The 274,186-nt window shown below is 35.7% G+C and overlaps 1 protein-coding gene across 1 annotated transcript; it reads left to right on the forward strand.

The window, feature by feature from the left end:
• Positions 1–33,513: 33,513 nt before the first annotated feature.
• Positions 33,514–203,574, forward strand: LOC122185056 (ERC protein 2-like). Its single transcript, XM_042880534.1, has 6 exons — positions 33,514–33,606; positions 57,873–57,899; positions 59,058–59,218; positions 127,480–127,627; positions 139,025–139,159; positions 203,415–203,574. Exons 1-6 carry the CDS (start codon positions 33,514–33,516, stop codon positions 203,493–203,495), a joined length of 645 nt encoding a protein of 214 aa, XP_042736468.1. The 3' UTR covers positions 203,496–203,574.
• Positions 203,575–274,186: the final 70,612 nt, after the last annotated feature.

The raw sequence follows: 274,186 nt of genomic DNA on the forward strand, positions 1-274,186 counted from the left end.
TTCTTTTCTTTTCTTTTCTTTTCTTTTCTTTTCTTTTCTTTTCTTTTTTTTCTTTTTTCGTGTGTGTGTGTGTGATGGCATTTATGCCAGTTCCTGAAATTACCTTTTATTACTGCAATTCATTATGATTCTTACTTAATAGAATGCTTCCTCACTGTTTTTGTTTTAATGCTCTGTTGTTTAAACGTGTCAGAGAAATATCAGTCAGTCAATCTCTATTAATTCATGCAATAATATAGCTTTTTAAATGGTGAAGATGCAGAAAAGGTGCAAATCCTGCTTACTCTATACTGTATTCACCTGTGTGAATAGGCTGTTGAAAAAAATTGGGCGTATGGTCTTTCATGGTTTTTTGAAAGGTGAACATTTAAAATAGCCAATTAATTCTTGTGAAAAGTTGACTATAATAAGATACATAACTGCTTTTGTTCTGTAATGAAAATAAGATGACATACTTTGTGTAGGGGCCTAATGAACTTTCCTCTCAATAGTAAAGACTCATTTTTCACGCTTCATGAGAGCAATATCATATCAAAAGTTTAAGTACTTGTAGAATCTGCTTCAAATTCCTTCAGTGAGCCCAGAAGTTGAATATAAAAATACTGAAATTTTAAGCAGACTAAAAAAAAAAAAAAAGTTGAAAAAAGTGACTAATTATTTTTAGCTCATTACTGAAAGTAATAAAATTTGAAGGATCTGACAAAGTAATTTCTTGCATGTAATTTTTTTTTTTAATTTAATAACCCAGTTGATTTCTGTGTATGCCTGTGTCTGACTATCTAAAATAAAATGCAGTATCTGTCCATCCATTTCTGTTATGCAGAATAATGCATGCATGGTTGCACCATAAAATTATAATATTCACGTTACATGTTTGTGACAAAGTGCTACGGTGTTTCTGTAGGAAATTTGTTGTTTACATACAGAACTGTTTCTTTACTTTTAAAGTATTTGATTACTGTAACAATTAGCGAAATTATTAGTGATTACTTATTTTTATCAATTTGATAAAAATAATATACAACACAGTCACAATGCTGACAGAAAAAACACCTTAAATTTAGTGTGCTAATTTGAAACTCAGGATTGCACTTCCTATGCCTACTCTGCACACAGGAGCATTATCACACAGATAGAGAGATCAACTGCTCCGCTGCTGAAAGGTGCCCACAATACCAATTACTCTTCCTTATAAAAACAAAAGGTATTCTCCCAAGAAAACAGTGCCAGGAGAAAACTGGGGACAAAAATGGAAAAAGGATAGAGAGGAGAACATCTAGAAGTGGAGATTTTCTAATGTATGTGATAACCGTATGATTAAGAATGATCCAAGCCCTTCTCTCACACTTAGTCTGCAAAATAGGCAAAGGAATCTGCCCTGCTGGGTTTGGGAGCAGTGTCTTGCAAGTAAACTATGTTTGGGATCTTTGTAAGTAACTCTATTCCTTTATTCTGGTAATGTCAGATTAATTGTATTTTGTTCTCTGCTCTTTGTCAGCATCACAAGGGTTTTCTTTAAGGGAAAGGTCCTTTTCAATAATGTTTGATGTTCTTGCTGTCCAACAAATATGGAATGCTTTAAGCACCAGTGAAAGCATAAGAATTGAAAATATTTCTGCAACTTATTATTTATTTCCCTAGCACATTATTATGCAAGACTTAACAGAATATAATTTATATGTTTATCAGGTTTCATTTTAGTTATGAGGTATGCAGTTGACAATTACTTCAGTACATTTTGGAGCTGCTGTGTGACAGGAATTTTGTGTCACAGTTGAACATTTGACACTTTTGCATTGGTGACATTATCGTTTTTGATAATGTCACCAATGCAAAATTTTATATCATTTTTGCCTAATTATATACTTTCATCATTCAAAGTCCAGTGGGGCAACAAAAAGTTATTAAAAAAAAAAAAAAAGTAAAAAGAGAGGCTTTTCTATCTATTCTATATTGCTTCTGTCTTGGAATGAAGCTTGTTTGGAGGCACGTGGGCAAAACGTTGGGCTGCTGCTAACTGTTCTTGTATGCTAAAGTGAAGAAAAGAAATGCTAGAGGCAGAAAGGTGGATGTTCTGCATGTTTATGAAATGATGGACCCAAGGCCATCAAATAAGAGAGTGATACATTGAAAGAAACAGGAAGAGTCAGCATAAGATAAGCCAAAGGTCATTATTAAGCGGGAAGATATACGAGGGTAGAAAAGAAACTGTTGCCCTCACCCAAACAGTAAAATTGAAATACTCTATGGATATTACCTTGAAATGATGTCTGTATTAAGAAACTCCGGAATCTTCACAGAATTCAGGGCTGGAGCATGTAATTGTTATCCCAAACAGAACATTTGAAGAGCAAGGCCAGTAAGTTTTGTAGGAGTCTCATGGTCTTTCTGTTGACATACTTTGTTAACTAAATATTTATTCTGAATAAGAATCTTACAGTGAGGTTAAAATGTAAAATCCTTCTCTTATTATCCTCATGCTTAAATGATATGTTACATGCAAAACTCCTAAGTTTCTTCCCACTATTTTCATTTTTCTGTTATATTAAAGCCAGACCTGTTCTTTATTTATACAAAAAATTCTAGCCATTGCAAAGAATGTGAATCTTGTAATAGCTGTAGTTTATATTGATTCTTTCTAAAACATGCACGTTCAATTTTGATTTGCATTTCTTCCCTTGCTTGCTTGCATAGTCTATTGTCTGAAATTAAGAAGATAATTACATCCACATCTTCGATGAGTAATAAGATAGTTGGAGGTCTTTCAGTTCTAAATGCCCTGAGTTTCTGTAAAATTCTCTTATAAAAAAAATGTTATCTGAATTTTCTATGTTTAGTGTGCACTGCATTAAACTACTTGTTTTTTCCTTGCCTGCTCTTTCAAGATGCCAATTAGGAATAATGGGAAGCAAGGGGTAGGCTAAGCATTGCAGTGCATTGTTGTTTTTCCATCTGTCTGTGATTATTCCAGTCAAGAGTTTAAAGCACTTGATGCCTGATCATGCTCCCATTGAAGTTTGATTGGGTTTTTGCCATTAGGTTTGATGGGAGTAAGATTGGACTCTGCAGTGTTGTATTCATTTAGTTTGTTCTTGTCTGTGAAACTGCCACCCATCCATGCATGTGTTTGCCAGGTTTGTGCCATTTTCACCAATAAGCTTGTTCTTCTGATGTTTCAGGTTAAGTATTAATGATGGGGAAAGAAAAAAAGGATTACTGGATAAAAAGTCAGATAAAAGAAACCTCATACTTTATCACTTTGTCTTCTTTAGACAGCACCACTTACAATAAATTTCTTCCTTTTAGATTATTAGTATTAAACTGTGTTTCAAACATCTGGTGACACAGTGCCACAGATTACAATGTGTACATATATTTCTGTACATACGCATGGATGAAGTGTATATGTACGGAGAAAGAGATCATATTTGGAAGACTTAAAGTGATTCAAGTAATTGACTGTTTTGTTTTTTTTTTTTAAGGTGAAAAGCCCGACCCTCAAAGTATGGTCATGTTGATAAGTAAAACACCCAAACATTCTGTTTAATAACTAGCCTCCCTTTCAGGATGAAGCCTTGTTAAGATAGAATTTAAAAGTAATTTTAGACTGCAGGGAGCTTCGAGTTCCTTTTTATGAGGCTTATGTAGAAAAATGTTATCTGACAGAAATACCCATAATCCTTTTTAATGAAAACTAAACTCCAAGACTGAAAATGAGAGCTCTTGCAATGACTTAAGTTATTGTCATCCTTTTTTTTTTTTCTTTGTTTTTTTAAATATTGATTCTGAAGGCTCATGAGGCTGAAGAGGAGGCACGGATGAATCCAGAATTTGCAGACAGAATGAAACAGCTTGACAAGGAGGCATCATACTATAGAGAAGAATGTGGCAAAGCTCAGGCTGAGGTTGACAGACTTCTAGAAATTCTCAAGGAAGTAGAGAATGAGAAGAATGACAAAGATAAGAAAATTGCTGAGTTAGAAAGGTAATTCTTGTATTATTTGTCTACCACTGAGTGGCATTTTTATTTACTTGGTCTCCACTACCAATGAGAGAAGTTGATGATAGAATGTGCAGGTTTTTCTAATAACAGAATTTTGTGATATCTTGTAAAACTGTATGAGAAATGAAAAAGATTTTGATACTTGAAAATCACATCTGTCTGCTGGTTTTGGAATGATTTAAAGTTGTCACTATTTTGTAGTCTTCATAAAAGGAACGTATATAGGAAATTTACAGTGACAGTCATCCTGGAAAACCATGTTAGGGGAACAGCCTTTTCTTTCTAGTAATGGGTAAATCAAAGCTGTCCACACAAATGTTTCTTCAGTGTGAAAAGAATTGCTAGTTCTCAGACGTACTAAAAAGCATTGGTAAGTATTTCTGCTCCTGGCTGTTCATATTTCTCAGTGGCTCTGTGGTCATTTTTTTTCTCTTGTTGACCAGGTGTTTGTTTTCTTATTTCTGGGACAGTTATACGGTCATTCCTTAGTGTTGGCAGGAGAGTTCAGAGCTCAATTTGTCTTGCGCATTTGGAATTAAATAACTGTTGGAAGATTCTCACATAGAATAACTGGCAAGTTATTTGACTGACGAGAAATTTCTGTGTCTCTGATTTCTTGTTCCTTTTCTGTACCCTTTCTTGTTCCCTTTTCTTAGACACTGTTAGGTAAATGAAAGAAGAATTTGCATATTTTTGAACATTTTACTGATTAACTAGTTGTCAGTCTAGTGATTAGATAGGAAGAACAGGGCTTCTTGATGCAAAATAGGAGATTTAAGGAATCTCATGATTATTGCTGTTGTTCCAGTCAGGGACATAGCATAACTCTTGTCATGTTAGAGAGAATTGTCATGATACCTGGAAAGATCTGTTGGAAATATTGTTTACCTTGGGGGAAAGATAACAGCCAGCTTGGAAAGGAAGCTGCATAGAATATCTCTTACTGATGATGACTTATCAGCCTTCACAGTTCTGTTGCCAGAACTCATCTTTCTCTACAGAATTTGGCAGAGATTTGTTGTAATAATAATAAAAAGAATGGAATACAACTATTAATCAATTTGTCATGAGAATTAAGACCTCAAATTTAAGGTGAAGATTTGTGCTTGAAATGTAGCTGATTGTTTACATGATGATGGCTTTAGTTAGCACTTACCTCTCTCACCATATCAGGAGGGGTTTTAGAATGCTCCAGTATTTGCATGGATTTTAATTTGTAAAGTATATGATGGAGAAAGCTATTAAAGAGGAATTGTCACTTATGCACAATGAACGAGTTGTGCCTAAATTCTCCAATATCCTAAAACACCATATTAGAAAAATATAACACAATTAATGAACCTATGTGGGCATGAAATTTCTGATTATTTCATTCACTGCTGCATGTACTTGTAGGGGCAGTTGCACAGCTAGATTTCTAACATAGTGAGACCAAGTGGGAGCAAGCTGGTGGAGATGGATAGTGTATTCTTTACAGGAGCAGTAACTGATACCCACACTGGGCTCTAAAACATTCTGAATTATTATGTGACACTAGATGCAATAGTAGGCATGCTAAACTTTATTCCAAGAAAATAATCTTAAGAGATTTATTAAGTAGCAATCACATATTTGCTAAATGGTTGAATATTAAAGTGGTAGTTGAGATTAAATAATAAACATAATGAAGCAATGAAATTTATGATCTATTTTTTTAGTAAATATTATTATTATTATTATTATTATTATTATTATTATTATGAAAGAGATAAAGAATCCATGGCAATTCATGCTTTTATCTGAATTAAATTTAGAATTATCCACTGATTAAAAAGAAACATGGGGACTACTATTACTATGGCTTTGTTAGCGTGCCACCTCTTACTGTCTGAGAAACCTGAAATGGGTTCTGTAACTTCTCTCTTTCTTCGATAGCACTTTCAACAGTGGCATTTTGGGATGCAAGTTTTGTATTATAGATCAGGGTCAATACTGAACTACTTTTTTACAGAGAAATTTGGTGCCACTGAGTAAGCACATACTTTCTCAAGAGGTTATGCAGCATCTGGAATATGATCAAGAAGTTAAGCTTTGCTATGAACCTTTAAGTGCTTCTCTAATGCTTACAATAAGATATCTTTGATATGACGAGCCAAAGAAGGAAGTATATTGTTATATTTTATGCTTTAAGATTTCCTTGTGAGTTCTATTAATTGGAAATCACTTTCTCATTTGATTTAAATTATAGAACAGCTTCCAAGATTAATTCTAAATTCTTAGACTATATATTATTGTAAAACAGAAAAATGATGAACATAGAAATTATTTATTGTTGATTGCAACAACAGAAGTTAAATCTTTATTGCTACTTTCCAGTGTGTGTGTAAGCACAAAATGGTTGACTGGTACAGCAAGCCTAGCAAACTGCCACCAGTATAGAGGTGTAATAGGGAAATATTTTTCGATAGTGGGCATAACTGCTTGTAGAAATCAGGGTCACTTGAGTTTCTCTACAGTTTAAATTCTGTTCCCTCCCTCTTCCTCAGTTTTGATGAAATATTGGCTGAAGATCTAACTCTATATATAGCCGTGCCACCTGTTGGCATCCCTAGAAAGGGAACTTTGATGCTAAATTCCCATTGTAGGGGGCTAGGTAGAGTGTAAATTACTATAACATTTTATTAAGTGTGCTACTATTTTTTCTGCTTGTACCGACTACATGCTTGGCTCATTATTGAAGGGAAAAGGCGGAGCCAGAGCTCAGTTTACTCCCTTCATGGGAATAAGGTATTGTGAAAATGACTGCCACTTGAACAGAAGCATATTTTAAAAATGTTCACTTCTCCTTGTCATGCTGTTTTTTAATTCAAATAACTCGTGTGTTGCTAGTTTTTTCTCTTTCTCTGTTTTCATTCTCAGGAACATCTTCAACATTTCTCCTAATTTCATATGCAAGACTTGTCTGGTGTTCTGTAGGAAAATTAATTTTCTTCTGTAACATATTTGTTGATTGATGGCTTGCTGGAATCCATGTTCACTACTATGCTACATCTTTAGATTTCAACATAATTGCAACATAATTTATTGATATTTATAAACATAAACTCCCAAGAGAACTGTAATCTAGAGTACTTCAAATGATATCTTCTCAATATTTGATGTATCCGCTCATAAATTCATTAGCATTATGGCCTGCTCATAAATTCAGTTCATCTGAAAAATAGAAATATGTTTCTGATGATGTTATCATTTGCAAATAGGAATGAAAACAAGATCAATTACTTTTAAACAGAAAAGTTGAACATGTATGAGTGTCAAATACTGAAAAGCAAAAATATCTTCTTCAATATGTGGGGAATTAAATTTATAATGCTATTTGTCAAGTGAACATTATTAATAATACTGAAGAAGATTTTATCCTTATGGTAATTCTCTTGGTTTTAACGTGACTTTTGAACTCAGAAGCTATCACACTTCTGAGTTCCATCACTTAAGATTCATGATTCATGCTGTTCTTCATATGTACGAGCTTGTTGGTCTGTTTTCCCAACTACTACGTATATACAAACATATTTTGTGTTTTCATAACTTACCATTACTATGTAGAACCTTGCTCCAACAATAGCCACTTCCTTGATATCTTCTATTACATCTTTCATCATTTATTTGTTTATAATGAGACTAAATTAAAATAAAATGCAGTATATTATGGATTAATGTACTTTTAGTAAACTTAGCATGTTGTCTTTCTTTGGTTTCATTTATTAAGGAAATGTGGTATATTTTTTTTGCATAGTGTAAATAAAACCAAGCAAGATAGTGATTAACTTAAATGTTAATGCAAAGGGTCTAGCCAAAACAAGATAACTGCAGCTGAGAAGGAACAGTCGAGATGGAATGTGTGTATTGTTTAATGCTTTATTAGCAGTGGTAGAATGAAAGGAATTATTGTTTATGACATGTACTGGGGAGTTTAAATAAGGAAATGAATTTAAGTGAAATGTAATAGTATAATATGCCTGACTGAAGTTATGACCAGTAAAATTGCTCACTGTAAAATAAGGATAATACTTGATGCAGTTTAGGAAGAGAAAGATTGAATGAATTTGCTTCTGGCAGTGTTGTCATGAGCCATCTAAATAATGAAGCAGACATCTAAACAATGAGGTGTAAATCCTGGTATGCCAGAGCAAATGTTTGCAATAATGATAGGAAAGTATTAATGTCATTGAGCACTAGCAAGACCCCATATGGAAGACTGCTGAATACCTGCCATCAGTCACATTCCGGAAGGTTGAATTCAAACTGGAAACAGGTGCAGCTGAGGGCTCATGGGATAGTTAGGCGAATGGAGTGCTCGTGTCACAGGGGGTCTAAACTCAAATGTTGTTTCTGTAGCAAAACAAAGGTTCAGTAAGGATGTGTGCTCTCTACAAATAAATACGAAGGGGTAAAAGTTGCAGTGATAAAGGAATGATTTAAATAAAAGAAGAGTAAAATTCATTGAAAATAAAGAATCCATTAATAAGTTTAGAATTGAAAAAGAATGAAGGGAAAACACATCTTCTAATTCTCAGAGGAAGGAAGGCTCTGAAACAGCTTTCTAAATAAATCAAAGGGAATGAGAAACCTAACTGGTTTTAAGGTGCAACTTGATACATGTATGAATCAGATTATAATATATGGCCTGCAACTACACACATGATTTCAGTCCTCTGAACCAGCATATTTATGATAGTCTTGTGCTCTTGCAAGAGTAGCATGCTGTTAGCAAGCTGTGTGCATGACATGTCTCTGTTAACTTTACCTTATTTAACATTCCACAGATATCTATGCAAAGTAGATATCTATGCAAATGTGCTACTTATATTAAATGTAATTTCTTTGGGGACGAGAATAATAACTGAGTGCTCTGAGAATGCAAGAAATGCAGGTATCTCCTCTGGGCCTGCATTGTGCCCAGTCTAAAGGATTGGGAGAAAACAAAACAATGTTCTATGGGCACATGGATGAAAAACAACTGAAGAGGCTGCCTTTGCTCATAGAACACAATGCTGTAAATAAAATTCCAGGCTGTTCTCTGGACTTTATTTTTAAAAAGCATCGTATGGGATGATAAATTCTGTGTAGAAAAGTAATGTGTGAGGAAGGAAAGAACTGGATTAATAATTGCTTTCTCAAACAGGATCATATTTAAGCACACCTTGCTTACAATTGCTTTGAGTACCCTTACCAGAAAGGCCAGACACCTATCAAACAGCAACACTCAGTGCAGGATGCAGTGGTCTTTTAGTTTTAGTCATCTGTGGAGCAGTGACAGAGCTTGGGCAGCCATCATCTCAGGTCACTTTTTAGGTACTGCACTTTGTGACCTCAATAAGATCTTTGAAGAAGCTGCCAGATTGTTTCGCTGTTATGTCTTTTATAAGTAGATGTGATGAATGTAGGTCATCAAACTCCTCTTGGCTCAAAAAAGGCTTCATGATGTATGATGAAACGTTTACCAATGAACAGCTCATTTGTTTGCTACATGATGGTGCATGTATACATTAGGGTGGTTATAAATACAGATATTTGTGGACTGTGTTTGACAGTCCAGAAATGACAAGGTGCCATTTGCTTTAAAATATCTGTTGTGCTGAGTATACAGCAAGCATGTGCTGTACAGAAAATTTATTTTACTTTTCTTTTTGCTTTCCTTTTCCTTTCCTTTTTTTACTTTTTTTTTTTCTTTTAAATAAAATCTGCTAATATAACATCTTGTTATATTTTTAAAGAACTAATGTGTTCCTCCCTATATTCTCTTTTGCTGTCTCTCTCCCTATCTGTTTTTCTCCAAACTGCTGCTTTCATCCCTACTCCAACCAGCTTGACTTCCAGGTCAGTATTTTCTGCTCTCCTATTTGATTGCTCCTTCCACAACCAAGGTTTTCATTGATGCTCAGTTTATTTGGTCATTTTGATACCACATTAGTAACCTTTGTTTGAATTTTTTGTTTTTCATGCTTTGCACTGTTATGAAGTTTTTGGTCATTCCACATCTAGATCAGAAACTTCACAGTAAATGAATGCTTTTGCCAAAAGCTTGTAAGAAAAATGCGTTTATTAACAACATATCCAATTTGTATGTTGTGTAAAGAGTTTTTTCTTCTTCTACTTTTATTATTTTTATTTAGGAGTTCAACATTGGGAGTAACTTTTTGATAGGTAACCTAACAAGAAATAATTGATTAATAACAATACTATGCAGAGAGAGATATGCTTATAATTAGAGACATATTTTACTGTCATCACTTAAACTATTAAACTATTATTGCAAACATCATATGAGAGTTTGGAGTGGTTTGGCTGCTGATTCAGAAACATTTAGCTATTTGTTTTGGCCAGATTCTGAATGAGTACATAATTGCGATGAATGTGTGTATATGTGAACATTTTGTATACTGTTTTTATATGCCTCATGTTCTTGTCAGATACAAGCTTTATTTTCTTCAGTGTTCTAGATAAGTTTCATTAGCATTTGTGCTCCTGCACTATTTTTGAGGAATTTTAAAGAATTTGGTAATGTTCTCAAGTCCTGAACAGGTCATCTTCTCCTGTGAAGTCTTTCTGTTGAGTTCAGTCTTGTCTGCTTTACCACTCCTTTCCCACATTATGCAGAGTTCTTCCACAATGCAGTGCACCCCTGAAATGTTGCTCACTAATTTAAACAGTACTTCAAGAGCTGTCATGAGATCTTGAGAAATTGAGATCTGATCTATTAAAAATGATTTTTTAAAATATCAAAATATGATTTGTTTTCCAATTTGAGAGAAGATGAATGTTGTTTAAGGGATTTTTGTGATTAATTATTTCTACCAGACAAAATTGCTGGTTCTGCAGAGACAACTATTACTACTGATGCTTTTGGAGGCAAAATAGGTGCCACACTGAAGCAATGTCATAATGATCTGAGTACTAAGAAAGCTTAAAACCAGGCTTCAAACATTTGAAATAATGAGCATATCAAACAATGAATCAGAGGCTGAATATATTTTTATTTCCTTAGCTGCAATCTAAAGAATGAAAATATTTTGTTGTTGCTGCTACTGTACATAGCATAGGTTCTTAACGATAAATGTTAATGGTCTGATTTTGTTTATTAATATCAAAATATGACATGGCTAAGGTATACATAAGTCTTGTTTTCTTTACTGAAGTTGCTCTCCTTGAGGACAAACAAACCTGATTTTCAATCATTTTTGAAGTAGGAGGTGTGTACTTTTTCACAGATCAGTTGGATTAGAGTATGAGTAAGGATGTATGCTGCAAAGACCTTCCAGGTAGATCTCAGGTACCATCTCAGGTTCTGCATTTGGTGCTACAATTCCACACATTGTGTTGCCATGCAGCACATTTGTCTGGAATCTTGGCAAATCTCCAACATGTCTTTATAATGTGTTTAGATCTGAAGTTTACAGATCTTTTATGGAAATACATACATTTTGCATCGTTCTCTGTTTGTATAGAAGTGGAGCTCAGCAGTTAGGAGTTTCTATATCTTGATTTCAAAACCGAGTACGGTCCATGTTTCCCAATTCAGACACATCAGAAAAGATTCTGATGTGAATGTTTTTGAACCATACGGCCAAAGATGGCTCATAATTAAAACACTGATGAGACTATTTTTCGTGGTGTGCTTTTGTGCGTATTGCAATGACAACTTACTTTCTTACTGGAAAGTTCTGTTTCTGAAATTTGAGTCCTATCTATTGCAATAATGAATAGGATGAACACTTTATTGTGCTTCACTACAAGAGCACTTTAACATGTTTGAATAAACCTTATTGCACCTAAATTATAAAAATACTGAAACAGTTTTTCAGCATCTTTATTTCTGCCAGAAAACAATTAGATGAATTTACTCTAGTTCTGGCTATGATGAAGGTGCTGGCTAAATGACTACTATGGCACTTCTGTCAGTACATATTCAAAACTTTATTGAAAATCTCCCTATCCCAAAGGAGTTTAAAGAAAGTTATTATGTTAGGCAGTTGACATTATGATTGATTTCACCTGAATTCAATGATTGGTATGCAGAAACCTTTGTTCAGCACTGGGAGGTGCAATTTTTGTTATATTTTATTGACTTAAAAAAACAACTGACCTTGCTGAAGCAAATCCTGCCAATTTCCATCCCTGTAGTCATTCATTCGTGCTAGTATATGATTAAAATTTACTTCAGTATTGCAGTGAAGTCTTAAACTGTTGCAGCTTGAAACACTGTTAAGGTCAAAACTCAATAGATTTATTAATCTCTTTAATTTATGATAATCAGTATATTCTTAACTGTCATTTTATTAATGATTGGAAAGGTTAGAAAAATGCTGTAGCTCTTTTATTACTTGATGAGCTATTGATACTGCTGGCAAAGAAGATAAAATACATTGACGTAAAATAATGTATGTATTTTAATATAAAAATCTACTTATGCTATAAGAGAATCTCAACACAAAAATCAATCAAATGACTTTTTTTTTCATTTAGTTTACAGCAAGTTGTGTACTCCTCTCACTTTTCTGCCTGTAGATAAACAGGAGATGGTATTGTGCTGGAAATTTTCCCACTGGCTTCTAATATTGGCCTTCTGTGGAAAACTGAAGCTCCATTAGATGTGCAAGGCAAGGTTTAACAGAGCTTTAAATTTAACTTACAAGCCTTCTGCAGTTTTGTCAAATGTCAGTTTGATGATTCCAAGGGCAGAACTATATGTTGTTCACAGATAATTTCCCTGGAGAAATTGAGATAATGTACCAATGAAAACTGAGAGAATCTGTGATACATAGTACTCTTCTGAGAGTGGTTATTCTAAGTGAGAAACATAACTGTTATGTTGGAAACTGGCAGATTGGTGTCATGTCTTTGTTTTAGTCTGTTTGCTTCATATACAGAATCAACATTTCCATACTGTTTGCATTTTAACATTTAAGCACATTGAAAGAAATTAAAATTTGATAAGAGATATTTATGTTTATCTGATTATGTTCTTGAATTTCTGTGTGCTTGCATTTAATTTTATTTAAGAAATAGTAGTGTAGAACTTTTAAATAATTGGAATTCCTTCTTTTAAAAGAACAGAGTAAACAATCATAGGCTATGAAATAAGATTAGTTGATAGAGTTGAAGAAAGTTAATAAGACTGCACACTAGTTTTGGCAAGGAGGAAGATCCACAGCAGGTATTTATTTACTTTTTGAATAAATCAGCCACACACCACTGCCACGGGAAGCTCAGTGGCTGCCTGGATGCAATGCTATAAGGATTCCCTGTGTGGAACAGAGGGATGTGATGTATGTGAAGAATCATGTGAGATAATACGACTTACCCTCAAAAAGCTGTCACTGGAAAGAGACGGGGTGCTAAATTTAAGAATAGGGCTGTTAATGGAGCCTCCTATTCTAGTCACAGTTTGCTTCCATAATGCAAGAGCAATGTTAATGGGCAGTATATGAGTGGATAGAAATGCTCTGAATGGAATTACAACAAGGGGAAGTTATTACTAACTTCAAAACAAGTAATCATATAATGGAATTCTGAAGACTTGACTGCAAAAGCACAGAAAGATTGGATGATAAAGTCTAAATGGACCCTGAGAACTGCTAGGTTGAGCCAGGAGTTGCAGTGAAAAGATTTGATTTAGAAGGAAATTGCAGCAGAGGAGGTTTGATTCTGATTGCTGTCAAGCTCAACATGCTGTGGAGGGTTTGCATAAAATAAATAAACATTGCCTGATGAGGCAGTGGGAATACTGAAAAACATCAAACATCAGAGAGCAAACTATTTTCAGTTACTGGTTACAGCTATAACTGATGATATCAATTATTAAAATAGCTGAGTAAGCAATTAAAAAATTTAAATCAGATCAAATATTCTTCTTATCTAGTGTCCTGTCATCAGGTTTTTCTTTTATTTTTTAAAGAACATAAGAAGCAACTGCAGATATCCTTGATAGACAAGAGATGTGTGGCAGATGAGTTTTCTGGTACAGATTTCACACATGTTCGTTTCAAGTGTCATGCACTAAGAATGTGCTGAGAGAGACAGTAGTGCAGTGCATGGCTTTGAGGTTTCAGTGGTTGCAGAGTAGATGTGTGTTGAAACAAAGTGATACGAACTATAGTTCAGAAACAGGATTTCAGTAGGTCTTTTTCATTCATGCATGATTCTCATGTGAGTATTTCTAATATCTCTCCAGTGGTTTGCAGGCAACTTTCTTAAACAGAGATTTTGGAAATATTTCTAGATTGGATGTTAGGTAAACCTTTCCTCCCACGTGTTTTGCCTTTGAGGTGGGAAATGTTTCAGTGACTTCTGTGTCACTTGCTTTACTTCTAGCAGGCAGAATTGGTTGTGTCACAGCAGCCATATGTTCTCATGGTACTTTAGAAGGCAAAGTAATTGTTAAACTGAAGCACTGCAATAATAATCTATGGGTTAGAAATCTTAAGACAGCACACAAACATTTGAAATCATGAAATTTTAAGAAGAGGCCTATAGATTTGCTGAGGGCTGCAGATTTGCTCCTTTGAAACTGAAATAGTGTGTAGTACACTGGTAAATGGAGCTAAGAATATAATGAAAACATTATACATGCTAAAATTTATTTACCTTGCTAACTGGCAATTCTGGGCATTATAGAATTTTTGCATTCAATCTGAGAATTAGCGATGTACGAACCAAATCATTTGGAGAGTTTTAAGTAATTGCTTGTTTTGGATGATCTTTAAAATTCATTGTTTTTGTTGGTCATTTTGTTTTTACTCCTTTATATGAATACACAAAGTGCATGGCTTCTCAGTTCTCCTGGGGGTAGGAGTATTAGCAGCAGCATGAAATTTGCCATAATCTCAGCTTGAGGTGAATGATAGAAAGAAGACCAAACATTCTTCTTCAGTAAGAGAAGACAAAATTAATGTGTATTAATGTGTGATTGCCTTGTCTCTGAGGTGTGTAGCAGAACAGGATTCTTTGGTATTGAAAAAATATACTCAGTTTGGCCAAAGTTAATCAGAGAGTATTGTCTTTCTGCTTGACATGTTGCTTGTGTCAAAGTGATTAACTTCTGCAAGGCTGAAATGATTATTTTGGCATTATTTTTAGTTTTTTTTTTTATCATCAAGACAATTTTTAACAAAAAGAAAGTAAGGAAGGTGTATGGGAACTGTTGAGTCATGGCCTGAACTACTGATTGATCACCTGAGGCGAGGACTGGGTCAGCTGTGGGAGCACAGGTGAAGGCAGTTTACCTCCTACACCCCGTGTAAGGGTTGACTGCTACTGGGGAAGGATCTTTCTGGAGATTGTTCCTTTTTGGAGTTTTCCACTGTGAGCCTGAATCTTCTGATATAGGTAATCATTTCTTCCTTGTTTCTTTTTCACCACAATAATCTTTCCAACTTCAACACCTGTAAAGTACCATCCTAACCGTGCTTCTCTTCCAACTGTACAGAAGGTTAAGCATAAGGGAAAAAAAATTGAAGATGTTTTATATACTAGTAAGCATCTGGATTGTACAATCTGAATTTAAAAAAAAGACTTGAAAATTTTTGTAAATGCAAATTTCAACACAGGGAAGCATTGATTTTTTTTAATTTATTTTATTAGCAGATGATACATCTTAAGGTGATTAAAAAAGTTCTTTGGAAAAAAAAGTCAGTTATTTGGAGCAAGTTATGTTTTCTTAGTCATATCAAAACTTCATCCTCTCCTGAATATGTTTTCTTATCATGATGGTACCTGTTTTCCCCAGACAAATCCATCTATGGGGTCTAAGTGAATAAACAGAGCCCTTGCATACTTATGCTAGGAATGTGACTGTCAGAAAATCTCTTGATGCCTCTTGTGATCTTTACTGTCTGCTAGATGCCTTTTTTTTTTTTTTTTTTTAATAGATCAGTAGTAGTAAATAAATAAATTTGCATTCCAGGAAAATACCAGAAACACTACTTAATAGTGCTCATTACATTAGTGGTAGTTCTGTCTTTCAGTTAAGTTGAATCTGAGTTTTAAGGAGTTTTCATGACACTAATTCCCATACTAAATTGTTTTAGTCTATACTTACTAATCAAATAGGAATCTATGTAGTCTCAATTTTTTAAGACAGTAAGAACTGAACTCTTGGAAATGGGCTCTGCTGAGCCTTACTGAGGTAATGTACGAGTAGTTCTGAATGGTTGTTCACGTAGGCAGGATTTACAGCATTGGGTCTTTTGCGTGCTGCTGAGTCCCAGAATGCCTTGTAGTGTGATAACCTACAATTTGTCATACATGAATCCTTTGTGAAGGTCTGGCATATAGGAAGAAGGTTAAATGTGTGCTGTTAAAAAAAGAATATAGTATTTTCAAGTATTGATGCTAAGATACTTTCTAATGCACACCTAGAACAATAGGTGAAAATGTCTATTTGAAATGTGTTTATTGTATTACATTTCAAACCAGATTTTTCAGACTTCGGTATTTGGAATAAATTACTTTGACTAAAGTGCTATTTTTGTAAAAAAAAATTTACGAAACTTTTTCATTTCTGTAGAAAATATTCTACTATTTCCTTGCCAAATTTATTGTATTCTGTGATTTTTTTTTCATTTTTCTTTCATTAAAATTATAAAGAAGAAAAGCGCTGTTAATATAATATTCTATTTATGTATTATACTAGTTAATTGAATATTTTGTTGTAAAATTAAGACTGAGGTGCACATATTCCTGGCATGCTGGAGAATTTTTTGGTTGACTTTCAGACAACTGGTCCCATTGTAATGCTGTTTAACGTTATGACAGTTATTACAGAGATGGGTTGCTTCAGAAAATGTTATAGACTTTGCTCTTAGGGGTATTTCACGTGTCTGCATTTTTTGGATGCTTTAGGAAAAAAAAAGCCTTTATGAAATAGAGTAAAGGCTATACTGAGCATGTAACACTTGGTTTTGGCTGACATTACGTACTTTTTTGGCCAAGGTATCCAGGTGGTTAATTAAAGCTGGGAATTTAATGAAATAGCGTGACTTTCTATAGTCAAGAGAGATGAAAGCATTTGACTGTAGATGACAGTTATGCACTACTGTGAAATGAGGTCTGAAAGATACTTGCATACGGGCAGAAACTAAATGTTAATATTTGTTTTACAGAGCTGGAATAAAATAATTAAATAAACTGTAGTCTGACCTGTGAGATCATTTTGTATCTTGTTCCACAAGAACCAGACCCCCCCCCCCCCAAAAAAAAAGGATGTGGTTAAATGTAGTCATTACAATTACTGAAAAAAATATGTTTGACCTGGAAAATACTGCAATCTAGTGAACAAGAAACATCTCCTGAAAATTTTTATAATGGCCAAAGAAATATATACTCTAGATTATTCTTATTAATTTATAAGCAGACAGATTTAAATCTTTTACACTAGAATTTTTGTTGCCAAACTCTCAGATTTAGTGGCCATTTATTTGTATGTATATTTACTCCCAATTTTGCTTGTCAATTTATCTAGTTTCCATTAATAGCCAGGGTAAACTTTTTTGGTAGAGTTAGAGTTGTGTATTTCTATAATGTTCCTACACTGTATTTAAAAAAAAAAAAAAAAAAAAAAAAAAGAAAATGTGTTAAACTCATGACTCTCCTAAGGATGCCTTTCTCTGCATCCCTTTGCCATGAAGCAAAGCATCTATGTTGGGATGCTCCATTCCTGAAATTGTCCAAAGCCAGGTTGGGCAGGCTTTGGGAAACCTGATCCTTATCCTAGAGGACAGTGTTGGAACTAAGTGATTTTTAAGGTGACTCTTGCAATTCAAACCAATCTGTGATCTGAGCGGTGGGAGTCCATTTTCTCACCATTCATTTTAGCTCATCCACCAGGAGGGGATTTCCTAGAATTGTCGCTGCGTGACAGCAGTGAAATACAACCAAGCAGAAAAGAAAGCAGGAGCTAAGAGATGAATGAGTATCTACTGAATCAGCTGCTATACTTGAGAAGTACCGTAACATGAATTCAAGTTTATAAAAAAAACTTATCAGTTAATTGTTTGGAAATTAAGATCATTTCTGTTCTTGGTCTGAGTTTGGTTTACTTGAATGCTTTTCAGTTGGCAGGCTGGAGGGCTGGGCTCGGGTGAACCTGATGAGGTTCAACACGGCAAAGTGCAAGGTTTTGCATTTGGGCCGGAAGAACCCCCGGCACCTGTACAGGCTGGGAGGAGCGGTCCTTGAGAGCAGCTCGGCAGAGAAGGACCTGGGGGTCCTGATGGACGAGAGACTGAATATGAGCCAGCAGTGCGCTCTGGCAGCTCGAAAGGCAAATGGGATCCTGGGCTCCATCAGGAGAGGGGTGGCCAGCAGGGACAGGGAGGTGATTGTCCCTCTCTACTCGGCTCTTGTGAGGCCCCATCTGGAGTACTGTGTCCAGGTGTGGAGCCCTCAGTACAAGAAAGACATTGAGATTTTGGAAAGGGTCCAGAGGAGGGCGACTAAGAGGATCAGGGGGCTGGAGCACCTCCCCTATGGGGACAGGCTGAGGGAGTTGGGCTTGTTCAGCCTGGAGAAGAGAAGGCTGCGGGGTGACCTCATTGCAGCCTATCAATACCTGAAGGGAACCTACACCCAGGAGGGGAGTAAACTCTTCAAAAGGGCTGATAACAGCAGGACTAGGGGAAATGGTTTTAAGTTGAAGGAGGGAAGATTTAGGTTGGATGTTAGGGGGAAGTTCTTTACTAGGAGAGTGGTTAGGCCCTGGAACGGGCTGCCCAGGGAGGTTGTGGATGCCCCGTCCTTGGACGTGTTTAAGGCCAGGTTGGACGGGGTCCTGGGCAACCTGATCTGAATGTGTATGTTTGGTGGCCCTGCTAGGCAGGGGGGTTGGAACTACATGATCTTTGGGGTCCCTTCCAACCCGGGTGATTCTGTGATTCTGTGATTCTGTGAATCACTCATTTGATATTTTTCCCATCATATCTGAACATTGACATTCTTGCTGTATCTAGACTGTTCTGTGTCTGAAATCCTGGGCATTTAAAAGTGTATTGAAAATACAATCTTAAGCCTTTTGAAACTCTGGAGTTTCTGTCCATGCACTGTGCAGATGCTGCACACCTGTGGAGAATGTTCCCTTGTATGTACAGTGAGCTCATCACAAAACATTTCATTGCTTATGTTTTTTTTTTTTCCTGAGTATATGTTCCATAAAGTGAGGGCACTGCACTGCGTTCTGTCTTCCATGTGCCAGTCCTACAAACTCTGTAAAGCCATCTGAAAGCAATGCAATTGAAATCTAGAGGGAAATGCGTTGTCTTAATTCTGTGTTGAACTCCTCCTATACCCTTATGGGAGATGTAAGAGAAAATTACAGAACTAGGCTTTTAAACTGTAACATTTATTTAGTTTCCATGTGCACATGATCAGTTGAGGAAGAAAGAATATGATATGGCTTTCATTTATTTTCTGCTCTTTGGGGTTTTGCATATCACAGGCACCAGGTGCTTTTCTTTGAAGATTCACAATGTTCATGTTTTGCTATGGCATTAGAAACTGAAATAGGAAGTTGAGAGAGGGAAAGGCGATGAAAGAAACTGTTGGCATAGGCATAAAATTCAACTTCTTGCAGAGATGAAATAGGAATTTATCATTGATTCAGCAATAGATTGGAAATTGTTTTGTATTGTAAGAGCACAATCATACTAACAGCAAAAGTTTCTGCCAAACATCGTGTATATATAAAGTTCTGAAGAAGACATTTGTTCTATTATTCACTTTATTTTTCTGCTGATTAGGTCTATATTTACAATTATTCTTCATGGACTCTTCTAGCTAGGAAGAAGGTTGTTTCCTAAGAGTCTTGTTATCTGGCTAAGAATATGTCTCAGGGAAAGAGTCTCAGGTGTATAGCTTGTAGCATAGATAACTATTTATGCTAATTATCTTTTTGTGTCATAGAATCATAGAATGGCCAGGGTTACTTTTGGATACTTTTAAAATCAAATAGAAACATTTGAAGTATTAGTTAATTTAGTAGCACTGTACTGTGCTCAGAAAAGTTCAGTATTTTTCCCCCCAGGTTTGTGCTGAAACTTTCAAAAAATGAAATGACTTGGGAAATTGAAGGGTGCACGTGTAGCTTTATATTCACTATATATGAATGTCTTATGCTGTGTGGTCCTGTTCTATATTTTGTTAATTTCTCTGTTAATAATTATGAGTTTGTTAAACCATCTTCTTCCATTCTGGAGATCTCAGAGAAAAGCAGCACTTCTGTGTTCTCTGTTCTTCTGTGTTGGAAATTCTTTGCTATGAAATCAAATTCCATAGAGTATTTTCACACATGTATGTTTCAGTCACATTTTGTAGCTTAAGTTGCCACAAGTAGACAAGTAATGAAAAGTACATTTTTGTATTTAAGTGGGGGAGAAACTGTATTATTCTGGGCTTCTGCATGTAAAGGTATGGAGGCCATATTCCAGGTTTTCTGGAATTTTCTTGGCAGAAAAAAATTGATTTTCAGATTATTTCTCCGCAGACTGCATCCCGTGTTGAGGTCATATAAGAATCAATTTCACAGATGTTTCACAAAGCTCAATTTGGTTTCAGCATCCCTGATCATAAAGAATTATGATGATTCCCATAGCAGTTCTTGATTGAAATTTATTAAACCATTTAAGGTAGCAAAGATTTTTGTTATTTGAATCAATTGTACCTGCTTTTATTTATTTATTTATTTTTCCTCCATAAGGAGCTTGAAGATACTGGTACTTTGGTACCATGGCAATATTTACTAATTAAACATTCATCATAAATTTTAAAGTTTAAATAATTATTGAAAGAACCAGCAGTAGGACAAAGAAACAAGTGATAAACTAAACATAAAATGGCCTTGCTTCTTTAGCATAATGAAAGCAATGGAAGAAATATATCCTATAACTTTGTTTTTCACTGAAAGCTCTAACATGGAAGCAACAGAAATGTTTTCAGTGGTCCTTCTGGGTGTTGAATAATATTCTCTTAATTTGCCAAAATAGGATTAGTGAGTAGATCTCATTAGGAATTTGCACATGACTTTATTTTTAAAAAGATAAAAGAGAACAAATTCCTCAAAGTCAAGGAAAGTTGAGAAAATAATTTAAGAATCCAAGCAGGTAGAAAATATTACTGCAAGGATATTTTTCCAGTTCCTGCCAGGCAGGATTGGCTTGTCCTCTTTCTTAAAAAGATTTATGCCACATACTACAGTCGGAAAAGCTTTTCGTGGATTAATGAATAAGACCCAGAGAAAAATATAATTGAACTTCTAAGTAAATTAACAAAATATTTTTTTTACTTGAGAACAATTTTAACAGAAAATATGTGATGGTGATAAAGTTTGTTTCATTTTCACAAGAAGTTATTTATAAACTCGTTAATCTTATGTTATTAGACTTCAAATTACTAAAAAACAATTTTAAAAAGGATTGTTTTGTAATATTCCTCTGCTGCAACAGTTTTTCAGAAAGCACCTCTGTGTATTTGTGTGCAAATGATGAGAAAGGAATGATGTAGGTGACAGTAATTGCTTTACTGCTATATGCTCTGATGACATCAAAGCTGTTTCATTTTCATTATGACAGACTGGGAACAAGGTAAAGTTTGTTTAAATCTGACACTAGGAATACACCCATAAGTTGATGAAGTAATGCCCTGTGTCATAGTCTTAAGTTGGTTTATAGTGGAAAAAATGTCATTGCAGTCATCAGTAGTAATGCATATGTACATACAATTCTTAGACACATGAAGGACCAAAACAAGAAGGTTGCCAATCTGAAGCACAATCAGCAACTGGAGAAAAAAAAGAATGCACAGCTGTTGGAAGAAGTTCGTAGACGAGAGGACAATATGACAGACAACTCTCAACATTTACAAGTGAGTTTTTAATCTATTAATTATTTCTATTCTTTAATTGTGTTTTAGAATCTTAAAAGAAAGTGTCCTTCTGTTTCTTCCTGGGTATCTAACAATTCTTTCTGCAAAGAACTTTTTGTTTCCTTCTCTCCTACCAGAGGATACACTAATGACCAGTTGTACCCATGAAATAGTTAGCGTTTAGGGTAAGGAAAAAAGAGAATAGCACTTGAAACCTTCTCCTCACAAGAATTATATTTTTCTTACTTTATAGGCAAGAAAGCAAGTCATTCTAGCTTGTTTTGAGGAGACACAAAAAATAGAAGGATAATTATGCTTTCTGTATTTTACAAACCGTGACATGCTGGCTGGTTACGTTATGGTGTGGTTATGAGTCTTCAGGATGTTTGTATATCAAATAGTAGCACGCTCTGAATTTTATTTATTTTTATAGGGTGAACATTTACATACCCAGGTGATTAAGTCTGCAAAATACAGACTTGTTTTTCCAAGAGCATTGAACTGTACAACAAATTCTACGTTGTTTTGCTGTGTGGAGATTCAAAGCAAAAACTTTTGAGACCCATGATCTCCTTCCTGTTTTCAGTTACTAGATGTGGCTCTTCACATTAAATTCAAATGTCTGCAATTCTGTATCAGCAAGGCTATCATCATCTACTTGTGTACTCAGATCATTTAACAAATGGGATTTGATCTGACTAACTATGCATGTGTAGTGGGGTAAAAAGGTGAGTATAGACCATTGGAGAGGGCAGTGGTGAACTGAGAATCTTCACATAAAATTACTCCTATCTTATGCACTTCAAGTGAACATAGAAAAGCCCTGGAAATAGTATGGATGTCTTGACTGACAAACCCCTTTTTATTACATTACCTCATCAGCAACTTTTTTTAAAAATTTTTTTACAATATCCTTTTTTCACGTTTTTGAAACTTGCTCTAGGAGGATTTCTACACTTTGTAAGTTATTAGAATTTAGGTATTCAAACTGAACAATAATTAGCTGATGTGGTTTAAGTGATGCATTACTTACTAGGGAATGTATATTGAAGACCACAAAATGAGTTTGATGCTTTACTCAAAAACTGCTGAGAGCTAACAATAAAAACATATGAAGAGAAGTACTGAGTTCTGTCAAAAACAGCAATGTCTCTGTACCATTTGTTTATAGGTAAGTCTAATATGCAGTGCAATATATCATTTTTGGCTTGATCTGGTTAATATAATGGGTTTCTGGAAAATTTCTAATAGATGGAATTTGACCCTCACATGCTTCCTGCAGTACTGTATTTCTCATGTGTTCCTGTATGCAAAACTTGTGGAGAAATTAACACTACACCTTTCTGCAGGCTTGTGTTGGTGAAACTGTAGTGATAGAATCAAGTTCAGGAAATAATGCATTATTATACTATGCATTGGTGTAATGTTTTCATACTTTGTAATCTTAGTCCTACATACTGGTGCATTACAATGCATTCTACTACACGTGATTTAATAATAAAACCTTGTGAATTATTTGGACTGATAAATTATATCAAAATGAAATTTCAGTGTTGAGCAGCTACTTGTAATTAGTGTGGATCAGCAGTGAGAATATCTTTAGAGTTTTATCTTTTTATTAATATTTTGCAAATCAGTCAGAGCAGTGTGATCACTAGAGGATAAAAGTCCTATGGTTTTTGATGTAACTGCTAAACTTGAAGTATTCAAGTCATGAAATATGGGAAGGAGTCTACCAAATAGAAGCAGCGTGGCTGCAGTCTAAATTTACAAAGAAAAAGCTTGTGTATTACATAGCTTCCCTGTGCCACTCGCTTTCTTTTGACCACTAACAACAGTTTATGAAAGACAGTTACCTAAGAACTCTCATATCTCTGTTACTATGCCTTAAAATGTTAATGTTTTAATATTGTGTGCTCTAACTTACTATTTTCAGTAATGTAAGCGTATATTTGCTGTGTTTTCTGAGCTGCTGTAAAAGTGAGGAGGGGAGGACTCCAGCTGCTACTGCCTATCAGTAGGTGCTTTGCATTCCCCAGCTTGTCCTCCAGTAGCTGTAAGAAGGAGCAGGGGGAAATGAGCTCAAGTCAATTAGCCCTGGTATACAAAGGAATTTTTCATAAGTTGTTTTCTTGGACTTTTTTAAAAGCAAATGACAGACCTCTTTTATGTTGTTAAAGGAGTATCTCTTGAAATATTTAAAAAGTATTTTTTAAAATACAGATTTGTGTTTTTAAAATAATTGACGAAAGGCACAATTGGACTTCATTATGATTTTGATTGGTGTATGGAGCTTGTCATTTCAGGGCAGTTTTGACGTGAGCCTTCTGTATCTGGTCACAATAAAACTAGTTAAAATATTTGGCATAAGGTAGAGGTTTTCTCCTAACACAGGTAGAAACAAGTGCCTGGTTGCCAGGATGGAACACATCTGCTTTCTGCAGATTTGTTTATTTAGCTATGTTTGTGAGTGTTCAACCTTTTAATGCATGTGTTCCAAAAGATATATATAATGCAGTATGTGATAGGTGCATTTGTTTTCTTTCTAAACAAGGATGCAGTGCTTTCCTCAGAATAAAAACTAAAATCAAATAATTTCATAGTGATGTGAACATACACAGAACTCAAATCAGGATGTCAGAGTTGACTAGGTAAATAATCTGACAGAATAGAGTACTTGATCACTCTTGATATTAAATCTCAGTTTATAAATAATATATACAGTTAAATTAAAAAAAAAAACTAACAATAATGATCTAAGAATTTAAGTGAGGTAAGATTTGTGCGGAGATGCATTGTATGAGTTCTGTGGTATTCTTTGAAAAATAATATTAGTTTTTGGGAGTACAATCCTTCTGCTAATCAAACATAAAATCAGCTGATATTTTAATAAATACTGAATATTTAGCAAAGCATAGGCATCTGGCCACATCTTATTCTGCTTCTAGTACCTTCTACCAGTGTTTATTGGCACATATAACACATTACATATGTCTACAGTGTAGTTATTACATCTGTGAATGATGTATTGAGCCATTAGAGTTTAGTATACTCTAAATTTCTCTGGCCTGGTCTAATGCTTGTATTCCCTATTGGTTAAGTGTGATAAGCTCAGCTGACCATTGAAGACCGATTAAGCTCGTCAAATTACATTTACTGCTGCCAAATCTCAATCCCTGTTACTGAAGTACTGGAAGAGGTATAAGAAAGCGTGGACTGTTCAGGGAGTTATTTGGGTCAAAGTGAAATGATCAGTTGAAGTGCCATCCATTTTGCATAGCTCAGCTAGGGGCCAAAGCTCTACACATTCAGCTGTCCACTTGCTTTCAGGTAGGTGTGAAGAATTTGAGAAGTCTCTGTTTTCTTTGAAGTTTCAATAGAATATATTGGTTCCCGAGGCTTATGGCATTGTGTATATTTAAGATACATTATGCTTTCTTTTCAGGGAAAAGCATTTCAAAGCTGCTTCATATTCTAGCATCAGCCCATGCAGAATAAGTTTAAGTCTCAGATCACCACATCTCTGAGCACTCTAAAGCTGCTGCTGTGATGGAGAGTGCTCTGGGATGCCTGGGGAGGGAATTGACTTTGGTCTCCCTCATCTATCAGCTATAATTGTGAGTGATGTTTCAGGTGTGGTTTTGGGGGTTTATTTGGATCTCTTTAAAATTGAAAACATCAGGAAGCCAAACTTGAGATTAATTCTTGGGAATGAAGAATAGTTGTGAGGTTTTCAGCTTTTTCCTTCCACAAATCAAGGGCAGACCTGTGGAAGTCTTGCCAGACGTGATGGTCATATATTACATAAAGCACCGCTGCGGGAGAGCTGGGCCTTGAGCACTTTATCATGAAGCTTTTTGAGAACTGTGTATCTAACATGCCTTCATTTTTTTCTCTTTTTTTTTGTCTATCTCAGAATGATAAGCGTTCCTTGTGAAATGCAGAGCTATGTAACATGGGGGTAAGGTGTCATAAAGTTGTACACAACCTCCCAAACAAATCCCTTTGAAGGAGCTTGAAATGTTGTAGATGTGAGGCTCACCTGCTTTACTGAAACATTTTTTCCTGATTCTTGTATATAAAATGTTAATTCTAAGAATGCTGTTAACAGAATGAGAAAGAAAACAATTCGGTAAGATAAATAACTTGAGAGGTTTGGGATTTGATTTAGATCTTAAAACCTGCAATATTAGCAAAGCCAAAAGCAGCACAAAATAGTGCTGCCTTATGTCTCATCAAATAGCCTCAAAGGAAACAAAGTGTATTCTTTGGTCTGATTATACTTTTCATAAATGTTTCAATTTAATAAGAGAATTGAGTGTTATGGAATCCTATCTATATGAAGTACCATGAAACAGGTTGTGTACACATGTACATTTTTTGTCTAACTCTTTTAGACTGAGTCCAGCAATTGATCCTTTGTTTGTTGGTGGACATACTGAGATGTGAGGCAAGACTTATAGCTCTTCAATAAACAAGAAATTTAGTCTTAGGTGATGCATAAAGCATGATTGGAAAAGAGCCTTACCAAAGGAGATAGAAAATTTGGACAACAGATATCACTGCTGATTTTTTCCTTATGAGTATTCGTGGTATTGTATTCAAAATAGCTCCCTAGAGATTTCACATGCCTTCATTGGATTTGTCTCTTTTTCGTTCTGTTCTTCAGCGTACAGTTTTCATCTCCATAGATGATATAGTTTTAGAAATGTAAAATACATTGAGGACATTACATACTGCCATATGCTGTATCTGTGTTTCATAAAATAGAATAGAAGCATGGCTTAAATGAGTGGCATATATGACATTCATTTATGTTTGTATTTTTTTCCTCATAATGACACATCTCCTACTGTGTTGTCTCAAAGACTTTAGGATATTAATAAGAAGAGGATGCTATGAAGTGAGATGAACTCTTTCAAATAAAAATGAACGGAGTGGTGTAATCTCTTCAGAGACAGAGGAAGCAGTTGTGACATACAGACAGACATTAGTGTGTGTAGGTGACATGTACAGGAGGCAGGAGAGAATTCATTTTGTAAACACACAGCTTTATATGTATTAGTGCTGAAGTACATATGTAGTGAGAACGCCCAACAGTTTAAGAGGTTAAAATCATGAGCTATTGAATTAAAAGTGAATTCTGGTTTGAGTACGCGTTCAAAGTTGGGCCTAACGCTGGAAAGCTTTAGTAGCTCTATGTATTTAGAGGATTCTGTATGTTTCCATCTTCAGGAGACATCTAATTGTTGTGGGGAAAGAAGGAGATAAGATTGAGATTCTTTTTTTCCTTTTTCATCATTCTTTTGTGTTCTCTACAGTCTGTAAGTGTGTATAATCGTTATGAGTAGAGCTGCTGTCTACTCATACAGCTGCAAGCAGAGGGTAAAGGGGAAATAAGCGACTCCTCTGAATTTTCCTTTTTCTGCATTATTGGCAATTTATGTCTTAGAACATACACATGAGATACCATATAGGCTTGTAGAGCCTTGTTCAGAGGAAGGAGAAATGACCTGTGAAGGTCCCTCCTCTTGCTAAGATACCTACAGTCTGATAATTTATTGTAATTCTTTTTTTTTTTTTTGTTCTGGCTATTGGACATCTATACAGTTATATTCTAATAGTTGCTTGAAAACCAAAATATGTTCCTATATGTCTCTGTTTTCAAATTTTAGGCTTCCTGGGGACTTTAAATTTTCTTTTTGAACAATTGGGTTGAAACTTAATTTGTAAAATAAATATTAAAATTAGCATCAAATATCAAATAGATTCATCCATATGAAATAAGAGTTATGTACTAGCAAACAGAGAGAATTTAGCACAGTGGATTAAAATTGCATGCATTAGTGATATGTTCATGGGTACTTCCTTTCATATTTCTCTGCTTCTTTAGTTATAGCTGGATTTTGCCAAGATAGAGAGTGTAACTAATAACTAAAACCTCAAAAATGCTCAGTCTTCAGCAAAATGCATAGCTTATAAATTTCACACAGTTCAGGGATTATATTTTTCTTGTGCTTATCTAGCAGAAGTCAGGAATTGCAACAAAATTGTAAGCAGAAATGTTCATGTAGCTGAATATACATTTTTTTAATAGATGTTCTGAAAAATTAATTTCACAACTATTTTTTAATTGTGCTGTATTGATAATCAATTTATAAGAAATCTTTGAGCTGAGATTAGCTAGGGGGTAGTAGAAAAAACAAATATATGTAATGACGTAGTGCAATTTATTAAAAAATGAGAATTTACATTAGAATTGCATACTAACATCAGACTAATTTGCACACACATAAGACTATTGAAGACAGAGAGAGTGTACTTATATTTAGATTTCTAAGACAACATAAATGTAAATTAATATTCTAAACATGGGTGGACTGTTAGGAATTCTCTTTTCTTGGCCTGTGAAAGTTCCAAAAGTTGTGGATAAATTCCATATGTGTTGCAGAAATGTGCGTTGAACTTTAGCCAGTAGTTTAAGATTATGTTGAAGAAAATATTTCTAAAAGGTTTCAGATGAAGACAAGTATTTGAAAGTCCACACAGGGCAGGAGGGTTGATCGGTAGGTCTGAGGATCAATACCAGAAGTGTTTTTTTCTTTGGGGAGTTACTTTGGCATTTGTTTTCATTGTGCAGTGTAATCCTCAGAAGCCAAAACTACTCTTGTTATTAAATCTCCCAGTAGACAATCTCTGAAAATCTCCTGTGAAGATCAGTTTCTACTAGAGTCACAGTCTCTTAAGTCTTTTCTTCTTTGCTGTAATTGGTAGGCTGACAGAAGTATTCTGTGCTATGTTCTTTTAACCATCTATAATATAAAAATGTTCAGTAGGTAAAACATTATCAGTGCCACTTCGATATGTAATGGTCATGTCCCCACATTTGTCTACAGTATTGCATTGTACATTTATTAACAAAATAGCATTAATTCCATTTTTTTAAAAACTTCCCCCATTTACTATTTGTGGGTTTTTAACCAAGTACACAGTATTTCAGAACATTATTTATGTTTACTAATGCAACCTTTGCGCTGTTACAGGGGCATCAATGCGTCCCATATCCAAAGTCTGAATGCTGATATTTTTTTTAAATCTTTTTCAGTTTTTACAGTTAAGTCAGAAATATTTTCCAGCGTTGTTTAAGTAACATTTATACAATGACTTGAGCACCCAGAATAGAACCTGGACATCTTGATTTGCAAACAAAGTTAGATTTGATTGTTATAATATATCTAGAACCTTGTGAAACACAATTATGGATATGTATTCAATGTTTAGATTAAATAACATGCTGCTATGCACTTTAATACATTGCTTGTTATTTGGAGAGGGAGTGTGTGAAGAAGCACTGGAAGAAAAGAAACTGTGTTGGAAAAAAACAAAATTGCAACAATAGGAAACAGGAAAAATTTAATGTGATACAACCTCCCCCCACCTCTTCAATGTTTATGTAATAACTCACACATGTGGGACTCCTGTGGTCTCCAGGGGGCAATCACATTCAACATGCATCAAAAGAAACAGTTCAGTTAAACCAACTCTCCCTACCCAGCAATAATTACCACAAGTTTACACTGAGATATAGTTGCAAAAGGTTAGTCAGTAGGGCATCTGCAAATCAAGTCATATGTCAACTCTACATCAATAACCTCATTATAATAGATGTTAGTATTTCAGCACATGACTGTCCAATATAGCAATCCATGTATAGTTCATTTTTAACTTTAACATTGACTTATAGCTTGTCTAATATTTTACTAACTTATGTATTTAAACACCCTACATTACATAAATTATAATCAATGACAAAAACAATGATTTAGATTGAAATTCTGCAAAGTGAAATTGCAATAAAATGTCTGACCCTATTTGTATAGCTGTCTTCAATGTAAGATTAATATAGGAGGGTTTAACACTGTAGTATAAAAACAGCATAATGAAAATTTGTATGAGTGTAGATTTTCCAATTTAAGCATTGCTTAAAATATTACCTATACTGATTAATTTTCATTTTTCCCAAATGAAAGAAAAATATATCCAGATATTTTGTTGTATTTGTAGCTTATCCATAGGTTATAGTATTTTTTATTAAAAGTCTAAAATCCTGGGTGCAAAATAAGTGTGTTCCAGCTAGTTTCATACTTCTGCTTGAGGTAAGCCTGAATAGAATTATTTTCACTGATTGCTAATAAGCCAGATTTATACCAATTATCTCTCATTAAAAGTGGTCTGTAATAGCCTTTTATGCTATTACTTACAGACTACTTATTGTTACAGATTAGAAAGTGGATGAAGCTGAAGATGCTTCTGTACATAATCTTGTCTAGAACTGTTCTAACATAGAAAAGGCTTTTTTTGGAGCGTTTACTGTAAAAGCATATTTGCTTTGGGAATCTTTCATGAAATAAACAACTAGGGAAGGAGTCTTTTCCACATGCAGAAAATCAAGCAGATTCCATACCCCATTTCCATACCCCAACCCACCATTTTTGGGATCAAAATCAAATCTCACTTTTACTCTTTTCAGTTCTTTTTTTTTTTTTAAAGATAGAATCTACCTGGCAAAATTAATTATGCTGAAATACATAAGCCTGGGAAAAAAGGACTTGATTTTCAGATCAAGTGCTGGAACATCAGATCTTAGAATTAAAGATTTTGATTTTTTAAATTAAATATTTTACCTTTAAGTTAGCCAATGACAACAGCAGATTAAATTCAATTGGCCATCTACTGAAATTTGTGGTCACTTAGAGCAAAACCATATACATATACTTACTTTACCGTGGAATTATGTGAGAAATTGTTAGTACTTCAGGTTCCTAGCTGTTTTGCAATGCATGTGAGGTAAAATAGTGCTCACAGACTGCCGGAGAGTACTAAATTGTGACTTAAGGCAAAGGTGAAATTCTTCAGTTAAGGAACTACCTTAAGAAAATACCTTCTACATTACTTGCTCCATTAATAGATCTTACAGTATTTTACACAAGTTTTGCAATTATGTTTAAAGAAAACGTAAGAAGGAATAAAAAGTTTTATGCAAACTTTTTATGTCCTTAATGCTGTGTGTTTACTAATGAATTGTTACTGATTGAGGTATTTCGTGCAAATGAATGTAATGTAGTTTTTGGTCCAGTGAGAGCTTAGTAGTATCTCTCACCAGAGGATCAGTCTTTAGCCTGTGAAAGATGAAGCATACTGTATTAATGAATTTGGAGGAACAAGGGAGTTTTGCTGATCCCCTTCTCTGTGGATGGACTATAATGGCTAGATATGAAGAAAAAGAAGAGCACTGCCATTTGTGTCTCAGTTTTCTTTTAAAATGGATTCCGTTTTTTTTTTTTTTTTTTAACCTGGATTATCAAGATAAGCAGCTAATTGAACAATAAACAAGACTGGAGTGCAGTACATTAAGTTTTATAGAAGACTGATATTTATCTGTTCTTTCAAGTTACAGTTAGTGTCCTTACTGCCCTAACAAGCGTTTCTTTGATCCTCTACTTTTTATATTTTTGTATTTTTCCATTTCTCTCTCTCTCCCCTTTTTTTTCTTTTTTTTCTTTATTTAAGTGGAGGTGGGATAGAGTATTGAGTCTGTTCAATTTTCTGCATCTGAAAAAGACTCCTTTCCTAGGAATATCTTGTAGTAAACCTCACAGGTTAAAGATATTGTAGGTATCCCAATGTTTTCACTAAATAAATGTATCAACAGAAATTGAGTTGTTCTGTGACACCTATCATAATTGTTGATAGGAAAAAGCTTAATTGAAAATATTGCTATGATGTAGATGAACTGTAGAAATGTTGACTTTGAATCACTTAAAAAAGCAAACAAACAGAAAAAACAAACACCAGAATTAGGTACAGACAACAGAACTTGTATTTCAAAAAGAATGGAGAATTTACCATGACCATGTGGGAATGAGCAACCCAGCCAAATTCTTAAAGATCCCAACTTGCAGTCTCCTAAAAAACCATATTTTGAACAGTTCTTTATATTTCCATGGATATTTTAATGTCATTAATTACAAATACTTTTACAAATGCATTTTTTCTTTAGTGGGGTGAGATTTTTTTTAAGCTGTTATTTTATATCAGTCATTTCTTTTCAGACTTGCATATTGGCGTATTGAAAGAAGCATTTTACACCTACTTTATCATATGGAGGAACAACTATATCTATCTAGAAGCTATGGCATAGATAAAAGCCAGGTGTATGTGATTCCACCCCCTTGCCCCCCTTGAAAAAAAAAAAAACAAACTTAAAAGGGTTGTTATAACAGTGTGAACAGTGTGTCACATGAATGCTACAGTCCCTTCATTTTGAATAAAGAATTTCATGTTTTCCTGCATATGGGATGAATTCCTGGCTGTAGTAAAGTTAATGGGAATTTTGCCACCGTTTTGTCAGACAAAGATTTCTTACATGAAGAGAAAAATAATTAAAAAACCCACAACCTTGTGCAGACAAAAATAAACTTGAAAGGTCATTACGAAAGCAGATCTCAAGCACAAAAGGAAATTGTCCATTGTCATTCATCATTTACATCTGATCTGTTGATGGGAATTGTAATTTGTGAGAAAGTCCTTCCACAATCAAGTGCAGAGTTTGTCAAGATTGGCTTTTCTGTCTGGGTGTTCTTTTATGAGAGCATTTGGCTGCCAAGTCCTAGCAGATATCATTACTTCTGTTCGTACAGATATTAGAAAAGACTGCTAGATGACTGCTATCTGGTTCTCATGTTTTCAACACAGGCATTGATCCTGTATGCATGATGACTTTGTTCACTCACTTTTTTTTTTTTTTTTTAACAAAGCTGATAAATGCTAAAATAATTAACAGGGTAACTTGTATTTTAAATGCTATTCCTGCCCCCCCCATATAAAATAATCATACCATCTGAAACCTCACCAATTAGCTTCCTACCTAAGAAGGCTTTGCTAGGAATATTTATAGACTATAGATATATATATAGACTATAGATTTATAGTGTAAAACATGAGCAGACTAGTCTACCTGGAAAAGAAACATCTCCTCATGTTGCTTGGCCTGGCACCATGGGACTGTTAGCATGGGGCTGGCTAGAGATGGGGACCCAGAGCCTGAGGCAATGATACCAATTGGGTGCTGTCAAGGACTGTGCCCTCAGGGCCATGATAGAAGCCCTCCAAAACCAGCTGTGTTCTTCCATGTCATGGAGGTCTGGGGTCAGCAGGCACTGACTGTGAAATGAGTTATTTGTACAGGATGTCAGTGAGTTGTTATGGGGAACAGGGTGGTGGCGTGTGGCCTTGGAGCCAGCTCAGCATCATAAGAGAGACACAACTCTAAGGAGAACTGTTGCTGTTTGAGGCTGCCCTTGAAAATTCCCCCGTTGATCCTGTTCCCAACTGAGAAGGCTCCCTGAGGAGTCCGCAGCTGAGCAGAGGGTCAGCTGTGGCAAGGCCAGATCCCAAGGTCATCAGGGTGATCTGGTACACCTGTTACTTCAGGGATCAAGAGGAGAACAGGGCCCTCGAGCATTAGCTCTGCCCTCATGAGGAGGCATAGGCTCAGAGGATCTCAACAAGTCAGTGGAGCTGGGTGCTGGTGGCATGGTCCATCCACTGTTCTGGACATGGCTGGTGATGAACCAGGTTCAGGGGCCACAATGGATCCCAGCCAAGAGAAACGGGAGATGGAGGCAGGACTGGGGATGATGGGCTGCCAAGTACACCCAAGGTGATGAGTTCCTGACAGGTTAGGGCCTACTTCCATCTAGGGGACAGGGATGGAGACAGGGAACCTAAAACATAGTTGTGGCAGAGTTACAGCATGTAATGCAAATAGTTGACCATACTGTTGGTTTGACCAAGTTATTTCATGCAGAAAAACCTTAAAACAAACAAAAAAGTAGGGATCCTTCATTCTCTAAGAAGTGCTTAAAAACAAAAAGAACTTTCTGGAGTCTATGTATATTTTTATCTCTATCTCCACACAGTACTATAGCTAGACAGCACCTACCAGAAATTCCATGTATCACCGAAGTACTTCTAATTTGAACTCGAAGACAAAATAAAAGCTTCAAGATCACAACAGAGAATGTGAGCTTTATAGGCATCGTGAAGGCTATTTAAGGAAAATTTTATTGCACAGAGGAAATGGGTAGCACCTATCAAAAACTGCTTTAGGAAGACCAAATGGAAAGCAGTGTAGTTAAACAGCAGGATAAAGGAAGCTGTCAAAAGAAAAAAAAAAAAAAGAAAAGCATGCTTCAAAAAACTGAAGTTTCTCCAGTTGAGGAAAATAGAATCATAAAACCTGGAAGTGAGATTTGAAAAGCACAAATAGGCAGACTGTGAAATGCTTGAAACACAATAAGAAGTAAGTAAGTCATGAAACGCATTCAAACTAGTAATTTCCAATGTGTCAGAAGCCGGAAGCCTGCCAGAGAACCTATAGAGCCAAAGATAATCAAGACATATAAAGCCTGCTTTCAGAAAATAAGGTTGTGAGGTCAAAGTGGAAGAAATTTCTCTGGTATTCATAGAAAAGCAGCTCAGGGAGTTTCTGCTTGTAGAATCGTTTTTTAAAAGGCAAACTATTGGAAGATGTATCTTTTATATGGCGAGGTGACAGTAATGGAGATTACACAATTACTGACACTAAAAATACCATCATTATAAGATCAATGAATCAGAGACAGTTCATGTTGAAAGGGACCTCAAAAGGTCATCAAGTTCAATCTCTTGTTCAAACATAGCAAGTCTGTGGTCATTCTAAAGTTCTTCAAAATTTGTGAGTTTGTGAATCTTGTATATAATTTCCTTACAGTTTCCTTTTTATCAGAGGACTGGGCACTGTCTACTGTGATAGCTGTTTTCAAAAAGGTTGTAGGTAAGTTTTGGAAAATTACTTGTACCTATGATGATTAGACAGATGAAGAGAAATTGTTATAAGAACAATAAAATTAGTAGGCAAAATACAGTATGTTAGCAACAAAGCTTTTCTGAAATGAAGTCATTCTTCATGAGTTCATAAGTCATGGCATCTTTCAAAAATACCGTAAGAATCAGTGTCCATAACAGATCTAGAAGGGAATGAATAATTGCAGGACAAACTTTCTGATAAAAAATATCTGAGATTCCTGATATAATTTCTGATAAATAATTTCTGATAAAAAATAATTCTGAGAATATACTGCAGCAAAGATGCAGTCTGGCTGTGAAGAAGGAGAATTTGATACTGAGTTGTTCTTGTGATTAAAGTGATATGAAATTGCTCTGTTTAATAGAAGGTTTCAAACATAAAAGACAGTAAATCCTAGCATTGTTTACACAGTGGTGGACTCTGAGCTGGCAGATAAAGTTGAAGAAAATGGCTTGTTGCTATAATGCACAGTTTTGTGAAAAATTTGGAATAAGAATAAAAAACGACATAGAATCTTGAGAGTTATGAAGAAAGGAATAGTAGTATGACTGAAATAATGACACTAGATTATGTGCAGTGTTTCACCTAATAGAAAAAATGATGTAGAATAGAAAGGTACAGAAACGCACAATCAGAGGTATGGAATATCCTTTATATGAGCAGTATTAAAATAGACTAGGGACTCTTTACAGGATAAAGAGATTGATGGATTCATGAGTGCTGTGAAGAAGGTGAAAAGAAAGTGAGTAGACGGTCTGTTGTCTAGCTCAAAGTGAGGAATAGGGCACCTGCTGAAAACTGTAGGAGGTGGGCTCAGGCCAAAACAATGTATCTTCATTTTCTGCTGCTTTGTCTGTTGAGTTGCCAGGTAATCCAGTTGATACCAAGTTTTTAAATGGGTAAGAAAGTTTGCCTGAAAACTCAATGAATTGCAAAATACAAATATGCCACCTTAGATTGAGGAACTCACTGATCCTGTAAATTGATGGAGTCAATAGCATGTTTTGAAGGAGTACCACTGGATGCTTGACTGTTTTCCTTAAATATCTACTATTAGAGAAAGAACGTTAGATTGGATGAAGCAGGATGGTTGTTTTCATGTTAATGTTTGCAACCAGTCTCTGTTTTGATTTGACAAATTGCTCCCTAGCAAGTGGATTGTGCTCAGCTCTTAAATACACAAAAATGCATTTCATTTGATGTGGCTTCCACTTTAGTCACACTTAAACAGTAACAATAGTAGCAAGAAAAATACAAAACAAACAAATATGTAATCAAGTGCTTGGAGAAAAAATGGTCTTGACTGAATTAGATGTACCACATAATTTTTATCTGCTCTAGTGCCCTTTGGAGTATGCTCAGAGTTTCTTTATTCAAGCTGTAATTTAGGACTGCTTTTCCATTCTTTACTTCTAAGTTCTTGTAATTTTTTTAAATTCTGTTGGGACAGAAAATGCACGGTATTATTTATTCTTCCATTTGTTGACTCTCGGGTCAACTAAGTGGATGTGAAATTCAGTTTGAAGCTGTCAGCTGGTAGGTGATTAGAACTGTTTCAGAATACTGAAAAGCAGATTTGGTAGTGTAGATTTTTCTCTCTATTGAATTCTTATTTTGCATTGAGGCCAATGATCACAGTGTTTCGGGCTCAGGGTTTTGATAAAACCTTCTGGTTGAAGATGTCACTCAGTGACAAAAGGAAATTGAAACCTGGGACAAAAGTAGAACGTCTCCAAAATTTTCTATAGGTGATTCTGAGACAAGGAAATGAAATTTGTAAGAAAAATGAGAAACGGGGTGCAATTGAATGTCATCTTCTCTGAGACCAAGAAGTATTGCTCTGACAGTGTCTCCTGACAAATGCAAATGAAACTATATAGTAGAAAAAAGAAAAGCTGTAAGAGTACTTAAAAAATAATAATTATAAAGAAAAAAAAAAAAAAAAAAAAGAAAGGGAGGAAACATGAAGAAGAAAAATCATTTCACAGAGTAAGAAATCCAGTAAGACTGAAGCTATGTAATCCTGTTATTAAATGCAGTACTGATGGCAAAAAGCTTAAGTGTTAGAGGGACGAGTGCAGTGAAAAAGCTTACATAGAACAGAAAAGAACATTTTGGCAAACTCAGTCTGATTTATGATGATAGGAGGAACTCTGTGGGTTTGCATGGTTTTGACCCTAAACCTGCAAAAATATGTTGGATTTGGCAAAATTTCACTTGGAGTTTTTGGCTTCCTTTAAGCCCAGAAGTCAAAGCAACATTTGGGATGTGAACCAAAGCCAAGGAAAAGGTTTGGATCAACTGTACATCCCATAACAGCCAAGTTTCACACAATTCTAATTATCATAATGGTTTTCCCTTTTCTTTGTTTCTTTACGCTTTTTGCCAGAGCAGCTTTTCTATTTCTGACTGTTAATGGATAGGAGCCTATATATTTAGTAAAGTCTTTATATTGCATGTGTATAAGTACACGAGAAATGAGTGCTTAAAGGTCTTCTCTTATTTTTTTGAATTACAGCAGAATTTGAACAAAAAATTATAGGTACAGTCTGAAATGGTGAGGCATTTTTTTGTCCGTTTTTGAGATATTTTATATTGTATCATTTGTGGAAATGATAATGTTAGCTATTAGCCTTTCCTTGTATATTTCAGAATATGAAATGACATAACACGGCATCCAAAGCACTAAACAGTTTAAGAAAAGGATATAGTTCAGCTCTTTTTTACTACTTATTAACAGGTATCTTAGATTCTGGTAATGCAAATACTGTTTTCCATGAAGACAGCTGTGTCTGTACAGTAAATGGTTCATGTTCCTCACCTCATTTGGATCTCATGAAACTGAGGGATACAATATGTTCAAGTGGCTGGTCTGAGAAAGAGACTTAAATCCATAGACTTTGTACGCATATCAAACAGTATACATGTGGTAAATGGTAAACATACCATATGGGATTTGGGAAGTTAAGACTATCAAGTTCGTCTCCCATTATTTTTTTCTTACATTGTATGGTCAAATCAAAAACATATTATTCTTCACATTATCAAGAGGCCATGTTTGTGGCCCCATTTACAAACCTGATTATACTTTAAGCTTATCTTTGGCCTAAAAATTTTCCTGGTTACACTCACACTGTCATTTAAAAATATATAGAAAAAGGGAGGGGAAGAAAAGGTAAGGGATGGGGTTGTTTTTGCATTATAGAGGTTTGAAAACTTTGTCTATCCTTAGCCAAATATTACAGCCGAGTTTAAGGTTCATCTTGAAGAATTAGTGTTCCAGAAGTTTATTATATGTATTGGTTAAGATATTACATGGAACAATTTTTGCAGTTCTGACAATATCACAACTATTTATGTAGTTTCATGAAAGTTTTATTTTTTAGGTTGGGTTTATAGACTGGACTAAATTAGTATCCTTAGCTAAGCTGTGAAGTGTTTATCTGAAATTTATGAGCTTAGTATCTTTGTTTCCAATCCCATGATGAAAATCTTCTAGTCATACCCTGAAATTGAAATTTGTAATGCTATATTGAAGAAACATGAATTTGCATGAGGTTTATAATTCATCTTTGAGATCTATTCAGGAGCAATTGTTTGCCTTTTCTTCGTTAAAAAGAGTGGAAAAGCAGGGCTCACAGTAGATTATGGAGATGGGCTACTAGGGAAGGAACTAGAAAATGAAGATCCTTGAAAACCTTAAAATCACAAGTGGAGAGGAGGAAACATAGATTGTGTGACTCTATGAATGCTACATAACCAGCCACATTTCTCATTTCCTAATTGTTTTGAAAGCAAGAACTGTATAAACTGAGTGCATTGGAATGCAGTGCTTCAGCTCTTATTTTTTCCCCTTCCCATGGTAAGTCAATAGCTGAAACAGATTAGAGAGAGAGACTGTTTCATGCTCCATGTGTCTCTTCTGTGGTTGAACTTTCTCTGTACGTTAGTGTAGCTGTTTTTTCTTGGATTTCATGTATGCTGTCAATTGTTGAAATATATTTGGACTGTCTGCAAGGTTTTTTCTTCCTTTTTTTTTTCTTTCCAGTAAGTTTCTTCTGTAACTATGAGTAAAAAAGGCTGGAAGTATGTTTCATTTGCTATTTCTCTGTTAAGTTTTCTGAATGGAGACCTTATACATTTTTCAGCAAGAGGTCTGTGTGGAGTTCATAAGCAGTAGTGATTCAGCTCGGTAATGTTAGTAACATGTGGAATATGTCATTATTTCTTTTCATAACAGTGCTTCAGGTTTTTCTTCTGGACAAGTCACCCTTATGCTACAGAATGTGGGGGGAAAAAATGAAATTGCACTTCTATTTCATGTCCTTTTCAGCATCCCCTTCTCCAGGGATAGGCAGCCAAAAGAAGGTTCTACATCTCAAGTCCTTATGTCCTTCTGACACTAACGTGTCAAAGGCTTCTTTACTCTCAGATGAGTACTTTTAACAGTTTTGTCCAGTGAAAAGAAAGTCAGTGAGGCATCTCACTGAAAACAAAATAGTAAAGAAGAATCATATACTCCATGTTGTAATTTTGAGGGAACTGAGATAAAAGATTCTAAAGAGCTATGGAATAATAGAAATATATGGGTTGCATACGAAATGAGAGACTATCAACATTGTAATTATTTTTAACTTACAGAAATACCTACTGTAAACACTGAAAATACCTTACATATTAGGGCACCAACAGAAATCTGTAGCTTTTTGATAATGGAATTCACTCTGTCCAGTGCATGTGGCTGACAAATTTAACAACCATTAGAAGAATCAGGAAGGACATCAGGAATCAAGATTTCATACTTCATGCAAACTGATATCATTTTTTGAGATAGTAATGAAGGAATTTGGAAGCTGTTATGTATCCTTCTACTCATTGTACCTAGTAGTTAAAACTGCAGTATTAGGTTAGAAATGAGATACACGTTTGGCTGTAGAGTGGACAAGACCGTATGTCAGAGCTGATTTGATTCCTTACTGTTACAGCCTGTTGAACAACAGCTTTATTGATGGGGACCACAAAGCTCATACCTTGGAAAATCAAAAGAAAGAAGGTAGAAGTAAGGCTTGTGGGATTGTTTACCAAATAGGAAATGATTCTATCTCTAAGGGGTCTATGAGTGAGTCTGAGTTAGCCATGGAATTGACATATAAATAAATCTCGTGATTTTAGCTGGTTCTTTCCTTCCTTAGCCAGGGATTCAGATTTCCCAGCTGTGTCCCTACTGAAAAGCACCGTTATCAGGTCTGTAATGAAACTGTATCACGGGAACTTTATTTGACCTATCCAGTAGATATGTGGCTCAAGAGTAACTGTCTGCCAACACATTTTGCATGCAGTCAGAACGTGGCGTACACTAAAAAGATAAGCAGGTATAAGTCTTAACAAGTATCTGTTAAAAAAAAAAAAAAAAAAGAGGAAAACTTAAACAAGGAATCTCATATAACTAAAGAACTAAGCATCTGCTGCCCTCAGCAAGTATTAATTTAGACTTGAACTTTAACTGAAATTGATCCAAAACTCATTAGAATGAAAGAACAGATGCTTTCTTTGATCCTTGAGATATGCAGAGCAGAAATAAAATTTTTAATATCTGGAAAACATGGGGTTAACAGGAAAATTGATCTGGTCATAGAGAACAGTTAACAGATCTATCACCTTGAATATTTTGTGTTACCACACAAGGAGGAAGGAGTAATAGGCTTGATAAAATGATTAGGTGGAATGGAATGTTTAAGAAAGGTAGAATTAATGTTTTAATGAAGTTTAGGGAAAAAATTGTTCCCAAAGTGACTGGGAAAGGTGAGCAAGTTATTTCTGTTGGACAATAAAATTGCTGGTGGAAGAAGTGAAATTATTAGGCAAAAGCTGAAAATGTGAAAAGGAGCTGGAATACTTAGTGAATGAAGCATTTGGGTTGTAAAAGTAATAATGATGCATATGCTACTGCCATGTCTCAGAAATTCAAGAGTCTTTCAACACATGAATAATACTTAAATAAGTAAGGAGGATGTGTTCTAACTGCTGTGTGGGGATATAGGGTCAATTGCTCAATTACTTAGTAATAGAAGACTAAAATAAATCTGAGATCCTGGTTCACATCCTTTTGAATACTACCAGCTACTTCTGTACTTTAAATCACTACAGAAAAAACGTCATAAAATCTATGTGTTAGTATCTGAAACTGTGGGATAAAGATTAAAAATATTATACTTGGATCCTGGTAAGAGTCCATGACACATTTATTCTGTATAGAGGGTTTTTTGCGGTTTTGTGTACGTGTTTTTCTTGTTTATTTTTATTTTAGAGCTGAAGAAAAGCTTTAAGCTTTTGCACCTAGAGAATAATTTGTATGAGCTTGATTTTTTTTTATTTTTTTTTCTTTTCCCCCATCATTCTACAAAAGCATTTCCTCAACATGGAAGTAACTTCAGGATATAAGTCACTTTTTCCTTGTAAAAGTGTAGAACAAATTCTAGGCATGAAGGCCCATTATCCAGCCGCCTGGTCCCATGCTTTCTGTGGAAAAAATCCAAAATAGCAACTAAAATATCTTTATTTCATGACCCATCTCAACTGTGATTCGGTGACTTTAGAGACAAATGGTTTCTTGAGATTTTCATATGATTTTTTATATTATCCTTGCACTTCATTAAGTCACTGTGAATATAATGATGTAGTATTTATACATTTTCAACTATAGTGTTGTCAAGGAAAGATGTATATGTGTCGTACAGCATGTTGTGATTTACAGTATGGCACTTTTATATACATTACTGTACATCAGCAGACCAAAAGTATCTGTCAGTTCTTATCTATCTACTCACAGCTGTATTTAAGCAACTAATACACATTTCTCTAAACAAATTGATTTATAGACAAAGTTGGCCACTGGGAAGTATAGTCTTCCTGAAGGGTAGGAAACATGCCATTCTTCAGTCTAGTGGTGAGACCATAAACTTCCGGCTCCTGTCATGTCTTTTGGTGTTCAGTAATAGCCATTTTGCTCTCCATAATACTTGCAAGTCCTTTTAATTTATAATATATTTTGCTCTTTCCTAAATATTTATTTTATTTTCATGAAACAGCCAAGTGCTTTTAAGTACAGTTTTTTTCTAGTTACTATCATTAACTCTTTGATAGACTTTCTTGATTTTAGACAGTAGCATAGAGGAATCCAACTTTCACTTCTTTTTCTGTTTTGGAATCCCTAGCTGATTAAGAACTATAGTTGTCTGGCCAAGAGTGATTTCTTCACTATGTCAAAGAATAACTGAGAATTTTCTTCCTAACATCAATATTTCAGCATATCTGTAAGCACTTTTCAGCTGATATTTTCTTTTATTTGGTTCCATGTAAGGATATATGTTACATTACTAATGTTCTGATGCTGAATTAGTGAAACCTGTGTGACATATCTCTGTGGTTTTTAGATTTTTGCCCAGAATGAATATTAGGCTGTGAGCCACACACAGCACTGGCTTTAATTAAAGTGTTTGCAGTTTTGTGATTGATCTGTAAAGCTGGGGAATAAGTTACATAACTACATCACAGCTGCCCCCTGGAAGTAGTATCATAATAATTATGCCTTCCTGATGAATTGAGAATGAGTTGGTGGCAGCAGCATTTGATCTCCGTTTATGAATATTTAAGATATGGGAGCAATTTGCTGGGGATCGACTCTTTTCAGTGGCATATATAGAACAGAAGCAACAGAACAAGGAGTAGGCACAAAACTGGATCACAGGAAATTTCATACTAATATAAGAAAGAACTTCTTTACCATGAGAGCAATGGAGCATTGGAATAGGCTCCCCTGAGAGGTTGTGGAATCTCCTTCTCTGGGTATACTCCAGGCCAACTTGGACACCTATTTGTGCGACCTGCTGTAGGGAACATGCTTAGCAGGTGGTTGGACTCGATAATCTGTAGAGGTCCCCTCCAACACCTACAGTTCTGTGATTCTGTGATTTTCAAATAATGAATCTTTCAGCCTTGGCATCAGTCCTTTTGTTCTTTCATACAACTGAAGTGTGTTAATATACGTGATGTAAGAACTCATACACAGGATCAGATAAAAGGTCCACCTACTCCATTCTTTTTTGGCTCAATTAGCAAAAAGTTGAAGTGGAAAATAGAAAAGAATTAGAATTAGAAATTAGAATTAGAAAAAATAAAGACAAGTAAGCTATTTTTTCTTTAATATACACTATCGAAGACATGTTGGCACTCATTTTGGAGATAAGAAGAAGCCCAGAACATCTTAACATCTTATATTAAAAATTTTCTGTGGTTTTTAACCTATGTCCTAACCATGTCCTCAGATGCCCTTATGTCTGTGACAAATAATGAGTAATCTCAGTTCACCTCTATAGCATTTATGGTCCCCCACTACTTTTTCAGTAATACATTTTACAAGATGAAAGTTCTGCTGAAAGTCTTCCCTTTATCACTACAGATAGTTTTTACGAAGCTCGTCTGTCTTAAGTTGGTTCTTTTGAAATCATTCTTAGCAAGTCTCGAATGTTTTGTCTAACAATTCTGTGCATTTTATGCTAGGAAAGTAAGATGCATATTTTTTTCTAAATATTATAAGTAAAAAAATCATAGATAAATAGGACTGGAAAGAATGTGAAGTTATCTACTATTGTATCAGTAGTACTGATCAATTATATCACTGATATTTCTCAGAACTTGGTCTAGTTTGGTCTTAGTGACCTTTGTAATTGCCCTGTTCATGAATCATTATCCATAGTATATAGTTGTAAAAGTAACGCTTCTTATTTATTTCCATGGAAACTACAACAAAGAGCACAGTAACACTCTTTGATAGAGCAGATTCTCAGCTGCTAAACACTATTTTTCAATATAGTCACCACCATTAGTTATATATTTTCACAAGCAATTAACAGGAGCCTGCATATCACACTCATAAAAGTCTGTATAACTTTCCAGAATGTAGCTTGTCTTTCACATCACTGCCACCACTGCTGAAATGCACCACCCATCACCTCACTGTGTCAACATCCACTGTTTGGTTCATAAACATTCAGCAAACATAGATCAATGTCAGTGTGTGCAATTTTTTTCTGCATGGAGGAATTCAAATTCCATGTCAGATGCCATTATGTCAGACTGCCCATTGGCTATTATCTGTCACACAGCAACAAAATGCAATAGGATATTGGTGGGAAGGTTCAACCTCTACTGCCATGCCACCAACATCTGCTTCTAATGTTGTGGGCCAACATAATAAAATAGGAGGCATTATTTTCAGAGCAGCCCTTGAAATTGAAAGATCGCTAATATTCTAACTCACATTTTCTCTAATTTCAGTTATTTCTTGTCTTATCTACTTTCGACACAACAAAGTGATTTCCTCCTCCTGCATGCGTTACCCTGTGTCTGAAACTAAATGTTACGTTCTCTATTTTCTCACAGTTTCAGGTTGATAGGCTGTAGCTTTTAAAATCTTAACACAGAGGTTATGTTTTCTATTTTCCTTATTGTCTTTGTTGTTTTCCTTCGTAACCTTTCCAGTTTGTTCACATCTCTGTGTTGATAAAATTGGATCCAGTTCTCCTGCTGACATTTTATCAGTGCCAAAGAAAATAGAAGGATTACTCTTATGTATACATCTTTCTATAGTATGTTTTTTGCAACAACATGACACTGTTGACTTGTCACCTTAATGTTTTGATCCTTCTCGTTAGTAGAAAAAGATAACTTCTTAACCAATTATGTCTCTTCCTGGATTTATGGAGTTGATTAATTCTTTATGACCTTGCTTCTGTCCTTGTTTATGTATCATAATTTTTTCCCAGTCCTGTTCTCAAGTTTGGCAAGATGTCTTGAAATTACGTTTTTGCTTTGCATTCTAATGTCATCTACAAATATTTGAGGTTATTAGGAAAATAATTGAATATCACTTGGCCCTGAAAAATCCCATTTTTAAGACATCATAGTTGATTAGCAGTGAACTGTTGGTGGCCCTGTACAATCTCCTAACAAGATTGTTATCTGTATTTTGCAACTTACCCTTTAATCGTACTTTTCTTTAACTTATGTGACTTGAGATTTTTTTTTACCAAATATGGCTGCTACTTTGGTTCTTCATCAAAACCAATTATTCTGTCATAAGAAAAAAATGACTAATCTGACATATCAATGTGGATTTCCAAAGTTTATTCTAAATGTTTATAACCAGCCTTAAGCAGGTTGCTTGTTCCAGAAAGTCTTGGAATCTGAAATATTGTCATGACTGCGTTTTTTGTTATCAGATCTAATCTCCAAGAATTCTCAAAAACTGTTCTGTTTTCAGCAGTGCTGACATTTCGTCAGCCATTTTTATTCATATGACAGAATTCACTATCTCGCTAGTTTGGGGGATTGGAGCTTCATGATCTTGAAGGTCTCTTCCAACTTAAGCCATTCTGTGATTCTATGAATATTAAAACATCCCAGTATTGTTACCTGTTTCTTTTTCCTCCCCATGAACAGTGAGATTTTCTTCTTTTCTTCCTTTTCCCTTAGTGGTACCTGTACTAGCTATTTGGTCACTGCTACCGTCAGATAAAGAGTGATGCAAAAGAGCAGCAGCCTTTTGGTCATCTTGGAATAATCATTCAGTGAATTTATAGATGTGAGAAACAGAAAAAGCCTAATTTACTGGGCTTAGAGTTTAGCCTCGCTCTCCATTTAGCTTTAATCATTTTTTTTGTATTTGAGTTTATTATTTGTTACATACTTTCCAAAAAGTGTTGCGAATGACAGTGATAATGCTGTCTCATTTGATAGAAAATGTGTAAATATTAAGAGTCAATAGAATAGCAGAGAATCCATTTCACAATTGTGATAGTTAAGGATCCCAGTGGGGTTTGATATCTACCAGCATCCAGTAACTTTAGCACAGACAGGTGGTAAAGGATGAGGGAAATGGAGTTGTAGCCTCAGGCAGATACTCAGCTCATGCAGCTGTTTCATGCATTCTGGCAACATGACTCAGTTAAAATCAAATAACATTCCTTACGCCAATATTTCTTACCTGCATATGAAACCAGTTGTCCTTCATTTTGCAAAAACATGATAATTCAAAGGGCATTAAAAATGTACTGTTTCTCACACAGAATTTATATCTTGCAGCTGCAAGCTAATCCAAGTGAAATGGAGTAGAGTTTCATTTTATCAGCCAATCATAACTTTAAACTGTTTTTACAATTCATCGTACAGTTTTTAAAGCCAGATTTAAGTCTGTATATGAAAAATAGTCTACTTGATGTATGAAACCATAGATTAGTCAATATGTATTTAAAGATGTAGTTCAGTAACAACAGAAAAATGACTTCAGAGAGTTTAGGGACTAAACTCTGAATTATACACTTGCATTCCAAGTGCTAGGCCGTCAGTACAGTCAGGATAATGTATGCAAAGTGTAACTGAACAATATAGTTAATTTGTTGAAAGAATCTCAGATTCTGGTACTACTTTTCAGCTGTTATGTTTAGATTAATTAGTCTGCCTCATATCCTACCTTCTTAGTAGCCTTTTTATTTCTGAGAGCAGTTATGCACCAGACAGAGTAGACTTGTGTCTGGGTAAAGCTGAATCTTAGTTGGGATCACAGAAGAAAATACACAAATGTTTCCATGTGGCGAGGTGCGCAGTGTAAAGATGCTAGGAGGCTGTTTTTGCCCCCTCAAAGCATCCTTCTGAGAATTTGATTGCATCTTTATTTAATCTCCCTGTAAGAATCACTGTCATTAATAAAGTAAAAATTTCAACATTTAAAATGTACATGCTCAGCATTTATATTCCTGTCATATGTCAGTGCTCAGTCTAATTCTCAGACTATGGCACAGATCCAGGACTACATTGTATAGCTAGACGAGCATTTCATTCTTCATGTTCCCTATCTGAAAGTGTCAGAAGAACTGATTTGGCCTCTTTACCTAAATCACCTATGCAGCAGGTTCAGACAGAATTTTTGTTGGGTCAGGACTGAATTTTAACAGGAAGTTTTCTTAGGATTAGAAAAACTTCTGTTGCCAATAATTTTTATTTTTTCTCTCACACAGAATATTTAAGAAAAGAGTTTTGATTCTTATTCAGTAATCTTTTTATTCTACAAAGCCTTAGCCAAAGTAATTCTACTATGTGAAAAGGGCTTCACATATCATACATGGTTTTGATATTTCAGGAATTAGTCACATGTTTGTACATTAAAAGTCATCACAGTGACTGAGCTGATGACTGTCACAATCTCCATTTACAGAGCTTATTTAAAAATACTCCAACCTGCATGTACTATTTTGATAACAAACTCAAAGTACAACTGAGAAAAGACAGCTTCTCAAAATAAGAGCGATCGAGTTTTATGCCAGTTTCATTTTTAAAAATTCTGTTTAATATACCATCAGTTAATTAATATAAATTGATGCCAGTTATGATATTTGTCTACTTTTGCTGTCATCAAACTGCTAAACACATTAATATTCAGCACTTTTGTATAACCGTTTCCCATTTCTGTTCTCTTTTTTTAAAGAATAACTTCCTACTAAAGCAATATTTTCTGGAAAAAGTCAAGAATACTTAAATTCCCTAAAACAGGTTTTACAAGTTAAAAATTCTGCAATAATTATTCTTCAGGCTCCATGGATTTAAGCTATCAAAGTTTACTGTTTTGTGAAAAATATGTTTTACTTTGTTTGGACGTGCTTGTCATAAGTTTCTCAGTATATCATTATCCTATAAAACCTCCCACTGGCAGTGTCTGGAAGAAAAAAAATATAGTGTAAACTGTAGAGGACCTAATGGCAGCTTCCTGCCAACTTTCTTTCTTAAATCAACAGTGTTTGTTTTTGTTTTTGCTTTCATGAAAATATGTCACAATCTGATCTTTCATATAAGTTTGCTAGTTTTGTTTGTCAGCCTAGTAGAGCATGTATCCACATCTTCCACTTTTCTCTATTTTTACTCTTTTTTCATTCCATGATATCTGTTTTTCTGGTCATACCACCAATGAGTGTTTGCACACATAAATTACACACCTAAAACCACTCATCACCCCAAAATTTACTGCTTCTAATATCTTTCTCATGAACAGTTGTGTTTATTTCTGAGCAGGCTTCTCTATTAAAGACAGAAATGCCCTTAGTTTTGGTTCAGTTCTTTGTTATTTCAAAACTCTTATTTTAGATATTACAGTATATTGGGTACCATGCGGGCTTCTGACTAGAAGCCTGTACTGGGAAGATTAGCATGCTTTCGATTTACAAATACAACTCTGAGGAGAAATAATAGTGGGTTGATATCTGTATTAATGATACTCTTTCTGTGCTGCTGAACTCAATGGCAATGAGTGGAGGCAGAATATATCCTCCCAACAGAGGATACAATGGGCTTTTCTTTTTTGCTTTGAAACCCGATTTGGAAAAGGAGGGGGGAGCAGAGGCAGGCAGGGAGGTTGTTGTACTTAAAGATAAGGAACTTGAATCTTCTTTGCTACGTACAGGAAACTTACTCAGTTTGGGGAATGTTTTATCTTCTGGGCCTCTTTTTGGCGTAACTATGAACTCAACTAGAGTAAAGGAGAGACAGATACTACTGATGCTATCTTGGAAAAGTAGATATTCTTTTTTTCTTTTAAAAAATTATTTAACGTTCTTTGCCAGTGTTTTTTTTTTTTTTTTTTTTTTTAAATGTGAAATTTGTTTGCTTATATAGTATTACAGGAGAAAAGTAGATTAATAGTTATTATTTATTACCATATGTTACTATGGACTTTTAATAGTTGAAGCTATTTTTTAATGGCTAATTTTCCCTTTTCTTGAGGGTAGGATGTCGTATAACATTGCATGAAGTGCCATGAGATGCATCTTGAATGAAAGATTATTCATAATGCAGTAACCAGTTATTCAACCTTTATGACACTAAATTTGTCTGGATGACTCCGAGTTTGTATCATGAGAAGTCACTGTCATGGGAAGACATGTTAACAGTTCAGTAGATACAGCAAGGAAGTTTGGATTACCAGGATCATACTATGAATGTTTAGGGTTTTTTGTTGTTGTTGTTGGCCAAATCCTCTATAAATAGAAAGGCTATATTTCTTTTCTGTTCTTTTATAGAAATCCTTTTTAATATTACAGTATCACACAAATTTACTCAACAGATGTTGTATTATAAGCCATTGCTTTTGATCTTATATCATGAACAGTAGGTTTTTAAGTAAGTGGTATCAGCACAAAAAAAGACCCAGACTGAAAAAAACAATTAACAACAGAATTGTTGATCTAGAGTTTTAAATAACAATTTTATTTACTGATCTCAAATGGAGTTTTTAAATAGGGGAAAAAAAGACCCAAAACCTTGTTTTGCATGTCTAGCTCTCTTCCTAGATTAGAAAATATATTCAAAGTACTTCAGTATTCACTTATCTTGTCTAGTTTTTTGAGTTTTGTTTTTGTTAGCTCAAGGAAAAAGGATGAAGACTTCTTTTTTTTTTTTTCCTTCCGATCTCAAATCTCTATTCTTCTCAGTATTCCTTATCCAATACCAATCAAGATCATGAAAAAACAAAAACAAAAACAAGAACTTACAATTACAAATGCCTGCAGTTATCTAAGCTGTGTAGCTGAAATGGGTGAGAATTGTTGAAATCTTCTACAGTCTCTGTGAGGATTTTGCTATGTAGAGGTGTTTCCTGTGGAATTCATCTTAGTGAGGGGAAGGAATTTAGATTTCCTTCATGTGCATATGTGTGTGCTCACTGAAGTTATTTTGAAGGTCTTTATGTATTCACCAAGAAACTGGAGAAATTAGATATTTGGGAATGGAAATTGGTGGTCTTCCAGGCAATATAGGATCTAAAAGTGCAAAATCCTTTAATAAATAAACCTCGATTCAGACTGGAATGTCTTGGCTTGATCTTAAAGGTGATATTACGAAGGACTTTTAGCTGTTGACTACCCTCAGAGATAATTATCTGCACATTCCAATCTTATTCTGCCATCAGCAGTGCCTGAGGTCTAAATGAAGAAAATGTTATTTCCCTAGAAGTATATTATATTTAGACTATCTTCTTTCCCAAGCACTTCAAATAATTTTTACATCTGTCTGGAAATATGAAGAATAAAAAAACAAAATAACTATATAATCTGCTTCTTAGAGTGCTGTATACTTAACACAGGGGTCATAATTCTAACCGTAAATCTAACAGGCAGTTTTCTAACTATGGCATTGTGTGTTATTGAGCACATTTACATTATTGGTGTTTTTATTTTCATTATGCCGTGGAAAAAAGTAATACATTTTTCTTTCCTATGCATTTTAGAGGTGAGATCTCTTGAAACATGCCAGTAGAACATCGAGTGTTTTACTCATAATACAGCCCAGATACTCAAGAAGTTTAATCTTCTATAATCTACTATAAAATGTACTGGAGCTAATTTGGCAGATTGAATAGCCCATCCAAAACAGTGTTGAAGAATTGTGTTTAAATATCATACACTCATAAAATCATCAAGATTGAGAAAAGACCTCTAAGATCATCTAATCCAACAGTCCACCTGTCACCAATATTGCCCACTGAAAATGTCCCTGTGTACTACATCTACCCTTTTCTTAAGACCTGCAGTGATGATTACTCCAACACTTTCCTGGGCACCCTGTTCCAATTCCTGACCACTCTTTTTACTAGCATGCAGTCTGAACCTCCCCTGGTGCAATTTGAGGCCATTCCCTCTTGTCCTATTGCTAGCTACCTGGGAGAAGAAGCCAACTTCCAGTTGAATTTTGACATTTACAATGGACATTTTTGGACATTTTTTGGTCTATCAGGACTATCTTGCTGCCCTTATCAAAGTTCTCTTCCTGACCGTTTTCTTCTTCCATCTCTGTAAACATAGTGAGCCATTCCTACGTAATTTCATTACTGAATGCTCTATGTGTGTGTAATTGTCTGTCGGCAACTTTGCTCTGCAGTGCTACATGTGTTTTTACGTGTGTGAATCCATTCAGTTGCTGCATAGTTTCCCCCTGAGCTCGTGTGTCTGCAGCATTGTGCAGGCATCTATGGGCTCTGTGAATGCCTGCTTGGCTTCTCCCCAGTGCTGGCAGCCCTGCTGTCAGATGTAACAAGCTGTGCAGCCACCCTCACATCTGACTCCCTTTTTGCACAGGTATTATTTCCTGAGGCTGCTACTGCTTTGAGTTTGGCATCCTCCTCCAGTGCTGCTTTTTCCTCCCATAGGGAATTTCTCTCTAGAGTGTTGATTGAGGCAAGGCACAGAGATCTGTGGCTCATTTATCCAGTAAACTTGTTACTATGCAGTAGGTGAGGGGGTAGTGTGAACAGGGAGCTTCTACTTGGGTGAGATTTCTCTTTAGTGCTTTGAAAATCTGTCATGCTCAATATAAACTGCTTTCATGGAGGAATTCCTTCTGACAAATTCTGGGTCGATATTTTTGCTCCATCATATAATCATTCCTAGCTTATCATGTGTTAATAATGGAGTCCAGTTGCCAGATACTTTGTTGTTCTCTTCAGGCTTCCTCACACTGTTCTTTTGTCTGTCCTATCCTGGACAGACTCATAAACACTTTAATTTTGATCCTATTGGCTGTTTTCTTCCTGAACTTATCTTTTAGACACGTTTTTTTTTTTTTTTTTTTTTTTTTTTTTTAGTGATTGTTTTTTAGAAAGATCACTTTCTATGGAATTGTTTTCCCTAAAGAGAAAGTACCAGAAATGACTCAAAATAGTCTTTATTGTATCTCTATTTTATCTACAATACATCTTTAATGTATCTCCTTTAACATGTAGACAAAGGACCCCTGTTGGTAAACTTACATCGTTTATTTGCATATCACATCTGAAATAATTAGTGAATTTTCTGCAGTCCTGCCCATGTGTTCTCCTGCACTTCTCCTATGAGTATAGATAAATTTCAATAAGGTTGTAACTAAACTACTGATTGCTGAGTTTTTCTTGATAAGACTGGTTTTCAAATGGGTACACCAGAGCTAGAACTTGTCTCTTTGATGTATATCCATACTATGACTTTGCTTACAGTTATTTATGTAGGGAATATTGCATTATATACAATAGCAATCACTTTACTTTAGTTTTTAAGCATGTAGCATATCCAAGTCACTGTGACCTTTGTAGATGTGCCAAGCCTATAAAATATTGCATAAATAAGTTTATAGTAAAAATGCCATAGAATTAAGTAAACAGGAAAAGATTATCTGCATTAAAAGAAGAGTGCAGATGCAGCTTCCTTGGGCATTCAGTACTCGCATGAACTCTGCATTCAATGTCACTGTAGTAAAGGCAGTATCAAATTTCCTTGGTACAGAAGCTGCCCTCAGCAATTGCTCGATTCATTTTATTTCTCTTGCTGCATATTAACATTATTTAGCTTGTACTAAAACTAGATAGGAAACCTTACTTTCTGAGATTTTTCATGCAAAATTATCCAAGCATTTTTATACCATAACATTCTCACTTTAACTCTTGGTTGCTTTTTTACAATGTGTAAGCACTTTGTAGTGTGTGGAGAAACTCTCTTATGTACATGAACTGTTTGCAGCAAGACTTTACGCATACCACACGAATCCCCGCTGCCTTTGGAAATGCTATAAGGGAGAAGCATTTCTAACTCTAATAATAGATTGCGATTATGGATTAAAAGCAGGGGGGAAGTAGCTTTGTGCAGTGTAACCTAACAAGTGTGCTAAGAATCAATTTTTGGCAAGAAAACTCCCAGTTTGCCCTCTCTCCCTGAAGTTGACCTGGTGGATGAAATAGTAGATGTGTGTATGATTCTAGGCATGCCTTCTCCAAAGATCAACATTTGTACACACTTTAGTCACCTTTTATACGCAGTGCTATTGACATTAACCAGAGAGTCCAGTCTGACAGCGCTGTACTTTAACACCAGCTAAAGAGTTGCTCTGCTCTACTTGCATGCTTTATCTGAAGAGACTCAACACTGAAATCACACAGTGTAATTGTTTTCAGCCTACAAGAGTTCTCTTCCACATACAGTATCATGTGGGACAACTGAGTGTCCTACTGAAATCAACATATCTTCAATAGCTAATTCAATTACTACTCTATATTTGTTAATGCTTCTGGAAACACTAGGTTGAGCTCTGTAATTTATCAATACATACCATCTAAATCTGCTTCCATTTGCACAACTATAAAGTGTTGTTAATACTACTTTTGTTATTAGGTTTGTATGATGTCAAACAAGTGTAAGTTTGAGCAGAACTGAGGCCACCAGCCACTTAAAAATAATCATAGACTTTCTCAAATGAAGTTCAGTGAGAAAGAGAGGAAACCAGTAAAATATGGTAATAAAATAATTCATTTTCTAATTAAATTAAAAAAAAAGATAATTTTTTTGTAAGAAGTAAAGTTGTGCAGTTGCTTAGATATCTGGTCTTATTTCCATTACAGAGTATGTGTGGATGACTTCTAAGGTTGAATGAGGCCAATGGTGAGTTAGGCTTTGTCAGCATGAGTTCACCTTCAGCACAGAATGTTTGTTAATTGATTCATGCAACACTTAGAATACTGTATCTTTACTGACATAGTGTGAGGTTTATTTATTATTTTAATTTATACAGCATTGCAGAATCAGATTGTTACAGAAATTACTTCATCATATAATTCTATTTTGCTGCTAATGAAGAATATTCTGCTACTTTGACCATCCCTTTAAGTTTTGCTGAAGGTCATATTCACATCTTGCAACTGTGGTTGCACTTGAAGAGGTTTCCATGTGTCTAGAAACGACACTAAAACAGAGTTTATATTTTTTTATTTGGTTTAAACAATATACATGCCATTTTATATACACGCTCATGCAAGGGCTGCTCCAAAATCCACGCCCTCTCTTTTATTATGTTGGCTCACAATGTCAGAGGCAGACATTGCTGGTATGGCACTGGAGGTGGACCCTTCCAACCAGTATTCCATTAAATGTTGTTCCCTTGTGACAGATGGCAGCAGAGGGGCAATGTGACAAAATGGTGTCTCTCATGGAACTGTGTATGAAGAAAAGTTGTAGAATTCAATTCATCTGCGTGGAAAAAAAAAAACGCCCGTTGTCATTCATTGATTCTTGCTGAACATTTATGGAAACCAAACAGATGTGAGCACAGTGAGGTGGTGGGTGATGCATTTAAGCAGTGGTGGCAGTGGGTCACCCACCTCAGCTGGAGTAGATTTTTATGAACAGGGTATGCAAGCTCTTGTTCATTGCTGGTGAAAATTCTGGTGAAAATGAAGAGCTAATCGTGGTGTCTGTGTTGAAAAAGAGTGTTTTGTAGCTGAGAATTTGCTCTATCAAATATCTGCTGTAGTTTCCCTGGAAATAAATAAGAGGCATTGCTTTCAGGGTGACCTATGTTTGTTATATATATGTTTATATATATATATATATATATATATATATATATATATATATATATATAAACACATACAAATCTTGTTGCTTTTGGTTGTTTTGGTTTGGCTTATGTATGATTATTATTTTACTTATCTGATTATTACCAGTATTTCAAAATTACTTAAGCTTGTTTTCTGATTACAGATGAAATTGCTATCTTAACTGGAAGACCAGACAATGAATGCAATAAATATATTCCTGTGGCCCTATCTTTTATTGAACTATTGAGTTGAGATTAAAAAGTGATGGGAATTCTTACTGACAGTTTCAAGAAAGTTAATAATTTCAAGCCTTTTCTCTGATCTATCTTGCAGAATCTTAACATCAATATGATAAAGACTGGTACACGATTAATCCCCCTTTTTATGATATATACATTTCTTTTAACCTATGGGGATATTTTAAATGCTGGAATGTTTTATGTAGGGATGGAAATATATTTCTCTCATATCAATGAACATAGTTGGTATCCATAACAAGTCTAGATGAATTTGTCCTATATCTATACTGTCTCTTCCTTGTCTGAATAAAAGCCTTGTATATTATTAACATAGGATTTAGCAGGAGGATAGAAGTATTTTGAATCCTGCTTTATGTAGTAATCTCAAAAAAGTTTTGGTTTCAAATACTGCAGCATGGCATCCAACTCGAAAATTGTGCTATTTTGTTCCTATGGAGATTGCAAATCATTTCATCCATTTCATGAGATTTTCTCTATCAGCACTTCTGGTAATTTGTGTCATACTCTCGCTACATTGCTAGTTGATATCATTGGACTCTTGTCATAAAACAAAATGAAACAAAACAACAGAAACACAAAAATGAGCTATTATCTTGGATGTAATAAATCTCCTTGCTTTCCTGTCAAATGCTTCACTGACATGTTTATTTTAATCTGTATGTGTATCCTAGAATATGGTTGCTTTTTCCAATATCCAGAATTGTGAGACACAATTTATGACTAATTTCTTGATTTGAAAAGGCTTGGGATCATCACTCTCCATATGTACGTTGCTTTTGTTAGACCTGTTTTCTGAATTTAAAAGTTGTGATGGAAGTAGTCTTGAGATGAGGAATTTGGCTATGGATGACAAATGGGAATGGAAGTAATTGGAGGGAAGCATGACAGAGAAGTTATTTCCATGTCTTGCAAAGCTCAGTATGGCACTTTACTCCACCTGTTCCCTTCTGGGAAGAGCATCTTTGAAATGGAACGAGTTAGGCTGTTGTACACTGGTAAAGACTCGTATTAGGAGGAGAAAGAAACAAGATATTTGCAAACCATATTGCAGGTCAACATGACTTATGCTGGACCTGTGTGTCTTCAATTGAACTGGCCAAAAGGTAGAGTGGTTCTGTGCATGACCAGCAGCCATTAGTGTAAAAAGCTGAAGTCTCCTGCCTGAGTCAGAAGTGTGTACAAATCCACATTTTCGTATGTTTTCCCTTATCACTGTGACTGTGTTATCTATGTCCTTGTAGTCCAGTGACAGACTGTGTTTGTATGAAAGCCACAAAGAGGAACCTTAAGGAATTAGTCTTTTTTTTTTTTTTTTTTTTCCAGTCTCATGCTTAATCATAGGGAGGAAAAAAGAAAAAGTTGTCATCATTAAATTAATCTTTACAGAACTGGAGATAAATTTATATAGTGTGTGACTTTGAAGAAAAAATTGTAAAAAGCATTTCCTTAGCAAATGGAAAAAAAAGGACATTTAAAAACAACTGTGTGGATTTTTACACTTTTTTGTTATAAAAATGTGGCTCGTATTTGTATTGAATGAATGGAATAATTTACTACGCTTTTTATTATTATCCATAACGTTTAATATTCTTGTATTAAACAAAAGTGAAGAAGCTGGAACTAAACAGTAGGAGTTATCACTTTGAATTTTACCATGCAAAATTAATAAATAATCAGTGTCTACTAATATGAGATTGGGTTTAAATTAAGTTGGTGTGGGGTTTACTTATAGTTCCTGATATTTGAATTCAGTAAGGGAAATCCTGAATTTACAGTTATTTATATTATAATTATTTATAACTAATATCATTATTAAAAATGAAGTGCCCACCATTTAAAGATAGTGATACTAATAATACTAACCTTGATTGCTGGAGAGCTGCCAGCTTGTCATCATTCTGCAGAAATATATTGTATTTAAACAGAGAAAACATGCTGTTGTCGCTCCCTCTCCTTATTCCCACAAACTGGAACAGTATTATGTTAGCATGAGTTGTGCTGAGCCGGATCCAATCTGGAATTAAGAATGCTCCAGGGCATTTTTAATAATCTGTCACTCATTTGAACTTTAACCTTTTTTAATTCACAGAATCTGGTAATGCAGATGTATACTTCAGCAGCATACATTTCTTTTTCTTTCTTTATCTTAGTGTGAAACTGATGTTGGTGTGTGAGGACAGGACTTGGAAATGTGATGTGGTACAAGTAGAAAGCGTTCATTTAAAATAGATTCAAAATTTAAAAAGAATTGCAATAGTTTGGTTTCCTGGTTTTCTGCCATTCTGAAATGTAAAGTTAAGTTCTGGTACTAATTTTATTAACATTCTTGAAGTACTGCCATCAGTTAGCCTTTCTGAAAGCCATAACAGCAGCCTTGCAGAGCTCAGTGAGCAGCAGGGCTGAGGTGTTGCAGGCAGTGCCAGCTGCCATAGACAGACCTGGGCCAGCACTGACACGGCTGACACAGGGACAGTGCAGCACTGGGAGGCACTGAAGGGCTGCTTGGATTTCCAGATACTGTACTGATACACAACAGTGAAATTGAGACACTTTTCTGTGTAAATAAATCTTAAAGACACCATTGTGTTAATTTTTTTTGAGATGCTGTGTACCTGTATGCTCTTGAAAGAAACGTTTTGCTGTAGGTGCGAAAGTTAAAACTTTGCTCTAGTAGTACTGGACTTGCCTCCGTTCCATACAGTAGGACTAGGAGATTGTAAATCAACATTTTGATTTTAATCTCGAAGGTGATATAGTTACATTCTTTTAATCATTCTAACACTGATATCAAATAAGAGAATAGTGCTTATATTAAGAATTTGGAGACAAAAACTGAAAATTTGAATATGAAAACTTCTTGGGTCAAATTTAAAAAGTGAAGGAAGAACTGGCTGGCAAATGTTGTGCTGGAAGTATAAATGAAAATATAAATTTCCAATCTGCATATGTTAATGATTTGTGGTTTGAAGAAATGTTCATATTCAGATTTTCAGTTTTATTTTCTCAAACTTTGACCTCTTTTTTTTCTAATAATACATAAGTATGTGATTGATATACCTTAACAAATCTACAGTTTTGTTGGCTTTTTTTTTTTTTTCTGAAGCCTTTAATTTCCTTAGATGGTTTAAAATATGGACGTCTATTTTAGTACAGTCTTGCTCCTTCTCAGACTCCGTGGCTTGGTTTGTACTCCTTGCGCTTATTTACAGAAGTGTTTCTTTACTGTTTGAATCGGAGGTTGAACATCAGTAATTCCAGTGCTATGGACAATTCTGATACTGCCTTAATGAAATACAACATCTTAAACCCTGGAGGGTATCAGATGCATCCTTGAATTGTATTGATACTTATTATAATGTTTATAAGGATGTAGATGTAGCTGGTATAGAAGAGGTAAGTAATTTATGTATGATATTCAAACAGTGTGAGTCCTACTCACTGTAATTTGGTAGACACTGGGTTATTAATTTTGCTTTATTGAACTTGTCATGTGGTAGGCAAGCAAAGCAATGAGTGTTTAGCTTGAACAAAAAAAGTGGTTCATAATCACTAATTGCACTCTACTAGAATTTAGATAACTGCAAACAACAATTAAACATGAACTTTGGGGGAAACATCTTACTTTCTCTGTAAGCAAACTGATAATATGATCACAGCTGAATTTTTTCTGCCTTCAGAGAGGAGTCATGTGTAATCTTTGTTATTTAAATAACACGATAGACTATAGCGTGCACTTTTTTACCTTTAAATTTTATTTTCTGGAAGCAGGAAGTTTTTCTGAATTCCTGCAAGTAATTTACCCTAAATCCAATTGACATTTACCAATGCAAATGCTAACATTTACCTTACATTTTTTTTATTCCATACTTCAGAGATTCTTGGTTGTCTTGGGAAGAGTAGCCTGGTGGGTATGATAACAATGTGAATATGAACAACAATGCATGCTACTGCCCTCCTTATGACAAGAATCAGAATAATTTGGGTTACCAGGGGGACCAATGGAGGCAATGCATTCTAAAACTCTGCTCAAAGCAGGGACAACTTTAGAGCTGGATCCAATTCCCTAAGTTTGTTCAGTCCAACTCTGAAAATACCCAATGTGTGGAGAATCTACAGCTTCTCTGAACAACTTTTTGCTGAAAGGATATAGACAGTCATGAAGAGTTTTATGTTAAAATACATAACTATTATCTGAATCTAAAATTTCTTGTGATGAATTATCACCTCCCTGAACTACAATAATATAAATGATGCAGAAAATATTTGTAAATTGTGTCTGTATGTGACAGTGGCCCAGGTTAAATACATTGCTGGCAGTATGTGTTAGTGCTGATTTGTATAAATCTTACATGTTACAAGATTCAAGATGCAAGATTGATACAAGATTCATAGAAACACTACTTTTTTTTTTTTTTTTAATTATGTTCTGTTTGTTTTTCAAACAGGAATGGATATGAACAGCCACTTAGTTAAAGTAATTCCTTTTGTGTGTGAACATATTCTTTACTTATTATGAAGAATATGGAGCTTAAAAAATTCTCTTTCTTTTAGGTAGAAGAACTGATGAATGCATTGGAAAAGACAAGACAAGAACTAGATTCTACCAAAGCCCGTCTTGCCTCGACACAGCAGTCTTTGGCTGAGAAGGAAGCACATCTGGCTAACCTGAGAATAGAGCGGAGAAAGCAACTTGAAGAAATTCTAGAAATGAAGTAAGTACATTGCTTTCTCAAATTTCTAGGAAAGCTAATTTTTTTTTTTCTAAAAGATTGTTTTTCTCCCTGTTTAAACCTATAATCTTCTAATAGCAGGACTGAAGTATCTTTGAAAATACAAAAAATAGAGTGTTCATTTTGCTTATTACATTACATTCATTACATTACTGAACAGTTAACACGATAAGAATTTTTGAATGCTACCTTTTGATACATGCAATTAAAATATCATTGCACTGTAACTTCCATAGGAATATTTAAGGCCCCGTCTTTCATTGAGAAATGTATATTGGAGTTTTCTTAGTATCATGCAAGGAAAGGGGTTCGTCAACTTTGTGGATGGTGCAAAAATGATTGGATTGAATTAGTTAAAAAAAAAACAAACACAAAACAAACACCTATCAGTGTACACATAATCGCAATATATAAGCATACCAAACTGACCTTTAATTAAATTTGTCTTCCTATGTGTGATAAGGGAAAATGTCTTTAATAAGGCTTTAGCATGATCCTTAAAGTTAGCATTTGCAGAAAAGAAGTGAAGTTGTTGTGGCTCAGAAAACCCAGTAAGCATATAGTTAGCAGTCAACAAATAAAACTCACTGTTCTAATTCCCAAACTGTTTTGTTGGGGAGAAAAACAAAAACAAAAACAAAAACATTTGAAATACATGTAGCTTTATCTAGGTAGTTGTCGCTATCCTGACATTTCAAAGGAAGGTAAATCATCAGAAAAAAAAATCTTAATAATGCTTTAAAAAAGACAAGGTGGCAGATGGCCACATATGCTTCCTGCAGTTGTATAAAAGCAGATTTTAAGAATGGCTGCCATCTAATATACGTATGGAAACACTAATCTTACAATGACTGCTTCCATGAAATCAAAAGAACTTCTGCTTTTTATTTTAATGAGGTGTATATAAATTGGTAATATGTGTGATTTATAGTATTATGTGATATATTGAATATATACACATTTTGGGGTTATTGAGTTTTTTAATGTACATATTAGTTCACCTATGATAACCTAGACATTCACAACAGGCATTCTTCATGCAGACATCTATTTTCTGTATAGAGCTTTGATCTGTTTCTTTGAGAACAAAACAAAATATATAAAATCGTATTACATGATATTAAGAACAGAGAGCACGAATTGTGAGAGTGAGTGACACTATCAGATGATAATGAGTAAAATTTTCACACAATAATTTCTATTTATTGTTTCTTTGTTTTACCTCTTAGACAACATTAGAACTGAATCTAGGAAGAAGCAAAAACTGAACGTTTATTCATTTTTTGAGCTCTATGTTTGAGAAGAGCTACATAAATTCAATTAAACACAACATTGTCTAATTAAATATGTGTGAACCTTAATTTTACTTAGGTCTACCAGATTATTTAACTTAATAAAATACACAAAACAACATAACTTAGATTGTATATGTATTAGTAAAGTCTTTATAAAATAATTCAAATATTTCATTGCAGTACTTTTTTAATTTTTGAAATTGCTGCCTGAATAAGTGCTCAATGAACAAACTTTATAAAACTGCTATAATACATTGTACTACATAAGGTCTTAAATTATTCTTTTGAACATGATACTCTCAAGAACAGATTGCAGATGCTAGCTAAGACCTAGAAACCCGCTGACTGAATAATTACAATTTTGTTTTGTAGTAACTTAGTACAGTAGAGTTTCTTCATCTAGCTTCTCTCTGATACTTTAAGCTAATTAATTAATTGGAAGAATTGACTGTAAATTCTATTTATCACTTAATTATTTGATATGGAGTGATTATGGTTTCTTGGCTGCTAGTTTCCAGTTAAATAGGCATGAACTGTTTTTAAAAGCATTCATGATGATTTCCTATGCTTATATTATGTTCAAGTTCCAAACATAACTCTGCATTCTGTGTCCATCTGGCTGACATTGCCAAGATCCATCTTAATTTACAGACTACAATCGGTTGTCAGTTTTATGTAATTTCTCCAGTTGTCATTACATGCCCCCATATAAATTCAGTTATTTAAGGAAGTTTAGAGTAAAACTGGATAGGAGCTTAATCTTGTTCATTATCTGCCTAGTCTTTTTGAACTTGGAACTAGATAAGTACTATTTAAGGAAAAGTAGTTGGATGGAAGGAGATAAATATGAAGTTACTCTTATCTTGATGCCAGTATGTAAAAATCTGAGATTTATTCTTGTGAGTTCCAAAGTGCTAAAATTTGGAGGAGGTTTTTCATGTACTTTCACTTTCTAAATGTGAGACTTTTTTTTTTTTTTTCCAAATGTCTATAAAAATATTAGTATATTAGTTCTGGAGGAAATATTTTTGTTATGGTCGTATTTTTGGGACAGTGTATAACTCATACTGACATTAATGGAAGTTATGGATTCATGTTAACAGCAAAACACACCATGTGTTCAAATCCATCACAATGCCTAATTGTCTTAATGTTTTATGCTCTTTCTGAGCATAACAAAATCAATGAGCTTATTAATAATTACTGAGAGTGTTTTAAAAAAGACTTCTGCATTATATAGTGTGACAAAAGCCATTTTGAAACATTTTTAAAAAATGTTTCACATTCATAGAAGGTTTCAATTGGCTTGAAATTAGAAATTGACAGTTAAAAAGATATCTTTGTTTTTGTTTTGTGAAAGTTTGCAGTAAGGAGTGAAAACTACTGAGAACTTCTGGAGGATTTCTTAGAAATGCTCATTCATTTGTTTTTTACATTAATTTGATGACCTTTCAGTGACTTAGTTACATTTAACATTCTTGGCAGTTAGCAGTCCATGACTAGGACATTAATTTACAAAAAACTGAACTTCATGTTTTGACTTGAAGACTGACTATTGAATTCTCAACCTTTGAGATCCATGTTAATTACTGTGAATTTCCTTTAGTAGTCAACTCAGTACACTGAAGTTTCTGGATAAAATTCTTGCCAAGAATTTGTGAAGTGGGGTAATTTCATTGCCTTTAATGGAGTTCATGCCATCACCTGTGGGTATTACTAAACCAGTTTCGCTGGAAGTGACTTTGCCCTATAATTCACATTGAATTTTCAGAAGAAAAAATACATGTTTTCTCTAATGTGGAATAAATCATATTACTCCAGTAAGGAAGCATTAAAGATCTAATAAAATAACCAGCTACTAGTCCTTTAATTCAGTACCAAAAATAGATCATTGCTGTGCTGTGATTAAAAAAAAAAATAAAAAAAAAAAATTAGATTTTTCAGTAGATTTTCTTAGTGACAGCATAAAATTAAACATCCCTTCCTTTGTTTAAGAATGTTCCCCATTTTTTCACTGAAAATAATAAATGAGTATTGCTTATCTCTGTTTTTCAGTATGTTTACTTTATTCATTTAACAGCACCTGTGTATAGTCAAGCATGAAATATTTGTGGGAAGAAAGGGATAAAATTTTTTTTCCACCAAGCATTCAGTCCTACCAGCTGCCACCCTTTGTGGGAGTGCTGTATGCGTACTTCAATTTTACCTCCTGGATTGGTCATTCAGCTGATTTGCCACAAAAGGACAGGGCAGCTGCATTTACCACTAAAATTATTAAATTTATGAGGAGAGGCTGAAGGAGCTGGGAATGTTCAGCCTGGAGAAGAGGAGGCTCAGGGGAGACCTTATTGCTCTCTATAACTTCCTGAAGGGAGGTTGTAGTGAGCTGGGGGTCGGCCTCTTCTCTCGTGTCATTAGTGATAGGACCAGGGGGAATGGTTTCAAGCTACGGCAGGGGAGATTCAGGCTGGACATGAGGAAGTATTACTTTTCAGAAAGGGTGGTCAGGCACTGGAATGGACTGCCCAGGGAGGTGGTGGAATCACCGACCCTGGGGGTGTTCAAGGAAAGACTGGATGTTGTGTTGAGGGACATGGTTTAGTAGGAGCTATTGGGAATAGGTGAACGGTTGGACTGGGTGATCTTTTAGGTCTTTTCCAACCTTAGTGATTCTATGATTCTATGATTCTATGATTCTAAATGCCAGTCTTGAATGCAAGACCATGGTTGGGATTTGTTTGTTTCAACAAGTTGTGCAGGAGCAGTTTCACAGAGCAAGAAAGTGATTTGTTGCTGGAAACTGCAGGGAAGTGAACCAGTGTGAGTTTGTTGGCTACTTTGCCAGACTTGTCCTCTTCCCCCCTTTTAGTGGATTAAATCCAGGCATGGATGCATAAAAATAGCCACAGGTGGACTTTTCTGGATATTGCAGAGATGTAGAGGGACCTAGAATGAATTCTAGAAGCCAAGGACTACAGCGCAAGGAGAAGGCTTTATGATATGTAGAACTAGATGGTCACAATTTGTAGGGAATTCAAAATATTTCATGGAATATTAGTGGCAGAGTATAAGGAAACTTAAAATTCATCTGGCTTTCCCCAGACATACCCCCATATTTCCATCAATAAATTTTACTCAAGTAGAAGTTGGGGATTTCATGTCTGTATAGTAGCTTAGCAGGAGCTGCATGGCTGGTGCATGTTTGGAGAACACAGACATTTTTCCAACACCTGGGTAAATCGGATCGTGTCCCTGCTTTCATTCTTCTGTTACTTTTTCCATCCATCACTATGCAGACTGGTGCTTGGGAAGGGAAAGGAACTCAACATATTTTTGCCTAGTTACATCCTACCTACTCCACCCCTAGAGTTTCTGTTACCCACAGCACAGTGGTTTCTTTCTCACCACTGTGGCTACAAGGCTACAGCTGTGGTCAAAATTTCATCTGAAATCTCTCTGTGAGCAGCAAATCCAATGCATCTGGAATATTTCAGAGTAATTTTGTATGCAGCTCACCTGTTCAGTGAATGCATAGGCCAGAAGCATGAAACTCATTGGCTGGAAAATCCTTGGTGAAAGTCTAAGGCCTTTACTTGCATGTAGTCATTAAGTTGTTTTCCTTTTTTGGGGGGATCTTCCAAACACAGCGAGGATGAAGAAAACAATGCTGTAAAAAGGGAGAAACTGGCGAGGTGATTGAAGTTTGCAAATACGCTTTGAAATTTCTTGGAGCTCACTCTTTAAAACCACTTAAAATGTTATCTTCCCTACGGCCACTCTCTGCTTCCTGTGCTAATAGTTATACAGTGGTTTTATTTTGTGTTGTTTTCTTTTTTCTTTCTTGAAAAAAAAAAAAGCAAAAAAGCAAGGAATTAGATGATTCTTGCCTAGGCTAGGAATCAAGGTGTTATTAAAAAAAAAAAAATGTAGGCAAAATATAGTTTATACTTGTTTTATAAATGCTGTTGTATTAAAAGATTGTCCGAAAAAGAGGCAGCACCTATCTTGAACATAGTTCTCAGCTAAATAAATAGTGATGGATACAGGAAAATAAAGGATAGTCTTTGAATTGAGTATTAAGCAAATACAGCAGTCAGAATTCTTAGACTATTAATAAGATATTATTTTGGAAGTAGTATCATTACATTTTTTACTTTGCCAGCTCTGCTATAACCTATGATTGAAGGGTAGCTATGATAATTTCTCCCATAAGAACTCTTTAAAATAGCATATTTTTACTTGACAGCTCAGACAATAGGCTAGTGGAGAAAAAATATATTTCAGAAAATACTATTTTTCTTAATTTTTTTTTTAAAGATTATGAGACAACTTACTATCAATTCACTGAACATATTTATGCATTACTAAAGTTGAAACAAGGCTAAATAAAAAATTGTATCATTTTGAATGTAGAACACTAGACTGCTTTTTAGTAACTGGTGGACTGCTTCCATTTAATTGTAGGATTCATGCTGAGAGTGTACAGAGTCGTAGCCCAAGTTAAATACAAACAAAACAGCAGGATGTTGATACAACTGTGACTTCCATAGGAAGTAGTTAGAATGGTAATATGGTCTCCTAACCTGGGTGAAAAGTCTCTTGTGACTGCTTTTGCCCCACAGACCTGTAACACAGCATGCTGTCACTAACATTTTTGACACCAACTTGCAAACACCACAAAGATTAGAGAAACCCAAATGAAGGCTTTGTTCTGTGGAACAGAAGCTTTCTTGACTAAAATGAGGAGATGTTTTTCTTTTGTAAACAATGAAGGGGCACAAAGCAATAAAATGTTTGTGAGAATGGAATGAGTGAGCTGTTTACTTGGCAAAGCTTCTCCTACTTAAAGAGTGTCACCAAACTTCTGTTCACTTGACAGTGGTATGTTCAGACTGAATTATAATATATTTTTTATTTTGTAAGACAAGAGTCTTGAAATGTTACTAGCCTGGAAAGAAAGTGTTATTTCTTCATTTTTTTTCCTTATGATCATATTCTACTTTTAAAATAGATTTTCACCTGCTGTTGAAGTTCAGTTTGTTTTTCTTGTCACATAAGAATTTTGGTTTTCAATTAGTACTGTTCTCAGGAAACCACAGAAATTTAAGCTTTTGTCTCTGTAGCTGAAAAAGTGACCCTCTAGGTTCCTATGATCTGTATGGTTTTGAGGCATTTGTTAACCAGAAATAGACTTTGATGGTAGTTGTGCCCCAGTAACCTAGTAGTGCACTTTTATTTCTGTTTGTTGCCATTAGTTCTCTACCCACTCTGGTACCTTACCTGAGGACAAGAAAAGCAGTGTGAAGGCTGGGATAGGTGCTTCAGCAAACATTTTCAGTTGGAAGGTCCACAATGCTTCCTGCGGTTTTCTTGCTTTAGTGCTTTCCCAGAACTTGAATGGTAGAAAGATCAAGGGGATCCTGCAGCTGCTTTATGAGAAGAAACTTCAGGACCCTTCACTCTCGGGAGGGGAATGCAGGTATGGGGTGTGTTTGAAGTTTGCAGAATCACAAAGGAGGCATAGGCTGACTGTGGAACTTTGCCAGATCCTCCAGAATAGGGAATATCAGGCTGTTGTTGCAGTTAATCAGTGATTGATTCAGAGGAGAGAGAAGATGTGCTTTACAGGGTCATTGTTTGGGGACCTTTGGGAACTTGCTTCCCTAAAAGGCAGATGGCATCAACTGGTTCAGAAAAGGGTTAGACAAATTCATGGACAGGAAGAGGTCCATAAATGGCTTCTTCCTTATACTCTTTGGCTGTTGTTCTTGAACTATGTTCCTAAAATTTATTTTCTCTCTGAAGTATAAGTTCTTTCCTTGCACATTGCTCCCTTACACTGGAACACAATGGTTGTAGTTCATAACAGATGATTTTAGAATCATTTTTTGAGAACCTGTTCAATTAGTTCAACTAATTCACTTTGGAAATAATAAAGATCACATTTTGCATAACCTTTAGCTTCTGTTGATCTACGGAGAATAAGTGAATTTACAAGACAATACAGTGGATGAAATAATTGTGTTAAAGAGCAGGTGGTTACACTCTCTAGGGAATGGACCTCTCAGAAAGCAGATGGGATTCACAGTGATTCAGGCTTACAGGTGCTATTGCGAACAGGACTTTCAGGTGCATAGTTTTTCTTTTGTAATGCAAATAGCCATTTGAAGATACAATCGCAATATAAAGAATGATGTTTGCTTCTCTGTTTCCTTTTTTTCCTTTTTTTTTTAGTCAGCATCTTTAAACTGCAATACATCTCTGTCTTTGAATTTATAAATGTGCTAGCATTTAAAATGCAACAATTTAATCCATGATATATCTTGATTCATAGCATTCTAAATTCATGTGATGTAGACTAGTGTTCAGAGAGGAACAGTGATAAGAATGGCATATAAAAGATAAAAGGAAATAGGAATTTGTTTTCAGTGCAACAGGACAATGGTAAGAGGAAGAGGGCTGTAGAAACCAAGATAATGAAAGTTCAGGTCTGGACTTAGAAAATCCTGGTCAGTAAGAATACTTAGCATTTTTATCTGAAGTTAAACTGAAGTTAACTTACTAGTGAATTTATCTGTGTTAACTTTTTAGATGAGGAAAATGTTACTATGCAGTCTACCAAAAGAATTGCACTTCTTTTCAGGTTTCTATTCCACAACTTCTTTTTCAGGGTGTGTATGTTGTGGGGTTTTTTTTTGTTGTTTGTGGGTTTTTTTGTTGTTTTTGTTTGTTTGTTTGTTTGTTTAATGTAAGAAAATGTAAACAACAAAATCATTTTACCAGAAGGTCAGTACTGTAGAAAAGAACTATATTCTGTAATTATTGAAATTGACAAACATATATATACGGTTTATTTTAACATCATATTTAAAGTGCTTTTAGTATGTAAAAAGTTGCTAATGATAAAAGTGATGAAATGGGATGGTATTTGTTTTAAAGTTCAGCCAACATGGGAATGTGAAGGCTTCAAACTCTGTTAAATATACTGAAAAGAACAGGTGGCTCAAAAGACAGCAAAGAAGAAACTTAACTGAAAGTTAAAAAGCAAGGAGAAATTAGGCTTCTGTTCATGGATATATATATATATTTTCAAAGCTGACTGAATTACGCTCTTGTCTACTGAAACCCTGTTACTGTAATTCCCACTGGCCTCTGTGACTTCGCAGGCAGTGCTGATCAACTGCAGGCTCCCAGACTCATAACCTCAGCCAAACGAATATGGTTCAAGCAGTTGTTTCTGCATTTTAGACTTCAAAATATGATGGGTGGGTCAGTTTTTCCTTTTTTTTTTTTTTTTTTTTTTTTTTCCAGTGGCAAACCTTGCATAATTGAGACCCACAAAATTCAGTTCAATGCTAGGATTTATAACCTGAGGGTCTCCTGATGTGGCAATGCTGAATTAATGTGAAATCAGATATATGAACACAGAGAACCAAAAAAAATTAGAAGTTTGCATTATTAGACTGAATTACTGGACTACTGTTTACTACTACATATAAATATAAAATGTGCTTTAAATTGTTTATGATGGTGTTTTCTGTTAAAAGGAAAAGCTTTGATAAATTCAGAAGAGAAAACAGTCAGAAAGCAATCAAGCAGAACAGCTTTCTTAATGACAGCTAAGAAAAGCCTCCCTTGCCTTCTCATTGCTCCTTATGTGCTACAAAGTAAATTCACTGCTGCCTCCCTCTTGTGCTTCTTTGTTCCTTCACCTTCCCCATACCCCCAGCAAAACAAATACTTCTTTGTGTGACGTGGAAAATAAATTCTATTTCCTATTGCTTTGTTTCCTCTCATTGGTTCTCTAGTGCCTAGTAAGATAGAGGATGTGTTATCCTTCTCATGTCTGAGGCATGCTATTTAGTATGTCATGCTTAGTGTGAGATTGTGGCAGCCTTTTTTACTGATGTCAGGACATCAGTAAGATTTACATTTTTATCTAACTGATATAATGAAACCTGCAAGAATTTATTGTCATAGTCATAGAATCGTTAAGGTTGGACAAGACCTCTAATATCATCCAGCCCAACCATCCCTCTACCACTAATACTGCTACTTAACCACGTCCCTCAGTACAGCGGCTTCAGGGATGGTGACTCCAGCACCCTCTTGGGCAGCCTGTGCCAGTGCCTCAACTGGTCAGAGTTTCTGTCTTTTGGGGAAGGAAATGTGCTCATACTGGTCTTAAAATCAGTTAGAGAATTTTACATGACTTTTTCTACTGATGTTTATGCCTGCCACTGAACTGTGTATAGCTTACCAATATAGATTATAAGCTAATAATAAATTTAATAACATGGTACCAGGCATAATAGCCTCCAGGCCATTAAGCATTACTGTAACCTACCAGATAATAAAAATAACATGTATCGTATGTAATACCAACACTGTCTAAGCAGCATGAATCTAGAAATATAGTTGTAAAAAGAGGATTTCCAAGCATAATTGCTGAAATATGGTGTATGGGCACACAAAAATGTGCTATAACACTGAATTTCTTATGAACAACACCTCTCCTTTCAGTGCTGCACTGCTGTTAGAGAAGGCTGCTAGATCATGACAGTGATGGCAGTGCAAATGAGGATGAACTCATCTTGAATTTTTTCTGATTATGAATAAACATAGATATGTCCACATTATTGTGCAGTGTGCCAAAATACATTAGGAAAGAGAAGCATTATTTAAGAAGTTATATAAGAAGGTACATATATAAGTCTGTGCTATGTCTTATAGTCAAACTGATGTGTTCAGGATAAACATCACCTTAAAAGGACACTTTGGCTTGCTTCCTTAGTGCAATGTGGCTTCGACAGACTAGATAAACTTTTCAAGGGGAAACAAAAGCTTGATGACAGCACAAATTTATGCAAATGCTGCTATTGGAAAAATTTTTCAGTTGTTGGTAAATATTACTGTTGCATTTGTGGAGGAGCTTATGTAATTCTGAAAAAAGTTCCATGCTTATTATGTTGCATTTTAGTACATAAAGGTGTACAGAGAAGTGAAAGTGAAAGACTATATTTTTTCTGATATGATTCTGAATGTCCCTAAAAACATCTATCTTTAATTTTGTAAACATGTATACACTGAGGGGAAATGTGATTCACTGGCTTATATTAGAAATAGAAATGTACTTTTTTTTTTTTTTTTTTTTTTTTTGTTTGGAAAATTTTCTTTTATTGATTAAAATAAAAAAAAAAATTTTTTTTTTTTTTTTTTTTTTTTTTTTTGTGGTTAAACTGTTCCCAGTTACTAACCACTACTACCTCAAACATGTAGTTTATCTTTTTTTGCATTTGATTCTGACCAAAATTAGGCCACATTGGTCTCTGAGGATTGCTGTATTCCTAATAGTATTTTAGTTACTAGTGATTCTTCTTTTTTGCTTTCCAACTCATCTTGCATTCTTTCAAAGACTTAGATGGTTCTCCTAGGTTGGAGGGAGATGTAGATTGATCTAACAGAGACAGTCATTGAATTTACTACTTTGTTATTCTGTTTTTGAGCTATCTTTCAAGTTAGTAAGCGCAGAAAGGGACTAAAGAGAAAATTTTGAAGGTAGAGCTCATAGGACACTTAGAATAATTTATCACCTCTGTTTGAAACACAGAATCAAAGCTAGCATAGACACTTTCAAATTCACATTATGTACATTGTAGATACAAATTATTGAAATAAATTTTAATTCCAGCTAAATCCATGTTCCTAAGAATGTAATTTTACTTTTGTGTACTGCCTTTTATGTCCTTAGGCCTGAGGAGTTTTGAAGAAGATGCAGTCAGGTGCGAGCATAGCACTTCATTGCATCAGTCAGCGAGTACTAGTGAGGGGATTTCAGGGTGGTTATATTTAACTGTCTGCATGTTCTGGCAAATTGGGTCTCAAATGCATTAGGAAGGAGTGATGCAGTAAAAAGAGAGACTGGAGCTTTCAAAACCCATCACTCTCAAAGAGTCAAACCATGGGCCTTCCTCATCACTTGCTTAGGGGACTAACAGTGTTTGATAACTATAACCCCAGGTCTCTCATGACTATCCTGAGAAATTGATCTCTTTTTAGTTTCCTGTGTGGTCTGTAAACGAAAAGTAAGTGGTTTGTGTCTGTGGGGTTAGAGCAGGAGCTGGGCTCGGGGCTATTGTGAGATTCAGTAGCAACGAAGTAGAGATTATTGCGTAACACTTAAAGAACAGAAACCCAAGAAGTGTGGTTGATCCTCATCTGACATCTGGCAACCTGATACCCTCTTCACAGAGAGGAAGATACTCTGACATTCGTGAGCTTAAACAAAAGAACTTATATCTATTTAAGAATACTTAAATTTTCAGATGTGTGGAGAGAAATGTGACTACTTTCCAGTTTTGTTTTGGATGCCCACATCCTCTGCTTCTTGATTATTTTGTCAAAAAACTGGAATAAAGCTGTTGAAGCAAAACTAGAGGCTTTTAAGGCTATGTATACGTGAGCAGCACTGCACTACCCACCACTGCCCCTCCCACCAGATCCCTTCTTAAAAAAAAAAAAAATCACAAAAAACAACACCTAAAAAAATAATAAAAAAAAAAACCAGCACAAAAAAACAAGGGAACCAGACAGGATGAAAACTGTTTACAGTATTTTCACATAATATAGTGTAATGAAATATAACTTGTATGTTTTGTTTTTTTTTCTTAGAAAGATCTCCCTTCAACACTTCAATGCAGTGATGTTTTGTTTAGTCTAATGTAGTTTTTTGTTAGTATCTAGCCTAAAAGTGAATCTAATTAACAGATGAAATTAGGAAATCCCTACTGTAATTTAGCAACTAAATGAACGGAGGATATCAGTGTATGACAAGCAACTTCCACTTGAGGCTAATGTAACTATTACCTCATTAGGACTGCAACTTTACACTCTTCAAATAAAAGCTTTATTGAATTTAAAATATGTATTTGACAATCAAAAGCTTGAAATCCACTTTATGAAATTATGCTCCTTTATTGGTACTGACTGGCTTTATAAATGTTTATCTTAATTATGCTTTATTGTGATTAAAAAAGATTGCAGATACTCTGCCATTTCTGTAAAGCAAGCTGTTGGAGGCTTTTTTGTTAAAGGTGGGGGTAGGGTACAAAGAATAGCCCAGCTCCTGCGAGGAGGCCCCTCACAGGCCATATGAATCCACTTACATGTAAATTGCTTGTCTCTATGAATTAAGGTGAAGGTTATGAAAGAACTGCATTTCTGTGTTTATTGTAGGATTTTTGACAGTCTCTTTCCTCTTTCAAGTAAATTTGGCTTAAGTCCACAGTCAGTACAGTTTTAAGTAAACTCCTCTTTTGTTACATTAACAAGGTTATAACATCACTGAGGCAGATTTCCAGCTGCATGGATTGAGGCCTAAGCATGCAGACTGAAGGGATAATTAAAACCTTAGGGTGAGTGAGTTAAACTACCAAGTAAAATTGGATAAAAGGCTAATTGTCCATAGCAACATAATACGTGTTTCTAAATACCTGTGAAATAAAGATAAATATTTGTGGTCTTTCAATTCCTTTTTGAATGCTCAGACTCAGATTATATAACAAAAAATCAACGATAAGTAAATAGGAACTCATGGAATTCTGAAACTTCCCTTATTTTGTTTTATTTTAGCTATTAATTGGAAAACAAAATAATTTGAAGACTTCGATAATTATCTAGCTTTCTTAACAAAACAGGAAGCATTTTTGTGTAGGAAGTACAAGCCTCACTGTGTGATACAGGATGACGGAATGGACTGGTCGGCGCTTTGTCAGAATTTGTCATATCTCTTTTTCTTTCCTCCTTTTCTTCATTATTAAGAATGGAGTTGCATACCTTTGGTGACCTTCAAGAAGATGACATAGACTCAGGCAAGATGATACATTACTGCAAAGTTAAAAAAACAAAATGGGTTGTAATGGCAGCTTGTACTGAACTAAATGAATTGTGAAGGCCCATTTGTTATTCATTAAGAGAAGCAGAGCAGATTACTGTTCAGCCTTCATAGGGAGCCTTTAAACTTAAGGTCATTTTACACTAGTACCTTTGTGGCATGGACAGCATTTAATACATTTTTAACAGCTTTTACATTTCCATGGTTTGCAGCAGTGCTTGTTGAATCATTTCTGTAATGAACGTGTTTTAAAGTAGTTTAGAGTTACTTTGGGGTAACTCTAAAAACAGGAAAAAAAAAGAAATAATTGGGTTGATGAAGTGACTTTATATACTAAAGAACTAAGCATGCAGAACGTACTGCCATAAAGTAACGCATGCTGATTCCCACTGCTGGAGAAGTACATCCCTGGGGAACTGTGCTGGCACTTTTTTCTTGCTTTATTTTTCAACTTAACTAGAAGTATAGTTGTTATTCACAGTGCTCATTCCATTGGGGGAAGGCAGGTCTGAGGATAGAAATTTAAGAATATTTTGTTTGGGCTATTTCTCTTGAGTTGCTCAGGAGTCTGAAGGAGAACATTCAGCATTTTGGCATGTTTTGGAAAATGTGCGTGTTATCTGTCTATTGTAACTGTTGATGTGGGCATCTAAGGAACTCAACGTAAAACAAACGTGGAGTGGAGGGTAGAGGTATGCTAATCAGAATAAGTGTTGATCAGTTTCCTCTCAAATGGTTCAGTGGTGCTGTGGAAAGTCAAAGCAGAAAGGTAGGTACCAATATAAAGCAATCTGAGAACAATTTGTTCAAAAGTGTTGAACAAATCTAAAGTTCTATTAGCTTGAAGTATGATTTATAACTCTAAAGAAAAGTATAATAACCCCAGTTAAAGGAGGTAATCATTTCATGAGCTCACATTTTGTCTCTGACTACAGTTATTCCTTTGCTACTTGTAAGATTGTTGTTGTCTTAACTGTCAAAATCCATACGAGTGACTTAATTTTTTGTTCAGAAAATATTAGAACACAAATGATGTTTCCAGATTTGTTTAAAATAAATTAATAAAATGCTAATTTAAATGTTACTTCTCCCAGCAGACAGCCCAACCCAAATTTCCTTTTTCTTATTTAGCAGATTAATAGCACTTGTGTACTTCATTGATGATGGCGTTCACTAGATTTTTCTATTGATTTTACTGTTTTGTGAGGATAATTTTTGACCAAATGCATGTGAACTAACAACCAGCATATGAAGAAGGAAAAAATGACTGACAGAACTACTTTTGAGATTTTGAAATAATGTGTATTTTAAACCAAAAAGGTCATAAATCAGCAAGCTTTAAATAACATTGTAAATGCAAAAATGACTATTTCTGTTTAGGTTCATAAAGAGAGTAAAATCTAGGAGACTCTGTGAACTCTAAAATCTTGTTGCTGTTTAGACAGTGTTATTTCAATTAAGTTTTAAATGCTCAATTGCACCGGTATTACTGACCTTTCACTCAGTAGAAATATTTGTCTTCTTTTAAGTTTGCACCGGCTTCCATCATGGGATCACTTCTGGTTTGTGAACTAAAGCTGTTTTAATGAAAACTATTTTAATCTCTCTAAGTTTTTTAAAGTTCTTCATAGAAGTAAAAATACAGACTATTAATACGTGTTCATAATATATGTATAGAGTCTTTTTGTTTTGTCAGAAAATGAGCCTCAACGCTTTTACTGTCATAGATTTTGGAATATGTAGTTTAAGGGATTGTTATCATCCCAATCAAAGCAGTAACCTGAGAAAGGCATAGTGCCACTGTATTCATTTGTAGAACTCACTAATGAGACCATAAAAAATTCTGTGAGGACTACGCACAGTTACCATAGGAATTCTGAGCTGAGGTATAGTAGCATAAGTTTATTTGTTTGTTTGTTTTCTTTCAATTTGAGGACATATAATTAATAATAGCCATTTTACATTGCCTGAAAGTGGTGTAACTTATTTGTCACAAGAATAAAATAATAAAACATGCTAGTAAGAGGAGAGTTCCAATAGCAGGGTTATCTTTGTTGTGTATCTATATATAGGTAATTAAGATACTCAGTTGGCCTTTTAACATAGAGCCTCCCCTAAAGTTAAGGATCATATTCTCCCCAGTTTTAATCCTGTTTCCATTGCAATACTGAGTCCAACATCCCTTGGATTGTTGTAGGTTAGGCATCTTGTTAAGAATTTCACACAGATTTTGTAGTAACTGTAATCAATGAAACACACAGTAGCCAGAGTAATACCTGTGTGCCTCCAGAATGCTCTTTGTTTTGTGTGAGTGTAGGAGGGTCCCTGTGACTGAATGCCTATTGAGACTTTTTTGGAATAATTTCAGATGTTTGTTCTGCCATTAGAAAAGGATGCATTTAGTCACATGCTGGATTCAAGCAGGAGCTCCAGATTTGGAGAGGTTGAAAAAGAATCTTTTATATAAGAATGAAATGTTAGTATTCCAAAAATCCTCTGAACACCAGGGTTGTTCAAAGTACTTATGCACTGTATATCCCATCTGGGCAATCGTTACATCTCTGGAGCCACATAGCAGAAATGCTCAGCATCTTCAAATGCATGATTTTTTTCATTTTGATAATATTTAGCTTGCAGTCTTCATGGGGCAGAAGATTAAGATGATCCTTCAAGGGGAAGGATCTGCTTTGGTGTAAAAAATGCTTAAGTGTGCTTTGGTACAGAAGAGAAATGGTGTGACAGGATTTGTGAGAAACTGCTAATGGTTAGAGCTGTTCACTAAGCCTCCTTCCATCCAGGCCAGGTGAAAATAAGTGCTCAAATTTCTGTGTAGTTAATCAAATTTGACTAAGTTGATAGTAAGTGTTACTGAGAATAAATTGGAAGTTTTATTGCAAGAGTAGACAAATGATCATCCATGGAGAAAATGTTGCAGTGGATATTTTCTCTTGTATCATTCTGACATCAGAAATCAAGTAGGAGTTTTCATTAAAGAGTTTCTGTTGAAAAAAACCTGATTTGGAGAATCCTTTATTGTTGTAAACCAGGCGAAACTATCAGAGGAGGAAAGTCTTTTTCAGTAATATTACTTTAAATAGTTAACCTTCAGACACTGACAGGGTAAGAACATTGACAATGTAAATGAACACTGATTAACTAACAGAAAAAAAAAGATTCACTTTTGGGCTTGACTTCTTGCCTAATAAAGGAATGAACTGATACCTGTACCCAGTGGTTATTTTGGGCATTGGCCACCCTGGTTTTAATGTCTTTGAACAGTAAACAGCACATTTCTCAGGTGGGAAAAACAGGGATGTTTGTCCACATAGGAAGTTTTCAACTGAAATTCCTCTCAAAGCAAATGTAAATGCCAGCACAATTCTCTTGATGTGATCTAATCCCAGTCCTCCATCACTTGTAATGAAACCAGATGAATCACAAAGCAGTCACGTTAGGCTCTCGAAAAGGGCAGGCACAGATAATATACAGTGTACTGGCGGTCTCTTGTTTGTGTAGGCAAGAGTTTACAGCAGTTCAAGCAGCAAGGTAAAAAAGAGCAGATTGCAGATTCCTACTTGCCAGATGTGTGAACTGCTTGGGAGAATTCCTCTGGTTCTCTAAATGAATGACTCAGTAGTAAGACAGAATCAGAGTTTAAATGAACTGCACAGTAATGTACTATATATTCCTTCTGAAATGGTAATGTACTAAGCTTTGTAGGCAGTTGTTAGTAATATCCAAGGTCAATTGTTCAAGGTCAAGTCTAGAAAATGGAAGAGATCATATGACTTTTACTTTTGAAATTAAGCTACAGAAGAGGGACAAGCTTTGGCAAAGCAGTATTCTCCATTTGAGAATACAATATCTGTTGTCTGACATGTTATATAACCTATAATTTCTTCTGTTGGAAGATCAGAGGTATGGCTATGGAATTTTAAGGCAATGGGGGATTTAAGCTGTCTTCCACTCAGTGATTTTGTCAATATGACTGGGCTTGGAGTCACAGCTCGGACATTATGTGGTAAGCAAGACATGTTTTCTTAAAGAAAATAATAGGTGATACCAATTGTGGTTAGTAACCAGTATGTTAGTGACATGTGCTGAATAAACATATGGCCAATAACTATGAAGTTAAAATTTTACTTTCAGAAGTCTTTTTATCTCCACGAGTAGAAATGAGTGAATGGACCTTCAAGATTTTTTAAGAGAAAAGAACAAGATGACAGATTTCAGTGGAAAAAAGCTCCTGGTTAAATGAAGTGAGCTGCAAGGAGCAACAGTCATGCCACAGTTGGGCAGAGACAGATGTGCAGATGAATAACCAAAATTAGTAGCAGGCACCCTTAAAGAGCTGATTAATCTGCCAGTGGAGAGTCTGTCTCTTCTCTAGCCACTAGTACATCAGCTCATAAAAAATACAAATGAGCCCAATAGCAGCAAGAGCCTTAAGATCTGCTTCCTCATTAGTGAAACTTCAGAGAAGCATTTCCTATGGCTCCATATCTTTTTCTACCTTCTAAGAAGTTGTTAATGGGAATGTGTAGACTGAGTGGGAAGTGGAGAGGGTGTCAGAGGGAAGAGTGGTAGAATGAATACATAATAGGAAGAGTCTTTCTTCAATTACTTCTGCAAGCACAGTATTTAAACATTTTAATGGAGAAAATATATTAAAATGCTTGGTAAATGAAGAACTACCGATGTGGTTTTATTTATTCACTTTGTAGCCCATCAGGAGCAACAGTGATACTGGATTGTATGGAGTATTCCTTTCCTTCTTAGCTATAAAATGTTTAGTAGCAAATTCTCCGGTTTTGTGCAATAGGGCCAATATGGGGAAAAATGATCCAAAGCTGGACTGCCAGACAGTACAGCGTAAGTTAATGCACTCTGTGGTGTTTGAGTAATGTTGAAGGATAAAAATGTTGCAAATTTGTGGTGGGGAAAATGCCATTTCAGAGCAGAGAACATCAAGACAGTGTAGAATGAGCAAGGGGAAAAAAAGTAAAAGGAAGTTCAGCCTTAGAAAAAATCTGCTTCATGTAGTTGTGGAAGTTCCACGAGAACCGAAATGAACAGGAAAGCAGAGAAGAGGTTGTTGGTCAAGAGGTACACTAGAGGCTGTTCAATTGTAATGATAACTTCAGCTGATAATGTTCATCAGGGTGGTGGAGGGTGAGTTTCAATCCTCTGAAGAATTCAGCACTCTAGCACTACAGGAACAGAGGATGTAAACAATTTAATTCCCTCTGTCTTCCTTCTGAAATTGCCCAGTGAAAGGTAGGAGTTTGCTTCAAGCACTCTCTCACAATTTATCTTCTCTTTGACCTTCTGTTTGGGTATGCTGCCTAATATATAGCAATTACCTCAAGGGCCATTAGTAGCCAACTTTTGGGAACATGCAGCTAGTTGTAAGACTGTTTTTTTCTTTTTTAATTGCAATAACAATTATTACATGCACTATGATGGAAAAAGCAGAATTTTAAATCAGGTTGCACATTTGTTTATTGATTATAAATTTATGCTTGACTCTTTCTCTAATGCTGCATAATAGATTGTGATGATCTTATTCCTCTACAGTGTAATCTTCTTTATTTCAGGGTCATCAGACTGCTACATTATTGTCCAAATTGATTTGGGTGTTTCTTTCTCTCCTCCCTACATTTTTTAATGACCAATTCTGGCCTACCAGCAGCTCTTACAAGGCATTCATATTTCTTTTCCAAAGTGATATATTCTGCCCCTTCACAAATTCATTGGCTAAATATTTATCCACACTGAAAGAAACGGCCTCTGTGCATGAAAGATCCAGACAACAACAGTTACAGAGAGCAACAATGAATTTTTGAAGGTATTGCAGTGATGTATTGACTTGTTAACCTGTATGCTCCACCTCAGAATTTTGTTCAGGAAGTTTTGCAAGGTCCATTTGTCTGTCTCTCTGGGTATATCTGTGTTTCTATTATATATACGTATAAACACACGTAGAGTTTCCATTAATTGGTGACATTAAAGGTCCATTAAACCCTACTCTGCTGCCTCATAAGTTCAAGAAGTATTGCTTTTAAAACAGTTTTTAACCGGATGGAGTCAAAAAAATCATGTACTTCTAAAATCAAAGACTTTCTAAGTCAGTAATATTATTCTTTGGTAGTGTTGTTCATCAATCTAAATTTATTCTCAGGCTTTAAGCATTTCCTACAGGTCTGTATTTACTAGTTGACATATCTATGCTACACAGATTGTGTGTCAAGAGATTCTGAGCCTTACTTCCCTTCAGGGAACCTCAGAGACTACAGATTGCATTAGCTATTTAGAATAAAAGTAGTGTATAACTTCAGAAACGTTAACATCACGTGTAGAATTATTGAAGTTGTTGCTATTTAAGGGTTAAAAGTATTTATGTTTCCTTACCTGTCTTCTCACAACAAGTTTGTCAGCTGCCAGTTTCATAAAGAGTTTGTTTAAGCTTGACACAGTGGGAATGGCCTGCACTTTCTCATTCATCTGCCGTATTTGCATAACCTTGCAGAGCTAATGGCTGCCATTGTGACAAATTAAGCTGGTTTCCGATGTCTTTAATGGATGAAGTCCTCTGGACAGGGTATACTTGATTTTAATTTGTGAATAGTGTTTCCCGAGTGATGGAAATAATACACGCATTTTATTCCATTGACATCTGACTTGTGCTAAAAAACAAATATACAAGAAGAATACTTGACAAACATAAAATGAACCATATTTTGTAACTATATAAAAATAGAATACACAGGTCATTAATGTTTAATACAAGAAAAAAAATAAAATGCATTATGCTTCAGTTGTTGCCAAATACTTGAAGACTGGTTTTGAGAGTAGTTATCCTGTTTAAGTTTTGATTGCCTTAGAGTAGAATTTTATTCAGTTCTTATTTCCTTCGTGACTTTTTCTAATTCTGTCATTTATACACAGTGCACTTCAAGTGTAGAGGCATTACGTGTGAGTTACCTGAGAGCTGCTGCAATCACATATTGGATTTGTAAATCTGTGTTAATGGAGGCAAAATATCTGAGTTGAAAATGTGTGTAAATATTACCAATGCTTGAAAATGTTGCAATTTGAAATGAAGGTCGTATTTATAAACAATCTGTGGGAACTGAGAAGCTTTGTATCTGAGTCAACATCACCTACCTATTTACACAGTACTTGTTTGATAATTCTTAAATGAACAGTAATGATGGATTCTTCAAGCATTCCAGGATGGTAGAGGTTGTGCTTCTGCAGTGTTTGCCCTTATCAGAAATGCAAGGCATAAAGCTGCTTCCTCTTATGTAAGTGAGACTTTTTTCTAAAGTTCTTTTCTTGGTGTGAGAATTAGGTGGTACATTTATTTTACTCTACTTCAGGCTGTAGACTGTAGCTTGCTGAAATCAATATTGCTTAGGAGGTTTGAGTTGCATTCAATCCCAGAAGACATGACAAAAACAGTCCTAAGTGTGATAGAATCAGTGGGATTATGCATATGTCAGTGGCAACAACCACTGGCAGAGCTCACATAGAGCCTGGGCTCCACCAGGCAGGCTACAGAATGTGAACTACACTGCTTATGCATTTCCCTAGGAGTCCCTAATATGCCTAGTATTTGGGGGCGCAAATATGGGTCTCTAATCACCTCACTGGCATTTAGATAAACAAGACTTTTAACTGTGAAGTAATACATAGCGTATGTGATGCTTGTGTTAGAACTGCTTTGTAAATGGAATGTTGTATTTAGCCACATACTATAGCTAAGTGGGAAGGAATTGAATGATTCCTGGCTACCAGACTTTTACTCAATTCAGTAGACCACACATACACTGCATGTGATTTTTTTTTTTTTTTTTTTAGTACGTCAGATCCCTGGCAGTGTTCCTAAATTCAGTATATTTTGTATGCACAAGCTTATAAGCTAACTGTTCTTTGTAAGCAAATCTGAAAATTCTGTTTCTTCCAAATAAGTCTTAGGCACGAGATCTCTCTGTGGGCTGCAGAGTAAAACAATGCTATTTGTGTGATACGACATAACAACAAAATATTAAACAGGAGCTTAATTCTCCCCATCCTACTTTGGACCATGACAGTGGGCCTCCTGCTGGGAAATACAATGATCTATTATTAAAATGACAGCCCCACCTAGAGAGACAACAGCTCAATTCAGAGAGCCCAAAGCGCCGCACCGCCACCACCAGCAATTGAGATCAGCTGGTGCACTAGCACAAGCCCTTGATTTAAACATCTGGTGGCAGGACTTTCTCAGTGGAGGTCCATTGACTGTGGAATTCTCTTACACAGATACATACATGATTTAACAAAGCCGAAGGTTCTTTATCCTCAGGGTACAGTGCAAAGCTGTTTCCTTTCCCAGGCAGAAGTGTTTGCTGATGGTCCCACTGGCATCCAGTACCGCATTAAGAAAACTGTTTTTGAGGAATATAGCCAGCGGTGCCAGAGGATGAGCTGTTCAGCGGTAATAATTAGTGCTCTTCACCAGCTCTCTGCAACTGGTAGAATTCTTGAGGGAGGGGAGTGTTAGAAACATATCTCATTCATCCAGAGGAATGCATCATTTTTAGCTGTTACCTCACAGATTTGGAGAGGTGCACACAGCTGAGGATTAGGAAGTCAGAATGTAGGTTGTGTATGTTCTGCTGTTCTCCATCCGGAATCTGTGTTCTATTGCTCAGATTCCCATGGATCTTCTCCATGGGAGAATTAATCTCCTGAAAATGCAAATGTTGCCGGTGTAATTCTGCAATGCTTTTTCCTGCCTTTATCACTCACAAAATACTTATGTGCTGAAGAAAACATTTTAGAAATGATTGCTGTAAATAAAATGACTAGCATCCTAGAAGCAGTAAGATCTCAGTGCCAAAGAGAAGAGAGTGTACTAATGTATCTTGCACACATAGCCTGGCAACATACCTTTCTCGGGGACCGAAGGTGAGGAGGGCTGTTACTGTTCTCCCAGGTTGCTACTGACACTAATATTCTTTTGTCCAGTGTGTCCAGAAAGCTCCTTTTAGAATCAACAAAAATCTGCAAGCTATATGTGTGCAACATCAATTTGGTAATTGTATAAGTATTTTAAATGACTAGCTACCAAGTTAAACAAATTATGACCTAATTCACAGGGCAGTTTATTTACAGCATGTTGGGAAATTAAGAGCACACAGTGGAAATATTATTCAACACAGCTATGCAAATTAAGCAAACGGATCAGGGAAGGAGGAACTAATAGATATCCATGGGGCCATGATGTAATGCAGTATCAGAAGTGTAATGTAGATAGCAGTAAAATTTCTTCTCCTTGCCCCTAATTCTTCTATTTTGCAAAGGAAACATAAGAAGGAAATTAATGTGAAGAAGGTAAAAATTGTGCACTGGATGTTCACCCCTTTTCAACTGTGCTGTATCTGCTTATCTATATGATGAAACTTCATTGTGAAACATATGATAAGGAGATCCTGCTGCTCTTAAAATGTATGTAAAATTGGGTGTAGTTTCAGTCTGGAAAGCTGCACTACATTAGCTTTCACCATGAAAATGAAACAGGAAAAGCTGAAGTGATGAAAATTAGAAATTATTTCTGTGCTATTTTCTCTGTGCTGTTAAACATTTTTAGTAGTTCAGTGCTGTAAGATGTGTAGTGACTTAAGGTTTTCTTTTCTAGTTTCACACATGCATTTTAACAGAGAAATTGACACTGTACTAGAACAAGCTTTGGTCTAAAGGCTCTAACAACAGATGCAACTTTTTTCTCTCTCAGCTGTTTATGAATGGTAATGACAGAATCCAGGGCACCAGTGCATTTACATACAACATCACTGAAATAATGATTAAATTTAATTTCTATTACTTTCAGCAAGTATTTTTTTAAACCATATTTTCAGCTGCAGACAACATGTAATTTTACGTTTAGATCCTGTAATGATTTTGTTTTTCACAAATTCTGTGAAGATAATTTGCACACATGCTTAGTAAAAAACCAATGCTTGTTTGTACAGAAGGAAATAAATATGTTTACATATGTCAGTCTAGAGGGAAGTATGCCATCGAAAATACTGCAGACTATGTGTTGTTTCTGTTTGTGGAAGATAAGCATTTAAAATACGAAGGAAATTTTCTCCCCCAGAGAGATCATAGCCTTCATTTGATCATTTAAAATTTATTTTACATTTATCCTGAATTGAACTTAACTGCACATTACTTTTCATTCTTGTCACCTTTTTGTTTTCAACGTATGCTTTTGAATGAAAGAATCCAGAGCAGAACAGAATAAACTTGAAGACACTCGTATACATATTATATTGAAGGAGGACATTTATTTCGTACTCTATGTAAAAAGTTGATTGTTTTGAGTAATTAGGATAATACTATATTCATTTTTTGGATTAAAGAAATTCAGGCTTAAATAAGTTGATAGAATTTTACTGGCTTCCACGAGTAGACCTTATTGAATATTTGCAAATAAAAGACAAATTCAAATGGGGAAAGACCAAAACATTCTCAAAGTCATATTAGCAAACTTGACTCATATTCACTTTTACATAAAATAAACACCAACCTTCACCACCTTCCCTTAGGCATAGTTAAAGAGTACTGGAATGTTGTTCCAAAATGGCACGTGTCTTTGCAGTTCTAATATCATCATTATCCAATAGATGCTATACCACAAGTGGGAAAACAAAAATGTATTCCAGAGCCTTTTCTGCTCTCTCCATGTGCGGTAAAAAGTTTCCATGCACCACATGTCTCTTTACTATATCTATATGGTGTCTGCCAAAATAAATATTTTATTCCATTTATTTTTAGTTGGTATTGCACAGGTCCTCCTTAGATTGAACAGCCAAAGGTCAAATAAGTTGAGATGAACTGTAGTTTTAAAATAGTTGTGCTGCTCTTAATTATATGTATAGAGCTTTTAGATATATACACATATACGTACTTACATATATAGATACACATACATACTTGATTAAAAACTGAGGATGTTTGCTCAGCAGAGAGAAGCAAAACCATCATTATCTGATTGTACATGGAATCCAGTGGCTGCTAATCAAACCCGGGGCTGCATCTGGTTAAGCATACTTGGCACAGACTTGTTACAATTAGAGGTTTTGCCATGTCAAGGGAATCTTTCACTCAAAGCAGCGACCCATATTGTACTGAACAAACACATGAGTTTTTAATTGAGAACAATAGCTTAACAAACCACTTCCCAGGACCACTGAAAGAAAAGTATGCGCCTGTGGCAATTCTGGCACTGAATTGTGTTTATTTGAATCCATTTATTCCAAGCCAGGGTTCAATATACCAAGTAAATTAAAAAAAAAATTAAAAGTCAACATGGAAAACAAAGTTAAAGTGAGAAAAACATAGTATGCTGAAATATAATGCCAATTGCAGGTTCTTAGTTTTATGCTTGTGCCCTTTCTGCTCCTTCATAACTTTCAGATGAGAAGATCTACAGTTATTTGGTCTCACAGTGTATGCATTTTACTATGTAACATAGCTATGAGGTATGTATTTATATTACGAAGGGAACACTGAATATAACTTTTGTTACACAGAATTTATTCTACATCTGTATTTCACAGTAATGCTGTGAAAGTTAGGTGTTGTATGCACTAACTAGCCGGGGCCCCAAGATTGTAACTTTAGTAGCTTTAGTATGATCTTCCAACTTCATAAGAATATCTAAAATCTGATGGTGCAGGTTAGACTTGGGTAAATGACTGAAAAAGAAGAGCTAAAACTTGATGTAACATTCATTACACTGAGATGAGGATATTTTGAGCACGGTTCCTGGTTTTCTTCAGGTTTCTCAATATTTTGAAGTTACAGTTTGTTAATAATTGTTGTGTCTGGGTTTTTTTTCCATAGAAAAATGCTATCATCTGCTTTAGGTACAGTTGGGTTCCTGAAGAAGGAAGCACCTTATTAAGGTTCTAATCCTAATTTTTTTCTCTTTGTCCTCTTGGTATTTGAGCTTGTATTCAGACCTTCAAATCTGGTCTGGACTGTCAACATACTGATTTAGATTCTGATTCAGGACTGGAATGAACTGACTTCTTGTCAGCTAGAGACACAGAGACACAAGGTGGAAGCAGAAAGGAGAGTGAAAGGGATGGTGTAGATGTGGAAAGGCCCATCCTTTAGTTATTGTGAGTGTGGTTTGGTTTAATTGTGTGTGTTCAGCTTGGAAACAGCAAATGGTGCATTCAGTGTGTATCACAGAAATGCAGTAAACAGTGCTATGTAAAACATGGAAAGCTTGCAAGTAAGCACAGCGAGTCTATAAATAATAATGGAGCACAGTCTTCAAGACAAGTGTTATGGGAATGCAGCGCTAAGTTGCTAAAGAAGGATGGATACATAGAGTGAAGTATATGTAGTAGTTTGATTTGATGACTGTTAGACATCATGCTTAGCAAGTCCTGCCAGGAGAGAGCAATATATAGTAGAAGTGTGATATGGTAAAACTTGTTATAAGCAGAAATGTGAGGTAATTTTACCTGGAAGCAGTATGGCACGATCTTTTACAGTTTTTTATCAGGCTTGGATTTTGTTTTGGGATGCAGTAGATGCAGCTTTAGAATAGCTATTAGCAGATTGGGAATTTTCTTAAATATGAATGCTGTATAAATTCATCTTTATGGTGTCTTTTTTTTTTTTATTGAAAGCATAGTTTTTCTGGCAATATTTGGTATCAGATATTGTGTTGCCATTCTATTTTTATCACATTTCTGTCCTGCTACAGTTAACTTTTTATAGAAGTAAGTGCAATATTTTACAAGCAGCTGATCTGATGGAAATGTAGTTGTTCATACTTCAGCATTTTTGCAGCAGTGGGGTCCAGCACTGGACAGATTGCAGTGCATTCAGGGCTACTATGGTGTTACTTTGGTTAAAACGAGTCTAAAATATTTTCCCATTCAAAGAAATTTCCACTGCTTTCTTATCACAATCAGCATCTTTCAGGTTTTGTATCACAAATGTGTTTTCACTAATTATTTTTACCAAGATTATGTAAATTGTGTTATTTGATAAATTTAATGCCAAATCAAACAGAATCTACTACAAATAGTGTTGCTTAAACTCTCTGCTGGGTGATTGGCAGTAGAAGGTGCTTGTGCTAGAGAATGGTTTTTGTTTGCCATCTGGGCATGAGACCTCAGTAAAGAATAAACTAATAAGCACAATTCTTGGCTGGGTGATTGAAATTTCCACTGTTCTTTCTTTCTCTTTCTTTTTTTTTTTCAAATATTATCACTAATAAGATTGAAGCAAGAATTCACTCAAGTAAGACAAACTTTGTTTTATCCTGCTGCTCACATTCTATCATAGTAAGTTACAACGCGATCTTATTGATTTCCTGAGGACTTATGTCAGCACTGGGAATCTCCCCCTGTTTATAGCATAGTTTTTGGTTTGTTTTTTTTAAGTACTATTTCTTTATACCTTTCTCCCAGAATTAATTCGAACTTGTTGACAGCCCAACCTTATATTAACCAGTTAATTGAACTGAGATATTATGATGATAAAAACTAATAAGTTGGGGGTAGAGAAGGTGGTTTTTTTTTTGTTCTTTTTTTTTTGTTTGTTTGTTTTTGAAATGGCTTACTAGAGTATTTTTTAAAATTAGTTTTTATTTGGTCTATATTTCTTAAGTTGAACTAAAAATTCAGTAGTCAGTAAGACTTGCATTAAACTTCTGTACTATGATCTTCACTGTTGGAATAAGAATGTTGGTATGTTTTCCATGACTCATTTAACTTCCATGAATGTCTTAGCCTCCATTCAGACGCGCTGTTGGGGCTGCGGCCACATGTGATTACGAAGTTAACCTCCTCTGCTACAAAATAGCATGTGTCTACTTTTCTAGAAGGCGCTCCTCTCCTTCAATCTGTTGATATTTGTGTTTGCTTCCAGCCCTCCTTATGTCAAAGTGATCACAGTGATGTTAAATTCTTTAATAATGCTTAATGATTTTTCTATACCAGATCATTTTGATAGGAGCAGATTTGCAATTACATATGTGGTTTTAATGTGAAATCTGAGGGAGAGACAATGTTCTCTCATGATCACATGAGGGGAGATAAGTATTAGAATGGTCAAAGCTTGGCACTTCCATTTTGCAGGATCTTCAGATGAAGCATTGGAACAGGCTGGCCAGTGGAGTAGCTATCTCTGGAGGTATTTAGAAGGCAAGTGAACATGGCACTAATGTGCATGGTTTAGTGACAGAAATCAGTAAGTCAGTCTGACAGATGGGCTGGATGATCTTGACTATTCTAGATGATTCTGTGATTCTAAGTGAAGGTGGTGGTAAAGTTAGAGGGAAGTAGGGATTCATCTGTAATATGCAAGTCAAAGAGAAGGAACTGATTGTTGAGTTTTAAGTGATGTATTTGCATAAATGCTTTGAACCAAATTGAGGGTTAAAGTCTGCACTGAAAGCCAAATTTGCAGTATGCATAATATAGTTATAAAGGTTAAAGTGAGAGAAATCAGGAGCAGGAGAGTTACTCTAATTTATAAACACTGCAAGATTCTGTAGAAGTGAGAATGTGTAGAGGATGGAATCCAATCTTAAATAGGCAATAATAAGAAGCAGTAATTCCTTGGACACTGTTCAGAAAAGTAGCAGCTGGAGGGCTTCTCTGGTTAATTAATCTTGTATAACTTCCTAAGCTACAATGAAGATACAAGCCCACAGGGTGTAGGAATTCTTATTCTTAAAGTTTAATCTTTTTTTACTGATGTCATATATGCTCACTCTTGATTTGTAGCAAATTTTTAAAAAGTAAATGCTGTCATTCTATTATTTGTTATATTTTGCATAACATCTTTTAACACTGTGTTGAGATAGACAACTGATGCACAGAAAATAAATTCATTTTTAAAGGAGCTTCTTCATTGCTCTTCTCTACTGAAATCAAGTTCCTCTGATATCTCATTAACCGTTACGTTTCTTTATCAAACAGAAATGGAAGGAAACCCTAGGTATTCTTAATAGCTAACATCTGGATTATAGGAGAGGCTAAATACTTGAACATTTGCAATCTGGTTTGGAGTAGCAGCTGTCTTTCAGTTTGGATGGATATTGGTACACAAAAAATCACTCATGCGGTGACTGGAAATAAAAAGTTTAATCTAGGGAAACAATTTCTTTACTTGAATCATCACTACCCATTTTAGAAGTTATAGAATAAAGTGTTTAATATCATAAAAATAAAAAACCCAGAGAATCAACATTAGGAATGGCTTTATGGTCTGTTCTCGTATAATACTGAACACCTTTCAGCAGAAGATATTCCTGGAAATTTTGTTCTTATTAACATATACTTTATGCATTCCAATATTCTATGATTCATGAACCGATCTCTTTGCTTAATTAATTTGTTCTGAGTAATGCTTTAAATCAGGATATCTTCTGGCATTGTAGATGCTAAATATTTTTATACTGTTTGCTGCTAATGTGGTGTGGATTTGAACTAATTTACCCATATGGGTGGTGTTTCAGTGATAACACAGGGGCTTGTGCTGTAACCAATTTTCCTGTGTCGTACTTGACTGAAACTGTCATAGTACTGTTTCACTGGCTTCTAAACTTCCTTCTATATATGATATATATATATATCATATATATATCGTATATTTCTAAAATATACTTATTTATATGTTCAAAAAACACACACAAGAGTAACTGTTCTTATTCCCATAATCTCTGTGAATTAAACAAGTATTAGATTTTTCATGACTGTCATTTAGTAGTTGAAGATGAGCTTGACTCTTTGGGATAAGCCAAGAAGTAAACTACAGATTTCAGGGAAGGTAACACTGCATCACCTGAAAACCCTTCCATTCAAAAAAATAAAAAAAAAATAAATCCAGATAGAGCAGCAGTACTGAGTAGTTTTGTGTACTAAAAGTTGTAACGTATAATTTCAGTTTACTTGTTGCTAATTTGAAATATGTAACAGACCAGTTGAAACACCAGCCAAATTATAAAAAGAATGGAGTTGAATGCGTACTTTCTTGAATTGATGGATGTTTATTCTTGTGAATTTTGAAATGCTAAAGACAGGTGAAGTGAAAGTGGGCAAGCCTCCATGTTTTTAGAAAAGTATAGATTTCAGAAATATCTAAGAATATATATATATATATCTAAGAATAGATACAGTAAGTAGCTAACGCCAAAAGTATATTCAGCTTGAAAAATATTATTTTTAAATAGGAAGTTATTCTTTCTAAAAAGCTGATTATGGTCCTGTCTTTAAGGGCATTTATAAGATGCTCAGATTTTGTGGAGATGAGGATGATTTCAGAAAAGCATGAAATTTGTACCTTGGTGATTATCTCCTTTTGTAGCTGTGTTTAAACTATGTAGTTATATATTCAGTCGGCAGCACAGCTTTCTTCTCTAGGTTGCTACTTCATAGGTCACTAAGAACTACATTTTTCTGATACTACTTTTGAACATCACACTTTGCTGAAGTCAGGGGAAGTTTTGTCTTTGATTAAAGAGAAGAGGTGGTCACTAGTAATTTTTGGCAGCATTATTGTATGAATTGTAATTAATTCTAATTCTGAAAAAGGTTGGTTTCAAAATGTCTATTAAGAGAAATACCATCAACAAAATTTGCAGAATGGAGATTATTTTTACTTTTATTCAGGGAGTATGGTGTCTCCTAGCAAAATTGCAGTACCTGTCAGTTAGATAATATATGGTGACATGTAAGGAATATATTCATTGTAATCATGTTACTTCAGTATGCACAGATGAGCTCTTCTTTGGGCTGTTGATAGAGGGTCATTCATCACATCTTCTAATGGAAGTCACATGTTATGGAAATGTACTTTAGCTAGTCCTATCTAGGAGAAATAAATATATATTGGGAGGTGCAGTTATCATTTGAAGATAATAGGACATAAAGGAGCTTTCAGTCATTCTGGAAAGAGTTGTGGGCTTTGCTGTGGTTCAGAGAATGTATTTTGTAGAATCCTTTCAGCTACATTAATAACAATTCATCTGAACTTGGCAAAGGGAGAACTGGAAAAGGAATGGCTGTCCTAGTGATATGTATACGTTAGAATCACTGATATCCATTTTAATGCAGTCATTTAGCTGTACATCTTAAAGGACAGTAGATCTTATAAAGCAAAGGATTAATCAACATACAAAGATGAAATTGTGGAGGAAGGGCATGCATCTAATATTTGTACGTAATGCACAACATTAAAGCACAAAATTTTATTTTAAAAAAAGATTTCAACTCTCTTATGACTTATTCCAAAGTACGTTTTCTATATAGAAAAACCAACCAACAAAAAAAACCAAAAACAAACAAACAAAAAACAACAACAAAAAAAAAACAACAAAAAAAAAACAACCAAAGAAATCTTGGTAAAAATCTTAAATGCATGTAAGCATATACTTTAAAATGCTTCTTGTATCCTGATGTCTTTTTGTGAGCTGAATTAGTTTTAAAATGGGATGTTTTTAAGTTGAGAAAATATATATTTATATTGCATTTAGAAATATCTTTCACACTGCATGGTTAGATGACCCAGAATGTGAGACTTAGTGGAACATAGCTGGAGGTTATGGTTAAACTCAGTTTTATTATAGCCATTTTATACACTGTTAGGACAATTTAATTAGCTAATAAGCAAAGGAAGTTATTTCAACCCTCATCTGTTAAGAGGTTGAAAGAATCAGATGGTCCATATGGCTGCATTTAAGCTTCCTGTTGTGTATTTTTTTTCACAGTTCAGATATCTTCTTCGTATTAATCTGGGGGATCAAATAAGCCAGACATGACTTAACTGGCACCAACAACAAAGACAAACGCCTTGTAGCTGTGAGACCTCATGAAAGCCAGACTTTAGTCTCTTTGACCTTTTTAATACCATTTACACATCTACAGAGTCTATTAGTGACATTTTTCTTAAGGTGGAATTACTCACCTTTAAGCATAGTATAAGTGAAGAGACAAAAATTAGGTATTTCTTATGGCCAAGTAGATGAACAGCAATAACATATAGTTCTTATTGCACGCATAATGCTTACATGATATTGAAGTAAATAAGGTATTTTAGCATATGTTTGGTTCCTACTTCTTTTGGAATTTTGCTTAAGATAACTTGCTATAATGGATAAGTAGCTGTATAAACGTTTTACATTCAGGAAATTACTCATTACATGTAATTTTCATTTTTGAGAAGAGATTGAGGTCTATCCTAAAACAATACAAATAATAGGAGTACCGCACAGTTTGAATTCCAGCTCATTTAGTAGTCTAAATAATCACTGTTCAAGTTAGGAATAAGTTCCTAAAAGAAAATGCAACCAATAAACCTGTAGATTTGCTACATGAAGTTGTGTACATTGACATCTGTTCACTGGAAGAACAAATAGTCTTGCAGTTAGTTTATAGCTTGGCACACTACTAAAATTCAGTTGTCTACCTTTTTGAATAAATATTTATGAATGGTGCCCTGCACAGCTTCATTGTGAATTAAGAAATATTGGCAGATGAACTGATGTAAATCTTCAGAGGACCAGAGACAAACATTTCTTTTGATCTTTGTCTTTCCTAAAGCCCTGTAAAAATGACCAGAGCCTGATAGCATAGACCTGTCTCATAGAACGTCCTGTACGATGCACAATGCTTCTGCTGAAAGGCACAGTTAAAGACTGAGCAAAACAGAAGAAGCTCTCTGCTTCACATTTTTATTCAATTTTTTAAATTGCTTTGTGAAAATGTATTTCTGGAAGTTAATTTATTATTTGGAAATTTTTTTGATGATCCATAAAATTTCAGTGTACTTCTGCAGACAACATGCTTTTTCAATGTTCCTTTATAATATTTTAGAAAATTTTGGAAGAGTAAGTGAAGTAGCACATTTTGCCTTTCCTGCACGTACATAAATCAGAGGCTTTTCTTTAAAATCTGTGAAAAGTTGTTTGAGAGATGGTGTTTATCTGTGCTTGGTATTTAGGAAATCAACATTTCTGTTCTGGCATTCTGACTGCAAAGCTTTCATGTTTGCAGCATAGCTTCTGGTTATAGTGTGACCACAGAAGATTGGCAGAAAAAGCCAAGCTGCATGTAGTCAACTCAAGGAGAAATAGAGTAATGCTCCTGAATTCTGTTACAGTTTTGTATGAGAAAGGCATATCTTGTTACATCTATTGAACACTGTGCAGATGAATTTTGTTATCTGATCCTTGCCTATTACTCCATTTATTAAGATGTAATTTTTCTGAACAAAACCATGGGAATTGTTGCTTCCAATGTTGAAGTACCATTGACTGACATGTCTTAGTGATCTCAAGGGTAATCCTTAATTGCAGCACTGTAATAATACAGGATGGAGGTCAAATGGAGTGATGACCTGCAATTTTTCAGCAGCAGAAGGCCAGTACAAGCTTGCTGCAAGGGAAAATGAGGTTGTAAAGTGCAAGCAAATTCAGCGACAGGCGGGAATCAAAATGATTCTGCTGTATTGCATGCTTTACTTGGTGTGCAACCACATTTTCCTAATCAAATAAGCTTCCACATCCATAGCTATATAATTATTTTTCAGTTTGCTCAGTGATGGGAGAAAGGGGTTATTTTCTTCTCAAAACAAGCAAGAATTTAATTTCACACATTTTGCTCACAGTAGCAGAAATAAAGGTAACCCCTAGGTTCTCACACTGTCAGGAAAGAAAGGATACTGACTTCATTATGGTTGAACAGTGTGGTTGAATTCACATTCTTCACCTGCCAGGAAAATGTTGTAACCTGTTGGCTGGCAATCAGCCTCTCCTAGAACCTAGTACGTTTGTGTACTTCAGGGAATAAAAAAGAAGTATCACTCAATGTTTATAGGATGCTTGTGGAAACCTGGGTCTCAGAGCTTGTTCCAGTGGTTTAAAACAAAAAACTAAAGCACTTAACCTTGGTCTTGCAGTTATTCTAATTGCTTTAATCCACCATAATGTCCTCTTTTTTTAAAAAAAAAATCTTGATCAAGATTCAGGCAGTTTTTGTTCAAGTTCCTAATGCAGGGTAAGAAAAACAGAGGAATATTGAGTTTTGTTTGTGATATACATATTATCATCACGTAGATGGTATTAAATGTGTTGTTTTTATCAGTTTTTGTTACTGAACTGCACCTCTGTATCGAGCTCTGTCTTTAACTTAAAAATGGAATGTAGTTTCATTCTGGAAACCTCCCTCCCTGATGAGTCTGCATGTATGTGCAAACCTGCATCCTCAAATGCATAACAGATTGGAGTTTCCGGGTTCTTTTCTCAACTTTTGACTGAGCAAAAAACATACTGTATGGAGTATCATGATCTGCCTTATAGTTCAACACAGAGCCATAACTGCAATCTTAAGAATATCAACAGATATTCAGGCTTGACATATGTATGGTTTAGGTCGATGGTATGTTGTGTGTTTGTGGGGGAAAGCATGAGGTTGTAATTAAGGTTTTACATTGTGCTGTGTGGAAAGATTAATGTGTTTGTCTGTAATGTGTTTCTTCATCACTTGGAGACAGGGGAAGTTCGTAATGATGATGACAAGCCTGTCATTGAAAATATGCTGTTTGGGCACTGCTATGAAATTAAGTATTGTCCCATAATTTGTCATATCCTGGGATTGCCCTCTGAGAAGAACATGTTTTTTCTTTTTTTCTTTTAACATGGAATTTTTATTAAGAAACTTGACACTAAAGAAAAGGAAGACTGGTAATTCTGTTCTTTCATTTTTGAACTGAAATTTATAATAGAATATTCATTTTACAATTGCAAGGGTAAATGATGACCTAGCAGATGTTTGATCAGAAACTGTCCCCTATTTCCCAAGTTTCAGATGTTAAAATCTGTAAACAATGTTCAGGGTGTTTTTTTTTTTTTAATCATAAGCCCTGTAGTTTAGGTTATTAAAGATGATTTGCAGTATGTGTATATCATTCTAATCAACGGCTGCGCAAAGGGGCAGTGCTCTGGGAAGCAGAATGGAAAAAATAGGGAAATACGCAAGGCATGTAATGACTGAAGTTGGAATACCACTGCTGTTCGGTTTAAATGTCTGGAACAAACTTATACACAATAATTAATTGAGAGCCGATAGTGGTGTAGTGATGTCTACTAAAAAGAAATTTTGTAGCCATTATATAGAGTTATTTAAAATTTGTTTGGGAATTAGTGTTGAGAAGAAGGATTTAGGATTTAAGAATGTAGGAATCTTGAAAAATGAAAGAGGAGGAATCATAGGATGAGGAAATTCTTGGTGAATTGTGTGGAAAATGGAAATAACTGTTATATAGCTGGACCAGTGAGGAAATACTGAAGGAAAGAGAGTACTGAGATGCTGGAAAAGGATTGGTGGGTACTAACACCAGCAATGTTCTGATAGAAGTGCTTACTTTCATGAAGAATATCTTCAAACCAATTATGTTCACAATGGTGATACTTATAGATAATGATCTTTTTTCCATCATTCAGCATTCTTTCTGGGTTATAACAAATGCTCTGGACCAATGCAATGGTACTTTATCAGCTGAGTGTGTATATGTTGGAGATGTTTCACTACAAACTTAGAACATACTGCTAGTCTTTTTGCCATCAAAAAAGACCCTGAAGTAGGGTCACTCTTTTTTTTTTGTTTGTTTGTTGCTTTTTTTAAAAGTGTCATATTTCTTTTTAAATATTTCATGTGTGGTCTGTGAGTTTCTAAAAGAACTGCTGCATTGTCACAACCAAACTCTTTATCCTGTGGAGAAATCACTTATGATCCAAGTTTCTGGAACTAGCTGAACCACGTGTATTGGCTGGACAAAAGAAAGTTGTTGAGCTGTTCAGGAGAGCTTTATCCTAGCTCAAGTTCATGAGACAAGTGTAAAGCAGAAACTAGAAAGACTTCTGCTTCTGCCCCTACTGCTCTGTACCTCCTTGTTTGATTTCTACATGCTACTGTTCCTGCATTGGCTCCTAACATCTTGATAGTCTCCTTATGTTGTGCATATTGTACACTCTGGAGATGAACATGTCTGGTTTTATAAGCATGTTTCTTTTCAGACGGGAGCAAAGGGAATTCCTTACATGCTGCACTCAGATTGAGCTGCTCTTCCTTCTCAGCATTACAGAGTTACAAGTATGAGAGCACAGAACAGTTAGGTGTGATGCACTGATTTGACCACTATGAATAGGATAGATATTAATATTTCTCATAAACTCTCTATTTTCAATAATATTGTGGTGCTGGAAGTTGTCATGAATATCATTAGATTTTTAATACCAATGATCATGCATTCTCCAATTTATCTATTATATTTTTAATTTGACATTGTTTTTGGCAATTTTGAAGTATTTAAAATTCTCTGCTATTGGGAAGGAGAATTTATATGGCACTGTGCAGCAGGATAGGTGCCTGGGTAAGCCAGTGATGAGGAAAAAAATTCTTCACTAACAATCAATTACGAAAAGCTATATGTATATGAATGTGGCAGTGAGAGCACTGAGTAGAAATAATTTAGCAATAAATTTCTGTGTTTAATTATAGACAGATTCAGACCAGATTTTCTCTTTCCAGGCATGCCTATCATGGGAGAGATGTCACTGAGCAGGCTTTAGAAAATAAATAAATGTACAAGTAAGAAAGTGAAGTTTCTCATGCATTTTGCTGAATTGGGAACTGAACAAAGTTTTAATATACCAGACCTCTCTCAGAGTAAGAAATATTGCAATAAGTTATAAACTTAGTTCAGCTCTGAATTATGCATTGTGTACTTAGGCTGTACTAGACCTATAGTATGTTTATCTGTTGACCTCCACTAAGATTTAGGGTCTATTTTGACTTAATAACTTGCTTTATTTTGTTTGACATATATTTTATGTCTTGCATGTGCATGGATATATAAGATACACAATCGTGGGTGAGGGTCTTGAGAGAAAGTGCAGCACTATAAGTACTAATAATAGTGGTTGTGACATTAAAACAAAACAAAAAAAAACACACACACACAAAAATCCTACCACATCTCTGCATCTCTGGTTGTTTTCTTTTTTGGTGTCTTGACACTCCTTAACTGATCTAGAAGTCTTCATAAATGGTAACAAGCACAAACTGAAGGAGCTATCACATAACTTTTATTATATTTTATTTGACAAATCCAAAACGTTAAAAATATAAGAAAGCTGTTGCCACATCACACTGACTTGCAGCTATCGTGCTCAGTAAAAAAAAAACCTTTATCAAAAGTGTACTGTTAGTTGGCATCCTGTGCTATAACTCTATTTTTGTTTCCAGTATCAAAAATGAAATTAGTGAACATATCTGTGTAGTACATGATGTGTTCTCCAGTCCAGATATGAGTTTAAATTGTACTTACTGGAGCTTTTAGAAACATACATGATTTACAAATCAAAAGGATTTTGACAGTTTGATCTTTGCTGTTAAACAGAGAAAGATTAAAGCTGAGCTGATGTCCTGTGTCTATAAATTCTTTTTAACTTCTACATTTTGTGTGTCTTTTACCTTTTCCACATTTCGTTTTTACCTTTATGTTTATACAGAAAGTCAAGGCTAGCTGATGTTGCTACAGCCCCCTTCTGTTCCAACGCGCTTCTGAAACTAATTGTTGCTTTATTGAGATGTGTATAAAAAGATTAAAATAATAATAATAAAAAAAAAACCTCTGAACTTTTTGTGGAGGAAATGTAATTCTTTATATTTACTTTTGTAAGTTTTATATATGTTTTAAGTGAGATGCTGGCGATCCTCTTAGACTTGTCAAAAAAAAAACCAAAAAAAAACCAAAAAACCAACAACAAAAGAACCCTACCATGAAACATAATACAAAACCAGATCAAGGAACCAAACCAACCGAAGGCAACTTTCAGTTCAACAGAATTCATAGAAAAAATAGGAATTGCATTGCCTTGCTTTGTTCCTGCCTTTCGGTAACAGTGCTCTGCCCCATAGTGCTAAAAGGAGCGCTGTGTGGTGGAGCTGTTTGTAAAGTCGGTGTGGGTGTGCTTTGGCTGCTCAGCTTGTTTCAAAATCTGGCTACTTCCCCATCTGTGCTACAGATTATCAGCCCTGAAAGTAGGGCTCTCCTTGTAAGCAACAACTAGAGGTGTGTTTTGTATATGAGGTTCCATCCAAGTAAGTGCATGGCTGTCAAAAGTCTATATCATAAAATAATTTGTTCTATAGAATAAATACCATTCTGTAACAAGGCTTCTCCATTGGGGTAGAAGTGGCTGTGTTAGCTAACAGAAAGGATTTTGAGTAGCTCTTTGCAATTGGGGTATCTGTGGTGTGTGTTTTTTTCTTTTGTTTCTCTCCTTTTAAGATAAATGGCGTGATTATGAATAATTCAGGCCAGGATTTTCCTGTGTAACTTCATTATATGGATACTGGCACAGAATCATTTCTGTCTTAAAGATTGAAGTGAGTGATTTTTACAAATGGTAGCTCAATTTCAATGGAAGGTTGTTTGAAAGGTTAGCCAGGCTGTAATGTTTTTTGGGTGTATACATTCCATGCAATGATATGCCCCGTCAGAAGTGCTGTTATTGAGGATGATCTTCCTATTCCTTCAGAGTAATACATGTTGGAATTCTAGGAACAGCTTAACTGCAGCAATGCATCACTATCTGAAACAATTAACCTTGTCAAGTCTTGTTAGCTGGGATGCAGCACTGTGCTGGTTTGGCCACAGTCCTCCTACTTTGCAGTTACTTAACTTGTGTTAGGTCATGGCTGTGTACAAGCCCTCTGAGCCAGCAAACATCATATGAAACAAGATAGACTTTGCTGCCACTGTTGCCCTTGACTAATTTTTCAGCTGCATTACATGCTGGTTTTGATCTTACAAATTCCACCTTTATTTTAGAATGTTTATATATTGTCTGACGTAGCTTTAAAAGGCTAAGGAAAAGGCATATCTGGAGAACAAATTGTTAAAACGCTATTTGTGGAGTCTTTGCAATGGAAGTATCATTTATCTTCCTAGGCAGTAATTTCAGGATCAAACAGAGGGTGGTGTTCCAAGCAATGTAATATGATTGTTCCTAGCTTAAAAGCTAGACAATGTATCTTTTTAAAAATTATTATGTATTGATGACTGAAAATGAAATCTTGACAAACTGCAGAGAAAATAACGTCCTCCTTGAGTAACGCCTTGAGAAAATTATGATCTCCTAGTACAAATTCAGTCTTGCAGTTTAAGCATAAAAAAAACACCTCCGCTCCCCCCCCCCCCTTTTTTTTTTTTTTTTTAAATTTCTGGGGAAAAATAAACAGATGATCAAAATAAATCAGTGAAATATGAAATAGAAACCATTGGCTTGTTTAAATGCATAGCCATCTCTATGTTATTATTATTACATTACATTGTTATTATTGTTATTATTGTTATTATTATTACAGTTTCTGTTGGTCTAAAGTCACTCTTTTTTTTCCCTATTTTGTTTTTCTGATATCACAAATTTTCTTGATTTTACACTTCACTCAAGAAATATTTATTCTATATTCAGTGGAACCAAACTGTGGTCCACTCCTGCCAATGTTTAAGTATTGCTTAATTTTCAGAATGCAAATACTTCCGTTGACTTTTGTTAAGTACATATGTAACCACTTGCAGAGTCAAAGTTATGGATGTTCACAAATGAGAAATGTAAACATCATTGTTTCCATGTGTAACACAGCAAATGATGCTTTATGCAGTTCTTAGGAGAAGGCCAAAGTTCAGAGTTATTTCATGATACTAATAGAGGAAGCTTTGAATTCTGTCAAAGATGATGTTATAAATGTTGAGAGTGATAGACTATAGACTTCAAAGTTTTTTAAGAAGAAAGGTCTTTTGCTAGGTGAACAGAGACATTGTTTGTTGATGATATACACATGCACAGCAAGGAATAATAAATCCACATAGAGAAGCAGCCATAAAACAATTTTACTATTACAGTTGGTGTTCTGGGTCAGATTAATCCCTGTTTTTTATTTTTTTTCCTTCCTGGTAAATCTGTAGAATGGCACTGGGGATTAACTTATCCATTAAAAAAACATCCGTTCTCTAACTGTAACTCCCCAAATCCTTCACATTTTTTTTCATATCAGAATATAGCTGAATGTTGTATATCTGTGTCTGTATATATATGTGCATATGCTGATTTTAAGTGTCTTTTGACAAAAGTTACCATAACATACCATTGATCATTCTGTGTATGCCAGATGTTATAAAAATAAAATGTTAAGCCAGAACTCTAAACAATGAAGATCTTTCACTTTGGATATTTTTTTATCCCTTGAAATCTAAAAGCGTTACATTACAATCAGTCTTACTGCATAGGGTTTTGTGAAAGCCAGATTTCCTAAGTTCTTTAAGCAAAATTAATCTTCACTAGTTACATAATGTTTTGTGTTAAGGACTAGTATTTCTGGTCTTGCTGTATTAGGTGCAAGTACTGACTTCTAATAGGAAGATGACATCTGTGAGGTAAAAGTTTCAGGCCTGTTAATTGCAGTGTACAAACGTAGATTAATTATTGTTCAAATTCTTAAGTTTACTTAGTCTACTTGTGGAAATTTTTACTAAAGATATTTTAGACATAGGAGGAGGAATTAAGGTATATTTCTTCAGCAAAAAAAAGTATACTATCTCTAATTGATGACATTTTTTCCAATTGCTGTGACACCTAAGTATCATGATAACATCAGTGCAGTTACTTTTGCAACACACCTAATGTGATTCCTATTTTGTAGATTAGAAATGATACATAAAGAGATAAGCCAGATTTAAATAACTGTGTGCATATCTAAGCAATCAGCAGCTCAGTATAATTTTATAAAATGACTGGGTTGAGGATGGAAAACTTTCATGTCATGTTCTAAAAATATTATCAGCACTAGCTTTCGTAATTCGTACCTTGGCTCCACTATCCAGGAGCAAGTTCTTGTGTGAGATCTATCACTAGAGGTAAAAGGGAGATTTATGAACCAGGTAACCTATTCTTTCCTTCAAAGAAGAAGCCTCTTACCCACCCAGAGTCTCAGGACGTTTAGTAGTAGAGCTGAAGACACAGTGTAGTACTGAGTTGAAAGCTTCTGATTTTCTAGCGCCCTACTTTGTGAACAGCTGACGCACTATTATGTAACTTGTCCGAAGTCATTTGTAGAAACTTGGACAGAGGCAAGAGGCAGGTGATTGGCCTCATGGCTGATGTTCTAACTGTAATAGACAATACTGGATGTGTTGAGACTAGAGCAGTTAGTACTGGATTTGTGAATGTGAAACTACGTTCTGGAGAAATTTATAAGAAAGCCAGAAACAGGAAGGAGATGAAAGATGCGTGACAATTTTTGGTCCTTCTGACCGCAGAGACGTTAACTCTCTTTTACTGTGTATGTCACTTGTTCAGCTTTCTCTGAAAGCTCTGCCCTGCTTGCAGTTAGCAAAGATCCATTATCTCATCTCCAGTATTCCATGTCTGCAATATAAGAGCTGGTGAGTTATCTTCTTGTTTTTATCATCTAACTTCAAATATCTGTTGACAATAATTATTTCTCTGATAGCCTGGATTATTTTGCTTGTGTAGGCAGTGACATAGAACATAGAAGATGCAATATCATAAAAGCAGCAGTATCAGAATTGAGAGATGTGATGTGTCATCTGTGGAAGTATTTTTATGATTACCACATGGCTTCAGTGGCATTGATGCAACATTTTTTTTTTGTGGTACGTTAAGATTAATAATGAAACTGCATTAAGCATTCCTTCACACAGGACTGTTTTAACATACATACACAAAGTGGCTAAAAGTTAGTGGAGAGTATAATCTGTCTATAAAGAGCTTGGAGTCTAGTGCAATTCTTAGCAATTAGCAGGCCAGATAGTCACATCTGTGTTCTAAAAGCTGGAAGCTGCAGGTGAATACTGTATACAACTTCTATGAATTAAAATTATTTCTAACTTTATGCCAGAATTATCTGTGATATAAAATAGTAGTGAGTAATGTATAAATAAACAATAATACGACAATAAACTTTTAGAAAGTGAAGCTGTTAACAGGAGGAAAATACAAATTGAACAAATTTCTTAAAAATCTGCAGTTATGAAACAAACAAAGCCAGCTAATGCTTAATTGGGAGAATATTAAGGTAGAGGGTTTTTTTTTTTTTTTTTTTTTTTTTTTTTTCTCTTATTTCACATAAATTTCTCGTTCTCTGGCTGTGTTTTGCAAAGTTCAGCAGTTGAGCATGACTTAAGAAACAGTAAAGTTCCCTTAGGAACACTTTGGGGATTAGAGACATACTGTAGTAGAAAATGTAAACATGATAGAGCAAAGAGCAAGGTCAAGCAGAGCACTGTCTGTTAGCAGAAGATCTTAAAATTGATTCACTGCTTCTCTATAAATTGTCTGTGCAGAGCAGTAATGATCTCTGACATATAGACTGGATAATCATTCGCACAGGAAAGTTTTGCATAAACTACAGTTGCTTGAAGAGAATTGCAAGATGACACTTTCAAATAAGCAACTGTGTTATTCCAGTTGAGAATTAATGGTCAGTGTAAAGGCTTGCTAGACTTAAAAACTATATCAAGGTGAAATGAATTACTGTAACTGAAGAAGTTTCTAAATTTACTGGGATTATGGATTTATGTTGTGCTTTTAAGAAAGACTTACAGTGAAGCCCAGGTGAAAAGTAGTGCAGTATAATTGATCTAAGGTAGCAATAAATCCCAAACTCCTTGAACTCAACTTTTGGCTCCAACATCAAAAGCTACCATTTATTATTAATATAAAATTGGTTTGCTTTAGGTACATTGATTTTTAGTGCACAGCCAGGCATCATCAATGTCAAATTTGTGTTTCTGCCACCTCTTTGAAATTGTTACTCCTGTGACTTTATTTTGGAATGATACCTGGGATAGTCTCTCTCCAGGTTTTTTTAACTGGTAGTGGGTCTACCACTGACAGATGGCTCTGACGGGTGTGTGGTTTTGTTACTCTGAATTAACTTTCACCATAGAAAAGGCAGAAATGCCTTTTGTGCCTTCTGATGTGAAGTTTGCTACTGGACATGTGAATTTTCAAAAGTATGCTTTACTTAACATGCTACATTATTCCATTTTCCAGGTCTGATCTCTTTAAAATTCAAGTAAATCTATTGAAGATACCCTATCATGGGATTGTGTGTTAGTACTAAAAGTAATAAGCAGAAGACTACATGTTTGAGAACACTGTGGAGATATTATTATTTATTATACTCTTGAATTTTATTTATCCTCATGTCCTACCTGTTACTATTCCCTGTATAGCGTGTCTCCTCCTCCCTTCTGTTTGCTTTTACCATTCTTTCACAATGCTGTCTACAGTACCAAGTGGATTAAAACAGAAACCTGTCCTTTCCAGGGATCTGTCAACATCTACAAAGCTTTGAAATACTTACTTTATGTTAGTGAGAGAGAAGTCAAACACTAATGTACTTTTTAGTCCAGGAATGGAATTGAAGTATCAGAATGCAAAAAAAGATTGATAGTTGTTCTTATCTGCAGATTAAGTAAGGTTCTGGAGAACATGAAGAATGTTACAGAATATTTGTGACGCTTTACCAACCCCTATAAATACAAACTGATGGAGACTTAAGGGAGAATCCTACAAATACTATGAAATACAAACTTCACTGTGCCTGGCCAGCAAGGCATTTATGCAGGTGTTTAGCTGTAAGCGTGTGGATAGTTCTGCTGAACCCAAATCCAATTTGCTTATGAGAAAGCATGTGTTGAAATGCTTTAGTGAGCAGGAGCAGAGTACTCTATAGCTTGCAGGACTCAGCGCTTTTATTTAAGGAAAATGTTTTTATAAGGACTCTATAGACTTGAATTATAATCACTAGTGGTGATTACAGCTTTGTTCATTTTTCTACAGGTTTTAACTCAATGAACTATTGGGGTCATTTTTTCCTTTTATGACTTGTGCTTACATGTGTAACTTTTATTATATTTCTCACTTTTGTGTAATAATTTATCTCCAGTAATTGAAAAATGTTATAATAATATATGACATAATAGTTAAAGGATAACAAATAGATAAATTTCATTTGCTAATTTTAACTGATACTCTAGTTCAAATATTTCAAATATATTACATATTAAGACAAAATTTTATCAGAAATTCTCGAATAGAGAATTGATGGAAATTCAGAATAGTGGACAAAATTCTGGTAGCCAAGTCATGGCAGTGAAAAACCACTGACTGGACAGAACATTTCTCAAGTGCTCTATATGGCACATCCTGAGAGAGATTCTGATGTAGAGATCTGAACTTTGAGAAACAGGCCTATCTAGAGCAATGAATGAAGTTCAAGTATTTGCAGTTTTTCATATTAATTATTTTGTCTCTTCTGTGTAGTGCATCATTAGTGCACAGAATAGCAGGGCTACTGTTACTATGCTTTTACTTTATTGATGAAGGAATAAAAATTCATTTCTTATAAACAGTTTTTAGATGGTCTTCATCGCTCTAATATTTGGTGACTTCAGGAATTACTATGCAAGGTGTTGTGGACACTGTGTGAACACTGTTTTCTTGTATCTTCAATATTCATTTTGTACCTTGAAGTTAATCTTATAATACTGAAGAAACTGTTTTGCACTTTCTTTTAAACTATCTTCTATTCTGAGGTGAGGTTACAGCTTTCAGACAGTCATGCTAATGAGGCCACTGTGAATAAAGCAGTTGTCTGGGAAACAAAAAAGTTAAACACTGTGATTCCTGATTTGTAGGTTTACCTTTTATTATTACTATTAATTTTAAAATGATTTTGGTAAAGTCAATTTCGTCTTTCATTGCTATTTTTCCTTTTCTTTGTAAAACATACTGAGATAAGTCAAAGGAGACCTGGGTGCTAATTTAGAGAATATTTTCAGAACTCTGTTTAGCCTCCTTGAAAAATAAACATTTGAATTGGATCTGCCTTCATTTAACTTTTGTAATAGTGATGCCATTCTATTTATTTATTTATTTATTTATTTGCTTTATTGCAAACTGCTTGCTATTATTAAAATAGATTATGCCATATGTGCTTTATTACTATATTATAGCATTATACATATTTAACTCATAGCACAGAGTCCATAGATTAGGAAGAAGGTAGTGTGTGCAAAGTAGATGTGATGATTTAGTATCCTTGGATCTAAACAACAGTTTTTAGTCATTCAGTTAAATGCAGCTATTTTGCTACATCATGGTGAAAGGTACACTCAGCACTGCCATCTTGGATGAGATCAGTGAGATGGAATTATTTTGGATGATTTTTCATTGCAGATTGACCAGTTGAGCATGTGCTATGGAATTATGATTTTACTGTATAATATGATGTGTTTTGACAAAATTATGTTGTATTCATGTTTTTAGGGAAAGAATTTGGAGAATAGAAGTATATTTAGATGAAGAAAATGCCTGATGTTTGTTTTCATTCATCCTAGTCTTACTTTTCCCTGTTATGTACATGCTGTTATGTCTGAGTCATGCAATCCGTCCCATTGGCACTAAGTAAAGAGAATTGGATTCAATTTTACTACTCCCTAAAATAAAAGGACTTGGTAGCTCCTGAATTCATTTTTCTCTGTACTTCAGTTCCCTGCCATTATAAGTCATTTTATATGTTTATTGTACGTGTCAAATTATTCAAACTGTTATTTCTAGATTGTTTTATTTAAGATTTATTTTTTAAATCGACAAATACAGATTCAGTGAGCGTGCTTCTGTGTGGACCAGAGTTGACGCCCTGTGTCTACCTGGATTAAATCAGAGATGAGTATTTAAAAGGGATATCTCTCAGACTTGATCTATTGCTTGAATACAGTAGTAATCTCACAGCTGAACCATATACTAACAAATATTTAGCAAATTTCTGCTCTCTTTTCCTCCAGAGTGTAGGTAAAAATAGTGTAATAATATATTGAATAATAACAGACTTCTATACTACTACTTTTTTTTTTTTTTTTTTTTTTTTTTTAAACTATATTACTACTTTTGTGATTCAGTATCTTTTAACCACTTATATGCTAAGATAAGAGCTGGTAGACAAGTGTGCAAAAGCATTATGTGATACATAGTGCAAGTGTCTTTTAAGCAGTCATAAAATCAATCTTCTCATCATGGATCATTCCAAACATTCAGTTACAAAATCTTTAATTCATTTTTGTTGATGTTGTGGACAAAATGTAGTATTGCTGTATTATTTATTTTATATCATAATGTGCACCTTCACATTAAGTGCAATGCTTCCATCTTAAAACTGCAGTGTATTCAGAGTAGCACCACTGAAAGTTGAGATTTTACTAAACTGAGAGTAAGGTGTACTTTAGTGCTTCAGTATCTTAGCACTGATAAAAATGTGGAGATATAATAACATCCATTTGTCTTTCTCTGCAGATTTAGGGCATAATATAAAAACACAAAGCTTTGTTATTATTTTATTTTCATTACACAGTTTAGTAATGGCTTAAAAAAGAATCACTCCAAGTACTATGGTTTTTTTTTTTTTTTTTTTTTTTTTTTTTTTTTTTTTTTTTTAAACCATTATTTAAGGAAACTCCATAAGTGAAGCCAAGGGATAGAGAAAACCACAGCATCACTTCACCATTCATGAAGTCAGATGGAAATTTTGCCAGGAAGTTAATGTGTTCATCAAATAGTCATGAATAGGAAATCATACCCTCTTCAGGCACCCGCAGAAAAAGATGGTTTTTATACCATAGCCTCAAGAACTGTTTCACATCAAGAAGAACGTTTTTTTTTTCTGCACAAGAGAACAATTAATGCTCTTTTTCCTTCCCTTACCCATATTCCTCTTTCCTGCCTCCCCCCACCACACACTCACACTTCCATAGGGAAGACACTTGCAGCAGTCTCAATGCTGCCCAGCGCAAAGGAAGTGTAAGGAGGAATCTTTCAAGCAGGCAGGTGCCAAGCCATTTAAGACTTTGTAGATCAAATGTAAGGCTTTGACTCTCACCCAGAAATTGGCAGGCAGCCAGCACAGGTCATGGAGTATTGGTGTTGAGTTCTCTGTCTAAAATATATGACTTACTGAATGGATTTCTGCCCTTTGCATTAGCACAGATTTCCCCTTCAGTCAGCCCAAAAGTTGCTTTGTGTTGAGCATGTTGCAGGAATTAGCCCAAGAGGAAGCTTTGGACTAAATAAATTACTAATTTTTTTCACCCTATATGATGCTAGTCATCCCAGTGTACATGATATGCAAATCAGAACACAGTTATGCTTTTGGCCATTGGCATGTGGCTCCGTTTTGAGCCGCCTTTTCTTTATTACTGTGCTAACTGGAAACCTTCCACTCTTCCTTTAATAAGTTGTATCTCAGCTGTTTGTGGCCATTTTACTCTGTGATGCTACATGACTGTCCATGAATAATATTGACTAGATGTAGTAAAATTTCCATGAGCTCATTTTTTTAATCATTATTTACAAAAATATTAAAGAAAAAAATGTATTTTCTTGGCTTAAAAGAGGGGTTTTGCTGCAGTGTATATTTGGGAAATTGCTAGTTGAATCTTCTGTTCATCTTGTCTTTGCATAGGTAATTCACTACATCAGTATTTGATGTAAATTTAAGTTAATATTGTCCATTTGGTATTTCACCTCTCGCTGTACCCCATACGCTGGGTAGAAAGCAGTCCCCATGTAGTGCTCTGGAGATCCCCACCAGCCCCCAAACTATCCTCCCACTTTAGAGCTCTGTCACTTCAAATTTATGCAACCTATGCTGCTTTCACTGTACTGAAGATTTTTCTTATGGTTTTGAGGGAGAACAGGTCTGCTTTGTGAGCTTCCCACCCTATCTCCTTTTAACCTCTCAAATCTCTTTGCCTAGTTTCAAGTTTCATTACAAATGCTTTGACCAGCTCTACTTGTAACCACTTCTAGACTTTTGGATTCCAGTTATTATATTCACTTGGGAATAAGAGCTTGATGTGCTATAAATTTACTTTTCCTTTACAAGAAACAGAATGTAGTTCTTTGGAAGTTAATCTATTGTCCCCATTTGTCTGATAACCTTTGGGTGTTTTTTCTTTAAGAAAGTGAGTGAAAGCATATTTCAGTGTTCTTGTAAGAAAGTATGTACTTTAGTATCAAAAGCCAAAGTGTAGGGATTTACTGTATTTTAATGTATTCCTATAGGCAAGGAATTCTAAGATGTAGCTCTTAGAAATTTTTAGGCATAGGAGAACTCATTTAAGAAAAACACAATGCAAGTTCTCTTTTAACTTTTATCTTTTACAATAGGAAAATGTATTTCTTTTCTCTTTAAGTGTGTTACTTTTCATAATCCTCCATAAGTGTCAGTAATTTAGATAATTGAAAACATATAATAAACTTTAGACATACATAGTTCTTAAATTAACTACTGACTGCATTTAAAGACAAAAGTACTTATAGCAAAAAATGTTTTTATCCCAAGTCATTTTTGCTTCTAATTATACTACAAGAAAAAAAAAGATTTTACAGTTAGCAAAGTTAAAATCTTCTCTTCTGATTAGTCTTTCATCTTCAGTTTTGAGAAGATGAACTACCATGTTTATCATTCTTGTTTTGACCTTAACCTTTTTTTTTAATGAAAGAGACTTAAAATGTCCCAGCTGGCATATCTCCCACTGTTGTGAAGAAAGAAGAAGAAAGAAAACTTTGAGTAGTTCTTCCTGTGCAGTAGCTGTAGCAGGATGACTGAAAACTAATAAAGTATTGAAGTCAGTAATACCATTAGTTGTAGATGGAGTTTGAGAGTTGAAATGTATGCAGAAACTGTGCAGTGAAAAATAATGTCAGAAAGCATATAAGCAGTTGTACAAAGACATTAAAGCACGCTCCTTCATTTTTAAATTTATTTCACATCAGTAAATATGAGCATGACCTTGTTTAATATAAGCTAGTCTGACTGAGTGCAAGGTTTGTATACCAGACCAGTAAGTTTGAACAAGGATTATCCTTGAGATTTTCATCAAATTAGACAAAATATCTAAGGTGTCTTTACGTAAACTTTAGTACCTCACATATAAAAGCACCCTTGTATTACAGATGAGAATTGGGTCTGTCAATATATTTCCATATCAGTAGAAAAAGGGCATCACTTCACCAAAGGCAGTGGGTTCTAATTTGGTTAAAAAGTTTTGCAGTACAGAGTTTATTTTTGTTTTTTTTTTTAAACCAGTTAATCCAATTGTGTTTTTACAAGTCTACCTTGTAAGTATATGTAAATAAGATATTTATGTTACAATCCAAATCAGATGCCTGTACTCTACGTTGTCTGAAAGAGCGCCTCTAAGTGGTGAGCACCTTGCTCTAGATCGCTTCTAGATTGGTCTGGGAGCCAGTGTAAGGCTATGCAGATGATGATAGTATTTGGTCAGGGCTGAAGATGAGAAATAATTCAGTATGTTGGGTCTTATTTTTGTGAAGAACATTCTGTTCTGTTATTCAGAGTTGGATTGATATGCTCTTACTTTTTAATAGTTGCTTTAATTATTGCATGTGAGTGTAAAAAACATTTCTCTTTGGAACAAAATGTACACTAGATTCTACTAGTAAGGTTTGGAGAAATGAGGTTTTGGAATGCTTTTTAGCATTTCCTCGTATAGGAGATCTTAATATCTTACCTGTAGTTGTACACACTAAAAATATATAAAATCTAAGTGCACTGCTGATTGTTATGTGCTGAGATAGATTATCTGCATACAAATAATCTTCTCTTGACTCCAGGAATAAAATTATCCCAGCTTTATAGTGAAGGTGACTGCTAGATAGAACAGGAGAGTTTTTTGTAAAGCCATACTTAAGAAATGTAAAAAATATATAAGCTTGTGTATTGATTATCGTGTTGATGCAACATGCAGTCTACTCAGTTTACCTAGGATTCCTGAGCGGTTCCACTGCACTTTGTTTGATGTCGGTATTTCAGCTGTTCAGCTCTAAAATCTCAGCTCTTGTGCCTGTTAACTCAAAGCCTAAATATAGGAATGTTTTCTTTTAATAGAAGCAAAGTCCTTTAATTTATGTGGCATGTGCTATAGCTTGTGTTCTGTCATGTCAATGACATGGAAGGAGCCATGACTTCTGTCGGTCTTGCTGCATTAGCTTGCTAAACCTATTTTAACCTGCTATAGAACTGTAGCAAAAGTTCAAACAGCTATGGGTAGGAGATTTTTACCAAAACTATTTTATTCAAGGCTTGAACCTTAACTAGGTTATTATTCTTATTAAACTAGTCAAACGTTAACACAGTGAGAGTGACAAACGTGTCCTCCATGAGATATCTGCAGTAATTACAGGTTAACTTGAAATATTCCAAAAACTGTTCTGCTTTATAAGAAGGTCATTGAGTAGTATTCTTTTGAAAGCCAGCATCTTCTAAATAAGAAAAAATTATTTAGATGACATATAATGATATAAAAGCTATTTACTTGAAAGCTATCAATGTCCTGTCAGCTTCAGAGTTTCTCAGATACTGTTAAAGTAATATCGCTTATTCAAGCATAAGATGCTTATTATACATCCCAATTTATTTTTGCTCTTTGTGATGCTATTGTGCATACAGAATAGATAATGGTAAAATGATGTTTAAAAGTTTGATGGTGGTGGCATTATGTAATAGTCACTTTTCAACACAGTTATAGTGTTTCAATTTACAAATTTTACATGCTAAAAAAAAAACAGTCTAGCAAGCTGCAAACTTTTAAAGACTTTAAATCTGCCAAATTATAGCCACTTATTTTTGCCTGACATATTTTCAGCTTAGATCCACATAGGGGCTGCCAAACTTGTTTCTTTTCATTACCTGTTCTATGTCTGGCTCGAAGTTTAGATTTTAGAAAATGGAAAAAAGCTGTTTGTGAAATCACAAGGCTCTTGAGCTCTTAGTTTCCTCTTAGTATCAACGTTTATTTATTTAGGTTTGGGCTGGGTTTCAAAAGATTGAAATTGGAAACAGAGAAGGTGACTCTGAATAGCATTTATCTGTATGTAAGCGAACATTCAATGTACATTTAATTTAAAAAATTGCTGTTTCCTACAAGAGGGAGATATTTTTCACATTGTTAAAACATTTTTAGAGGTCACTAGGTGGTCATGTCACCAGCAGGGAGTTTTTGTTTGGCAGGCTGCATTAGCAGTTAGTAACAAATGCCTCCCATGATTCTGTGTTCAAAAGGAGCTGCTTTGCAAGTAACAAATACTTACAACCTGAGAACTGAAGTATAAAAAGTAGTGACAGGGGAAAATGTTTGGAAATGTAAAACAGCATCTTTAGTGGCCAAATTGGAGTGTTTAGGGAGTTGAAGATTACATATCTACTTTATACTTGAGCTTAGAGTTTACAGAAGCAATAATATTTTCACTACTGCAGTTGTGAGTCTCATCATTTCAAGTTAGTGAAGAAGTGTAAATTTGTAACTTGCAGATGTCCTTGGTTTGGATTGTGACTAACATTTTCGGTATATTTTTTTTATCAGGTCTATCATACTTCTTTTAATTTTTGTTCCCTGGTGCAGTGTTTGTATATTTCAGAAATGCCCATAAATATTTTTACTTAATTTTACATGGAGTTGGAATATTATAAGAAGAGGCAATAAAACTGAGCAACACCAAATGTATTTGGCCAGATATTACACTGTGTGAGAAGGGAACCCATATTTGACTGTTTTTAACTCAGAGCATTTTTTCTTTATTACTTGAGATATGGTCTCTAAATATTTGCTAGTGAAAATAAGATGGTAATAGTAGTATTTGCAAGGTAAAAATATTTCGAGTTGGACTGAAAACACGTTTGTTATAAATGTAATAGTTTTAGTTTATGAACAGAAATAATTATTCGCTGTAACAGTGACTTCTTCCTCTAACTTTAGAGTTCACTTTTTCCTTAAGAATGTAATAGTAAAGTCTAGATATACCAGTGTATAGTTAGGCTCATGTCATCCCACTATGCTTAAGAAAATGGAGGGAAAGGACTATAGGAGAAGATGCCTTTAGTTATGCTAATGTGAAGCAACTCTTGACTTTCTTCCTAATGCACGGATTCATACCTAAGCTCCCACTCAGACATCCATCGCATTCCATTCCCAGTATCTCCACAGTCTGTACCTTTTGTGCAGTCAGATGCATAGAATAACTGCATTGTTAGAAAGGCCCCATTTTTCACTTGAACTATGCGTGTCCAGAGTGAGGCCTTCTTTGTAGGTGAAAATCTGTGTTGGAAATACAGCCTGTCCAATTTTGTTTCAAATGAGGTATACTTTCACTAGTGAGTCTTCAAGGGATAGACAAAGCCAGAACCAGGATGAACTAGACACATGAGATGAGGTCTTTCTCTTTGGCACCTCAAAAGATTTTGTTCCTTCAAACAGACTTTGCACTTTCCAATGGGAGACTCTTGTCCATGAACAGTCCTGAAGGTGTGAGAACCAAGAATAGCTCTGAACTAAAGCAGGATGAAGTGTGTGTAATCTCATCAACTCACCTTTATACTTAGCTGCTATATGAAAGAATCTTTAGAATATAATTTAGAAGGAAGCTGCTGTGCCCTCTGATCCTATGACCTTGTAAAAACCAGGCCTGTAATCTGGATGAGTTGAAGAATAATGTGCACCAGCTGTACAGTCTAGATGTAGCACTGGGAACCAAGACTCTGACAAAAAAAGGCGTTTGGAAAGACACATTAGTCCAATTAATACCACATGGTGACCTTATGAGGACTCCTTGGGGTCCCTTTTTGGAATTAGACCTGGACCGTATCTAGCAGCTGGATTTTGTTTACACTTGAGGTTTGCTGTGGTTTGGTCAGCTATACTTTTGCTTGTCTGTATTGAATAGGAAAAGATCAGGCCTGGAATTCTCAATATATCTATTTTATTATACTCACATTCTGTTAATTTTTCTGGGATTCCAGGCAGGAGCAACATGAAACTTAATCTTTACCTCAAACTCTGGTGTACTAGGTTAGCTCAATATTAGTATGGTTATGACTAGAGAAGATGGTAGAAGAACATTATCTCAGGCCTGTGGGCCACTGTTATATCAAGCAATGAGCAAAGGATTTCTGTTTCTCATATGTGAGTTTTATCTGGTTGCCCTAAGGCCTGCCAGCAAGCTCCTTTATTTCCTGTGTTATTATGGGCATTCTGCTTGGTTGACCTCCTCTGACTCTTGAGAGCTATGGTTATGTTTATCTTCATTATCATATAATCATGCAATACCTGGAAGTTGTGACCTTATTCTGGGTAATGGTACAATCTACAAGTAATGAGATTTGCTTAAAATATTTTTGTTAGTAAGATTTCCTAAATATGGTCCTAGTGGATTGAAATAAGCAGAATTTGCTAGGTCCAAGAGTTCCACACCATTTGTAGAATTCTCACCATTTTAGTTTCTGTGCGAAGGGGAACTGCATTTCCCCATCAAAAAAATGTGAAAGTTTTTGGATGACTTCATTTTTCATTATTTAGTAGGTTAAAGGAGTTACAGCTCTTGTAAAAATGCATAGGTTTGTATTATCACATGTACAGTAAGAAATAATTTGTTATTTGGTGTTTTCCTGTTTCTGTGTTTAAGTACAGACTCCGAGTAGTTCACCATCAAGCTTGCTAAAAATTGATCTATGAGGTGGTAAGTATTGGTTAAGGCTATTTCTTCTTTAGGTAGCTGACATACATTTGTTCTCTCCTGTCCTGTAGCAGCTAAGGTTTCACTGCTGGAATAAATTATTTTAGTGTTAGATCCATCTTTAGAAAATGAAAGCAACAGCCTTTTAGGCAGAAAATTTTATCAACACCTTTGACATATCACCAGTGAGGTGCTGTAATCATTTTTAGAAATCCTTTCTTTGCTGACTTGGAAAAAGTCATCGTTGCTGAAACTGTTCTGTCACTTGAGAAACTAAGGCCTCTCTCGACATGGGCTCAATAATGAATGCAAGCCTATGCTTTGGTCCTGTGAGGAATTTAAGCTGTTTCCTGAAAGGAGGTTGGGGCACAGTTGAGGTTTTGTCTGTCTCAAGTCTGAGGATTGTTCACTCTTAGGTGCAGTGTTGGATTCTGGGAACTGTTCTCAGCTGACACTGATGGGACTTCCATGTACTTGGTTGACTGTACTATGGCTACCTGATATTTAGTTACCATATAATGGCATAAACTTAATCATGAGGTACACAAAGCAAACTGCACAAAGGCACTCTGCCAGGTAGGTTCTATGTTTGTCCAATTTGTGTATCTTTGTATCAGCTGTCTGATACTGGAACTGGAGATGCTGGGGTACGTGGGGCAGAGATTCAGGCTAGCCAGGTTCCTGGCTTAGCAACAGCCTGGCTGGCACCACTGCAGGATGCAGAAGTGGTGGAATTACATGGAAGTGGCAGCAGTACACACTAAAAAGGGAGGCAGGCAGCAACAGCCCAGGGGTGTGAATAGGAGGAACATCAAGGTGAATCATGCAAAATGATTTACTTTTTAAGAGACATTACTTTTTAAGAGACTTTTAGCTGCAGAAAGGTTAACATACATTGCAATAGAATGTAAAGGCTTCAAAATATTACCGTTCATTTAGTATTACAGGCTGTCTGATACTGGAACTGGAGATGCTGGGGTACATGGGGCAGAGATTCAGGCTAGCCAGCTTCCTGGCTTAGCAACAGCCTGGCTGGCACCAGCCAGAATGTAAAGGCTTCAAAACATTACTCTTCATTTAGTATTACAGGCCTAACAAAAATTCACAGGCTAAAAGCATAGGATTTTGTTATTACTTGTAGTTATTCTACTTGTTTAAATAAAAATAGAAAGTGTCAATTAGCAGTTCCTCTTTTTGTTATAAAGTGCATGTATCTGATACACTGTATTAATTGTGGAGTAGAACAAATAATTTTCCCTTTAAAATACAAATGGTTGAGACAGTGACTTCTTAGAAAACATAAGAAATTAATTATTTATGAGATATTGCCAGCATATGTGAATTTAAATTCCCATACTCTACTACACTTTACTTCTTGCTTATGTAGTCAGCATTGATATGTTACGTTCCTTGTTTTTCAGCTCTCTTGCTTTAAGCTAGTCTGCTTCCTGTGATTGTGAACTGAATATGTCAGCCTTTATAAACATCATATGCACTCTGTTCCTTCCAAACAAATGTAGCTGTTAGTAATTGTTCATTACAAAGTAACTTCCACTAATGTTCAGAAGCATGGAAGTAATTTGAGGAGAAATATACTTTGTTCTTTTCTTCTTAAATAATACGAATCTCTGCCTTAAGGATAAGCTTAAGTCAACGTTAAGTATGGAATCATGAGCAGTATTTAATTTTAAACATGAACAGACCAGCCAAAACAATTATGTCTTTCCCAGGTTTTTACTGCTTGAATATGGTTTTTAATGTTTTCAATGTTGTAGTTTTTCTTATTTTTTAAAATCTTTATTTCTTCTTTAATGAGAACATACATTCCTATTGTTAAATTAAGGTAATTGGTGCAGTAATAGCCTATATAGATTTCTCTTTCTGGAGTAATGATGTCAGATAGCTTTTTAGCACCTGGCAGTGACCTGAAGTTTTGAATGTTTAATCTTTTATTCCAGAGAAGATAAATAACGTGTTCCGATTCTTTCAGCACTTCATTGTCAAGTTTTTGCTTTTTCTTTTCTTTTCTTTTTTTTTTAATTTGTGTAAATAACGCTCTAATCAGCTGGTATAGATCTATTACACTTGAAATAGTTCCTGGAATAATTCAAGTTTTTGTTGTTTTTAAGATTGTGCACTTTCTTTTGTCCTGAGTAATACTTTCAACATCATAACTACCTGCAGAGTTCATTTGTACTGATTAACCAGTACATTTGCACAACGTTAAAAAAGAATCCTAGAGCTATTTTTGTGTGCAGTCATCTAAACATTGATTTGGTTAGTTCTGGGTTCTTTGAACTGCTGATGCACTATTATCTCCTACTGCCTGTACAGAATCTCTGCTCATTGCAGAAATTAACAGCTTTTGTTTCATTTCTCACAGCGATAGTCCTTGCTTCTACCAGCACTCCTCTTTCTACTGCTGGTTCATCTTGTAATGGACTGTATTATCTGTATGAGTCACAAGGCCACCCAGATAGCAATTTAAGAGTATTTTCCATAGCAACTACTTGGGGTCTTTCTCTCATGATTCTTTCCAGATGTGCTGTTGATTCAGGTAATACTCAAAATCCTGCTTAGGAACATCTCATTTTACTGTTGTCTTGGAGTATAGAGCTCATCCAAGGTTATAATAAGTATATAATTTTGCACATAGTTGAAAAAAATCAGCTATGGATTTGCAGAGGACTCAGTAAGTCCTCTATTTCATTCTAAGCAAATTTTTGATGTTCAAATTGACTGACTATTATTTTCAAGAAGCTCCACTGATTTTTGTTGTACTTACTCTCCACACATTAAGTTTTGGAAGTTACAGTTTTTGTCCATGCTGTAGACAATTTGAAAACCTTTGCTAATTTAAATGTTCTGACGAACATACCCCTTGTCAAGTTATCACTAGGGATTGTGTGAATTTTTTATCTGAACTGACATTTTCCAGTTTTTAGTGTTGAAATGTAATCAGCAATGAATGTCAGCTTTGAAAAAGAAAACTGAAAATTGAAAATATTTGGATTCTGCGTGATGCTTTTACGTTGTGCTACCAAATCCTAATCCTTCTTTTTTGTTTTTCTTGACTTTTTAAGAGAGTTCTTAAAATGAAGTAAAACTATAAACATCTCTTTACCCAGTGTTCTGCAAAAGAGTTGCGTATTTTTCTAATATACAGACATTGAAATGCTGAAAAATATCATCTAGATATTATTTTGATGTTTTATGTTTCAAAGTATTATTAGTTTGTTGATGGCTTTTCAGATCACTTCTTTATTTCCTAAAGCACTACCTTAAAACAAACTTTGCACACTGAACTCATATTTTATTAAAAGTCTTCTGTATCCTCCTGGTTAGATGCAGAGTGAATTGGGTTATTTGGACCTGGCAAATCTTGCAGCTACAGTGAGGTAGGACAGAAGCAACTCCTATTGTTTTCTAGAATATAAAATCAGAAAGAATTAGGAGAAAAATGCTACATTCTTCAATATGGAGAAAATATGTGAAAATATACACAAAATCAGTATACACACTCCTGTTACTTCATTGTCACTTTGAAGAGTACAGACAACATGTATGTGTCTAATTGATGGGCAAAATGTGTGCCATTTGTATGGATCTTGAATCCCATGGTTGATGGAGACATGACTGAATCACTTCAGCCGGAAGTGTCTGACAGTCTAATGTCTTGTGACAAAGCTATAACTTGGAGATAATTTTGCCTTGAGTCAATTTTTTTACTTTGTCCCTTACAGCTCCTCAAGGATGAGCGAAAGGTAATTAAGTTTTGGGCTTGGGAGGTGGAGGGAACCTAGCTTTGAGATAATTAATAATAATAAAAACAACTAGAAATGTCTCATCATAAAATTATATTTTGCTCTCTACATAGTATCAGAAATCAAATATGACTAATTGTTCCTGCAAAAGTGCTTCTTTTTCAGCTAACTCAATGACTGAGTGTCAGCAAACTCTATTCCTACTGGTATCTGGAAGTATTTTTTTGTCCCTTGTTACTCTACCCTACCTGCTGTCTAATGCAACTTCTTCCATGCCTCACCTTACAGGCTTGGTTGCTTCTTCAGAAGAGCTCTAGTATCCCTCTGTCCAAGAAGATTCTCCTCAATCATGGATCTTTAACACAACTCCAAGAGTACCCAAATAGAATAGATACCTTCTGACATACATCTAGCTGACCTAGGGAGAGGTCTAAGGAAAGTCAAATAGTTAAACACAGAATTTGGTAAGAAAGGAGAAGCAGTTAGCCTGCCCAAGTAATATACTATGAATATATATACTATTAGTGACATATAGAGTATTTTACTCCTTTTACCGACTGTAATAATTTAAAAAAGTATAATGAAACAACTTCTTAGTAATTGAGTAGTTGTATGGATTAAATCACTTTATTATACACTTATGAAGTAAATTTGAACTAACTCGATCTTACCTCAAAAGAAGACTAATTTTTTTGCCCCAGTAGAATTCCTTCAGTTTGGAAGACTGTATAAAATATTATTTCGGAACATTATTTTGTCAGGCTAAGTTTTGTTATGGAACTGTCCTAAAATATTCAACTACAGCTGTTCTGTTGCATTGACTGTTATCGCTACTCAAACATCTGTCTTGCTGGGCAGTATACCTTCACTCTGATACTCTTCCATGAAATACCTTATGCATCTTGCATCTTCTCTGAGAAAGTCAGTATGTACTGTCTTCACTGAAAGTCAACAGAAATCAGCTTAGAGCTCCATAACTGTACATGTGCGTCCTTGGTCTGCAACAAATTTTGAAATAGTTAACCCACCAAAGAAGATCAATGAAAAAACTTCTTTATGCAAAGTTGAATCATATGATGGTCTTCACGCTCCTGGCAATGCTTATGAATTGCTCCATTAGCAAGGAAGTCGTGTAATTAAATAATGTCATGTGGTATCCTATCTCTGTCGTTCCCAATCTTTTAAGATACTAATTAGAGAAATATTTTTGTGCTATTGTCTAATTCTGTTCTTCCTTCAGCAATATGTTGGGCCTGTTCTAGGCTTCCGCTGTTACTGATATTTTTCTATTTTAAAGTTATTGTTCTCATATGCTATACTTTCAGCTTGCAATATTTTGTTTAAAAGGAATTTTTTTTTGTTTTCCACTGAAGTAATATCCTTGAGGCAGTTTGAATAAATATTTTCCTATGAAGGGTTTTTAGGCCTTTAGATTTCATACTCCTAAAGGAATGATGTCCTATTAGGTTTCAAATAAGTAATATAATATTTAATTATATTAGTTACCTCTTTCTAATTTTTGACTAAAAAGTGTTTACAACAATTATTAGTGATATTATTGAAATACTTGGTTTTCTGTTGCTTGATCAGAAATGCAAATCCAGTGGATTCCGTTATAACAAAGCATTCAGAAATATAGCAGTAAGTAATTTATGCCAGCATGTTAATAATAGTAATGATGATTCAGACTCCACAGATCTAAATTAAAATAATTAAAATATTAAACGTCAGCCTGATGGTGGAAGGATAGATTTCAATATTCTCAGGAATTTCTTACTCTAAGCCTAACGTATAAAATTGTATTCTGAGATACTTTTATGGCTACAGGAAATTATACAACACTGTTTAAATGATCTCTGACACAGTATTTTTTCATGTGAGCATTTAAACTAGTCTCTCAATTAGTTATCAAATACAAATTATGCACTGCCATAAGAATGCATTTTGTTAATCTTACATATTCAGTTTTCTTTCTTTTTTCTTTGAATTGCATTCCAATATTTCTATATGTTGTTTCAGAAGAAGATTAATTGCTCCTTCTATGATTTACTTTAAATTTTAAGTGCTTGACATTCAATTTTATGAGTTTTGTTATATATTCTTCTAAGGGAGGCATGTAACATGGAAATGAGAAGGAGGATCTTAAGTCACTTCAAAATCAGAGAAATCTTTTCCTACCGAGTTCCAATGGGAAGTAATGAACCAGAAGATTTTAGTGTCTTTAAATTTGCGGAAGAATTGTTTTGTTGAAAGAATGCTCCACTTGTTATCTAGCGTAACCAAAATTTAATTTCTGATAAATGTCTATTCAGAATATTTTCTCAATTCAAAATTAAGAACAGAATATGCTTAACTAAGGTGTTTTTTTCTCTCCACCTGAATTTAGCATCTTTGTGACTCAAATATTTTAAATTCTTTGCAATTATATTAAAGTAATAGTAGCTTTTAATAATATTTTCAAACCTTAAATATTTGCTAGTTCTAAAATGTTAACGGGCTCTATAATCTAGAGATCAAACCATTCATCCTGTGAAGTACTTTTATCTTTGTCTTCTATAAACACAAAAACCAGCGTTGAAGGATGAGAAGGCTGACAATGACAGATTACCTGTAGTTTTGTTTTCCTGTTTAACTTATGTGGACCCTGTGCAGCACTGTGTTCTTCTGTAACACAATCCCATGCATCCAGAATGCCATTGTTCTTGTTCTTTGTAATCCACACCTCTCCACTGTATTGCAATGTGGCATAAAACAAGCAGACTTATTTTAATTATATTTTGCTTATGTTCCTTTGGAGAATCATATTAACCCAAGTGAGTTTAAGAGACAATTCTATTAAAAAGCTGCAAAACCCAGAAATAATTGTCATCATTAAACATTTTCAGCTGTATTTTGAATTTGTTGAATTCTTTTTTCCCCTCTATATTTCTCACGCAGTCTGAAGTGTGCTGTTTCTCCTTACACGTGAGCAGCGCTTTCTGCTTGAATGAAATGATAATGCAGTGGTTTCATACGATCTATGAAACCAAAGTAATTGGTTTAACCAGTGTGTCTCTTTTCTGAGTGGGTGTTTTACTTATCTGTCATTTCCAAAGCATAGACTTCAGAAGTTCAATGTTATGGGGCTTGAAAAAGTTCAGAGAATTCAAATGGCAGTTGAGTGCCTGCCTCTTACTGGAAAATCAGTACTGAAAGATGGATACCAAGTTCCTTCTTTGCCTTTAAAGTCATTCTAAACATACACCTTTGCAGATGATTTTTTGTTTGCTTAATAGAAAAGGTATATACACACATTAGCAGTTAGTGATAAGCAGAAGAGAAAGAATTTTAAATTTTCAATCAGAAGACAAAGCTGTTACGATTACTGGGGGATGTAGTGATGGGAGTACTAATGGGAATAATGAAACATGGAGGAGGAAAACTAGAGAGAAAAAGGGGAAAATGAATAAGAATGTTGCATTTTCAGTAAATTTATTTGTGATTATTTGGAATCAAGTCTGTTATTTTCCTTATTTTCACTTGCTCTGAGATTTCGTATGAAGGAGAACTCCTTCATGCTTGTTCTTCTTGATTATTGCCCAATGAAGTTATGCAGCTAAGGGCTGCAAGGATTAGAGACAGAAACTGTCCAGTGTCTTACACCTCACAGATGCCTCCAAGAGAAGGAGATGATGAGATGGCAAATTCAAGGTTTGATAGTCAGATAATATGAAGAAAAGTGTTTGGTGGGTTGGACTGGGAAACTAGGAGTGTTAAGAGTAGAACCCATCTGTTTCTATCCCATAGTTAATGGAGCAGTCCTCTGCTGCTTGCTGTGATTGAGCTGTGGGGTATCTGTCCCCTCTACTTGCCACAAGGGTACTGGGACAATCTGAAGGACAGTTTCGTGGTAGTTTTCCTACTGGAAATATTTCAAAAGGATTTGTTCTTTGAAAAGAGCGCAAAAGCTGTTTATCCCAAAGAACTTAACTATGAATTATGCCTTTTCCAAAATGTATTTGGCCATGACATTTTATGATATGTTATGATATGATATGAGATATGATTTCAGGAAAATTACCTACGGTCTGTAGTGACTGAGTTTAAATGTTTCATACAATTCTGTTATTAAATATGTAGATTTTAAATGTCTTGCTTGTGGCCAGTATGTTTTGTTTCTAAAGAAAAAGCTTCAAAATACTAATAATGTTCTGAAGTTTATTTTCTAAGTTGCATCCACATCCATAATGGATTAACAGCATGTTTTAACAGACCATTTATTTGCTTTAGGAGTGACAGAGAGAAGCTGTTTCAAACAGGATCTCTCATCACTATCTATCTCTAGTCACCTCCTACTGAACCTAAGGTTGAATACTGGGGGTCATGAGGGAAAGAAAACAATAATTAAAGGGAAAAAGTTGATTGAGCTGTTTTTTTTCTACTTCAATATGATTAGCCTGTGAGAAGCTGCCTGAGTACTCTACTGTGTATCATTAGTTCAAACAATTCTGACTTGAGGTAACTTTAATGGTGACTTTTTCAGTTGCATCTCTGTATTTTTGAAGAACGATTTAAGTAGAAAAGGCAGTAAAAGTTCTTGTTAGAAGATCTTGTTCCTATAAATGCAGGAATTCAGTTAGATTACTATTGGACAGTTCCTAAGAACTACTCCACCTCCAAACAAGTTGTCATGAGTTCCTTTATTAAAGCTTAGAATATTATTCTTAGACTAACAGAGGTGGGGAGTAAAGTAGGAGTGTTTACAGAATTCACTTCTAAATTGACTGTGATAAGTGGCAATGCAATGTATTATGATTAGAGGTTTCTGGGAGACCCTTTAAGAAGGTTAACTGCAAGGCAGCTCTCAAAAGAAAGCATTTATCTTAGTGACCATCCTTCAGTGTTTTATACTACTGAGAATTTTTTTGTGGGTGGCTAGAACCATTTTTTTGTGTTTTATTGGCTATATCTTGAATACCTCCTACAAGCTGAATGGCAGTTTAGGGTTATTAAATCTGTTCTTAGTACATTCTTTTATCCATAGTTAATCTTGACTAAATATATGCTAGTGAACAACCTTATTTTTTTTCTCAATTGTTGCCCATATTTGTTAAAGAAATTGTTCCATTTGACATTTGTTTAGGCTGCACTTTGATAAAATACTGTATACAATATACTTTTTCAGTTTGGCGCTCAACGGAGTCTTTCATGGATTTATTTCTTCTTACATTATCTTATCTTCCCTTATAGCATGCTGAGGCTTCCTTTTCATATTTTTTTCACTCCTAGACAGATGCTTTCACAACTGCATACTCTGTATTGCTAGAGATCTATGAGATTGCAGTTTTCAGGTGTTTGGTTACATTTATAATTGAGCTGCTTTGTTATCATCTGCTTCCTTCAGCTCTGTATATGTTAATTCAAATTAAACTTTCACATGCCTAGCAGTCACTTTACAAAATGTTTTATATGGTTTGTTTTTATTTTATTGAAAAGTTTTGTCTTGTATCAGATAAACAGGTGGTAAATCCTCCAAGAAAAGGCAGTTTTGTACGCTTTCACTGAGGAATGGCATGAGGATGCAGTATGAAGTTATTTTTATTTGTAACTGGTATTTTTCACAAAAACTTGATCATTTTGAAGTTTTGTAGTGTTCTTAAAATGGATGTAGAAATTTAAATGTAAAAGGTCTGTCTTTCTAGTCATAGGAAAGCTTGCAGGTACATGGTGTAAGCAGATAAAACATGGACATTAACTAAAAGGAATAGTGTCTTAAATGAGGCACAGCATAAATCCACTTAAACCATTGAACTGTTGAATAATCAGGTTACTGGTAAGATAATGTTCTGGGGCAAGATCAACAATACCTGAATTGTTTCTAACAAACTTTTGCTCACACTTCCCCATCAGTTTCTTCCATTGCTTAATAGTATTAATAGTTACCTGTCATTGTCATTAGATGTTGGCTCTCATTCTACATGGTGTGGACATGGAAAAAATGTTCTATTTCACCCTGACGTAGCATTTTGTGTTCTCTTTATCGTGTTATAGCTCATAGACAATTTATTTTATTTCTGTCAATGTTTTCTTGTCAATTGTTTCTGAGTGTTTTTGTTGCTGTTCCCTGAACAGTCTTCACCTTTTTCTTGAATGTTATCCAGATTCAATATTTCAGCTGAGATTCTCCTAAAGTCACACAGATCAAAAGACTCACTTCTGTCTTGCAGTCTGTTTCTGTTTATACTTTCCAGTATGATGTTTGCCTTTTTCACAACAGATCATTAATAAGGAGTTACTCCTTAGTTTTACATACTGCTTCTTTGTTTTGTCATGACCTTTTAATTCTTGTCTTCTTGGCACTTCAAGGTCCTCCCAGTCTCAAATCTCTGTGAAATTCAAAAGGAAAATTTTCTAGTCCATCATCCATGTAGTTAATGAAAAAAATAGAGTGGGATTTCAGATAGTATGGGCTGTATTCCTGCTTGCTTGAGCTATTGGCTATTTCCTCTTCACTTTTATGTTTTAGTACAAAGCGGCATGACATATATTAATATATTTGTGCAACTTTCTTGGTACTTCTCACTGGAATCTTTAGTACATAAAGCCCAGGTCTCACTGCTGCAAATGTGACCATCAAGAGACTGCTATATTCACATTTTGTGAAGAAGACTAACTTGTGTTTGCTGTGAAGTAGAATACAATCTGGCTTTGCCAGCTGAGAAGTTTCATTCCTAGAGTTCAGCTTTTCTAAGGAAGAACCGCCTCTTTCTTTCCTGTTGTGAACACCCATTTATAGTGGAGCATATTTAGATGAGGAATACTGGTAACTGTTTTATGTAAGTCAAAAGAAAATGTAAGGATTACTTATCAGTGTGGAGCAAATGCTGTTTGATTTAACATGTATTTTATAAAACTGAGAGTTTACCTAATTTTACCATGTTCAATTGGAGTGATTTTTCTTGGTATTAGAAGTACTACCCTGGTATTTGTATAACAGATTAGTTTGCCAGAAGGGAGATGAAAAACTGTGAATAGCAAAAAGGATTACTCTTTATAAATATTACTGTTAAAGAATGTCATTTAATTCTGTGCTTTAATAAATTATTCTAAAATGTATTTTATTACCATAATTTATTAAACAATAAGGAGACATTTTGGCTGGAAATACTGATAACATCTCTATAGTACCATATTGGGATAGTCATTTTATTTTTCTGACACTCTAGATAATTAGGAATTATAAATTATGCTTACACTCTTAAACATGCTAGCTGGAGAGTGTAAGAGACTGTGTGTTGTTTTTGGTGCCAGTTCAGCTCCTGATTTTCAAAACTCCTGGCACAGAAATGAATGCTGATTTTCAATTTCTAGAAGTAAAATGGATGTGTATGACTCACCTGAGAGATTTAGGTGAAGACCTTGCCACCTGCTTGCATGTCTGAGTGAAACTTACTTCATGATTGTTATTGAGAATGTTGTTTTTACCTGCTGTTTTGCTGGCATCTTAGCCTTGCTCCTAGAGGTCAGGTAATCACGTTTCTTGCAAAAACAGTAATATTGATTTTTAGCAGAATCACTGGGTAGCTAAAGTAAATTTCTTCTGTTCCTCAGATTTGATTTTTCCGTAGGGAATTTCAAGGATAAGAATAGGTAGCTTTCACAGGCATGGATAGACCTGTGTGTGGTATCTAATAAAAGATATATGACAACGTAGAGCTTCAGGTCTGTCCACACAGGCTACTGCATAAATTCTTGCGCCTCTTGATTTACTTTGTCCATTCCAGTGAGGCACTGTATTTTTTCAACCTATATCTTCCTTAGAGGAACTATAACTTTGGCGGTATTCTAGGCCATACACAAGTAAAAGAGGCTGCCTCGGTTTTTTTAGATGCTCTGTCAGAACCTGTACCTCTATTTTGCATGTTAATAATGCAAAGCATTGGGTTTTCCTTCTGTATTAAAGTTAATTACTGAGGTTGTAGACAACCTTGTAGCCTATATATTGGTAGAGCATAACATTTCAGTACTACTTTGCTGAACTCTTGTTAACCCAGATGCCTGGTAAAATGCCTCTGGTTTATATATTTGAGATTATTACTGTTCAAATTATCCATGTTTATAAACACAGATAATGTGCCAACATGCTCCAGGAGAATGTCTGTGCAGGCAGGTGCAGATAGATGCAAGCTCCCTCTGCCTGTGATCTGAACATACTGTATGTGAGCCAGTCTGGAAACTACTAGCCTGCTATGTGGCACTATGCCCAAGCTAAAATGCTGTGTGTCTTAGGTAAATGAGGCTTTACAGCTTCTGAACTGAAGCTGACTTGCATTCAGGAGGCTTCAAAATCATAGACTGTGTGTTTGCATTCACCTGCCCATCTATATGGATGTATTCATCATTCCATATTGCAGTTGAAGGACTTCATTACAAATCCCCATCCTTGTGTTCTTATACAGTTTTCACTAAACATTTTTAGATTTAAGACCTCGTAACTTCACTTACATTTGTTATAAAGATTAAAAAACAAAATGACCAATAGCATGAAATATTGGTTGCTGATTCAACTGTATGTGCTGGGGGTTGGATTCTGGTCTTTGGCTGTCTTGGTAGTGCATTACAGTAGAGCCATATGGCAGCAGATATTTCACGTGATTGTAAACCATCATTTTCTGGAAGTGTTTAGTATTTATTGGAATTGTTTGTTGTGACTATGCAATACTTTACCAATAGCTGTGTACTGAAGGAATTGTTGTGTCAACCACATGGCAGTTGAGTAAAAAAAAATTGTTAGGTTTCAATAAAATACTGTCTTACAAAAATATTATAATATCTTCAGATTGGCTTTCATAACCCCTCTGTACCTTCAGCTGAAAAAGAGGACATTTATAGTTTCCAAAATCTTGTGTCCTTGAGGGTTGCAGAATTTTCAAAGTGAATTGCCTGCTCTTCTCCCCCATGAGAGTTTTCCCCCCCGTCTGCTACTTTAAAATGGGACTGGTGTTTCAGAAGGCTTTGCATAGTGTTGCACAGATACACTGTCATGACTACAAGGACCATATGGCTATTTTGACTGTCAATACAAAAAAGATGGAATCCTATTATCAAATATTGAAATGGTACCTGATGTCGGTATTCCTCACTGTCTTTCTCACTGTCAGATTTTTGTTTTCAAAGTCAGTTTTTAAGTACTATAAACTTGGAAGAGGTGAAAATTCAGTACGCTTCCATTTAAATTCAAGCTTTTTTAGAAATTTTATTCTGTGTATGACTTTTGACAGCTGGACTAAAATTTGTGTTAGAGAATCAAATAACATTATATATCCCTAGAAACCATTTTGGTGGGAAGAATTTAGCATGAAATATGCCTATGAGAATTAATGCATGGAATTAACCTAAGCATAAATGAAAAACATTGAATTTCTGAGTTGTTTACTTATTTGCATCCTGAATGAGTTTGATTTGTGATGGTGATGTCAGTATACATCTTCAGATATTAATCAGGTGTATCTTAAAACTGTTAATTATAACTAATTATAATTAATTTGGAATAAACCAATTTATATTTTGCTATTTAGCAGAGGGTGCCTACTTTACAGCAATGATTACCATGAATGAAAGATTAGGACCATATCCTGCTTATTTTAATTTCAGACGGAGAAAATCTTTGTTTTATGTACCCTGAAAACAAAGAGAACAAACCTAAAAGCTGAGTCATTGTTATTCATGATTTTAATAAACACTGCTGTCAGATAAAAGTAGAAGAACTAACCTAACCTTATTTAATTTAGAAGAGTATTTTATGCAATAAAGCAATCTGCTGTTTCTTTGGCTTTAAAGTCACAGCATTCCTGTTGCCAACCCTTTCTGTCAGAAATGTTCAGTTATCACCCCCAGCACTCCCAAAAGAACCTGCTTGGGGAGGCTGGGCACATTTCTAAAACAGAAAAACAGAGACTTGTATATAAAAGAGCAGAAAGAAAAAAAGTTGAATTTGTGTTACATTTTTCTTTCCATTTAAGACAGATACTAAGAAGAGGCTGTATTTAGATTTTCTATGTTGCATATATTCCCTACTTTCTGCAGTCTGAGAAAAATGATTTAATAGAGTAGTGGATCTGCTTTCTTTTATTTCAGTGCATTAAGAAGTTAAGATTTTAATGAAAGCTTTATTGAATTGACAAGTTATTTGAGCACAAAACATGAAAAATGTTGACAGTCTGGTATGAATTACTGTACAGCATCCTTTATGCATTATTTTGAGATCTATAGAAAGTAAAATACCTACATCTAACCCTACAGATACGTGACTCCTTAATGTATTTTTTTTCTTAATATCTGCTATTCAAAATGAGATCTTTTTATTTAAATTAAGACTGCTGAAGACTTATGGCATCCTCTTTTAAACATCCTTTAACCATGATTAGAGTAAAGAAGACAGAATAATAAATGACACTATTTAAGAGTATGAATAAAATGCAACTGTTTATCTAGAATTGATCCACATCTCCTAACTTTGAAAGTAAAATAAATGCATTGTTTTCCTTTGACTCCATCAGAAATATTGTCCTTTAAATATTTACATTAATACATTAGGAATTTTGAAATAAAAGTGAAATAGCTTTCTTGACATTGTTACTGGCAAGCAGAACGATTGCAAGAATTCCAAACTTTTAGCTCACCTTGGATATATGAAGTTCATGAGCCATATTCTTACATTTATTAGCAGTTGGAACCTAAGGTTAATTTATGGCTCATTTAACCATGTTTATTTTGTAATGATTGATCTTATGTAGTTCTCAAAAAAGGCATAGGCCATAACATATTCCAAAACTTATCAAGTATTATGTTCTCTTTCTTAGCTGATAAGTCATAGTCTGTCATCGAATGCACTGCAGAAAGTGAATATTTCATTTATTTAAGAAAACAAGGGACAGATTATGATATTACCAACATGAGCATTTCAGAGCATAAGAAATAATAAGATCTGTGCTTCCAAATGATGTTGTAGAACTTACTTTTCTCATGTGTCTTCACAAGCTACAGTGTGACCTTCCTGGCTTCTATGTAATTCTGTATGTCTCTGAGTGCTGTAATAGTAATAAATTCATAGGAAAACATCTGTGAAAATGTGTGGAAGATGTTCAGAGATTTTTCTACTGAGGCTTACAGGCTCCCAAATAAACAAGACAACTTAAATTTTGTATCACTTTGCTATTATGATTCAATCGTTCCAATTGGAATAGTTCACAACAGATTTATCTAGAATATTATCGAATTCAGGTAAGTAAATTTAAAACAAAGCAAATCCCGAAGATTTTTTTAGATCAAAGCAATTGAAATAATTATTATTAGATGTCATGTCAGAATAAATAGAAACCCACTGAGATAAATGTGTTAAGAAGTATTTAAATTATGAAAAAATGAATAAAGATAATTTATTTTTGCTGATAATTTATTTTATTATTTGATTGTACTTAACATTATTAATTCTACAAGGAGTTTTCAGAAATTATTTGACTATTTTCTTGTGGTTAAAAGGAGCATTTCATGTAGCATTTTTATTCTGTTTTATGGAGAATGTAACAATTGTTATTTTATTTTATCAGACAGGAAGCATTGCTTGCTGCAATTAGTGAAAAGGATGCAAACATTGCCTTGCTTGAACTGTCAGCTTCAAAGAAAAAGAAGACACAAGAGGAAGTAATGGCTCTTAAAAGAGAGAAGGACAGATTAGTACATCAGTTAAAGCAGCAGGTGGGGAGAAATTCATTTTCATACTTTTATGACAACAGAGAAGTGCCATTATTTTCATTTGTACTGTTTTCTTCTGACACTGTATTGAAAGTTCTCAAACCAGGTCTGATATGTGACAGCAATTGTGATAAGTAGGAGATGTGAAATGTGAATGTTTCTGTGTTGCTCAAGATCTATCCCCTCTGTTGACACATTCTAACCTTTTTGCTGTTTCGTTTTTTCTTATCTGTTGTTGAATTATTGTTATGTGTTTATTTTTCAGAAGGCGCCAGGCTTTCTGCAAGGTTATCTGGAAATCATGATTATTCTTAAAATGCTCAAATGAGGTTTTTTGTTTGTTTGTTTGTTTGTTTGTTTAAACCATTAAGATATTATTGAGATACACTCAAAACTTTCAGAACTTTGTTCTGCCAGAGTATGGCAACAGCAGAAAAGGATTGCCAGAGAGACATTGTGTGTGTGATAACTTCAGCTAGAACTGCAATCAAATACTTCAAATACCTCCATTATTTATAGTGATAAAGATCTTCACTAATGCTATTTAACTAGATTAAATTAATGCCAAAATAATCTCTTTTATCTCAGACACTGAAAAAAAAAAAAAAAAAAGGAAAGAGACACTAGGAATAGGAATGTAGTTTAACTGGGTCACCACTTTATTACACTTCAGAATTATCTGATAGTAGGAGTTGTAGAGATCATTCATGCTTCCTTAATCCCTTTAGAGAGAAGCACTGTTAAGCCCCACAGGTTTCACATGTGCATCCAAGAGCAAGGCTTTTAAGTGCTACTTGTCCTTGTTATGATTGTTCTGTGGGAAAAAATGACAGATTTCATATTGCATGATATCTCCACTGTACTTCTCAGTTTCTCTGAGAGATGCCATTTCCTAATCTGTTTCTGAAGCACTTTTATCAAAGAGCTAGAACCTCAGTGAATGACCAACTGCAGCACTTCTTCTGTTCTGATTTTCTGGCCTTTTAGCAGTTCAAGCAGAGTGTAAATGATAAGGATTTTGATGTAATTTGTAACTCTTCTCACTGAAAAATGAAAAGCATAATCTTAAAAATGAAGTATGTTGCCTCCGTAGGAGAATGAGAATATGTGTTATTTACTTTAAATATGAAACTACAGGCATACACACATGAAAGACCAAAATATTATTGTGCTGATAAATTGAGCAGGCTTGTCATAGGTTGTGGCTGCATGAGTTGAAGAATGATTTGTCATTTCTAGGCTGAAAGAAATGCATTGATTGTGACTTCTTTTTACAGGTTTCATCAGAATACGTTTTGATAACCTCAGAAACTTTTTTGTATTGCAGTTGTCCACCTAAATTGCTGCTAGTGATACTGATCTCTGTGATGCAAACAACTTTGCATAAAATGTGCACATTTAATTGCAATGATTTAAGTACAATTTAGCAGCTGCAATCTTTCAGTAAAGCATCTATTGCTTAGTGTTTTAAATATATAGAAGTATAGTATGCATCCCCAGCAAAACAGAGTCGCTGGAATTGTTTTGATTCATATACCAAGTGCTGTATTTGGAGAGCCACAGAACTTTTTGGTAGGTTTAAAAGATCTCTCAGTAATACAGTATTAAACAAGATCACCACATGGGCTTGGCTGAGTGATTACACAGTGTTTATAATCACCCTGGCCAAGATTCCTTTGGAGAATATTGAGACAGCTATTTTTAGAGAAATGTGTATAGTGATGCAATCCCTCATGAAACAATTAGCTTAAAGCCCATTTTTAGAACATCTCAAGAGATTTTTGTAGGAGCATAATGCACTGCTGTGTTATTGATTCATTCTGAACTTGGATACTGTAAGGAAATTTCCCAGTTGCCTCTTTTCACTTTTGGGATATAGAGCCAAAAATGTAAGTGGAGTTTGCCAAAATGCAAGGTCTTCTAACTCCTTGAAAGCATTTTATTTTTCTTCCCAAAACATGAAACTAGAAACCAGTCCAGCATTTGCAGGACTGCAGGTGTACAGAATACTCTGGCCAGAGGCAAAGTTGGTGTTTGGCAGAGTTCTCCAGTCTATTAGTTCATGACTATATTTCATCACATGAACATATTGCTAATGAAACAAAAACGGTGAGAAACAAACAAGGAATTTAAAAAATCTGTATAACCACAGTTTCTCAACAAATTCCTTCTGTATGCAATGCATCGGAGTATTTCTGACTAATTAACTTAAAAATATTTCAAAGAAAGCTTTCAAGAGCAAAGGAGGGAAATGGAATTGAAGCCAGCATGTTGTATTACGTATATTGTTCTGGTTAAGAACATACATATATTGTTCTGGTTAAGAACATTAGGAATAGAGCTAATGTGATATTGTGGTAGTGACATCAAGCACTTAGGAAATTGCAAGTTATATTTTCCCTTTTAGATAAATTGGTTCATATTCCTACATACCATCACTGTATTAGAATTTTTATTTTATCTATTTTTATTGTGTACCACTAGAAGAAATGTAGTGATTTCAGTGTAGGCTAGATTTTTGTATAAGATACAAACTTAGAAAGGGGAGAGCTGGATTTGCCCAGGGAGGCTGTGGAGTTCCCTTCTCTCGACATATCCAAGAACTTGTGCCTGGATGTTTTCCTGTGCAACCTGCTGTAGAGAACCTGCTTTAGCAGGGCGTTAGATTAGATGATCCCTGGAGGTCCCTTCCAACCCCTATGACTCTGTGATTCTGTAGAATTGCAAAAATTACAATGAAATGAACTTTTCTGACATTTAGGTATCAGTATTACAAACCATGTAATTGCAGTTTCAAAAGTTCAGCTTTGATACTAAAGTTTCTTTGATACTAAAGTTTGTTACTAAAGTTTCTAAAGTTCTGGTGCTTAAAAATTATGGGGAAGTGTCTTTACAATCGTTTCCTGTTTTAATACACAAATAAATGAAAAAAAGCCTGAAGTAAAAACAAAACAAGCAACAAGCCACCAAGAACTCTATCTTCTCGTGCTGTTTGTCTGCTTTTAGTGGGACCTGGCCTGAGATGTCCTCAGGCAGCTGCTGTTGCAGAGCTTTAATTATGCTTTTTAACCCACTTCTTTGTGTCTGCGTTCTTACATACTTCTGTGTAATTACTAGGTTTAGTAGTAGAACTCAGACAAATACTTTTAGCATGACTTTAGCCTATACATTACTTCGTATGCTGTATTATTACAAGATATTTCCTGTGCTTCAAGCCATACTTTTAATTCACAGAACTTAAAAAGGCTTCAAATACATTAACTCTAAATGCAGGGACCACAACAGAGAAGGCAGAGGGACCGTGTTCAAATCAGCACAACTTCAATCACAAGTGCAAGGAAAGTAGAAATTTACTCTTAGTACTCCAGATAAATGTCTGCTTGGCACTTGAAACTGCTGCCTCTTCTCATGCTGCCAAGCATCTGATATCCCAGCTGGTGTTTGTGAGAAGGCTATTATCCTTCAGCTCATGAAAAGAGAGGCTTACTATGAGCCCTGACTTCTTACAGCATAAGTCACTTAAATCCTGTAATCTTGCAAAGCATCAGGTCTAATGGCTGTTAATATCATTTAAATAGTACTGTAATTAATAATAAATTTGAAATATATGTGGAGCTTTTATGCTCACAGTAAACACTAAATTATCAGATCCAGGCTTTGTCAAGATATATATTGAAAACTGCTTTACATCTATTATTTTTTCTTAATTGTAAACAGAGAGTTCGCATCTTAGTTACTTCTAGGCAGATAAATAGATGGGATTTTTAGCTTTTTGTCTTTTCATGACTATTCATTTCTTTTATGCTACTCAGGCTTCATTTAGTCTAATACTTTATCTAGTATCCTTTATGTATCACATTACTTTACTTCACAGTGTGATACCATCAGAAAAATAATTAAAATTGTTAATCTTCCAACCTTCCCTGGCATCGCTTTTTGTAAAACCTAATTTTTTTTTAGAGTTGGTTTTTTTATTTTTTTTTAACCTTTTCTCCAGTTCCCAGTATTTTTTTTTTTCTTTATTTCAGATACAGTATATTTTTAAATTTCTCTGATAACATTGCTGCACAAGAGTCAGAGCATCTAATTTGGCCAGCTTTTGTTGTTGTGTTTCATCTGGCAGGAAGGCTGGATTTCCTGAAAGCTTGGAAAATTTTTTTTGTACTGTGAAATTAGAGAGTGCAGACAAGGTCTGAAGAACAAGTGTTCTGGCTACACATACTTCACAGATGATGAGAACTGTAAGATTTTCACATTAAACATCACACGACTTAGATTTAATACATAACTAGATGTAGATAGAAGAAAGTTTAAAAAAACAAGAAGTGCTTTCCTACCATAAGAACATTAGTGTGTTCCTAACTTCATATGCAACAGTCATATCATGAATGAGGACAAAAAAAATAGAAAAAATCTTAAGAAGTGGCCACATTTTTCTCCAGTAAACCATAACACGCACTTTTAACCTGCATGCATCCTGTCTCTAATGCTTTCCACAAGTCACACAATATAACAGGAAAATAAATACCATTTGAAATTTTAAGAGGGAAAAAAATTAAGAGGAGAAGAAAATAGCAAAATACAAAGTAGAAAATAGAGAAAAAAAAAAAAAAAAAAAAAAAAAAGGACAAATATAATTAAGAATAAGGGTGTAAGGATATTACAGAGATGTTATAAAAGACAATGCCTAATTAAAACTCTCCGTAAAGCATAGCTCCACCCCATAGTGATGCATTCTAATACCAGTACGGTTATGATTATGGTAGTTTTCTAGCATCTGGAATTCTGAGTTACAACACTGTAATGTTCTTCATTATCCTTTTGTTGCTGATGTGTGCTTGCAAACATATTCTTTGTAACTTACATTTTTTCTGTTGGCATTTTCTTAGTGTATAAGAACTCACGGCATAAGCAAAAAAAGAAAACCAAAAACAATCTTGAATTTAATACTATCAGATATTTGTAACAATTGAAGACAATTGAAGAAGTATAACTTATTTTATGTATAATTAACATTATGTTGCTAGCATTGTGATGTTAGAAATGTTCTGAAATTAGTGTAATGTAGCAACAAGCCCTGGAATATTCATATAAATGGAAGTCCACTTCTTACATGGGGCTCTATATTGGCAAAATGTCCCTGAAAGCAATAGCCAATTAGCAGATCTTTTAATTTGTGGAACACATAAGTCCTCTGTAGGAAACATAGTGGGCAGATTTGCAGTTTAACTTACTATGAAATCTCATAAGCAGGAAATTGTTATTTTTGATCTTTGAAAAACGCTTGATGAGACTGAAGAGATGACTTAAGTGGAAACTTTCTGAAGAGTACAGTAATAGTAATTAAAAAAAAAGTTGACTTAATCGGGCTGTAGAAATACAGGCTTTAAATGGCATCAAATTTTAATTTTCGTTGTAATTCCTGACGGTTTAATTGTTCTTCAGTGTAGACAGTGTAACTTGATTGTTTTCAGAAGTTCTAATGATGATTACTTAGAAACTCAGCAGTTGTTTCTGAAAATCCCTCTGTAGCTTCTTTTCAACAATACTTCCTCTATTACACAACTGTATCAGTCCAAATTTGGAATATTTTTGATTATTTTAATGAAGAATGTGCAAAAATACTATTCTGTCATAAAAAATAATTTTATGTGGACAGCAATTACATAAGTGACTAATTTAGCGAACATTTTGTTAACCCTCAGCTAATAGATTTCAGGCCTGAAGCACTGGATTCAGACTGAAAGAACAATTGCATTTGGTCATGCTTTCCTGTAATCCAAGTTAATTCCACTGGGTTTATATAAGTTCTGGATAAACTAGGTGAAATATTTAGTCTTATATGTACTGGTTTTTTGATTCTTACATTTCGGATTTCCAAAAATAAAATAGAAAAATATATTGGTGTTTTCTGAAGTTGTATTAAGGGGAAAAGCTCAAATTAAATTGTTTATCAGCAAAAATAGAATGAAACATGTAAAAATGTACATGTCAGAATGCTTTGTGGAAGTATAATTTTCAAATAGTGACATTACAGGAAACAGAGGTTTCAGAATGTTGAAGATGGCAAAGGCCATTGCAGAATCAATGCTTGAACTCAATTATCTTGTTTTTAATTTCATGCTTTAATAATTACATAGTAGGATCTTCCCAGGATAATTTGTAGACCTTATATATGTCCCCTTCTTGTATTACATGGGGAAAAAATTTCTGTATTGAAAATGAATATTCGAGAAATGTTTCAAATTCCATTTAGTGAAGGGAGATTGAGTAGAAAATCCAAAGAAAAGTGAAAGCTATTGAATGGCATTACAACTATATCCCAGAGCAACAAATATTACTATTTTTCCTCATTTGAACCTCATTCGCGAGAGTTTCATTGTTAACTTTATCCAGATGACACATCAAAGCATAGTTGCCTATTGCCACCTTGCTAAAATATTTTTTTAAAAGATGGTTTTAATATTATATTTTTACAGTTACAGATTGTTGTTAAGCTATTGAGTCTGTTGCCAGTCAATCAAAGTCTTTCATTTTACTTCTGTAGATCCTTACTTAAACTCTACAGAATTTTAGAAGGACAAGAAATATCTGTCAGTTTTTGTACAGAGCTTGATCATAAATTTCTTGGTAAGAGGGTTAGAAATTCAATTACACATACCATTCATGACCTTGACAGCTTAGCAAATAGTGATACTGAATGATCAATGACAACTGTTTTGAGCCCCACAGGTTAATATACCTGTGCACCTACATTTAAGCTCCTTCTAATTCCTCTATCATTCCTTTTTTTTTTTTTTTTTTTTCCAAAATATATGCAGCATTTATTGAACATAGAAATAAATTTAAAGCAAGCAAACAAACAAACAAAACCAACAACCCACACAAAACAAAACAAATTAAAAAAAACAAAACCCTGAAGACATTATTCAGGCTAACTCTAATAAGGGTATACATTGCCTGTAGGAGATGCAGTTTATATTGCTGCATTTTACAAGTTTACTTTTATTTTCATTCCTTATATAAATCCTAATTAAAACTGGTTCCTTCTCGGGTGTGGGCCTGATGTTCACCTGGCATTTTCAAAAAAAAAAAGCTAATGATAATTCTGCTGTTAGAGATGTGCCTTTTCAGCATGTGATAAATGGTCAAAACAGGAAATTAAAAGTTGTAGCTTATCTATTTTAGTTTATCATTAACTTCAGGTAATGTTCCAAAACCAAACTGACACATGCTGAAAATGGCAGGGGAAAAAATAATTATGTTCCTTGCCTTTTAATTATTTTTGTATATGTGTTTTTATTATTATTTCTTAGATGTGTTCCATACAGGAAATGCATTCTAAACTGCTAGAGTTCACAGATCAAACCTGGCATACTAATTTATGTTAAATTAGTTCAGATTCGCATCAAAGACAGAATTTAGGATTTTATTGTCAACATCTGTGTTAGAATGCAGTGCACATCCTTCAGCAGTGTAAAATGAAATGAAATAAGGGAGAGGTTTGGAAACCTCAGTCTCAAGAAAATGCTTGAAACTGCTGAGAGCCAGTCTATCTGAAATCAGATGGTCACCTGTTCAGTATTTCTCTGCAAGTTTGTGTATCACAGTGCTTCTAATTTCAGAAAATCCAACCTATGCTACTACTCATCATTCTTTCAACCTCAAGAGAAACTGGTTTTAGTATCTAGGAAAGAACTAAAATTGTGAAATCGCCTAAGCAGTTGTGGGTCTGAAGTCTTTGCTATATTTCACTGGTAAAGAAATAATTCATACGTACATAAATTAGTTTATAAAAATGTGTGTGTATACATAAGCACACATAAAAACATAATATTTAGAAACCTAAAGCAATATGTTAATATGCTGGACAATAGAACAAACTAAATGTGTATCTCTGAATTGTGATTACAGCGTGATCACTGAGATTGTTGAGGAAGACATTCAATTAAAAAAAAACAAAAAAAAAGCCCTTGAATTCCAAGAGGTCATTTCTATTCATGCTGCTGACTTAAACTTAATTCTTTGTTTGTATTGAAAGCAGCCCATATCTCCAATACAGATTGCAAAACAAATTTGCTGTCTTTTAGAGGAAAAATTGTAATGAGCACAAGAGAAGATGTGGTGTGCAGTGAAGTTCTGAGAAGAATGAGCTCCACTGTAGGAAACTGATAGGCATGAACTTATGTTGATTTGGCCATTTGTGATACACTCAGAGCAATTAGATTAGAAAATATTTACTATGGAAAGAAGGGTCAATGATTATCAAAAATGAAAACAAATAATGAAACTATTGGGAGATAGCCAAAATTTTGCAAATAAATATTCTCCAATATTCTGTTTGATAAAGTAATTGACGAAGGGGTTTCAGGAAATTTTAGTCATGCTCTGTATCAAAGGATTTGTAAATAAGAATGTAAGAAAGAATGATTTCTTAATTCACAGAATATGACATAATTTGCAGTGATACGTATGGAAAGTACACAACACGTTGTGGTATAATTCGTGTAGAATAACAAATGGTGCAGATGAGATTTGACACAGCTTGAATGTGTGTACAGTTTTTATGAATTGCAAATTCCAAGTCTGAGTTTCCAAACAACCCTGAAAAGTCATATTAAGGAATCTGTTTCAAAAGTAATGTAAGAAAAAATCTGCTTTATCTTTGAACTTGAAATTTTCAAGTATGCTGAAGATGATGCAGGAAATCACAGCATTATCAAGTAAGCAGGTGGTACATTTCCCCATCAGTCAGCACTGCAGTGATGATCTAATATGTTGATATAGGACTGTGATCAGGAGCAGTTACTGTCTGTCTGATGAGCCAATGTCCTAAAACACATAGTGAATAAAACCCCCTTTCTATGTGCTGGTGTTTGTGCTTATATGTATGCGTAGGGGTGTGAAGCCCTGCGGTCCTGAATGAGTTCCAGTGTAGTTAATTAATTTCTTCCTCAAATAAAAATATACCTGACATTTCATCGCCTACTAACCATTAAAAGAATTAGCAAGGGAAGCAGATGGAAGTAATGGCACAGAGTTTTACTTAGAAGGACATGAAAGGGATTTTATTGTTACTCTTAATTTTCTGGATGCCTTCAGTTTTGTTCCTTCCCAGAAATCCTCCTCATCATCCCTAGAAATCCCAGTTGGAAAAGCTTGAAATCATATCATATTTTTTGCTGTTTAAGTAATAGGTAGCATATCTGGAAAACACAGTTTACTTTTGAAGTACTCTTTGTCTGCAGCCAAAGTAAAAAGAAACAGAATCTGAAAGTCATACCAGTTACCATTGTGAAGTACTAACAAATAGAAAGAAAAAGCTATGAAGAAAAACATAGATTTAGCATCATTTTAAGAAACAATTAACAATAAAAAGTCATGTAAATGTATGCACAGTATATGAGTGTATGAGTTGAAAGCAAAATCAACTTTTCATTTTTCATTTTTTCATTTTGTATTTGGTAAGCATTTTGCCTTCAGAGCAGAACAACTAAAGGAAGCCTGCTGCAGCATTAACGCTTTCTTTGTGGATGCTTTACTGCAATCTGGCATCCAAAAGGAGGAAACATTAGAAGTGGTTTATTTATATTTCAGCACCAAATTAGAAAGATGACATCATTCATTTACAGTTCTTATCCCATGACACATCTAATCCCCAACACCTCATTACAAGGGACACTTTTAGGATTGCATATATCATCTTGTTTAACTTTTGCATTCTTTTATGGGATACAGTTGAAAGGTAGGAAATTTAGGGCTGTTCATTGATAAGAAAGTAAACTGATAAAATCTCAGGAGCTTCCCCAAAGAGGCAGAATATTACAGTGTTTACAATAAGTGGGTTATTATTTATTAATTCTCTGTCTTTTCCACTATTGTTCAAAAGGACTTCCTCTTTAAATATTAAGTCAAACAAATTAATGGTGTTTCAGGTTGAGTTGGCCTTGTGGCAAAATCAGCAAATTCACGACTAAAATTCTACAGGTCAATGCTTTTGTCTTCTTAATTAGGATGAAAAAAATGGAATTATCCCAGCTGTGCAGAAAATAGTGTTTAAAAGTGTGAAATGATACCCCACAGAGTCTGTGCAATTCCTGTTCAAAGGAATCTACCTCTTGACTTATGGATGAAATCTATATTGTAAGAGGCAGGGAAGATGCCCGCAGCAAAGGAGCTGCAGTGATGGTTAGAAAGCAATGAACACTGGTTCAAACATACCCATATCCAAACTGTCAGTGTTCCTCTGGCTTGTTATTGTGTCTGCAATAACATGAACTGACTGCTACTGCCCTCCCGAAATCTGTTTATTACTGTTCCCCAATGGTCATCATGTGCATGTAATGAGAAGCATTACAATATTTCAAAACAAAATTAGTTGCAAAGAGGACATTTTAGGATTTTGTGTGATCCCAGTGGCTCATGGTTTTCTTCTCATTACATTTTTTTTGTAGTGCAAATATGTTGTAGTAAGAATATTTGGTTTTCTCTTCTTGCTTTTTTATTTTTCTCTTTTGTTTGTTTGTTTTGTTTGTTTGTTTTTCAAAATCTCTTTTCTACTTCAGCAAAACTAATTGAATTCAAGGAACTTAATTGAAATCTCAGTTTTTACATTTTCTATTAAAGTATATTTACCAGTGAAGTTTTCCTAGCAGAAATTTTGGTATAGGATTGTTCTCGTAGGAGAATGTATTTACCTGAATTCTTGAAGACTAGTTACAAAATATTGGATATAAGCTGCTAGTTATCTCATGGACATTACCAGTTGGAATCCAATTAGGCCTGTTAGCCTAGGAATATACACAAATTAATGAGTGGTGTTTAAAATCACCTGTTCAATTTGGGAATGATCAGTTTGAGCAAAATCTTGGGGTAATGTGCTTTTCAGTGTCCCTCTGTATGTGTCCTGCCACCGTGGGGCACAAGTGGAACTGTGAATTTTTGCAATTGACTTCATACTCCTAAATTTAATGTCAATAGAAAACTGTCTATTTCCAGTGTATTGTTTGTGCACGACTCACTCAAGTGGTTTCCATGTAGAGAATTATTGAAACATAGTAATAAACTGGAAAATAGGCAACTCTTCTAAAATAGTAAATTTAGAAAACTTCAGTGTCTTCATTGACACCTGTTGAACATAACATCCTGAATCATGTCCTTTTCTGATTTCTTTGTGTTATTCTGTGTAAGTGAAAACTGAGACAGTTATATTCACATGCTTTGTTATCTTTCTCTATTTGTTTCCTTTTGTTTCTGAGCCAGCAATCCTGACTTCTATTGTTAGATCCTTGCAGCTACCACCAAAAAAAAAGAGTGAACAAAGAGCTAGGATCTTGCCAAACACTGCTAATTAATAAGTTCCAGCATGTATTAAATTTTTTCATTGTCCCTCTTAAACAGACACAAAATAGAATGAAACTAATGGCAGATAACTATGATGATGACCATCACCACTACCACCATCATCACCACCATCACCATCACCGATCTCCTGGGAGGCCACAACACTCCAACCACAGACCCTCTCCAGATCAGGTCAGTCCCTTCTTTTCTATGCTTCACTTCTGTAATTTTGCAGTTTTGATATCTCAAGGTGAAACAAATATTCCACAAATAAAACAAGCAATATTAGTGATGTGTTCTTTGAACAGAAACTAGTAGGTGTGGCATTTGTTTCCAACTCAAAAGAATCTCAGTGTTATGTCTGGGATCTTATATTTCTCTATCCTTTTAAAAACATTTCACAGATACTTTTTCAGCATTTCAGAATTGAACTTGTTAATTACAAAGGCCTACTTAAATTGATTTCAAAAATATGCAATTTTTGGAGTTTTTGGGAGCTTATTTAAAGTAAATGGAGAAATAATTAGTACTTTAAAACTTATACAGTATTTCCATTTGGTATCTTGTAAACCACTAGTTCTAAGCTGTTCATGAAAATATTTTTTCATTATTTAAACAATAAAGCTATAAAATAACAGGTATAGATTAAAGGGAAGAGACACATTTTTCACTAGGCACAATAAACAGAATTCCAGAATGTTGTATTGAAAAACTGCTCACGAATCACTCTTTTACTATTAGTCTTCAAGTCCTCTGTTTCAAGACTGTCCTAATAAGATGGTCTCAAAAGATTTATTAATTGAACATGCTAGCTTTGAAATTTTTACATATAGAAAAAATAATATTCCTAAGTCCAACACTGGCTTGATTTTGTGAATTTCAATATTTATTTATAAATAAACACAAATTTTGTAAATCAGAACATTTATTTTGGAAATACATAACTCATTTGATTTTGTTGATATTTTGTAATGTTAATAATTTGAATGTTAAGGGAAAAGTAAAGCACAATTATTAAAATAAATTCATTATCATAGTTTTAAAATGATAATATTTATACAATATTTGTTTGGAATTAAGAGGTAACAATATTTAGTGGTTGATTAGGATTACTGCACTGTCCTTTATAATAGTTCAGTGTTGTTCTTCAGATAATGCTGCAGTTCCTTTGATAGGAAGAAATTTGCTAAGTGTCTAATGTGCAGGCTCAGTACTTTTTGTTTGAGACATCTGAGTGAAGGAGCTGCTTTGACCAAAAATTTTGTTGTTTTGATATTTTTAAAACAGTAAATAGCAGAGCTCTTCTTTCTGGAAAGCTTTAAGACCAGATCCACCAAAAATAACGCATCTGCTTAACTTTCATATTTATATATGGAAAACAACACTTTAGTATTATTACAGTTATTACCTATGGTAGGATAGTTAATAGATTTAATAACATGTTGTCATTATAAAGTATTGAAAGTAATGAAATTTCTTTGTTATTTATTTATCCCAGTGCATTATTTATTTGCTTTGCTCTGTAGGCTTTCCTAATCATCACCTGATTGGTAATTTCTGTCTTAAGTCTGAAATAAATAATTTGAAATTCAGTAAAAAAAAATTCATTTAGAAGGGAGACTTCACCTGTACTGAGGCCATATAATGGAAAAAAAAAAGGAATCTGTATTTCAAACAGTATGAAGCAATGATGGAATGGTGGTCTGTAGTGAAGTTACATCTAATTCTGGGTAATGCTGGAGGAGAAGCAGGAAGTAATTATTCTGCTCTCTCGAGCACTGGTGAGACTTCATCTGAAAAGCTGTATACAGTTTTGAACACCATGCTTTAAGAAAGATAGACAAATTGGAAACGGACAAAAGGAGAGCAGTAAGAATGATAGGAGTTTTAGAAAACATGACCTATGAGGAAAGCTTAAAGAACTGGATTTGTTTAGTCTAGAAAGTACTAAGAGCAAGTCATAAGTCTTCTAATATATAAAATGTTGTTGTAAAGAGGACGATGATCAATTGTGTTCCAGTGCCCATTGGAGAAAGAGTAGGAGTGGCAAAGTATACCAGGAGTAACTAGGTTATTTATTAAAAACAAACAAACATAAATAAATAAAGAATCAATAAAAAAAGAAAGAAAAGAACTGCAAACAAACCAAACCAGATTTTTTTTTAGGTGTAAGTGTAGCAAATCTGTAAGTCAAAAGAAACATGATCGTTCTTTACTACAGATGTAGCAGAAAGTCCTTTCTTGCAGATTTTTAAGAACAGGTTACACAAGTATCTGTTGCACATGATAGTTGATTTATTTCATCTTATATTTGTACACTGGTTGGATGAGGTTTTCTTCTGAGGTACTGCCATCCCTAAATTTCCAGACTCTGAGCAGTGGATTAACCTAGCTAATGTTTAATTGTAAAGTAAATAAATAGCAGTTCCACAGCAAAGTCCTTTCTGAAATAAACTTTTGGGAAGCAGCAAAGTCAATACGTATGATTGAATTCAAGTCATTTCTTTAGCTTACATTTTTAAATCGTGGATTTTAATTTTTTCTGGAATTGTATTATTTAGCCTTCCAAACAGCACCTTTTTTTGTCCATCACTTTGAGTGCCATGTGCCCTGCAAACTTCTGTTTTCCATTCAATAGTGTACTATGCACTATAATAAGAAAACATTTTTTATTTTATAAATAAACAAACAAAAAAAAGGAAGTGGTGAATATTGTAACACAGAGGCCATTTTTGTGGATGTTGGGAAGGATTTTGAAAGTTTCTTCAGGAATCTCAGAGAGTAAGAGATAATTTTGAAACAATTTTCATATTTATGGATTATATTGGAATTTCTAATTTGTGTTGCTACATTTAAGTAAGAAAATACTCGCATGTTAGCATATATGCATGTAAAAATATTTGCATATTCATTTTAGTACTTGTTAAAATGAGTAAGATATTTCACTCTTAGAGGTGTAAAGCACTGTGAATCTATACCTGTTTTAAAGATCTTGATGTACTACTTGTTTCTTGGAAGAAAAATACACAGGCATCCTACTTTTAATGTGGTGCTATTTGGTTCAGGTATTGATATTTTCCTTCAGTGGTCATGTTTTCATTATAATTTTTACTCAGTAACAATTGCTATGAAGGGAAAAATGTAAGTTGGAAAGCTTTTGCACCCATATTCACTTATTATTAATTTACCTGCAAGTTTTACATTTCATGCTATCTCAGAAACATTTCTTACTGGCATGTATGACAGACCTCTAAGTCCAGAATGGTCTCCATATGAAAAAGTTGTATTTTTTTGCTATCACTTTTTCAGATTCATGAGAACTTTCCGATGTGGCCCTAGGTTCAAGTTATTGCTTGTGGACTACATAGTATAAAATATGCTTGATTATTTTAATCACAGCTGGCACCTCTACTTAAAAAAAAAACATTTGTGTGGCAAGGATGTAGTTCAGTTATATACATCCACCAGATCAGGTGCCAAGTTCCCCATCTAGCCTGAATGTGAATACCTCCAGGGATGAGACATCAGCAACTTCTCTCGGGAAACTTGTTCCAGTGCCTCACAAACTTCTGAAGATTTCTTTCTAACATCTAACATAAATGTTACCTCTTTTTGTTTTAACTCTTCTGCTGTCACTATTGGGCCACACACACACAAAAAAAAAAGTCAATCTCCATCTTATTTATAAACTCCCTTTAAGTACTGAAATGCAGCAATGAGGTCTCCCCAGAGCTTTCTCTTCTCCAGGCTGAACAAGCCAAGCACCCTCTGTCTGTCTTCATAGAAGAGATTTTTCTGCCCACTGATCATCTTCACGGCTGCAAATAGGACCTGCTCCAACAGTTCCACATCTTTCTTGTGCTGGGAGCCCCAGACCTGGATGCAGTATTCCAGATGGGGCCTTGTAAGAGCGGAGTGGAAGGGGACAATGCCCTCCCTCGCCCTGCTGGCCACCTCTCTTTTGATGCAGTTCAGGAAGCTGTTGGCTTTCTAGGCTGCACGCACACACTGCTGCCTCATGTCCAGCTTTTCATCCACCAGAATTCTCAAGTCCTTTTCTGGATTGCTCTCAGTGAGTTCTCCCATCTTTACCTATATCTATCTAGTATTGCCTGACTGAGATGATACACTTTGCACTCAGCCTTGCTGAATCTCAGTATGTTCATGTGGGCTCACTTTTTGAGCTTGTCCAGGTCACTTTGGATGGCGTGCCTTCTATCATATCAACTGCACCACTGTAACACCAGTCCAGTGTTGTCTGCAAATCTACTCAGGTTGCACTTGATTGATCATTGGTCATTGATAAAGATATTAAAGACAACTTGTCCCAAATTGGACCCCTGGGGGACATGACTTGTGACTGGCCTCCCTGTGGACATAGACCCATTGACCACAACCCTCTGGCTGTGACTGTTTAACCAGTTACCCAAGCACTGAATACTCAACCCTTCAAATCCATCTCTCTCCAATTTAGAGATTAAGATGTAATATGGGACTATGTCAAAGGCCTTGCAGAAATCTAGATAGATGTCATCACTTGCTCTTCCTTTGTCCACTGATGCTGTCACTCCTTTGTAGAAGGCCTTCTAGGCACAGAGATAGGTCTCACTGGTCTTACATTCTCCTTGTCTTTCTTTCTAGCCTCCTTAAAAAATGGGAGAATTTGATACAGCACCTACACAGTGGAAGACTAAAGATATGAGATTCAAAAAAATTTCATAATTGGAGACTTTATTGCCAATCCTGATGACAATAAGAGCTGTCAAATCTTCTTACTGCTCATAGATCTGGAGATTTTGAGATGCGTAAAATGAAAAATGTTTCTCATTTCATAATGTTTCCTGAATTCCCAAACTGTAATTGAATCAAAATTGTATGTTTTGTTCCATGGTCACTAAGGCTACAAGTACATTTTAATTTTGTTTTATGATGAGAGATGATATTCTCATAAAAAAGACATGGATTTGGAGAAAAGATGAATATAATAGGGTGTACCATAAGGAGTTGGCTCCTTTCCAGAAAGTTGGTGCTGCTCTCAAAAGGTATAACTGGGGATGGAATATCATATGGTTGTGCAAGCATATAGCATGTTCTTTTACATCTTTTATCCTATCTGGCTACATAGAGATTGTGGTCATATCTAAAGCATTTTTGATGGCCCTTCTACAAGGCAGTAGTGTTTTAGAATTAGGTTATCTCCAATTCATCATCATGATTTTCATTACTCTGAAATCTCACAAAGAAGTACAAAACGAAAAGTCCTTCTCTTTAGGATAGTTATGAGTCAGAGTGTATCCATGAAGTTTCCATTAATGCCTTTCTCCAGAAAGAAAGTCAACTTACTTCTATAGAACCATCTAGCTGACATCTTAGTATTGAATCCAGTTAGGTTTTTAAATATGATGGTAGTTTCATTAATTTGAGAAAAGAATTTTAATGCAGTAATGCATGAAAATTAACAGTGTAATGATGTAAAATAGTAGTATGCCACCAAAAGTAACTTCTTGAAGAAGACTATAGGTTCTTGAAAAGTTATAGATTTGTGAAGTAGTGACTGATTCTGACAACAAGATATCAGCTGGAACTACTAAATATTCTTGGAGCTGCTGGAAGAAAATGTGGAAAACACCAAACAGTTCAGATGGCATTTTGTTAGAGCGGTATCACTTTGAAATCAGAGCCATAATATAGTCAAACAATTATTATTTTGGTGTCTGGATCCTGATCTGCAAATTACCATGTAGATCCATGTATAATTTTAAAGGAAAAGTAGTACATGTTACTTTGTGTATTTTGGCAGTTCTGGCCATTAGCATAATGCCTTATATTCTGTGGCAATACTGGAAAGCTGCCAACCTGAAACTCCTGAATAGGCCTCAAGAATGTTGAAACTGGGATTTGTCTTTAAAAAACAAACAACACAATTTTAGAAGGAGAATAAACAGAAAACAAAACAGATTATTTCAGCTCACTCAAATACCCATGGCTATTTGAAAACTGAAATTTTCAGATTTCATTAGCCTGTGAATAGGACACTCAATCTCAGCAGAACTGTAATGTCTGGAAACCTGAAGTACCAAGTCTGGGGAGTTTTCTGCTACATTAAAAATTTGTCTTTCAGTTGTTGAGGAAAGTAGGAAAAATATATATATATTTATATACTTTATAGATATTTTATTGCATTAAACATCACATGATATGGGTGTTTAATTCACTAAATTGGAATTATTGGCTCCATCTCTGACCCCAGATTTTGTTTAACATTCTGTATGTTTCTTTATCCTGTATGCTTACATGTTGTATTTGGGCAGGTGTGAGCTTGTTCTTGTCTGTTCACTAAATGTATGTGAACTTGTTCTGCTGGTACCTCAGGCTGCAAGGAAGCACGCAATTGCATTAACACAGTGCTGAGCCTGCACTAAGCTCATTAGAGTCATATGGATTTATTTAATTTAGGAATTTGGGCAGGGCAAGGTTTTCTTGTTGGTACATACAGAATAAACAATCCTAGGCATATCCACTGTAAATAACTGGCATTGTGCTGAATTAATTACTGCTTTGAGATCTAAGGAGTGCAATGCAAATTAGTCACATAAATACTTTCATATTTTAAAGTATTTCCTCTAATTTTTCATCTTTGCTATGCATATTGTCCCTCTGGAACACAGAACTTGTGATCATGTCATGGGTTGTTCAGACTTGTTGAATTAAACACAATAAAATGCTATTTATATAATGGTCACCATTAAATACTCAATTTTCCTATTAAATTGTATGCAGTTATAACAGTTATATTGCTTATTATAAACATGCTACTAAATGGCAAATGCTTCTCTTCTAATGAGGATCTAATTTCTGCCTAGCATTTTCCAGAAGCCAGTAAATCTTATCATATGCTTATTTCAGTAGATGCAGACAATTTTTCCTGCCTCTGATGTCTATCTAACTATTTCTATCTAGTCCAACCTAAAAGGAAAACTAGAGTGGTCTTCCACAGAAACTTCCAGCCCAGATTTTGAGGATAAGGAGAATGCTTGCATACCTGCATTTCTTTATAGATCACACAGTAGCTGTGATGGAACAAAACAAGGCTTGAAATGTGAGAATCCGCTCTGAGCTGGAATTTCTCTTGTAAGGTTTCTCTAGTTCTAGATTTTGGTATACTACCATCTTGCAGTTATAAACCTGCTTAAATTTTCTCATTTTATTTAATTAAAAATCAATATCAATATGTAATAATTATTAGTGTTTTTGTTATTCCTACCTCTTAATTTTAATTATACTGTAACCAGATGACTTTTCATATACCTTTTAATTATATTTAATTTGTAATTTGACTACAGGGCCTGATAAACCGAAGCTGTATTGAAAGTAACAAGTAGAGCATAGGTTTTGCTGTCTATGATACCTCAAGGAGATGAATTTTGTATATTGAAAAGTTATACCTCTCCTTTGCTTACAGAAATGAATTTATTTTATGTTTTGAGGTTTAATGAATGTGATATAAATGTATACATACTGCTCAGTGTGTATATTTATATATATCTATATTTATATGTTAACTTTGCAGTCTTTTCCACATATGGAAGAATTTTTTGAGATCATGTTTAGCTGTAGAAACCTCTCCCCCTCACTTCCCCTCGATGTGTGTGTTAGAATATACAACACTTATATAGAGGTTTACATTTATCTTATATTCCTTACTAGAAAAATTAGCTGCCACCATCATAGTCTAAAATAGGTCTTTAGACCAGCTGAGAGAGCCAAAAATGCATTTCTGGGAGACGGTAACTTGATAACAGAAGTTGCATATCTGGCACTGGTTACTTAAGTGAGATAACATGTCACAGGCTTTCACTACAAAGGGGACCATAAATTTTTGCATTGCAAATCTGATTTCATGGGCCACTTCTTGTAAGAAGCATTGGGTTTCTGCTTCATCTAGTGATAAAGCTTTGAAATGCATGAGTATCTGGTAAAACATCTTATTCATGTTAATGCTAGTCTGGGTGTTGTAAAGAAACAACCTTTTGCCTACCCTCATTGCCAGTATTTGTGTTTGATTATACCCTAATTATATACAAATAAAATAAATGGTGACATGAGTTTTATGGCAGATTTCATAACTGGAAGATGTACAGTTTATTGAGATCTTATATGATTTGAAAATAAACCTGTAACATAAATCCATATTACTGAAGCAATTTTAAAGATTGAGTTATCTATTTGAATATAGAAATGAAACATGAAATAAAGAGCTTCTGAAACTACACATTCTCTTACGTGAATCCACTGTTAGCCTTTCTTCTTTCCAGTTTCAGGCTTAGTGCATCAAATCATTCATGCACAAAACTCTTCTGTAGTCAATTGTTCCATGTATGGGGAGTCCATGAGAGGAGTCTTTAGTGATGTTTGCTCCTGTATATTCCCTACAAATTGAGTGTCACATGAAAGTCTCTCTAAGCTCTAAAGGATTCTGATTTTAGAATAAGTTCTTGAATGGAATGAAATATCATTACTTAGCAGGTAGATTTCTATGTTTCAAATGAAAATTAATATTTGCAAATGTAATTGCTTGCTGTAAGTAACACAGTTTCACATCCAGAGCCAATAGTTACATGTTTAATGACCCATTAACAGTCACAGATAATAAAGAGAAAAGGGTAAATCAGTCATCAGAAAGTTAGTTCAAGAGATGAGCGGGTTATCAAGGGATTTATTTAACCCAAGTTAAGACATTAATTCGTAGCATGCCGGCACATGAAAGGATAACGTGATGAGCCTTGTCAGAAGGGTCTTCTATGTGCGGGAAGAGAGCCAGCAAAGCTTAGCTCATCAGATTTTTAATGTTGTCTGTGTTGCAAAAGGTTTTGTCTAAAAGAAGATCAGGATTTATGATTTTTTTTTTTTTAATTTATTTACAGAATTGGTTTCACAAAATATTTGCATGCTGTAAATGTGAGGGGATGTGTGCAATACTTCAGTTTCACAGAAGTATTTTCTGTTTGTTTTTTGAATCAAATCCACTGTCTTATTCAGGTAACCAAATTTTAAACAACAGCAGGCCTCACAGTAATACAGTTTTCCAGTCTTTGAATGCATCTATGTTAGAGTTTTAGTTATGATCAAGACTTCATACTTGAAGGAAATCTCCTGATCTCCACTTACTGCACTGTGGTTTGTATCCAGAAATTGTGTTGGAGTGGATGCACTGAATTCCTTTATGATGAAGTATAGCTGAAAGATGCATTCCAGGATGTCACCCAGTACAACTCAGTGCTAATGGGAATTCATTTTTGGAGATGGAGCCAAATTAAGCCAGATTACCTCCACAAGATATGTGTATTATACAGATACCATTTTTCAGTAGCAGTTATACTGCTCTGTAAATCTGTTGCTACTTCAACACAGAGATTATAATTAATTTGCATTCACGAGTAATAAAGAGTATGCTATATGCAGAGTAGATATGAATAGGCATATAATTTCTGGCATCTGATATATTTAAATTTGTTAGACATAGTTGAACATGTAGATGATAATTAAAATTATCCTTTGTTTCTAACCCGATGAATAATGTAGGACATTTTATCTGAAGGCCACTGTCTCAAATTTTCTGCTCAATCTAATGAACCTTAAAGAACTGAAGGCTGAGAAATATGCTTTCAAAACTTATATTAAGATATACTTTAATATTAAAGCAGAATATCAAAACAGAAGAAATCTTTAAACAAGCTTTTGACATCTTTGTGTAGTGTTTTCTAAGCACTGTTCATCTTGCTACACTGAAGGCAGTTGAATTTTTGACATTAGGTTTTGTGGTAATTGGAGAACAGTAAGCCTTATTTAGTGACAACAGATATTTCCTTTTAAGATACTGAGAAACTATGAAAGGAGAAGACACTAGCATAATGATGATCAGTGAATTAATAATCTATGAATAGTCAGTTTGCAAAGGCTTTCATACCACTGTACTCCACATAAATATATGAGACTTGGGTGTCAGTTCTAAAAATACAAGGCAATTGATAACTTAATTATTTTGAATTCATTACAATTTTGTAATAGTTAATCATGTATACTAGTTTATCAATTCAAAGAGTATTTCTTGATTTTTTTCTAAATCAGTTGTTGCTTTGCAGTTTCTGTCACTGGGTTGCTATTCTTGACCCTATAAACCAATGAAAGATCCAAGTTTAAAAAGCAGTTAATGTACACAAACATTAATCAAAAAATGCTTGATTATAGTTTATTGTTTGAAAGAGCCATAGATTAATGATTCTGAAGGATACACACTGATATGAAAGACTAAGCATTCTCCTGGAAGCCTCTGATCCAATATTAATAAATGATAAGGCATAAACGCAGCTTTTATTTTGCTTCATTTTATGCAAGGAGTGAAAAAATAGTAATGAACATCATTTGTCTCAGAACATCAGTGGAGACCAAACTTCAGCTTCTTTTTAGAGCAGTTTGCTTATAAAAACAATACTACTTATGTGCCTTTTTTCCAGAACATTTGGGTAGTTGTGCAGAAAAATCTCTACAGTGTTAGCTCTAAAATAATTTACACCATTAAATATTCCCAAAATGTCACAGGCAGAATAATGACAAGAATAGTTGAGAGTCTTATGTCTTTTATCCCATTCACTGCAAGGAGATAGTCCAGGCTTGAAAACAACTTGACTGCCTAACAGGAAATCAATGAGTTTGTTAAATAGCCCATGCAGATCTTATATTTGTACATTCTGTTTTCTATTACATTAAAAATTGACAGCACATACTATAAAATTATCTCCCTTTTTTTAAATGAAAATGAAAGCTGACATTCTCTCACAGCTACAGGAATTTTATTTTTTTACTGAACTCTGTAATCAAGCATCCAGTATTTTTAGGTTAGCATTACCTGGCACAAATACGTGACATAATTATCTGAACAATAATAGAGCATGTAATAGGCTTTCTTAATTGAAATAGTAAGTTGCTGACCTCTACTTAGGTTAGTGGAAGTCTTAAATGCTATTTTTTTTCTGTAAGTAATTAGTGCGTGAAATCAAAAATGAGTTATGAACAGATTTTCAATGGTAGGCATTAAGTCAGAGCATTCTATCAGTAAAAAAAAAATTAAGACATGAAAGTATGTTGAAGCTCGTTTTGGGCTGTGGTTACTGTTCAGAATTTAAAATCCAGTGAGCATTTTGTTCTGGGATTTTTTTATTTTTATTTATTCTTTTTTTCAGTTGTCCATCTAACCAGCTCAGTGTAGATAATAATTCTTTTTTATGAATTTATGAATCAGTAAAATGTATAGAATGAAGAATCAATAAAATGAATCAATAGAATCAATAAAATGTATAGAATAAGATCAGGGCACAGAAATTCTCATTAAAACAGATTTGTATAAGAAAGATGGGAAAGGATTTTTGTTAACTGTATATGTTAAAGATGAAGTGGATCCTGATCGTAATTTGGATCTGACCACTCAATAATTTCTTCATTAAATCTGTAATTTTTGGGAAATTATTTTGAGTACTGTTAGACACACCTTCTACAACATGTCTTAATATAAAAGTTTCCAGTCATACAGAGTTGATGTGCTACTTAAAAATATGTACCATATATCCAGTCTATGTCCTGTACATATCAATCTAGTTTTGTTTGTCTATTTGTTTTTCTTCTCTACTAAAGAACTTTCTTTTCTGTATGTGTTACTTACTAGTGATCTTTTAATATTTTCTGAATGACCAGATAGGTTGAGTCTCTTGGCTCTCACTGCCAAGCTTAGTTTTGAGTAATTCTGTAGCTGTTTCCTGATCTGTTTAGTATTTCGAATATTCACAAGACTTATGACACAAACACCAGATGTGCAATTCTAATAATGGTCTCATGCTGCTGCACAGAGATGTAGAACATTTTTTATTTATCTGTATTTGTCCTTGTTCCACATTGTAGTAAAGGTTTATTTTTGCCATAAGCCCTTTTAAATATCATTGATTTCAGATACAGTTTTCTGTGTTCTGAGTTTGCTCTATATTTTTTTCAAATGATAACACTGTGCAGAGGATTTCAGTCCTATGTGAATGCAGCTGATAACATTTATTCAGCTAATCCCAAATAACTACATGTTTTGAAGCAGTCTTTCTCAGCCGTTTCTACCACACTATGGGACTACAGAATTTGTTTGGGATGAGAATAGGTATCTGCAGGTCCCCTTCATTCTTCAGTAGTATTCTTCTATATGGAGCTAATTTTGCTGACAGTGCCTTGGGAGATATAATCGAACACTTTACAGAAATCTCAACATATTTTTTCAAAGCCTGTACCTTAACAAAAAGACTCTGTGTAACTAAATGAGATAGAAAGTTATTTTGACAGACCAGTACTCAGTACAAGAATGTTGATTGACATTAGCTATGCTCCAGCTTTTAATTTATTGCTTATTGTATATCAGGATCAGCGTCAAACAATATAGTCTGTTATTTCATGTAATGCTCTTTAAAAGTATTTGACAATACTTGATTTTTCATCTTATTTAGAAGTATCAAAAAGAAAATTCACGTGGATAATTGAAGTAAAAATGAATATCTGCTTATTGAAAGAATTGTAATGCACTAAAAAGCCTAACAGCTGAACATAGATAGGAGTCATTTGGAAACGTAATGAGTTGCCCATTTTGTTGATTTCAGCTGTTTTTAAAAGTATCACCACAGATTAACCTAATGTGTTCTGTTAGTGAAATAGGATCAAACCACTCAGAAGAAAAGAAACCCTTCAGTCTTTCTTCAACCTTTACTCTGGGAAAGCCCTTGTGAACTTCAAAGTCAATTCAATTAACATTACTGGGTCTGAAAAGCAGTAACTCCTGCAGAATTCTGGGGGAAAGACTTCTATTTTCACTGAGGCGAATCCAGCTAATTGGATGCTTTGCAGAATCTGTCCCCTTTTTTTCCCAAAAAGAATTAGGAATATTCAGAGCTTACTGCATCTTTGCTTTGTGTTGTAGTTGTGCAGACCGTAGAACCAAGACTTGTTCCAAGTTAACTGTAAAAAAATTTACCTACATTTCTTCTGTGTTAAATGATAGCTAAGTTTATAGTGGACTGTCAGATTTCTTTACTTAATTCAGCAATATGCAAGACATCTATCTTAACATCTGGTTTTTAATAACAGTTGACATCTGGGAGCTCTTTTTTTATTCCAAGAATGGACTAGGAACGGTAGTGATACTGGCACTGTATATGTTCAAGCTAAAATTCCTGTCTGCTTCAATCATAATTAATTACCATTCATTTTATTTAATTTTTAGATTTAATTAAATGCCAGCAATATGCTACATCAGCTAACTTCCAAAGTTTTAAAACAGAATACCTTTTTTTTCTTTTTTTCTTTCTTTTTTTTTTTTTTTTTTTTAACAAGGAGTTATTTTTAAGGATACCTAAAATGATAAGATTGTTTTTTTATTTTGAAATGCTGAGTTAAACACGACACATGGTGCACCTCTGTTCTAGGAGCTTGGTATCACATCAGCATTTGGCACACTGTAACTACATGAAGATATATGCACTGACGTCTGTGTGTGCATCATTGTAAAATATGTACTCTTCAGTAAACACATCCAGGGAAGGATGTTTTACTCTCTTGATTTAGTTCATGTTTTTCGTTTCCTTTTTAACTTCAACTTTATAATGAATGTAAAATATTTCTTTCTCCCTTGAGTATATCTACAGTAAAAATAGTCCCCTTATTTAAAAACAATACATAAAGTTGCTATGATTTTTTGTACTTGTCATTTATGTGAACTAACATAAAAACTGTGAATGAATGAGGGATGTTAATGATGAAAAAATGGAATAAAGGATAAAAACTGTCTGTAAACAATGTGCAGTTTTTAAGATTTGCTTAAAAGATAGATTTAATTAACAGCATATTAAACTTCACTAACAACAGATTTTTCTAATTCTATAGCAGTTTCTGTTTCTTTCAACCAAACAAAATGTAAGACAATTTGATTATAGTAATTACTTCTTTATTTACTTACAAGGTTTAATCTGTTTCTGCTGTCATTGTTGGTTTGAATTGCGTGCAGTTAAAAAACAGATAATCTTTTAATATTTAATCTCATAATCTACATCCTACACACTGTCTTAACTGGGTGGGAAAAATGTTTAAGTCATTGTTTTTGGTTGCTATAGATGCAAATTCTTGTTTATTAACACAGACTTGTTCATTTGCTTTCACTGGCTTACGTTAAAAAAATATGTTTTAACAGGCAAGAACAGTGTCTTTTATGTGCACTAAAGTAACTAACCTTTTCTTCTTTCATTCCAATGCTAACATCTCTGTGCATCTTCTAATGTCTGGCACACAGGATGATGAGGAGGGTATATGGGCATAGCCGTTCCTATAAACCAAAGTTCCAGTTTTATTTTGAGGGGTGAGAAACTCTTTTCTATCTCTTTCAAGTTGCATTCTACTTTGTATTGTTTTATTTTATACTGCATGGAGCTGTATGTTACTCAACAAGTGTGTTTGTGAGCCTTGTAAAAGTGTTTTCTCCTCTGCAATGAAATGATGAGAAATTATGACGTGTAATGGTCTAATTGTTTAACCTTTTCATACCCTGTTTTGGTTAAAGATGTTGGCAGGTCTGAAACTTTAAGGGAAGTATATTTGTCTCTGCAGCTGACTAAATAATTCCGTGTTTGATAAATGAGAATTTCTTTAAACTGGTATTAATCTGCTGTATCATCTTGAAAATCCCTGTAAGAACACTGCAATATCTTTTCAGAATTAATATGAAAGTTTGCTACTTAAGAAAATTTGCCACAGAATAAGGGTGCGATTTTAATGGAATAAAGCTTGTAGTATGTATGGAAAAAAATATTAAGTTAAAATGTTATTTGAAATTCCAATGTAAGCAGCAAAGGCTTAATAAGAAAAGTATGACCTTTTTATTAATTATGAACATGCATACATTAACTTGACAGTGATGTTTAAAAGTAAGAAGTTGCAGCTTATTTTGTCTCTTTCAAGTGTGAGTAAATGCTTCATGGTCACTTTGTCTCAGTTATTGATCAGTGCTTGTCCACTCTCCTTGTGCTCACCTCTGGGCTGTCAGTAATCTGCTGCAGCTCACAATTGCTGTGGGTCCTTAACAATGCCAAGGACAGCACAAGAGTACCAGGTGTGGTGCTTCCCTCCTACAAAACAGTCTCTTGACACTTCCACTTACTGGAACAATTCTATGAACAGTGGGACTGTTCATAGGAGCAAAATCTACTCACATTAGTGAAGATTAACGTGCAAGTGACTAACGTGTTATTAAAACTGTCATACTTTACTCTTTATATTGCTTTGGCCTCTGTCACCCCAAGCAGAAGACTGTATGATTTGTTTTGCTTCTACTGATGTTATAAGCCATGCTACAAGCCACTCAAATTACATGACAGGAATAAAATTTCCAAAATCATTTTTGTTCTTATTGGTAACATTTTTGCTTTAAATAAAACTTTTTTATACTTGCTGTTTAGAGCAGTTGCAAGATGATGCAAAGTTAGTGATATCCATAATCATTTGCATTTTGTTTTAAAAAATTAAGCTGCTGAAAATTTTTATCACAGAGAAATTTAAGATTTGGCAACTGTGAAATAAACAAATGGGTGTGATGCCATTAACAGCTTCAACATGAAGAAGAAAGAAGGCTTGGTTTATCAGAGTATTATTATAAACCTTTTTTTGTTTGTTTGTTTGTTTATACTTTCTGATTTTGTTTTAAACAGCAGTCTCATACAGGTTTTATGCACAGATAGTCTCTGAGCATGGACACACACAGAATCATGGAGTCATGGAGTTGTTGGAAGGGTCCCTTAAAAGCCGTCCGGTCCAACCCCTTTACTTTCTTCTTTCTTGAAATTAAGCAGCCATGAAACAAGTCTGGAATTGTTCTTTTTCACATAAAAAATGTGAAAAAGGTTTATGGGTATTCTTAGTGTTGTGTTTTAAGCAATTAGCAAATTCTGTTAACGCAGCTGTGTGATATTTTAATGACAGCTTATGGTGCTTTTTAACAGTAATTTAATTTTCAGCCGTTTGCCATCATCATTCATTTGTTTGGGTGTGGAGAGTAAATCTTTGTTTATTTTCCTGATCCGTACATATTTCCAATTTAAAAACAGACGTTTCTCTCTGACTCTTCTGTTCTGATACCAGCAGAATTTATCCGGTATCTCTGTATACCTGGCCCTTGACAAATACATTCTCCACTGTTTCTTTTCAAGCAGAGGAGACTTGCAGAGGCTGTGCAGCCCACAGCTGATGGGAGGCAGAGCTTCTCCTCTGCCCTGTGCTGATGGGCAGACCTATCCCTGAGCCAGAGCAGCATCCCTAGTGTGGGAGTGGCTGTCACAGGGTGAGAATTCACAACACAGTTCAGAGGGTGGTGACACAATGGAACAGGTTGCCCATGGAGGTTGTAGATGCCCCATCCCTGGAGACATTCAAGGCCAGGCTGGATGTGGCTCTGGGCAGTCTGGTCTGGTGGTTGGTGACCCTGCACGTAGCAGGAGGGTTGAAACTAGATGATCATCATGGTCCTTTTCAACCTCTTTTTTTTTGGGAAAAAAGGAACAGTAGATCAGAAACATATACAAAGTTTTGTGAAGTGATTCATTTTTTTAAGAGAGATAGACAAGATTATAATGTATTTTAGTAGTGGTTGTAGATGACATCCTCACCTCATATAAATCCTTTTGAGTATGTTCAAATGTTCTGTACAGATGGCTGTATCAGACACTGCCTCATTTTGCTGCATGAATACTCAGATCTGCATTCTGGCCAAAACACCCCTGGAACAAAGCCAGTGCCCTCCCATTGCTCTGCCTCTGAGTGGTGCCAGATAATTAACTTTACACATTTCATATTGTGAAAATATACTCCCAAGGCTTTTCTTAGAATGGTATATTAACAATGGGGAGAGATTTGCATGCAACAGATGCTCTGTGGCTTGACTGTGTCTTCCCTTTCTACTTTTTGTATACGAGAAGTAATGTTTTAATATGCTTTACCTTTTGGTTAGGCATAGCTTGGTCAGGCAGATGGATTTGGATGATCTTTCATGGTCCTTTCTAACTGAGCTATTCTATTCAGTCAGGTTTTCTTTTCTTTTCTTCTCTTTTTTTTTTTCTTTTTTTTTTTTTTCTTCACAGTTGAGAGAAGTATCAATAAATGTGATCTATTATTCTCTCAAGGAAAGGTAGAAGAAAAATCTTAATTTGTCCCACATTTGTTAGGGACTTCCTTTGCCAAATTTTGCTTTCATTGTCAAAAAGTAAGAAGAGAGCTTCTGCAGCCTTTAGATATTGTTTTCTATCTATTCTCACAGTAATCCCTGTTAACACTTTAAGATTTAACGAATTAATTTTCAAAACACCATTTTAAAATAAAGTTGTTGATGTTTTTAATTTAAGATGGAGAAATGAGGCACAGAGAATGGTTTGTGATTGAACAGTCAGGAAATTTTAAGGGATTTTCAGGAAATGAGCCCTATCCTTTTAAGGCACAGCGAATTCTCCTTTCAAGAGCGTTTTTCTATACCCTAGCTCTTGAAGGCCACTTTTTCTCCTGCTGCAGACAATCTTCCTTTGCCAACACACTGCATTTTCTTCTTTGAGCATCTTAGCTCAGTAAGGGAAATAACATCATGCTGGCTCATGTATGGGAACTGTTGATCATGGCCTGAACCTCTGTTTGACCACCTGAGGCAAGCAATGAGTCAGCCGTGAGCCGAACTGAAGGCAGTTCACCTGTGCTACCAGAAGGGGTGGAGCCTGGCTGTACCTGTCCTAGATCCCGTTTAAAGGCTGACATCCACTGAGGAAGGATCTCTTTCTGGAGGTATTCCTTGCGGAGTTTACTGTAAGCCTACGACACCACTGAGTGTTTCAATTTATTTTGATTATCTTTCCACCGTGATAATCTTACTAAGCCTAACCTCTGTATACCTATTGATATACACCTATTGATTGTACAGCTTAGTTTAGACATTGACTCTTCTTGCCCTGTAGGTTCATGTGAGGTGTTTTGTTGTTGTTTTTGATGTGGTGGATTGTTTGCATGCGGCTTTTTCAGTTTCCAGTCAGCACACTGTAAATATTTGCCATTTGTATTTTTGAACACTTGCTACCTTATAATTATACACTCAGACTATATTTTTAAAGCAGGTGTGAGATTCTGTTGTTGATATTTTCAGGTAATTATAGATTTATTTTTTTATTTTTTTATTTCTATTTTTTGATGGAAGTTGGCATCTTTAGTTACAAATGGAATAGATACATTTTTTTTTATGTTAAGTTGTAAAATGTCATTTTCCCTTCCGGTTACTTTATTTCCGTGTTTTGCTACAGAAATAGCAGCCTCAAAAATTTCTGGGAATGTTTTCAGTTAAGGTGTGGTAGAAGTAACTGTTACTTTCTATCTTTCATTCACCTTTTGTGTTGAAAATTGCCAGAAAATAGCTATAATCTGGCATTTTCCACTTACTAGACAGGCTGTAGGCTGCTAGCTAGTTTATGTGGTGCTCTGAAGTGTTAATCTAATTCTTCTTGAGACTATAATTGTTCTTCATTTTGTTTCAGAGAACAGGAAATATATAGGTGCATGAAACATTAATTCCATTAACTCCGTGTAATTGGCCAAGGATAAGCTTAGATAAGCCTGTTTCTAAGTGATAAGCCACTTGATTAGAAGTGCTGTGTGAGTCCGCTGTTGCCAAAGCCTGTCTCAGTTCTTTGTCTGCATAAACAGCTGTGAATCCAGGGCAGACCGATGGTCAGGTGTGGAGAATAAATTCTGGCTGGTATTCCCCATACCCTTAAGCCTGAGTAGACTGCTATCCACTAATATTTTTACTATCTGGAATTTTATTTCATTTCAACTAATTTTGTTAAATGGTTAAAGGATGTAAAGTGCAATTAAGGTCCCAGAAACTTTCAGAAAAAGAGCTGCTAAGCAGATGAGACATCATGATGTTCGAATCTTCTGATCTAAGAACTTGAATTTAAAAAATGCCTGAAATATCAAAATGTTTCAAGTTTGAACTTTTTTTTTTGTTTCAATACTAGTTTTGTAGTGCTATTAGTGTTCTTTTAGGTACCATGCAGATGGTATCCGTGGAATCAAAAGTAGTACCCCACTTGGGTAAGGACAGTGCAGGCTGGTCCTCTAATTTTGCTTAACAAACAAGTTTAAAACCACAGAAGTTTTTTTTTAAACTTCATCAGTACTCAAATACAAGGGAAGAATGACGTGAAATGATGGAGCTGTGTGGTGGCAGGATGATAATGTGTGGTAAGAGAGCCTGTTGCTCACCAAGGAACAGACCATAATTAGGGAGATCTCAGTGGCCAGAAATCTGGTAGCATGTGTAGCTGCACTGGCTGGGACTTATTAGAAAAAGGATCCCTTCCCCTCTGCTTACCCCTACAGAAGGAAGCAAAGAAAATCAGAAGGTGATGATAACTTTTAAGTATTAAGCCAATACAGCAGTCTGTTGTGGGTAACTGAATCCACATGACTCTCAGAAAGTAAGATTCATGGCACAGCTGAAGTGTGCAGCTAGAAGGAAAGTGCTTGGTATTTTGTGTTCCTCTTCCCACCACTGAAGTACGGCAGACCTGAGAAAAACAATTAGGGCTTTTGTCCTTGTGTGTCTGTAACACAAATCAACACAAAAATCGTTATTACAGTATCAGGTTTGTACAGTAACAGAGGCTTTATTCTTGTCAGATGTGAAGTAAGGTTGATGCTTTAAAAGATGTTTAGGAGTGTTTGGACCAGTTTATTGATTGTTATATCCTTAGAACTGAGTTCACTTCACTTCACTGAGTTAACCTGAAACAGAAGGTCTGAAGCTTGTGCCTGGTGGCAAACAGAAGGTAATATTTTTGCAATCATAAAGCTTCTGAATGTAAAGCCTGTAATTTTAAACCTTTGCCTTAGTAGGCCTGATGGAATCAGTCTTAGGAAGACTTCAGTGTCATTGAGTAAAAAGTAAAAAGCCTTCCAAGCAGAAACAGTAAAGAATGGGTGGAAGAGTAAAGCTTCTCAGTTATTGCTCTGGCAAATATTTACTGTTCATTTCTAATTATTGAATGTGTTCTGTATGTGTTTACAGGGAAAATGAGGAGAAGGCTGTTTTAAAACAAAATGTGGTGCCTGGCTTTGTCTTTGTGGAGATGTGGCGAACAGCTTTCTCTCAGAGCGTCCTTGCTAATAGCAATATAAAGCATAACAGCATTTGGTCACACAGCTATATAAGGACATGTTTAAAGACACTAACAATCAGCCATTGTTCTGCTTTATATTTCCATTATTTTAAGTCAAGATTTTTGTAAATCTTTTGTGTTTTTTAATGTTTGCATATTCTGTGTAGCTTGTTTTGGAAAAAAACACATTGACTTTGAAATGAGTCTCAGTAGCATGCAAAGCAATGGAAAAATAAGGAGCATGACGGTTTGCAGTCTTCATTTTAATTCTCTAATAGAAAATGCTAGCTCTATGCTTAATTAGCATAATTAGGATGTTGCTACATTGACTGGAGCCCAAGGGCATTTTGCATTTGTGATTTCTAGACGTGATTCTTGTGTTACTGTAACTTGGTTTTTACTGAACAAAAGAGGAACCTCCAAGGAATGCTAACATTGCCAAATGTGGACAGATTTGTGACTAGTGTTCTTTCTTGTTAAAATATTTTTATTCATAATGTAAGATCCTGAAGGTTTTTATTTTAACTAAAAATGTAAAAGTTTTTTTTGCCCTGTTTTGTATGGTTTTTTTTTTTTTTTTAAGGGTGCCATTACTGCTACTACTATTTTCAGATACTAATTGTCCACAGTTTAAGACAGGATTTTCATTAAAAGTAAATACCAATTTATTTAGCTGTGCTTATTTGGCTATTTATTATAGCTTATATGCTGGAAATAAGTGACAAATGTGAAACTTCTTTGTTTCATATTAAGTGGACAATTAGTAGAGAAAATCAGCATTTTCTTTTGGGGAAAAAAAAGAAAAGCAAAATATCAAATCCAATTTCTTAATTTTGTTACAACTCTGCTTTGGCCAAATACATTACAGAGTTAAGGTCAGAAGTTGAAGCCTTGGACATACTGAAATCAGTGGTTCTTGTTATTTATTTCAGTACTGTTAAATTGTCACTCAGATTGTCAGAATAGTTTCTTTCCTTGGATTTCTTCATGGTCTGAGTTGGAAAACATCTGTGGAAATATATACGCATATATATGCATTTTCAAAGAGACTTGCACAAACTAGATGTCTTTTATTTTACTCTGACAGGCATTTATCTTATCTTATCCTTGGTATTTATGAGACACCAAATCACCCTCATGCCTAGCTAGAGAACTTTATTTTATAAATTCAAAAGTTTTTTGTCTGTCGCTTGTATGTTAGCTGTGTGAGTGAGGCCATTCTGTCTGAACTTTGGCCTCAGCTTCTTCAGTGCAGGTGCAGAAGATGTGCAAACAGACTGAAAATGGAGCTGATGAACACAACTTCAAAGCTTTTCATGTAGTCAGCCTAAAGACAATAATCACAGGACCTGCAATCATCAGTCTTGATCTTTTTTACTCTTCCACAATAAAAATAAATAACGTATTTGGACAATTTTTAACACTGTAGAATGTGAGAAAAGGTAAAAGAAGTGTAAAATACATGAGGTAAAGGTGAAGCATGTGAAATACCAGCTAAACTTTCAGGAGTTATAGTTTTTTAAACAGGAGTTGGTTATCACTGACTTCATGATGAAAGAGAGAATCGAATAATCTAGACACAGTCTGAAATCTGAAGATGAGCCAACATCTTGAAAAAAGTACTGAAACTTTGCTTCACAGAATTGCATTTTGTTGGATTGTAGTTCTATAAATATTCATGTGAACATGTAAAATTACTATTCATCTTCAAGTTAGTGAGTTTTGAGCAGTTATTTTTAAATATTAGAGTAGGTAAACGTGAGACTGTCTGCACAGCATTCCTTCTGGCAGGATGTTTCTGCTGGAAGCAGACTCAAAAGACCTTACAAAAGCTCACATAGTCTAAACTTTTAAAGGTTTAGATTACCTTTACCATATTTAATGCTAAAATACAAGGTAATACCTAACAATTAAAAAATACCGTTTTTCATTGCATGTTTCTTGATTTCCTCAAGGAAAGGCTTTGATAGGTGATGACTGTTATCACAGTCATTGAGTCCTACCAGCTACAGAGCCCAAAGCCACTTTTGAGGCACTTCTCTGATTCATGCTTCATGTCATCCTGATAATGGTTTCTAATACTGATTTTTAGATCACATACATGCAGTAAATGAAACATCCCTACAGCTTCTACTGGGCACGGTGGCGAGAGCTCAAACAGAGCAGGCAGGTGCACTGAAACATTTGGCTCTTTCAGGAGCTGTGTGCTATTTTCATGGACGTTCTCTTTTTCTGAAAAAAAAAAAAAAAAAAAAAAAAAAAAAGGAGCACTGGTCTATATAGGATTGTCCAGAGGCTTGAATTTGGGCTACTTATCAGTGACTGGACCATGATAATTTGTAACTTTTTCTATAGCAGTGTGTAACGTGAAAATCTAGGGAAAGTATTTATGTAATTTCGGTTAGTTCATTACTTACATGTATTGAGAATGTTGCTTAAGCAACAATAAGCTACTTATATATTTGAGCTCCAGTAGCAAACATTTATATAAAGGATTTAAAATAGCTAAAGAGTACATTTTAATTCTCATTTTAACACTGTGCTGTAATTATGCATCCATTTTGGCATCAGTGTTCTCATTTCTTCCAAAAATCTACTGCATTAAATGAATGCATTTCAAGGGAGCACTAGGCAAAAAATAACATGTGATGAAATATCCCTGCATATCTCAATTGGCAGAACCTCACTGCTTCAATCTGCTTCATTTTTGTTTGCTTTATAGACTGTTCACTGGTGAAGATGTTTACATGTCTGTTTTCCAGAAGAGAAGTGACATTTTCATTGCTTCTCATCTGGAGTCTTTCAGTTTGGCTGGCTGGCCGGATCATTTGCTCTTTTTCAGCCTGACTTTGAATTCTATCAAATAGAGCCAGCTAGCTAAACAGTTCATGTTGCATTTATTATTGTTATTATTAAAATCTGATCCTTTTTGAGTAAAATGAGCAAGCTACTCACTTGAGCAGCTTTATTGGAATTTTTGAAGGAGTAGCAGCCTTGGAACAGCAGCTGGAATCTCTTTATCAGCACATTCAGATATAGCTGAGAATCTCCGTACACAGCTTCAGGCCATGGACAGAATCTGGGGAGAGCACTTCACAACCAGCTGTGTCTGTTGATGACATTATTAGAACCCCACCCCTGTGTATTTATTAGACTTTTTTTTTTCTGCTAGAGATTGTTATTCTCCCAGATCCATCAACAGAAGAAATCATGCTCATCAATCCCCTATCAACTTCAAGCAAACTCAAGTTAGCTTAAATAACAACAAAAGGATGTAAGCCTCTTTGTCATTGTCTGTGGTGGATTAGATTGTACTTTGACACTATTCTTTCTGTTGGAAGCTGTGTGTTAACATCCAGTTGATTGTTAGTGAAGAGCAGCTAGTGATGGTAACAGAATGAAGTTTAAAAACTTTATCTGGAAGAATACAGTGTCCATAAAGTAAAATAAAAAGACCCTTACTTGAGATCATTTTATCTTTAAAGGTTCTTGCAAAAACTTAGGTAATCAAGTGATTAAAATGATTCAAGTGATTAAAATGATTTAAGTCAAGCCTATGCAATTCTCTTGCTTAACTAATCAGAACTTCCTTGTGAGTTTAGCAGATGTATTTTTACCAGATGCAAGCGAAGAGATCAGTAATGTATATTTTGCATTTTATATAAGAACTATAATTGTAAATCTCTGTTAAATTTTAGAAATTTTTTTTTCCTTAAAGGATTTTGGATCAATTTCACAGTAAGAGAAAGCTCGGATGACTCGACTAAAAATCTGATAAATTTTGCCACACGTGGTTCTAGAACCTTAAAACGCATTACGTGATAAATCCCAAACTCAACTGAAAGCTTTGCTCTGTATGGCAGACCTAAAGTTCTATCTGTGTCTATGAATGACTACTAATGACCCTAATGTGTCTGAAGAGTAAATCTTTATTTGTTAGAGCAATCAAAGAAGCACACTGTACTGACATTCTTTGTGTAGCATTTTCTCTGCTGACCTGGCTCCTACATGTGAGCTTTTTATCAGAGTTCATTTTAGTTCTGAGAATATGGATTGGGTCAAATGTAAATACTGAGGCAAGTTTTTAATGATTTGTGTATTACCTTAGCTAGGATGACTTTGATTATGGCAGCTAGAGGCGTTAGGTCTTATTTAAATTAGCTTTGTACCACTATAGGAACTTATACTTGTATAAGTAATGAAAGATTCCAATGTTCTAATTGTATTCAAGCCTTTTCAATAGAAACTATGCTGAGATCACCCTCACTTTTTTTAAAATTTATTAACGTAATTGGGTATTCTCTCCTAGTTGCAATAATTGTGAGGAGGGAAAAAGAAGTGAAGGACATATGTTAAAAAATTCTTTCATAAAACGTTTTTATAATAACTCCTGAACCAGTGTTGGACTTGGCTCCAATATCATGCTTTAAAAGAATTTTTTCCTGACCTTGTAATTTTTTTATTTTCTGCCCAACTCTATGCTGATTTAAGTACTTTGATTGACATCTGTAGTTAGATTTAATGAAAATCCATACTATTTCACTTATTCTCTCAGAGGCTGGCAAAATTGTTGAGAAATTCATACAGACTTGGTAGCGCTCCTTTGGGAATTATTTGCCTACTGGACAATTGTTTTAAAGGATAGAAAACTGCTTGAAGTCAATTTGCTGTTTTCCCCTAGATCTCTTTATCAATGTAGTTTTAACTTCCATCTCTTGTGTGATTGTTGTCATTTATCTTCTAGATCTTTTTCTTCAATAGTAAATTGACTTTATTTCTAAATTGGTGGCAGAAAAATAATGTGTTTCTGGTGGGTAGTTAGTAGATGGGGAAAATATTTAGAACGTGGATTGCCATTAATTTGAAGAAAAAATGATAAATGATCAAAAAAATCTGTTGATAGTAATAGATTTAGAATGGAAAGTGTCTTTTTTTGGTTGTCCACCCACAACTGACTGCAAGAGAGAGGGGAGCTTGTTCTGATAATTCTTTTTTTTCAGTTACATTTCCTTTCACTCACAAACTTTTAAACTAGGATGCATGAATACTGCTACAAACATTGCAGTGTCTCAGAGCAACTTCTCTTCTGGTTCTGTAGAAGAGAGAAAGTACTAAAACTGCATGTGAGTGTTCCTCAGATACAGTCCTATTGCTTGGGGAAAGCTTTGGAAAGGTTTATCTAAAAATACTCCTTCAGTATAAGAGTCAGAAAACAAAAATCCCCTTTTTTTTGTTTTTGAAAGCAATGAAGCTTCAAAGAATGTATTTTAAGATCAACTGAGTGAGAACCCTGCCTCTGTTACAGGAAAAAAATATACACTCTACAAAAAAAAGAAGCACAAGCTCTCTATCCATAGTCAACTGCTGTTAGCACCAACACAAAATGAGCAGTTACCTTTACTTTTACCAACAAACTCTATTTTCTTTTGAGGATTGACAGGTTTAAATGTACTGATTCTCTCCTTAACTCTGTCTGTCAAACCTTGATTTGATCTTGAAGTGTTCAAAAGCTGCATGTGTTGCAGGATTTCAGCAAACTTGATCTTACAGGTTTAACTTAAATATTGTTTCCATTTTGATGTCTGTTGTATGGATGTACCACAAAGAGTGTTTGGTTTTAGCCCCGATGCCTTGGGTGGTGGTATGCAGTAAGTAACAGAATACTGGGAATAAAGAAAAATCCTGAAATGAATCCCTCCAGCTATGGGCCAGTTGAGAGCTAGAGAGACAGGATGTAAAGTAAAACCAGTATGTCCCCCTTTGATCAAAGGATAGATTCCCCACCACGGCCCAGCAGGTGATCAACACGTAAGCACTTTCTCCTCTAAATGAGCACATTGGACAAAAGTAAGCTCAGTGCCCACAGAGCATATTTCAGTTAATAAACTTAGCTTAGAATTATTTTAATTGCTGTCTTTGCGCATTCAGATTGGTGAAGTTACATGGTCTGACACTATTCGTTTCCCAATTGTCAAAGAATATGAAATTCTCAATTGCTGAGCATTTGACAAAACTGGATTTTTATTTTCAGAAAGCAAGCTGGTTCCACAAATAAGTCAGTGCTTATTTTTCAGTTGTGTATGTTTTCAATACTTGGATCAAGTTGCTAATAGCCATCTGTGCTACAAATCCTGAGTATAGCGAAATCCTGAGTATCATGGAATGGATGTGCATAGCTTTTTACATAGAATCCATTCAGAAGCAGCTATTTGACCAGTCTGTGTAAGGTAGAGAGGGTTTTAGCTCAAAAATAATGGCAGTGGCCTTATCATCTTGTTTCTTCAAGTACAATACTGCTTTAAGAAATCTTTTGCTTTCTCATAGCTTCATCTTGTATTTTATTTATTAAATGCCAAATTGTATGCTTGTTGAAGAGGAAGCATATCAAGCCACTGCTGTCCCAAAGAAATTAGTGTGTGGTAGTGTACCAACATCATTAAATTTTCCCATGTCCTCTCTGAGAACATTTCAAAGAACTCCAAATATTCAGAGACTGGTAGCCGTGCTGTTCTCATGTTCATGATCACTGATTGCTTTCCAGTTTAAATCAGAATATAATGATAAAACCACCTCATATTAGTATGATCATACAAATGAGAATGTTTTTAATGAGAAGCCTCTCTTAAGACTTGTGATGGTTAAGAAATGTTAAGAAAACATTCAAAAATGATTTTATCATAAACATTTCTCTATGAAAGATAAGCTATCCATGTCTCATCAATCAAGATCAGCAAGATACTGCCATTTAGAACAATCATTTTTTGCAAAATGGAGAACAGTATGTAAACTGAAAGTATTTATCAGGTGAGATTAAACGCATAGATTTGACACGTGCATTTTTTTGCTAGGATCCTCATAAAAATAATTATTACTACTCAAGAATTGTACATGCTTTTTAATATCATATTTAGATTTTGAAATGCATAAAAATATACTGTAAGATTCTAGAGCAACGAGAAATAAAAATAAATTGTACCCTGAAGAGATGACAGTGAAGATTCTAGAAATCAAATGGGCATGTGGCATCATGTGGGCTAGACAATATAACCTCAATATCTTTCAGAGCTTTAGAGGATATTGTCTTCGTAGCTGTCTTTTACATTACCACACTGTAATGGCTATAAATTGTGTGCTTTGTTACTGATATTAGAATGTGATTTGCAGCAAGCTCCATTTTAAGAAAAATGTTGTTTATCAACCAATTACTTTCCTAATATGAAAAAGCAGTATTTGGAATATAAAACCTCCAATCCTGCAGGGAAAGTGTTTGACAGATTAATGTAACATAATGAGATGAAATGGCAGTGTTTTAAAATGTTATTTGTTTATATTTTTATACATTATACGCATTTGTTTTTCCCACAACTAATGGATAGAGTAGTTCCAGTAGTGGGGTTTTAAAGTGACAGATGAATAAAGCCTTTGTAGCAGGGAGAAAACAGGTACCGAGATGCAGAGTGATTTATCCTCTGAATTTTGAGCCTTTCCTAACAGTAGGAAATCTGTTTGTTGTTTTGTTTTGTTTTTCCTCACTGGTTATTTGTGTTGTTTTATGATATTAGCTAAAGACTTCAGCTTTCATGACGTGCTGCTCAAAGTCCTGTCATGATTTAGGTGAACAAAGCACCATCGAATACCTTGACTTAAGAACCCTCCTGCCAATCACTTGGTGCCTAAGAAGATAGGCACTATCCGTAATGTCCTCGGGGTAAATTCTTGTTTGCGTTTCCTTTACAAAAAGCCTGCAGTTGTTATTACACCTGCTGGTGTTCAGTGTCACTGACCTCTCACCCAATGTACAATCAGGTGCTCTTTTTTAACAGGCAATCTGGCATTCAGCCCACTTAAATTAGGTTCATTTGTCATGTTCTCCTATCTTCCAGCAAGTAAACTGGGGAAAAAAAGGTCAGAGTAGGGATTTTTCAAATGTAAATGTTTCCTTGAAGCTGCTGTTGAAACGTAGATGTGTCATTCAAAATGCAAGTTACTGCTTGCCCTCTCTCTTAAAAAACAGACCCTCTTTACAAGTACTGTTCCGAATGTCTTTGCAGCAGTTTTGCATGAAATTATTGCATGCACATTTTTATTGCAAAATATTGTTGCAAGCAAGAAATAAATCACTGGGCTATATTAAAGCATATTTTGCCCAGATGGTGCTTTGAAATAGAGGATTAAAATGGAAAAAAATTAGTTTTGAACCACTTACAGGAAGTGGGATCGTGCAAAAGGCTGGTTTCACTTCCCAGTATCTTGTTGTTATTGGGGCTTTTCTGTGTGGGATGTGTTCAACTATATCATGTAACGTATATCACGGTATGGTATTAAGCATACATTTTGAAATCATTTCTTCTTCCTTTAATCAAATGGGCCAACATATAAGTTAAATGGTGAGCTGTAGATTCTGCTAGCAGGTGATGTTACCTCTTAAAACTTAATGGCTCATGAAGATTTATGTGGACTCGATCAAATAATAAATGTTGCATTTTCTGTGGTATTACTGTAATTTGTGTAAAGCAATAACCTTGGGTAGATAATGCGCTTTCTTCTGCAGCATTGTGTCCACCGTTAGTAATAAGGAAGGCAGAAAGTTTTGTGTTGGTGATGTGTCAGTGACAAGGAAGAGATTGGTTTTCTGAGCTAGAAGATTGATGAAAAGAGAGTTCTCAAAACCCTGCGATTGCTGTATGTGATTGAGAGAGACTGGCTCATTGACTATGTGAATGAGCTCTCATATGGGTGAAATCAGAAAGGAGCTGAAAAACCTCATTAGTTTTAGCATTGTGATGGGGCATAGTTTGTTTTGGCAAGGTGAGATGATGGAGTGAAAAGGTGAGTGACTTAACATGTTATTTGGGTTAAGTCCAATGAAAGTGGTAGGTAAATTGTTTACCAGTTAAAACTAGCTTTAGAGCTAGAATTTAGGATATGGAGAGAACAACATAGGGCTAAGATAAAAATAGTCATTATTTTTTTTTCTCTTCAAGTTATTCTTGACGGATCTTTATTTTCTCCTTTTTTTTTTTTAGATCCCTTTTATTTCTGTCTTCTCATTTCCACTTTCTTAAGTCTCTGTGCATTTATCTTTGGATAACGTCATCTGAAAATACAATTTATCTGATAGTCTGTCCCGACTACAAAGACGTTCAAGGACCAGCAATTGGCAGAACCTTTATTCCACTCCATTTTCATAGGAATTCATTTTGTTGTTTTCCTTCCAAACAGATAGGTTATAATTCATGTTTGACTACTTTGCTGTAGAATGCAAAGAAGAATTTTTGAAAAGAATAGAAAAACTAGAAATTTATTAATATGAAATCAGGAATAACTACAGACTTCTGTTGCCTGCCACAGTAAGAATTATGGATCTTTACTGCCAATTTCTAAGGCAACTGCTAAAGTCAGTTTTAAACACTTGTTCTCACTCTAGCAATTTCTGGCAGAGATGACATTGTACTTTATAGTACAGCTTGTATGATATCCAAAACAAGACAAAAATTTGGAAACAATGGGAGAATTTGGCATTTATTAATCTATAGGCTGTGCACATAGTTTAAATAATTTTACAATGCGAACATCTATGTGCTTTAGAGTCAATAATCAAAAGCTTTGCAGATTTGGAAGAAAGAATTCCATTTTAAAACAAAATTAACATGTAATAAAAAATCTTTTCATAAAACTGGAATGATATAGCACACCAAAGCTTACATTTCCAAATCCTTTTATGTTCTGTTTTCTGAAGACAAAGCCCAGTATGTACATGAAGTACATGTGAAAAAGTGAATCAGATGGAGGTCGAGCATGAACAAAGATATATTTTTGGATAAGCTTAAAAATGTTGGCTTCCCTAAAATACTCTGTCGGTGTGCATTTACATTTATCTTATTTCTTTTTACAAAATGCGGTTGCAAAAAATGAATTAATTACATCCTTAGAGGTACCATGAAATAACATACCTTTCTATGGCTGCATCTTTGTCATTTAAAATGTAGTAAATGTCACTTTTCTTCTGGATTTCTTAGACCTGTATTCTGTTTGCATTATTGTTATGTAAGAGTTGTGACATGGTAAAGAATAGGACCAAAATGTCAGTACATTATCAAAGAATTCCCAGTGCTGGAAGAAAAAAGAAATGTGAGAGGTTTTAATTCATCAGATTTAAGCTTCTGCCCTATGAGATTCCAGATCATTTCTGTAGTGTTTTCTCAAGCATTTGTCATTTAGTAAAAAGAAGGCCTGTTGCACAGAAGCCTTAGAAGTGTGAACTTGGCTATTTTGGTTTTGTGGTTAGGACAGTGCTGTTTATTGAGTTTCCAGGTAGGAATCCGACTCAGTTGTCTAGCACTCAATAAATTACTGTACAGCCATTGAACTTATAAATAAATGAATAAATAAAATCAAGATGCTTCCAGTGTCACTGGAAGTTAGACAATCAATCTCCATATTTAACCAAAATATTATAGAAATGAAGAGATGGCTTCTGGTATGATTTCCCTTTCCTATAATAACACAGACTCATTTGCTACTCATATTTACAAAAACTTCAAATAAAAATATTGAATTGGCTTGCTCCATGTACATTTTGTTGGTTTACTTTTATGTTTGCAAGGACATTGCAAGTTTGAGAATATAAATATGTTGTACTGCTTGGCTTAAGGATTTCCTAGATTTCCTATTAGTTTTAGCTTCTGAACACTTGAAAATTTGACATTAATTGAAACATAAATCTATCAGTGTTTCAGGTTGAAAGAATAAATGATGTGGCTCATTGTTTACTGAATAAGATTTTTTTTTTAATGCAGTATTTCGTCATTCTGATGTTTGAGAAAGTCTGAATCTAAATTCCTTTGGTCAGTTGGCTTGACTTTCTTCCAGAGTCAGGGGATTGAGTAGTTGTGCCAAAGTGTTTTATTCATCCCTGTTTACACAGAGAGTGACTTGAAGCTTTCATAGTCAGTTATTCCTATCACTTACATCTGAACCGAATCCGCATGAATGTAAGTCCATTTAGTATCACCCGTTGTGTTAAATTTGCATATTTAGCTATATGGTTTGTGCCTTTGTTATAGATGCAGTCAAAGTGTTTACTATTTTGTGAAAATAGCTTGATCAGTGGCATTCAAAAAACATTTTTCATGTGAAGGAGGGGATAGGTTATGAAAGACATACTCAGCAACAGTGCCTTGGTTTGCTTTCCATCTACAGTTGGAGTAGAACACGTGTACTTGTGTATGTGTCAGTGAATGTCTCTTTAACTGGCTGTGTGGTATGAGGGCCAGCACGGTGAGGTAGAGCATGCCAGTTTTCCTTCCCAAAGGACCTAGTTGTTCACGTTGGCAGGAAGTTTTACTTACCAAAGTGGTTAGAAACTGGCAAAGTGAGCACATCCAGGTCTAAGGTATTTCTTACACACATTTCTTCATGGGAATTTCTTATGTTAACAAAGGTGCCATATGCAGTGTGCTTAATATTCTATTTATCAAGGCAAAGAAACAACTGTATGAGTAAGGTCAATATACAGTAAAAGTTATTTTAGGTTGAAGGTCAATGTGTTGGTCCTTGTGGTTTGTTGTTTAAGTCTTTAGAGATTTTGCATATTAGCAGCTATTTCCTGGAAGCAATAGCTATGATGTGAAATCCTGGAAGGATTTTCACTTTTAATTTTCTGTCTTCCTTTTAGAGGAGAATGGTACTCATCCTCCTGGAGTTAGTTCATTTCTTCTGATGCTTATATGTAACCTCTGAAGATGTTTGTGTCACATTAATATGTTTTTAAGTAGATAGATTTCACCAATATGAAAACTGAATGAAATCACACAATGTATGTTTTATGTTTACGAAGCTTTTACTCTCATTTGCACTAAATATAAAAGTACAGAAGGTCCTTGCCTAAGTTAGGATTTGGGAAATTCAGTCCTTCCTGTCATGGAGGTGATGTCTCAGTGGGCTGCCCTACAGTTGGGCTGGTTCCTCTTCACTGCTGTATTCAATTTTGAGCATTATTCTTTTTGAAACTGTGCTTCTAGGATTGTATTTCAAATCTTTTGCCAAAGGAAGATGCTTGTCCAAATAATATACCAAGTGGTAACACTCTTTTGTACTCTGATTTTTTTAAAAAAATATTGTAATTAAAAAACACAACAGCAAAACAAACCAGTGCTGCACCGAACAGTTTGAAGGTAGCAGAAGTTAGATTATTAACGAAAAAATGATTATTTTTTAAAATATTGTTGTCAACGTTAAGGTACACACCACCTTTTCATAAAGACTTCTGATGGAACAATGTTGTATTTAGTAACTTGTGATAACAATAGCCTGACTGTTGAAAGAGCATCTCTGTGGTTATCTGGAAGAGGTCAAGGTGATTCACCTGTGGAACAAGGCCTTGTTTTGCCTCACAGCTGTTCTTCTGGTGAAGGAGCAGAAGGCTTTGAAAGAATGTTACTGCTAAATCCATCCTTTCTCTTCAGTTGCAAGCTTTCCTGTACTGTCCTGTAATGTTGTCTAACTGCAGGTGAGTTATTTCCACAATAAAGCTCCTGTGTTGGCAGTTTTTAGGGTTGCCTATGTGTCCTGCTGTCACTATTTTTTCAGTAGAGTGACAGAAGCTGTTCTTTGATTGAAACATGAGGAAAGACATGTTGAAGTCTGATAAGCATCAGTTCTAAAGCAGCTTTACCTCCCGGTTTGCTGCTCTTTGTGATACAGCTAGTAATAAGGTATGCTGAAATTGAGCTTTGCAATTGATTTGAGTTATAATCTTACAAGATATGTGTAAATCTATATAAAGAAATGTTTTGAGTTGTTGAGTCTTTGTAAATCTGTTTTTTGAGTCACGGCATCTTAAACTAAAAAGCTCAGAATAGGAGAACATTATGTGATTGTTCACTGTAATTTTGAATGATTATTTCTCATCACTCCTTATGATTGGCTTTGTCAAAAAACATGTCTCAGTGTGGTGGGGTGTTTTTTGTTTTGTTTGTTGTTGTTGTTGTTACTGTTGTTGTGTTTGTGTTTTTTATCTCAAGTGATTTGTGACTGGACAGCAGTTGTATCTTTTATCCTCATTTCCAAAGCTGCACTTCGGAAAGTTTAAGACCACATTCAGCATCAGATTAATCTTCACATACTTTGGTTCAGTTTTCATGGTTGCTGCCAAGCAGGCTTCCTTTCACAGACCATTCTGTATTTTGTGGCACTTTATAATTAACATTTCCTAATGTCAAGTCTGCTCCTTTATCCTGCATGGTGAAAAGTAAACCCTGCTGATACACATTACTAACGAAGATAAGCAACTTGTAAATTTTCTCTTAAGGTTTATTTTTAAAATGCCAGAAGGTGCAATGGGCAAATAACCACTTGTAAATGATCCCAAATGCTTTGGCCAGTACTGAAGATTTTCAGAATTGAGGTGGGGCTAGAGAAGTGCTCAGGTCTGGTTTCTTCTGATCTTGTTTCGTTTTTTGATTAAGTACAATGAAGAATGGCATTCTTTTTAAGAAAGAGTTCTAACTCTCATCTCTGCTTAACTGGATGCCATTTAAATTGCGTTAGGAATAAATGTATCTGATAAGGTCTATTATCAAACAATGGAGATGAAAAGCTCTAATCTCCAACCTTTTAATTACTTTAAAAAAAACGTGTGACATTGGTAAATTTTATTGTCAGAAGTTTGAACCAATAAACTTTTCAATTAGTCTTTAGGCTGGGTTTGACTATGGTTGAAATTGTTTAATTCCTATTTCAACAAACATCAAAACATTTCCAAATTAACAAAACTTAGTAGTCAGTTGGAGTTGAAGCTGAAAAAGATTTGACTGTTTTTCAGTAGGGTGCAATTTGTCCACTTGATCTATTTATAATCTTTATATTTTATTTAAGATGATAAATGTGGTTGGTATTTTACTCGTACAGCGCACTGAAATAAATGATATCTGTCATTTGTAGAGAGCCTGATTATGCATCTTCACACACTACCTTATTTCTCTGTTGGTATTGAATAAAAGCAGCACCAAGACTCTTGCCTGTTAATGTAAATGTAGTTGAGTGCTGGTCAAAGTTATCTAAATTATTAGCTCTCAGAAGCGACTCATAGGCACTCAGTAGCATGGTGTAAATTATTCCCAAAACTAAAGCTTTGAACCAGATGTATCTTTTTTTTTAAGATGATACCACTTAAATCAAACTGTATCTCATATGAGGCTCCTCTTACAGAATGGGAGTTGTACAAATGTTATGCACTGCATTGCTTAGTGCTCTAGCACTGAAAGCACTCTGATCCAAATGCATAATAAATAGTATATTTAGAAGACTTAGGAGTTGAGTTAAAGATCATTCAGAAATAAGAGGATTGTGCTTGACTGGTAAGTAGTACTTTTATAGGAGAAAAGGAAGAGACTTTTTAAAAAATGTTTGCCTGTCTCCCCATGAGAATGTGCTGATTAACCATGCAGAAGATAAAAAGGCTTTTTCTTTGCTGTTTTTAAGCAGAAGCTAAATTATTTTGGAACAGCTACATGTTCACTCTTTCTTCTTCTACATATTAATGAACATAAATAGGGGCATTTTTAGCCTCTCTGATTTTCATTCAGTTTTTCAAACAATGATAGTGACTACAACAGCTCTATCAGCCTCTCAAGGAGGTTGATTTATGCTTTGGCAGTTTGCCATAAGCATAAAAATAATGCTTATTTATTCACTGGAGAGTGGGAAGGCGGCTGAGATAGAGCAATTCTCCTCTTCTTGGTTTCTTTGTTTAAAAAAAAAAAAAAAAAGATCTCCTGGCTCGAATCTTAGGAATTCTTTTAAGCAATAACCAATTTTAATTCAAATTTGTAATTTCTTTAGATAATAATGATTAAAAACATAAAAGATGATTGCTATGATGAGTACCATAAATCTACCATTCTGTGGTAGAAAGAAGTGTTATGGTGTTTTTCTAATTACATTTTATTTCTATCACAGAAGTTTGGAAACAAAACAACCTGGTTTTTTTTTTTTTGCATACATTAGTCTAGAAAACAATGCATGTGATTGTTTGTGATTGTTGATTGCAAATGTTGTGAGCCTGTTCAGGGAGTTGTCAAAATTCATCTAACATTAGAGCTTGGAGACTCCAGTCTTTTTGTATGGAGCTTTGCTGTTACTGCCCAGTTTAGGACTGCCTCTGCTTTTTTCCTAGGTGCGATAGAAATCTCAACAGGGTCTGCTTTCAAATGCTGTTCTAGATGTATTTGTAGCTGAGTAGCATTTTCTGCTGGGACTTCAGTTCATGGAGATAAAGTAATCTATCCCATTTTCTGAAACCAGCTTGCAAAATTCCCACCTGATTTCTAACTGCAGCCCATCAGCTGCATGTTTGGATTTAAACCTGGGAATCATTTTACCTTACTGTGTATTGAAACACTGAAAACTCAGCTGGTTTCTGCTTTTTTTTTTGTTTGTTTGTTTTTTTTTTTTTTTTTTTTTTTTACACTGCAAATAATACTGTTGCCTTTTTTATAGAAGATTCTCAGTGGCTCAGTGGCATTAATGTCACATACATTTGCTTTGCCCTACTTACTTTTTTTTTCTTTCCTGGTAGAATAATAATAAAAAAAAAAAAAAAAAAAAGTGGTCAGGATAAGAAATGCATATGCCCAAGTTAGTAGGATCATCTATAGTGATCATCTTTCAGTATAATTTTTAAGCAGTATTGTGCGTTCTTTGAAACGCAAATCAGGGATTTCTGGAGATTTAACGAAGTGCTCAGTATGAAGGAATGACTGATAAAAGACTTAAAAGCAAATGTGAGGCAGAATACAAGAAACCTTATGTATCATGAGTAAGTTATTATGGACATCCTTTGAGGAAGGTGATACACGTTGATTTTAAAGGTCAGAAATAGCAGACAAACATGAATCCTGTCCTTACCTGTGAGGATTTCAAACCAGCACGTTTTTATTCCAACATGTTGCTTTACATGTTGTGAAATCATTACTACATAACTACTTCTGACCTCTCCCCTCCCAATAAATAAATAAATCTAATAGGGTGCTTGCATTCATGTTAGTGGTATCACGACTTTCAGCTTGTTTTCTAGTTATCACAGCACTCCTGGAGGGTGGAGTTCTGTAGTTTCATATCTAACTTAAGTATCATTTTCTTGATACTATGGCTTGTTTAAAACTCTTTTTTTGTCTAGAGGTTTTTTTTTTTTTTTTTTTTTTTTTTTTTTTTTTGTGCTTTTTTCCTAAGCTATTCAGTAATGTTTCTAGTTTTATTTAACTTGGACTGATTTTACTTGAAATGAGGTGTGGCTTGAAGTATCTTGATTCATATATATGTCACATAAAGGGTAGATTGATAACCTTCTGGATGACAGATGTTACAAAGATAAAGTACTGTCACAGGTCCTAATATCGCTTCTGAAGATGATTTATCAAGTGATTAACAAGACTGTCAGAATTTGCTAATATTTATTTCCCAGCCTAGAAATTGTCTTTCTTGTCTCTTTCATTCTAAAATAGTAATCTCTAGCAGTTCCTAGAGGGAGATAAGGCAGAGGGTTCTGCTTCCCAGGAAGTAGTTTTTGAAGTATGGATGCTTTGTCTTTAAAGAATATTAATTGGGGGGGAAGGGGGGGAAGGGGGGGGAAGTGGAAAGGATTTTCTGCAGTAAAATGTAAAATAAAAAAATAAAATAAAAAAAAAACCAAAAAAACACATTATATACAAAGACATGAAATAGTATTGTTGGTTACTTTGTGCTGTAAATTTATTTTTCTTGGACATGTTAGCCTTTTAGGGATTGCTTATTTGACTAATTTAAGCAAACTCCTGTATCATATGGAACATAAATAGTGAGACTTAAAATAATTTAAGTTGCTATCTGGATTTTTTTTGTTCAGGATTCTTCTTGGAAATAGAATGTTTTCTGTATTACTGTCAGTATTTAATTGGTCAGCATTAAGAATGCATGAGGATGACTTGTATTTTCAGGTCTATCCTTGAACATTTAAAAGAAATATTACACAAGTTAAACGCACTTATTTTAATGCATTTTGTTGCTGGAGTTTCCATGTAAGCACAAAAATGTGAAAGAAACGTTTTAACTGGGTGTGTAAAAGAAAGTTCTGAAGTGGAATTAGTCTTCCTTCTGATGACAGATGGCGAATGAGGTTTTATCTTCGTGTGAGCGGGTGCTCTACTGGCAGGTTCTCATGTGAACAGATTAGACGTCCATCTGAGACGTTTTTATGATCTTGATTCATTCCCTTGGAAGAGTGAAGGCTTTTACTTATTTTAAAGATGATTTCAAGTGGCTTGTTGAGATTACATCTTGCATGTGAATTTTAGCTTGGATTATGTAACATGGCAGGGACAGTTTTTAATAGGTATGGTTCAGGTGGTGCTGCAGAAAATGAGTCACTGAGCTTAATGGAAAAAGCTAACATAGACACATGTAGTAAGCAGCTCTAAGTGTGTGTACATAAAGCGTAATAGAAAAAATACTGCTGTTTTATGTTCTTAAAGCATAAGCATTTGAATATAAGCCATCCTTATGTCTGGGGGCATGCCACAAGCAAGTGAAAGCTCAGATCGTTTATAAAAGCATGTTTTTTTGATGGACCAAAGGGAATAAATACTTTCTGAGACATACCTGGGTAAGTGTATGGATCAAGCTATGACACTTGATCTCATCATGAAAGGCCTCAAGCTTATATCAAAGCAAAGCTTATAAATTTGTATTTTATTTAAAATTTCTAGTGTATTTCAGCTTGAGAAATTTTGTACTCCAGACAAAATTCCTGATCAAAGTTATATTAGAGTCCTCAGGCCTTTGTTTGGACTGAGATTAATATTATTTTTAATCAAGACTTCGGTGTTTGAGTCAGTGAAAAATGCAGAAATACAAATAGGTGGTACAGAAATAAGAATTATTTATGTATTTCTCTATCTGTATTTCATATAAGGAAGGATGAAGTAGGGATGCTGTGGATGTGATTAGTAAACTGCCAGATGTAATTGAGAAGTCTTTACTTGCGTGTAGTTGATCCTTCTCAGAAAGAGGACTTGGGACTCATATCAAGGAAACTTTAATTCATCAGCAGTTGGTCAGAAACATGCTGAGGGTTTGGAACTAGATGATCCATGAGCTATACCACTATTTGAGTGTAGTAACTTTTCAATCGCTGTCAACTTCAGTGAATTTGAATTGGTTCCCAAAATTAGAAGAACTTCAAATTTCTTGGCTTGTCCCTTTTTCTAGCTTCAGTAAATAGAATTTAAATATACTTTGAAAACGCTTTCATTATGAATGCATTATGATAGCAGATCAAGGCTTTTTTTTATAGCCATGTAACATAAATAACTAAAAAAATTCTCTCAGAAGACACTGGTGCACAAAAAAAAAAAAAAAAAGTGTCCATGGAAAGAACAAAATACCAAAAAATGTGTGTGCTTGTTTTTGTCATTGCCAAAAGTTGATCTGTCTATCTGTTTGTTGTTGCTCTGAAGGATGTTTCTGGCCTTTCCTTGACTCCTGGTCACATTGTCTTTTTGCAAAACTGTATGGATGCTTACCCTTGCCTGAGATGATGCATGCAGAGAAACGTTTTGTTATGACAGTAAATGTTGTGTTTCACAAATAATGAAAAAAGTCTTTTGGAATAAAATGCCTTTTCTTTTTAAATTTCTTGATACTTTTGTCATAATATGAAGAAATGAAATTAATAGATTTCAAAGGTTTAAAAATTATCTTAAAAATTATAGTTTAATTACTTTGAGGTGTTTGAAAGAATGAATCCCGTACTCAACTCATGGTATTTGACAAGTATGCAGACATGGGTTTTGTATCAGATTATTCTTTGTGTTCTTATAAGAAAAGGTTCAAATTGATTTTTCCATGGTGGTTTGGCTGAGGCATTGTTTTACTTATTAATCAATCCTTGGTAAGTGCTTAAGTTTAAATCATGCATGCATATTTTATGTATGGAGAACCGTATTTTTCAGCTAGAATTGACTAAGGTGAATACAACAGAGAAGGAAAAAAAAAAAAAAGGAGAAAAAAAGATCTCTATAGGGAGGGCCACCAGGAAGTGGCAAGCTTAATCTGTAATCGACAGGTGCCGAATCTGAGATGGCAGGTTCTGCAGGCAGGTGTTGGTTTCCAGTAAGAAGAGTATGGCATGTGTAACTGTTGTAACAAGCTATAGATTTACATGTGTGCACAACCATATGAAATGTACTTACAGTGCACAAATTGTGTCCTGTATCTTCTATTATACGATGTATGTTTTCATTCTTTACTGTTTTGGTAAGTAAACCCTTTGAGTGTTTTAAGGATATTTTAATATTTTCAAGTTGAAGTCAATCTGTACCTTCTTTGCGAACACCTGTTAGTGGAGAGGTTGTAGTTAAGTTTAGGCAGAAATTGTCTGATTTAATTTAAATCTCATTTCCTATCCTGATGATGTCCATTATGCCAGTTTACACTTCTGTTTACATTTCTAGGTATATCTGCATGCACCTCCACTCAGCATGGCAATAACACTCTTCATTGCCTCTGCAAATAGTAAAAGTGCTAGTATGTCTTAAGCACTGTAAGTGGGTCTAACCAAAATATTTGGGGTAGAAGATGTTGAACACTCTGAACACGTGTTAAGATGTGGATGTGGAGGGTGTTCACTTTTATTTTCTTCCACATATTTAGTTGCAAGGTACTGGCAGCGCAAATTCTACTTCACTGTGGTGAGTGGTAAAAATAAATAAACAAAACTCCTCTTCCTGTTTTTACCCTATATTTTCCAGTGTATTTTCTAAAATCAGATATGCAGTATTAGTGCAATTACACTGACATTTTGTACTTGAGCATTAAGATGTATGAGAAAAACTGTTGATTTACTAAGCAGTTACTGTCTGTTCATTTAAAAAGAAAATTGCATTCATGAGTTGCTGTCTATATGTGTGCCTTCTACAGCATCACATTTCATATCTATTCACCCTTGAGAGGTGAATAATGCTGTTTTGATCCCAAATCCCTATGCATTGTGGTAAAAGCTGTTGGTAAAAATCTTTCTATCCAGTTTTATATTCAGTCAAACAGAACGTCGATCAAACCTACAAATACCAAGACTATCGTGTTTCTTTATTGCAGTCTTCCTTTAGACCTAAGGAACTATAACAACTCATGCATCTGTAATGGGCCATCCTAGCTGAGGACTTAAGCAAAATCTCTCTGTGCTGAGTGTCAGTCTTTGGTGCTGAGGCTACTGCCTTCCTTGGGCAGAGCTTATTTCTAAGAGGACAAGTATGGGAAGGTTGTGTCTTTGTGCAGTACAGCTGTGTTTCTGTCTTGTCTATGGCAATATTTTTCCTCCTCCCCTTGTAGATGGACCTTGTTCCTTCTAGAATCTGAAGTTCTCTGGGTTAAGTAACATTTAGGAAAGGTACAAATTATTTGAAGATGGCAGTAAGCAAATAAGCTTATGTGTTATGTCATACTACCATGTTGTTAATTCTTGTTTATTATTTTATACAGCCTATACATTAATTTGATTATTATATCAATTGCCTTTATTTAATTTTATAAGTGGTAAGCAAGATATAAAAATAAATAAAGTAAGGAGGATCACTGCCAGTATAGGTTAAACTTCAGGCCTTCTTGTCTTGATCTGTGTCCAAAAAAAAAAAACCCACTGCCAATCACCTTATAGTTCTGAGAAGACATTACAGTCTACTAGGTTAACAGTGTAAATGTTATTTAAAGAATAATTAAAAAAAAAGAAATGTCAGGGTTAATTCTAGAACTGTATCCAGTCATGAAGCCATACATCATAAGAAGTTTATGTGAGGAATGCAAAGCCTTCATCTCAAGCACTTCTACTTACTAGCTGCAGGATGTAGCTCTTACAGTTGTGTGGATTTTTTTGTTTTGTTTTGTTTTTTCAAATATACCAGAAGGGAGTGCTTCAAAGACATTAATATTATCACTTTTGGGAATAAGTGTTGCATGTGCCAAACTCTCTTCTTTTTGCTAACATTTTTCCTTGCTTAATTTGGTAGCTGTAAGATATGTAGGGCACATTGCATAGCCATCTCTACCCAGAAGAGATGAGCAGTTAGCCTTCCTTTAATGTTGGAACTGTAGCTGATCTGAAGTTCAGTGTGAAACTACTGGCACTAAAACAAGGAGTAGCTCTGTAGAAGAGGATGAGTCTGATTCAGTGTTTGCTGGGAAAGCAACCAGCTGAGAGCCAAGAAGGAAAAAAAAAATGAAATGTTCTGTTTTCCCTGGAGGCCTGCTTGGAATGGTCTCAGTTTTAGAGCATTTTTGGGGCATCTTAGGGCATTTAAATCATTTCCTGAGCTGTAGAAAACCCAGCTGTTCTTACATTTGTGCCTCAAAACAAAAGTTTTGTATATCTCAGTCTAAATTAAATGTGTATACAGGCCCAACTGAAAAGTGCAGTATGCAGTCAGAGTAGAACCATGGGTGGTTATACTGTTATATACAGGCATATATACACAGTGATGTTGATTAGAGGAACATAGAGGAATGATGTGTACCTTTCAGTAGTTGAGGAATACAGATGTGCAATACCATGTAAGCTCCTTTTAAAGGGAATGTAAGCTTTTTTTTTCTGTAAAAAGTAATAATTGACTACAAGACTTTAAATGCTATAGATTGCTTTTTCCCATACTCCCTTTTAATGGAGAGTTTGAAAGTCTGGATGCAAGAAATGTATATTCTTTCAAAGTCTCTCTTAAAACACAAATTGAAGAAGACTACCCCTTTTTTGCTTTACCCCCAAGGAGTGATTTATTTATGGGAAAACAAACATATCAGTGTTCCACTGTGTACTGGATCACTACTTGGTGTTTTATGTGCCTCAATTGTTGTGCTTTCAGATTGTAAGTCCCAAGGGGCAGGGACCATGTCTTCGTTTGTTTGTACAGCACTGAGCCTACTGTCAGCACCCTATAAATAAGGAGTAATTATAGTGCTACATACCCATGTATTTTGAAAGCGTGGGTCTGCTCTTGCTGAAATACAAGGAAATTTTTCCCTCTTACTTCAGAGACACAGGATACGCGCTATATTAGCTGGCTGAATTTGATTTACATTGTTGTTTCTCTGTGTATATGAGTTTGTGGAGGGAAAATAGACTAAAAATTATAATGCATCCTTTACATTCAAGGTGCTTTATTATATGAAGTTGTATTTTGATTGTTAAATGAATATATGGGAGGTGTTTTGAATTAACAATACGGTTTCAAATGATGATAACCAGTTTTCCAAAGCTAACAACTTAAGTTATTAATATGATAGTAAAATAAGAAATGAAACTGCTACCAACTGTGGAACACTGTAATTAGAATGGAAAATTCCATCATTTTACTCCATAGACACAAAGGTTTTTCTGAGTGCACTGAGTGCAGAGAATACAAGAACAAGAATAGGAAACCTGTTTTCAGCTACCATATAATCTGAAAGGCGCACGGTTTTTTTTTCTTTTTAATATATGTGAAACATACTTTAATGTTGAGGCCTTGTGTGTTAAGGTTCTTTCTGCCTGAAGTGAAGTTTTACGGCCAATTTACAAGGCCTTGCAAACAGGAGTTTACAGTGGAAACAGTGACTCTTACCTTAATTGTAGCAATGTCAATAGCATTGCTGTAATGAGGACCTGGCTACATTCCATCTGTTGACCACACCAATGTTTTTTTGTGCATCATAAAAGGAGTGTTTCCCCTCCATATTTGATTTTCCACATGTCAATCCCTCCTATGCACACCAGCCTTTCAGTTTATTGGCATCCCAACATGTGAGTTGCGTAAATGATGATGTGTGTTTGCTCACACGGTAGAGACATACTATCCCAAGGAGGACTGGTGGCGTATTTTTTCAGATGCAGTGGCTTGGCTTTGTCACATCCCCACAAAGTCACACTGAGTACACACAGCTGATTAAGAAATGAGTTGCATGTCGTGCATGAGGTTATAGAATTGGAGAGGAAGTGGCACCATGCTGTAAATACATGAGGTCTTGCAGCATGAAGGCATGAGATGAGGCCAAAAGAATGAATTTCGTGTTTAGTGCATGAGACTTGGCACATCAATGAGTATTGGCATGTGTCTGGGAAAAGCTTGTACTTGCATCTGTACAAGGAAGAATTCATGTATTTAAAAACATTACCAAAACCAAATTGCATAATTTTAAATGAATTCTGGGCAATACTAGTTTTTAATCAAACCAAGAACTGAACAAATGCCCCTTCTAAAGTATGTAAAGATTTTGGATGAAATGTCTTTTGTATGAAGTGCAGTTTCATGGTGGTACGTACAGCTGCCTTTGTTCTTAAAGAAGTAAATATATTACTAGAACATGCAATTGTTCTAACCTTTCAATTGTTCTAACCTTTTCCAGTTTCAGTGGCTTTTCTGTCTTTGCTAAGGTGAAATGCTTTGAACGCTGCTCCTCTGTCTTGCATGTTCACTCCTATAATCAACACACCAGCTACTGGCACATCCCTCTTTCTTGTAGTGTGTATGTCTGCATAACAGCATATGCCTATAGTTAGAGATTGTTCCTGAGAATTTCCTGTGCCACTGTCTAAAACAAGACAATCTTCAGGACTATCAGTTCTGATAATACGTTCCCTAGGCCCCCCTGTTATCTTGTGTATTAAGTTTTCATAGGAAGTTGAACACAGGAAACTTAATATTGGTGAACCTAATTGGATCATAAATAATAGTTTTTAGGTCTTTGGGAATTGTGCATTAAAATGCTTCTATAGCTTTGTTTTTGAGGGAATATTCCGTACTTTTTTTCCTCACATATGCCATTTTTTTGGTAGAGTATCTGCTGTTAATTCAGGAGAAGAAAGAGTCTCAGATTTGAGGATGTCATCTGATCAGCAAACTTTCTTTTAGATGCTCGTAAACGTATTTGGTAAATCAGAATCTTTTAGACTTCTTTCATTTTGGATTTGTCATTTTAATAAGAAATTGACTCATTACTATGCAGACCCAGTATCCCAGGGCACAGTGTCATTCCTTTCTTGATTGTGTCAGGAAGTTCAATCTTTACTGCTGGTAGAATACACTTGTTCCTCCAGTAGCTTCACCTTTTCTCTCATGCAGCATTCAGCTGTGGGGATACTCTACATCCACATCCGTATACTCACCAATGTCAAATCACTAATAATGATCCTTAAAGGCTATTAAAACTGCTGTCTGATAAGAGGGGCAAGCGACAAGCTAAACTGGTAAATACAAATTCAAATCATGACTGTTTATTCCTCTTTACCTTTATTGAAAATTAGTCTATAAAATAGCATTTATTGGGTATTTTTGCCCAGATCTTTTTGGGGGCAGGAGAGACTTTGCCCTATGATTTGGTATGATTGTGGCATGCTTTGGAGAGCTGGAGATTTGGCTTTATGCGTGCACTGCAGCTACAAACTAAGTAGTTGTAGCAGAGCAATTAGCATGCAGTTTACATTACTGGTGTTGTTATTGAGTCCTTTTTTTCTCTCTTCCAGTGCCTTCTCAAAGTATCTGTGGGAAAATCTTCCAGAGTTCAGGAGTGAAAAAGATTTTTAAATTTGTTACTGTGAAGGTCTCCTAATGGATGATAATGGGACAGGATAGGGAACAAATTGGGCATGGCAGGAGTGTAGGTGATGGAGAGGTTCAGTGCATGAGCTGCCCACTAATCTCACCTGATCATTTGCTTTGTAAACAAGTCTATGGTAGTTGTTTTACCTTTCACCATATATGTAAAACAAATAAAATAAATGCTAGCAGATTATCAAAATATGAAAAGGAATAAAGACGTTCATTTAATGTTTATCTCATTGATTTATGTTTTATGTGTTTACAGAGAATTAAAAAGCATGAATATGGTAGCGTATAGTAGCTCTCATTTTTGTTGTTTTGAGCAAGCAACATGCATAGGAATTTTGGCTCCTTACCATAACCTATCTTAGTCAAATATTTCTGTTTGCTACTTAAAGATATTCTTTTCCTTGATGTAGAAGATTAAATAATCAAAGAATCACAGACTTGAAAGATACATATTCTGCTCATAGCCAAATGTCTTGGGAGCCTTTGAGGACAGGGTTGATATATCTTTTGGAATAACAGTAAACAAAGTTTGTTTTCTAAAGCCAAAATAGTTTTCAAATGTTGGTAATTAAATGGAGTCCATAAGAAGCTAGAATATTAATATCAAGGATAAATATTTCAGTATTAGGAGATAATAATTTGCAAGATTCATTAGGAATGTGATTCAAAACTATTGTGGCTATATCTTTCACCCACACCCTTAACATTTTACTATCATAATTGAGCTCATAGTGAATACATAAGTAGGGCTTGGTAATGTCTTGTATTTTACTGTATAACAAGGAGTTTCAGTACACGCTAAGTGTGACTATAGTTGACTCAGTCTATTATTAATTGATCCAGTTTCATTGGATACATTTTTAATACATCTAATCTTTAGTATTTTAACACATCATTCAAAGATCTGTTCTTAATTCTAATTCAAGTTGTTTTCTCATGTGTTCGTTCTGCTCATTTGAAATACAGCAGCTGAAAGATAGTTATTTCAATAATTATTTAGGGTTCCCTTTTGCCTAATTTTGTCCGCTCAGTATGATAAAACAAACAGGCAAAAAAACAAAACAACAAAAAAACCATATTTCTTTTGTTTGCTTTTGTCTCTTCTCAGGTAAATGTACAGGTCAATGAGCAGATGACAGCAACAATGTTTTTGGTAGTTCTGAGCTAATGTATGTCATTCATTTAGAAGATTCTGTTTTTTATCATTTACTGTGTCAGTTTTTATCACTCTAAGTTTCTATTTTTTAAATTATTATTTTTGGCCCACGTCTGCTTAGGTATATATATATATATATTTAAACATTTTTATTTCTATCTTTAGTTTTTGGTATGTCCATATTGCCAGATAACCTTTATAATGATATATGACAAGCTGCAAAAATTGTCAAGACAGAAAATAATTCCTGGATTTTAGAATGGGTCATGGCTAGTAGAAAGAACTTTAGTAAAATCCTTTAATAACAGAAGAAAAGAACAAATTTATAATGAAGTAAGTTTGGATATCACTTCTTCAGTGATAGCTTACAAGGTGAGAGCAGGAACAGAAAAAGTAGAAATTAACAAGACAGCTTTCACAAGTTGCAGAGGCCAAAGGAGTCTGATGAGCAAGGAATATAAAGCAGATAGAACAGCAGTGAGTTCGGAGGAACATGAGGCGAAGTGCTTAGAAGACATTAGCATGTCATTCCAGGGTTCAAAACTACAAATAGCTGAGGAAGGGGATAATGCATTGACAATTTTGAAAGAAAAATTAATCGCTGTTCAGCCACTTGAGCATTAATTGAGAATTAAGCTAGGTTTGGAGGAGAGTGAACCAAGGAGATTACTTTTGTACATCTCATTGAACCTTGAGAAGGGCGTCCCTTTAGAGGTCCCTGATGAGTTACTTCCATGAATGAGGCCACTTAGAATGACAGGAACCTTCATGATGAGAGTAATGATAGCATGTATTTCACAGCAAACAAAAAGTAAAAATCACATTATGGGAGAAAAAATTATAACAGGGAAGATAAACTTGTGGTTTCTCTGTCATTCTGAATCCTTCATTTAATGATGTGTTTGTGGTCCACAACCAAAACAGAAAATTTTGGTTGTGTTGAAGGTATCATTTGAGGATTTATTATGGATAATATCATGGAGGGACGTTGGTTTTATGAGTTTTCAATTGTGGCTTTATCTGTGATGGAAGCTATAAAAAGCAAAGGATTTGGAAGTGTTAAGTTTTTCACTCTACAGTAAGGAAGATTCAGCTTGCTCACCACCTGCATGCTGCTATCCTCCAAGGTCTGAGCTTTCCTCTGGAAGGTCATGCTCAAATACATGCTCAGTATTTATTTTTGACACTCCTTTTCATACATCTTTAATAGCAAATATAAGGGTTTTATTTTATGATTTATAAGGTAATGATCTGTAAAGATTTGGTAATGCTGCTTTTAAACAATCGCTGCAGTCACTTCTTGAAGATATAAACCCAAGGAAAACATAATGTGTGTCTGATATAGATAAAAGAGCAAAGGATAAAAAAAAAGCAATAGTTGCTCAGTTGCAGCAACTGTGGTGGGAGGTAAATAAAGCAACGTCTGAGGTATTTCACAAAAGCAAAAGAAGCAGCTGTCAAAGCCCAACACGCATGTTTTGATCTGATCTCAGATACCTAGCACATTAGAGGAGAAGGTGTCTGCACAGGCATGGCAGTACAGCAAGTGATTGAAGTGCAGCCTCCTTTTCAAGTAGGCCTCTTTACAAGCTTTGCAGCACAATTTCTATCTCAGAGTTAAAAAGTTGTTGAACGCATTCTTAGTCACTAGGCAATTTGTGTAATGAAAGGGCTTTCCTGCTGCAATACTTCATTTGGTCTTTACTAGTGTTAAAGAGGTAATTATCACTCTTACTATTTTCTGAGCTGACAACCAAGGGGGTCTAAAATGCTTTTTCTGTCTGATAATGTGCTTAACTAGGTTTCAATGGAGTTGCATATCATGGTTCACTGCCCCTTGAGTTTTTTCAGGACCTGAAGTGACTGGCTTAGTGACTAGCAGTAATGTACGTATCAGTGCAGATCAGCAGCAGATAATTTAGTCTGATCTTGTTTGATTTTATGGGTCTCCTAAAAACTTTGTTTCCACATACCTAGCAGCTTAGCAGAGAGGCATATGATTTCAAGCTGCTAAACTTCAAGGACTTCTTTAGAAGGGGCAAGAATGCATGGTGGAGGAAAAAAGGGTGGAATTAATGCTGAGAAAGAATTTGACTCTGGTTTATACTCTGTTGCCTTTCATTTTTAGACATGTCTGCACTGAATACTATACATTTCTGCATCTGTTTGTGGTACAAGAAAACAGAAATGAGATGACCAGATTTTAATAAATAAAGTGTTTTCAGATGATAGTTCTCATGTTTCTCTAAGAGAAAAGAGAAAGTTCTTTACAATTCTAAATATAATTTAATATCTGCAGTTAGGGAATTCTTGATGTTGTTACTGTTTAACAGTAATCTTTGTAGAAATAAGGGTGCACATTTACATTCCTAAGAACTTGATGTATTTATGGAGTGTAGGATAGTAAATAGATTCCCTTTTAGGTTTTGTTATTGTTGTTTTGTTTGTTTGTTTGTTTTTACAGTTAGACAAGCTACAGTTAGACAATAAGCAGGCATTTCCGATAGGCAAGATAGGACATACAGCTAATACAGTTAATACCCAACTACCAGAAGAAAAACAAGAGAGGCTTTAAGGGCCCTCATGATACACTGTAGTATAAGACACATGGCAGCCCATAGACTCTAAATAAAGTCTTACCATTTGAGTGCGAAGTTACTCATGAATTATTTGACTGTGGTAGCAATACTGATAGTGATATCACACCTATGAAAACTGGAATTCATCCAGCTACAGTTGCGATCTCCAGTCCATTAATGTCCGTTGAAAGTCAGCTGTTACCTTACACATGAAACTGTTTGAGAATGTTTTACCTTCATTGCTGAAGCATAAGAGTGTTCAAAAAACCCATTCTTTTTAGTTTAGGTTCCTCTGAGATCCTTCATTGCTACTTTACTCATAATCAATATCTGATGTTAATACTAATAACATATATTCTTTTTAAAAATCTAAAGTTCATACAATGACTTAAATGTCAATTTATAGAATATATGGTGATATCAGTAGATGAATACATCAGTATACCAATATGTCAAAAATTACAACCATACTATTTTTGACAAATAACTTCTTCAGTAATTAACATGTTGTGATGCTTAGTACAATTTTTTTTTTCTGTCTTAATTATCAACATAGATCTTCTACATCTTTTTATTTTAAAATTATGGCACTTCAAAATTCCCTTTCTGATTCTGAAAATAAAATGTAAAAAAAAAAAATGACAGTGAAGCAGTAATACAGATTTATCAATCTGCATTACATCTTCTCTTTACAGTCTAGCATCCTTCCTTATATTAAATGCTGTCTGACTTTTATTATAGCTGGTAATTTCATGAGATGATTTAGAGCACTTGCCATGGAAGATATGTCTCAAGACTTTGCATAAATGCTTTCATGTGCTTAGCAGAAAAGGTCTAGCTATTTTCAGGCTAGTGATTTAAAATAATAATAATAGTAATAATAATAATAATCAGGAAAAAAGTAAGTAGTATGAAGTGGAAAGTTCTTTGAACAAGTTTACTGTTTCTATCACTTGAAGATATGTTCTGCATTTTAGCAGTTGAATAGTATTCATTCCATGGACATACTTTGTGTCATCCAATTAAATGTATTTTTCACGATTAGATTAATTTATTTGCATTTAGAAGAGTTCCTTTTTGTGTGAGACTATTAGATTTTAGCAACTGAGTTTCCCTCTGCATGATCAAGTCTTGGACTGAGGAAGATTTCCTTTAAATTTTCAGTCTGGGTCTGCTGGTGTCAGGTCCAGGGCTTCAGCTCCTGTTTTTTCTGCTTCATCTGCCAGTCCATAGAGGTGATTTTCCCAACAAGTTGATTTGAGGGCAAGAATTGAAGTCCAGAGTGGGCTGAGGCTGATGAAGATCCTGGAGACAGGAGGAAAAGGTTTGAGAATATATCTCAGTAGCAATGAAAGGTTGAAGCTGCTGCAGGAGTAAGGTGGGACTGAGGTAGCTGTGCAGTCAGATGAGAAATAATGGTTGGTGGTTCAGAAGATCAGGAGGAAGACAGGGACTGCTAAGGTGTGAAGATGGGGATAGAAGGCCATAGTAGAAATTGCAATGCATGGATGAGAATGATTAAATACAGAATTTGGAGGGGAGATGGAGTTGGCTGAGCAGAACCCCTAGAAGGGCATGTCTGAGGAGGCTGCAGAACTCTGAAAGAGTCTGAAACTTTTTACATATTGCTTATTCAAACTTGCAGGCTGGTGTTATAGAATTTTTTATCCATGCACAATTTTCACAGGTTAAGAAGATTGTATACAGATAGAAACATTTCTGGAAATTCATGGTGTAAATTTAAAAAAGAATGTGTATAGACTTTAATCGCATTAAGTGATTAACATTAAGCTATGTGACAGAAAGAACGATCAGCTTCTCAGTATGATTTTAATCAGTGAAGTTTCCTCAAGTGAGGTGTATAGCTCAACAGCTTTTATTGCAGGGCCTAAATATTCAACATTCACAGGTATTACTGAGCTTTTGGATTTTTTTTTTCCATCTACAAAAGACAAAAAAAAAAAAAAAAGGCAAATAAATAAGCTTAAGGAGACAGCTACATGCAACATGAAGAGTACTGGAAAATACATGAAAAATGAGGACGATATGATTCAAATAAGCCTTTATATATACAACAATTTTCTGTTGAGGATCTTCTCATAAAGGTCATGTAAGTCAATGGACGTATAGGTTACACAGGATAACATGTAGTTAAAGACAGAATAGAGAACCGTCAGAATATTTTGCTTGCTTTGCTGGCAGTTTTTTCAGTCAATAGAACTATTTATTTGACCTAATTTGACAATTTAGACATAAATATATAGGATTTTCCAATTTGGCAAATTCTGTGCATTGGTGGCTTCTACAAACTGATAGCTGTAAGATTGCATTACAAGGTCTTTATTTGTCAGATTCTGTTTAATATTTAGAGTAAACATAAAATTTCATGAAATTCAGGAATGCTATTTTGTGATCCTGGTATGCAGTTAAAGTGAGAAGTTCATAGTCACAAGGATATACAGCTTGTATTGCTAGAAAGGTAGAAAATGCATGGTTATTCTGAAAACCAATGCTGAATAATTTGCACTCAATTCAGGCAGTTTTATTTCAACTTTTTTCATGTCATTAATGCAGCATTTCATACTAAAATGAGTTTATTTATAATACATTGCAATCTACTTTGTAACAAATCCTGAAAGTATGTGCAGAGAGGCAGCACCTCTCCTTTAGGAAGGTTCTTAGTGGAAGTCCCTTTCCTTGGATAGAAAAAAATAGTTTTTACTGATATGACTAAATTAGGAGATCAGCATCCAGTCTACTGTTTAAAAAAAATAATAATTATCTGCATGATCAAGCATAACAGTGAAATTGTAATCAGTAAATGTGTGTCTTTTGGCTTCAGCAGAGGTTGAGAAGTTCTTAAACTGTTTTGGAATTATTATTGATTGGGGCTATGGAGCGTTTACTATTAAGACAGGACTGTACTCTTAATCTGAATTGTCATGTAAGTCTTTCTATGTCTTACATTGTTAAAAGCTTCAGTTCTTGTCATTTTATTTCTCTGCAAAGTTCTATACAAAGATACAGTGCTGTGTAAGTAGTATGTCTATGTCTACCACAAACTGCACATATTTTTAATGACTGTCACTGAGTGGGATAAAGTCAGTAACAGTGAGTTTGGATTCTGCAGAAATAAGTAATGATTTCTTATTAATAATAAAAAAGTGTTTTTAATAATTTAGTAATTATAATTTAATGTACAGTTTGATAGAGTTTTCTGAAGGATTTAAATGTAAAGATATATTTAAAGTTGGCTTTAGGTGGAAGAATAAAAAGTAAACTAATACCACCTAAAAATGCTTCAAAGTCCATTAGTCAGGTTCTTTCTGACATTGAAGTTTTTTGCATTATTTTTAATGTTGAAATCAGATCAAGTCAGTGAAATTTCTTTAATGAACTTTAGGGCACATCTTCAAAGAAACCTGCAGTTGAACCTGTAGAAAGGCCAATGCCTTTGAACTGTGGAAAAGAAGTTTATCCTAGATTAGCTTGATCTTTACGTTTACTCTGCCTACTAATCTAGACATGAAGATCTAAGCTTTAAGAATACCTCTGAACTGCAGTGACAACCTAAAAGTGATGCATTGTTGTAGATAAATTCATTACTTCCCACTGGTATTGGCATTTTACATTTGAAAGAATGACAAAATGATTTATTTTGTACTGTGAACGTAAATATTCTGTCTCCGAAAGAGCACTACCTTTTCTTTAGTTTTGTTACCTTATACACCGAAAATTTAACTTCATTTTTTGTTTTCATTCTCTCTGTAATGTTTCACTGTACTTCCATCCAGTTCAGTCTTTCATCACCCAAATGTGGAACAATGCACCTTCGAATGTGAAAGAAATAACAAAATATGGAACAAATTATGAAGTGATGGAGAAGGGAAACGCAAAACTGCATGGAAATAAGTGCATTAATGCACAGGTTCTGATGTACATAAGTCTGTTTTGAAGGACACTGTTTAGTTTGAACTTCTGCTCTTAAATTTTGCTGTAATATGATATAACGTTTACTTTGGTGAGTACTTGAAGAACTTTTGGTGTTAACAGTATTCTTTTCTATAAAAATTCCTTTGGATTTCAGATTTTGTACTCTTTCCAGGATACAATAAGAAAAGTATGGAACAGATTTTTTATAGAAAAAACAACACTCAGTGGTTTGCAGCTGGCAATCACAGTGCCTCTGCTGCTGCTTTTGTTTTTGTAGAGTGCAACAGGTCAATTCAATATCAGAGCTGAATATGTTCTTTCTCTAGTCAAAGTGAAAATACAGATCTAGAAAAAAAAAAAAAAAAAAATTAAGAGACCACTGGTTTCTTCTTTTCCATCATTCTGCAAAATGTCTTTTTAACAACCATCTCCTTTTGTGGAATCAAGTAGGGATAAGAATAATTACTCAACTGTACAAGAAAAATATGCTATTTCTTTAGAAATATTGACTAATATAATATATTAGAAACATACCTGGCATTATTTGATGCCTACTTTTCATTATAGATTAATTGGAAATCATATGGTGAAAGTGCAGTGAAACTGAAGACCTCATTCATAATCAGATTAAAAAAATATATTATTGAAAAGGGAAGTAAAGAAGTGGCTGAAGGAATTGAAAATTGAAATTATATGGTTATCCAGCATTGACAATTAAATGCTATATTTTCCTGTATGTCACTTTATTTTTAGAGTAAACCATGGTACTGTTAATGGAAATTTCATCACCACTGAATTTAGAGCTGTTTCATCCTCTTATCTGTTAGCTGTTTCTACTTTTTATTCCTACTATTATTTTAAATAGCATCCCCCCCCCTCCCTCCTCAATCCAGGTTTCTAAGAGTTAATAATCTTTTGCATCAAAGGGAAGAATGCTCATGCTGTATACTGTATGGCTGAAATCAAGATCCATGCAAAAAGTTAGCTGATCTAATGGACGGATTCCAGTAGAGCAGTCATTTTGAATCTGGACTTTCTTAGTTCCTGAGAGTATAGGATTTTGAATGCTTTTATCCTTTTATTGGTGAATGCACTAAAGTGCGTGCAGACAGCAAATGTTAAAGTGGCAGTCAGATAAACTTGTTAAAGCAGTGGGAGTTTTTCCTTTCTTTCTACGTGACTTTATCATCTCAGTGGAGTTAAAAGGCAATTAGCCCTTCAGCTCTTTTCTGGCCAGTTTATTGGCATTTTACACACAACTGTTGAATAGACAGTGCCATATTAAAAATTCCAATGAAGCTGGCCTGGGGATAACAGACTCTAAATTTCAGGTTAATGTTGGTTTCCTTAAGAGGAGCTATTGCCAAAAAGCTCAAGTAAAATTATCTAAATACAGTACCTATGCTGCGTGCGCTCATAGTTGATGGAAAATTGTAGTAGTCTAGCTGCATGCTGTGTTACATTTCCAGGGAAATATTTTTATAAAGAGTGTTTGATGAAAAAGTTTATTCCGTTAGTAATAACAGGCTACCCACTGTGTTAAGGCAATGAACATAGTGAATAGAACTAGACATTCTCATCATAATAACAACAATTATACTTGCTTTGCATTTCTGTAATTTTCACTGTGATCATGAAAATGATTTACAAATGTCAGTTACTTACTTCTTATAGTATATGAAATGAGGGGGGAGAAAATACTGTCTAATTTCTGACTACATTTAGTAAAAAAAAAAAATAATTGAATTTCATTTTTCCAAATGATTGCGAAGAAAATATTTTGGATTTTTTTTTTTTTTTTATCTCAGTTCAGTGTAAATAGTAAATCAAGCACTTTGCACTCCTTGCAGACCAAATTGTTCAGAACTGAAAACTGATTCTAATTTAATTATTTTTCATCACTGAGAAGAATAAAGTACAGGCACAAAACACATAAGCTCACTACTGGAAAATAAATTGGAATTTTAATAGTATTTCAGTTTTAATCTGCTATTGCCAAAGAAAATTGTGGGAGGTTTTTTTTTTTGATAGATTTGAATATGAATATTATTGGACTTTAATGATATATACACTGCTTCTAGGAAGAAACATTTAATTAAATTTTGTAGCTGATTCTAATTTGCTGATTCTGGAACAAAAAATGAGAAATCCATTGAGGTCTGTGTGATTGAAAACCAGGTGGTATAAACAAAGACTAGATCTGATATTTTTAACCTGACCATATGCATTGCTCCTAGTTGTGTTACCTAAGTGTGAAATCAATAAAAAGTCCCCTTATAATTTCAGCTGAGTTTTGGATAGCATCCATTTCAAAATACGGAGAAAAGCTGATAGGTTTAATGAAACAGATAGGTTTAATGAAACAAAAGCCCTGTTTTCATTATTTGTAGATTCCCCGTCTGCTCCAGAGAGGGCACTCAGATTTTGTTCAGAGAATAAATGGTGAACTTCTGCATCAGTGTATCTTAACAGAAAACAAAGCAAACCAAAATGCTTCCATTTGCTCAGGTATATAAGCCAGCAGATTTTCTTTTGCTGTACAACACCATAATTGGAAGTGATCATCAGTAACCACAGTTTCATTTTAAATGGGTATATCTGTACTTCATCTATGACTGGTAGGGGCTCAGACTTTGCTTCTGGTACTGATGAGGCATCATTAAAGTTGTCTGTTACTTATGTCTGTTAGTGCACCAAATTTATGTTGAAAGTCAAAAACTTGGCTTCCTTAAACAGAAATTACAATGTCAGTTAAAACTGCGGAATTTTGGAAGTTACAGATTTGAAGGAGCTAGTATCATCATTTCTTATTTTGATGCACTTTAGGTGCATTTTACTATGCTCTTCCCTTTAGTTTCATTTTCTACATTTTCTGTAATACCTTGCTGCTGTTCCATATGGACCAGTTGGCTGTGGGAGAGACAACCACTACTGCTGTAGGCCATCTTAGCTCTGTACATTATGTTGTTGCAGATTTCTTACATGCTAACAGATTTGTAGACCAATGTACAGGTTTTGTGTGAACCTCTTTTCTTTTTTTCTGCCCTTTATCACCTGTGTTGTTCATTTGCAATACCTCAAACAGTAAAAATACTGCTGTTATGCTGCTGGTGCTGAAGGACTTGGTGTGGTTCTGAGCTTTAAGCTATTTCTAATATCTCTCTCTGGGCTAGGCACAAGTCACTTTTTAGCATCTGCAAAATGAAGAAAATTGAATGTACAATCTTATTTTATAGAGATGCATCAAAGATAACTTGTTAAAGTCTATATAACTGTTTTGAAAATGAAAAGGGCCATAAAATACTAAGAACATTACATGAGTTAAACTCAATGCTTTGAGCAAATGACCAAGACATCTGCAACAAACAAAGACGTTTGAAACAGTGCCCAGCATCTGTGTGCCATCTTTCCCTATTAAGATAGTAAGAATCTTTCTCTTTCATACCACAAAGATACAGATAAGTTTCTTAGTGCTCTAGTGATATCCAGATATAGTGATGAGCAGCACAGAGAAGCCGAGGAAGTACTTACTAACTGTAGTTTCAGGGAGATGGTGACAAAAGTAGCAGTTCAAAAACTTCAGTGGTATTAAAGGGAAGCTTCGCTCTAAAAAGCATTTAGGTTGTAAGCAGAGTGATACTGAGATCCTAGAGTGAAAAATGTGATCATTAATAGAAATAACCATTATTTATAGACACCAGGGGGCAGAATTAAGGTTGCAAGAAGAGCTATAAACCTGGTACTTCCAACCATCTAAAGTACTGTGTATTTATATTGCAAACTCAGACTTTTAAATGTAAATGGTATAGAATTTTATAGAATATAGAAATATTGATCTAAATTTGAGGAAACAAAAGCATTTAAGTACACTTGAAAGAGAAGTGTGATTGCTCATATATTCAAATTGTGAATTTATCTAAAAGCTAATTTTAATTTGTTTCAGCTGATGTCCAGGACATTGTTTGTGGATATCCACATTGTTTGTGGATAAATTAGTCCAGCTTTCTAAAGAAAAAAACATCAAACAAATCCTTTTGTAGAAGTTAGATCTCTTTTTGTTACTTTCTAAAATGCAGAAAATACTGCAGATAACCGCAGCTTTTATTTCCAACCTGACCTTCCATGTTCTGAAACTAATTTGCCATACTGCTTCTCAAAGTCTGCTCAAGGACTTCCTTTAGCAGAATAATGTGGTTCTTATTAAGCACATCCTATAAGACCCAGGAGGATTGCACGCAAAGGAAATAAGACAGAGACACAAATGAATTTCCATCTTCCAGTCAGATATATGATATTGATGACCAGGATGTATATGAAGGATATTGTGAGGAAGACGAAGAAAAAGAATTAAAGAAAATGTTTGACAAATTGGCTGTCTTCGTATGCAAAGATGACAAGTGGTCTATACAACTGACTAGAAGAGATGTAGGCATCAAGCCAAATAGCTGTACAGTCAACAAGTCTCTTTGAATCACATGCTTATATGTAAACTCTCTTTTAAATAAGGCCTCACTTTAAATTACATCATCGTGAAAGACTTAAAAGCCCATAAGTTTTACATGAAAACTGATAGTTTCTCTTCACTCCAAATGTTGTTTTCCACTGGTATGAATTTTATATTTTTACCAGAATATCAAAACAGTATGCAAAAGTGGAACTTCTCTAGGAGTATTTTTCTCCATTTTTAATGAAATACACCTAATATAAATGGTTGTGAAAATAACAGCACACATTTCAGAATATCCTTCTTCCTCTAGATAAAGTGACAAAAACATTTTCATGTTAGGTTAATTTGATAGTGCAGTCTAGTGGCTATAATTCCTGATGTTCTGATTCTAGTGTGTCTAGCTCAATGCATCTAAATATAGATTTCGGAAGTTTTACACTTAGTTGACAGGAAGGATTTACCCTGGATATCTGGCATACTACAAGTGTGAACAAGTGAATGAACTCAGGAACTATGACTGTTTTTGTTTTTTTTTTTTTATTCTTTAAAAATATGTAGAATTCGGACAAGCAAGATTCTAATATGATTTTCCTGTTAATCTGTTCTAAAGCATGAAATCTGATATTTTCACCATGACTAATCCATGAAATTTTTCAACTTTGTCTGTGATTTACACAAGCTCTATTTATAAAGAGAACTTGTTTAAGTCCTAGGGCATGGAATATTATTTCCCAGAATGCTTTTAGTGTCTCTTTACTAATAAACAAAATGTGCACATTGATTATATTGTTTCAAGATCAGGGGTAAAATATGAAGAATATGCAAGAGTGTATTCTGCGTAGCAGCATTTATGATTCTTAAGCCATTAAGAAAATAACCTATTGTATCAGAGATGGTAAGAGTGGTTGTGATCGTGTAGTTTACCTAAATTAATTGGATAAATTGCCTGTAGACTAAAAACGTGTGTTACTTGTTTGTCTTTACGTTGTAGGCTTTCAAATTAATCGCTGTCAGCATAAAACAACCAAACAAAAATGGATTTGCATGAATTTTTTGTGATGGGGATGGAGGGAGGGGGAGACAGCTTGAATGACAGTGAGGATAATTCTATTTTGTATTTGAGGCAGAGGAAATTGCTGTACAATGTTCACATACTGAAGTTCAATTTACTATATTTGGGGAAGAGTAAGAATCCTTTATGTAAATGTAATAACATGCAAGTAATACCTTCAAAAGGAAAGAAAAAGGTCTCTTGTGTATGGAAAGTTAGTCTTCTCCAGCTGTCCTCTCTCACTTTGTGAGGGAAGGCATTTGGGGAAAGGCCAAAACACAGATATTCGCAAAGCATCCAATTTTTAGTTCAGCATAATGTCTTAATCAGCTTTTACAGAGCTGCTCTGCTCTGTACCAAACATGCTATAAATGTGTGATACATCCGTACATGTAAATAAGTCACACTCCCTGTGGTGATGAAAACAAGATGACTGCATATTTCAATAACTGCACAATGCTGCAGGTGATGGAAAAGCAGCATTGTCCTGTTGTTTTTCAGTTGAGCAAGGGATAGGAATTGCTGAATATTATGGCTATCTCTACATCATTTCAAATTCCTGATCATACAGTTTTATGGCAGATCTCCAGAAATCATACATTTTAACCGCACAGATGGCCAACTTGTGACATTATCTCTAGATTGGAGCCAGCTAGCAATTATTTGAACTGGTCTATATGTCTCTCTCCAGGAAAAAATGATCATAAATCTATTCATATGTCCATCAAATTATCAAAATGTAGATGTCATCTGTCATTCTCACTCAATCATATGATAGTAAATGGCTGTTTTGTAACCAGATAGGTTAACTTCTGGGTGTATGCTGAGGAAGGGCTCATGAGGTAGTCTCAGGGTGTCATGATATTCTTATGTGGTTGCCCTGACCATGAAAGGGAAACCCTACACCTTTGCACCCATTGGTCATTTCCCTGCCCTGCTTCCTTAATCACTGTAGTTTATGCTCTCAAAGATACTACAGCCTCTTAAACTGATTTCTGAATGAAAAGGTTTGACTGGGTAACTAAAAAGATTAACAAAACATCAGTGAGTTTCCAGAAAGTACAAAACTATCACTTACGTAGACGTGAATTCAAAGCAACTACTTAAGCTGACTATCAAATAAGGAGTATTAATAGCAATATAAAATTAAAGGTTGAGGAGGCTGAAAAACAACAACAACAAAACACAACAAAACGAGAGGGAATGTTTCTTCTTGTATGTTACAATTTATCTATGGAACTTCTTGCTCCATTATGCTGTTCCAAAGTTTTTTGCTGGTTTAAAAGTGGTTTGATGTTTTCATGGAAAAGAAAGGAACAAACATTTCAGAGGCTATTAAATACAGAGGTACTGTTTGCAATGCATAACGAGTATGATTTGAAGATTGGTTAAGCTCAGGGATTATGCCAAAAGTCACCACTGGAGAAACAGTGCTGCAGCAGATGAATTTCCAGTGTTCTTTACCTCTATCTCCTCTGCCTTCTGCAGTTACCTCACCACTCAGAATTTTCTGTCCCACACTGTTTTAAGAGTCAAGGGAGAAGTGTGGCTTCTAATCCAGGCTGGAATCTGTTCTTCTTGACCTAATTTATTTAAAACTTACTAAACTAATTAGTCTGCAAGGATTTCTTGTGCAGAGAGGCGAAGAATTTGAGGAAGATGTTATATGTAAACTATTCATATGTTTTGTATCTGCCTAGCTATAAAGCAATTGAGTAAATTCTCTTCTAGTTGCTCATACCATGAAATGGGAAGTGCATGGGATCTTATCCTTTTAAAAGATATTTAAAAAGTAATATAATAATAATATAACAATGAATGTGAGATTTCATAAAATCCCATTAAAGTTAATAATCAAAATGATCTTTTGATTCTTTCTTTTCATCAGGTGATAACTTGGTAATGTCTTTGTAAATGCACCTGTTCCCATCTTATCTTCAAAATCTTAACAATTCTCTCATATTTCTGGTGTAACGAGGAATTTCTGGATAACCAGCAAAGTTCCAGAGATTCTCTTGTTGATTCATTCTACATATTCTAGTTGTCTCAGATATTTGTTTGTTTGTTTTTTGTTTTGTTTTGTTTTTTAAATGTAAATTTAACGTGGTATACATAGAATTGTTCAGGAAGGAATTAAAGATTTGCAAAAGCATCAAATTAAAATGTTTCAAAGGTTTTATCTTCTCCATTTGCTGAGTCTCTTAGTAAATTCTCTCGTGTTTAATGCATTTAGCCTCTAACATTATTAAAGGATTCTGTTTTACACAATTAACCTGGCATGTTCATATGAGACAAAATGTTCTTCCATGTAAACTAGGGCACCAGGATTCACTTATATATCTGTTGAATGTGAAAGTTCTATAGTAAGGCCTTTTCCTAATGTGTAAGTTTATCAGCTAAATTCTCAGTTGTTTTGCTTGTATTATGTCATTCATGTCTGAAAAGAACAGTGTCATGCTGTTTGTGAAGCTGATCTCCTGCTGCTATTTAGCCACTTGTAGGATTCTGTCCCAGTTCCTCTAATCCACTCTGCTTCAATAGCACCATATTTGGACTCCATCACACATTCTTCTGCTGCTCTGTTTGGGATGCTCTGTGAGCTGAATTAGAATTTTAATATTCCGTGCAAAACAGAAGGAACCTTTTTGTTAAATGAGAGTATAAGGAATACTCTTCTCTGCTCCCATGGATAACATTTCTACATGTGTACTGTATTATTTTCCTTCAAACTATTGTCCAGAAGTTGGGGCACTGTTTCAATTCATTGGTTTACTTTATATAAATCCGTTCCAATTTGAGGTTTAATGTTGCAAGGCCTGCTTCCATTTTAAATTGTTTCTTTTCTGCTGTAACTCTGCATTCAGAGTTCAGCGCTCCTTTTTTTCTGTGATGTCAAAGGCTTACTGATATCTTTTTGAGGTGCTCATGTAAGTAGGCCATAGTTAAAGCAGAGAACCTGAAGGCCTCTGAAAATCGTGTTAGATATGACACTGGAACACAAAGTTCACTGTATTGCTGTATATATTTTTGCCTTACTTTCAAGAAGTCAGTAAAGATTTGTGTAGACTTTGATGTTTTGCCAGTAGCTATTTTCTGATCCCTACATAAAGCAAGATACGGAGAAAACAATGTAAAATTTGAGTGGTATATCTATATGCACATTGTCAGTTTACTTCCTGGCTGAGTGTACTAACTTTAGTGCAACCACTTGTGTCTAAGCCAGCAGTTGTAAAAGCAGGAGTAGTTGGCAGACCATGATCTTTTTTTAAGGTAGAACACACACCATTTTTAAGAATAGTGTCTTAGCTAATGGGATTTAGTTTACTGAAAAAAAAAGTGCTAAGACTATCCCGTTTACTCTATAAAGGATGGATGTCCAACCTTTTGTCTTGCCTGGGCCATATGGAGTGAAGAGGAATTGTCTTGGCCCTTATATATGTAGACCACTCCAAAAGTATTGCCTCCTATTAATTTTTCATGGAAACTACAGCATATACAGCAAGCACAGTAACTCCGATAGAGCAAATTCTCAGCTACAAGACAATATTTTTCACCACAGTCATCACCATTAGCTGTGCATTGTCACCACTGATGAACAAGGGCCTGCATGCTGCACTCATCAGAAACTGCACGCTGTGGAGTGACCAATGCTTGCTGTTGCCGCTGCTAAAATGCACCACCCGCCACCTCACTGTGCTCATGTCTACTGTTCAGCCTCTGTAAACATTCAGCAAGCATCCATGCATGTCACTGGGTGCAACTTTTTCCACACAGAGAAATTCAGTGACACGCCTTTGCTTCACATGCACTTCCAAGTGAGGTGCCTTTTTGTCAGACTGCCATTCTGCTGCCATGTGTCATTCAGCAACAGTATATAACAGAATATTTGTGGGTGGGTTCAACCTCCACTGCCATCCCACCCACACTTCTGATGTCGTGGGCCAACATAATAAAATGGGAGGCATTACTTTTAGAGCAATCTTTGTAAAATACAAGCTACAGCTAGTATTTATAAGTAACAAAACTTATTTCAACTGGTAATATTTTTATTAAAGCATACACAAAAGAGAGCTACAAAAGTATAAAGCTAGTGGGATGTTCGACCCAGTTTTTGTGAAACTAACACATCGGTCTGGTTTGATGGCAGTGGTTGCAATTCTTAGTGAGTTCTCCACATGTTCATCAGAGATTTTTTTGATGAAAGTTTACTCTTTCTGTACTTCATCCTCAGCAGTAATTGTTCACAAATGCACGTACTGCCCAGAAGTACATGGTGGAGGGCTGCCCCAATACAAATGTGCTGGGCCGCATGCAGGCTGCAGATAAGGCATGCCTGCTATGGAGAGAAAGAAGTTCTATCCTTGTTTGAAATGTAGAATTGTAGGGTTTTCTGTTGTAAAATTTTCAGTTTTCAGTGCAGAATGTATGTATATCTGTGTATATGATGAGAGTGAAGGCGTTACCTGGCAGAAACATATTTCAATAATTTCATATAACGTGTGTCACTTATACCAAATTTCTGGCACTAAAAAATCGGGAAAATTTTAATAGCATATAGCATGTTTGTTTGAGCTTTCTGCAGTCCAGAATTCCCTCTGTTCCCTCCAGAGTGCTGAATTATCATTGGTCAAGAGCCAGTGGTGCAAGAACCTGGTGAGAAACATCATCTCATGAAGTGCCATCTCTTAGATAGCATTAGGGAAGCAAGCAGAAATTGGAAGAGATTGACTGCAGCAGTTTGAGAATATAAAATTTACAATTAAGTTTTACAGCTAGCAGTGGAACCAAAGAAAATAATGAAGAAAAAGGGGGGAAAAAAATTCATAAAGTGAAGGTGTAATGGGGAGAGAGGTATACAAATACAGGAGGAAGCAAAGGAAACCGTACTGAAGAGAAGTGGATCAAAGAAAAGAGTAGTATATGATCTCCCAGCTTGCTTGCATTTGACAAATAATACCTGTATGATTTGTTCACAAATGTGTTAACATTTCTGATGATTAGAAGATACAAGAAGAATAAATGATTTTATTTTATGTAATAGAAAATGAAGAGAGTTGTAAGTGATCCATTAAGGCGATATTAGCTTGACGACTTCTGTGGTTACGTTGATCCTTTTCTGTTTGTACTTTTAAATTAATTGAAAGCCTCATTGTTTTATTTAAACTGTGAAAGCTTCTAAGGTCAATGAGTGAGGTAATTGACCTGCCTGTTACAGGACAAAAATATGTATGTTAAATTGCATAATTAGTTTTAATTACATAATTATGGTGTTTAATGTGTAGGGGGCAAAGGTTACTATTACATTTAGAAGTCATGGCAAGAAGCACCAAAATAAGCAACATAGTTTAATTCTGCATTTCTTTAGGTTTTTAGAAAAGAGGACCACTATGATCTCTCCTTGACCTTGGATATATGATGATTATAGCAAATAGTGTATCGCTGTTATACTTTTTTGAGTCATAGAGACACCTTTGTAAATGACTAAGTGACTTTACCAAAGACTTCATTTAAGTTTAGAGTATATGAAAGTTAATCAGCAGTGGGAACTCAACTGACAGCAATTTAATCTCATTGGGTAAGGTAATTGCATGATTACCAGGAGTGTTTATATTTGCATGAGGATATTTTTATTGGAAAAAAAAAACAAAACACTAATTGCTTTCTTACTAAGAAGAGAAAAAGACAAACAAATTTGTTGTCATAGGTTAAGAGGACATCCTTCATTCCTTCAAATAACTCAATTTCATATTTTAGCAACAAAATGAACTTAAAATTCTTTTCAAATTTTTATTGGGATTGTGTTATATGTTACTTAATTTCTAAACTAGAATTACTGCCATCATTTAACCTGCTTTGTACAACAAGCTTGTTTCTTATACGTTAATTATGTGATAGCCTGAGGATGCTTGTAATCTGTGATCTCTTTTATTCACTACCCATTACACTAATAGATATTTTTGCTGTCCATACTAACAAATAATTCTGGGAAGGAGGTTATTATTTGCTGTTCTGTGACAGTTAAAAAAGAAAAAAAAAATGTGCTGTGTATAAGATAAGTAGATGAAAGATGGTGTTCATAAATGCTAGAAGGAAAGTCTCACTTTAGCTGCACTTAAAGGTCCTTTAGAAAATGCTCTTTCAGCCAGATGACAATGGAGGGAGTATCAGAAGATGAGTGTGTTAAAAAACACCCATCTGTGAATAGGATGTAATTCTCTTAGGGCTGGCTTATAAGGAGTTAAAAAGTTAACTCATTAAATGTTAAATAAGAAATGATTTTGTAAGAGCTAGTTATGGGAAGAAGTATGAGACATTCCTTGTTGTGAAAATAATTTGTACTCCCTTTTGCTAATTTTTCCCTAATTAAGTTCAGTAGAAAATATTACAATTTTGAATTGTTTTTCTAAACCAGATGATCCAGTCACTGTTGGAGGCACATAGCCACGGCAAAATCTCATGCTGTACATTGATCACCTGTCCAACCTTTGCCTAGAGTGTGATCCCCAGTTCCTTCAAGAGATCCATCTTTACCTGTCTATAAAGAAGAAGAGGAGGAGGGAGACATCTGGGATATTCAAGTATCAAAGTTTAACACCAGAGCAGGTCGAATCTCCATTTATATTTTTCTCTCTATATGTTGCTAGTGTTGACTTTGGCTGAAGATTTTTTTCAGGAATGACATAGTATGCTCTGAAGTGTTACCTCCATTAAAACATTTTTGTTTAGATTCCTCAGTTAATTAAATTATACATGTGCTTTTCACAGTTCTAGGGTGCAGTACTGAATCCAAAATCATTCTGCTATAAAGCAAGTTAGCTAATACTGAGCATGTGTGGCAGTCTGTATACGTCTCTTGAATATATACATACTACAACGACCAGAATGGCTTGTTCTGTGTACTGTAGTTGTACCATTCTGTATTTAGCACATACAACTAAATTCAGGTCCTCAGCAAGTACACTCATTTCCACTAACTTGCTTCAGATGTTAAATTTACTCTTTCTTCCTCTTCCATTTCTAAGAGGACTCTGATATCCAGAAAACAGACAAGGTTTCCCTTGCTGTCCTAAGGACTGCCCCTTTAGGAGTCTAGTACAGCCCACACACAATCCTGGAATATATCCAACTTGTTCTTTGAGCAGAATGTGAACCTGTGACCTTCTGGGCCTCCGGCAAGAGTGCTGCCTACTGAGCCACCAATACCCAGGCCATCAATAAGTTTTAAATGCCAGTTGCAGACTTCACAGAGATAATGACTTCAGTGTGTAAAGGTTTTGTTGTGGAGGCTGCAGTCTCACATATGGCGTGACAAAGTAAATATGCTAAAACCATAGAGAGCTGTTGCATAACATACCTTGATATAACAGTTTTTGTAATATGTTTCAAGGCATGGAATATTATTTAAAGGGACACTGTTATGTAGGCTTAGGCCCAAAATGAAGCTATTATAAAAAGAATGTTTAGCAAAAACAGAAATATGTCCATGAAATTGTTGGAGTGGGATTTTCAGGGTAAACTTACTTGAATTTAAGCAATCTCCTGCATGACATTGCACTGTTGTGCTAGGGAATGAGAACCAGAAAATGAAAATAGTGTGAAGTGAAAATCAGAAACTGGAACTGAGAAGAATTAAGATGTAAGAGGTCTACTACTATTGTTATAACTTCTTAAGAATCAAATGCTACCACATTCTGAAAAAGATGAGATCAAATAATAAGTTCCAACTTAATAATTCAAAGCAGCAATATTGACACGGTAAATAAACGTGTTTACATTTTATATTGGTTTTAACTTGCTTTTAATGAAGTTATTGTATTATATATAAGTACAATTTATATGAAATCAGCTTGGTTTTGGCACATTTCAGCCTTATTCATGTTCTGTATTTTTGATTTAGAGTTAAAAGCATGTGAAAGACGTATTTACGTCTTTCACTCAAAAAGAAGTTCAAATTGATAACTGTGACTGTTAAATCAAATGTTACATATAAACTGGCATCAAGAAGGAAAATTTAGCCAGATTCAAGGCAAGACTTATCCTACGGAAAGACTGTTAGATAAATTTCATGAGCATTCTATGGAGCAAAGGCCAGGAACTCAGCACAATTTTTTTCCATCTGAGTGCCCAAATCACTAGGCTACAGACTCTTGCTCCCTCTTGTGTTCTTTCTCTGGCCCAATGAAGCTTAAATTATTTTCCATACAATGATACAGCTTCAACAGGAGACCTTTAATATATCCTCATCCTTATTCCAGCTTTTAATGTTCCCATAGCCTAATGATTAGAATGCTTTGCTAAAAGATGTTACTTTCAGCTTTGGACTGCAGAAGGGATTGCAACTGAGGGTTTTGCTTCTGGGCTGAGTAGTCATGCCATGAATGGCTGCTGTTCACATACCACTTCAGAAAGAAATAGCTTCTGAGCAATTATGGCTGGCTTTAAGAGCACCTGTTGGTTCACCTCCTCAGCCCACACAGAGTGGGCTTCATTTCTACATTCTGGACAGGCTTAGGTATAATCTATGCAGTGAAATGTTTGGTACTGTCCAGGTAGGTAAGCTTTGGCCATGCACAGAGATGCAGCTACTATATCTGATTTAGCATAGAAAAATGTAGTGTCTTCAGAGAACAGATGTTCTCAGGCTAAGAAAAGAGCCTTCAGATTTACCATTATGGTTGAAGGTGCCTAAATTCTGCTCATGTCCCATTTTGAATTCCCATATTTTTAGGACTGTTAGTTTATTTTAATTTAAGAGTTCCTTTGAACGTAGAACTGAGAGATTTCATGTATCTGATTTTCAAACTAAGTTGACCTTAAAAGAAGCTTTTAAAATTAAAAAGATGGGAAGAATTTTTCATTCATAAGTGCATTGACATTTATGAACCATAGAAAAATGGGGTGTTTCGAAGCTCTAAAAGTTGAAATTGATTAAGACGTGATAATGCTTTTTGGAAAATTCTTTGAAGCAGTATGTCTTAATCTGAACTATGGAATATTTAACTAAATTAACATATTTGCATGCACAAACTGAATGTGAAAATTTCTGACTTAATTCCTAGGCTATAATTTTGTCTTATTCAATACACAAATTTTTATGATGGCCTGCAGTGCTGTTCCTTATTTATGCAAAAGCATTTATCTACCTCAGTGGAATTATTCTGGTGAATAAGCCAATGCCTAAAATCAACTAGGATGAGTCTGGTTTTCTTTTTAATAGAAATGCTAATTGTGAAAGTGACATCTGTGAATTATTTTTGGTCTAGAGGGCTACAGACAGTATAAAATTAGAACTGTGGATTTGCTTGGCAGTTCTTTTATTATTGTTTCTACCTTTTAAAACACTGGAGGAATAATGTGATTCATTACACATTACTTTTCTGGCAGTAGATGCATCGCCTGGTTTGGTATCCAAGTGTATTACATTGTGAACTATTGCTGCTTTGTAATATAGTAAATTGGTGGTGAGAATGGAAACTTGTATTCATGGAAGGCTGCTTTTTTTAAAGACAAGTCTTTTTCTGCCTCCACTAGTGTCTGTTTTCATTGCAGTGAAGCCTTTCATGTAGTAGGATAGCATTCAACTCAAGTAGGGAGAATATAATCCGTATCTTGAAGATGGTCACTGACTGAGACGACTTATGTACAGACCATTTGCCACCATTTATGTTTTCCCACACAGGATGTTCATTGTCTTATAATGTATCTTTAGAAGAACTGCCATTTACAACAAACACAATTTAAAACTACCTTATCTTTCTAAGTGAAGGTAAAATGATAATACCGTTAAACCAACACATTAACAGTTTTTTTTGTGCATGAGGACCTGCTGATATAGGAAACTGTTTTAACATAGCGTTGGCAGATTGCTCTAGAGAAAATGTTTGTTAGTAGAAGTTGAAAATCAGTGAATGCTTAGATAAGTGTTATTAATGAGAAACAAATATATAAAAAAAATGTACCAACTCATGTTGAGAGGAGAGAGAACTGAAGGGAAAGTGAGTAGTCTCCTACTCACATAAAATTCTTAAAATCCTTTCTATAAATGAGAAGATTTTTTAAATCCATGAATTGATAGAGTGGTAGACTTTGAGGTGAGTAGAGGTCTTCAAAGAAGACTACTTCTGGTTGATTTGAATCAGGGTATTTTGGGAAGCCCTGCATAAAGTAGTTATGATAATAAATAGTTATAATAAATAAGCATTGTGTTGAAGTAATAACGTAACAGTCAAATGTAAGTTAAACTCTGGAAATGAAAAAGAGACTTGCAGTTAAATTCACATGAAGATTAGTAGTTCATATGGAAACAGTGTAGTTTCAAGATTACAGATGGAATCTGTAAAAGGAAATGTCTATTAAGATGACTTAGTTCAGTGAGAGTTCAAATTAAAGGCCTTATCTTCTGTGGTATGAAAATCATCAAGTGCATTGACACTTGGCACAAGAAAAATAGTGCGAATGTTGTTAATGTTTTCACTTGATCAATTCTGAATGAAAATGCTTTTTGCATTGCATTTTATTTATTTAAGAGGTTCATTTGTGAATGATCAATAGCAATGATTCTCTAGCCTTAAATCACTTGATGTCTTGAACAGAAAAGATTTTCACGGCCCGATCTCACTGTCCCCTCTTAGTGTGTTACCATAAAGGAAAAAGAGTATTCACAAATGTCTGAAACTTATTTACATTTGCTCTTTGAAATAGCGGAGCTGATTGGAAATTTTTCAAGTTAACTGTTATAGGTAGAAATCATTGCTTTATCAATTCTGAAGTTTCTCTCATATGAAGGATAGTTCAAAGAAAATTCCATTAGGAAGCTTTAATTCCAAATAGAAAATAGCTGTTTAAAATAAAACTGTTCAACAAGAAACCTTGAGAGAAATCTGCATTACAATACTCAGAGCCTACTAGTTAGGGTATTATCCTTTAAGACATGACTTTGGTTCAATTTCCTCTTCTGAATCCAGCTGAATAGAGACTTAAACCGAGCTGAATATCTAATGCATCCAAGGCAACTGTCATTACCACTCAACTATTGTCTATAATAAGTTGAGTATCTCTGCTTTTGTGGAAATTGTGAAAGGATTTATCCTGATACTAACAAGACCTTTCTGAAATCTCCAGAATTCTTACGGGCTAGGAAAGAACGTTTGTGACCAGCTTCAACAATAAGCCCCAGGCTTATTTCTGAAGAATTGCCTGTAATAATCATTATTTTATATATTCATACCAGGCAGCATTTATTAATCTGGACTCTAAATGAAATCCAAATCTATGACTCTGAATAGAGCTGTCTTTCCATGCCTCTGGTTATTCCTGTCAGCTGTCTCAGATTTTTCTCTGTTTTTCCTATAACCACAATTTTAACAGTTCAACCAAATCTGCTTAGCAGTGGTGCTTGAGATAGAACTGCAGTGAACTGAATAGAATTTTTCTATGTAGTTTTCTCTCTCTCTCTCTTTGCACCTTATACTTTGTTACAAGGTGAACTCCAGGTTGATTGATCTACGTTGATCTGTTGAAGATGTTTATAATCCAATACCTGTCATAAGTAATTTGATCATAATTGGGATGTTGCTTTGGAATACACAGTCAACGATGTATTCCATGAAACAACAGGAATCAGGATTGCTATGTGCTTTGTATGTCAGTGTGTAGGTATTCTTCTGAGATTACCAGAAGGGATCAGTTACCTTGGTAATGTGTCCACCAATATTGTGTCTATTTCTTTACCCAGGCTAACAAACATTAATCACATGGGAATGTCAGTGATGACCAATCTGAGCTGAATTTGAATTGATGACCTAAAGGTTAAAGTCTCTGTATCCTGTTGCCACTCCCTTGGGCTACCCAGTCCCCCCAACAACGGCGTTTAACACCATTTTCAGTTTATCAGTGTTTTTGGAGGAAGAGTAGTCTTTGGATGTGTTGATCTGACAAATACTATCAAAGTACTGTTTAAAAAACAAGATGTTAATATGACTTTTGCAGCTTGTCAATACTTGACAAAGACAATTCTGAACAAGTATTCAGATGCTGCACTAATAACTTAACCAGCCTGTTAGATAGCTTTAATCCAGTCATATGGGAACACAATGCAGTGTAGCAGCCCCATGAAACGTGAAACTATGAGAACAGCTGAATAAATTTAAACAATTTTTTTAAACATTCTAACCTTTGTCATAAAAATCTGATAATATAGAAGAAAAAGTAGTAGCACTTTCTTTTGGTTTTGTTATTTTGTACAGTTGTTGAGAAGACTTAGCTTTTCTTGTGGTTGCTGACTTTAAAGAACTAGTGACAATTTCTAGCACTTCTTTTTGCCCCATATGAAGTCTATTCTTTCTCACTCATTAAGGAATGAATCTGGTTTCTGTTTTATTCTATATTGTATATACATCTCACCCATAAATATTTAAACTAAGTAAATATAGAATCTTAAACATGGAATATGCTTTCATTCTAAACTGGTGGCTGTGGGGGAAGGTAAATATATTTTACTCAGAGACCAGTGGTCCCTTTGGAAGGAAAAAAGTGTCTTGCTCCAAAATGACCCCCAATTACATATACTTGCGCGTGCTGTAGAGCAACAAACTTTTTACTGCATTATACCTGTATTGCTATATTTATACGTATAAAGTTTAGACTATAACGGATCTATAGGAAAGAGTTTACAGATACTCGCTTCAGAAACACATGGCTAGTGTTCAGCCCCCATATCTGGGGCTAATTTAATTCTTTTCCTCCATTCAAAGTGCCTTACTCCTGCCTATAAATGCAGAACAGATTCCCTAGTAATTTTCTTTCTTGGAAGTACACTCATTGTATTCCTTACTGGGAATAGCATGAAATGGAAATACATTTATGACTGTGCATAAAAATGAACACCAAACAGAACAAAAGCAGGAATAATCTGAAAGATAATTCCATAACAGATTGATGCAGAAAAAAAAAAAGTAGAAATGTGAAGCTATTGTAAAGTACACAGGTGACATTTTCTTCAAGATTTCCTTTAGCAAACTGATTTTTTGGAAATGGCATAATGTGGCATATCTAGAGTACATCATTAATTTTGTATTTCTTGCCAGCCAGAACTATAATGCAAACTCAAGGTTTTAATTTCATCCATGCAAGTAAAGTTCGCTATATGTGTAAGTATGCAGCAGATCTAGATCCTATTCTTTCAACTAATAGATTAAGAGAAGTGTAAAAACAAAGTTATGTTACACTGAATACAGTCTGTACTGGACAGTTTTGCCTTATGGTGTTATGAATGTGAGACTCTCTCATATGGGTGCTTTCACTCTTGTTCTGTGTATATTGTACAGTCTGAACTACTGAAAGACACTCAAGGTTACATCCCAAGGAACAATCCTGGTGAGGCTTTGTGGAAGAAAGACAAGCTCTTTGTTATACTTAGGAGACTGATTCAAACTGCGGTTTGTACAGGTAGCCAACGGATTAGACCAGCTCCTTCTGCAGAGTCTGCATCCACTTGTGGCTAATATATCATTGAAATATAAAATAAGCTTTGATTATAAAAGATGTCTTCTGTAAAGAAAGACAGAAATATAGCGCTGTGCTGTTTACAAGGCAAAATTGTACTAAACATCAAAATAGATATGGAATGTAGATAAAGAACACTTTATTATGCATTACAGAATCATAATTGACTCTTCAGCGTGAATCTCCTTAGTTGACTTTCTTGAAGTTGAATAGTTAATTTTAAGGGGGAGACAAAAATCCATGTTTTGTGTATAGACCAAGTACCTCAGCTGGATCAGTGGTAAAGACTACTGCTGCCAAGTTTAGTAATGCTTCTCATTTTCCTTTTTCCATTTTTATCAAATAGAAAACGAAGATGTGAGAGAACAAAAATTGATTTTAATATCTATCCTTGTCAGAACAGCAGGCTAGAGCAGTGCACTCAGCAAGATCCAGTTGTAACTGCTGACTTTTTTGTGCTAACCCTGTGTTCATGGAAAGCAATAGAAAAATCTTCACTGATTTACAAATGGAGAACAGGGATATGTTGGTTATGCCCTCTGTAGCTAGACACAGTGAAGAGGTTTTTGTTGTAGAGTTTTTTTAAACCAGTTGATCTGGAATTACCCTGTCAAGCTCTGCTGGTTGAAGCAATACAGTAATGAATTTTAAATTCAAACATGATTTCTTAAGAGTCTGGCTTTGTTCTCCAGAGCACATTGACAGATACACAGAGAACAAAACCCTTCTTTGGTCTTAGATCAATACTATAATGAAAATTCAAATACTTCTGAGTGTTTCCACAGCTCCCTTAGAAGCAGCAGAGAAAGGGTTTTTTTTTTCCTTCAGTTTATCTGTAGAATCACACAAATTCAGTCTGTGTTAGCACACACAGAGCCTTCAACTTGGAAAGTCCAAATAGAGATCCTGTCATGTTTCCCTATGCTTTCATGTCTTGTCCCTTTTAACTTTCCTTATGAGCTTTTCTGCTTTATCTAAGCAGTTACTCCACTTCTTTCTACTAAATTTAAGGGAATCTAGACTTCTGAGCTCCAAGTGCCATTTTGGTATGAACATCAGTGCTTTAGCTTTTTGTGGGCATCTTAACTGTGCTGTGCAGAATGGGGTACAGTTCCTTTGTCTGTAGTTGTATTGTACTTCATTAGTTTCCAGAAGACAATAACTTGCTTTATTCCTATTTTAGAATGATTAATTATACTCAGAAAAAAAATAATAATAAAAAAAAAACAACAAAAAAAGCACTCAAACAGCAAACAGAAAAGGAAACCAGATGTTGGATGTTGCAGTTATTTAACCACTGTTATTTGTGGACAAGTATCTTAGTAATGTGATTTAATTTTTTATGGAACCTGTGTATGCAGACTAGTGAGTGAATAAAACATCCAGAATATGTATGAAGATGTATTTTACCTGATTAGTATAATTCTTTTGCCTAACTTTTGCAGATAAGTACTTTATCATTTCTTGTCCAACAAATTCGCAAAAGTATTTGATTAGAGTATGAACATTGTGTAAGGCATATTGTGTGCAGAGTCCTAATTTTCTGTTGCATAAAGCACAACTGCACATTTCCAATAGTTTCAGTTTTGTATGCTAATGAAATGATACAGTGATAAATCTCTGTGCAAGTTTATTTTCCATACAGAAGCAGAGCTCTCAGCTTCATTTGATTAATTTTCAAGTCTCTCTTCCTGTCTTTTTTCTTTCTTCATTAGTAAGCTGCAGGCTTTTCAAACTATACTCTTTAAAACTTAACCATCAGGTTTCCTAGGTGATGTTGTCACCAGCTTTTTTAGCTTTTTGTCCTGTTCTCAAGTGGCACAGAGGTTTAGTAACAGTAGTGTTACAGTAATTTTCACAGTTCTGTTCTGACCTCCCATTTGGTCCATTCAAGTGCTCAACCTGATGGACTTTTAGCTGAGCAGAGTCAGAGGAATTATGTAGTTTCTGTCACCAGAGATGGTAATAATCTGTTCTTCTTTTATAATACTATTTCCTGTTTATGGGAACTCATTATTGCTGACAGTTCAGTGCAAAGAGGCATAATTCTTAAATGTACGTTCGTCTTAAGATGTTTGTGCATTTTCTTTTACTCTATGCAAGAGCTGTTTGCTTTATGCGACAATTTCTCTTGTCTGAATGCAACTTGGAGAAAGTGATGATAAATGTTAAATGGTTCTTGTAAAACTGTTAAATTGTCAGTTTTAAAACTGAGTAAAAACATTAATGTTTTCATTAGATCCCAGCACTGAGGAATGTCCAGCTTTCATCATAGCAGTTGTTTAGTTCCATGTAGGTCTAAATACTCTGCCCATAGTAGATGTCTTAGTGTCACATGATCCTAAACTGAAAACTCTTTGTTCAGCCCTAGGTTTTGGGTTTATTTGCTGTTTTTATTTTTGAGGTTGGTTTTTTATGTTTCCTTTTTAGAAAGAAATCTTTTTTTCCTCTTCTTCTTCAGCATACATATGTGATGTGGGACAGAATCCATTCAGTGTAATAAGCCTGATATGCCATTAACCATCCCTTTAGTTTAAATATATCCAATTCTAGGTAAGTGTAACCAGTATCTGATCCTTCCTGCCTTTGTTCTCCCTTTTTCTACAGGACAGAAGTCCAGATTTTCAGGCAACAGTTCTATTTGCTGCGTCATGAGCTTCTATAAGCTAGCACTATGTTGAAAAAATAAAACTGTAGTGGTAGGTGAAGCTATTTAAAGCATGTCCTAAGTTTTAGTGACTGTTGTGGTTCAGCTCAGCAGGCAGCTCAGGCCCACACAGCTGTTAGCTCACTCCCTGCAGTAGCACAGGGGAGAGAATCCTGAAAAAAGGTAAAACTGGACATCAAGCACTGGGTGGCAGATTAAGGGAAAACAAGTGATAGCGATAAAAGAACGTATAAAAGAAGTGCTGCACAGTGCGATTGTTCACCATCTGACCACTAATGGACAGCCAGTACCTGAGTGGCAGAAGCCACCCAGCCAACCTCCTCAGTTTTATTGGTGACCACGATGCTGCCATACGATACGGGATGTCCCAGTGGCCTGTTTAGGTCAGCTGTCCTGCCTGTGTCCCCTCCTCGCTCCTTGTGCACCCCCAAGGTGTTGGTTGGGCAACACGAGAAGCCCAAAGCTCTTGACTCTGTATGCACTTCTCAGCAACAACTGTAACGTCAGTGTGTTATCAACTTTATTCTCATCCTAAATCCAAAAGGCATCCCACCCAAAACCGAGACAATAAAATATTTTCTCAGGTACGTCAATCACAGACAGCAAGTTAATGTCACTGAGCATAAAAATGAATAAGAAAAGGAATGTTTATCCTTTCAGCTAATCAATTAGCAGAATCAATTTAACTCGAAACAGCAGAAAGCCTTTAAAACTGTATAGGCCAAATACAGTCTGGATTTAATTGGGTGTAAATAAGAATGGATGTCACATTCACAAAGCTGTATTTGGCTTATACCTAAACAGCTTTTTTTTTTTTTTTTTTTTTTAATAATGCCCTGTTTATCTTTAAAGGGCACACAGATGCAAGGCCAAATCAGATTCTGCTTGAAAGGAAGGAAGGAATGCATAAATAAATGCATTAGTACCTAGTTCAAGCATATTGTTTCAAATTCTGTAGGGCTTTTTAAAACAACGATTGAGAATATTACCAAGTAAGTTCTTCCAGTAAATATCATTCTTCAGAGTGCAAAAGCAGCATGAGGCAAATATTACTTTGAATAGAACTGAATATAGAAAGCAGGAAACAAAATTCAAGGTGTTCCATTTTTCACTGTCCTTTTACAACAGAGTAACTCCATCCCCTCAGAAATCTCATAGGAGCCTCAGGTGTACTGCATCTCTGAAAATTGTGCAGAATATATCTCAAAACAGAAAAATAACGTGTGCAATTTTTTTTTTTTTAATATCTCACAATATTCTGTCAAGGTACCTATGGAAGAACAAATGTTGGTGTCTTACCCAAATCATTCTTATCAGCTGGTAACAAAGCACTATGCTGCACCGTGCATACGTTCATGTCCTCCTCAACTGCATTGAAATAAAAAGGTTTCATGCCTTGTATCTGAAGTTGGATTCTCAGAGACAGTTCTGTTATGTCATGTTCTACATCACATCTAGACTTGAATCTCCACCGTACTTTCTGTATTTACACCTTCTGCCTCCAAATCTTCTCTTGTAGCAGTCTAGTTAGGACTAGTTACATGAATATGAATAGTTACGTAATCGTAGCCATTTGCACAGAGGAATTTCTTAAATATGTGCCCTATGCTGATAAAATACATGTGAGAATTGCAGATGGATGAAGAAAAATGCTTCTGCTTGGATCTTTCTTTGCTTTCATACCCATGTTTGAGAACTATTTGTTTGACTTTTTAAAGTGGTAGAGTCCTGTCTCCCTATTCGGTGGTGGCGTGTATGTCCTCTTAGCTAGGGAGCCTTTACCTTTTTACGGTCTGTAACATGTTTTCTGCCTTTCTTCTTCCCCTGAAGATTTCTTCTTTTTTTTTTTTTTTTTTTTTTTTTCTTTTTTTTTCCCCATTTCTGATACTGTGGGTTCTTCAGTGCTTGGTGTCTTTTTTAAAAACAAGAAATCTACTGATAACAGATACTGCTCTACTCGAATGGAGCTATCCCATTACCTTGGGATGCTGCATCAGGCACCTAAACATCTTAACTGATGTCTCCTTCTGATGCTAGAAAAATGCCAATTAAAGAGATAGTGATAGATGTGACCTAATTAACAGAGCTCTTGCCACAGAACTAATGTGCATTACTGATTTATCTTTCTGCCTTCCCTCACATTCAGATTGGAGACACAGATAAAAACTCCAAATTGTTACAAGCTGCAAAGTGATATGCAGAGCATGCTCTGTCTCTGGAGTAAGAATGTTTCTGCTTGGATTTGGCACAACATAACGTAATAATCTGTAATTCTGGGCAGAGATGTCGGGCATTCTCACTTGCCTGGTTACCGGCACAGAGCTGCTGTGAAACCACATCCCCATGTCTTTTGAGGTGAAAGGTAAGGAAAAGTCCTGTATAGAGAAGACGCCCATTCATGCTGTTGCCATGAAGTTACTTGTGACATTGCCACAGAGACGAGAGAGCAGCAAAACCACCCCACCATGAGAAGATCTGCCTGAACTTTTTTCTAGGTTCCAACCCTGTTTACAGCCTCTGGGTACTATTTTAATGTAAATAATAAATAGGACAAATGTTGTTCATGAGAATTACTTGTTTAGCAGCAGTGTTCACACTGATGTAGCAGTCTGGTAAATTTGTTTCCATAATGAACAGCACTGGACAGAAATAGCTGTCATGTCTGCTACCAAGGTGACAACTGCTGGTTTATTGATTGCATCCTGATTTCTAGAAGCCGAATCCAAAGCTATCTTCTCCCTGTATTGATTTTTGTGGGTATTCAGGTTTCTTAGTGCTTTTGTATGCTTAGTATTCCCTTTGTTCCTTGCTGGGGTTGATTGTACTTATTTTCTATTTCTCTTACTCCTCTCTTTCTCTGTTCTGCTTTTTCTTATTTGTAAGTCAGAACTTCACACTTCCCTTTTTCCTTGCTCTGATTTACTTTTCCTGTAACAAAACAGTTAAAAACAAAATCAGAAAGCCTTGTTTACACCCATGTAGGAATTTCTTTGCCCCTTGAAGCCTTGTGTTTTCTAGATCCAGGAGCTGCATATTTTTTCAAAAGGTGAATGGAATTTTAAATGGCATTTTAGATTATCTGTTTCATCAATCAATTAGACTCTATCAGCAATGAAAAACATGACGTATATATTGCTACTGAATATTTATAAATGCAGTTGATACAGATTGCTTAAATTCATTTATAACCATGTTGGTAACTTTATATTTAGCCCATATGTATTTTAAGATAATTCAGAGTAACCGATCCTTTCTCCTTTCAAGCAGAAAAAGAATATAAATTGTATGTGGCAGAGGCTGCCACATTTCTTAGTTACGTTTAGTTAAATATTAAATTAACAGCATAACTTAGAAACACTCCATGATCAATTTTAAGAAATACTATTTGAATGGTCTTAAGGCAGCTCAAAGTCTGCTCTCAACAAGGGTTGAATTATTGAAGCAGTGAAACAATGCCAGTCACAAAGCCATCTAAATCCTTCCCTGCTTTTGTGTCATTCGCAAGAAAAGCACTTGTTACCTGTTTTTAATTTATATTCTTTCAATTTATGGAGGGTATTTCTGCTCCATACCCTCACTTTGGAAACAGGAGATCTGGAAATACCTAATGGCAAGTTTTACGTTTCTTGAAGCTGTCAAAATAAATTTTAGCTAGTTATAAATGAATTAGTAATGATTAATATTATCTACGTACTCTGAAACTAACCATTAAGAGAATATCTAAGTTATAGAATGCAGGAAATTAGCTGGTGCATGGGTTGTGTTCCTTCTTTCTGGGTAAAAGTGCATGGCATAAATATCAAAGCTCAGCCATGTATGACTTCCAATAAGCCTATCAAATACAGGAATAGGTCTGCTCTGCTATGTAAGTCCAAGCTGCTGACCAGTTAGTAAACAGCAGTTAGCTAAATGGCATTCTTCTGAAAGCTTTCAAGTTACCACTACCAGAGGATAAGTAGTTAATAACAAAAACAGCCGTATAGGCATTCTTGTACGCTGTAATTAAACTGATAAATCTGCAGTGACACATATCTGTAATGAAGAAATCTGCTATTTGTGGATTTTTTCTTTCAGTGGTCATGTGTATATTTATAGCCTCTTGTTGAAGCATGGAACTCGTTTTTAAAAGCTACTTGGTGTTTTCTGTAAACATGGAAAATAATTGTATTTTGGTTTAGAATTTCCTTGGCAAAATATTTTAAGAGAGGAAAAAAAAAAATCCTCTTTAGCTTCTTGTTGAGCTGAATATCTCAACAGTAACTGTAACCACGGTTACCTTTACCATCACCTATCCATGAACTTGGAGGACATACACAAACATGGAATTTTGTTTTATAAAAACACTGCTGTGTATATAACCTACTCAATAATTATTGACAAGAACACCAAATTCTTAGCATTATGGCATTGTAGGAGTGTGATATTTTTTCTTATAGCTCTGCAGTTCACCTTGCATAGGAATGGATACAGAAATGTCTGAAGGAGGAACCAGGTCCAGTATTAGATGCTCTTTATATTCCGGATCATTTTCAGGTGCTGGGTTAATTTTCTAGTCCCTCTACAGCTGAGAACAAATAGAACTACAAAAAGCACTGCCTTCATATTGTTTTCCTTTCCCCTTGTTTATGTCTGTTACTTTGTCTGGTTTTAGGTTTGGAACTTTTTTGGGATGGATGGGGAAGCTGAGAGGGTTTTGTGCAGTGTATGCAAGTTTCAGTTCCTACTAAATATTTTATAAGTGCTTTCCTTAGAAGTATTGAACTGTTGCCTGCAGACCAGAGGGTCAAGGTCATATCTTGTGTCCTGGAAGCTGTTCAGTTTCCTAAGAGAGTTTTACTAATTCAAGAAATCTGTTCCGATTTTGAGACCAGTAGGGAACTGCAAGTAGCAAATAACAGCTTTGGCCAGTACATGGGTAATTTAAGATATGCAAAGAACAAGTACAAATTAATTTGAGATTAGCTTAGTTGCTGCTTAACAAGTGCCAATGGAAACATTCTTCCTTACTTAGGACTGTCCACAGTGATTCTGAATCTTCCACAAAAAAAATGACAGCTTTTGCTGAGGAGTTCAATGAATGCTATTATCTGACTGTTTTTGAGTGGACTTTTTCCTGTTGCAAAGATAATTTGAAATTAACTTTGAAGTAGTAATAGATGTAGTAGAGTTTCAATAGAAATGTTAACAAAAGTTCATCGTAGTGGTGGATCATGGATCATACTGATTTGTTCTTTCTTAATTGATGTATGAATTGAACTAATGTATAGAAGTGGACTTGTATTTTAATGCTTCCTTGTTTAATGATTTTGTTATTTTGCTTTTGGAGAGGGTTTCATTGCGTGTTTTGCTTGTTTGTATGTTTTTTTGAGCACAGCATAGTAAGAGAGAGAGAGAGAATTACTTTCTGTCCATATATTGTTCATGTTCCATGTTTTGACGGAACAATGTGGTCCATATTTGACAAATCTGCATTGGTGGTCATTACAAACGATTTTCACTTTCTCCTTGTTATGATATGTAACAAATTAAGAAAGTAAATGCCTTGGGCTAGTTATGTGATGGAAATCTGTAATAAGTCATCATGCATGCATGAGTGCTGTGATCATGGTTCAGAAAGCCTGTGGAAATTTTGGCCTAAAGTCTTTTGGAAAATGTTTCCAAAATCTGCTGAGCTCTTTTCTTCTTCCAGATTAGTGGTTTCTCTCAGAGTGCAGGTTAACTTTCACATTCTTTTTCCAGCTCTATGCAAAACTCCTGATGTACTCCAAAATCCACTTTGTGTGAAAGCAAACCTTTTCTTAATTGCTTCTTTAAAAAAGATAATCCGCAACTCCAATGTGTGATTGCAAATACGATTGTTTCATTCTTGTGTCTCAAGACTTTCTCTCACACAAAAGATGGCCTTGTGCCAGTTTCAGGAGGGCTGATGTGACTTGCAAATGACAGCCTCCAGGGGAGCGGGAATGCAACCCTGCTAATGCCGGCCCAGGGTGGCTGGAGCCCAACAGAACAGCGCTCAGTGCTGTCACACTGCTCTGTTGGGAACTGCACAGCCGCTCACTTCTCATGCACCAGTTCAGCTGTGCAAGTGGTGAGTCGTATTTTGTTTCTAAGTGCTATCAGTATTGCTGCAAGTGTAAGACATTTTCAGATTCAGCAAAAACAGCAACTGACCTTTGCACATGGAGCAGAAGCATGAAAATGAAAGTTTTGTTTCCCTATTGGGAACCCCTTGGCACAAGGCAGGGCTGCATGGCATGCTGTCCTTATGGCGAGCACACCAGCCCCGGGTCAAGTGTCCCACGTGAGTGTCAAGAAAATAACAGCAGTGAAATGACGGAAAGCAAATCATCTGGTTTGCCTGTACTTCTGAGAGGTTGCTTTGTAAGCAGCGCGACATCTTGCTGTGGGTGTTAAAATATTTGTGACATACTGTAAGTGAAGAGTTATATATGGGTAACACCATGCCTGAGATCTTGTACCTAAGCACTGCCCCCTGACTCTGTGCTCTGTGCGTGTGCGTAGCTTTCAAACTCTTGAAGAGAAGTGATTAGGCACTCAGCTAAGAGAGATGTCTGCTTCCTTTATTTTAGGATTCAGTGTATGTTACTAGTTTGGGCTTTAGTGTCTTACAGTATATAAAAATTATCTTTATACAGGGATAATTAGGAACACTTTTTGTTGAAAAACCCAAATTTGTTTCCAAAAGAATGGTTTGAGGGAGTGCAGTACTGTGTGCAAATTCAGGTCAGATTTGGTGAACAGATGTGCTTTCTTTTAAGAGATGTTTTTGAAAAGTTTCAAGCATTTGTTTATTTTATATAGAAATCATATTTGGATGAATTCATTGACAAGCACAGCAGGTTTTCCACCACAGTGTAGAACCTTGTGTACACTAAATAGCATAAACTTTTTCATTTTTTATCTTTTATAATATGCCTAGTTTTACTGCATGTTTGTATTAATTTACATACATTTCATATACATATGGTCTGTCATTTAATTCTCCGCTGCGTCATTACACAAGAATGCCAAAGCTGATTCTAATTGTTCAGCAAACTGAAGGAATTTAGGGAGGTTGCCCAGAAATTCAACATACTTAAATAAAATGCACATGTATTTTAAACCTTTTAACAGACACGTTCTGTGCCATATCCCCTTTACTAATATTAAAATAAGACTTATCAGCACAAGCTGCATGAGACTGTGCTGCTGGAGCCAAATCCTGGGATCAGCATCCAGGCCACGAGCCTGCAATCAGTTACACTTACGTTGAACTTCATGCACATTTGTCATTCTTTTGAAATCAGCAGGATTATTCACCTCCGAAAGACAAGTATGTGTGAAACTGATTCTGTGAGCAGACCCTTCATTTTTATTGGCTTCATTACGAATCCAAAAACAGGAAGAGGGAAAATCTGCATTAGGGCCACAACATTTAGGTCTTAGGAATCATTTTGGAGACAAAATTTAGGCACTGTCTGCTGGAAGTCACCGAGAGAGAAAAGAATCACTCAAGCGACGTGCATGGTGAGCGGCAGAAGGCGTGCTCTGAGGAGGATAAAAGAGATTATGGAGAACAGCAGAGGGGAAAGTTATCCCATTGGTTCCCTAGCTGAGCCGAACCTTTTTAGGTCCTGTGAAAAATCACAAGCACGTCATGAAATGGTAGGAATGGGAGAAAAACAGTAGAGTAAATGTAGAAGGGAAGATTAGAAGTATTTTTTGGGTTTCAGGTTCTTAACATCTGGATCTAGTGAATATATCTTGATGTTGCATTTTCCCAGGCAGGTTAGTTGAACATGCAGAAGGATATTTTTTGGCTCATCCTAAATGGATGACAATATCATCCAGGAAACATTTTGTTTTCCCCAGACAGCACTTTTTTACATTGTTCTTGCTAGTGCTGGATGCAGTCTGCACTGTCATGTGCTGTATTTGCAGAATTCTTTTGCTATTAGTGTCATTATTTAGCAATAGCATTTTAAATGTATGCAGAAATGTGATATTAATGATTTTATGTCCTTCAGTTTGTGACGAGTTTTTGTTTGCGGATTTCTGATTGATTCTCTTAATAATAATATTCATGCCCTCCATTGACATTGCAAATAAAAGATCAATAACAGCTATGAAGACATTAAGACAAGCTAAATGAGATCTTCATCTACGCTATATGAACATAACTGCTGCAGGTAATTAGCACCTTTCATTCTGAAAAATGATTTGAAGCACTTGAGGGAATTTGGAATGATATTTTACATTTTATTCCAACTAGTAATGTAGAAAGGAAATGAAATAAGAATGATTTTGTTTTCCATTTTTTGCCGTTCCTCTCTTCTCCCTGTTCTTTCTCTTGTTGAAAAACTATTGTCACTAATGTCGTTAAAACATAGAATTATTGCCCCCAGACTTTCAGTGAACCACAGCTGTTGACCCTTTTTGTCAAAAAGCTTTGAATACAAAGCTACACTGGGAACATTTCTAGCCCATGGACCATGACAGTACTGTAGACTTCTCTCCTGTTCTGACAGAAGAGAGTGCCAGGGGGTGCGCTCACATAGTGACTGCATTATTTTCTGGCAATTGCGGTAAAGATTTCCTTGCCTTTGTTTTTTCTGCCTCATCTCAAGTGTACAGTCATCCTTCAAACCCATTATACCACCTTCTGAATACTGTGGCTTTGTCCCTTAGGCTACAATCTATTGTTTAAAATGTTTACCAGAGCTGTATAGATATTATATTAAGCATTGCAGCTTAACATGGAATGTGTGGATATTTGAAGCTGAGTTTAAAATACATCTTGGTTTCCTTGCTGTGTAATAGTATATTGCATTGAATGGAAAGTTAAAACTTAACCTCTTCTAGTACAGGAAGTGCTAATTTTCAGTGAAGTCTTATGAATATTAGATTAAACACTGAATGCTAAGCATGTGAAAAACTCAAGATGTCTTTGCTTGAAATATGCCATAAACTCTTTTATTTTTCCGGGTGATTAAATTAATCACTTTTCAGTAGTGCACACCAGCTGCTGCATCTGTAACTAAACCAAGTACTTTCCCACAGTACATGCTGTATATTTCATTCTTAGAGCATTTTATTTTGACAGGTAATCTTCATCCTTCTGCATATGAGATAGAAAATCAGAAGAGTAGAAATTAAATATAAACTACAGTGAGTTTCACAATTAGTGCCGTATTTTTACTGACAAAAATAAAAGGGCACATAAAGCTCTATTTCTAAAGCAGTCTACGCACAGCTTGAAGTATGAAGGCTCAAGTTTGGACCTAATTTCTTTCTTTGCCATGCAACTGATATTGCCTCAGTCTTTCTCTTTGGAATGTATGAAGAAAGCAGAAAGGGTGGCAGAAGGGAATTCTGCTTTTATTCTGAGCTAATTTTCTCTGTGAAACTTGACCTGTGTTGGTTACATTTATGAGAGTTTGTGAGCATACAAGCAGTGTGATGTGAATACAAAAACCTTATCTTTCTGATATAATTCATTAGATAACTGCAACTTTTATATACATGATATACATATAAAAATATATAAATATATATAAATATACATATATAAACAAAATCACACAATGAAGCCAAGCCGTTCCATAACTGAGCCTTCTAAGCATCACCATAATTATGAGCGTATACTTAGGCTAAATAGTCTTTTCCCTTGGAGAATAAGTAGGTACATTTTTTTCTGTATCCTCAGTCAAGTTCACTTAGAGGTGCAAGGAACAGAAATTTTACTTGCAATTCAACTGTTATTTTGAGATTATGCTGGCTAAAGGAGGGCTGCCTTTCAGAAAAGTGATTTTTATACATTTTCTCTTTCTGTTCAATCTTTTTTCTGTAATAGGATTAAATACTTCCTTGAACACAAAGTTATCCTGAAAACAGAAGTCTGGATTAATATTTCAAATATATGCATCTATCACACACACACACACACACAAAAAAAAAAAAAAAAAAAAAAAGCAACCCTCTACCTGTGAGCTAAATGTGGCTTGCAGAGCTCCTGTTTCTGGTCACTCCAGATCCCAGGAATTGACATTAGGCACATGGGCACTGCAGTGATTAAGCAGGAATGCTGCTGGCTCCTCTCCTTTAGGTAGTACAAAAGAACTATAGTAAAGTTCATATACATAGTAAGAAGGATGAAGAGCAGCAGTATGCACTGACTTTAGACCACTTTACAAAAATTAACGTGTGTTTTTACTCAATAACCTTTTCTTCCCAATTAGTGCCAATATTACAGGGAGACCCTAGTGTTGAAGTGTCTAGACTTATTTAGAATTGGAATATTCTGTATTCACACTATGTTTTTATATTTAATGCAAGAGCTGTTAGTAGTATATATAACTGCAACATTATATATATATTGCCTGTGTGCTTTGTAGTCTGCAATGAATTAGCCACATTATAAAAGGCATTCTGTATTGTCCTTTTTTTTTTTACTACTGTCATTACTGGTAGGCTGTATCTCACCATAAAAGGCAGCCTGCTAGTTGCTGAATGCTCCACGTACAGCCTGGAATGCTCCATTACTTCAGGCAGCAAGCTAAGACACCTTGCAGCACAAATGCTGCCTCTAGTCATGATTTTTGAACTCTGAAAATTGTCTTTAAGAGAACTGGTAGCGTATATGATCATTCAACTGTTTAAAAAAAAAAGAAAGCATCTACATAAATCATGTACTGGTTAAGAAGGTAAATAGTATAAAATTACATAAGAGTATATATTAGGAAATGAATCTCTGGATGAGGATGCACTTGAAAGTACAAGAATGAGCCATGAGTCTTCAGTGCTGGAGTAGTGGGAAGGAAAAAGAAGAGAGGAGAATTAGGGTGAGGGCTCCTTGTACTAATTCTGAACAAAGCACTTGGGTAAGATTTATGGTAATGTGTGAGCAGAACAGCTACATTGCTTGCTTTCAAATCCATCTTGTTTTCCTAATTTTTAATATATTGTTATACCAAAGAGAGGTACTTTTTTTTTTTTTTTTTCCCCTTCATTCTTTAAGTAGTTGTCACTGAACATAGATTCTATTTTCTTTTTGCTGTCCTTGCAGCAAAGAGGACTTTATATTCAGGAATAAAATGCTTATACTTAAAATTATCTCCAAATTCTTCATAATAGGTGAGGAAACAAAGGGAAGGTATATTCTGTCATCACTTTAGTAATCTTGTATCTCTGTGTTTTAGCAAACCTTCTAAACTATAAAGCAATTTTTAAAAGTGTACATTTTAAAAAGTGATTTTATTGGCAGATGGCAAAGCAATGGAAGTAAGTGTGAATTGAGGTTAAAATACTGAATTGAGTAATGCAAGAGGAAATACTCAGAGCAACAGGGATCTAGAAAGGGGAGGCCATTATGCTAGATACAGCAGGGTGCTGGTGCAGCAGTTGTGATCTGCTGGTAGGATACCTTTCATATTGCTGTTTTCTACATATATTGACTAGGTAGTTAATATTCATCTTTAGAAGAAAAAATGAAAGATTATTCAGGAGGTCTTATTTGCTAACCTTGCTGTTTTGAAAATGGTGGTTTAAACACAGTGGTGATCTTTTCATACTGTAAACTTATTTCAAAACAAACAGACAAAAAAACAACCAACCCAACCTACTTATCTAATGGTGCTGTGTCTATATAATCTGGAGGGGAGAAATGTCTTTTATCTACATAAATTGTGAAAATAAAATACAAGCATGAAAGATTAAAAACAAAAGCAAAAGAACATTTTTGAGTATTCATCTGATTAAATTGTAAAAGCATTAACTTTATCTTCTGCTAAAAACATTAACGCAATACCTTTGAAGAGTAATTGGTATAAAGAATATCCTCAAAGAGGAGGGTTTCCACATGCCTAGACTTTATTTTGCCCTCATTAAACTTTATTCTGAGTTGAATATTTCCTGTGCATCGCATAAGGATTATTCTTGCTCTACAAATACCTTAAACTTTGACTTTTATCACATTTTACTACATGATGCATTTTCTAGACGCGGATTAGCTAATGACAGACAAAGACAGACTTTTTGGCCCTTTAATGTTTATCAGGAGAAACAGGTAAGTTCTTTGAGCATTGATGGCTTTTAGCTATGTTAGAGCCAGCACGTACACTATAACTAAAATTCAGTACAACCATGGATTAAAGATTGAAGAGTGAAGAGAATGGAAAGTGGCCTTGTGCGGGACTGTCATCTACCTTTACACTTTTAGTGTCAAAAAACTTTGAAGAAATAATATTAAAAAAAACTGTTAGGTTGTCATTGTATTCATTTCTAAATTACCCCATCTTAAACTCTTTGTTTGCAACTTTGAACTGATAAGCTTTTTGAGATAGGATTTAGCTATATGTGCATCATAACATATCCCTGATCTTTAGCTAATCTAATTGGATAAAGTTGAGGATTGTTGTTTTTATTAATTTGTATCATAATCAAATAAACTCATGTTGTTATCTATGGACTGAATTTATTTCCTCATGAGCTCAAGATCAACCAGATGCTTAGAAGTCAAGATGTTGTCACAAAATGGAAGATATATTCAAATAAAGTCTAGACTTACTATCTCTCTTTTCCTCTCCCCCAGCATCCCCTTTTCCCCACCCCCATTATCTCATGAACTTTGCTTCTCACCATAAATTTGTCTGATGCTGACATTTTCAAGATAGTAAGTCTAGACTTTTGGAAACTCTAGAGACTAATGAAAAAGTCATTGAGGTGGTTCTTAAGTTTCTTGGCCTGTGTTCCCAGGGCACCTTTGACAATCAGTGTTACTTTAGTATTTCCCCTCCACATTTAGAGGTCTTCTCCATTAGCTTCTGCCTGAAGATAATCTTATGGACAAGCAAATGTTTATGATAGGGATTTTGTGGCTGTATGACCCAGTAGGATGTTTCATTAACTACTCAAGGCCTCTCCAGTCCCAGTAAGTGTTAAGGATCTTTGTTTTTGCCATTCTTTGTGATGGTTCCTGCTTCTGGGTAGATGATACTAGCTACACAAAAATAAGTAGAGGATGGGGATTTGATTTTGCTTAGTGTTAAGCACTAAGCACTCACTAGTAGCAGATACCATATGCAGTCTGCATGTGAGATATGATTTTTGCTATGAGAAGAATTTAAATAGTTTATTTTCTCAGACACCCCAACTTATTTGTTTAGAGACTCTTGTGCAGCCATAACAAAGACTTCAGCAGACAGTTAGCAGAATTCCCTTTTTTTTGATAGTTTACAGCTTGTAAGGTGATGATGAAGGAACAGAATCATACTTCAGAAGAGAGCAAGTATGGTAAGAGTGCAAGGAGTACAAGAAGGGGTCAGACCACTAGCAGACACCCATAAAGCTCTGTGCAAGCTCATTAAAAATATTTTACATGTAAATGCATTTTATCACTTTCTGCTAATAAGCCTAAAGGAGATAAATCTTTGAGGAATGTCACCTGTTTTGCAAAATAAGAATTTTGTCTGAGAGTTAGTGTTTTTGTCAGTCATACTTGCACTTCTGAAAGCCTTGATGAAATTCCCTTTTCTCTCAACTGTTACAATTAATGATGAAGCAATGAATACAGATGAACATCTTAAAAAGGCAATTAATCCAGGTGGCAGGCATTTTTGCAAAATCATTTATGACTGTGTTTTTGAGGAATTGAAAAAAATGCTATAAATCACAGGATTATTCTCAGTGTGGCAAAATCTTATTTCCATTAATGATCTTGAACTGATTTTTTAAATAGGAATTATTACGATAATGAAAATTTACATCCATTCTTAAAACTCCTACTTTTCAGTGAGCATATGTTTAGAAATAACCTGAAATAAGATAATGTAAAGAAGTCTTATTTTCAAAGCCTCTCAGCTCAAATAATTGAATAGTTTTATCAACCCTGCAATTAATGCAATTGCTTTTCTGTTGCTATGATGTATTGACTGTATTCAGCCTGTATTAAACATAGGAGGCTTTAATGGATTTATAACAATTTTTTGACGCATATTTGAGTGTCATTCTGTAATCCAGTCACTGGTGCAAAGAGATTTTGTTTACAGAGGTTCAGAAGTGCCTGACTCTACATCAACCTGCTGGCAGAAAATGCTGCATCAGCACAGCACTTCTTGACACTTCCTGAGCTGAGAGCTGAGCACTGTACACACTGAGAAACCTCACTGACATCAGCGACTCTCACTCAAGGCATTGTGTAAAAGTAGTTTGTTTACTGTTTGGTGGATATTGATAATCACATCTGCTCTGTCTTGCCCCAAAGCTTCTTGTTTGCTGTTGTCATTTGTACCCACATGCAAAGTTGTGGTACAGCAGCAGTATATGATTTCATTGTCTCCTCACAACTGTGCCTTCCGGCCCATAATTCAGTACACACAGCTGTATGTACTAGTCAGGGTTTTTTTTTTAATGCCCAAATGAAACTGCAAGGTTATTCCATGAAAAAATGGATGACATCTCAGATGTGATTATAAACATGGTCCTACTTATGCACCATGAAAAAACATCAAAAGTCTTACATTTAATGATCATAGAAAATGTTTTGATTGTTTTCTAAGTTACTGGCCTGATAGTCACTTGGATTCAATTGCTGTAGTCCCTTTCACATCAGCATAGCCATGCTCACTTTTTCTCTGCTGTCAAACTTGCATTTGCTTTTTTGCCCAGTCAGCACTGGACTAAAAGAAACATATGTAATAGCTTTGATGCATCTATCTGTCTCAGTTTTCAACTAGTCTTTTCTGATACATCAGTATCTGTTTTATATGGTATACTCATGTGCTTCATTGACCTTTCTTGGGAGGTTGATGAATGTGTTTTTAAGCATCCATAAGTGAATTGTAATATATGCTAAAATTATATATTTGCAATATTTCTGCCAAAATGAACTACAGTGGACGGCTTGTGTCCACATAGCGTTGGAATGTGCATGCTCATAAAATTTTACACCGGACATTTGACATCTTGCCAACATTCATTTGCTATCACATCACCATCATTTCCTACTTTAAACTTGTTAGTACCAAGTGCACATACAAGCATAGTTTTATTCTCCTTAGAATATTATATATTTAGAGAGGAAGGAAAGATGAGGCCAGAAAGAATATATAAACGTCTACTTAAAAAGTAATACTAATGTTTGGACTTATTTCATGCAGCACTAGACAACTGTATGAGACATATATATAAACAACTATAAGAAAACTTTCTGGTATTCTAGCTCTATGGGAAAAGCTAAGCATTCTAGGAACTTTTATTAAGCTGAAGAAAGTTTTTGCCCATAAGACGAGAGATCTATTTTGTCTTCATTAACATGTACGTAAGCCGTAGTCGAGGAAATCACAGTTCATCTGAGAAATATAATGAAATGAACTGTTTTTTCATAAAGAATAAAAAAAGTGAACACCGTTTCTTCTTTTGGATGGGATTATAATTAGAGAATGTAAAGGAATATTGTAATGGTGAACTATATGTCTCCTTCTTGTGTTATGGATGTCTTTTTATCTTCTGCATCAGAATAGGGTACCAAGATTTGATTTCATGTTAAATTTTGGCTAAATTCTATAGTTTTACTTTGCCTGCTTGTGAGGACTAATTAGGGACTATTTACTCTTGGTTTTGATTTTAATGCATTGAGTACCCTGGTCCTTTCTTCATAGTGCTCTTATATCTGAGAACAGAACACGCATTAGGTTCTGGCAATATAAAATCAATTAAATTACTATTTCTGTTATATATATATATATATTTTTAATGACAAGACATTGCTATTCCAATTGACATTCCAAAATCGGTTGGTTTTTGTTTTAAAATGAAGTGTATACATGTACACTCCAAATCCAATTAAGTAGTTCCATATTCGAAAGAATATTACTATTGTGGTACATATGGTAGATACACCACATAGTGCATACCCACACATTCACACCAGCAAAGCTTTATATAAACACAGGGCTCGACTTCTTCAGCTGGCAGGAGGATCAGGAGGTCTTCCCTAGAAATGCAGATCCTTGATGTCAAGATACCAAGATGACCTCTGAAGAAGATAGATGAAGATAGATAATCTTTGAAGAAGATAAGCTGTGATATGTGGGAAAGGAAAAATGGAATCAGAGAGGAAAGAATATTAAGCTAAGGAAGATGAAGATTTTTCCCTTAGTTTGAATCAAAAAGAAAATACAGCAGGAGACAAATACAAGAGGGAATATAAGAGGAATGAATGACCTCAGAAGCTTGAGATTCTTCTCAAGTTATCCTAATTTTTGGACTTTACCTGAACCATTTAGGTTTTCATACTGATTTTCTACATTACGTCTGTATGAACTCACACTATAAGAAACAGAAGTACTTGAAAGAAAATGAACAAACAAGTCTGGTCCTTATTAGCAAAAGAAAACAAAGAACTAAAGCAAAATTAATCCCCTTTGTAAGCGTATAAAGTTAAGAGGCACAGCGTTATGAGACAAACAGCAGAACAATTGCATCTGAAGTCTGTAATAAGATTTACAGCATTATATTTTAAGGAGCTTAAACCCATATTTATGAATGCTTTGCCTTTTATTTGAATCTTGTGAAACAATATCATTTTCCAGGATTTCTCTTCTTTGGGACTAAAACCTATGGAAAATTAGAACTTGCACTGCAGATTGTTCAGGATTTCATTTTGACCTGTCTGTTACTGGAGTTTGCTGCTTAATTACATTTAGTTTGTGCCATTTAGTCAGTCTACTTCAAAGATAAATTTCATATGTTGTTTTATGAGAGTATTCTGCCATTGATCTATTTCTGCAAATGGAAATGCTTCTTAGAATGATCTTAGTATTTTGAGTCTTTGAGTAACAGGCATGTGATATAGAAGTGGTTGGACACACAGAAATGGGCATTATTCAAAAAAAAAAAAAAATAGTGTAGGATTTTTGGTGCTGATCTTTCTTCCAAAGCTTATGAAGTTGATGAGAAAATGATACATTCCTTACAGCATCATATTTAGACAGAAGCTTCTCTCTACACATTGCTCCTAAAAAGTATAGACCTCACCCCTCCCTCAGCATTCAGAACAGCAGATTTGTTGTGGCTTCACATTTGCAGCCCAATGAATTTCTGTAATAGAATAGCACCCGGAGCAAATAGAGCATGGACAATCTATTATCATTTATTACTGTGGAACACCAAGTGTTCTCATATTATCTCTTTCGGATTTTATTTTTAGATTAATAAAAAAATAGAATTCTGTCTAGAATTGAGAATGACATGACTAAAATTCTAGGATTGAGAGAATGTGGCATATATCAGCATGTGAGAGGGTAAAAACCTGCTAAAACTCACACAGCCTAAAGCAACTTTAATTCTTGATTAATAACTGATGTAAATGAAGTTGATATCTTTTTTCTTCAGTTTCTTTTGGTATATGAAATAAAATCACTGTGGGCTGTAACTGTGGACTATTCTAACAGACAAACTGAAGTTAGGAATGCCATCTGCATTATGTGTATTTAGTATTTGGGTGGGTAACAGTAAATATTATGTAACTGTTAAGTTTTGGATAAAAAACAGTGTCTTCCTATCCCCTGGATAAGCCCTCATCCCCTGAGGTACTGAACACTCATTTTCTCTATTAACCATTCTGCCCATTACTTTAAACTAACAATTGCATCAGATAATATTTTTTAGCTTACGTATCCTAGCACTAGTAATCCCAAAAGATTAATAAGATAGCTAAAATTAATCAAGTTTAATCAAGGAAAAGGATTAACATTGTAATATTTTTATTCTTGTTGTCAATCAGTCAAAAGAATATGCAATGCAGAACCTAATCCAGAATGATGTAACATTTCTGCATTTCAAAACCTCCCTATGTTAAAAAATTAACATTAAATTTCTGAATATGTAAAACAGAATAAAAAATCAGTGTCCACTGCATTAATTCTATGCCCACTGTGTTTTAAAACAAGCTACAGTTAAAAATATAAAATAATATCAAATATAATGCATGAATAATCCAAACATGTGGCATGAATAAATTGATTAGAACCGGTCATTTAACGTGTAATTCATCTACAAAGAATTCCTGATGATGGAATTCCTTTCTGCACTGCCATTTTCAAAAAAAGCCATGTTGATTAACAGAGATCCAAGACCATTCTTTTTCTGTCTTTTTACTTGATATTGTTTTGTTTTGTCAGAATAAATTTTCATACCTATCTTTGAAGTAAAGCGTTGACTCTGTCTTCTAGAGATCTTCTTTAATCTTGCTCTGAACAGAAAGCTTGTTGTATTCCATTTAATCTTGCTAAGAATGAACCTTTCAAGGTCAACTGTTGTCCATTTGTAGCCATGGACAATAGAAATTAAATATAGGCTAGTTCACCTGTTACATTTTCCTACTAGAGGTAACTACTCCCTAAGCAGCTTTTTCTGCTTCCTGAAGCTCCTAATTTTGAATAATAACTAGCCTTTCAAAATAGATTTTCAGTGTATGCAAGACCAGAATTAAAAATATAAACAAGAAAATTTGTTTTTAAGTTAAACACTGATTTTTAGTTGGTGTTTGTTTAAGTGTGTTATTTATGTTAATTTAAGGTTCTACATTTCTTTAGAGTACAATAGCATTGCAGGGAGTGAGGCCATATAGTGCAATAATTCTAGTACTAAGTGGTCCATTATTCTGCTGGAAGAGGTGGGATATGCTGCTTCACCTCTCTGTCTTTGCTGTTTTTTTCCCAGTCTTTGTCTTATCTGCTGAGAGTGTTTTCCAGTGTGCTTGTACAGCCATTCCAAATACTATTTATAATACAAATTTACGTTAACAGTACACTTAGTTACAGATCTCTCGTCCCTTTGGAATAAACATGCTTCTCCCTTTCAGTTCCAGTGAAGAGCAGAGATCTGAAAAGGCCCACATTAGCATGGTAATGTATTGTGCTTCTGACTTCTAGATAAATAATAAGTAAACAAACATGTCTTTGTCTGACAAGTTTTGTCTTGGGCACACCCACTTATCCTTCATCAGCCAAGATAAATTGCTTCAGAGGGAGGACTTCCATGTTCACTGAAGGAATGCAGAAATTCTATTTTGTACAGTCTTGGCGTCCTTCCTTTGTTATCAATTCCACGTCCTTTTTTCTTTTTTTGTTTTGAAGCTCTGCTTGGCAAAAGAGGTGATAAATATTATAGCTGCGCATGGCTTCTTAAGAATGATTTGGGATTTTTATTTTGTTTTGCTTTAAATATTCTTTGTTTCTGCTATTTTTACCTCAGAATTATCCCTCATCCAAGCAGTATATTTTTAGCTCATCCTGATAGTTGGAAAGTTTTTTTTATTAATTGGAGAGAGATTAATTTTGGCTTTCTTCTTTTCCAGTACTGTTGTAATACTGCCAGCACTGAGAAACACAAACTTAGAGCAAATCCTGCAAATATTATATGGAAGATATAGAATTTATATTTTGAAAGTATTTTAATGAATCCCCTGCCATAAACAGCAAGAGTTCTTTTATGCTTTAGAATGTATATCTTAAGTTGGACTTCATGAAGAAAGATCCCAAGTCTTTGTTTGTAGTGTCATAGGATTCTGTAGTTAGGCTGCGGCTGATACAGTTTCTGTACCATGGCTGACAATGCAAATGTGTTTCTGGCATGGCTTGAATTAGATGAGAATTTCCATTTTTCCTCTTGTAAACATTTATGGTAGTTATTGACACATACTTGAAAGGCCAAGATTTTGACTTTTAACTAGGGGCATATAGATAGATATATGTGTGCCTCTAGCTGTACACTCAATTTTTGAGCTCAGTTTCCCTTTCCCACTGTTCTAAAAAAATAAAAAATGTGTAATGAACTCTTGCACATAAACTATTCCATAATTCCCTATGTTTTGTTTGCCTGGGTTTTAAATAGCCTAAATCACCTTTTCTCCTACTTGTGTGAGGGTAGTGTACCGATCCTTCAGTCATTTTCTGCAATCACCCAGAGCCCAGTAGGGGAGCAGTGGGAAAGCATACGGAGCATGCAATAAAAGGAACAGTCCGAGCACAGTGCAAAAGGAAAAAGAGTAGTATTCATATTTGGAAGGTCCATAAATTACTGTAGCCCTTGGATCAAATATTTGTGTGGAATTGCTGGACCACTTAAGCAGCTACTCATGTAGATGCTCAAACAATCAAGCTATCATTTTATCTGATATTTGAACTTACTTCCAAGAAGGAAAGGCCTTGATAAGCATACCTGTACTTTCAAAGAAGGGTAGATTCCCACATACGCCATCCTTCTCCACACAGACGTTTCCTTAATGGCATACTGTGAGCTTTGCAGATAGAAGCAAAACATTTGAGTCTTGATGACAGTAGCTGCTAATTTTATGGAAAAAAAAAAGCCTATGAGCAACAAAGAAATTTTCCTTGTAGGTTACTCCTTTTTTTCTTTCTTTTTGTGTTGTTTTTTGTTTGTTTGTTTTTATGTTAACCTGTAATGCAGCAGGAGCACTGTGTTTTTCCCTTGTGAAGTGAGCACTGCAGAGATCATGGGATCCTCCAGAGCCGCAAAGCCATCCACATGGGGATCTACATTTCAGGGCTTCTGCACCTCAGTCTTCTCCCTTTCAGTTTCTCAAACACAAGGAAGAGGGATGGGTTTGCTCAGCTATAGTAGTTTGCTAGTAGCTTAATTAATCTTCAACTGCGTTCACTTTTTGGCAGCCTTCCAGTGGAGTTCAGCAAGGAAGGTGGCTATCACTCATGCCAGTACCTGCCTTCTTCCTCTTCCAGAACTGGGGAGGTTTCTGTCCGGATTCAGGAGTGGCAGTGGCAGCCATTGGTCCTCTATGAACGTACCTGAATGCAGGGTGGCCTTCAGACACAAAATTTTGTGGTCTGCCTTTGTTTAACCCACTGTGTTAAACTCCATTTTTCTTCTAACCCAGACTCCTCTCTGTAATTGCCCACGGTGTTTTATCTCCTCAATCTTGGCCTTTCTCCATGCCTTTATTTAAATTCAGCTTTTAAATTTTCCCTGCACTTTTCCTTTCCAATTCTTGATTGCAACTGTTATGATCAGCTGCTTCTTTGTTCTTCCTCTGATCCTTTCACTACCCTGCTGAGTTGAGGTCCCTCTTTCTTCAGCCCCATGTGACCCGAGTGGGTGAGCAGAGAGCAGATGACAGAATTTGCAGATGTCTCCCTCCTTTTGCTTTTGACATCCTGTCATTTACTATATCCTTATGTCTAGGGGGAGGGGTGTGTATTTCTTGGAGTTGTGCAATGCTTTTCTAGGTTAGCATTGAGCAATCTGCATTATTTCAGAGCCAGTTTTTGTATAAGGATGTACTTTGTAAGGATAAAGACTTTCAAGTGTTTTCCCTTTAAAAACAGTTGAATGCAGTAAAATGGAGAAGGCAGTGAAGCAGCAGTATCATTGTAAAGCATGTCAGCAGCTACCGTAAGCCATGAGGACGTAGTAGTTTGCAATAGATCAAAAATGCCGAGCAGAAAATATAAAAGTAAAAATAGCAAGATTCATTGCTACATGTTCCTTTTCATCTTGGGAAATGACATACGTTGAAGGTTTGGTCTCCCCCCACAGGCACTTGCCTCCTGGTGGGGTGAGGCATGTCTGTTTGCAGAAGTGTGATGTGAGTGACTTGTGTGTGAACTTCTTGTTTGCCCTCTCATTTGTTTACAGAAACTGGGATGATTTCCCACAATGAGTGGAGTATTCCTCCTGTACATCCTTTGCATGTCTCATTGTGCCTGGTGGGCATCTTTCATCCATACCATTAATTAAATTTCCAGAATGGGAAGAGTAAAGAAAAGGTAATCTGTGCCATAATGGAGGCAGGTATGAATTAAGAATGCTAATATATATTAAGTGTGAACTTAAATCTAACATTTATTTATTTGCTGTTCAATTTCTTTCTCAGTATTCTAGTGTGTTTTTTGTTATACAACTCATTTTGCTTTTTATGCTTGGTGGCACCCCCCAAAAGCTAACCATTGTTCTTAATTACTTTGCCCTGTTCTGGGAGAACTCAGTAAGTAAAAACGTCCAAAACTGTAGTCTTTGTGGATAGCATTAGAGATATTATTTCCTTGGAATACTTCAACAGGGCCTTGCCTTAAGGGAAATCATCGTTTTCTTTAATTGTTTTCACTGTTTTAAACATTTCTGAGGATTAGAAGTGAGATCAGCTGAACACACAGTATGTATTTGGGGAAAGGAAGGATGGATACTAAATGTAGTAGCATCCACATTCCTCATTATGAATTTCACACTGTATGTAAAAAGGGCAAGTATTGCTAACAGATCATCAAAAGAAGACTCAATTTGTTTTTCTGTTTTAAATACACCAAACTCATAACAAATGTGTGAACATCTGTGATGAAAAAGCAAAAGAAAATAAATGCTGGAAAGCAAATTTTTAGTATTTTAATGATCACTGCTCACAATGGTGGTTGATGACCAATATTATAGTTCATAATTTGTGGTGAAATAAGAACCCAAACTGAATTATTAAAAAAATGGAAATATTTGACTTGTTTGTTTTTTGTTTTTTGTTTTTTTAAAAGCTTGCTTTTAAGCTTGCTTCATTACAAGACTAAATGGACTGATTATCATTTGCTTGTTATAAATGATAGAAGTGTTCAGGTTTCTTTCACTTGTTGTATGTTCTTAACGTCAGTGGAAATTACTGATATTAAGATATTTGAAAAAGAGGCCAAAAGGCAATGTTGTGCAACATTGTTTGTGAACTGATTTGCAGACAGATGTAAGATTCAGTTCTGACAGAACCAGAATTCGCCGAGACGCACTATCTTCTCTCAGCATCTTTGTAGGAAGAAAGGTTTTTTTGCTACAAACAAATTTATTTCCAGGCATCCTAGATTGTTTAAATCGTATTTCAATGTGTGTGAAGCTTTTGAAACAGAGCTGGCATCCCTCCTGGGAAACTGAAAAAGTTTGAGCACCTTTGTGCTGTTGCTTGGTTTGCTTTTTAAAGTAGTGCTCTGATAAATCACCTTTTTTTTTATATTAAACCAGAGGTGGCCAAACCAACTCGGTTATCTTTACAATGGGACAAAGCATTTGACCAACTGAGGAAGGTGACAGAGTGAATGCTTAAGCCAACCTGTCTAATAAGGGAGTCTGTAACAGTTCTCCCTGTCACAGAAGGCTCTTTTACATGCTCTATTTATAATGTCCTGTTGCCATTTTATTGTGTCTTTAACAGCTATGCAAGGATGATTAAAAACAGTCCCCAAGTTTCCTGTGTCACTTTTCACTCATCATCGCTGCTATGAATGGTGATAGTTTAAAGCTCCCCATGCCCATTAGCTAATGTTTGGGAGAACATAATATTGGCCTCTTTCTTCTTATTACAAATGTCACAAATCTGTATTATTAATTTTCATTGTCAGGCTTATGGGAAGGATCCAAATCTGGAAATTTAAATAACAATTTATCTTCCTTGTTTTCTGGTCTTCAAATTCCTCTGCGCAAAATTCTATTTGACACAGCATAACTCTAGCATTAGGTTCCCTGCCTTTGCCTAGCAACACAAATAGGTTTTACACTTTCCAGGCTTCTTCTGTTAACTTCTGAAGCTGATTGTTGCCACTGGTGTATCTTTGTTTGCTATTTATTTGTTACTAGGTGTCACAGCTCTGGATAGGCTCCCCTGGCTGGATGCTCCCCAAGCTCTGGCTTGGGGTCCCACCACACTGGGGCTGTGTGCTCTCAATCTTCCTGACTTTGAGCAGAACCAGGCTACCTTTTGCTCTCTGTTTCTACATGCTTGCTGAAGATGTGCTCTCCTAATTCCTCAGACCTTCTCAGTGTCACTTATTCTGTATTTGTTCTGGCTCTCCAGGAAAATCCTCATGCCCAAAGCATTGCACTCTACTTCTTCAGACTGAGATGGAAATTCTCACTCCAAACTTTTGACGTTGCAAGAAATATAATGAATTCAATAGAAAGAAATGTCCTCCTGCCTTATTCACACTATTCTCTTTCCATATTAGGAGTAAAGTTTCTTCAGAAACTTGCAACCTATTTTTTGCTGCCAGTCCACTCCTTTCCACCTTTGCCATTATACAGTTAGGAAAGTTCATTCTTTGGCCTGAAGCCTGAGCCTTTGTTCATCTCTCTCCTACTTCTTGTCTCATCTGTCTTCTTGACTCACCCTATTTTCATGGCTTTTAAAAAGTGTTTAATACTGTGCTCCCTTCAGATTGCCCCAGGAGGGTGGTTCTCCCTTCTCAGGCAATCCTTGGGAAACTCGCTGCCCAGCTCAGCACATTCTTGAAGTGTTAGCAACATCTCTGCTTGTCCTGTAGTTTCTCTCAAACAGAAGCTGTCAGAGGACAGTGTCCTCATCACATTTACTTGGGGTGTGAAATGGAGGGGAAAGAGTGAGGATGTAGTTCGCTGCAAAAGGAGCTGCTAGCTGATGTGGAGGTGAGGCACAGGGCCTCAGCAGGATCAGCTTTTGTACACAGCATGTTTTCACTGCTGGCTGCTGTAGGCTCTGCAGCAGTTAGCATACTTGGCCTTCCAAGCAGCATCCATCCTGTGTGCCCAGTCCTGAGACCCCAGCTGCCCACGGCTGCTGTTGCAGCCAAGCTCTGCACCCTGGTGAATCGTACTTAGTCCAGGGAGCGACTTCCTGAAGGCATAGGGTCACCAGCACCTGCACAGGAGCTGCATGTCTCGGGGACGGGCTGAGCACCAGATTTTCACAGGATGTGTGGAACAGCTGCTCCAGATGACTCAGAAGAAAAAAAAAAATGGCAGCAGATAAGGCTGCTCCAAAGTGCTGGTTTCTCATGCATTCGTGCACTTAGAACCACACCTCAGATTTGTCATTTAAGAGCTACTGCCAGCACATTCTGCAGCTGACTGGTGCCGGCTGTTGTGGGAGCGCTTGAGCTCTACTGGAGCCCCTCCTTTTGTTGCTCAAAGAGGCTGTTGCCTGTTCCACCCACCCGCATGCAGACCGTGTTCCAACAGGGATGAGGTGGAATGAAAATGTGCTCAGCTATCAGCAAGGAACTGGTGGTTATTGTGGTTCACAGCCTATATGCTTCCAGTAGGGCTTTAATTAATTTCAGGAACATGAATGAAAAATGCATCCAGGGGGTTTTTCACGAGGTACAAATGCCTCCCGATTTTGTTGACTTTTTTTTAACCTGTTGTACAGATTCCATAAATATGTGGTTGTTCCCTGTATGGACAAAAAGAAAGTACTTGGAGGAGGATGGCTTCTTAGTGCACATGCCTCAGTTATGCAGATAGTCATGAATCAGTTGCAGTCTGTATTGGATAAATAATATACTGTTAATGAAATTGGTTTGGTGAAACAAAACTTTTTAAATGGTTAATAGAAAGATACTACAGGTTTTTGTATTAAAAAAAAGATATTAAAAGGAAGAATGACCATGACTTACTTTTGTCGGTGGTGTTATTATAGGAATGAGAGCCTTCATTCCTGGAAGTGCTAGGGTGTTTTTTGTTGGCTGAATGTTGCCCATCATAGTAGTCTGTTTATCATCTGAACTGCTCTGTGAAAATGGAATTCATGTTTCCAGCCAAAAACATATTAATTTTTACTTTGCATTGCTGTTGTATAACAGATGATTGTGAACTGAAATGCTCAGTGTTCCAATGTGATTCAGTGGCTCATAAAACCGAATAACATTTTTCCTTCAGATCATGCTTTGATTCTATCTGGGGATGAATAAAACTGTTGAATTAAAGAATACAAATATTTGAATTGTGAAAATCTGTTGGGATTTTTAAATATATTCTTAAAATTCATTTGTCTGAGGCTTGTCTTGTAGTAGGAAGTATCAGAAATCTCGCAGAAGAACAATGTGCAATTCCTGAAATTTTTATGGAAAAGCAACAGTTTGATGAACATCAAAATAGGAAATACAGCCTGCAAGTTGTCTGAGATTTCAACTACTGTGTGTTTTAATTGGAAGAAACATAAAGTATCTCTCTGACAAACTGTTATTTTCTCATGGGTTTGGCATCAATGGGAACTTGGTTACTTTGGAAATATCTTATAGGGCTTATTGAGAGATAAGATGTCTAGTTCATTGAGTGTCTGTCCCTATTACTTGTGTGACAGACACACACTCAAAAGACATGGGTCCAGTTTTGCAGAATTCACACTAGGGGCCTCTTTGATTTCAGCCAGTATGATCCATCATACTTTTGGAAGTTCTAGCATGGGCCTTCAGCTGCTTCTATACCTGTACTGGAAGTAGGATAAAATCATGGACCATTAATTAATTAGTAGGATAATACATGGATCATTAATTAGGTCTTGGTGATAAACATTTGCACCAAATCCCTTCAGTCTTATCTCAGTGTGATTCCTTTTAAGAACCAAGGCTTGTCACGGCACACTGCTTGGAGTAGATGAAATCTTCCTGAGTTAGGATCTTAATCATGTGTCAAGGTATTTGAGAGATCTGGAGAGACACACAAGGTTCTGGAGCTGCATGGGCTCCTAAAGGATGTCTGAAGCAAAGAATAGGCAGTATTCCAAGCAGGTGCTCAGAGGATGTGACAAAGGAGGCAGCCACAAGCCAGTTTGGTGCTCAGGTTAAGAGTTTTCATTCCAGACAATCTCTATTTATTCAAGCATAATAGAAAAACTCCATTACTGGATCTTAACTATTCAGCTGTGGTGTATTTTTAGGTTAATATACACTTTACTGTGGTTGAAAGCAGGAAACTCAGAACACTTCTATCTTACAAGTACACAAAAGTGTATTATGTATACAAAGAATATACAATTTTGAAAGGGCTCTTAGGCCTGCTTGTAACGTTTACCTAAAGAGTATTGCCATTCTCAGTGTATTAATAATATTTGCCTGAAAAAGAGATGCCATCCCTTGGATTTTCTTCTCTGCGAAGCTGCATTTTTTGCTCTGCATATCTAGTAGCACAAAGCCTGTTTTTCTACAAGTTGCTCTGTTTTCAAAGATAATAGGTAGATGTTCGAGTTCCAGCTTTTCTCCCCAGTATTACGTGTGTGGCTCTATTTGCATTCTCTCAGCTTATGTTTTCTCAGATGCAGAAAATTATGTAATTAGTTGTGGGGTCTCATAGCATCATTTCAGAGATGTTTCCCATTTAAATTAAAGGCCTGTTCTTCTACCCAATCAGTAATTGTCTAGATCTTTTAAGATCTCCTTCAGCTTGATTTAATTGTTAAACATTAATTTAGTGGGAAAAAGGCTTCAAAGGGGAAAAAAAGAACTGCTGGAGGGGCAAAATATTAATAGGTGCTTAAAAGAAAAACTGTAATTCTTCCCTTTCTAAGCTTGCAGCCCTTCAGGCCTAGTAGAAAAGAAACAGTTGACTGTATTACAGGATTATATTGGTTTCATTGACTTAAAATGAACTGAAAGCAGCTGTAGGGAGATTTACCTCAAGTCTTTATTATTAGCCATATGAGGCAGAAAGAAAAACAATGTTTTGTTTGAATCAGAAAATACAATTTTCAATGGTGGTTTAGAAGAGGTTATCTAAAGAGTGCATTACTTTTCAATAGGGAAAAAGGTGAGTAGAAAAATTCTGTTTTGCCAGCATTATATTCCATAAAAAAGATTTCAGCCAAGAGGAAAAAAAAAAAAAAAAAAAAAAAAAAAAAGTCTTCACTTTCTGTCTTTCACTTCTAGGATCTTTGTTTTCTTTTATTTATGATGGATAATCTTTGAGTATGGTTTACTTGATGTCTCTTTTACTTACTAATGACAGTAATACTTCACTTCTTTGGATACTTCTACCATGCAAATGTAATGAAGATCAAAAAAGTGCTGCTTTTTAATGAAGAAAATTCTTCAAAAGTCTGCATCAGCATGGGTTTCCCTTTAAGATTTCTACTCTCAGCTGTGAAAAAACTTGATTGAGAAAGAATTGTTGTTTTTTTTTTTTAATGAAAGAAGTTTGGAATACAAATTTAGAATCTCTTTTAAAGATACAGAATATTTTCTTATACTGAAGCTCTTAAAATATTTGGCATCATTTTAGGTATCATAGACTTTGTTGGAAACCATATATATCATTAAAATATTTCAGGTTTCTAAACTATGTTTAATTATCTATGTAAATCAGTTCCTTCTCAAAGGAGGGTCTTCAGAGAGAGATGTGGTTATTACTATCTGCAGCTTTTTAGCTTTGGAAAATATACTGTTGCATTCTTATATTCTGTGTATGCAGTTGTGCACTTTGAGAGTTCTCTTACACTTCATATTGACTTCATATTTTTATATAATTTTTCATAAATTTTCTGCTGGGACAGTGACTTTTTGAGATACCGTAATTGGTGACTTTAGAACCTGCAGCAGTGTCCTCTTAATTAGCAATTTTGATTTTCTCATGATTACATTCATGATGTTATACACTTATTGAATGGTCAGTCATTTTTTTCCTTTTTTTTCTTACAACATTAACTAACAGATCATCTTTCTATGGATGTTGCACTTCTTGCAAGCTACAAGTTGGTGGACCTCATTTCTTGATCTTAAATTAGAGTAAATTTACTTTGTGAAATAAAAGCACTGTTTTTTACAAGTTTTTTTTTTCACCCCAAAGTGCTGGTAAGGCATATCAGCCTGACTTCAGTTAACACGGCAAATATTTTTCAGCCTTCAGAAATTGAATTACTGCTACCGTAGTTGTACAGAAGAATACTTGCTGTTTATACTCTGCTTTAATGTGTAGGTTGAGACTTGTGCAGGTTTAGTATCTTCTCTTTTCATTTTTTACAGCTGAGGAAATTTTGATTGAGAGAGTAAGCAGCTTGCCCCAGCTCTCCAGGTAAGCCAGTGACAGAATCAGTGCTGAACTCTGAATTCCTCTCCTATTTCTCACACTACGTAGATCCATGGCTGGGAAGGTGACCATTGTTCTGACATTGAGAGGATAGTTTCTTCTTGTAGTCCCACACCCAGTTTACTTCCCCAGCAAGAAATCCTGGTATTCTTTACCTCTACAGTTTCCAGGAATGTTTTCATCCCCTAGGATAGCAGCAGAAAGTTTTATTTTCAGTATTACCCCCTAATATGCCCAGGTACCTGCCCCTATATGTAGGAAGAGAATGGTTTTATTCGGCTCTATGTGTTTCATGCTCAAAAGTATTCATTTTTAATTGAAACTTCCAAAAGATACGAATTCAACGAAGGTATTTGATATATTTGCTGTAGACATGCTGTCAGATTTGATAAACACTATCTCAAATATTAGCGGAGGTGGGAAGTGGAGGGTGGATAAGAGTGACCTGAAACAGATCTGAGTCATTTGCACAACTACATGTGTAATTAGTTGGTATGTGCATGCAATTACAGTGCTGTAATTGCACATGTGAAGTACTTTTAGTTATGTATTGCTAGTCTGTTAATCTGCTGGCGAGAACATAAATATTGAACAAAATTAATCATGTATACAAAGAAATTTTGTTTCATTCACATACTCAAAAAAGGGAAGGTAGCCTGTATATTTGTGAATTTCTCTTGGTGCTCGGGACAAAGTTGTTACTTGTAGGTCATGAGCAATCTTTGTTCTTGGAAGTGACTTCCAGTTATCTGTGTATAGGGTGTGCAGGACATTCTGCTTCCTTGCACGGTGTTTTCTGTTCAGAATTGTGAGGGACTTATGCTCATTCCATACATTGGTTGTGATCAACAGGAGGTACAAATTAGTGAAAATTATCATATCTACCAGGCATTTCAGGGCAGTAGCATAGAATAAGGAGAGGCACATTTCCCTAAATGAATACATGTTCATTCAGTAGGTTATTTCACTTCAACAGCATTAAATGTAATCCTCTTTGAATCTCAGTGGCCTCCTCCTACTCTTTTTCTGTCAGTCTTCATCTCCTGCAAAAGCGTGAATTCAGCTTTCAAAAGAATGGTAGTTGAGCTAAATCACTGTGGAGTTTTCTTTAAGGAATACAAGAGGGATTCTATAGAACTAGCGTGAAATAGCTCAAGGTCAGTTGCTCCTTATACTTTACATCATAATTAAAGTATTCACATTTAGTTTGGTCTCTACTAATTCAAATTTTCTTTTCTCTTTTTTTAATCCTTTCTCTCTCTTCTTTTTTTCCCCTTGTTTCTCTTTTACTTATTTTCCTTTTAAGATGGAAAAGCATTTATCTCAGTAATATAACATCATCATTTCTTTTTATGCTAATTTGATTTTCAGACAAGCCAAATCACACTGCTGGACCTTGTAATTTGCTGCACACCAGCTTTGCAGAATATAATGGAGTGGGACAGTATTCTTTTTGATGTGGTTAATCTCTGTTATACTTGTGCCTCTCCTGAAAACTGCACTGTGTCAGAGAGTTTTTTGTAGCCAATGGTGACAGGAAGATCAACAGAGAGAGGTTGCTCCATTAACCTCTGAAGTAATGAAGTTGCATTTCAGGCAGTCAACACTCACGCTGCCAATTTATTATCATTTAAGAGGAAGTGAAACTACTTCAAGCCACTCCAGTGTCCACATTTTGATAAATACGCAGATTGTTAATGTTCTAATGCTAACAATCAGCCTCTAGGGGACCTCTAATGGTGAAGGATGCTGTGGCTGTGTGTCTCCTTATTCTTGCAAAATGAAAATTCTTCAGCACCAAGAAAACATGCTAGGCCTATTTCTTCCTTTTTTTTTTTTTCCATACCAAATATTCAGATGTAGCTTTACTGATAGTACCAGCTTTATCTGTCCACCATGGAAATGCTGAAGGTAGATAAATCCTTTGAAAGCTAATTTATGTGAACTTTCAAGGAAATCAAATTCAGATCTCCAGATTCTAGTTCATTCTAGTTTCCCAGCCGATAACACGTTTATAAGGGGGATTACTTTCCATCTTCTAAACAGAAATAACCAAAATCTTGGGAACATGTTTAAACCCTGAATTTGTTAAAATATTGCAGGATTGTCTGACCTTGTAAGTTTTTCATGACCAATAGTCAAATCCTGTGAGAATGGCTTTCTGAGGAAGCAATAACACTGGTCTCCCCCGCCTCAGCAGTAAAACAGGCTTGTAAAAGAAAACACTGCAGAACGGGCATGACCATACCCCCATTCTTCCCCAGTTCTGCTCCTAGGCATGGTCTTTGGCACGTATTTTTTCCTGCTAAAGGTAGTGTAATTTACATGTCTGGCTTTCCATAAGTAGTGAAAACACTTTTTATATATAAAAGTCCAGGTGGTTACATAGCCGTATCATACATTCCTGTTCTCCCAGGGTGACATAAATAGTTATTTATCCGCAGTATTTTAGAGACACAGAATCAAGGTGGTCAGCTAAGTGCAGCATGTCCCTGCTGGTGCCTTGGAGGGTTTCTGGTCTGCTCATGCTTCTGTTGAGGGCCAAGTTTTGCCTACAGATGGGTCTCTGAGTGCTCGCTTCCTGCGACTGTTTTGACACAGCTCCACTGAAGTAATTTGAAAGACTGTCTTCTGCGGGCTTTGGGTGGATCCATTTAGTGCCTTTAATCTGTAAAGAAAAAGCACGCAGTAAAGGAAGGGGAATGTTACCTGCATTTTATAAAAGGATACTGTTTATAAAGGAAATACTCCAACATGGATCTGTGCCCATTGTGTGAGATGACTGCTTTCTACCCTCTCCTGTCAGCAGTCTGAGTTGCATTTCCCTCCCTCGAGCTGTGACCCTTCCTGCTGTGTAGCAGATGCTATGTGTCAGGAAGGCATCTCCGTGCCTGTGATTCTCCTTGTGGGGAGGTGGCTGCGCGGTGTGGGCCCCGTGCAGAGCTCTATCGAGGGCAGGAATGGGGGCTGTGGGCAGGGCAGCTCCTCACCACCAGCTCTGCACCTGGCAGGCAGCAGCCTGAGCCCCATGTCCATGCTGCAGCAGTGGTGCTGTGCAGCCTGCCAGGCCTTCTTACAGGCTTGGTGCCAGAACGAGGACCGCAGGCATCTTGCACGTGTGCCGCAAAGCTGTGCTGAGAAATGCAGCTTGCAGAGCTTACGGTAGTTTCTCCCCCTCCCTCTCTCCCCAAGCCCCAATGACTCATTATTCTCTGTCCAGAGACAACAGGTATCTCAGCACTCTCCCTTTTGTATTTAGGCAGGCGGGTTTAGAAAGAGCCCCCCACCAGGCCCATGCATGGGGTTCTGCAGGGTGCCTGGCGTGACACAGGGGATCGCTTTTTCAGCTGTGCTCAGATGGGAGTGGGGCAGAGCTGTGCTGCCAAGTTGAGTGCAGCTGATGGTCTGGAAGGACGATCAGGGCAGGAGCACAGCCAGACTCACTGCAGAAATACTCCTGGGACGTGGGGGCTGGGGCGGGGGGCTGCCACCTGCAATGCCTGTGGAGCTCTGGAGCACTCATGTCTACCTGTGTGGGGCTCGGGGTTTTGTAAGGACATGTTGTAGAGGAATCAGAAGGGCTGTCAAGAAATCTGCAGCAGTGCTAAAACTAAAGAAGCATGGGCAGCTCTCATGCCCAGGACTGTTTCAACACTCTCTCACTTTGCCCTCTCACTCCCTTGCTTATTCAACGTGAGTAGCGTTCATAAAGCAGCCCAAATGTATTGTGTGTATAGAAGAAGAGAGCTGAGGCACACATGTGTGTCACTGTAGAATCATTTTATTGGCATCACAGTCAAATTTTCAGGTAGTGGAGAGGTTTTCTTTTAGCATAAAATTAATTGTTTTCAAAAACGTGAGATAAGATTAGGCAACACTGAATTTTAATTTGTGAATCCACAGTATGTTATTGCTTTGAGTCTGTCGTCTTTTTATGCGATTTAAATAAGCAGTTTACTAATCTTAGCTTCTTCCCTTCTGTGTTTAGCCAAAGTGAACTGTTAAAGAATGTGACATATATTATTTCATTGGCATTGACTCACAACTGAGTCAGTGAACTTCTTTGCACTTACCACTAAAATTGGATTCTAACTTCCAAAAATTTATGACAATTGCTCCTTCTTGTGGCTTGAATGTTGACACATAATTAATTTAGGATTTCTTCTTGAGATTTCCTGTCTACGTTTGTACCTGTCACAAAAATATCCTTGGAAGTTTATCTAACAGCTGGAACACCGCAAGAGTCAATTGAAATTTGGCAAAGAGATTTACTGGGGCCAACGGAAGTGCTCAGAGCAGGATGGCATAAATATGCAAAAAGAGACTTTTTTTCCCCCCCCCCAGCAGTTTTAAAGGATTCTATACAGGCTGATAATGGCATAATACTGAAAATGCTGACACTGTGTCAGCTCGTAACAGCAGCACAGAAAAAGGATTCCAAAAGCATGCACTGACATTTTGTTGAATTATGCACAGAATGGAAATACGTCTGTTGCCTTCCCTCAGCCCCAGCTGCCCTACAAGTTTCAGCTCATTCTTTTGAGAAACCAGATATTTTTCATGGGAATTTCCCACAAACTGGTTTTGAAATCTTTTTTTTCCTCTGCAGGAGTGAAGGAGTTTTGAAAATTCAAAATCTAGGTTGCAAAGTTGTAGTGACAGTACTGAGGGACTGGGCAGTAAAACAGCAGATAAAATTTCCTTTAGATATATGTAAAATGAAGCATATGGGACACAAGCAACCCTAACTGTATAGTTAACGTCAGGATGTAAATGAGCTGACACTCTTCAGGAAGGAGATGTTGAAATTGCTCTGCATGGTTCTCCAAAACTTTGCTTTACTTGCAGCAGCAACCAATATTTTAAATACGTAGGAAAGAAACGGGTATCTAAACACAAAGCCACTGTAAGTCCTGTACCAGATCAAGGTTTGCCCATATCTCTGCTGTTCCATGCATTCTGGTAAGCCACTGACAAAGAATGAAGAGTAGAGGAAAGGGAAATAGAGGGTGATGAGAATGATAGAGATTTACAATTGTTTCTACATGAACAGAGACGATTATAATATAATTCTTCATCTCAGAAAAAAAAAACCAAACAACATATGAAAAGTCTCTAAAATTTTCAGTGGTCTGGTAGGCGTGAATGTGAGATGATTGGTAGATTTTTCCACATCCTGCACATGGATGTGGCAGGTGTGAGTTGCTCCTGATCCACACTTCGAACTTCAGAAGAGATTTGAATTAGAAATGACTACTGGGGCAAGGTGCATTTTCTGTGAGCCTACAAAACAATTTGTGCCTGTTATCTTGTCAGTTCCTAATATTGGAAGATAACTAAGGGAATTAAAACTAAAATTTCATTTGATGAAATGAAAGTAAAGATCTCCAAACATTGTTGGCATAAGATCTTGCAAAGGTCTTCATCCTTTCTCTCTCTCCCTTTCTAAAATCCCGTGTCTGTGATTCAGTGCCTAGAATGAGAAAATCACTGAGGGGTTTTATTTTGTTTGTTTTTCTGTGTATTGCTGTTGTTGTTTTTACATGATCTCTGTAACAAAAGCTGTTCCTGGCTCAATTAATTGTTTTTTTCTCAACAAGCAATTGATAAACTACAGTTGGGATATACGCTACAAGAATTGGCTTGTTCAAAAGCACAAGTAGTTTTGACCAAAAAGAAAAAATAAATAAATAAGGTGTAATTTAATTTGTGCAATTGTTTGTAACAAGATTTTCACATTTAAAAAAAAAAAAATGCATGGAAACCACTTTCTCTGATTTAACCGTCACAATTTATATTCAATATTTGCAAAACTTGACTTCATTTGAATATGAAATCATGGTCCAGCCATGCTTTTTGCTGATTTTCCTGCATTGTTGTGTTATGTTCTGCTGTTCTGTATAGAAAACCTTGTTCCTCATTTCCAAGGTGTACGAATATGAATGTGAAGTTGGCAGACTCAATCAGTGGCCATAACAGTGGTGATCTGTATTATATCTTTAAATTCAGGTAGTAAGTGAGGAAAAATGTGCAATCATAAAAAAAAAATAACCTACATTAGAATGAAATGGGCTGGATAATTTTATTTGTGCTTTGATTACTTCATGAGAAATTAAGATGTCGGTTTTCCTTTCTTTAATTTGAGCATCAAGTAAGAACAAAATTTCTTGGAAGTAATCCTGAAAATATTTGTCTTTCTTATAATTTTTTTATTTATTTCAATAGAAAAAAAAAAATTAAGTGCTTGGTCTGTTTCCACTTCCTCTAAAATCAATGGTGTAATGAACTAAGTATGGACAGTCATCATTGTTCTTATTTTCCAAGTTTTTTATATGAGCTAAGTTCCATTCTGGTCTTTCCTTTTTCCTCAGAGGGTTTGACACACTTGTGCGTGCACGACAAGAGTATCTTTGGTTTTGTTTTCGTGTATCTAATTAGCAACAGGTTGACCTCAGAAATGCCTTTGTGAATTATTCCTCTGTTTTATCTTGTTCCAACCAACAGAACTGCAATATGCAGGTAAAGTAGATGGTGATGATAACGCACAATTACTACCTAAAGCCCAATGAGTTGGTCAGGTTGACAACAGAGACTATGGAGAGAAGAATGAAAAAGTGTAGGGAGACATAAAGCTTAAGCAAACACAAAACTGGAGATCAAAGAAAAATAAGAAAGTCTGCCTACAGTTGTACAGGAAGAAGAGATTGAGAGGGGAAAGAAAATGGATGTGAGGAAAATGGTGTTCTCTAGAAAGAAAATATAAATAGATGTTGTATTACTGATTGATTGTAGTGATTATTTGTGTTCATGAATTCACCAGTCTTATACTGCTAAATGCAATTGTTAGTTTAATTGCATTGCATCAAATTTTCATAAACATATCAAGTAGGAAGTGTTGCCCCTGAGAATTTTTTATGATTAGTAATGAAGTTCATATTTTTATTTGTGTGTGTTTACTTGTTACATAACACTTACATGGAAGGTTTTAGTATCTCCTTTGGAAATCTCATTATCTAAGCTGCTCTTGCTAACTTCTACATGGTTGCTGTTAAGTTTACAAGTGGATAAAAAGGTGGTATTTGAAGGTTTGAGGGGAACAATATTTTGCTTTTTGCTCTTTTATTATTTTCCTTTTTTTTATTAGTGTTTATTACTGGTATGATGATGACCGTGGTCTTCAGTCTGCATGGCACATTATATGCATGTCATTAGCAAAAGATTAGCCTGAAAGTTCTCATTCAGGATAGACACACATGCATGTTCTTAAAGTTAGGTGCATGTTTAAGTCTCACTTAGAGTAAAAATTAAAGCATATGTTGATATGCTTACCAGAACTGGTCCTTAAGTCTTCCCTATCACGCACTGAGAAATGCGTGGGCAGACCCATAATTGTGGAGAAGCTCATAATATTGGGGCCTAAAGTATAAAAATTATTGCATAATTAGACCACACATGCTAGATTTCAAAATGCTGTGTGTTGTCTGGATGGGTATTTAAAAAATAAGTAACTGTAGAGCATGTATGGTCCTGTTCACACTGCCACACACAGTCATTGTAATGCTCTAGCAGTGCTAGGAGTTTTAAGTGGATCCAGCATTGCTCTTACTTCAAATAGATCAAACCTATTAGCATGCTCCTTAGCTGGATCTCTTTCTTCTTGACATTAAAAGATGAAACTGTAGGTATCACACTTCATTTTTATAAGGACGTTCATATCATGAACCATATAAAATACAAAATACTTTGGATCATTAGGAGAAAAAGATGAAAGTGTATCTCGCTAACTGCAAAACAGGCTTTTGGTATATAACAATATTCTGAGCTATCCTTTGGCATATTGATTTTTCTTATTTTGTTAGTAAGATAGCAGGAATACCTGACAATGTTCTCCACAGAGCAATTAGTGCTTAAGCATACTGATAGGATAAAGAGCACAGAGCTATTAACTAGCAGAACAACCTAACGAAACAGCATGTTTGTGGTTTACCTAAATTATGAAGTATGGATAGGGATATATAACTGTTGGTATAAATATTCAGATCTACACAGCAGCAATCTGAAGCTCGTTAGTTTATTCTCAGCTTTATAAGATAAGCAATCTAATATGATTGGAAAAGTAGACACAAGTCATTAGATTCATCTTCATTAATTTTCTTATTATTATTTGCTTAAGAGAAAGATAATCCCAAGCAAACTTTTGCCAGTTTATTGGAGTCATCTGCCCCGAGGACACCATGCAATGCCCATGGCTTCCAACAAGACTTGTCCTCTCTAGCCAGGAATCCAGACTATTCCTAAGGGAAGAAATAAGCCCACACATGGAGTACTTGAGACCTGCACTCAACCTTTATCTCCTCTTTTCCTCCTGGCTCTGGTCAGCCTTCGGGTACTCCAGGGAAGGAGTCCAGCTCTTGTACTCCTGCTCGTTGGCTGGAATGTTTTTTGGATTAAACTTCCTCACCACAACCACCAAAGTTATTACTGTTTACTCTGGTACAACAAATCTTGTAACCAATATGCTTCTAATAATAGAGCATGGTGACAGCTGTGCTAACTGGTTATCTGAGTGCTACAATCAGCCATTTTTAGCTATTAAAAATTGACTGACTCCTCTAGGATGCATGAGGTGAAAACCAAATCCTACCACCTACCACCAGGCAAATATGTGTGAGATTTTAAGAATTTCCTTCTAGTCCCAAATTATCATCAAATCTAAAAAGATGACAGAAAAAATAAGTCTCCCAAATTCTAGAAATTTCCCATATCCAGAGAGAAGCCACAGCTATGACCTTGCTTGGCTCAGGCAAATTGTAGAGAAGAGTAGAGAACTGTACAGAAGAGAAACTGAGTAGAGAAGGAAAAGAAGAAAATAATTCCTTCATCACTGGTGGCTAAAGTGAGAATGTACTTGGTCTTTGACATAGCTTTTGTCCCTCTAAAAGAGTGAGCAGGTTTTTTTTGTGGATCTTTCAGTCATTTAACCTTAAGGAGCCCTTGTCAGCAGTGGGCTGGAAGCACTGCTGACCATGCTCAAGGAAAAATGCTGTTGCCTCACCTAGGAAGAGATAGGGGAGCCTACCCCAGGAAATCGTGTAGATGGAACGAAAAAGCCAAGCCCCTTCTTCGCTTCATGACCTCTCTTTGTCATTTTCTGTAAATTTAACCTGTGACATGTACCAAAATTTTGGCTAATTTAAGAATGAGGAGAGAGACAAATCGTCCATATGTACAAGTGCTCAACCAACTGAGCTCTTGCTTCATATCTGCAGGTAAATTGGAATAGATCAACACGTGGGCCACAATGTGAGCCATTAAACATGGGGCCACAATGCAGCTTTGAAAAGCAAACAGAACTGCAGATCTAGGGGACTGCCAGCATCCTAATCAAAGCATAATAGAAACCTTACATCAGTTCCTGAAAAAATGTAATCCTTAGGCAGGTAGGAAGGAGCATTCTCATTTGTGACTCTTATCAGGATTTCTATCTTAAATCTACCTCTCAGTAAAATCCTTAATATCTCCTTACATTAATTTTATTTCTCTCTAGCATCCATTTCAGAATCTGATTTTCTTTTTAACTCTGAGTTAAACATACATTTTTCTTAAAGAAATGAAAGAAAACAGAAGCGGGGAGCAATTATTTAATTAAGGATGCTCATAAGTGAGACTTATCCCCGCTGAGATTTTTGTGGCTTCTTTTTTTTTGTTTGTTTTCATTTTGCAATGAATTTCTAGCAACAAAGATTTCTCTATCCAGTGAAAAATTTCTCTTTCAAGAAAAAACAGTATCTCAAAGTTTCCTTTTTCATATTAAACAAAACATGCAGCAAGCTGCAATTAAATTTCAGTTAACAGAATGCAAAAATACTTCCAACCTCCATCTGCCAAAAAATAAATAGTTTGAAAATTAGTTTCACATCCCTGACAATGACGACTGTGTTTATGACATATTTCTGGTGCCATATTCCGCTCTGCTATCACTGCCAGCTTGCGCCCAGTATTTAGAAATAAAACAGAAACACATTGAACTTGCTGAACTAGATGTTGCCACACTGCAACTCTAATGGGCTTAGTGACCACAACCTACAGGGGCCAGAATGTGTCAACAGCAAAAGGGCCAACCTCAATCACTGTCTGTGCTTTTACAGAGTTGTTACATGTTTAATTCTTTGCAGCTTAGTTCTCCTGCTGTTTTGGCTGCTCGAAACCAAGGCTCATATATTGCAGCAGCCTTCTCTACCTCATATAATGCCACAAAGGTCCCAGCAGGAGACCTTTCAGTGGAGCAGACAAGCCACAGGCTAGGGCAAACAGGGCATCACAACTTCCTAATAAGATGACTTATTAGATTGGGGGCTTGACACAGCTTTTATTTAACCACTTATTTTCCCAGCCACCAGGAACATGAACTGTCTCTTTTCTTGGAGAACAGCAAGTGGTATGTGGGTTTGCAGCAAGCGCTGCCACATGCATTCAATCCAGTCTATAAGTAAAGGATGATTTCTGATGCCATCTTTACCAGTGTACCGATACATTAATTTTGCTGCGAATTCTAGATTTCCAGCTGTGTGATTATTATATTAAGCTCTGTTTTTCCTAATGCATTGGACACTGCCTGTTCTGGGTTTCACATGGGCTTGAGGAGGGCTGGCAGTGAAGGGGTTACATGGCTGAACTCAGGATCAGTTTCCTGCCTGCACTTGCAATGGCCTAAGGCAGTGCCTGCTGTTTGGGAGTTAGAGAGAGTGCCTTGCCTTGTCCCAGGTGGCAGACAGGCAAACCATGTTATTAAGAAGCAGAGATCGCAAAACCTTGATCTTCAAAAAAGGCCCCTAATTAGTCCCTAGCATGAGAATAAATGGCATTCCACATCAGCAAGGATGAAAAAGACTCCTTCAAATTTCATTAAGTAATCTGTGCTATTGACAGTTTTTAGGATCACATTGGGAACTTGTTGTTTGAATCGCTTTGCCCATGAACTCGTCCTTATTTGTCACTTCTGTTTGAGTTGGGAAAAAAAAAGTCTTAATGGTCTCATGTGCTTCGTGCTAAGGAAGTCATAAATGTCATGACTAAGAGCCCCATGCCCTACACTGCTGCCTCTGTGAGTGACTCTTGGGGTCTGCTGGAGTCAGTGGAAATTTTTTGATCATCTTCAATACACTCCAGCTCATACCTCTAAGAGTACTAGGCAAAAGCCATCTGTCACATTTCCCATAACCCTCTTTTCAATTCTGCATGGAAATGACAGATTGAAGAATGCGTCCTGTTTTCTCATATTTCTGAAGAGCTTTGATTTGGACTAGACTTGTTTTATGAAAAGGAAAAGTTTATTAAAGAGAAAAATCTGTCTTTCAACTCATATACTTCTTGTCTAATTTTGATTTATAAACATTCCCAGTAGAGATAGCATCCTTGTCCAAATAGTCTCAAGGTTTACAGACCTCATTTCATTTTACTTTATAAATGTACGGTAGTTTTCAAGGACTCTTGGTCTCTAGAGAACTTGGATCCATTGGATTTTATTCATCCCAGTGGTATCTGCTTTTATCCCTAACTCAGATTAACAATATGGAAAGTTCATCACGTTCACACAGTGATTCTGCCACCAGCTGCAGATTCTTCTGAAGTTTACTGTATAATGAATTTAAAACATAAATAGCAACAAATGAGATAAATAATATCTTTGCCAGAACTGGAACAAAGTTCATTTTGTCTTCATAAATAACTTTTTATGCTGATGGTACTTGCGAATCTTTTGATATTTTATTTAATCACACCGTTTACAGATCCTTCTTTTGAAATACATTTTACATTCATATTTGTCATTGTTGTAAATGAGTATGAAGTGGATAGAAGTGAATGGAAAAATGGTTCTACTTTTATAACGTAGCTCAGAAGATATTTTCTAGTTTAAAAAGTGCCTCAGGACTGTTGATTCAAAATCAAGAAAGGTCATTACTGGAGATATTTCACGTTATTACAAAAGTTATTACAAAAGACAGCCTTTGTATTAGAAATCTGTAAACTGGGTTCGAGCTATTTCTTTTGGTATGTGCTTGGTGGGTTTTGAGACACCTTTAGCCCTGGTACTGTAGCTCTGTGTGGCCAGGCAGTGGCAGATCTCCCAGGTAACATTTCCTTAAGTGGAGTTTTTAAGAATGACTAAAATTTGTTCTCCTCCGAGCGGGCTGTTTACATTTTGTGTTCAGTGTTCTTCAGATAGTGTGCAGTGCTGCACTTACCATTTGAATGAGGAAACTTCCTCTAGCATTACTTTAACCTGTGTGCTTTATTGATCTGAGACGTAAGAAATCGTACACCAAAACTTCGGTTATTGTAACTAGTTCTAAACAAGAAGGACTAACATCAGTTTTGACAACAAACAAAACCAGTTTTTGTTCAATCGGTTATGTTTAAAAGATTCCAATTTCAAACCAAACACAACTTGTGGTTATTCTGTCAGATATTTATATAGCCACTGGGGCGCCATAGTTATGCACCGCATACATCATTGTATTTTTAAAATGTACTTAATGAACATTTTTTTCTTTTCTGGTAACTACTTCATTGCCTTAAATGAATGCATTCCAATAGAATTTGTAACAAATGAGCACTTTGTGTTTGCATTAATGCCAAACACGTTTAACAAATTTTTAACAAGGAACACTGGCAAAAAGCCAAACTCCTAGAGGGACACTGAAGGAATGCTATAAATTTAAACTAGATTTTACCTTTTCACTCAGCTAACAAGTGTCTTAGGTGTCTTTGGTATCTTGGCACTGGAAGTTTTCCGCATAGGCTGGATGCAACTTTACGTCTTAATTATTCCTCTTGCTGGCCCTCCCTGTGGAGGGTTTTCACATCGATATGACAGACTTCAGCAGGATACTGCATTCTTTAGAAAGTGAGGGGTGGGTTTTCATTATTTCCATGAGAATTAGGCCAGGTGCAAGTAGCAAAATACATACTTATTTTGGGGGCTGTAATGACAGAGTTGTTTATATCGTACCATTTCATACCTTACATTAAGGGAACTATGTAGGGGAAAGCACTCCAGCAGATCTGTGCTACTCAATATTGTTCCTTGTGCTGAGTTGCAAATAGCTGGACTGTGATCATGTTAGCAACTGCACTTCAGAGAGGGGGGAAAACGGCCCAAAGTGCTGTTCCCACTGGCCCAAACTCTGGGCTTGCACAGAAGCCATGAGCAGATTTTTTTGGCTAAATCAAACATCTGTGAGGATTCTGCAGTTGTTTAGGTATGCCCTCATGATGCATGTCATTGCATACCTTGGGAATCACCTAGTCTGTAATATGTGTTGGTATTAAAAGTCCTACAGGTAGCTGCGCAAGCTGTGTTCTTGTTCCTTACTTGTAACTTAATATATTAATTTAATTTTTACTATGTTGTTTCATTTTTAATCAAATGCAGGAACTGAGAAATAATAATGCTTAGCACTCTTCCAAGATGGTTAAGGCACATTAAAAACATAAAGCCTTGCAAATTCCTTGAGGAGCCTGATGTTATCCCTGCTATAGCAAAGAGCAAGTTAAGCACACAAGAATGATGTGGCTTTTTCCTTAGTCACACAGTAAGCTAATGGCATGGGACAGAATTCAGCTTAGTGCCCTGCCAGGGCTTTGTCTTAGTTAATTGTGTCATTCTTTTCATGAGTTTGGGCAAGCAAAAATAAAAATTGAGAATGCATTTTTTTTTTTTAATTCATGTCATTTCGATTTTGTTGTTGCAAGAGGCACAGCCGAGTTCCAGGGGTTACTTGAAAAGGACTTCATGAGTTATAGCCTTGTTTGTGCATTACTACTTTTTAGTCTAGTTACTTGTTTCCAGAAAATGAAATAATTTCACATCATTTGTTAGTACTCTGATTGTAGTAATGATAAATCACTCAGAGACAGAAACAGAGGAATTCATCCTGACAGCTTTTTAAAAGACGTCACATTATAATGCAGATGTCTTGTTGTAACTTAGGGAGCAGAAATAGCCCTAACAGGTTTTCATTAATGATATCCTTCTCTGCTAACATTTGGTCAGATACCAATTCCCTACAATAAACTGGCTATTCCCTCTCTTTCTGACTCACTAATTACCATATCAGTTGTTGGCCTTTTATGTAGGTACCATGTGTAACAGGTTAGGAGAGGGCAATTTAAGCCTATGTGAATGGGTATCTGTTTTTGTATCTGGGTGCTTGTTGCAAACATTTGGAAAGCATATGGAGCATAATGGACATTAACCCAGATGTCAAAAATAGCCTGCATTTTACTACTGTTATTAAACAGTTTCCCCTTTAACCCCTTTGTGTTTACCCACCCTCTTCCAGCTTGTTTCTGCAAATCACTGCTGAGAGGAAAGGATTGGAGGTAAAAAGTAGTAATCAGGCAGGTGTCTTTATCCAAAGGAAAAACAATCTGAACAAATATTTGTGGGCTACTACACATTTATATCTTCACATCCTTCTGCTGTTTTCATTGATTGGTATCTAATGGACCGTAAGAGGTGCCAAACTCATAAGACATTGATTTCAGCTGCAGCACTCCTGAATCTCAGGCCTAATACACATTACCAAATTTTATTTCCATTTTAGAGGTTCACTGACCTATCCCAAGTACGGTATTGAGGAAACAAATATAAATTTAATTTACTCAACCTCAGCTGGTATTTGACAGCAATATCCTTTTATATATTTATTTGACTTACTTGAGAAATACTTTGCATTTCCTACCTGTGGTGAGCCAGTTTTTGTTACACTCCCAGTACGTGTATGGTTTCCTGATGAATGGGGTGGGTTGATTAAGTGGGTGGGGTTTATGTGGGAGTTTCATTCTGTACTAAAAGCACTATGAAAATTTGGGGAGCAAGCTGAAGAGAGATTGCGTTTTGTGATTGGCTGCTGCTGCTCAGATTGGACTCTCTATTCTGGCTTCTTTTTGAGCGCGTGAATGAGTGTTAATTGCAAAGGAACTTCAGCTTGTAAAATATCAAGTATATTGGAAATTTGCTGTGATTATATTGTAGAGTACCTGTTAAAAAGTGGACATTTTTGTGCTAAGGTTTCTGGAATGTACTCTCTTTGTTAATTTATATGGGTGCTTCCTATGCCTATATATCTCTTTGAATGATGATTAAGATACACTCAGCACACAAAGGAATGGGAGCTATGCACAGTTCACGAAACGTCACGCATGCTCTGACTTACAGTTTTCATAAAAAGTTCACAAAGATTTTATGTGCCAGAACTAGTAACATGATCTACTTTAGGAACTCCCTGGCTTTCCAGCTCTGCAGAAGTCATTTTTTCTTCATTCACAGGCCAGACCCAAAGTCTGTTAAAATCAATGGGAATCTTTCCACATTTCAGTGGGCTTTGGATTAGTCCTGAAGTGTTTTAACCAGAAGAATTGTACCAACTTCCCAATGGAGAAGTAAAACCATTCATCTAAGTTTGTGTTAGATAAACCATTATATGGCGTTGCCATAGAGGGAAGAACTTAAAAACAGAGACTGAAAGTGATTTGCGAGTTTATTTGTTTGCATTCTATAGAAAGTGTTGCACTTTACTCATAGCGTAATTACTGTGCTAAATATTAGCTTCTGGAATTTAAAGAGGCATTTTAGTAAAAAAGTTCTACTAGAAAAGACAACACTTTTTCTGCTGCATGCAGAAGTGTAAAAATTCAGCAGCTGTTTCTTTTTTATAAAAACGGATGTTTTGGAAACTCTTTGCTTACATAAATGCAAGCTTACCAGCAGAGAGTCCCATACATAATGCATTTCCACTTCTCTAGGAACAAAGTCAGTGGATAAAAGAACAATTGCCCTGTAGTGGAATCATTTAATTCCTCCCACTCATCTGAGATACAGATACTGTGAATAAGACTAATTCACTGCCCTTGTTGAGGAATACTGTGCCGTCTGCTTGCAGCCAAGCTGATGTAACAATACAAATCATTCAGGCTTCATGCCACAGTCACTTGCAATCAGACAGAGCCTCTTCCAAACCCATGAGTGACAGAAGACACTTTCCACTGACTGACTCAGGCTTGCACCATTCCCTTTATTTCAGCAGTGCCAGCCATGGAGAACAACCGACATTGACTGTATGGCAGAAATAAATGGACAATTCCTTTGGTTTCCAAACGAAACATTTAGGTTTACTAATAACAGTTCCACTTCAAAGCTACTGTGCCTGTACAGGACCAGAAAATTCCTCATTTGCAGAATCACACACACAGAATTGCATATATTTGGAATTTAAAATCTTTCCCATTTAGGGGAAATCTTGTCATGCAAATCTTCTATGGAAAAGATTGCCACCCTTTAAGTGTATCAAGTGGGTTCAAATCAAATTAATCCTCACTTAATACTCAGTGCCTAGAAAAGCAATATACCTACTGATGTTGATGAAAAGCTTGTTTAGATGAGAACTAGAATGTTGTTGCTTGAAATGTGTTATTAATTGGAGTATTTTGTTTCCTTGTTACAGTTGTCAGAGGAACTAGTGAAAGAGGAAGAAAAAATGTATCACTGGAAAGTTATGATGATAATCTATTGCATTGGATCTCCAAACATGACCATGATATCCTGGAGAAGATCACAGATGCAGAAAATGAATGCTAAGGTTGATATCTAATGAAATGCTGCATTAATTGGCATCTTCTCCATTATTTCTTGTAGTCTGCTGTGAAATTAGATACTTCGTAAAACAATGAAGGAGACTCAAGCAGAAATTACAAGAGCTTTATTTCTATCTTTAATGGGTCTTGCAAGTCATTGTTTTCACAAACAAACCAAGTGTTCAAATATTATTGTTTAATGAAGTTCATTTAATCAGGTTATGTAAATCTTTTTTGGTAAATTGATATTGATTTTAATAAGTAATTCAGATGTAGGTAATTTAGGTATGGCATCTGCATTTGCTGATTTTACCTAGACTATTCTAAAACTTCTATTGCACTAGATTATCAAAGAGGTATTAGTATAATGTTATATAAAGGGTGTTGGCATTAATCTTAACCCCAATTAGATGTGGGCTTTTTAAAAAAATTAAAATCAAGCCTTTACCCTCCTCTGTTTTCTTATATCTACTGATAATTATGATTAAAAAAAAACAACAAACCAAAATGAAAACAAACAAACAAACAAGAAAAAAAAAATAGCAACAAAAAAAGAATGGAAAAAATCACATAGATAGTATAACCGGTATTAAGCTCTGGGCCAGGTTGGAAATGAAATCAATTTTTGGTACTTATAACTGATGGCAAAGATTAACTCTATGAAAATATGGTGTGTGTCTCTGACAATGCATAGGACATCTAATTTGATCATAAATATACAATTATAAACAAGATGTATCTATTCCTGGATGGTAAAAGCTTGAGGCGTATATAAATACATATGTTTGTATATATATGGACTATATGGATATATACACAAGGATGTATCAACCTTTTACCATCCAAATGCATACAGATCTTCAACAACGAAAGCTGGGACTCTTTAAAAAAATAAAAATAAAGATTGCTGTGAATACAGTATATGCACTAGGTCTCCTGTAAATGAGGAACTGTTTGTTATCATTTTCTGTGTTGAAAAACAGTCTCTAACATGGATCCCAATGACTTTTAGATGTTAAAGAAGAAAATAACAATGAACAAACAGCCCATAGAGGCTGTCTGAATCACCAAAATACGTCTAGTGAAATAAATTTAAAGCACATGCAAGGAAAAACAGAAATGTGAAGTCATTACGTTCAGTGAGAGAATATTAACTGATAGATAAATGTCTGCTACTTCTTGAGGAGAGGATCCTTGTGACTCTATGAACATTTTTGGTCAGTCTGGCAAACCTACAAATGTTTGGCTGTTTTATTGGGGCATCTTTTCGTCCGTGGGAGAAATGCTTCCACGATGGGATGGGAGTGGGAATAGAATATCTACATTTTTAAAGGACAAACAATAAATTTAAGCATGGGTGGCCTTAATCCTTAGTAGTTTTTCTTTGCTGCTGTAAAAAAGAAAAATCTAAGTGGATACTCCTAAAGTCTTGCACTGAATTTAGAAAAAATATTTTTTGAACCTGTGGTGCAATTAACCCTAAACATCCTACATGAGCCATACATATACCCCTCTAAAGTGATTGTCTAGAGATGATATTTTATTTATTTGTACCATAATTCATGGTGCAGTCAATGAGCAATTTATTTGAGCAGGAGTCCTGCTGGATGCTACTGTTTTCCATAGATAGAAAATGTATAGAATTAGTATAGCATAGATAATCCAAATTTCATTCATGTTTAAAAAGTTTGTCCTTTAACTATCAATGGCATTTTAGATCTTTGTTTTGAAACAGCAAAGCTTTTGGGAGTATATTTAGCACATATGACAAATGTTGCACTTGGAAACTCAGACAACAAAGCTTAGTTTCTTGTGACAAATTTGTTGTCACAGTAGGGGACAATCGTCTGTGTCTCTTACAATCAGGTCTTAACCTTAACTCTGCAACTGAATACTTGAAGTAGGAAATAAACTAGGGGGAAATAGGGTCAGGCGCAAAGCTGTATAGTTAGATATTTATATGTATGTGCCAATTTTGTCACAGGTATTACTTTCGGGGCATTTTTGCTCCATTCATGTTGGTAAGAGTATTGATCTAAACTTTTATCAGGGCCTACAGTTTAGCCCTAAGGAGGAAAACTCTGTCTAACATTGCTTTCTTTATCGTTCTTTTTCCTTTTCTTTTTGTTTTTCATTTCATGTGATACTCTACGATGTTTGCAGAAAATCTTTTCATATACTAAAATAGAATCTCGGGGTTTACAATAAACACTGTGATGTTGGGAAAATATTTTATTTGAGCAATGTTTGGTAGTTCTTTTCCCCCTTGAAGTGTAAAGAAGCAAACCAACTTTTGGTTAACACTTAAGATAACGATTATTATTTTAACGTGAGATCAGTCTTGTACTGCGCATTCTTTCTTTCATTTAAATGTACAGTATGAATTTTGTATTTAATGAATTTTGTGTATCCAGTATGCACGTACCTGCACATTGACTTTCATTTGAAAGTGAGTTTCAATTTACTTTTTAAACAGTGTTTATGAAAAGACCTCAGATGTGTTGACACAAACTATACCTGCAATGTTGTTTTTTTTTTCTGTGTGTAGGGTGACGTTTGAATGTGATGTTCTGCAGCAATGGGTCAGTATTCCCTAATAACCTTAGATCCTCATTTGATAGTGCTTCTTGTAATACTTTTTTCAAGTGAGTGGCATGTTCTGGATTGTGATATTGATATGTGGTTAAGGATATCGATATGAAACTAAGGAATTCCTAGAAATTAACAGTGGGCATGTATTAGACAGTCATTGTAATTTAATGTCTAGTAGAAGTGTAAAGTACCAAGGTATTTAGAGTTCATAACATTGTTATCATGTGTATGGGAAGTATTTAGTGTTGATCATCTTGTTTATATTCATCAAATAAACTTTGTTTCTTTCTGAAATCAGTGTTGTGTCATTAAAACTACATTTAATGGCTGTATGAAAATGTGTGAGAGATGTTTTCCACATGGTAAATCTATCACAGTCCTTATTTCTCTAATTGCTACCATTCAAAGTAATTTATCTTCCTGTTGTTACTATCACATAAACTGTTTAAGAAAGCATAACAAGGAAAATGTCTCCTAGGCCCTGCTCCCAGAAATGCTTACCAGCAACTTTACTAAAGTGAGTAACCATTTTCCGGACTCTTAGTGAGCAATATGCTTTTGAGTGGGTTTCTAAAACATAATATTCTTGTGTGACCCTCTGTAATTGCATAGAAAATTACATTTTGTTTATGTACTTTACTGACCAAAAGCCGTAAGGTGTGAAATTCTCTGCACAGTCAGCTCCTTTTTCAGCTGCCTGGTAAGTGGTTCCCCGTTTCCATTATGTTCACTTTTTTTAGAAAAGGAACTTTTGTTGAGCAGGAATTTCTTACCTCATAGAACTCCCCGGGCCAGCTCAGGGCACACACAGCAGGAGAATAAAAGGTAACTAAGTATGCATTTTTCTTAGGTTATTTAAAAACACAGTCTCTTAGTTTTAAGCTCTCTTTCTTTGCCTGTAAATTAGTTTTCTTGGTAAGAGAGTGCTATACACTAACATAGGGTATTAAGTTTCACTTTAAAATACAGCTAAATATATATTTTTCATGCATTTTTCATATGCCTGCTTAATTTTGAGATATAATGCTGTAAATTGAGTAGCAATCGCTTCTATCTCCTTTCTAGACCTGCTGCAGTTTTTCAGGACCGTCTTGTTCTGTGCTCAGATAGTGCTGGTACCAGGGCTCTCATCCCGCTCTGCTGGAAGCACACCAGTGCAAGAGATCCTTCCTGCACTGAGGGCAGCTCCTCCTTGTGCCCAAAGGACAAATTAAGTGTCCATGCGTCATATGAGGCCGTACAGGAGGAAGACAGAGAGAGCTCTCGGTGCCTGCTTTCTGAAAAGCTGTTGTCAGCAAGGAGTGTCCTTCCTCTCCAGAAGAGCTCTGAGGGCTGCTGGAGGAGGCAGGACCCTGGGGTGAGGCAGCTCTTGGGATCACAACTCTGGCCTTTGGTTGCACACCTCAGTCTGAAGTTTGAGTTCATACAGTCAAGGGCTCCTCCAGCCCTCCTGGAGCGAGCCTGAGTAAGAGTCAGCCTCTTCTGAGCTTGAGGTTTCCTCATAAGAGAGCCTGTTTGTTCAGTCCAGACTTCGACCAAAGTAGCTTGAGGTCTGAGTGAGCAAACATACAAGCATTCAGGGGATGAAGCTGAGTGTCGGTTTGTACTTCAAGCCAAGATGGCTGTTCAGACACACTCTGAGAGTGCCAAACAGCTCTGTGCCAGCATCAACCAGATAAAGGCAGCTCAACACCTCTTGCACCTCCCAGGTATTCCCACTGTGCTCCAGGCCCAGCAGTGGATCCTGAAACAACTAACTGAGCAGAAACTCATCAGAAAGAGCAAACAGGGTCAGAGAGCAATGTCACTGTATTTCACCTGTTGACACTGCTTCTCTAAAACATTAAAACATTTTAATAACTGGTGTATTAAAACATTCTAAATGAAGCCAAGTCAGCTCTAAATAAGCAATAGATTTCCCATTATGAAGTCAGTGGGAGCCCCGCACATTGCCAGGGCAGGATTTTCCTCATATATGAAAAAGACAGTTGATGTGGGGGCTGCTGTGTACACTTTCCTCCTGTAAGATTACAATGATGTTATTTTGTGCTCCTAACTTTTCAGACAAGATGTCTCTTCTTCAAAAGCATGTTTTCAAACATGAGGCAACCTCTGCCTTCACAAGGAACAGCCTTCACTGCACACTTCAGGTTTCATGCCGCCCAGAGGCACTGGTGAGGAGCAGATCTGCTGAGAAGCACACCTTTGATGAGCACAATTACAGAATTAAGGACTTACTTTGTTTGGTTTTGCATTCCTTCCACTTCTTAATCTTTGAAATGATTCTGCCTTCAGAATAACAATGTTCTACAACCAGATTCCTACTGGTGTAGGAGAAGAGGAGGCAAAACATCAGTGCATCCTCATGACAACACATGTATCCCTTTGAAATGTACACTTGATTGCACATCACAGATAGCTAAACCATATATTCCCATGTAGCTGCAAATCTCAGGACAAATCTAAGAACTTTGAACTCGACCAGTTTCAAGTGGAGGCGGCTGTCCAACTTTAGAAAGGCCGTGCTTTGGGTACTCACCCAAGAGAAGTCAGGAGACAGCAGATGTTCTGGCAACTGCTGGCTGCCTTGCGCTCAGGGAGTCGGGCTGGAGGAGAGCAGCCAGCTCCCTCCAGATGGAGCAGACAGCAGAGAGGCGAGTGGGAGGCTGTGAGGAAGTTAGATAGCTCCAGATAGTGAAGGACTGATGATGTGTGGCTCCACATCACCTAACCGACTTTCGAAAGGCTGCACAAGAGAAATAACCACCAGTCTGCAGTTAACCTGAGTTCAGGGAAAAGTCTTCTTGTCGTGGGAAAATCTATAGGAAGGAAATATCTTTGAGAATGCATGATAATGCAGCATGATAACTATTTTTTATTTGAATGTATTTTGAGCAAGTGCATTCCTTGTAAATGAGTTATCCAGGCCTTGCCAAATATGCAGCGGAACAGTTATTATGGCAAATTACGCCATCATCTAAACACCTCTGTTTTGGGTCTTAGTGGACTTGTTTTGCAATCAGGCTTTATTATTATTAATATTAATATTATTGTCTAATATTGTTGTATTTGCTGCTTTGGTTACCACAGAAATAAATAACATTGTGAACAATAACATGCATACAAGAAAATTTCACAAGAACAACACCCTAGTTAATGAAGACCTATATGTCTGGTAATTCCTAACATAGTTCTCAAGCCTGTTGATTTGTGTCCTCATATGCATTTTATTATGAGCTTTATATTTCATTTTAAATTTCTAAAAATAAAGAAAAACAGCTGAAGAATATTCTTTTAAATGGCCAGATTTTGGTTAAAGGTTAACGCAGGCCAAAAGAGAACACAGATCTGCCCTGGAGCTCTTACAGTTGTTATGTTTTGTTTAAATAAAAAAATCCCTACTGCAATCCACTAAAGGTCACAGAAGTGCAGTCATTACGGACCAGCCATATTCCTCATGCATAGCTCTCCTGCCCTCTGAACCTTCTCTACTCTGAGACCAATCAAAAGTGTGAAGGCAGGATTGTTGTCAGCCATGATAAGGGTGTGCATTAAGGAACTAGCCCAAAGTTTACTGAAGTGGACTGAAAGACTATTGACTTACAGTGGGTTTCTGATTGTACCCCATTTCCTTCTCTCTGGAGCATATGCGTATGTTTATAGGAGCATGGGGCCAAACCATTTCCTCTATCTATCAAAATTTGAGCTAAATGTAATTCAGATGAACCAACTGCCTGACTTTTTGAATGCTTTGTGATAAGAAAATAGATCTTAGGTTTCATTGCAGAAGTTCATTTACAATCTATTTTGTTTATAGTTGTCCTGACTGTGTTTCTAGGTCAGCACTCTACCTATTCTTAACACAGACTCTCATTATAGTGTCTCTACTTTATGTTCACTTATCTCATGGTATTTGTTACAATTGAATAAGTATCTTTCAGTCTGCAGGCTAGTTTGCTATTGCTGTAGATAAATTTGCTATTGCCTTAGGGAGTAAAATGAATTATATCTGAGTCTGTTTTCTAAAACAAAGCAACTTTTGACCTACCTTTCAGTAGGGGTTATTAAAGGAAAAAGAAGAGGGAAAACATATTGACAGACTCCCAGAGCAGCTGTCCAGGTAGCTAGTTTCTAGAGGATTTGTTCCAATTCTGATTCCACTCACCATGTCAGCGTTATTCTCACTGGAGTTAAAGAACCAGTCTCCATATCTGAAAGCTGAAGGTTGTAAATCTCCCTTGTGAATGTTGCCTATGACAGGGAAGGAAAGACCTGCATAATTACCACTTGTACTTCCTCGGCGAACATGAGCTCAAGTCTGAAGCAAGGAGTTGGGTCAATAAAACATCAAGGTCTGAAAACTACAGGAAAAGACCTGTCCAGCTCGTATGATAAGGAATTTGTTCTTGGTTATGAAAACAAGAATATTCTGGTGGAGGCTCTTCATCAGACCTTCGCGTTATGCAGGTATTCGTAAATTTTCTTTCAGATTGCCACCAGTTAGTGCAGTTTACAGCTAAATTAACCAAAATACCTCACAATCTTCCTTCCTCTGTGAAGAATATTGCAATCAATATAGTTACCCTGCTAAAATACAGAGAATGTTTAGTGATGTGACCAGTATCTTTGAAACAGTTTAGGAATATAACAGCAGAGAGCAGTTGCAACCTATTTCCAAGCAATGCTGCTGAAGTCAGAAGGAATTCCTCACAAAATATCATCTTTTGTGTATGAATGAGGGTTATCAGTGCCTGTTATTTTTTTGCTATAACCAGCCACATAACTTAAAGAAGAAGAATGCAATTACTGAGGAAAATTTGTGAGCAAAATTTCTACAGGACATAGGTCCTGAAATCAATTAGAAATCCTTTTTGGGTTAACGTGACCACTCACAGTCATAACTACACCTCTTCGAGACCTTGTCCACATCTGTTCTTTACATATATCTTCTCAGGGAATTATTTTGTTAACATTTTGCTGCTACTCTGTCTGTTATTCTCCACTGGAGTCATAGGAGCATGCAGGCCTGATTTTTCTACTTTTCTGCAGTGCTTTTCACGTTTTGAGCTTTAAATTCCCTCATGCAGAAGTGCCATATGCACTTTGAAAACTTTTCTGAAGGAATCTGTGATTCTTCAGCTGCTTTGCCATCTTCTCCAGAGGTGTGCTGAGGACTTCACACGACACAGCAGGAAGCACATCAGGTAAGAACGCCTGAAATTAATCATGTTCCAGGTGTGGATTATCCTGATGGGATGGGGCCTGTGCTGCTCAGTACTGTGTGATGATGCTCTCCTTCCAACGCTTGCTGTGTTATTATTTGAAAATAATCAGCATCTTGGAGAATGGAGGCTGAAAGACAAAAACCTTGTGACATTTTCCAAACATCTTTAGGTTGCCATCATGAGTGTCCCAGAGAATTGTGCAAATCAGGCATTTTAAAATAGATTCTTTAGAAGTGACAGTGCTTAAGAGCTCACTTTCCTATTCAGTTTGGCTCAATAATTATTTTTCCCCCTCACTTTTAAATTCTACATAAAAATTGCAAGATGTTTGGCCCTGCATGTTAAACTCTGGGTGATGAGGGAAAAATTGGAAAGAAAAGGCATTTTCTGAAGGTGATCTGTTGGACCTTGACACCACGGCCACTTCGAGAAGCCTTTTGATTACTAAGTGACAAAGACAGTAAACTGTAGCCTGAAAATAAAGCAAATGAGATGTTTGAATTGAGTAATTCACAGGAAAAGAACAGTGCCCTGGTGAGTAATAGGCTAGTACTTTCATGAAGGTCAAGCACCAGGGGAATGGGACAACTTTATAAAATCAGATGGTTGTATTTTGCAATTTTGTTTCCTATTTGCATACGCAGAGCATTTGAAAGCTGCTTCCTTAAGCCATGTTATAAACAAACCAGCATTGAAGAGAGGGTAGTTTTGATGTTACACACATCCCCCTTGCACTACAGGAATTAAGATGAAAAGGATGCTTCCCTCTAGTGCTGTACTCTAGTGCTAGTACAGTTTTGTAATTATGCTACACAGACAAGTTTACCAATTCTTACTATATACTGGACACCAACGTAAAATGAATAACAGATTTTTAGGAAGAGCTTTTTAACAAGTATTTTAAAAATCTGATTTCATTGTGAGTTAGCTTTCAAAATCCAGTCCAGATATATGTAAAGAATACAAAATGTAAATATATTTTCTAAAGTAGTACAGCATGTGAAATTTATGAATTGTTACATGCTTTGCTAATACAGCTGAGTGAAGCTTAGTCTCAGATCAGATAGAATCTTTTAGATAAATCATTTATGACTAGATGACTTCTTATCCAAAAGTCAAATATGTGATCATTTACAGAGGTCACTGGCTATATTCTGCTCTGTGTTCCATAATCAGTTGAAATAAACCCCAGGAGTCCCTCCTGATTGTATAGTCACAGGGTCACAGTATAATAAAATGCTGCTCAAGTTGTATTTCAGACAAGGAATGCTCCCCCCAGAACTATTCTAGTCTTAGGGACAGGGCTGTGAACATCCAATCCACTACAAATGGCAAGTATTAAGTCCATATATTGAAGAGAATTACTCTACATAATGAGTGGTAAAAAGTCCTGCTGCATCACACATTTAACTATTTAAGTGACTTTTAAAATATATATTCCGTACTCCTTTTTTTTTCCTACCTAGGGAATCATGTTGGGATTTGTAACTAAAGCACATTTTTGAGAAAAGGAGAAGTACTGAAAAACTTGGGAATATTTGTCTAAGGAACACAAATTGGTGTTGTGGGATAGGGAAGAAATGCTATTAGTTTCCATGGATATAAATTGAGCATATTTCTATGAAATCCTCATTATCAGAATTATCATTATCATAAGTATCCTACTTATGATAATACAATGCTCACACTAGTATTGTCAAAAAGTCACAGGACGATGCAATTGCATGGAAATGCACTTTTGCTTGAAAAGTAGATAGAGTATTAGCCTCTAGCATTTCTGTCATTCCATGGAAACACATGTGGCTGGTCAGGAAAGCACAATAAATGTTCTGCATAAAGCCCTGCAGAAATGAATGAGATTCTGTTTTCCTACAGAGTTCACTTCAAGCCGCAGGTCAGTACATCCACCTCTGCACTGAGTAAGCTACTCACTGATTCAGACGTTCTAGAAGGAAGTGGTTTATGAAGACATTAGCGCAACAGCTGCTTAAAGAAAGAGAAGTTGCTAAACTGGCAACCCGTAATAAAAACAATTAGATAAACTAAAGTGTGATGACTATTACTGTGCAATTAAGTGGCTACTTCTGTAGCCATTCCTTTGCTTGTCTGCTTTGTTAAAAGTGATATCACAGAGTCACCGCTGTGCTTTGAATTATAGGTTATTCCAGCCTGCTTGAATGGAAGAAATGCTGTGACCAGGAAAGATGCCAATGAGTCAGGGCTGGGCAATTGCTACAGCTGTTCAAAGAAGCACACTGGGCAGTAATGAATACCTGTCATGCTATCCCAGAAGCAAAAATACAGCTATTTGACAAAAAGGCTGACAGTGTTCTGTAACATTATAAAGAACAGAAGGCCATCTCCAATGGCATGATAAACTGCTTGGATGCTTTTTCTCTGCCTTTAAATGAAGAATGAGAACAAGAGGAATACATGTACTTGGACTTTTCTACCCAAACGCAGGTAGGCTGGAGAGCAGCAGAGCCTCACTGCAACAAACATCATCCACTTCATTGGCAGGCCCTGCCCAAAGCATGGCATGCTTCCAACCACCACAGTCCTTGCTTCTTTCATAGTTACACCAGGAACATTTTTTGTCAGGTCCCTTCTGAGAAGGTGACAGTCTTTAGGCTCTTAAACAGAAGAAGAGAATGAAAGGAAGTCAATGAAAAATGAATTTCCAACTCTTAAGTCTGGATTAGTGTTTTTAGCAGGGGAAGCCCTTGCCCTCAGTGCCACGTCTACACTCACTGACCCTGTGCAGTCTCGATGCCCATGGGATCACTCAGCCTGGTCCCACGGCTGCACTGCTGGTGTAACCTTGTCTTAGTCACTGTGGGCAAACATTTACACCATCAGTGCTGTTGCCAAGTTTTCTCAGTTTCTGTTTAAACTGAGGAAAACCATGTAGGTCTGAAATGAGACCTTAATTGTTCCATGAAAACATAGAGACGAGAGTACCACGAGGGCAAGTCAGAAAGTGCCTAATTAAATAGTGAAAATGAAAAGTTCAAAGTTAATCTAGACCTTAAATATCTCCTTAAAATGAGTCATTACACAGTATTATTACAAATTACTGGTAAGAATCAGTTCACAGACTGTTGTGAAGCTGGAAAGATAGGGTTAAATTTATCGGATGCGTTGCTCAGGGTGCATAGAGTGATAGCTATGCTCAGGATTGTATTGGCTTTAAGCAGTCACAGACAAATATACATTGGCTTAGCTGTTATGACATGTCTTTAGTTCTAAGGAAATGATGAATTATCTAAGCAGTCTTTAAGATAAGTGTCATATAAGCTCTAACCAGGCTCCCTCCTCTCACTCTTAAGCACACCTTACTGATGATATGTCTGTGTGCACAGATTTGAAGACGTGCTCAGAGATATTTCAGGTCAGAGCACCAGACAGCATCCACCTACATTTCTCCTTGAGCTATGTAGACTTTGGGGATCCCAAATCCTGTAGCTGTCCTGCTTGGATAATCCTTGGCTAATCCTTCCTGGGGAGCAGCGTGGCTCAGGTGCAATGCAGCTCCACACATATGGCTGTGACCATGGCAGGAGTGGCCGTCACACTGGTCCATGCTCAGGGGGTGCCCATGGTACGCTGTTCTCTCTTCCTCTTCCACATGTACATTTGTGCATGCTCGTGGTCTACTGATTTACTAACAGTAAAATCTGAGAGCAGTGCCTGCAGTGGTGCAGAGCTGGCATGGCAGAGCTCCCTTTGTGGTCATTTCTGGGGAAAGAACTCTGTGTGCACCTTTATGTGTGTGCTGGGCAGAGGTGGGCTCAGGCCATTCAGGAGAAACCTGTAAGAGCCCTCCAGAGTTTATGGGAGGTGCCTTTGGCCTCAGTGAAAGAAGGTGCTGGTAGCATTAGGAGAGGGAAAGTACTCTGTTGTTAAGGAGTGGTGGTGGGATTGTTTATTTTTCCTCCCATAAACGTTTTTTTTTTTAAGGTCCTAATGGAAACAAAGCCAAGTATTATTCCTCTAAAAGCACTATTCTTTAAGTAAACCAGACTCGCTACTTGAAACATTCCAATGACACATGGTGGCAGGAGGGGGATGGCCGTGATGTGAATGGGAGAGGAATCCTGAGATAAAGACCCCAAGCTCATATGGCACAGAGTGAGGGGATGGGGCAGGGTAGATCAGAGCAACAAATGCTGCTGGGCTGAGTGAGCCCTTCGGTGCCTGTCTTTAAAGTTTCTTTCCAACTCAAATGATTCTATGATTCTGTGACCCTATGACTACCTTCTGCAGCCTTGTTATTTCAGAGCAGATTGCCAGAATCTCCTATTCCCGGGTCTGTATGAATACAGAAATTGCTCAACAAAACAGCCAATGTTGCTGCGAGGCACCACCCTGCACATGACCTGAACTGACCGCTGTCGGTCCCACTAACGGTGGCATCTGTGGGCATCCTGCTTCCAGAACCTTCTGTTAGTTCCCATCTTCATAATGAACCCCCTCAGATCTATTTTGAACCCCTGAGTAAACACACCTGTGCACTGAACCCAGCCTGTGATCTCAGCAGCGGCAGCAAGGTTCAGGGGCTGCAGGGGAGGATGGAGTGAGAAAAGCTCACCCATTTTGCACATTAAAAACCAAAATTGAGTCCACAGCTGTCCTTCTCCAGCTGATAACACAAAGAAATGTGGAGTGTTCTGAGGGGGCTATCTGTTAGGCAGTTAATGATAATAATAAATCTCAATAGCCATCATCAATTAACAAACGAAGTGGTATAATCCTTTCCACAGACTTTACAGCTTTGTAGATTGATGCATGTGCCAAACCTGTGCTACTTCACTATGTGGCAAACTTTTCTATGTTGTCTACTGCTCCTTATTTGCACCCCACTGCCCCATAGAACTTCAGTTGGCAAAGATAAATACTGGTCTCTGCTCTGCAGTTCTTTCACTGCAGTGGCTGCTGCTCCCCATGTCCTGGCTTCTTTCAGCATTGTGGATCTGAGGGAAGTGGTGGGGAACAGGGGATAGCATCCACACTCTTCTGTTTTCTGGTCTTTTCACTTGTCAAGGTTTCTTCAGCGGTCATGCAAGCTAGAAATATAATGCAATTATTTAAAGAGAGAGTTTCTCATGCTATTTCTTGCTTCTAGTGGCTGAGAATATAGGAACACAACAAAAAATTGCAAGATTCGGCAAAAAAAGATCACCTTTTGCATTTCTTTTGCAGGTTAGACCTCTTTTTGCACAACAGAGTGTTCTGTAGAAGAAAGCAATTGCATGTTTTAGGAAAACAAATAGCCTCAGGAAAACAAACGTACTACTTCAAGGAAGTTACATCTATGTCCTTCAAAGCTTAAAAATTAGAAGTGATGCCCTGGGCAGGTGTCCCCAGGCAGTGGGCAGAGAATACATTAGATGCTCAGAGCAGCAGAGCGTGTTCACTTTTGTCAAACGTCTCTGGTGCTGTGCATGGCCCTCACCCCAAACCATGTTCAGCAACCCCAAAGCAGCTGTAGGCAGTTCTGCCTTCACAGGGTTTCAGTGAAATGTGTGATATTTCCTATATCATTTATACAAACACTATGAAAACCTAAAGAAACACACAGCAAATGACCTGTTTTCCCAGAGGGTTCTGCTTCTCTACAGGTTCTTCGTGATGGAGCAACATGCATCACCCTCTGACTGGCTGTTTGCCATCGGCCAGTGTGAAAAGCCAGAAATCACACAGCAGCACTGCGATGAACACATGCACACAGTGCTCTGGTGCGACAGCCCTTAGTTAAGGTGCATTATTCTGCAGAATAATAAAATGGCAGAAACCCACCTGAGACACTGGAAATAATTTATTTCTGTCTTACAGAGAACTGTTGAGCCACCAGAGCCATGGCCGACCTCCATCTCTCTAACCAGCTGCGTTGTTCCTCTGGGGTTCTGCTGTTCAGATATTCACCGACACTTTTGCACTTCCTATTAGATTACTGAGCAGCCTGCGGTTTTGGGGTGTTTTGTTGTTGTTGTTTTTTAAATTATTATTTCATTTTTTATTTATTTTTTCCTCGTGAAAATGCTCAGATGTTTGCAGTAGGCACGTGGCACGACTGTCCTGTTAACCATGGTGCTCCATGACCAGCAACCCCACAAACCCACAGCTCAGGCAGCACCAATGCCTGCAACGTCAGCACTCCTCCCTCCAGCCCCCTTTAGCTTCACCCAGCTGGTTTAAATAGCGAGGAGAAATTAAAATTCTTCAAGCCTTGCAGGATGTTTGGATTTCTGCCCTTTATTTCCACTTCTGTGAGCCACGGTTTGAAAATGTGCCCGTGATTTATTCATTCCCCAGTCCTATTGGTGTGTACACCAGCACCCAGGAGCGCCTGCTGAGCCCACAGCACTATGCCATGACCCGATGCTGAACATCCCTTGGGAATACAGGCACACGGTGAACAGCTCGGGGCTCTTTATTAGCTGATTTCAGGCGATCTTTCCTGTTTTACGGCACAACTCCTCCCCTCTTTCCAGATTTCTGCTATTCTTTCCTAATTCTAGTGATTTGAGAAATGACCTTTAACCCACGCAGTCTGCAGACTCCTAAAGGGGATAATTGAAATGCCACAGTAAACCAAAGGCAATAAAATATTATTTACCAGGCGTAAAACTCAGGTTGGCCTTCCGCACAGCAATGAACCCCTTTATCTCTCCCTCCCCCTGTACACCCACCTCTCACTCCGGGTGCCCGGTGCCGCACCTCATTTACCCGAGGAGCGAACCCGGGACGCCCTATGGGGCAGCTCCCCTGCACCGGGCACCGAACGGAGCCGCAGTGCAGGACTGAGGGCGGACAAGAGCCGGGGGCTTGCGGATGGAGGGGGCTTTGCCCGGGGGCAGCGCGTACCTGGAAGGCTGCACCGCGGCGAGGGAACAGCTGCAGCCCCGGTGCGCGCGTTCCCCCTTCCCCCCCATCCCCGTCGGACTGCAGAAGAGATTTTGCAGTGCAATGCATTTGAAGGAGTGAAAGCATTTATCGATAGCAGGGTCGCTCTCGCTGCCTATTGGGATTTCCCAGCGCTGCTCTGATAATGTTCCCCCACGCGATCAGCAGCGCCGGGCTCGGGCGCAAGGCAAAACTTTCGGCCGAGGGCTGCGGAGCGGTGAAAGCGCTCTGAAGTACAAAGGGACCGCGTAGCCCTCGTCGCCTTCAGCTCTCATTGGCCCGTTCGAGATTGAACCCGAACAGCTTTGTCAACAACCTGCCAAATTTACAGCGGAAAAAGACGCTGGAGAAGGAGGAACCCGAAACGTCGAGCCCGTTCCGTCCCCCAGCGTTTGGCGAGCGGTACTCGCGGTACGCGACGCTGTGTCACGCACCGCACCGCCGCCGCACCCCCTCGGCCCGGCCATGTGCTCCGCGCACCGCCCGCACGTGGGGAGCCCCGCGGATACCGACGAAGGGATCGTGGCACGGGGCACGCAACGCCCACCCGGCCCGGAGAGGCTCTCTCGGACAGCACTCAGCGCTGCCGCGCGGTGTCAGCCCCCGGAACCCGAAGGGCCGCTCAGTGCTGCTCGCCCCCCCAAGGCGCCCCGGTGCTGCAGCAGGGTCCCGCTCGCTGCCGTACAGCTTTAAAATGCAGCCCAGTCTGTAATAGGTCGGCTCCGAGCGCATGCGCTCCGCACGAAGTTTTTCAGCTGCCGTTGGCTTTCCAACTTTTTTTTTCTTTTTTTTTTTTCTTTCTTTTTCTTTCTT

Source organism: Lagopus leucura, unplaced genomic scaffold, assembly GCF_019238085.1.
Source record: "Lagopus leucura isolate 7727_CA_CO unplaced genomic scaffold, USGS_WTPT01 Super-Scaffold_100026, whole genome shotgun sequence".
NCBI classification, from domain to species: domain Eukaryota; kingdom Metazoa; phylum Chordata; class Aves; order Galliformes; family Phasianidae; genus Lagopus; species Lagopus leucura.

Bases quoted from the DNA above. Each gene is read 5' to 3' on its own strand.
- LOC122185056 (XM_042880534.1), top strand. From the start codon at position 33,514: ATGGCTGGTGATGAACCAGGTTCAGGGGCCACAATGGATCCCAGCCAA. The intron at 33,607-57,872 runs GTACACCCAAGG...AATGTTTATAAG, and splicing joins TGGGGATGATGGGCTGCCAA to GATGTAGATGTAGCTGGTAT. The intron at 127,628-139,024 runs GTGGGGAGAAAT...CCTCTTAAACAG, and splicing joins TACATCAGTTAAAGCAGCAG to ACACAAAATAGAATGAAACT.